General features: G+C 42.0%; 1 protein-coding gene across 5 annotated transcripts; it reads left to right on the top strand.

Annotated features, from left to right (window-relative positions):
- The first annotated feature begins 108,661 nt into the window (after positions 1-108,661).
- Positions 108,662-233,278, top strand: ZNF385B (zinc finger protein 385B). Of its 5 annotated transcripts, none has more exons than XM_075001163.1 (9): positions 126,100-126,131; positions 137,129-137,195; positions 152,654-152,796; positions 176,747-176,857; positions 207,409-207,571; positions 227,717-227,962; positions 229,127-229,305; positions 229,621-229,722; positions 231,864-232,333. In XM_075001163.1, the coding sequence occupies exons 3-9, from the start codon at positions 152,707-152,709 to the stop codon at positions 232,080-232,082; spliced, it is 1,110 nt and encodes a 369-aa protein (XP_074857264.1). In that variant the 5' UTR covers positions 126,100-126,131; positions 137,129-137,195; positions 152,654-152,706; the 3' UTR covers positions 232,083-232,333. The 5 variants fall into 5 exon arrangements, with proteins under 5 accessions (XP_074857265.1, XP_074857262.1, XP_074857261.1 ...); XM_075001162.1 differs by lacking the exon at positions 126,100-126,131 and adding an exon at positions 136,156-136,277; XM_075001164.1 differs by lacking the exons at positions 126,100-126,131; positions 137,129-137,195 and adding an exon at positions 108,662-108,703.
- The last annotated feature ends 10,515 nt before the right edge of the window (positions 233,279-243,793 follow it).

Consider the following 243,793-nt stretch of genomic DNA (forward strand, 5'->3'; position numbering starts at 1 on the left):
GTTCTCTTCTCCTCCTCCCCCGCCACTCATATTCACATTACTCTTTTCATGTGAGAGGCAGACACATCTGTGAATATTCTTGCTTTCTTGTGGTGATTTTTGTCTCTTTTACATAATTGTAAAATTAAATGTTTCTATTCTTATGCAAGGGAGCTCCAAAAAAGACTTTTTATTTTTTAATTTACTTTTACTATTTATTTGTTTCAGGCTTTTCCAATAATACATCTCATCTGAATATAGGCTGCTGATTCTCCTCTGTCTCGTATTCACTGTGGAAAAGGCAGAGCTATTTTTAACATTTACACAATTTAGATGGATGATTCTTCATTCTGCGTGGTTTGGAGCTAAATCTGTAGAGCCTTTCATAATCATATCCTTTTTATGGTTTGCTTGAATTTGATCACAGTTGCTGATTTCATGCATTGATAATGAAGGCTTAGGTTGCCATTTCTCAGCATAAATCCACCGCAGACTTCTACTTTGATAGTGCTCTGTGTTTCAGTACGCATGAAGATATAGAACTGAAATTGCTTTGCTTTCTTTACAAATGACTCAGTGTGCTTGTCCTCCTTCCCTAAAATGTTGCCAGCGTGTAAAGGATTTTCAATGAGCAATGCAATAAGCCAGCATCTGGGAAGGTTTGAAGCTGCACTGGTATAACTGTGTACTGTCACACAGATGATCACGGCTGGAGCCAAGTCTGTGTAGCACCATAGATCATATTGGTCACATACTGGAAGTTTTGTTTATCTAACTTGGTTGTTGTTTAAGCTGGCTAAATAGCAGTGCCATAATGTGGAGTGGACTTCCTAGTAGAGGTGAGCATGATTTTATTATTAAACTTTTCTGGATAGCTTTCTGGATATCACAAATAGATACTTACGTGCTTGACGTTATTTCTGTGGTATGTCATTTGTATTCGAGTTATTACAGTAGAGGTAGCAAACAGGATAATAAAAGGGCAAGGTATATCTGATAGTTTTTAATACAAAAGTAAATATATGTGGTAAGCCTTCTTTCTTTGCTCACTGTTTGCAGAGGATATCTTACCGGTAGGTGACTTCTATGCATTTCAAATTTTTCAGAACACGTCAGTGATACTAGATGAATTGCTGATCATTACAGAAGTAAGCTAATTAATGGTATGATTTGTACACCTTGGGTCAACAAGAAAACTGTTGTTAAATGCATAAAATCTAATTTTATGATATGAAGAATATATGAGACCAATGCTACTCATAAAATAAACTAGGAAAGTAAAAGAAAGAAACTGCATACTGGAGCTGACACCTTCTATAAATCTGTCATTATTAATGTTAAAAGTTATGATATGTCAGGTACAGGACAATCTCTTAGTCATTTGTTCTCACAACGTGTTTCATGAGAGCTATAAAATTATCGTTGCTAATGTCTAACCATGCTTTAATTAAATTTGACATTTTAAGTCCAGCAAGTTTTTTTAAAAGAGGTGCTGCAGCTACTATATGAAGTTTATATTAGTAAACTTGAATAAGTTGAACAATAAATTGTGTGTAGCTACATAAATAGCTTAGATCAGAAATTTCACCTACAGCAAAAAAATCACTGCATTTATTTCATCTGAAAGTTACTTATTAAGCATTACAGTGGTGGGCTTTAGTCTATGTTGAAACCAGCTTTAAATATATTCAGGTCTAGTGATATTAACTTGTTTAATACTACAGAAGTAGAGGGTTTAAAATTATGATGAGGTATTCAAGATGGTATTTTGCTTACTAATATAATGTCTGTTCATGTAGACTACAGATTTTTTTGAGGAACCAACAAAGCAGGAATACGCATAGCTAAATTTGTTTGAGGCAGCTGTTTTATAGCTTTTATCTCTAAAGTTATAGATAAGTGTGTATTTGTTTGACAGAAGATTCGAGAATTTCCATTTACTGCCAGTACATGTAAAGCTTGGCTAAGCAGACTGCATCAGGAGCACACCATTTGTATTAGCCAATCTGTCTTTGCAAGTCCCAGGGCCACTATCTTGCTAGAAGCCACTGTGTGCTTTTGAAACCATGAAATTAGTTTTATACTGAGCACATGGTTTCTCATTTAGCAATTCTTTTTATGGTAATGGTCAATTTCTGGTTCGCTGCCAGGATTTTGGTGTCTCTCAAAGCTGATAGCTTCTGCTAAGGTGTGCTTTGGAGATAAAGAAGAAAACTCAATTAGATCCTAAATAGGGAAGAATTCTACACATGAACCAATCTGTTAATATTCTTATTTCAAAGTTTTTTGATGGCAATCTTTCAGATAATACACATTAAAATATATTTTTCTGTCATGTCAGTTAATGAAATACAAAAATTAAGACATTGTCTTGTTACTTTGTGAATAATTTTGTAACATTCTGCCTTCATGAAGTTGGCTATCTTATGTCCTTTTGTCTATTTCTTAAGGTATCAAGAATACAACGTGTGAATATAAAATAACGTGATGTATGTATGCTTTTGTTCTGTGTTGCGATGTGGTTCTTTAGATTCCAGATGGCAGCTTTTAAACCTGCTATGATTGGTGTTGGTTAAATTATAGGGAACAAAGTAAAATGGCTATAAATATCTATTCTGCCCCTGACCTCTCCCCAAAACACACTGTATCCATAACCTGGTGAAACTGCTTTTTATGCAAGTTTAGCTCTGTTTAGCTTTTTTTTCCTTTGAAAGTGGAATTCTCACTATGCTAAATTATTCATTGTTCCCATAATTGCAGATGATGTCAGCTCGAGGTTAATAAGCTAAAGATATTAATAAACAGTAAAGTTACTTGCTACTAAACTGCTTTCCTTAGGTAGTTTGTCCAGTTTAGGATGATAATTTCTTTTGAAAGCCAGGCTTTCTTCTGTGCCTCATTGATTCCAAAGTATGGAGTGGGATCTGTATTAATTGTGCAATAAGATCAGATTTTACAATACAGCATATAGTTCTCTGGCAAATCCTGCCCCTGCCTCTTGCACTTTGGAAGATCTGATAGGCAGCGTCACCTCTGCTGTGCTGTTGGCGAGGGTAAAACAGGAGGTGCTCCTTCTACACCTGTGTGTGCTGAGAAAGAGGTGGTGGTAGAAGATGGTGGATTTAAAAGTAAGCTGGTATGTCTACGATACACCTTTTTTGTTCCCTTTTTGAAGAAGGAAGGGGGTGCAGCCATTGTGAAGGCTACTGAAGACTTTGGAAAAGCCACAAAACACCTCTGCAGTCTAGGGAAGGACTCTCTCTGTATCTGGCAGCTGCAGAGCTCCCTGCACCAAATCTGTGTGTTTGAGTTGGCCCTAAGAATTGATGCATAGGTACAAACTGACCAAGTAGTGTTATATGTAGTTTTAAAAATGTGATTGCGGTCATTTTCAGATCTTAAATTTATTGTGCCATCATTTTTCTGTATGTGCCCTGAGCATACCAAGTGAAAAATGTTGGTGTTTACATGTAGAAAAGGATGTGCTGCATAGAATAGTAACACAGACGATTAAAAATAATATTTTGTGAGTACAGCACATTTGTCTCCCTATTTCTTTTTTTGGGCTTGTATCAAGTATTTTCTTAAATACATGCTTGCGAAATTACAGGCAGGCAAGTTCTTTGTTCCACATCTTTACACTGTGAGTTAGACACTTTCAACTTCAGGTCTCATATCCTCATCACAATATTCAGATCATTGCATCACTCCCATTCTGCCAGTTCACACCGATGGACGGTGAGAGAACCCTCTTCTACAATACTGTAGTGGTGAGAAAGAAGCAGTTTCCATTTTTGGAAATCCTCTGCATTCAGAGAGCACTGAAAGGTGTTGTTTTTGTATGGTGGCTTGTGCAGCCATTCCCATGAAAATATTCATAGTTTTTAATCATTCTTTTTTAGGAGAAAATATATTGATATTACAGGACCACCAAGGATTTAGAGAAATTTTTTTGAATAAGCAACACCCCATTGTGAGTTTATAAGAATCCCTGTAAGATGTAAGGATACTGTAAGTGAGAAAGTAGAAGTGATCTGTGGGAAATGGCCTGGGGTTTATAAAGAATCCCTGACTGAAAGCTGGAGAAACACTTGGGAGGATTAGGCTATTTAGAAGTCTCTCCTGGAAGATTAAATCAAATCGTGCACCATCTCCTGAAAAGGTATTCTCTGTGCTCAAGTGGTGCAGCTCTCAACAGCAGTTAAGATCTGGGAATGTGAGGCAAAGTATCACAAGTTCAGACTGCATAGCACCTTTAAAATAAAGAGTAAGACCTTAAACTTCACAGCTCAGGGAGTGGAGTATGAAGCTGATGTCCTCCACAGTTGGTAACTGAGCAAAGCAGCTGAATTCTGTATCAGTTGCACTTTCTCAGGGCAGGGCACTTTTCCAAGTACAGTTAGATTGCACTCCTGTAATTAAGAGAAGTCCCAAAGGCAGGTATTTATCAGTCATGTTGTTATTAGCAAGGATGGGATAGAGGCGAGGTCTACACTACAAAAGAAATTGAACTTAATATATGCAACTCCAGCTCCAAGAATTGCATAGCTGGAGTTGAGATACCCTTAGTCAAATTTCCATGATGGCCTTACTGCAAGAGATTGATGGGAAAAACTCTCCGGCTGGCTTCCCTCATTCTTTACAACTGTGAGGAGTACCGAGTCAACAGGAACTACCTCAGTGTTCAATTTAGCACTTTTCAGCTAGACAAGCTAAATCAAACATGGGAAAATCAATCTCTAGAGCATCCATCTTCTCGTAAGAATAGACATGCTCTAAGTCTTCCTGGCAGTCAGCTACAATGACAATAGAAGAATGTTTCTTTGTTTTGTTGTTGATTCTGCTGTGTAAGAATTTTGCATTGAGCGGGTCCAAAGAATTCCTAAACTGAAAAGTAGCTTACTTTTTGATGGGATGCACCTCAAATCAGCCGAAAGCAAATGGTGTGTATATGCTCGGAAAGGTGCCTCCCTTTGCCTACAGGCATGTAATTTTTCTTGCCAGGATTAATCTTCATCTGGCTCTTTATGATCTCAGTGTTGATTTTAGCAAGATGTTGGAATAGCTTGGTGGCACACAATACTGTTGTCCTTTGCTTTTGTAAATCCAATGTTGTCTTTGAGGGCTTGCACATGTCCGTTCTATGCTAGGTGTATGCATGCTGTATGCACAATTGCTTGAGATTCTTTCATCAGTGGTATTGGTTGTACCAGCTCTAATGCCATCAGAGTCGTGCACACCTGAGCCAGTGTAAAGGGTGCTGCTGACCCTGCACCTTCAGTTCATTCTTATCACATGTGGTGGTTGCCGGAATGACCTTTCTTGCTGTGGCAAGGTTTCTTTCCCAGTGGTTGGACTTGCTCTGTTTATATTCTGTATAGTTATCACAGTGAACAGTTGGAGCTGGCTGGCTCTGCCCATCCACTGGGCCTCTTCTCTCCAAGATGGATTGTAGCGTCTGTCTCTTGTGTCTGTGCTGAGAAGTCTGTTCTACACTGCGTGCCTGTTGACAAACAAGCCTTCTGTTCTCCTTGCTAGCTGAGTCACACCTGACTGTGGATGGGTTGTAGGGCCTGGTGACTCCCCCACACTCCATAACATCTGGTGCCAGCGCTGGGATGTACTGCACCTTGTGGATGGAGCATCCAGCTATAAGTGAGTGGGGTGCAGGAGAAAGAAAGGGGCTAGTGAGACCAAGGTGTGCTAAATGGCAGTTAGGTGGAGTTCCGGGAGGTGCAAGGGCCTGTGGCTCAACCCAAGAGAGTAAGATCATGGTGCTCAAGAGGAGGTGTCTTTCAAGGATGGGTTACTCCTGGAGTCCATTGGAATCAGTCCCAGAAGGCAGAGGGGTCTATGGCCTAACTCCTGGGAGGGGTGTGACCCACAAGGAGGCTGACATGCTGAAAGAGTTCTTCTGGGGAATTGTGGGAAGCTGTGAGCATCTGCCTGTGAGTCTGCAACCCCTGGGAATAGTGGGGAAGTGGCCTATAACAGGCTTCTTAAAAGGGAGATAGATGAGCTATGTAAAGTGAGAGGGCTTCCCTGTGACAAATCCACCAAAGCCCAGTTCGTTGGCCCCCTGGAAGAGAGAGACTGGCCCGTGGAGCTGTGGTCTGTTCTGACAGGGAGCCATCAGACAGCCCTGCAGGGGACTTCAGACACCCACCTAGCGGAGGGTCAGGAAGAGGCCAAATCTGAGGGCTACTAGAATCCACTTGTCCAGCTGCAGCTCAGCTGTAAAGCTGTGACTGCTGAAAATTGAACTGCTAAAAGCTAGAAGACTGGGGAAAAAGTCTGGCAAGATCAGACAGACTGGCAGGACCAAGAAAGAAAATGGCAGTATGAATGGGCAGTGGCAGAACTGAGAGATAAAGAAACTCGGGTGATAGTGACTCAAGCCCGGGTCAGGGGACCCGTGTAAAGCATGGAACTTTGACGTGAACAGTCTGTCCTAGTTGAAGGAAGGGAGCAGGGAGATTGGGTCTTTCATTTAATGCCTCTGGAAAAGCCTTAAATCTGCCAACAGGATCCAGCTTCTCACACACTTACTGGATGCCAAGTCCTTAGGGACAGTCAGACAGATGGAGTGGGGTACAAGCAGGGGACTATGAACTGTTCCAAAAATGTCCAGAGTTCACAGAAAACCCTAGGGAGACCTACCTGGAACTGCTCCTCCAGATGGGACTAAATGCCTGCAAGTGAACATTTGGAGCTGGCTGGGGAGACGGGGTAGGGGTCAGGGCCCTGGCTGATGCCCCCTCTCCCCACTAGTTGTGTTCTGCAGTGTCTCCCTGTCAACAAACAAATCTTCTTCTGTTCTCCCTGCTGGCTGAGAATCGAATCTTACCGTGGATGGGGTACAGGGCGTGATGACTCCCCACATCCGCTGAAAAGAAGTCAGGCCAGCAGCTTGTAACTTGCCAGCATGGAGCTTGAACCTACCACTTGGGCATTATTGGCTGATGCATATAGTTCGTAGATTGTATGTACAGGTTAAACCTCCCCCAACTTCATTTGTCAGGACCACGGATGTTACTGAACCAGAGACCCCCAGTTTGGGAGTTTAGCTGGGGAGCCCAGTCACCTCAGGGCTAGAGCTGAGGCTAGAGGTGACAGCCAGCTGGAACCCAGGCTCTGTGGGGCTAGAGCTGCACCCATGGGCCCAGGACTGTGCAGGCAGTCTGGCTGGGGCTGCACAGGTACCTGTGGCGCCAGGACCATTCTAGCAGCTCATCCAGGGCTGCACCAGCCACTCACAGGGCCATACCGTTCTGACAGCCCTGCTGGGACCACACTGCGAACCTGCAAGGTGGGGGCTGTTCTGACATCCTGGGTGGTCCAGAGCCAACCCCTGGGCTGGAGCCCCGGCAGCATCTGGCGCACAGCCAGGGCTGGAGCTGGCCTCTGCAGGATCTGTGCCACAACTGCGGCTCTGGGGGTATGCTGGCAGCCCAGTCAGGGTGGAGTTGGCACCCACATAGTCGGGGCCACAGCCAGGGTTGGGGCCAGGTCCAGGATAGGGCTGGAACCATCCTCCGCAGCTGGCAGACAGAGGTTGACACCAGCCACCTCTGAACTTCAGTACCAGCTGTCCTGCCAGCATTTAGCCCCACAGCCACTGGCAGTACTAGAACCCTTGTGGGTTCCTTTGGTACTGGTGTTCCTTTACCACTTCTATAGTCAGTGCTGTCAGAAAGACAGACTACTGCTTCTTTCCATCTGGCACCCGACTGTAACTCTGATACCAACCCTTGTGCTGAGAATTCTGGAAGTACTCACAATGGATGTAGAGGAAGGCCTTACAGCACAGGCCGTTGCTTCCTCATCCCCGGAGGAGATGTTTGCAGGCCCTAGCACCCTGCCCCCTTAAGGTAATTGCAAGGCCCACCAGTGCCTCCTGAAAAAGGGTCACAGTGAGCTTGGGCCTGGAGGGGGAAGAGCTTAAGGAACTGGCACACAGCCTGATTGACAGCTTGGCTGCAGCTGCTCCTTCCAAGGTGGTCTTGCTCGTAAGCAAAGCAATATTGAGTCCTGTTAACACACTTGGTCTAGCACTGCGGTCTGTCTCCCACCTCCAAGAGGGCTCAGAAGAAATACTCCATCCTGGCAAGAACATTTAAATACCTGTTCTAGCATCCCTCTCTTCCCTGGAGTCCCTGGTATTGTCGGAGGCAAATGAGCAAGACAGACCAGGGGAGTCGCGTGCCCCGTCCTAGCAATAATAAAAAAGCATAGTGCCTGGACATGTTTGGACACAAGGTGCATTCAACTGGCAGTCTTAAACTATGTATCTCCTACCAGTAAGTTTTGCTGAGGAGGTACAATTTTAATCTGTGCTACTGTATTGGACTTTGAGAATCTGTTCTGCTGGAAGCTTGGCAGAACTTCACAGCCATCTTAAAGGAAGGGTAACACTGAGACCAGGAAATCCATCCCAGCTGGTGTGGATGTGGCTGACTCAGAAGCCAGGACCATGGCATAACTAGGTGCTGTTTGTGGATCCAGTCTTCTGGCTGCCTCCATCAGTTTAAGCAGCCTGTCTAACATCTTCCTTTTGAAGTATCTTCTGGTTTTCCAAGCTCCATAGGTGGGAAGACTTGAAGCCCTACCCCTCTTTCCTGAGACCTTTTCATACCACTGGTATCCAAGAATCACTTCAAACCCCTGCAGCCTTCCAGGTTTGTGGCACCTTCCAGGCAAAAGTCCTACAAAAGAAAGGGGGAGAATTATAAACAGTGCCTTCAACCTCAGCTCCCCAGTCCAAGCTCTCATGGATAATGCAGTGGGTGTGTCTGAGAGTGTTAATAACTTTCAGTTCTGGATAGACCCCTCTTTTTTTCATTTTGGATTGCCTGTCACCCTTCAGCCCACTGTGATCATGTATAACATTAAACTGTTGCATACTGACTATACTAACAGTAAGTTGCCCTCTCCAATTTTCATCCACCCATCAGTATCACCCTCTTCATGGACTCATTTCAAGAGCTGCTTCTCATCCGGGAGGTGCAAGCCCTCCTGTCTCTGGGTACCTTATAGGAGTTTCTTCAAGACTTGGAGTAAAACCCCTTCCCTTTTGATGTTTCCTAATCCTAAAAGCCAAGGAGGGTCTATAGACTCCCACAGATCTCTCCAGAAACTGAGGTTTTGCATGGTGTCTCTGGTCTCCAGCATCCCCTCCCTGAATTCAAAAGACTGGTATGCTGTTCTCAACTGAAAGGATACTTATTTCACCATCTCTCTCTTCTGCAGTCATGGAAGATTTCTCAAGTTGCTCAGCTGCCTTAGAACAACTAAAGCCCTTTTGAAAACTTCAACTTGGAATGTGGTTAGCTGAAGGCAGTTGTTATAGAAGCATTCTTAAGTTGTTCCTACAGAGACAGCCAATTGAAATCTGCCCTTTAAGTCACCACCTATCATAGACAACAGCAGACATACCTCGGAAAAATCTTAAATTAATCACTTTGGGAGTAGGTATGATGATGCTGTAAACTGCTCTTGCATGGCTGTTGTCAGGCCACTTGGATGAGATTTCCCTAAAATGAATACTCAACGTAATTGTAACCAAATCAACCAGTGACGTAACAGAACTAATCAAAGAGAAGATGCACCCTAATTTGGGAAAATGATTAAACAAGTGAGGACTTCATGGACTCATGCACTAAAGTTAAGCTCATGTCTAACTGTGGGATTTCAGACACAGTTCACGCATAAGAGACTGTAAACTTCTCTTAGTAAGTGCTGGAACATGGGTGCTGCTGCTGAATCTCTTGGCTTGAAGTGACATCCATTATATACAGGATTTACAGTTTGGTTCAGTGGCTCTCAGTAGCTCTGCTATAAAATTGTTCCACCACCTCTACGTTGTACTGTCTGTTGCTTTGTTTTTATAGTAGAATACTAGACGGTGACTCGATAAATCAAACCTTTAGATTTTTTTTTCTCATATGTCTGGGTTATCTTGCACACAGATCAATGTTTTCACTGCATGTGACATTTTATACTTTGTTTTATACTGAGTATTGATATATTATAAATATTTTAAGTGCTTTATGAATAGTACAATTTTTGTGTACTGTCAAAACAAAAAAGCAGTCCAGTAGCACTTTAAAGACTAACAAAATAATTTATTAGGTGATGAGCTTTCGTGGGACAGACCCACTTCTTCAGATCATAGCCATACCAGAACAGACTCAATATTTAAGGCACAGAGAACCAAAAATAGATATGCGGACAAAGTTGGCAGACATAAAACCATGCGCTGCCTCCCTTCTTCTCTCTGATTCGCTCACCTTGGTAATATTTTTCTGATTTGTCAACCTTGATTACTATTTTTGGTTCTCTGTGCCTTAAATATTGAGTCTGTTCTGGTATGGCTATGATCTGAAGAAGTGGATCTGTCCCACGAAAGCTCCTCACTTAATAAATTATTTTGTTAGTCTTTAAAGTGCAACTAGACTGCTTTTTTGTTTTGATAGTATATATACTAGCACGACTATCTCTCTGTTACAATTGTTGTTTGATTTAGTAAGAGATTTTTATGATTCCCCACTCTTTCAAGAAAAACTTCCAGCTGCCAATATTGAAAGGCCATGCTCTTTAAAAGAGGAGCTTATGTCAATCCCTTAAGTTACTTAATTCAAGATTGTCTGTCTAGTGTATCTTGTATATACAAGAAATACAAGTGCGAGATTGTAAATTGAGTGAAGGCCAGCTTCACCATAAAACTCATGGACTTTCTTTAAGTTTATGGATTCTGCCACGCTTAATGTGTCCAACATCATAATGGTGACTACTTTGTCTTTGTGCCTTCACATTGCTTTATTGGGTAGTGATTCAGCTGTTGTACTTTATTCCCCTGAGTGTCCTCTTGGAGGGGCTGGGGGAGTGGGAATACAACACCCTCACCCCATGTTTAGAGTGAATTGCTCGTTTGAGGTTAAACACTGTGCACAAGCTGTAACAGTCCATTTATTTTCTGCTTTAGATAGAACTCACTTCATTTTCCATCTTTTTGGAACCTATTTCTGCTGCCAGTATTCAGAAAAGCTCCCATTAAAGGTAGCCAGATTTCAAGTGCAGGCACAATTTGAGGAAATCAGACTATATCTTCCATTGCCTCATACTTCGTTGCCATTGTCATCTCATATAAGAGTGCTGGAAGATGGTGACTTTCAGATGGAAAATTAAGACAGTGAACACCCTGTGTCAAAATTACTTGAAGGCTTGATTAACATTGGTATAAACAAGAACATTCAGAATTAGTGAGATTGTGTCATGACAATTTAAGCACCTCCATTAGGAACAAAATGCCATAGGATAGTTTTTTAAAAAATCCCATAGAACGTTTGTCTCTTGCTATTAACTTTTACAGGATTTATTTTTTGTAAGGGTGAGGGAAGAGAATAGAGGTGGTAAGGCCTCCTTTTGTGTGGCTGTTGTAGAGCAGCAACTACAATGACATCTGAAGCTGATTGAACTAAATGGCTACGTCAGGAGTAGCAGAACTTATTGCAACAAGGCCTCCTTCATATTGATAAACTGGGCAGTAAGCTCATTGTGGGGAACCACACTTGTATACTAGGTAGTCCTTGATTTTCCATTTTTGCATTTAAATAGCTGTATCTTCCATAGTTGGTCTGACTACAGTTCAGAAATGACCAAGATGCCCATGGAAGGTCAAATCTGGGAACCTTCTGATACAAGGTGCTTATTTTTTAAAGTCTTGTTCTTCCCAGTCTGTTTTCCAAGTCTCCTTCTGATCACAGCCTGTTTGCATGAGGCTAAATGAATGTTCCCAGAAGGCTTGCGAAACTTAAAATGGGAGTGTGTTGCCAACCTTACAGTGAACAGGAAGACATACATTTTCCTGGATTCATTGAGCTTCATGCATTGTTGCAGTAGTTTGGTATGTGGGCAGTGGAGTTATATTGGACAGGACAGGTAGACAGTGTTGGAGTCAACATAATGGCACTCCTGATGCACTGCATCACTGTATACACCTGGGTATCCCCAAGTTCTGTGTTGCTGCATCTGAATATAAAAGTGCTTCCTGTTGCAGATACCTCAGTTTTGAGAAATTAGGGCCTCAGTTGCAGAATGAGGACTGGAACTCGGATGTTCCTGCTTGCCAGTCCTGAACACAGACCAGTAGAGCACACCCTGTACCAATGGGTACACCTTGTACCATATAGGTTTGCAATCCCATACACAGTGAGATGGGAATGAAAACTGCAGCTTTAACTCTGCCTTGGCCCTGTAAATTTAGGGCAGAGCCTGAATGCTAATTTAATGTACTTTCACTTAAGAAGAAAATCTCATTTGACTTTGTATTCCAACATAAAGCATGAATAAGAGTTATCTGATTTCATTAGGGATGATGAACTGTGAATTTGTCCAAGAGTGGTAGCATGCCTCATTCCCAGAACTAGCAGGGACTGAGTGCAGTGAAGGCAACAAATTCAGCCCCTATGGGGAAGTGCATGCCTCACTTAACAGCAACCCCTTCAACAGTTGAGGAGCAGCACTTGCCATTTCCAAAAGATCTCATAAGAATGAGTTTGAAGTACATGATGCCCAAAAGTACATGATGCTCTAGAGGAGACCCTGGCAATTATAGACCGATAAGTCTAACATCAGTACCAGGCAAATTAGTAGAAACAATAGTAAAGAATAAAATTGCAAGGCACGTAGAAGAGCACGAATTGTTGGGCAAAAGTCAGCATGGTTTCTGTAGAGGGAAGTCGTGTCTAACTAATCTATTAGAATTCTTTGAAGGGGTCAATAAACATGCGGACAAGGGGCACCCAGTGGACATAATATACCTAGATTTCCAGAAAGCCTTTGACACGGTCCCACACCAAAGGCTTTTATGTAAATTAGGCGGTCATGGGATAGGAGGAAAGATCCTTTCATGGATCGGGAATTGGTTAAAAGACACAAAACAAAGGGTTGGAATAAATGGTAAATTTTCACAATGGAGGGGGGTAACTAGTGGTGTTCCCCAGGGGTCAGTCCTGGGACCGATCCTGTTCAATTTGTTCATCAATGACCTAGAAAATGAGGTAAGCAGTGAGGTGGCAAAGTTTGCAGATGACACCAACTTGTTCAGGACAGTCAAAACCAAAAGGGATTGTGAAGAACTACAAAAAGATCTCAGCAAACTGAGTGATTGGGCAGCAAAATGGCAAATGAAATTTAATGTGGGTAAGTGTAAGGTAATGCACATTGGAAAAAATAACCCAAATTACACGTACAACATGATGGGGTCAAATTTAGCTATGACAGATCAGGAAAGGGATCTTGGAGTTATAGTGGATAGTTCTCTGAAGACATCCACGCAGTGTGCAGTGGCAGTTAGTAAAGCAAATAGGATGTTAGGAATTATTAAAAAAGGGATAGATAATAAGACAAAAGATATCATACTTCCCCTATATAAAACTATGGTACACCCACATCTTGAGTACTGTGTGCAGATGTGGTCTCCTCACCTCAAAAAAGATATATTGGCATTAGAAAAGGTTCAGAAAAGGGTGACTAAGATGATTAGGGGTTTGGAATGGGTCCCATATGGGGAGAGGCTAGAGAGACTGGGACTTTTTCAGTCTGAAAAAGAGGCGATTGAGGGGCGATATGATAGAGGTATATAAAATCATGAATGGTGTGGAGAAAGTGAATATAGAAAAATTATTTATCTTATCCCATAATACAAGAACAAGGGGACACCAAATGAAATTGATGGGTAGTAGGTTCAAAACTAATAAAAGGAAATTTTTCTTCACACAGCGCACAGTCAACCTGTGGAACTCCTTGCCAGAGGAGGCTGTGAAGGCCAGGACTCTATTAGGGTTTAAAAAGGAGCTCGATAAATTTTTGCAGGTTAGGTCCATAAATGGCTATTAGCCAGGGGTAAAGTATGATGCCCTAGCATTCAGTACAAGAGCAGGAGATGGATGGCAGGAGATAAATCACTTGATCATTGTCTTCTGTTCTCCTTCTCTGGGGCACCCGGCATTGGCCACTGTCGACGGACAGGATACTGGGCTGGATGGACCTTTGGTCTGACCCAGTATGGCCGTTCTTATGTTCTTAAAAACACACATGAAGGGCAACGTATTTAAAATGTAGGTGGAAAAACTGTACATTTTGGGAATGTTAAATGTGTTAAAAAGCTGTAGCCCAGAATCCTTATGTGATTTTACCTGAGGATATTAGGCTATGTTTAGACTGCCGTTGCTATTTCAGGATACAGAGGTATTTTGAAATAGCAATGCTGTGGCTTTTCCCCACACTCAAAATAGCAGCACTATTTCAACTGTGGTACTCTGGTTCCTCTACCCCTCGTCATGAGGGGGTAACAGAACTTTTGAAATAGGCCTTTATTTTGAAATAAATTGTGTAAATTATTTTGAGATACAAATGCAGTATAAATGTAGCCTTAGAAACTAACTGATGCTTCAGTTAGTAATTGAACAGCACTAAATGGTGACATTCCCCATGGAAGTGATTTCCATATTGTACAGCAATAAATGGGGATGATCCTCAGGGAAGTGATTCCTTTATTATACATTGCATATTAAATACCTTGGAATTCTCTTACTCTTAAGGATGGCCTCTCACTGTTTTGTTTCCCAGAATGTCCATGGTTTTACTGTTGGAGCTGGGGTGGCGGTGGGGGATCTGTTTCGCAAAGGATTTCAAAACTTCAAGTTTGGGGTGAAACTTCTAAAACTTCTAAAGTCTTTACAAAAGAAAAATCTGAGGGGGAATGATGTTTAAGTAATTCAAAATATTTTATTTCAGCAAAATTAAAATGTTGATTTTCAATTTAGAATTTATATTATAAAATTAATATAAAACAAATTAAAAAATTGAACCAATTTTGCATGGAAAAATTAAAACGTTTTGTTCTGAAATTTTTTAAACATTATCTTGTGATTACGATATAGTTAAATCAAGATTTTTCTGACCAGCTGCATTATGTGTAATGTCCGTCTTTTTGTAACTTGTTTTTTTCTAAGTAGAACATCTTTCTACATTTGGCTGGCTAAATATTTTTTTTAAATCTTTTTACTGGTAGATAATTACTGGTATGACTGCATATTTTGTGGAATTAAATGGGAAAATTTATTTACAGAAAAAGAATTAAACATTTTTAACAGTGTTCAATTTGCAGAGCTTATCTAGTTTATGATGTGCATTTTTTTACGAATTGTTCTTTTTAGGAAAAGCAGTCTCATGTTTTAGATGTAAAATTAGTTTTCATCATTTTTAAAAATGATTATAAAAGATTGTGTGTGTAAAAATTGAGTGTCTCTGACCAGGTGGAGTCTTCTATGCTGGCTGGGAAAAGGCATACACAAGAAATGGCAGGGAAAATTCTTTTCACAATAGAGGCTCTTGTTCTAACCCTCCACCCTGAGTGAAAAAAACACACTGCACCAGTACGGTGAATAGGCAACAGGGAAATATTTATTTACAGAGAGAGTTTAATGAAATAAAACAAAAGGGGGGAAGGTATGAGGGCGTGGTTAAAATAGGTGACCTCTAAGGGCATATCTGCACTACTGCAGGAGATGAATCTAAATTATTTAACTTGAGCTATGTGAATAACATAGCTGAAGTTGACCTATTTAGATCTACTTACCACAAGTGTCTTCATTGCTCTTTGTGATTTGGAGCTGCTCTCCTATAGATTCCCCTTGTACTTCTGTGTGAGGTATCCCATACTGAAGACTTGCCAAGGACAGGTGGGAATACTGGAGCCACAGTAGAAAAAGGATAGATGCCAACCACCCATGCATTTAGACTCAGAGTTCAGGAATTGTGGTCAGAGTTCTAGTTCAGCAGAGAGTCTCCTGTGCACCTAGTGATCTTTGGGGGTCATTAAACTTTTCCCAGCAAACTCCCTGGTGCTTTCTTCTGCCACTCTGCAAATCCAAAGTGCAACAACTTCACTCTTTATTCCCAGTGCGAAGGCACAAGCCCCAGTACTTATGGTTCCATATGGTTCTGGATGACAGTGATACTGGGTCCGGCTTTAGTTTGTCCTCAAATGATTCCTTTCTGTCATGGTGCATGTCCTGGGATGTTCCTAATTGTCCACTCTGTCCTTCCCAGGCTTCTTGGCAATTCTATAGCAGAAGACTTGCTAAAGCAATAAAAACCATTTTGTCCTGAAAATAGTCGGATTTGGAATAGATGAAAAACTGCTTCAAATTCTCCTGTTGCAAGGGAAAAAAATCAAAGAACCATCAGCTATGAAGAATAAATTTTAAGGCAAGAAAGTACCACAATGACCATCCACTTTTGACTTCTTGTATAGCACAAATAATAGAATTTGGCCCAGTAATTCGTGCAGTGAAAGGTGTTCTTTCCTACTATGTAGGTGCACTGTTGAGTGTAGTAACTTGTGGTTGAACTAAAGCATATTTTTGACACTATCAATTTAAAGATTTCAAGTGATGATGAATTTCCCACTTCCCTTTTGAAAGTTGGTCCAGTGATGAATTACCATTACAGTTAAGAATGACATGATTTGTCCAATTTGAATTTTTCTAACTTCCAACCTATGGATCTTGTGCTTGTCTCCTGGATTAAGTACACGTTCTCAATGGTACATTCAAAATTATTACCAGATTGTCTGATTTTTTTTTATTTTGGAGTGTAATGCTAACATCTTTTGTATTAATTACGTGATAAATGATTAGGCAGGTAGGTAAAGATTGTGATGAGACTGATAAAGCCATGTGTAGTTGCATGCTCTTTGTTGTAGCTGTTGTTAATGGGGCTTTGTTTTATATAACTTGTAAGGAGTGGAGCCAGACCTTTCCCCTGATGGTCAGGTATGGTCTTGCCTGTAAGTAACCTTCTCTCTGGAACTGAGAATGCTTGAAGAAAAGAATTCTTTAGATGTCAGATATCTATCGTAGTTTTCAAAATAAGAGTAAACCGGTATGATTAGTCACCAAAGGAACAATCGGCTGTTTGTTGCATGTCTTGTTTCTGGGGTTATGTTTGTTGGTAAAATTTCTGTGCTATTATAAATACACCTCCCCAGCAACATTTTTGATGCTGTTACATACTTTTAGTAATTTAAATATATGGTTTATATGACTGTCAGTATACTTTTTCATGTTACTGTACTTTGCAGTAGAACATTATGCACTTTATATCAAGATTTATTGTCTCTCACACTAGCTTTGATGCTGTAAGACTCTCACCAGTTTCCCTGAGGTAAGCTTCTTATAATTCCAAACAGACTAAAATAAAAAGAAATTGAGAGCATGAGTTTCCAGTCACACCAGTAGGCCATCTAATAAGTGCAATTCCTATGGGAGGAAGCTAGAACAGTGTGGGTTTTAAAACTTCTCTCTAATTAGTGAAAGGAAAGCAGAAGCTATTACTACTCCCTTTTGACTCAAGTGTAGCCAGTGTCCAGGGTCATGCAGGTTGTTTCTGTTAGGAGGAACAAATGACGGAGTCAAGATTTTTTGAATTTGTAACAGTTTCGACCTAAGGAGTGTGCCCCCTCTGGGTAATGCAGGCCTCCACGCTTCTCCCAGGTTGGGGTACTGCTGAACCTAGGGCAGACAACCATCTCACTGGAGTCTAGTCCCCTTTAACGAGGCTGCAGGCAGGTAACAAATGCACCCAGGATCCGGGCAGGGCCAGCTCACTGTCCAGCCACTGCCCTAGGCGAATGTCCAACACAGTTACCAGTTCAGGAGGCCTAGGCAGCTACGAAACACCATTAGAGAGCTCTGGCCTTGGTTCAGGACAGGCAGCAGACAGAGAGTCAACAGTTTAGGTTGGGTAGGCCCTGGTTCAGGGCGGGGCAACAAACAGAGAGCCCCGGCCCAGGTTCAGGGTGGGGAGAGAAACACCCACAAAAAGTGGTGTGGGTTGGGAGAGGCAAGGGGCTGCCTCTCCAGGGGTAGGGTAGGGGGTCACAGGCCCACCCACTCCACTGCATCCTGGCCCCAGGCCCTAGCAACAGCTCTCACCCAGGACCATGTAGTGGGGATCCAGACTGCAACACTCTACCAGGGGCTTGGGCGGGGCATTCAGTGGCTCACTTCCAACCTCCAACTCCATTGGTGCCTGGTTCTGCTTGGGATGCTCGGTGAGCTTAGGAAATTGGGTCTCCTCCAGGTAAGTGGCAGCTGGCAGGTCCAGCCAGTCGGGCATCTCCATCTTATTCAGGAAGTGGAGCCGGGGGGGGGCAGGATTGTGGGCTCTAGCAGGTCTGAGGCCTTGGGGTTGCTAGCGGTGGGCAGGACTCCAGGCTTGTGCCCATCTGGATCCCCAGGGTAGCTGGTCATGGGCAGGCTTCCTGGCTCCGGTGGGTCCTTGGGGCGTGGGGCTTGCCGCGGGTCTGAGGGCCCTGGTAGATCATGAAAGTCTAGGTACCTGGCCAAAGGGAGGCTTGGCTGTGGCCCTCTGGGTTGGTCAGGGTGGCTGGCCAGTGGCTCTCGCTGGCCTGGTGGTCTGGCACAGACCCTCCAGCTCCAGCTTGCAGGAGCCTGGTCAGAGGCTTCTGTTCCACTCAGAGGCCAGCCTTTTAATGAGCCTCAGGTCCCAGCCCTGGTACTACTTGCCCCAGGTGCTGCTCTCTGGGGGCTGGAGCACAGATGTTCTGGGCCCTCCCACCAAAGTCTCTGGGAGGCTTCCTTAGCCTCTGAGTCAGGGGGAGGCCAGTGCACATCACTACAGATTTCCATTTCATTTGTTTACAAATGTGTAACCCCTTTTCTTTCCACCCTGGGTTACATGGGAGCAGGCACCACTCACTCCTGTGCCTGGTGAGCTTAATTTTAAAGGAGATCCTGAGTGTCCCAGTGATGACGTTGGATAGTTGGAGGTCCCTTTTCCACCCCTGGTCTCTAAAGGTATGTAAAATGGCAGTGTCGCCACCTGACCGGCTCTGGTACACACTTAATGGTGTGCCTTGGAGACCGCCAGGAAACTTATTCCAGTTATCATCTGGGTTTAACTCCCAAACAGCAATTATAAATAGTAATGTATTTAACAGATCAAATTAGAATTAACACACACCTTTACATAACTTAATGAAAAAGGTGCAGACTAAACATGAATAAAATGAATTAACAATATACACAGTAATAAATGAAACCTATAACTGGCATGTACATGGCCATCAGTTATCCCACTCCAGAGTGTAGACACTTTAAAATTTTTCAAAGTTCCAGGTACTTGTTCACATTGGTGTAACTCACACCTATGTGTGGTTAACCATCCTCCTCAGGGGTACCTAGACCCTGTCACAGAGAGAGACTAAGTATCCTCTACAGCCAAAGCTGAGAAGCAACTGGCCTTTTGCTCAAGCTGTAGAGGCTCCTACACTAAGCTCCAGAGGTCCCAGGTTTGAGTCTCTCTAGTGGCAGTTACATTGGCATGTGGCTGTTGATCCACTAGATTGCAGACAGCTTGGTGAGCATTCTGTGTGTCAGTCCAGCCAAGCCAACAAGCTGGCCTCTGCAACATTTCAACAAACAAAGTTCCTTCCCTGCAGGGTCTCTCATTAGCAGGCTGCAGCTGCCCAAAGCAGTTCCTGACTGAGAGAGAACTTCAGGCCTGCCCAGAAGTGTTTTTTTCAGTCAGCCTTAATTCTCCAACCACAGGAAGACCGCCATCTTCTTTTTCCAGCCTAGCCAAAAAGCCCCCTTTACACCCCAAAGCCTCATGGGTGTTGTAGTCTCTACAGCCAAACTTCAGCACACAAGATCTTCCCATTAATAGTCAGAGGCTCCTTTATACAGCAGGGCCTACACAATGAAAGCACGTGCAGTTCTGTTCCTCTGGACACAGTAGGACTCAAACAGGAGGCAGTTTCTTTGCTCAATATTCCAACCCTCTAATTTTTTCCAGCCAGCATCTCTACTAAGGCTGCTCTGTGTGGGTCAACATACAAGTGGCTCTCTAGTTTTCTGCTGACTTCTCAGTTTTCTGCTTTGGTGTCTGACTTCTACTACTTGGACATACACTTCCTACAAACCCTGTTCCCCACATAATTCAGCTCGTGACCAGCATTCTATGTAGCTGGTGTTTTTCGAGGGTGAGTCCTCTTGTTTTCGTTACCTCGCTGCAGAAGGAGCTTAGTTGATACTTAAAATTTCCCTGGATAAAGAGAGAGTATTTATGCCCACCAGCTTGAAAAAGGTTTCACTCAAACCCAGCATAAGACTATTTTAAGTTCCTGTAAAGTGAATTGAAATGTGAATACTTCTATGTTTAAGTGATGGAGTTTGTGTTTTTCTTTCCCCAGCTGCTTTTTCATGAGGATTGAATACTGTGATTGCAGGCAAAGTAGTATAAAATTCATTGAATGTTGTTCATATCCCTTTAGCAGCAGGATTAACTTGAATTACTTACAAAGCTAGGTTCTAGATCTATTAACTGTGGATAGCATTCTTTCTCCTTATCACAACAGTGGCCCTGCCTTTACGCCATCAGCATTGAACTTCCATAGTGTGTGCATGTTATGCTACATACAGCATGTGTAAGGGCTAGTAATTGATGAATACAATACATATTTCTTAGGCATGTGAATAGATTGTGCTAATAATTTGTGATACAATAAACTGAAGATGCCCTTCTTCCTTTCAAAATAATTGCTGACATGGATTTTCATTCCTTTTGCTGACAGCCAGCCCCAGGTGTATATCTCACAGTTATGGTTTCTCATTTAAATTTGTTAATTTCCTACGGAAGTCCCCCAAGTGACAAAAAATGGCTCTTCTGCAAATATTTATTCTCCCCTCCTCCTCCACACATCTGCATAGTAATTTTTTGTTAGATGTCTCCATTTCCAGTTGTCAGATATGTACTGTCACTTGTCAGTTTCACCAAAGGGTATGAAAATGGTAATCTCAGTTGAGAAGAGCATGAGTACTTAATGAAACACCTTAAATTAAATTTCTTCTTTAATGGCATCCATTAAAAATACTGGAAAAAATGTCTGCCTTTTGAATTTCCAGTCAGGGCATCTCTGTCATATACAGGTGCTGTACATCTTGATTCAAGATGGAAAAAATCCTATAATTATTAATCTTAATTTGTCAAAAAGAGACACCATTCGCTACATTACAATTTCAATTTTTTCCTCGACATATCTATTGTTTGTCTTCTCTTAGTTACAGCTATTCATGGTGACATCTTTTAAATATAAAGTATTTTTTTAAAAAGGGGATTTTGCTCAGATTTTGGTGCTCTCTGTCATGCGAGCACTGTTGTTTGTTGGTATTGCAATAATGCCCAGTGGCTCAGGATCAGCATCCCATTATGGTAGACTTTTACAAACAGCTAAGAAGCCCTTACTTCAAAGAAATGACGTACAGTCTAATGTGAAACTAAATGGACAAAATGAATAAAACAGAGACGAGAAGGAATATGAAGGTAACTGTAAGATCAAGATCTTACATAGGCTAGCTGTTGCACAACTCGATACCCTATTTTGCCCTTCAAAACAAAAAAGCAGTCATGTAGCACCTTAAAGATTAACAAAATAACTTATTAGGTAATGAGCTTTTGCGGAACAGATGCACTTCTTCAGATCAATAGCCATACCAGAACAGACTTAACAAGTTTTGGACCTCTGTGCTTTATATATTATCAAGGTTGGCAAATCAGAAGAGCCAGAGGGACATGGGGAGGTGTGGGGTGGGGAAGTTAAGAGTTAGATAAAACATCAAAGTATGTAAAAGAGCCCTTATAATGGGTCAGATAATTGCTGTCCCTGTTCAAACCATGTGTTTATGTGTCAAATTTGAATATGAATGTTAGGTCTGAGCATTCCCTCTGTAGATGGTTGGTAGAGTCCCTTTTCAGTAGAACACAGACTTTCAGGTCTTTAACAGGATGGCCCACTCCATTGAAGTGGTGGCTTAGATGTTTATGTATTTGGTGTTTTTTGATGTCTGTTCTATGTCCATTCATTCTTTGCTGAAGAGTGTTTTGCAGGTTGTCTTATATACATGGTGGGCATTGTCAGCACACGATGGCATATATGTTGTTAGCTGAGGAACAGAAGAATGTGCCCGTGATTCTGTAATTAACGTGGTTAGGTCCAGTGATGGTATCTTCAGAATAGATATGTTGGCAGTGGGGCTTGTTGCAAGGAAAAGTTCCAGGATTAGTAGTATTGTGGTATAGCCTGTGGCTGTGCAGGGCTACTGGGGTTCTCCTGCCCCAGTCTTGAATCGGCATGGCCGTTAATTGCTTTTTTCTAGGGCTTTCAATTAATAGTTAACACCAGTGATCAATTTAAGTTGTTTAATTCATTAACTCTGTTCTGCATTAATTGCAGGCGTAAGCACACATTGACAGCCCTAGTTGTGATTTAGTTGTGTATAGTTAAGCATTTGTCTACATGGATCTTATGTTAAATTATTAATAATTAATATAAATGTTCTGTAAAACTTATCCACATGACAAGTCAAACTGTGTTCATCAGCTCTTGTTAATTGAAGGTTTTGGTGTGAAGCAGTGTGTTTGTCTGCTTTCCAGTTTCTAGCTAAAAATAGTCCATTTTGTAATTGACTTGCTTTATAGAAATATGGTATTAGATTTGTGAGTATAACTGAAGTACTAAATACAGCGAATCATAATAGGTAAATACCCTGGATTCAGTTATCATGGGGGAAGCTCTGTAGTGCTTTACGTACGCTTCTTAACCATTTACTTACTTACTTACTTAACTAGCAGATGTACCCAGCATGGCTCAGCTCCTTAACTGAAATACTTTTTTTAAAATAAATGAAAAATGCACGTGTTTTTCAGCAACAAAGGGTTCTGTGGCACCTTAAAGACTAACAGAAAAGTTTTGAGCGTGAACTTTCGTGAGCAGAGACTCACTTCATCAGAGTGAGTCTGTGCTCACGAAAGCTCATGCTCAAAACTTTTCTGTTAGTCTATAAGGTGCCACAGGACCCTTTGTTGCTGTTACAGATCCAGACTAACACGGCTACCCCTCCAATGCTTTTTTCAGTGATAGTATTTTTCAAAAGTAAAGAAAAATGAAGAGTGGAGTGGGGGTCTAAGGGCTACTAGGCAGCAGGGAGTGGGTAGGGTCTCAAGGCAGGGGATGGGGGTGCAGAAGTCAAGGCTGGGATGACTTAGTAGGGGTTGATCCGGCTTGAAGCAGGGGGCTGGACTAGATGACCTCCTGAGGTCCCTTCCAGCCCTATGATTCTGTGATTCTGTGCAGGCGCAGAAGGTGTAGGGCAAGGGCCTCAGGACGGGGCTGGGAGGTATGTTTGGAGTTTAGTGGGGCCACCCATGGAAGTGAGGGTGATGCTGCTGTGGTGGCAGCTCCTCCCTGGGGGCCAGGGCGGTACTTCCCATCCAACAGCAGCTCCTGGGAGGGAGGGATCCAGTGCTGTGTGCTTGTTGGGTGGGGCTGGGGCTCTGTGGGCTGGCCCTGGCCTGCAGCCTGTTGGAGACAAGGGTCGGGGGAGAGTTGGGATCAGCCTGCAGCTTCTTCAGGGGTTCTTTCCTTGGGGTAGCGGATGCCCTGTTCTGAAGTCTATTGGGAGTGGGGTAGTGCTCTGAAGGCTGGCATCAATCGCTAGGTGCCTCCCCCAGCCTTGTACTGGCCTGGAAGGGGGTGGCCTATTGGGGGCTTACCTCTTGGCTCAGGCAGCCCCTTCCATTCTGCACCCTATTTCCAGTGCCCCATCCTGCACCCTATTTCCAGGAGCTAACTAGGCTCTGGGGGCTGCACCCTATTTCCAGTGCCCATGCAGTTCTGGGGGCTTGCCTCTCATCTTGCAGGCTGCCCCTCCCCATGGCCTTGTAGGCTGCTTCCAGAGGCTCCTGTTTGGCTTGCAGGCTGTGGGGGAGAGGGCCTTGGAGCTGCCCCAACTTCCAGTGGACTCCCCCTCCCTTGCGGCCTTCAGGCTGTCTGGGGGCCTGGCTCTGGGGGCTGCCCTCCTCCAGTATTCTCCCCCTCCCCTCTGTGTCCTGCAGGCTGTCTGGGGTGGGAGAGAACCAGGCTTCAGGGACCTGCCCCCTCTCCAGACTGCAGACTGTTGGAACAGAGCCACCTGCCCCCTTCCAGTTATCCCCCACCCCGACCCAAGGTCTGCTGTCTGTCTGCAGGTAAAGGCTCTGATTTTGGGACAGGAGAGCTAAGTACCTTGTCTTTGTCACAGACAAGGTGGCAGAGCCCCAGCCCTCCCTGCCTTTCTCTTGGGGCTACAGCTGCCCCCACTGCCATGCTAAGTATCGCGTTCCTCCGGTCTGTGCCTCTGCCTTTCACCTCACTCCTTCTGCCCCTTCCTTTTCCATGTTCTGGGAAATCTTGGGATTTCAGGTATTTTTCACTTTCCAGGCACAACCAAACCCTGACCTTGGTGTAAGTTAGAGTAGGAGGAAGCTGCATATCAAATTTTGTGCTCATAGCTCTTAGAGTTTAAGAAGAGTTCTTGAACAGAGGCAGATCTGCCTACACTGTGAGGCATAGGTGACACTCTAAAATATAGAGAGAGATCTATTGAGCACAGCCATTTTTATTTAATATTTTACTTTTCACAGTAAATTGAAGGAAGATTACAAATGGTCTGTGTGGCTTTTTCTTCATTGAGAGAAATGGGCCAGATATTTATCTGGTGTAAACCTGGATCCCTTGATTTAAATCTGCCGAGGACTTGGACCATTAACAGAGATCTTACTTGTAGAGATCTGACTTACGTTTCCAGTTCCCATATGTGAAAAATCCATTACTGGATTAATTAAGACTGCTAGTGGAGCTAAAGTTGCTCTCCTTTTTCCTTGCTAGCTGTAGAGGGAGGCATGCTTCACTTTCTATAAGCTTGTATTTTACCTGAGAAATGTTCTTCGCAAATGTGAAATTGTTTTAAAAGACACACTTGAATTTGTGATAGTCCTAAAATACTATAAATGGATCAAAAGACAACTATACTTTTATAGCACAGCCTACACTAAGGGGGAGGTTGAATTAATGTACACAACTCCGGCTACATTAATTACATAGCTGGAATACAAGCACCTTAATTCAGGCTTTCACACCATCTCCACTGCGGGAGAGTTCTTGCCCGTCAACTTCCTGTACTCTTAATGAGGGACTGGAATGCTGACATGAGTGCCCTGTGAGTTTAATTTAGTGTGTTCCTATGAGGTATGCTAAATTGAACTCCAGAAGATCAACCGCAGCAGCATCCATCTTCCTGGAAGTGAAAACCTAGCCAGGGTCAAGTGGTTTCTTGATGTAGGTGCCATGGAAATGCGTACATGGGTTTTGTGACTGCTTGAAGTGTTTCAGGCACAATTTAAAAAAGAGAGTGATTGATTTGGTCAGGACCTAGGATGCTGGTTTGTTAAAGAATAATCCAATTTGCTGCATTTTATTCTCCAGTGAGTCAGCTCCCATGGAAAAATACCATGATCAGGGTGTACATCTTGTTATGGATAGAGTCCTTACTTTACTGAGAGTGATGGGTGTGGAACTTGCACTGCAACGGATATAATTATGCTCTTCCCCCCACTTCAGGAAAAGTGGTACAAAATACAGGACTAGAAATGAGGGGTCCATCTCCATAGATATGCATTGATGACATGGACATGCTGCATAGGCCCAGAACTGAGCACCCTAAGTTCTAGGTGCTCTGTTTTATGTGGTTGGGTTTTGATTTTTGACAGGTGTTGAGTTTCAATAGCTCAGCCATTCAGTTCAAATGGATTTGTGGGTGCTCCGTCCTGCGTGGGCAGCTGTTAATACTGCAGTTCCAAAAAAATGGGAGATTTCGCACACTGGTTCAGGTCTAGGTATGGTGTAGAAACACTTTCCACCACAATACCCTTCACCTGTGTGACTGTCCTGTGACTGTGTCCCTGTACACAGGGGGTCCTCCTTCCCAGAGAGCCCCAACCACCATACTTATCTTACCTCATCTAGCTCCTGCCTCCAGCAAACTTCAGTCTGAGATGGACATTCCTCATTGGCAAGAGGTGGTGGTACTGCTGCCTTCTCCTGCTCCAGCTGCCCCCTTGCAGCCTGAGTGTCCTTCAAGTCCCTGTTGCTGGGCTCGGGCCAGAGCTCCCCAGTTCTGCCTGCCTTTTCCCCAGCAATGCTCTGTCTCAGGAAGCCTCTACAGCTTCACTTATAGCCAGATTCTGGCTGTTCTACAGCTGGAAGAAGCATGTGTGGTGGTGCTGTAACTAGTTAATTTCACGTCTGAGGCAAGAATATAAAATTGGGCCCCCTCATGTTTACATAGTCATAGTAGTTTTTTGTAGAAAAAGGGAAAATGCATAAATAGCAATAATAACACACCATTTATTTTTTATTGTTGAGGTTTGCATAAACAATCAGTTAATATGTATATATCTTCATACATATAATCTATATATTAATAGATATAAAATATTAACCATGTCAGGCAGTATTAGGTATTTGTTTGTACTTGTACTCTGTGTGCTTTTAATGAAGCAAACTTATCAATAATTGCGTTTAATATTATTTGCTACCTCATTTCTGTTGAAAAGATGAACATATTTGATAATCTCTCCTGACCCGTGGATGCTCAAAGGTAGTTCTTAACTAATTAATTTTAGTTTACTAAAACTTCTTTTGCAAGAAGCCACAGCCACTGGCAAACAGAAATATTCACAGGTAATTACCAAATTTGAGTAAAATTCAGCCAGATTATATTAATGAATTAACTGTAGATGGTCCAAACTAGTCACAGATGAAACATTTGGCAACAGAGCTAGTGTCTGATGTTTAAAACTCTGAATCTCTAATGAAATGTCTGAGGCATTCAAATTGCTGTCATATTTGAAACTTAAATCTACTATTGCTTTTTGTAGATTAGCAGTATCCATTTAACAAAACGTCTGCCTACTGTCAAAGACCACACACAACTGATAAGTACACCTTTCTCCCACTTCAGTTCTTAAACTTAAATACAATAGCTTTTAATGGCTCAGACTCCTAGTTAAAATAGTTATCCTGAGAATTGGAAACATTGCCACATTGACTTTACCACGGACCTCAGAAAGAAAACCTCTTTTTAGAAATTGGACAAAATCTTTGTTGCAAAGCATAGTATTTTACTATACCAGTTTGAAAAAGATGTGCCCCTAAGGAAGCGGTGCCTCTAAGGAGTGGTTGGCCGTCCTTGGTGCAGGCCAGAGTGCTGACGTGACATGAGGCACAAATGAAGATAGTTTAGTAGCTGTCTTAAAATAATTAAGTTTCTGTATTCTTTTTCTGTGTCCCCTCAGCTACTCACTCGAGGCAAGTGTCTGACTTGCCATGCCCTTGTTATGGCACTGGTATGCAGCTGTCTTCACCTACTCAGGAGCCTCTGTTTATATTCCCACAGATGGGCCCCAATTATCTGCAGCCTCACCTATGGCTGCCTACCACTCAGTCTCCCTAGATTGGTTTTAACCATTGTAGGGTCAGTGCGGTCTGAGTCCCTGGCTTTTTGTGGGGGAGCAGGAGGAACTTGGAGCGGGTGGGTGGGCAGTGAACTCTTGTATTTAATGGAGTTTTGGGTTTAATGGACACCCCTCCCCCACATTGGTTCTTTAAATAAAGGGTTCATTGTACTAGGTCTTCCACAGTGGGGCTCTTTGAAGCAATGTGAATAAATAAGGCATGTTGCAAGGCTAAATAAATTCATGTCTTCAAAGCACTCTAAAAATCTATAGAAAAACTTAAAGTAGTCTTATTTGTTACTTTTTCACTCATTGAATTGCGGTTGGATTGGGCTGCTACTTTGCTAAAGGGCAACTGAGTTCTGTTTGGTTTGCCCATGTCATCTCATACCTGGCTTTATCCTGTGCAGCTATATGAGTGGAGACTATAAATGCCTTTGCTCCGCCTTTGGGTAGCTGAATTTGGTTTTGTGAAGCAATTGAATGAATAAGTTTTGGAACTAATATGGGCAGTGAAAACTCGTCTTTGAGAGTGAGCCTCGAGCAGGGCTTCAGGAGACACATCCCATCCAGAAACCAAAATTATGTTTCAATTGGATCGAAAAGCAGGGACATCAGCTGGAGTCTTTAGCATCTCTTTCTAGATTGGCAACGATTGTGCCAATAAAGCCAGTAAACAACATAATAGTTCACAGACACCCACCAAAATAAAGCAATTTGATAAACATTTTAATGATCACCCACTTAACTCAAATATTGACAACTGATAGATGAGGATAATGTAACAAGAAACCAAAATATAACAATAATTATTCCTGGGGATATTCTGTGCCAAAAATGTAAAATTCTACGCAATATTTTAATACTCTTCGCAATTGAGTAAATGGCAATAAATAAATGTGGTGGCTCCAGCATAGCAATGGAGAGCACAGGCCATGGTCCAGCCTAGACCTAAGTTCCAACCTAGACCTCCCTCACTACAACTTTAGGTCACTGCTTTTTGTTCTCTCATCTGCCATCACAGTCTAGCTCCAACCTTTTTGGAACCCGCAATTCAGGTAATTATAGCCTGCTTTCAAATCCCCCCTCATTCTTCTCTTCCACAGACGAAATAAACCGATCAGGGTATTGGTTATTTTAAGAGCAGGTTAGATGAACACCTGTCAGGAATGGTCTCATTATTATAATACAATATTGTCAAGTTTAGGTGACTTGACTATATGACCTTTTGAGGTCCATTCCAATCGCATACTTCTATGATTCTAAGGTGTAATAAAAATTACTACACCGTTTTTATGGTAAGAGGTAAAGACAGTGTCACAGAAAAATTAGTGTTCAACAATATTTCAGTAATGAACCTAGCAGGGAAGGGAAATGTAGTTCTAGACTATGTCTGAAAGAGAAGAAACTTGAAGTACATGAACATAATTCACAGAAATATCGGAATGTGCGAACATATCCCAAGGAACTGTTGTAAATGGCAGAGAACAATGTTACGGAAGTTTAAGCATAATAAGAATGAAATGCTGCACATAGTTTTGTGGACATGTAAAATTGATCAGAGGCATATTTCTTCATAACTGGGCTTTCAAGGCGAAGGCATGACTTTATTATTAAAACCATTGTTCAAATAATGATTCAATTTTCAGAACGAATGACTTATTTCTTGAATTTTTTCCTATGTATTAAATTTGTAGTGTTCTGATTTATGCTCTTTCTTTATACATCTTTGACACACATGAAAAATACGCAAAAAGCAAGATATTTTCCAATGTTTGCATTATTGGTATGTGGGGAGGGAGATATAGCAAAGTAACTTCTATATGTTCATACAAGATTTAAACAAACAAAACACTATGGCTGTGTCTACACTAGCATTCCTCCTTAGAAAGAGGCATGCGAATGAGGGAAATCAAAATGAGGCATAGATTTACATATCCAGCACCTCATTTGCATTTTCTTTTGAAAGAAGAAAAGCAGTGTAGATGCAGCACTTTCAGAAATAACCCCCATCTTCAAAAGAACCCTTCTTTCTAAAACCCTTCTTCCTTTTTTTTTAATGAGAGAAGGGTTCTTTCGAAAGAGCTGCATCTACAATGCTTTTCTTCTTTCAAAAGAAGCTCTTTTGAAACAATATGGAAATGAGGTGCCAGGTATGTAAATCTGCCTCATTTGCATTTTTGGTTTCCCTCATTTGTATGCCTCTAGCATTCCTATGAGACTAATGCAGTTGTTCCTAATGGTTGATGATACACTATGTTGGTTTTGTGCAGTCTGCAAACATCCTTTACTAGAAGCAGCAGCAACTGCAACTTAAACCTGAACATTTATAGGAATGTCATAAATGTGTCACAAATTCTGTCAAACTCATAATTTAGAAATCTCCCAGTGAGCTCTAATCTTGATGACAATTTCCAATGTAAGATGTTAGAAAATATTCCTTTACATACTCATCTCAATTTTGTGTTTCATCTGTGTAAGCAGAACAAATTTATTCACCTTCCACCAATCTGGAACCCTGTTAGCTAGCATGCAGTTTTCTCTTCCCTGGAGGAAACAATGTAGGGATTTTTTTAATGTACATTATGCTGTGTATGGTGTTATGAAAGAAGTATGTCTTGCCCATGGTGCATAAGGTGGTGAGGTTTCTACTTACTTTGACCCTCATCACTGTAGTATGAGCACCTCGTAATCATTAATGGATTTTACCATGAGTCAGAGAAGTATTATCTCAATCCGAGTCTAGTGCCTTATCCACAACACCATCCTTCCTATTCTGTTTTAAGTTGGTGCTTAGATTCTCAGGAGTCCATTCCAATCTTGGACCAGCCCATGAGAAAGCTTTGTCTCTAGAAGAGAGAAGCTTTATTTTTGTGATGGACAGCTCCATTGTGCCTAAAGGGTAGAGTTGCTCAGCATAGAGCTGTAGGTGATGACTGAATTATGCCAGCTCCAAATCATTGCATCTTTTGAAGTTGATGATCTTGAATTTCACACACAGTAAAAGCTCTGTTATCTTGTCTGTTGGAGGATAGGGCATGCTGGTTAATCACATATTCTGGTTAATTAATATTCTGGTATACTTTAATATTGGAATATCAATTTTCAAAGAATTAGAATGCAATAAAATGAATAAAACAGGTACACACCAATCCACTAGCTGTAATTCTGCACTGCAGAGTGGTTATAAGTATCAGAGAGGTAGCCATGTTAGTCTGTGTCTTCAAGAACAAGAAGTCCTGTAGCACCTTATAGACTAATAGCTATTTTGGAGCGTAAGCTTTCGTGAGCAAAGACCCGCTTCGTCAGATGCATGAGCGGGGGGGCGAGGTTTAAGGGGTATTTAAAGAGTGGGGTCCCAGTAAAAGGGAGGGCCAGAGCTGACATGGTCTATTCAGTCAGGGTGGAAAAGGCCCATTATCAGCAGTATGTAAGTACTGGTCCCTTTTACTGGGACCCCACTCTTTAAATACCCCTTAAACCTCGCCCCCCCGCTCATGCATCTGACGAAGCGGGTCTTTGCTCACGAAAGCTTACGCTCCAAAATAGCTATTAGTCTATAAGGTGCTACAGGACTTCTTGTTGTTCTTGCAGAGTGGTTGGTTTCTTGATGCACTAAAGAGTATAAAGTTCAAGTTTTCTCTTCAGAAGATTAACTTATGACACTGCACATCACTATGAGCAGCACATAGCATATACCCAGATCACTAAAAACATACCTAATGCTAAAAGTATAGTAAGCATAATTTAGTCTTCCTTTGATTCAGAAGGCACTTCAGGATTTTACAATGTCTCGGTCATTATCAACATCAATTATCTTTGTAGGTTTAGGAGATTGGGCTGAATTTGTAAAAACCCTATAATATACTCCGGAAGCTGCTTTTTCAGTAAATCCCTGCTTTCAGCTTGATTACTTGTCTTTCATTTTTGCATAAAAATGGAGTGTAGAATGTGCAATTCTATGATGTGCTGGACAGTATACTAGTCCTAGTTACTACACTGAAGATTTGTAATGGGAGATGTCAGAAATGCTGGTTAATTGAGGTTTCTGGTTAATTAAGTGCTAAATAACAGAGCTTTTGTTATATTGGAAACAGATTTAACATCCCAAATTTATTTAGCTCAGCCTCTCTGCTTCCTTACCCAGTCGTGAAGAAGAGCTCTTTGACAGCTCAAAAGCTTGTATTTTTCACCAACAAAAGTTGGTTCAGTAAAAGGTATTACCTGCTTTGTGTATCTCAAAAATGTATGCCTTAGTTCTGTCCGAATTAGCCAAACTGCAGCTTCTAACTGTTGGATTGTATTATCTTTGCCAGATTGATATTTGTTCCCCATGTAGATACTTACAATCAAGTGCCCCCTTGTCCCTTTTCTTTTTAAAGCTGAGTAGATAGGCTCAGAGTCCAATCTCTGTAAGGCATGTTTTCTAATCCTTTAATCATTCTCATGGCTGTTCTCTGAATCCTTTCCAATTTGTCAACTTCCTTTTTGAGTGACAGGCACCATATTTGGATACAATATTTCAGGAGCAGTCACACCAGTGCCAAATATAGGCATAATATAAGTACTCTACTATTTGAAATTCCCCCATTTATGTAAGGCTTAAATTAGCCGTTGTGGCTATCCTGTCATTGGAAGCTCACATTCAGCTGTTTACCCACCATATTTCCTGTCCCACATACACACCTTTCCTGCCCCCAACCACAGTCGCTACTTCCTGGAGTGGAGTCCACATCATGAATGTATGCCTGGCAATTTTTGTTCCTACATGTATACATTTTCATTTAGCAGTATGAAAACATATTTGCTTGCACCTAGTTTACCATTGGCAAACTTTGACAATGATGATTTTCTATTCCAGCTTATTGATTAAAAATGTTAAGTAGCATAAGGCCAAGAACAGACATCTGTGGGACTCTCTAGAAATGCAAACTCAATGACAATTCATTCTTTATAGTTACACTTTGAGACCTATTACTTCACCAGTTTTAATCCATTTAATGTGTCGTGTTAGTTTTATATAATTCTAGTTTTTTTAAATCAAAATGCTGTGTAGTAGCAAGTAAAAAGACTTACACAAGTATAAACGTGTTACATCGAGACTATTACCTTCATTACCAAACTTGTAATCGCATTAAACAAAATATCAAGTTCACTTGACAAGATCTATTTTCCATAAACCCATGATCATTTACGTGAATTACATTACCATCCTTTAGCTTTTTATTAATGAAGTCCTATTTCAGCTGCTCCATTATCTTGCCTGGGATCAATGTGGGGCTGATGAGTCTGTAACAGAGGTTCCTGACCTCTTCACAAGTGGAGACCCACAGTCAGCTCCCCCAAACTGTTTGAGGACACCCAATGACCCTCTCAAACCATTTGTCAACCACCGTCAAAGCCAGTTCTAGCCTCTACATCCACTTGGTTAAATGAAAAAGGAAGCCGCAACATAGATTTTTCAGACAACAGTTAATATTATTGGAAGATATTTAATTTAAAAATAATAGATTGTAACTTTCCAATTTATTTAAACCTTTTCTACCACATCTGCAAGAGATGCAGCAAGGACTGTCACTCTCGTGTGGGTCTTCATAGTCACAGTAGACGCTGTAAATGAAGTCCTCAATTGAAACTATAAAGGGCACGATCCATAGTCTATGCAGACTGAAGGATGCCTCCTATTCTATGATCATTTTTGTTTCTTTATTTTTTCCACACACTTTCTTGGGAACCTCTGCTGTATAATTGGGGTGTAACTCTCATTAGCTAGAGGTTGTCAATGCTTGATCTGTAACCCTGAGTGCCATGATGCTTTGCCACCATAGTTCCTTGTCTGAATACTCACATCCTGCATGGAAGTCTGCATTGTCGGTTCAGCTGTGGTTGAGCAACACTGATTCAAGCAGCTCCCATGTTACACCACAGCCACACTCTGGTCACAACCTTATTTACTAGCCAAATAATCCAACACATGCCCATACCAAATTTGCCCAAGCTGTCTTCCCTGAAATGTCCAGTGAGCTCTTCAGCTAGCTCTTTAAGTTATTTCATACAAGTTAGCTGTACTCAATTTTAAAAATTTATAGTTTAATAGCTATTGCTTAACAGTCTTGTGAGACGCTTGTGGAATGGAAAGAGTGTTGTCATATTCTTTGACTACATCTGTTTTTCCCAATTACAGAAAGAATTTTCTTTTTGTAATGGACAAATAATGTGATTAGGATTCTCCCTGTTAATATACATTTAAAAAGCCACCTTGTTTTCCTTAAAACTGTTGGTCATAGATTTGTTTGTGTCCCATTGATTTCCTTACCAATAGTCTATAATTCCTAACTTCTAATTACTATGAATTATTCTTGATTATCTCCTGAGCATTCAGTGACTTAGAAAATAGAATGTCATTTATGACTACCTCTCCTTCTCCCCCTTGCCCATTTCATGAATCCTAAATAGGTTATAACCATTGTATTGAACATTCCAGTGATATGGATCTTACCATCAGCTTTCAGTGATTTTTGAGGTAGCTGGATAAATTGGAGGACTGGGCCAAAATAATTCTGATGTGGTTCAACAAGTAGAAGTGTAGAGTCCTGCACTTGGGATGGAAGAATTCCAAGTGGTGTTATAGGCTGGGGATGGAATGGCTAAGCAGCAATACAGAGGAAAGGGACCTAGGAATTATGGTGGATGAAAGGCTGGATATGAGTAAACAGTGTGCCCTTGTAGCTAAGAAGGCTAATGGTATATTGGGGTACATGAAGAGGAACATTTCGAGCAAATCTAGAAAAGTCGTTCCCCTCTGTTCAGCACTGGTGAGCCCACATCTGGAATATTTTACTTTTGTAGAGCACTCACAAGAGTTGTTGTCACACAGAAGGATACTGAGAATAATAGGGCTTTAAGGGACATCAAGAGGTCGAGTCCAGCCTTTTGCTTCAAGCAGAATCAACCCAAACTAAGTCATCTGGAATATTGTGTCCAGTTTTGAGCCTCCCAGTATAGCAAGGATAGGGATGAGCTGGAGCAGGTTCACTGGAGGGCAACAAAAATTCTTAATGGGCTGAAGCACATGACTTATGAGGACAGGCTGAGGGATTTGGGCTTGTTTAGTTTCCAGAAGAGAAGACTGAGGGGTGACTTAATAGCAACCTTCAACTTCCTGAAAGGGAGCTCTAAAGAAGGTGAAGGGAAACTGTTCTCAGTGGTGACAGATAGAAGAACAAGGAGCAATGGTCTAAAGCTAGAGAAGGAGAGGTGAAGGTGTAGGTAGCTTCACCAGGAGGGCAGTAAAGCACTGGAATGCATTGCCTAGAGAGGTGGTGGAATCTCCATCCCTAGAGTTGAAGTCCCAGCTTGACAAAGTCCTGGCTGGGATGACTTGGGGTTGATCCTCCTGGAAGCAGGGAGTTGAACCTGATGACCTCCTGAGGTCCCTTCCAGCCCTAGGATTCTACGATTCTAAGAATCCTTCTGTGCACCCACAGCTGCTTGCAGATGGAATCTTGTGACCACTGCTGGATGTGGGGTTCTGTTGTAGACTGAAGGCAGTCACATAGAGCTCTGCATACAAGCAAATGAACGACACACGTAAGATGGATTTAAGTGACAGATTGTAATTTTATTTTAACTAGGATGGGTGTTAAGTACTTTCTTCTACTGAGCATTAAATTTGGTTCCAGAACAGAGCTTAGGAGTCCTGACCTGTGTCTACACTAGAGACTTTTGTTGACAACATTGGTGTTTTTAATTGACAAAACTCACGGAGCATCCACATTCCCAAGCCATTCTGTTGACAGTAAATTGACAGAACATAGCATTTTTTAACACATTCTGTTGCTCTCCCATGAGGAAGAATGCCTCTGTCAACAAAGATCTGTTGATGGAAAGTCAGTCTGGACATGCCAGGACACCGGGCAGCCCTATCTGCTGTGCTTCTGGTTGGCCATTTTGTCTAGAGAGTGGCAGAACAGATCGCTTTTTTGATCTGCTTTGCTGTCTGGCTGCAATCTGTTGTCGGAAGTTTTGTTGGAAGATATCTTCCATCAGTAACTTCTGTTGCCTGATTGCTCTAGTGTAGATGTAGCCCTACTCTGCAGCCAGTAACTTGGAGCCAACTTGCTTGGACTTAATCCTAGGATTACTTCACTTGTTAATTCTTTTAATTTCCTTTGCAAGGTATGTGTGGTGATTGTAAGTGTTCAAAGGGAAGACCACCTAAGGTCTTCCCTTCTCCTACAGGTAAAAGCAATCTGGGTCTCATTTACCATGGGAGCCAGTCCCTTTTATACTTATCTACACTGGACACCCACTACAAGTTGAGACAACTGAAAATAGTTATTTTCCTAGTTTATTCCTTGAAAAATCTTAATACTGTACATTAATTATGGTTCCCTGGTACTGGGAGAGAGGTGAAAAAACCCACCAGAGGTTGTGTCAGTTGCTTCAACTGGAAAAAAATTCCTTCCTGATCCTGAAACAGGCTATTAGCAGACACTGTAGTATAACAAACAACACAGTTCCAGTGCTATACTAATGTGACAGGATGGTGGCACGGAGGTGGGCAGCTGGCTGGAACAAGAGTCTCTTGAAAATTCTGGATCAGTTTAAATAGGCTGATGAAACTTTTGCAGGAGAAAAATAAAAGAGCCAATCATTTAGACTGTTCCCTTCAGCCAGTTCCCTTCACATGTAACAAGACCTATCTCCTGCTTTCTGTTCATTTAAATAACAGTTTACATTTTTTGTCATACTGTCCAATATAACTTAAACCCTTATATTTCACAGCAACCTTGACCTATATTTTGTGTGCAGATCCCTTATTAACAATTTAAAACCATACAAAACTTACATTAAAAAGGTATTTTGCATTTATTCTTTACCAAGAACTTCTTCTGCTGCTTTTGTAGCCAGTTTCTTATTCATTGTTCTTCACTGAATGTTGGTCTTAAGTGGTTCCAAAAATCCTTTATGCTGTAGTAAAATACGTCATCCCAAGATGGGAAAATGGTAGCATCCATTACCTCATATTTCAATGAGATTTACTCCTTTGAAAACTGAGCTCCCAAAACAGGAGGGGTGCGTGTGTGTGTGAGAGAGCGCAATCACATTTTTATAGCTGGAATGAATTTCTGGGAAGAAATAGGATTGATTTGTGGGGGCTGCAGGGAAGCAAAAAATGTATGCTCTTCTGCAAAATTAATACCTTGACCTCTCATGGTGTTCTTTATGGATGTAGCAGTTAAACAATGTTCAGCTGAAACTGGAAGTAACTTGATCTAATCTGGCATTATTAGCTGCCATTTTTGGCTATTAATGTTTTTTTGTGAAGTGTCATCAGCTGGGAGAGCTATGCCATAATGTGGCATTGATGGTATCTATTCTGTTAGATCATAATGACTCTGCAACCCTGGACTCAGTGACCTCCTGAGGTCCCTTCCACCCCTAGGATCGTGTGGTTTTATTTGAGAGCTACATAGTGTGGTGAGAACAGAAACTCAGTGTCAATCACCACATCTACACACTACAATTAATATACTGGTAGCAGGAGTCATGTTAAGTGTCAAAGAATGCCAGGGTCAGTTCATCACAGAAAAATACATTACTGTGACTCGTTGTCAGAATGCTGCTTCAAAGTCTCCCTGATTTAAATAGCCCCCTATTGACCCCCTCCAATAGCCCTGTGCAAAAAACAGAGACACCAAGTGGTCCTCCTCAGTGCTCCATCCCTGGGAAAATGTTCCCTCCTAGACCTCACAGATGTTATGCAGAGCACAGCAAGTTGCTGTGGCCATGGGAATATTCTACTCATTGAGTTCTAACCTTCCAAACAAGGCAGTGCCATTGACCACTTAATCTATCCAACACACATTATACACTCATTCTGCACCTGCTGAACCTATTATTAAAGTGCTTCTTGTTGTCAAAGTTTCTCTTGTATGATTTCATGTGCCATGATAATGAAGGATAGACTGGTGTCCCAGAATCACTATAGGCATTTTCACATCCCCAACTGGAATATTCTGGTCTTGAAAGTAAGTCACTTCATGCAGCATTCTGTATAGGCCACAGTTCCTGAAATGGCTTTGCCATGCACCTTCCCTGACCACCTGTGTTGACATCAGTGAAACAACTCTTGTGAGCCACATGCACCTGCAGTACTGCAGAGATGTAGCTGATGCACTGTTGCAAGATGGCCTGGGGCCAAAATTGGGGTAGCACTCCACTGCATTTAGGGCAGGGGTCTGCAACTTGCAGCTCTTAAAGAACTTCTTTGTGGCTCCCAATGCTATAATTGTAAAGTGTACAAATCCCCGCTTGATTATTTTCAGTAAATGGTGAACATCTAAAACCCCAAAATGAACAACTGATATATAAATAGCAAAAGATATGAGATCTCAAAACATAGGGCAGGGATGAGCAATTGCATCCAGTTTAAGGAAGGTAGCTTAATGCATAAGAGTTGTGCAGTGACTGCTTGTTATCCCAGTTTGATCTCACCACCCAAATCTTGTTTCCTGATCCAAAGTAGAGATGGTCCACAGTGTGCAACTGCTCTGTGAATACCAACATCAATCTTGATTTTTTTCCCCCATGACACACAGCAGGGCAGGTAACTTAGATTGAGATGTGCAGCTTATGAAATACTGCAGGGTCATCCATGTTGTGTTCATAACTTTCATCACAAGACTGAGCAGTGTAGTATCTATGCTTTCAGGTGGACTTGATGGGTGAAAAGTTTATAGGGGCAGCAGGAAAATGGTGAAAATGCAGTTGGAAGCCCTTGGAATTATGGGCTAGAGAAAACTGTGTAATTGGGGTGATGATCCTGCTGATATGGTGCCCTGCGATTCATTCCCAGTAGTTCTAGTGGAAGAAAGTGGTGATTTACACAGTGGGATAGCTAGTTAGTGTTTCTGCTCTTATTATTGTGGCTAAATAATCAGCTATGTAATTACAATGGCTTATGACTGTCGACATAACTTGATTTAACCATATAGTGTAAAAATGGCCACAACACCCATCCTAATTTCCTCATGCTAATGTGAGTCTTGTGATCATCTGGGGGTTGAGCAATGACTAGAGGCCCCCACATTAGCTGAGACCAGAGTCCAACTGTGCTATGGAATGTAGAAAACACAGAATAAGATTATCACTGCCTCAGACAGCTTAAAAAGGTCCTACAGAACACCAGACCAGCAGTACCAGGTTTTCTAACATCATCAGGTCAGAGCTCTTCAACCACACAACTCTCATGAACCAAATCTAGTGATAGTTAAAAGAGAATTCTGGGCCATTAATTTAATGTCTGTATCCAACCATTGCCTCTTTTTAGGGGATGGGAAGATGTGTTCTGTTTCGGCCCATCACTAATTGCTTTTAATAGAGTGCAATCTCCACAATTGTTTACACCCGTTAGACTGCTCCATGCATGTTTCATCTTTTTTTCATAATGTTGTTCATCAATGAATCTGTAGTATCATTATAGTATCTAAGCACTAGTTTCCATTAGTTTAGCTATATTTTTTCTCTCCCTCCCCCGACCCCGTTTGCTTTAAATTAGTTGGACAGACTCTGACATCACACTGGAATAAATAATTAGTAATGCTTTTGAAACAAGTGGGGTTATGCAGATTGTAAAATTGTCGTGTGGTCAGAATCAGTCCCTAAAAACGTAGAGAAGCAAAGAAACACATTGGTAAGTAATGAGGCAAAGCATAAGTTAATCGTGCAACCTGTGTAATATTTGAATAAACTGGATTCAGTGTTGAAAGAAATGTGCCTGAGAGATATGCTAGCAATATCAGAGCAAACCCCAAAGGAAGAACTATTGATTTTATATTTATCTTGATGGCCTTGAGTTAACAGTTTCTAAGCTAGACTGAAAAGTTACAGGGCTTGTCTCCAGTCAAGGAGAAAGGGTTATTTAGAGCAGAAACGTAAACCCAGTATTTTTCCACAAAATAAAGCATTAATATGAAATTTAATTTGCCCATGTTTAGAGGAGATCGGGAAGTTTTTAGCATTTGTAGCTATGAGCCCAATGTAGTTCTGCTGTATGAAATATCTATTTCCTTTGTAATGGCATAACTGGGAAGTAGCTAATAGACATACTTGGGAAAGTTGCTTACTGCTGTCTGAAAAAGATACAAGCTTATTGATCTATAAAGCCAAACTGTCACTTACTGTCACATTCTTGATATCCTGTTTAGCAAGGAGACATGTCTGTATATGTGTGTGTCCTGTAAAACTTCGTATGAACACAAGAATGACACGGTCCCTGAAATTCAGACAGTGCGGGGGCAGCAGTGGCATCTCACCCGAGCTTGGAAAATACAAGATGATGATGGTTTTTTCAGGCAGATCTTCAGATTCTCAGCTGATGAAAATGTCATAGCTTCATTAAAGATAAGAGTGATAATGAAGTACTCAGTTGTAAATTTTGAGGTTTACTTTAATACCTCTCTTGCACACTTCAGTGAATTTCTGCTTTACTGTCTGTAAGCCTAATACCAGTACCAAGAAATTTGGCACCATCACTTCTGTTAATTGGAGAGGATATGTTCTCTATTCTGTAACCTCTTGTTAACACTGTAAGGAATCAGAAGTGGAAGATAGAGACACCAAGGCACAAAGCATGAGAAAAAAATAGATCTCACTGAGTGTAATTATGGCTGTTTCTAGTGGCTATTAAGGGATATTCTCTTAAGAACAATTTTACCCTTGCATTTCAAAAGATTTGATGTTAGTGGAAAAAGATTTAATTCAGCCACATTTTATTAAGCAAGAGCAGAAGCCCTCATTCCAAAATGTGCCGCCTAGAGCACTGTAATTATGCATCTTCTTAAAAGTTTCTTGATGGGAACCTCTTCAGTTGAGTGCAAACAAGGGGGAAAATATGTTAATGGCCATTTTTTGCCCTTACTGAAGAGTTGAAAGAAAATTAAAACTTACATGATAATCAGATGTTATTATACTAGCTCAGAGTAAGACTCTTGGCTTTATATTTCAGGACTTCAATAACTTTGTATATTTCTTGGAGGGATTCAGTCATAGAATCCTAGGGCTAGAAGAGACCTTGGGAGGTCATCAAGTACAGCTCACAGCCCAAAGCAAGACCAACCTTAACTAAATTATGCCATCCAGAACTTTGTCAAGCTGGGACTTAGAAACTGCTAGGGATGGAGATTCCACCACCATTCCAGTGCTTCACCACCCTCTGAGCAAATAGTTTTTCCTAATATCTAACTTAGACCTCCCCGACTGTAACTTGAGACCATTGCTCCTTGTTCTGCCATCTGTCACTGCTGAGAACATCCTCTGTCCATCCTCCTTCAGGATGTGGAAGGCCGCTAACACTTTAACCCTAATTCTTCTCTTCTGCAAACTAAATAAGCTCAAATCACTCAGTCTCACCTTGTAAGTCATGTGCCCCAACCCCCTAATGATTTTGGTTGCCCTCCACTGGACCCTCTGCAATGCATCCACGTCCTTTCTATATTGGGGGACCCAGAACTGGATGCAGTACTCCAGATGAGGTCTCACCAGTGCTGAATAAAGGAATAACCTTTCTAGATCTTCTGGAAATGCTCCTTTTAATGCACCCCAATATGCCATTAGCATTCTTGCACTTGTACTTGTTGAACCTCATCAGATTTCTTTTGGCCCAAGCCTCCAATTTGCCTACATCACTCTGGCCCCTATCCCTACCCTCCAACATATCTACTTGTCCCCCTATCTTAGTGTCATCCTCAAATTTGCTGAGAGTGCAATCCTTCCCTTCATCCATGTCATTAATAAAGATGTTGAATGATACTGGTCCTAGAACCAATCCTTGGGGCACTCCACTTGAAATCAGGCCCAACCATCTGGCCAGCTTTCTGTCCACCTTACAGTCCATTTGTCCAATCCTTAGTTCCTTAACTTGTGGGCATGAATATTGTGTCAGACTGCATCAAAAGCTTTGCTAAAAGATTAAGAATTAAGGGCCTAATTTATGCTTTAGAATGTCTGTAATGTTGTCTGTGACTAGTCCCTTTGGCTTCGAAGAAAAGTAAAACAGAAAAAACAAAAAAGTCAACACAAAGTATAGAATCTGTGTCTGCCAAAAAAGTACAGCCAATGTACCAAACAGTAGTGATTATTTTATAAAATTATTTTGCAAATGCAAGTTGAGAGTATCATTTTAACAGTATACACAAACTTGCTGTGATTCTCATATTCAACCATATTCATGAAGTTTAAGAATCTCTTCTGATCATTTCTATCGCTTCATTCTCTGATGTGCTGCACAGTGAACTGAGGCAGTAAATCTGGTAGATCTTCCAGGTTAATCTGTTGTATCAATGGTTAATCTCTAGCTTCATGAGCTAGTATAATTTTGATAAAAACTACCTTTCTGCTTTTCATTTGGATATTTGAGGTAATGCATGGTTGGTATGACTGTTCAGGCACTATCTGAACATTACAGGCTATTTTGATTAATGTTGCTTACCAAGGAGTAACTTCATTGATCTAAGCATATTTTTAAAAAATTTCGAGACGGGTGCAGTGGCCATATCTTTATTAACCCCCTTCACAGCTGAATAGTTTCAGATAATACCAAATAACATCTGCAGTGCTTATAACTACATATGGACATTCTCTTTGGCTTAATTGAGAATCAATGGGAAACTGACAGTGATAAAATATTTTTGATTTTTATCAACTTGAATTTTCTCTATGATAAAATATATCAGCACTGTGACCTGCCTTAAATATACCACAAGACTTGCGTCCACCATTTATTTAGTGTTTGCATATTCACCAAGCAATAGCCTCTTTAGGGTGCAAGTGGAGCTCTCCTACCATAATGTCTATGATAAATTCCCATTTGTTTGGGGGTGGAGGGGCAGAAAACCCAGCTTGGGGGAGGAGATGGGAATGGAATTTACCTCGGGGTTATGGCTGGATTAGTGTGTGTGTTGTATTTTAAATCACTTGAGAAGTAGCAAATGAGTAGCGCTCTGTGTTGCTATAAACCATAGTAAATAAATAATGGAGATATATAATTACGGCTATTAAAATCTCATATTTATTTATGTTCACACAACTAGTCTATGTAAGCCCATATTCCTGTCTCTGTTCACTTGGCATGTTTGTTATACCCACTTGTTGTGACTTGTGTTAAATGTTGTTGTAAGCACTTAGGGGCAGGAACTGTCCTGTGTATTTGCCTAACACATAGGGCCAGAGAGAGCTTGATTAGATGTCACTCTGCAGATAGCAACTGCACATTATGCTAGGTCCAAGGTACACCACAACTTATCTTTAAAGTCAAGTTTTTTGTGTGAAAGTGTGAACTGTATGTTATATGCCAGTTTCTTCTCATTTATTGGTCTGCCTGTGATGATACCAGTTTTTCTTTTTCCCTTGTCTGTTCAGGTGTCACTAGTTCTTAAAATGCAAACATCGTATTTGTAGTCAGCTGCAAAAATAAGGTTGTGTCTGCATCCAAAAGTGTTACCAGCTTTATAAGTATGCCCCCTGTGTAGACACTCTTACTCAAATATAAGCTTGTTTATTTTGTTTAATTTAAATCCCTTCCTGAGCAACAGAACCTAAACTGAAAAAAGGAGTTTAAAAGTTTGTTTAATTTAAATCCCTTCCCTGCAACAAAGCCCGCTGCCAGCTTTGTCCACATATCTTCTCTGGAAATACCATCACTGGACCTAACCAGGTTACTCACATAATCACGGGCACTTTCTCATGCTCCTCTACTAACATCATGTATGCCATCATGTGCCAACAATGCCCAGATGCTTTGTATATTGGACAGACTTCTAACTCCCTTAGACAAAGCGTCAACGGGCACAAAACAGATATCAAAACACTCCAGATCCACAAACCAGTTAGTCAACATTTTAATGGAATGGGGCATTCTATTAATGACCTAAAGGTATGTGTGTTACTGAAAAAGAACTTTTGTACTGTTCTTCAAAGGGAAGCAGCCAAGCTGGCTTCTATATTCAAATTCGGCACATTAACACATGGTTTAAACTGGGATGGGAACTTTCTGAGTCACTATAGGGGCTCATCTGCATATTTGGCTTAATCTAATTCTTGACCTCTCCCACCACCCCTCCACTCTCTGATTTGCTCACCTTGATTATCTTTTTCTGATTTGTCCTCCTTGCTTACTGTTTTTGGTTCTCTGTACCTGAAATATTGAGTCTGTTCTGGTCTGGCTAAGGTCTGAAGAAGTGGGTCCGTCCCACGAAATCTCACCTAATAAACTATTTTGCTAGTCTTTAAAGTGCTACTTGACTGCTTTTTGTTTTGATAGTGTATAGACTAGCACAGCTTCCTCTCTGAAAAAAGGAGGAGTTCTGTGGCACTTTAAAGAATATCAGATTTATTTGGGCATAGGCTTTCGTGGGCTGGAACCAGCTTCTAGTTACGGCATAAGCTTATGCCCAAATTTGTTAGTCTTTAAAGTACTACAGGCTCCCTCTTTTTGTTTTTACTGAAATAGACTAACACAGATACTCATCTGAAACTGAACAAACCAGCTCTTATACGTGAATATGTGGGGATGGGTAGGAGTTAGAGTGGTAAAATTCACATCAGTTTCAATATAGTTTCATTGAAAAAATCTTTCCTACGTTGCAAACAATGGGCCAGTTCCTGAGAATATAGGTGATGGAACTGAGTACAGACTTCAGGGACTGACCCTGAATTTTGTGAATTGAAGGAGTACGGTTCCCAGTGAGGCAGAAGTTTGGAATGCTAATGAATACATTTACAAGTCTGAATTGATTGACTATTGTTATCTGCTGGAGAAAATGCCTGGTTTCTGAGTGTCTGGAAAGAATAGTATGTGGCGTCTAATGTTCCATGCTTGATTGTAATTCACAAGGCAACTATGGGGGTGTTACTTTTTTGTCAGTGTAGTTGTAAAAAGAGAAGATTCAAGCATAGTCGTTTCTATTGATTGTCCCTCCACTTTAACAGAGACTCAAGACTTGTAAGTTGCTATCTCTTCCTGTGGTGAACTATACGAGCCTGTTATGTTAATGTGTATTAATCATTTTTAGCTTTAATCTCCAAAGAGCGAAACTGATTTTATTTAACTTCTTATTGTCACAATAGGTCTTTAAGAAAAAAAACTTAAAGTACAGCCTTTTAAAAATGCCTTTCAACTGTAAGAGTTAAATTTTTATATTGTGGATGTGTATGCTAAGTTATATTTCAGCTTATGAGAGTTTACTCATAGGGGTGATGGGTGTAACTCCATTTTCTTTTTCTCAAGGATCTGTACACAAACTATATTCTTAATAGGCTATAATCACTTCCCACAGCCTGCTGGGATCTTTGCAAGTAGCTAATAACATAATGTAAATGGCAATTTTCTCATACGGGTTGATAGCTATATACTTCATGCAATTTCTTGATACTATTTTAATGCACTAGGACTGTATGCTAAATTTAGATCATCTGGCTATTACTGGACATAACTACTCTTCTTCAAAAGATTGTGGTAGATTTAGTCGCTATTTCTGATGAGCGGTGCAATTAGCAGTGGGCACTTATTTAAAGAAGCAACTGCAGGCTACAAATCCTCAGACAATTCAGAACAATCTTGGCTCAATCTAATTCTTGATCTTCCCCCCACCCCTCCACTGTCTGATTTGCTCACCTTGATTATCTTTTTCTGATTTGTCTTCCTTGCTTACTGTTTTTGGTTCTCTGTGTCTTAAATATTGAGTCTGTTCTGGTCTGGCTATGGTCTGAAGAAGTGGGTCTGTCCCACAAAAGCTCACCTAATAAACTATTTTGCTAGTCTTTAAAGTGCTACTTGACTGCTTTTTGTTTTGATAGTGTATAGACTAGCACGGCTTACTCTCTGTTACTAGACAATTCAGAGGTTTTTATTTCAAGAGCAAAGGCTACAGCATTAGGCCTTTTCTGTATTTGATGACAAGTGTTAATTTAGCATTCTTGTGGAATTTTATTTCTCTGCAGTTTTGACATAAGACTTACTTTTTCAGGTTAATTTTGGAGTTAGGGCTAAACACATCGTTGGTGTAACTCTATTAAAACCAATTGAGTTATGCTCGGGATGAGTTTGTCTCAATATGCCTATTTAGATAGACAATTGAATGTGTTATTACGGTCATTCATAGGAAGGCTGAGCTTTCAACTGGAATAAAATACATTTACAACAAATGGAAAGAGAATATATTAATATCATGTCATTTACAGCTGACATTATTAGCTGTCATAAGGGGGTCTGATAGCTTTCAGTAGCAGACGTGCACACAGTAGCACAAAATATACATTTACCAGGACATTAGTAGTTGCAAAAATAGCTGAGATGAGCCACATTTTTCTCTTGATCTTTTTTTTTGGGGTGGGGTGGGGTGGGGGAGTGTTTTGGAACTATTAGTTTGGGAGCTAACACCCAAAGAGGAGCATGGAGTTTCAAATTGTGGGAAACTGTCCCTGTCGCTATAAGAAGGCGAGATGTTAGGCTCTGCTGAAAGAGTAGTGGTGAATGACCATACTTCAGAAGCTATATATGATCCTAATAACACTGCCTCACTTTTTATAGCTTTGGTTTTCCTTAACATGCTGGTTTTGTATGCAAAATTGATGAAAGGCTGTGGCAAACCAGCTCTGGCGTTATTTAGACTCGTAAGATTTCATCCTGTTTTTCAAACATGGTTGTGGTCCAAAGGCAATACTTCTGTCATTGGCAATTATCTTCTCTTGGTAAAAGTCAAACATGAATGAATGATGCAAATGAATGTGAATTGGTGATGTGGTTGAAAAATTCCATCAGGCTAGACAAAGTAGTAAGGGTATGTTTCTCTCTTATTACCTCTCAGACAGCTAAGAAACAAATGTTGAGCTAGTGCTTATCTGCCCTGCAACTTACCTCCTGAGGGACGTTGCAAAGCTCTCTTCTGTGCAATGCATATTTGAGGTCTCCAGGAGAGTGATATGGACTTCACTATATTGAAGATACAGATAATGCTGTCTTTTGGCTTTCTCAGTGTCTGATTGATTCTGGGACTTATATGAGGGTCAGCTGACTAAAGCTCACACCAGAGAAGATTAACATGATGCTAATTGCCTAGGAGAAGATGGCAGAGCTGACATCTGCCCCCTTGGCTGAGAGAGGTTTTTCTGCAATTTGCTTGCACCAGGGGTACAATCTGGGAATCCTCTTCCTTTTCTGATTGCTTTTTAAAGAAGTAATCAAGAGTGTTACAGCCTTTTGTTTAAGATCTAATTCTTTATGCTTTACCTACAGCAGCTACATATTGCATTACTACAATGCACTGTACATGAGGCTTCCCTGGAAGCCTTCTGTTAGTGCAGAATGAAGCTGCTCACTTAATCATCCATATTTGTCACTAGCAGCCAATAGCCACTGAGCTCTGTGTTCTACACCAACATCCAGTTTGTCTTCATGTACATCTCAAGGTGTTAATTTTGGGAAATAAAGCTCAGTGTGGCCTTGGTCCCGTCTCATAGAGAGACTTTATGGTGCATCTTCACAATCGTGATCAAGTGAATCATTCAAGCTCACGGATCCCAGAATTACACATATGGGGGAGAACATATTGTGTAACAAGCTTCCATGCAGGTTCTCTTTCCTCCTGTTGGTCTGAGAGTCCTTTTTCTCTGAGCTTCAGGGTACATGGGAAGGCCTAGCGATTTACACAGGCTTTCCCCTAGTTTGATAATAAAATTGTACTTCTATGTATATTTTTGTTTTCAACGGAAATGCTATCAGTATCCTATAATTAGAGTTCTTCTATCCTTTATACACATCTAATCAATCAAAAGTCTAAAAATACAGTTGAAACATGCTTTTAATTTGATGTTCACTCTGTCTCTGTGTATACACTGTTTTGATTTTATTAAGTGAACCAGTAACTTTAAAATGAGTAACTTTATGCAGTTTCTATATCTGGTTCTGATGGAGCTGGAATGTGTTGATTGGAGAGGTGGTGGACTCTCCATCCCTAGAGGATTTTAAGTCCTGGCTTGGGAAGGTGGTGGCTGAGATGACTTAGTTGGGGGTTGATCCTGCTTTGGGCAGGGGGCTGGACTAGGTGACCTCCTGAGGTCCCTTCCAGCCCTGTGATTCTATGACTTAGAAGATAATTGTTTTAAAAAAATGGTAAACAATATGCATTTATTTTTATAATTTTTATAATTTGGACTGTAAATCTGGGAGAGGGAAATTCCATGTAACTCTAAACCTTTTGTTGCTAATCCTCTACTGCACCTACTGTGCTACTATCTTTCCATTAAAATCAGTGAAAGGATACAATACTTTATGTATTCAGTAGACCAGCAGGAGCACTTGACCTAGAAATACCTGGAACATGCGGAAGCAGTAAAAATACTGCCCTACTTTTAAAGAATTGCAGCTAGTTTCAAGAAAATGTTTTTTGTTTTTAAAAAATAAGTAAATGAAGGAATGTGTTTTAACTGGTAATATAATAGTAACTAAAGCAGTAAAATGTTTACGCCAATCTGTTGAAGATACAAATGTGTATATTTAAAAATAAAAAGCACAGCTACTGTTTCATTGCATTTTGTTACTCAGTATGGCGTGATACTGCAGGCTTCCTGGGCAGACAAGATCACAGATTAAATCCATGGAATGACCTATGGCAGTTGTGTCCAAAAGCAAGACACCCGCTCGCCACATGCCCCCTTCCCGCAGCGAGGTGCCACACCCACCTGTCCCTGCTGACTCAGCAGAGCTGCGCTGTCAGAGCCACCCAGCCCCAAGCAATGCAGTGCCTGAGCCAGCTGTGTGGTACCTGAGGAGCTGCTGCACTACCGCATGGCCCCCGAGCTCCCAAGCTGCTGCTGCTGCTGCATGGCATCTGAGGAGCCACTGTGCAAGCTGCTTACTTGCTGCCTGAGCCGTCGCATCAGCCTGCTGAGCCACATTGGCCACAGTACGCTTCCCTGTTCTCCATGTGTGAGAGCGTATTGGACACCTCGGTCCCACGGGGTAGGGGGTCTAACAGTACAGAGAGATTTCTAGGATTTAGGTGTTAATCCAAATCATGATAAACATTTCACAGTAGTGTAGTAGAGACAAAAACTCCTCTGCAGCAGCCAGGAGACTTGGAAGGGTAACGTAGCACCCTCTTGTCAGAAGTTAGCAATACTTGTGTTCCTAACTCACTTAAATACGTTAGAAAATTTCTCCAGTACATAAACTAAATATTTAGTTACTGTTACTGTACCCAATAATGTAAAGTCCCATCCAACAACTGGGCCTTTTGTTCTTGACTCTGTACAAGCACAGTGAGAGATGCGCTTCACCTGAAAAGCTTCCTGTCCAACAGCTAAAGTTTCCAAGGGCATGCTCACGTGCTGGAAGTTATTTTTTAACCTGCTCACTATTGTCTGTGAGTGAAAGAGAGAGAGAAATAACCCCAGACTGGGAATTTTCTATTTTTCCTTTACTTCAGGCAGTAATACACAGATTTTCACGAGATTTTGGATAAACATGGTAACTGATATGGACCAAGGGATGTATGTACTGTGTTTAAATTCTCTTGGTAGTAGGCAGAGATCTCTCTTGCTGTCTTTTTTTTACTGTGGAGGTGTTACATTTAGAAATCTGTGGCGACTCCATCTGATGGGCAGTCTGAAAATCCTGGCTGCTGTTTTGTCCTTAATTAAAATGTTGCTTTTTTATTTCAGCCAGCCTTGGCCTTAGTGTTTTTTGTGAACTTGGGACACAGTGTTTCACCCAGTCACACCCTTCTCCCTTAACCAATTCTGCACTATCATCTGTGTCACTACACACAGGACTACCTAAAGGATATTTGGTGAAGTTTAGCCAGGTGAGTCTGGGAACCTGCAATTTATTTGCCATTTCATATAAACACAAGAGGAATTCTTCATATCAGCGTGAGACTTCTGCTGCTGGAGGTAGGGAGTCTGGCTGGTCCATGTGTAACTATTTACCAACATTCATAATATCTTTAAAGTTGTCCCGCCTTGAAAAATCCACTTGACAAAAAAAAAACCTTAAGTTGTGCAAAACACACACATTCTCTCTCTCTCTCTCTCTCTCTCTCTCTCTCTCTCTTTACAAAGGTGGCTCAGTGTAAGCAGATGCAGATCTCTTAAGTCTGCAGACAGTCCAATGCCAAGTTGCAGCAGAATGAAATACTGACTAGTGTATTTTGTGTGACTACTTCCCACTATTCAGAATCTTGCAGGAAGCAATCAATCTGATGAAAATCTGATCAGTTGAAATTCTACTGCTTGGGGAAGCAGCAAGAACATTGAGGATCATAGTGGTAAAGTAGCTACTCCAACCAGTTTCAGCAGTTAAGGTACTCTGGGGTAGAAGTGGTGGAACAGATAATCCTCTGTTGGTTACTTACACCATACAACCAGCACAGTTTCTTTACTGTTGTCAATAGTTTCATTGAGGTGCATAGATTTCTTTGGCCATGTTTAGTAGGATTAGTTTTCTGCCTAGTGGGTGGTCAGTACATTTCCCCCTCAAATCCTGTAAGTAAGACAAGGAAATAACTGTGAGGGCTTTGTGCATTGGTGGATTTTACCATGTTTTAGCATGTCACAAACCTTAATCACCACACTTCTGGGAGGGAGGTAACTATCTCCACCTTATATATGGTGAAACCAAAGTAGTAGGTGACTTGACTGAAGTCATGGAGACAGTGTGCCGCTGTAATTACACCATGGAGTTTTTTGCTCTGAACTTACTTAAATGTATGCACACTGGTATATTTATCATTGTTGATGTATCAGTTCAAAGTGCTGGTGTAGAGATGGTGTACACCACAGTGTAAACCAACACTTGGGAACTGGGGTAAGCTACATCACAACACCCCTTGGTTTATACTAGTGAGGTATGGCTGCTGGAGGAGAGAAGGTCTCGGTTTGGTAGACTAGGCTCCAAAAATAACCTTGCATGAAAAGAATCGGAATCTACTGTATTTTAAAATGAAAGCATATATTGTCTTGAGATTGCCAGGGTTTCAGTTCACTGGAGATCTCTAGTTGCAGTCTGAATGCCAGCATCTCCTATGGCTAACATTGCTGCACCTACAATGTCAAAGTCAAACCTCAGAGAAGTGTGTTTTAATTAACAAAACTGTTGTGTTTTATTCCACCGGCATAAAATAAATTCTCCGCAAACAGAAAACATTTTTCATAATGTGTATTTTACGGCTGCAAAAGAGAACATCTGGCCTTGTCTTCACTAAGAAGGTTCTGCTCGTGTAGCTATACTGTTGTAAGCATGATTTAGAGGTGTAATTACATCCTCACTAAGGCTATGTCTACGCTATGAGATAAATTCTAATTTATGAAGATCAATTTTGTAATGCTGGGTTTTACAAATTCAAATACGAGCATCCTTACCTTCCCAAAAATTCCCCACAAAGTTAACTTATTGCTGCCATGCTCAATTGCCAAACATTGACTGTTTCAGCAGTGCATTGTGGGAACCTATCCCACAGTTCCCTCAGACCCATAGCATTCTGAGTATTTTTGGTGGTGCAGCATGGGGGCAAAAAGGCCCCTCAAGTGGTTGTGGATATGTATGTCATCTTCCCCCCATTTCATTGCCTTCATTCCCCTCTCATAGAAAGCAAACGGCCATTTTTCTAGAAGGAAAGAAGAAAAGGAGGGCGTCAACAAAGATGACCAAATTAACTGAAACCTTTTGCTTCTATAACTGAATTGCTTTTTATAACTGAAATAGCAAAGATTTTGCAAAAAGTGGCAGGTGTCTGTGTCTTCTCAACTGGTCCTCTAGCCACTTTTCCCTGCGTTAAGGGGGCCATTTGGAGAGAAATTTGCCAAAACAAAGAGAGATTGGGAAGAAAGCATCAACAAAGATTGCCAAAGTAACTGAAAGCTCTTGCTTTTATCATTGAAATGTCAAAGATTTTACAAAAAGCAGCAGGTGTGTGTGCTTTCTCAACTGGCCCTCCAGCCACCTTTCCTTGTCTTAAAGAATTTGCCAAAGCTTGAAGAAAGAGAAGGACAAAAAGGTTAAGGAAAAGATTTTTGGCTTCATGCTTCGCTACACAGAGTTGCCCAACATTGGGGGATGAGGCTCTGCCAAAGTTCACCGGGCAGTGTTGCTCAGATGGCGGGGGGGAGCTAGCCCTAATTGACTGTTAGGGTGCTGCCCCCCCATTTGGGGGTGTTTTGGGGGATTTGTGTGTCATACCCAGAGGCACTGAGACCTCAGCGCGGATGACTAAAGTCTCTGCTCTACAGCCTTGGCTGAGAGCCAGCTGGCCTTTAGCTCATGTGGTAGAGTGCAGGCCTTTAGACCCTCTGCTCGCAGGTTCTAGCTCTAGTGCTGGGAACCTGGGTCTGTTGGCATTGCAATTGGTGCGTTGGCCAGGAAGAGCTGCTGGAAGGCCTCCAGAAGTCTGGGACATGTTCCCTCAGCCCAGGCAAGCCTGTAGTACCCAGAGGCACTGAGACCTCATCTGGAGTAAGTGAAGTCTCTGTTCGACAGCCTCAGCTGAGAGGCAGCTGGCCTTTAGCTCATGTGGTTGAGTGCAGGGCTTTAGACCCTATGCTCACAGGTTCTATTCCTGGGGCTGGCAACCCAGGTCTGTTGGTGTTACATGTGGATGAAGAAGCAGTTGAGATGGTCCCTTCAGTGTTGCTCAGGCAGGGGGGCATGGCAAGCTACCCAAAATCTTAGCTGCCAGGGGGAGAGTCCCCCCCCCCACAGCAGCAAGACCCTGAAAATCTTAGCTACTGAGGGGAGACTTCCCCCTGGTCACAGCAAGGCCCCAAAAATCTTTCCCACCTTGGGAGTCCTCACTGTACACAAGCCAGGACATGGTGCTGCCTGGCAGCGTGGTCTGCACTGAACAGCAGGCATGTGATGTGGTTGGATGTGGGAAACACCCCAACTGCATAGCGCCTTTGGGGGGTTGGGGCTGCACAAATGTAAACCGCAGAAAAGAAGCTTCTCAGCCTCATATACAAGCATGACTCCCCCCTTCTCCTCCAACGACTTAGCTGCCATATGGTGCTGTAGGGCAGGGGCTGGCACCAGCGCTGGAAAAAAATCCAAGTGCTCAGCTTGCAGAGGTAGACACAGAACCATGAACTCCATATTGGGGCTATTTTTAATGGGTAGATGCACTCACAGTGCTGGTCTCAAAGAAAGAAGTTTCTCAGCCTCTCATGCAAGCTGTGCTTATACAAAGATGTTTCTCAGGCTCTTGTACAAGTATGACCCCAGTGCTGAATTCAGATTTGCTGGCTTCCTGTTACCTAGTTACTGCACACCTGAAGAGCACTGGAGATGGAAGTGGCCAGAGCAGATGACTGTGGAGCATTGACATGGCATTTCCACACTAGCCTTAATTTGAACTTGTAAATTAGAACTTGATGCTATTTGAGTTGCTTCTTACCGTTTGATAATACCCACCTTAGCGCTGCCTAAAATTGACCTAATGGTATTTACAGTGAAGACAGTGACATTGTAAAATTGAGCATTAAATTCAACTTTATCATGTAGTGTAAACATAGTCAGGGGTGCACAAGTAGGCCAGTATAAGAAAGAGTCCTAAGCAACATAGTTACGACAGTGCAACTTAAATGCATATCAGGTCTAACCTCTTAATTGAAGCGCCTGACTTGTACAGTGCTGATACAGTGACATAACTGGGCAAGGCTATGCTACCTGTATGGAGAGACCTACGCAAACTGAGACAAAAGGGTAAACCCAAAATGCTTAACTCTATACAAGAAAAGCCACCCATTGTATCAGAAGGATAAGCATAGAGAATATTTCCCAAGAGTACTTACAATAGTATCATGTTACCATCATGTTAACCTTTTCAAACCTGAACATGCTGCTCCTCACTCCATGCAATTTAATGCCAAACAGAAGACATGATCCAGCAATATAATGTGTCACTTGAGAATGCAATCAGCTTTTCTTCTCCTTGGCTGTAAATCCTGTTCTGCTCTTGCAGTGCTGTCCATAGCTTCCCTTCAGCCATTCCCTTTTTCATACACTTTAGAGCAGGAGGCAGCAACCTTTCTGAGGTGGAGTGCTGAAATTTGACCTTTTGACCTCTGAGTATGGGCCAAGTACTGGATACTTTTTAAAGTCACTAATAGTCCCACTTACAACAGCTTCCTTAATAAATGAATTAAGATGTAGAGCTTTGCTGTTTTGGTGGTGGTTGGTAGCATGAGCTGGTCTTTTGTTAATCCACAGGCAGCAAGTCTTTGAGCAAGCTCCTGGCTGTGTGGCAGAGGAGGGACGGGGGCTGAGCTCCCACCTCATGTGCCAAAGAAAATCCACCTGCATGCCACTCTTGGCACCCATGCTGGGTGTTGCTCTCCCTTGCTTTAGAGTTTTTGTAGGCAGGCTTCTTGTTTACTCCTTAAAAATTTTTATAAATCGAATGCAACTTTTTGGTCAAGTCCAGTTTTTTTGCCAATTATATTTCCTTCCTTAACACCTTACAGGGTTGGTCTCTTAATTAAGGGAGAAGAAAGGTCAATCACATAAAGGATGTGGTGCTTTAAATAAAACTCAATTCGGAATAGGGCTAATGGTACATTCTTGCTCAGATTCTCAAAATGTGTCTATTTTATGTTTAAACACTGGCACTTAGGCTGCATAATTTTCCAGCTCTTGCACAATGCTTTAAAATTACAGTGAGAGTGTAAATCCCACTTCCCTCCACTACTCTTTCCCGTACCTTGATATATTTGCATTGCTTTTCGTAGAAGAGGACAAAGGGCTGAAGAGCTGTGATTCTATTCCGGCAAATGAAATCTTCAAGGAAAATCTGTGTGAACAGATGCCATTCTAAGTCTAATTTGTCAATTTTGGATAACTGAAATTAACTATTAATAAAGTTAGATTGCTTAAAATTCATAAAATATATCTAGGATGACCTTATTCACTGTTACTAGTGATTAATCAACTTGAGGGGTTTGGATTAGTTGAGTGAATATCCTTACAAATAAAGATCCCTTCAGCATAAACTGTCTTGTAGAAGTAGAACTGTTGGTCCCTTTGACATCTTCTGGAATCATAATGCCTAAGTGTGTGTGGCACAAAGGCCAGTTGGGGTCTCAGTAGGAAACTTGGAGAGGTTGAACTCACAGGACTGAAATTTTTTTTACCAGGACTGGAAAAAAAATTGCATCATTTGTATTGCAAATTACCTTTCAGGCAAGGGACTTATGGAGCAACATGAACTTAGACATAGTAGTTCAAGATTCAGTAATCATCATGGCTACGTCAACACGACAGCAGTTCAGAAAAAAAAAAAAAAAGCTCTTTAGGAGGATCTCTTCCCAAAAAAAACTTCTTTCAAAAGGTCACAGCTCCACACACGACGCAGACCAAATCAATCCTCGGCCGCAGCTTTGGCTGCTCTTTTGAAAGAACAGGGCAAGAAACACCGTGGATGGGGTTGCATGGCTGGCAAAGCCTTTCCAGACACACCGGTCACATACTCCCTTTAAGGGCCCCTCACAAGCACGCGCTGCATGCACATGCTGAGGCCTGCCAAGGTAACCAAATCCAAGCAAAGCTAATGCAGGGACACAAGCTGTTAGGTCACAGCTATGGACCCACAGCAGCTCCAGCACTGCATCCATGCCCTGGTCAGACTTCTGGACACTGTCATCACAGCTGCCACTAGGGCCAAGGAGCCCAACCACCCATGGGTCCAGCCATGCCCCACCACCTGCACAATTAGGTGCCTTTGGAGCTACCCGACCAGCTCCAGTTTAAACAAACGAAATGTTGAAAAATGTAAACTATGCAAACAACAACGGGGTGAATGGGGGGAACTATATACATGAGGGAGCTTGGGATGGGATGGAGGCATGTGAACTTGGAGGTGGGGCTTGGGACGGGGGGGTAGGGGACCTAAGTCCTCCAAGTGGGTGAGGGGGGGGCTTTGAGCCATATTTTCCAGATCTGAATCATTTTTGTTGCTCTCCTCTGGATTTTCTCCAATTTGTCCAGACCTTTTCCAAAGTGTAGACGAGCACAACTGCTTTTACTTACCAGAAAAGGGTGTGATACATTCAATTTGAGACCTTATTGGTGATGGGTTGAGTGAAAGAATTACATATTATATCTTGTTTACAACTCTCCTGCTAATATGTCCCCAAATAAGTGTGTGTGTGTGTGTGTGTGTGTGTGTGTGTGTGTAATATATATTTTTGCAACAGTATTACAATGTTTTTTTATTTTATATTTAGAGTTAACATATGTCCTGGTTTTTATCAGGACAATCCCAGTATTCAGGGCTTTTGTCTGTTGACACCCCCCATTACCTTCTGTCCTGAGTTTCACATTTGCTATCAGGTTATCCGCATATTTTAATTTATGATCATTATAAATGCTAGGCCTTTTTTCTGCATTACTCCTTCTTAAGCAACCATTTCCCATTTTGTATTTGCACTATTGATTATTTCTTTCTAAGTGTGGTAATTTGCATTTGTTGCTACTGAATTTCTATTTATTTCAGAGCATTTCTTCATTTTAAATTCTAATCCTGTCCTCCAAAGCTCTTGCAATCTCTTCAAGCTTCCCACAGACTTTGTGTACTCTCTTTGCCTTTATTCAAGTCATTTATGAAGGTATTGAATAGAGCTGGAGACAGGTCAAATCTCAGGACCCTACTCTGTACGCCCTTCCAGCTTCACTGTGAATCGATGATAAATACTGAGTATAGATGCACCTAGGCAATATTTTTCTGGTTTGTTTAAGAGGGACACTTGACATGGTATCTAAAGCCAAGATATATCACGTCTACAGCTTATGCCCTCACCCATCAGTCTCGTTACCCTGTCAAAGAAGGATAGTAGGTTGCTTTGAAATAACTTGTTCTTGACAAATCCATGCTGATGGTTATCATCTGATTATATTCTAGATGCTAACAAATTGGTTACTTACTACATTATCCTTCTGTGAACTGAAGTTAAGCTAATTCATCTATTTCCCTTTTTATGGACTGGAGCTATATTTACCCTTTAGTTCTCTGGGATCTTTCCTGTCCTCCATGAATTTTCAAAGATAATTCTCAGAGATCCCATCAGCCTGTTCCTTAAGCACCCTAGAATTCTGACTTAAGACACACAACTTGTCTTAAGTAACTCTTAAATAGTTCTTTCTCCATTTTAACCTCAGCTCCTACCTCATTTATATAGATATTCACTGTTAGCTGTCCAATCACCAAGCTAACATTTTTGGTGAAAACCGAAACAAAAAAGACATTTAATACATGGCTATGCAGTCTGTTTGTGGCTTTCTCTCTCATTGAATAATGGGCCTACTCTGTCCTTTCTGTTCTAACATATTTGTAAAATGTGTTCTTGTTACACTTGATGTCCATGGCTGGTTTAATCTTGTTGGCATTTCTAACTTTGTCCCTGTATGCTTGTGGTAGTGAGGTTTTTTTTTTAAAGTCACACTTTGTAACATTTACATTTGATATGGTTACCTCTTTTTGTGAGACTCTTAAGTTTCAGGTCATTGAAAATATCCTGCTTAACCAGGTGTCTCTTACCATACTTGCTACATTTTCTGTGTTGAGATGGTTTGCTCTTGTCCCCTTAATCTTTTATAAAAACTTGCAGTTCCCCAGAACATTTTTCCTCAGACATGCTTTCCATGGGATATTACCTACCAGTTCTCTATTTTGTCTAAAGTCTGCCTTTTTCATATCCATTATGGTTATTTTGCTGTTTTGTCATAAACTGTTCCTTACAATTGTGAACTATGTTATTTCATGATCACTTTCCTGCCTGATGTCTCCATCTTCATATTCTCAGCCACGTCTTCCTTATCAAGAATCAAACCTAGACCAGCTTTTCCCATACATCAGAAATATGTCTAATAACTCAATACCGTCCTCCCACTTCATAGCATTTGCAGAAGTAGTATTGTTAATGTGAGAACACATAATGTACCTAAGTAGCCTTAAGTTGTATATTTGGGTGGGGAACGTTTTTTGGGTTGGGGGCCATTGACCCACAGAGAAATCAGCGGGGGGGGGGCCACACAAAAGTGAGATGCAAAACAAAAACCAAGAAACCCTCACTGACATACCCACCCACTTCGCATTCCTGCCCTGTGGAGGGTTTGAGGTGAGTGAGAGGACCAAGGTTCAGGGCTCCCCACCAGACCAAATTAACTCTTCTGGGGGCCCAGGACTAGTAGATTTCATGGGCTCCCCAGGCTCTGGTGTGGCGCCAAAATGAGGGGTGGAAGGGGTCTGGGAGAAAGTGGGACAGGGATGGGGTGTGGTATTTAGGCTGGAAATAGAGTGCAATTGTGGGATGGGGTGGGAGTGAAGGATCTGGGCAGAAGAGGTGGTGTAGGAGCAAGGTGGGAGTATGGCGTCTAGGTGGGATGTGGGGCAGAGGAGTGGGAGGGGGAGTGGGTGGAAGGTGGAGCACAGGATTGGGCTGGAAGTGGGGTCTGAGTGGGAGGCGCATAAGGGCAATGGAAGTGTTGCTTACCTGGTGCAGCTCTGCAGGGACTGCCCCCAGGTGCAATGCTGCTTCCAATTGGCTGCAGTTCCAGCCACTGGAAGCAGCAGGGGGTGGGGAAGGAGAAGCCTCCAGGCCAGCTCTTCCCTTTGCTGCCATTCCCCTCAGCTGGGGCAGAGGAGGAATGGTAGCATGCAGCACCACTTCCTTCCCACACCAGGCAGAACCCACAGGCCAAAGCCAGCCCCAGTTTGCCTTGATCCAGCCTGCAAGGCTTGGGCTCCACTTCACCCCATGCTCACACAGGGAGGAGCCAGTGCTCATGCTCCAGCCCCGTGAGGCTGCTGCAGGGCTAGAGCTCCAGTGCAAGCTCCCTAATGTGGGGAGAGGTATTGTGGTAGAACCAGCCAAGAATAGTACATTGTTCTAGGTACTGTTCCTAGCCCCAAAGCTAACACTCTGAATAGATCAAACAGATAAAGAATAGGGGAAAGAGGTATATATCGCGAGAGGCAATGGTTTTTAACAATGTGTGTGCACTTGGGGAAACTGAGGCACGACACAAATTTTTTAATTTTTTCTGATTTTTTGCCTCCAAGACACCTGACCACACCCTTAGGGATGCCGGTGGAGTCTCTCACTGGATTTTACCCCGCAACCCAGTGCGCTGTACACGGTGGTTGCTTCCAATAGGGTTTACAGGGTTGTGCTAGGATCTGAGTCAATGGTGCTGAATGCTGTCTGCCCTGAAAGAATGAGTGAGTCTCTTTAAAGGTGAAACCAAAGAGAAATTTATTAAGAGGAAAGGTTTTACCAACTGGGGTGGACCAGAGTTGACAAGCTATAGGTTTTTCCCTTCCCTCTACTAGCCACTTAGCACAGAGTTTGTTTATTTATAAGACTAGCCCTTGAATTATGTATAGCCACAATGAGCAGCACCCTTAGAGTGTCCCGCTACTTACAATGGCTCCCAGGAATCCCATGGAGTCCTCACTGCATGCTGTAAGGGGAAAGCAGTTAAGCACACTATTACAAGATTTCCTCTTTTAGAGAGGTACCAGTTAATGGCTAGGTAACCTGCTGTGGGGTATTATCCCCTTACAAGCAGGGCGGAGAACCATGAGTCGCTCAACCCTTATTCCAGAATCACCTCTTACGATGATCTGGGCGCTCAACCTCCCTCTCGAACAGGGGGGAGCAGATGGAATGGGACCGCCTCCTACGACAGTTCCGGAGGTTTAGGGGTCGCCTCTTACGATGACTCCCTGAAGGATCGCCTCTTACGACGATTCCTGAAGTTTGGGGTCACCTCTTTACAATGACTCCCCAGAGTGGACTGCCTGGCCAACGGCTAGCCCAAAATAAGAAACACCTTTTTGGTAGTTTCTAAGTTCAATATCTGTCCCTATTACGGGCCAGTCAAATTATTCCTTTCCTCTTACTGGCAAAGTAAATTATGCTTTTAAAATGCTCTGAGGGTTGTTGATATCTCGGGCTGGCTATAAATAGCGCCCCCTGTGCTTTCCATAGGCTAGCAGAAACAAAGGGTTACACAGATTGAATCGTGTTGGCAGAACTGGGGCAGTCGCAGCCTACCACCTATAACGCCTTGCTGTTACTGCTTAGCACATCCAGCAGCAGGCAAAAACACAGCAACATGTGTAAAACACACACATTAACCAGGTCATTTACAAGTACATTTGTTTGTTACCTCTCCTTCCTAAGCTCTGTTTCCAGGCGCTGGGCCTGCAATCGCTTCTTTCAGGAGCTAGGAAGATATGGCTGCACAGGCGCGTTTTTACAGCGCCGCGCTGGCCTGATAGGAAAGAGGACTGAAGAAGAAACCAGGAGGAAAAGAACCGACTTGGTCCACAAAAACCTCCTGTACAAATTTGCAGGTAAGCGAGCAAATTTGTAGTGATTTCAGGACGGCCTTTAGTTCTCCCCACCAGCCACGGCAATGGTCAATGAGGAGAAGGGCAGGACCGCTGCTGCGGTTTGTCCCTGTCGCCGGACATGCACTGGTTAGGCGGTGCCACTGGCCGGAACAAACCCTCTGGGAAAAACTGGAGCCTTCAAGATGGCGGCAATCAGGAGCTCTTCTTTGTCCCTCGATGACTATGGGCGCAAAGTCCGAGTTCCTGAAGGCGTCCTCTTCGGGTCTTCGACATCCCTCGGCGGCTGGGGTACGACGACTGACACGAAGCTTGTCACCTTCTTTTCTTCTTTCTTCTCCAGCTCTTTCCAGGTCCGGATCCCCGAACAAGTGAAGTTCCCGTTCCAAGGACAAGGACCAAGTGAAGTCCAGGCCCGCCCCTCAGGCTCCTAACTTTATAGGGCCTGTGAGGACCTGTTTGAAGTCCATGTTGCATTCTGGTTGCCATGGCAACCAGCAAAGTCCCGAGTTACATATGTATGAAGGATTCAAAACTAACCAATTGAGTACTAGAATTTTAAACTGCAACTCATACATAATAACTACCCCTCATGAATATTAACACCAACTGTCATTTCCAACCGTTGCTGTTGTTTACTCTGTTCTGGAAAGTTCTATGGTGTTTTCAAGGGGATTTTTACAATAAGGTTTTATAAAATGCTTCTATGGGCCTGATAGGGAATAAAGCCATGAATTAAACAACATAGATGTTTAAATGCTTAGTTCCTAAGGCTTTTGGTTAAGATGTGGGGAGAAACACAGGCACCCCAGCCCATGGCCAGGGACATATTAAGCACCTCAGGTGAGGATATTTCAACAGTATATAACACACAGAGCGAACTTTGCAGAGGTGGAAGTCATGTTAGTTTCACAATTTACTTTTTTGAGGGGATGCCCTTAGAGAGGGATAAACTGACAGGGCCAGGAAAGGGAGTGTTGAAGGAAAATGAGGAAGAGGGACTAGGCATGGGTGGGAAAGAGGAGTGTATGGGAAGCACAGGTAAAATGAATGTTGATGAGCCTGTGGAGGAAGCTGTGGGGGGGTGGGAGTCCCACGCATTCATACCAGTCAATAAACACAGGAGAACACATGTCCTTGTACGTTGAGGAGATGTGGGGTGTATTGTGCTTCTAGAACGCTGCCATTTAGGTACAACCGAGCCTAGTAAATTGTCCTATGACTCTCCTCTCTGTAGGCATCATTCTATCCATTTTAATGATAGTGAACCTGAGACACATGTCAAGTGATTTCAGCAAGGTCGTACAAGAAGCTTACGGTCTCCTGACTCCGATCCTGAGCCTGAACCTTAAGACTCTTCACAATATTCCTGTGTTGGCCCATGTTCCAGGTCCATGCCTCAGCTTTTAAACAGTCCTTTGTAGGCATACCTCAGCAAGTATTTGCAATGACCCCGCACAAGACTTTATTAGTCATCAGGAAATCCAAAGGCTTGGCTGCAGAAGCACAGGTCGAGACATAGCGCATACTGGATAAGACAGTTCTCCATCCAGCCCAGCTTCTGCAGAATCCATCCTGAACCAGTTTATTTTTTTATGAGTCCCAAGTGAGAACTGCTGACTCTGTAGGCCCAATTCTTAGCATTGCCTCCTGTCATTCACTCAATCATTGTCTGACTCCTCCAGAGCTTGGTTCATGTTATGCTAGAATTTCCCATTGGTAGGTGTCAGTTGCTAAGTCATTGGAGTTCCAGTCGCCTTTCTAAATCCTTGATTGATACCAAAGAAGGTTCTGGGCAGGCTTTGATGACCTATTCATGTTACAGGACAGTTTTGTAACACCCAACAATTCATGTCTCCTGCTGTACTCCAGGAGCAGGATTTTAACCTTCCTGCACTTACCAGAAAGTAATTGTCTTGAGTAACAATCATAAAAATATTACTGAAAATTCCCATTTTTGTCATAGCCTGCCACTGCATCTTCCTATTCTGGAGGGAATACCTAGAAAAATTTTCAATGTATTTGCCCATCAAAGCTGTAACCTTTCAGATAAGACTGCCAAGAATATCACCCACTGTGATGTGAACATTTCTGCAATGGGAATTGAAACAGCCCCCTAAGGAAGCACCAGAAGGTAACTCTTGGTTAGTACGTGCATGAGATGCACTTATACGCCCCATAGGTTCTCTTATATCATCCGTTGTTTGAGTATCCCAGTAAGTCCTATTCCTGCTTTTTTAGATGTATCACCCTGACATTAATCTACTTACAACTGTGTGTGAAACAAGTCAATGTTTTTGATTGTCTTTTCTAGGTCCAGATGCTTATTTCTATTTTTAGTGTAAAACTTCATTTGAAACTCCCCAGTGAAAGGCAAGAGAATACTAGGAATGTTTTTAATGAGGTTGTCTGTAAACCAGGGGATTAACGTCATATAAGCTTCTGTCAGTTGCTCTTACAGAGTACCTGGATATGTCACTTTTTCTTATGGATTCATTTTCTCAGCATAACTGACATTGTGTTAATATTTCCTTCATGCATTGAACTGTCTGGCATACCAATCCCTTTCTTTTCTCATGCATAAGCCTATTATGGTTTCTGGGAAGATTTGAATGACGTTTCATGGTACATTACCATTCAGGCTGCCACCTTATAAATGTCCTTTTTTCATGTTGGTACTAGACGCCTTTCTAATTTTTTTGTCATTAATCTGACGCTTTTGGTGATTGCACCCTACTCTGCTTCTCTTTGTCATGAGAACTCACAATCAGTTTGCTAATTCTTTCTCTCTCTTAATAGGGAGAGGAACTTGCTTTGCCATGGTATTTTTCCATATTTCTGATGTCAAAGGGGTGAGCTTCAAAAGTGGTCAGGGTTCCTTTCGAGATCTTTCTCATTGTGAGGTCAAATTCTTCCGTTAAATGTGAGCATGCAGCTCTCATTGAAATAAATGGGAGTCCCACACATACGTAGCAGGTTGTTTTGTCTCCCAAGTGTTCAAGGACCTTCTGTTGGCACTCCAAGAATTCCCTCATTTTTCCTCCCGCTATGTATACTCCTTGTCTTTCTCAGCCCTCCGTGACCTCTGACGAAAAGTGGATCGGGCCTTCTCCTTAAAGCTTTGCAACACTTTACATCTACTTTTGGAAATCATTAGAGAATAACAGTTCCTGTATAGTATTCCTGTATTATACTTTCCGATTAGGGTCTGTATCTACACTTGAATTCCTCCTTTGAAAGAGGCATACAAATAAGGGAAATCAAAAATGCAAATGAGGTGCAGATTTACCTATCTGGTGCCTCATTTCTGTATCCTCCTTTCAAAAGAGCTTCTTTTGAAATGGAAAAAAAAGCAGTGTAGACACAGCTCTTTTGAAAGTAAAACCCCATTTTTGAATGAACTTTTCTTCCTGAAACAAAATAGGAAGAAGGATTCTTTTGAACATAGGGTTTACTTTCTAAAGACCTGTGTCTACACTGCTTTTTTTCTTTCAAAAGAAGCTCTTTTGAAAGGAGAATATGCAAATGAGGTGCAAGATATGTAAATCTGCACCTCATTTGCATTTTTGATTTCCTGCATTTGTGTGCCTCTTTCAAAAGAGGAATGCAAGTTTAGACACAGCCATATAGTCTTAAACTAGTGTATAAGACTAACTTGTCATCTTATACTAGTGCAATTTGGGCGCACAGGTTGACCCTCTGTAGTCCAGCATCCTTGGGACCTCATTGGGGCCAAATGAGAGAATTTGCCAGATCTAGCGGCATTACCAACACTTCCACTGCTTGCCGTGATCTCAGAAGACATTTTGGAATAAATTACAGCTAAAAAACAGCAGAGAACACTGAGAGCCAGGACTGGAAACAAACTTTATGGGAAAACTTGACCATAGATATCCAGCTAACTGAAATCATGTCAGACTACGGATGTTGTTGCAGGAGAGAGTACTGGATTAGAGAGGTTCAACCTGTAATTCAGTTGAAGTTAACCACTAGTATAATTCCATTAACTAGCAATAACCAAGTCCCTAATATGTAAATTGAGGTTTTATAATCCCCCTTTCTTACCTGAATACAGGTTACTTACATTTGGATTCATTAATTGTGGGTTAGATTAACAATAGTTATCAACATATACCACTTTGGGTTTGAAGAGGCATAGAAAAGCCTTTTCTTAATCTTTCACTCTCTGAATTTGCAAACCATTCTCAGCACTTCTTAGTGGTACCTGATACGGCTACAGCTCTTTCCATCTTAAATACCTTCTACAGTCATTCAACATTTGAGAGTTGAAAAGTGATGACCATCTCAGAATTTCCATGAACTCATTATGAGGAAGGCTTAAGTGGATCTGATATGTAGTCTACAAAGTACCATATCTTCACACAAGATCCAAAGTAGAAAACAAATGTGTTGCTTCTCTTATACAACTGCAAAGCAATGACTAATTTCAGTGGTTTCCAGCATTTGTTTTCTGGAACTGGTGAAGGTAAGTTCCTAGTCAAACAGATCTTGAGTCAAAATGGCAAGTGAACTGATGTGATTGAGTTGCAGGGTATTCCTGTGTACTTCATGCATGTGTTAGAGTTTGTGAAGATTCCCTTGCAGCACTGGGACAAAGTCCATTACAGTGAGATGAATTGCACAGGGGCAGACTGTACCAAGCCATTACACTGTTGTGTATGAGAATGTGGGAATATGACCTGCACCAACTATCAGTGGGGGGCATGCTTTGCCTCTTAAAGGGGTGTAGCAGTAGGTGTGTTTCCCTATGCACTGGGGTGGAGGTATTATGAAGCAAAACACCTCAGGGTTCACTCTTCAATGCATTGTTCTTCTGCACTTTCCCTAATGCTGGACCGTGCCTTCGAAGACAAATTAAGCACACAAGAATCAATTTAATAATGATAGAAGTTCCTCTTCTTTGGATGAAAGACAAGCTGGAATGGCGATGATCTGGTTGTATTTGTTAGAATGTTATAAACAAGCAAGTTATAAACAAGGCTAAAGATGAACAACATATAGAAAATGGTTTTGGCAAACCCACTTAAATAAGATAAAGGGACAGCAATAAACAAAACACAGGAATTTGGTAGAATAATAGTGGGTAGAAGGTGCCCCTTTTGCCCGCTCCCCACCTTGACTTAAATTACTCACTTTCTTATGTAGAGAAATAGTTTCCTTGCTGTTGTTGAAGCAAAAGACTTCTCCATGTTTAGGCAGCTAACATTCAGCTTTATTGAATTCAATAAGGCAACAGATGAGCCAAACTGGACACCCGTAAAACCCAGGACCAGCAAGGCTGTTTGATGCAGCTAACTCTAGTATTTTATACCCTTACACAACCAAGTCCAACGTCAGAGGCAATTACTCAGAGAAGCATAAATCATTTCCAGACAGAAAACTGTTATCAGTAAGGAGGAACAGGTACGAGGGAGTAAGAGCCCCAAATCCAAACAGTTGATTAACACGTTCCACTTAGCTCATCCTCCCAGCCATTCCCAAATAGGTCAGAAAAGTCCAAGCTCTTGTGTATGTGCAGAAACAAGAAACGTGAAATGCCTGCTATATAAGATGGCTTCCACACTGTTTTCTTCTGTTCTCCTTCCTTTCTCACTTTCTTCTCTGCTCTTTGCTTTCTTTGAAAAATTAGGGTCATATTTCCTCTGCTTGTTGTCATCTTTGCTGTCTACCCTACTTCCTCTCTTACATTTCATTGTATATTCTCCCCCTAGAGCCTTTCCATTTTCTGTGTCCTCTTATCCCTTGTATTCCATTGTCCTTTCTTCTCTTGACTTACCCATCTCTTCCTTATTGCTCTCTTGCATCTCAAGTCCTTCCCACCCATCAGGGTCCTTTCTCTCGCTGATTCATTGGAGTTCATTCTCTCGCTAACTCTCTGCTCCCTGTAGGAAGATGTTGCTGGAAAGTGTGAGTCAAATGATAAGCTCCCTGTCTTCCCCTGTTTCTGGTATACTCCCCTTCTCTGCTTGCTGCAGCTATCATTACTGAAGGGAATAGTGGATGCCCACTGCTCAATCATGGCTGCTGGAGCCCACAACAGCAATTTAGAGGAGAACAGCTGGTGGATGGGAAGCCCTTTGGTGTTAGTGTTGTGCTGGTGGTATGTCCCCAGAAGATTCTTAGGTATGAATGCTCATGAGTGCCCCAAAATCAATGGTCAGTTGAACTGTGAGCCTCTAGGCAAGTTCTAAAAACGGTTGGGTAACCATATCTCCCTGTCCCAAATACAGGACAGGGAGATATGGTGGGGGAGGGGCACCTCCTCCTGGCTGCACCAAGCCCCTGGGAGCTGGCACCCCCCTCAACCCTCAGGGAAGCAGTGGCCCCAGGCACTCCCTGCCTGGAGCCCTGGGGAAGCGGCAGCTGTAGGGGCTCCCCCCTCCCCAGCCCCAATTTCATCCCTTTTAAAAAATAAGTCGGGACGAATTTTTGGATTCCCAAATACGGGGCAGACGGTCACCCTAAAAAAAAGAGGAATTTGGAATATTTCCTAATTAAGATTGTTTATTCCTAACCTAAAACTCTGAACCTGAGTGTGTTTACATTTTGTAGGAGGGCTTTAGCCCTGCACAAGGTTAAAAATGAAAGCTGTGATTAGCAGCAAACATTGGAAACCTGAAAAGCTTTTGCTCTGGCTGCACCAGAGGGATTTGGAACCTGAATCACGCTCTTCCCCACTGGAGGTTCCTGAGTGGGGTTGATGTATACATCTGGCGGGTAGAAAAGAGAGGAGCAATGTGGGGACAGCTGCCATGCCGTCCTCTGCACTTCCTTACTGTGTAGTTAAAACAGAGCATGCTGGCATCTAGTATCTTTCCCAGGTAAGGAGAGTTGAAAGCTTGCCAAACAGAGACACAGTGTAAGGAGATTCACTTAACAAATCTAACAAATGGCTGCTGTGCCAATTTGAGGGCTAGCTATTGTGCTTTGCTGCAATGTAAACTATTTTAAAGAGTATAAATGTATGAGGCAGCGTGACAAATAAGCTACATGGGTATTGTGCCTTTAAACTCAAATCCTCATAGCAGACACAACACAGTGGCAGTATGTAAGATCTTGAATAGGAATTCTGGTTGTCTTGTGCTGAGTCACCTGAGGCGATGTGAAGATTCATTGCATCAATGTTGCCAACCACAACAATTCAAACATGAGGAGGTGGGTCCCTCACAATCATGAGCCTAACTTAAATATCATGAGAATTTGCAAAAGATCTATTATTGTTATTTTACCTTCTGGTGGGAGAGCAATGCACGATCATATTTGCCAGCTTTACTCTGGCTTTTTTCTTCTTTTCCTTTTTTTTTCTCCCCACATCTACACAGCACTCCAATTCCGGAAGGGGAATGCAAAGGAGGGAGATCAAAAATACAAATGAAGTGTGGATTTACATATCATATGCTTCATTTGCATAGTCTTGCATAATCACACTTCTGGAAGAGACTAGTCTGGAAGCAAAACCAGCTCTATAGATGGGGTCCGTTCAGGAAAAATTCCCATTTCCGAAAGAACCCTTCTTCCTGGAATGGATGCAGAAGAAGGGTTCTTTCACAAATGTTTTTTTTTTTCTTTTTTATTCCTGAAGCAACCCCATCTACACGGCCGGTTTTGTTTCTGGAAAGCCTGTTCTGGAAGCATGATCACATGAGAATATGAAAATGAGGCATAAGATATGTAAATCCACATTTCATTGGCATTTGTGATCTCGCTCATTTGCATTCACCTTCTGAAAGGGGAGTGCTTTGTCGACATGGCTTTTATGGGTTTGTTCAAATATCAGTCTTATTTGTGGGTTACAGCTAGATAATGTAAGATTGTTTTAAAAATAAAATGACCAGAAAAGTCCAGGACAGTAGAGCAAGAAATTAAATTAAACAGACACCCTTCTCCCTTAGTGTGCAACAGAGAGAGCTGATGTGAAATAATTCCACGTACGAAGGTTTGTATGTTACCCTCAGCCATCTTATGAGGGACAAGCTGCCTTTAATGGAAGCATGCTGATTAATACCAGCTAAGGATCTGGCCCTAAGACTATTGATTTTCTTGATGGATTTCTTTTAATACTGTAAAATCAATATTACTTTTCTGGCAAGCTTCCTTATTTCATTTTTTAAATTTTTTTTCGTTTTTTTTTTAAGTAGGAAAAATTGGGAGTGGTTTCTGCTCAGGTAAAAGTTCCGTCCAGAAACTGACCAGGAAATGTGTAAACGCTGTGTGTGACTGCCACATTATTTCTAAAGGTACTTGGAGAAATGGGTTGAGTGGGCATAGACTGCCACGTCCTCTTCTAATTTTTCCCTTTCCATACTTTATGTGAGTCTAGTCCAAGAAAAATATAAACACTAAACCAAAAATTTGTGGCTCATGTGCAGTTAAAACCAGCAAAGACTGTGATATTTTCAAAATATATATGAGATCTCCCCTGTTCAGTTGGGACTAAGGCGGGTGTATCTATTGGAAGGGGTCAGATTGATGTATAACTCAGGAAACAATTCCTATAAAGAATTTTTAATAAATGAAGGGCCATGATCTGACATCACTTGGTGTCATAGTTTGAGCAAGCTTCCTCCTTTTGGACGTCCACCAGGCTGCTGTGTCTGGATCCACACTTTGAGCCTGTGTGCATTTGAAGCTGCCCTTTGTAGCAGAGCAGGATTTAGCCACTGGCTGTGGTCTTGCTGGCACGTTTTTGGGCAATCTGTCTATCTGGTATGAATAAGCAAGTGGAGTTTGGAGCTTTCAGCCCAGTCTTTAGATCACAAGATATTCTGATCCTCCTGGGGTTCTCCATTAACTTAGGCACACCCTTTACCAGTTCTGCACCTCGCATACTTGCTGGGTCTGCAGCTTAACTTGTCACGAGACACGGAATAGTTGACACATGCAGGCTACGGCTACACTTTGGAAAAAACTTTGAAATGGCCATGCTAATGCTAATGACCAAATAGGAGAATACTAATGAGACACTGAAATGAATATTGAGCACCTCATTAGCGTGTCGCCAGCCATGGCATTTCAAAAGTGCTGCATTTTGCTTACGTGTGGCTTGTCTACATGGGGGTCCTTTTCAAAAGGACCCTGCAAACATCGAAATTCCCTTTTTCCTATCAACTGATTTTGATGTTTTCAGGGTCCTTTGAAAAAGGACGCCCATGTAGACGAGCCATGCACGAGCGAAACGCGGCACTTTCCAAGTGCCATGGCTGGTGGCATGCTAATAAGCTGCTGAATATTCATTTCAGCGCCTCAGTATTCTCTGATTTGGCCATTAGCGTGGCCATTTCGAAGCTTTTCCTAAGTGTAGACATGGCCACAGACTTTGTAAATGGATATCTAAAACAATTGCTATCAAAACAAACCAGCAATTATGTTGTGATGAGCTTTCGTCGGACAGCCCCACTTCTTCAGATATGTAACTGGGTTTATCCCACAAAAGCTCATCACTTCATAACTTATTTTGTTAGTCTTTACAGAGCTACATGACTGCTGGTTTGTTTTGAAAGAATACAGACTAACATAGCTATCTCTCTGTTACTATAAAACAATTGATGTTTATTTTAGACCACACAGAAGATATTCAGATATATGTGGGGGGCGGGGGGAACCCGTGTATGAATCCCTGTCCTTTTTTTCTACCAGTTCTGGCAGCCTTTAGGATTTCAGTCAGTGTCCTTTGAAAATTGTGGATCCTGTGCTCTGGATTTCGTCAATAAGGATGTCAGCAGGTCATACCTTTTTTTTAAAGGTTTATTTTCAAACCTGCTCTGTGATGCAGGCTGTCATTGTTCTCCAGCTCTGGCTCATCTGGCAGTAAAAAGGTCCCTCCTCACTCCAAAATCCTGCCTCTTTGTTCCTCTGAGCCCTTCTTAAAATACAGAAGAGAGTGGGGTATTGAAATACAGCCTTAAAATACAGAAGGGCTGTCTCAATACCCCACTCTCTTTGCTCCCCTTCTGGGGAGATTCCACTTCTCCTTTTGCCCCTCACCTACTGACAAGTGGGGTGGAATTCATTCTCCTAGCTTTCAGCTACCCCATTTTTCTGTGGTACTTCTGCTTGAATAGCAGGTTCAGTTTAATGACTCCAGTGTCCCTAATCTGGGAGAGATGTGACACCAACCCTGAGGGCAGATGGTCAATTCTACATGCACAGAAGCTTTGAGCTATTCTGTAAACTCTTTCATATCCAGCAGCCCCGGGACTAGGAAGATATTCTGTATAATAGAAAGGTATACCTGGCAGAACTTAACACTAAAGAAAAACAAGATTAGCTATGAAGAAACAAACAAATGTATGCAGAGAACTTTATTTACCAGCAACCGTAGTATTGTACACTGTAAACGTGTACTGTATTTGTTGAATGTATTTGTATTTACTTTCACTATACTGTACTTATGGAAAATATAACTAAAATTTACTTTTGGTTAAAATGCCAGTTATTTGACAGTTCTGGATAATAGACTGCTGGATATGAAAGCCTTTACAGTATGCCAATTTAATAAAAGCAACCAGAATTCATAACTTATACATAGATGGGTCCCCCAGATTCCAACACTTGTATTCACTTAGCATCACTGGTGCTACTCTGAGTTTGTATTGGTTCAGCGGACCCATAGGGAGAGGATTTAAGGGACTGGGAGTTCCCTAGGAGTCGTCTTCAGGTCTTTTCTATATACGCTCTACACATTCTGTACAGATTTTGGGTTTCTGTTTCTCTAATAAAAGGATCTTTCTCTCCACCAGAGGTAATTGTTGTACAGTCTATTTACAAATAGTCCAGTATTAATAAGGATGTCGTCAGAAAACGTCAATATTTAATTGCCTGTTTGTTCAAGCTAGTCTTATGCCTTTGCAGAAGTGGCCAAACATTAATAAATAAAAAAACATTATTTGACTCCAGGTTAAAAAAAGATTCTTGCCTTACTTGAAGGGAAATTATGTTGCACATAGTGAAATACAGTACTTATGTGTGCACACACAATTCCACTGAAATCAGTGAAACTGAACCTGCTTCACAAGGGGTTTAATTTGGCTCATCGCTGATCTTTTCCTTAATATTTTTTTTTGTTTTGTTTTGAGTATCTGTGTGGTAAAATAACATGAGCTTTGTGCATATGGTATTCCTTAATGAGAGTCAGAGGTTTATTTTCAAACCAGGTGCAGGACAGATACCTTTAATATATACCACTTAAAAAGCTTCAGAGAAGTGACCTACTTTTTTGTGATTTTGTTGACTTGCAGTCTGAGGTGGCAATCGCTACTGACAGTCTCTCTATTATTTCACTTAGTTTCTGAGAGGTACTGTTTGCCAATGGCTGTGAAGTACCATACCTCAGCTGCCCTTGGATGCAAAGCATATTTCTCAACAGCCCACGCTCAAATCCTGCTCAAAACTCCAATCAAGCCACCCCCCGCCCCCGAAAGGCGTTTTAAGGAACACTCCCTTTGCCGTGTAGAATTTGCCATTCTGCTGAATTAACTATAGATGAGAAAAATGCTTCTGAGTAAATAAAGCCGTGTGGAAAGTTCGCTTCTCTGTTTCAACTAACATACATAATGGACTTTTATACTGTATGCATTTTCCAGCTCTCTAATAAATAAAAAATGTATGCCATGTTTTGATATATTTTAGTGGCCTGCTTTTCGAAATAATTTGTTATACTTGTTTGCTGTGGTTTAGGTACTGAACTATCAGTTTAGGAAGTCTTTGTCTTTGATTGTTTAGTAGCCTGCAAAAGTCACTTCCTTCAGATGCTTTATATCTCTGGCTAACGTATGCCATAAGGAGAGAAAATACCAGAATCAGCATTTAAATTTTACTCTTGTTCAGATGGTAATTATGACATTTTTCTGAAGGATGGCGATAAGTAAAAGTTTCTGTTAGCAAGCCAACTGTAAGTATTTTTATCTCAACTATGCAACAAATGTTTCTGTATGTTCAGTGTGCTACTGGATAATTTAAAAAAAATCTATTGACTGTTTAATAACCAACATCACTAATTTAAGAATTCTGCTGCAAAATCTTACAGAAAGATTATAGTACTATACATAATTCTATCATTAGGAGTTGCATTTAAATGAACGAATACCTACAATCAGTATTTTAGGAAACATTTCCAAATTGTTCAGCTTCTGAAATGTTAATGTATTGCGGTTTTCACTGTTCTGCTTGGCAGCGATTTTAAAAAAATGTGCAGACTGCCTTTCAGAAATGTCTGTGGGATATCTTATTGAGTAGAAAACAAATCAATGCTTTCCTTCTAACCTGTAAATCTGTGTTAGTTTTACAGTTAGGAGGATTAATTTCTAGAAAACGGATTTACTTCATACAAGACAACCTTGTCTGCAGGAATGTCATTAACAGTTTTTCTAGACATCTAAATAAATGTTGATAAAACTGTTTTATTCACTGAGGACGTTATGAAACACCTTATGGTCTCTAGAAGCATTTTCTCATATGATTTTTGTAACAAATTTAGATTTTCATGATTTAATTTATTTAAAATTCGCCATAAATATTCCTAGCTTAAACTGCTCCTGCTTTCAGATCTGTCCTCTTACTAAAAACTATTTCTGGATAACTTGTTGCATCATTACTTTTGGTTCACCGTGGACATGTTTTAACTTTCTAAAGGCAAAGAAGATGCCTCAGGATGATTCTTTCATTACGCTGACATGGTACCTACATTTTTACATTTTATCAAAATAGGTTTGATCTTCATCCGTGTACCACAATGATAAAAGCACTTGCCATTTCAAAATCATTTGCTCCCAGCTTGTTATCACTGGAGTTTCTCTTTAACTGTGCCTACATTTTCTTTGTCATTTAATGTTCAGACTTCTGCACTAAACTGTCCAAGATTGTGCACAGTAACTGCATGTTCATTTCAAATATTTGCTTCTTTGTTACTGTGAATTCAAACCCTGCCATGAGAAAATTTACATTATTTCAAAGACATACACTTTGTGGACATTTTCGTATAGTTATCAAAAGTCTGAAAGAAGAGAGGGAGCACTGTAAAGTCTGCCTTTCCCTTTTATCCTTTTTTATTTCTAAATAAGTTTATCAGAAATGCATTAGATTATTTCAGAATTTAAAATATGCTGTCCTTTAGTATGGGTGCCACTTTCAGGAGGGTCATTGTAACATCACCGATCATAATTCTCTTGCACTGCAGTAACTGTAGTAACAGAAAATTTGAATCAAATCATAAATAGTTTAAGAAGTGTCACCCTTGCCCTCTGTTGTAGTCCTAAATTTCAATTTTGCTGAGAAGAGGTGCTTTGTCATCTGGGGAAACCAACAAAACATGAACACCTACAGAGACTAAAGATCATAGCATTTCATATCTTCAGGATCATAAGATTTCTCAGTGTACATAGTACAAGCAAATTACCTAGTTACATTCCTAGATAATCAAGACTTTCAGGGCTGGATCTTTAAGGACTCAAATGCACTTGTTTTTGCAAATGGGTTAATTGTACTCAAAAATGGGTTGATAGGCAGTGACACAACTGCATGCACATATGTTCTGTCTTTGTTGACAGGTACTGGTATTTGGATGAAGATCTCAAAATGTGGATATTCATGGGGAAAAAAGTTTTTTTCCCCCCGCTTTTATTTGCTGTACTATACTAAAACTCTCCAAGTAAAGCTTAAGGTCATCATATGCTGTAGTTATAGTGAAAGTCAAAACATTTGGAAAATGACATTCAAATACCCTAATGTTCGCAAGTGTAATCTCTTCTGAATACATTAGGAGAGATTCATGTTGAGCTCTTTCTATCCAATGCTATAATGAAGAAACAACAAAAAATAATCATTTTGGAGGTTAAAATGGCTTAAGCCTTCTGGAGGGGAAAAGATTATTACTTAAATTTCAGGTGAAAGGAGTGTTTGTGAGTTCATCTGAGTCTTGTATTCATACCTGGTTTAAAATGAGCCATGTTGTACTGCAGTTTTTCTAGTACATTACATAAACTTCCTTGTTCTAAACCAAGCAGCAGCTTGAAATATGCAAACAGTACTAAAAAGAACCTTACAGCAACTTTTCCAGAAGCAGGAAGCTTAATATTTACACAATAATCAACAAGGCCAGGGACACAGACAAGTAGTGACCTCTTCTAGAAATTCATTTAACTGGTAAAAGAAGGCAGTATTTTTTTTAAAACAACAACTTTCTTATATCAGCTAGAGATGAGGGGGAAAAAGACAGGGAATGGTTTGTTGGCTGCAATTTTGAGTTGCAGAATCAAAGCCAGATGTTGTTCAGGGTCATCTTACATTCTGTGTGGACTCAAAGTTTGTGGGACAGGAGATTCTGGTTTTTGATCGGTGATCTCATTAACATGATCATAAACGTTTAAAGATTACAGGCTCAAGGGGTAGCTGGGTTAGTCTGTAGCTTCACAAAAAACAAGCAGTCCTGCAGCTCCATAAAAACTAACAACGGTGTTTATTAGGTAATGAGTTTTGGTGGCTAAGTATCTGTAAATCTGACTTACAAAACCTCATTACCTAATAAATAAATTTGTTAGTCATTAAGGTGCTAAAGGATTGTTTATTTAATGACTGACAGATTCAAACCTGCTACTGGTAGCTTGGCTTCTTCTGAGATAATGTAGATTTGGATGCTTGTTTCTCCTTTGCCTGTCTTGTTTGTGTCTTCTGGCTTGAAGGCCACATTCTGCTCAGCTGCTGAGGGACATACAAGGAAAGGAGGACACAACAGTGTCCGTGGATAATTGCAATCCCTTTGTTCACCTGAATGCAGGGGTTGCTGCTCTTTTATGTTGTATGATGAGAGGTGGGAAGTGTGCTAGGCTGTGGTACTGATCACTTGTGAACAGTTGAAACAGGAAGTCCCCTTTGTAGCGTTCTTCCAGTCCAGTAAGGCTGCACGTAATTTCCAGCACAGGTCAGTATCTGTAAAGCACAGGGAACCCTGGGTTTGTAGGGTCTCTACGATGAACACTCTGCCTGCCTTGACTCACCATGGTGGCACCGCCTGCTGGTCATACCAGGAGTTAGCTCTACCCATGGAAGTGTGTTGCCTTCAGGCCCATTTCTTACCCATCACCATGCTGCTCCAATGTCTCCACTGTCTTTTTGTGGACCCCTATAACACTCTGAATCCTCTTCGGGACATTGCCCTCCAGCAGTGCCCACCACTTGGTTCTCCCGCCTCCTCCATTTTGGGCGTATCAGTAGTTCTCAATGAATACACCTGCCACTGTAGCCAGCTGCAGCCCCAACAGTTAGCCCCTTGCTTCCAGGACAAGCTGCAGTCTGTAAAGACCATCTCTTTGCTAGCTACCTGTGGTGCATGGGCTCAGGTGGGGTGTGGGGGGCAGTACCCTGACCTGCTCATTACTCTGCAACCCAGCCCAGAGACCTCTGGTGCTATCCTTCTCTGCCCTCCTTCTTGCCCCTTAACTGCCCTCGCTGTTCCCTGGGCCATTTCCCCATGACCCTTCTACCTTCTCAGCCCTATTGTCAAGATCACCACTTGGCAGGTGTCAGGCTGGAGCTTCCTTCTCTCTGCTGCCCTGAGCCTGCCAAGCTCTTCTCTCTCTGTGGCACTTGTCCTTGGGAACTGGTGCTTCTCCTTCACTGGTGAGGACCCAACTGACTTCTGGTCTGCTGAGCAGCTCTTTATACCATGGCTGCCACACCAAGCAGCACTTTACTTGGCTCCCCATAAATCTCTCTGATTGTGAGAATTTGTGCAGCTTCCCTCTGTCTTGCTTTCAGTCCCTCCATTGCCAGAGTGGGGCAGCCGCCCCACCACATGGCCTGATCCTGAGACTAATTGTGCATCTACCATTGCATGTGCAAAGAGTTGCAGTGTTCAGCACCTTTCACTCTTGAACTATGTCAAGGCTCTTTCTTCCCCCACTTTAGCACTTCAAGTACAGACTGGGGAGGGGGGCAAGAGACCCTAAAATACCCTGCTACTAAACACTTGTGTTCAAAACTCCCCAAAGTCACAGATTCCCTGGCCTTGGATTCATACCACCGCCAACCCCCAAAATGCAAATCCCCCAGGAAGGCGCATTGGGGAATTCCTTCCTGTGAGGTACCCTTGAGCTCTTTCAGCCCTCTCAGTGGAGGGAGCTTGATAACTTTAATTTCTTCTAGTAGCTCAGCTGTGCTGTCTTGAGGTGCATGCACACACAGCCTCTCACCTTCTAGGATTCATGAATCAAATGGTCTTAAAAGGGTGATTTTTATTTACAACAACAACAACAACAAAGAGAGAACACACTTGGTGAAGCATTACTTAGTTGGTAGGTGTCACAGAGCAACTGGAAAAGATCAAAACACAGAAAACTGCTTCACTGGGATTGAGTTTAGAAAGTTACAGTGTAAGAGGGTAGTTACGTGTGCTGAGCACAGGGAAGTCCAGCAAACCCAAACATAAAGAAGTTAAGCTGATCATGTCTGATTCAATATTCCCTGTTCTACTCACATCTGTAGTGCAAGACTTTCCTTTTCCTAGGCATGGATGTCACTGGATTCCCCATGCCTGGATTCTTGGCTTATGTCATGTCCTCCCAGGCTCTGCTTTGGTCTCTCACACACAGAAACAGCAGAGCGACAGCTTCTGATTCAAAACTCCATGCTCTGTTTCCATTGGCTCTGCTGACCTCCTGCCAACTCCTTCCTGCTTCCATAACGTTTCTAGGACCCACTGTCCGTGTGGCAATTAGGGTTGGGTTTACAGATTTACCTGCTACTGAGAAAAGACTTTGAGGTTAAGGTTACACTGAGGTTTCTATTTTGGGATACACGTGTATCCTGAAACAAAAAAATCCACAGCCAAGCACTGTGCTCAAAATAGCAGGGCTATTTCGAGAGCAGTATTTCGTTCCTGCTACACCTCATTGTGAGAGTGGTAGCAAGAAGTTTGAAGTAGGCACTTATTTCAAACTTCAGTGCTGTGTGACTGAGTTTGAAATAAGTTATCTCGAAATAACTTACACAATGTGTTGTGTAAATTGCACAAGTTATTTCAAAATAGGGCTACAGCTATTAGCTATAGCTCTAGCCTAATTGAATGACTGAATTTCTAGAAGATGGTGTTAAAAACACACATACATATTTATCAGCAGCTATATGTATTTTTAAAAGGGGGGAAAAACCAGTTAGTGTTCTGTGCAACTGTAACAACAAATCATCCCCCTCCAATCCTGCATTATGAGCACATTTGAATCTTGGGTGTTTAACATTGGTAGAACAGACTGTTCCTAAAGACAGATGGACCATCTACACTTTCAGAGCTGCATTGCTTAGTGAAGACACTGCCTATGTTGACAGCACAGATTCTTCTGTTGATGCCAATACTCAACTTCCTTGAGAGTTGGTAGCTTTGTTGATAGGAGAAGCCATCCTCCTCCACACCCATGAGTGATGTAGTTGATGGTTTAGGCCAAGCCTAAGAACTTTAGCGGATCGCTGGAGCAGGCTGTTTTCTTAAGAGGGGGAGAAATTGGATGTCAGAGTGATTGGAAAGGGAAGTTCTGCATGACATGGTTTCCTTTCTCTCACCCACCCTCAGAGTTTTGTACTGTATAGTGACCCTCTGAGGGGTGAGGAGGAAAGGAGCAGGGAACTGATGCCATGCACTAAATTAAAGGGGTGATTGTGGGGAAACAATGTCAGTCTCTCTTCCCAGGATCTGGGGGGAGTTCATGTCCTTTGTTGCCTCTAGAGGTGGTAGTAGAGGGTAGATAGACTGCCAGCATCTAGAGCTATACACAGGCATCTGGGGGACCTGGTCTGGCTGGCTCATATCAGCCTGTTTCCTCGGCCTTTCTTCATTACATCTACTCTGGCAGCTGACTGGATTAGCATGTGTAGTGTCTGTCACATGAGCCTGGCCTGGGAATGTTCAGTGATTTTGACATAACAAGGAGAATGAGGGAAGGGTAATGGCAGTTGAACATATTATACGACTTCGACCGCTTTTGGGTGTCCTGAATGCTAAATGGAAGAGTAATTTTCATTGAAATTTTTAACTTTATAGCATAGCCAGTATAGACTGAGTTGTGTAGCCCAGAGGTCCAAAAAATATTTGAAATAAAAACGGAGAAATCTGTTACATGGCACTGAAGGAGGGGGGTGAGGGGTATGAGTTACTAAATGTCTTGCCTGAGATCATTCCGAGCACCAAAGGAAGGGAAACCGCCTTCGTAATGTGTGAGATAATTGCTATCTCTATTCCTACTTGCCCCCTGCTCCTTCAGTTCATGGCTATCTGTTACTTTTTAACTTTGGAATTCTATGGGCTTGCCCCAAACTTCACAGGGGGCATGACAATCAGGGTGACAGGAGATTACTAAAGAAGTGCTGCAGTGAATATGCAGCACTTCATTAGGCTAATTCTCCCCCACGGCAACTTTAAGTGTCAAACTTCGAAGTGCCAGCATGCATGTAGCTGCAGGCACTTCCAAGTGCCTTTCCTCCTGAAAATTTCCTTCAGAGTTGCCATGGGGGAGAATTAGCCTAATGAAGTGTTGCATATGCCTCGCAGCACTTCATTAGTAATCTCCCATCACCCTGATTACCATGCCTGCTTCGAAGTTGTGGGCAAGTGTAGACAAGCCCTATATATTTAAGTTGTGATATTTATAGACACACCTGTTTATAAAAAAGCCAGGATACATAGAAGAACTTAACATGAAATATGCGTGCTAGAGTCTAACTGGTTGCAGTTGCATTGCTCGATCTCTGTTTGCTGCAGTTTCATGTTCTCTGTGGCAGGGAAGTAACTATATATTGAGCTACATTAAACTGTGATGTATTGTCCAGCTGTTCTCCTTCTCTTCTGTAGGCTTTACACAGAAACTTCCAGGACTGTGAAAAGTACTCAGAGTACATCAAATATGTTCTAGAATCCTAAGGCTGTATTTTAATTTAATATAATTGTGTTTCAATGGTTGTTTCTGAGCCATAACAAATAAAATTACAACAGCAATTCTAGTCTCTGAGCCATCAAATTATTCCCAGAGAGCTATCCAAAAATGAATAATGGACTGATTCTTCAGAGTGTGCTGCAAAGTAAGTAGTCCTTACTCACATGCATAAGTGAGGGTTAAAGGACTGCACAGTGTGGTTTTACGTTGGTCTATATAATCCATCAGGTCACGTGGATCTCTGTTTTGGGAAGATAACGTGCACTTGACGAATTTAAAATGCTGACAGTTGATAAATTCCCTTTTGTACTTTATTTTACTTGCATTGTACTTTCTGCTTGAGATGTCCTATGGAAGCTTTTGAAGTTGGTTGGGAGATAATTTTGCCATGATTGGTATCTGGGAGAAAGTCCAGTCTTTCAATTACTTGATACGTACCTGTAGAGCTTATTTTCAGAAATTATGGGATTTTGAGTAGATCTGAGTAACATGTCTTGAACAGCTACAGTGGTGAGTAACCATTTGTCTTCTTCCAGTGTTTAATCATATCTATTCAAATTAGGTGATTTCCAAGCTAAACCCAGGAGAGGGGCAGGGGGACTGGGGTCAAGGAGTGGCTGACTGTAGCACAGCAGGCCAGAGGGCTGCATCTCGTCTAGGTTGCTGTACAATTGCACAGTGATGTGTAGAAGTATGCACAGAGGACCACACAGCAGTATGACAGATCTCTTGGAGAGGCACATGTGCCAGGACAATGGATGAGGATGCCTGAGCTTGCACAGAGTGTGCCATCACTGGTGGTGGGGAGTCTTTCATGCGGTCATAACACGCCCATGTGCAGGATGTGATCCAGGAGGAGATGTGCTGTGACGACACCAGGAAGCCCTTCATGTGCTCAGTGATGGCCACAAAGACATGTATGGTCTTCCAGAAGGGCTTGGTCCCATCAATTTAGAAGGCAAATTCCCATCTCACACTGAGAGAGTGCAGCTGCAACTCCCACTGGGAGCTATGAGGTTTAGGATAGAACACAAACAGGAAGATGTCCTGACTAACGTGGAGCTTGCAGACCACTTTAGGCAGGAACGCTGGGTGAGGGCAAAGTTGGACTTTGTCCCGATGGAGTAGACCTTTGTGCTGAATAGGTCTAGATGCTTTGCATCTTTAGACATAGGCTCTGGAGCCTGCTAGGCTGGGTAGTCTCTTTCTCATTTATGGTGTCCACCACCAGGGAGCACGGAGGTGGGTGAGTGTACAAGTGCTCATAGGCCTTTACTGGCGTGAAGTACTCCATTCCACTCCATGAGCAGTCGCGGGGAGAGAGGCCAGTGTCTGCCAGACAGAAGAAGTAGCCTTCATTACAGTTTGGTTAAAGGGAAGAGGCACCCTGGATGGGCCTCCTGAGGTTGAGATGCTCAGGTAGGGTTAACAGGCTCGAAGATTAAGGCTAGGAATCTGTGTCAAAGCAACAAGTACTTGACTAAAATAATCAAACAGCCACCACGGGCAGAAAGGAAAAAAACTGAGGAGTGCCAGGTCAGCAGGGTCATATCTAGGCTTCACACAGGCACCATGATGGGGCTCCACAGCTTACCCAGCTGGCTAGTTGCTAAGGAAAACTTTCCGACAGCTGTTCCCACACGCTCACGTAACTCGAATAGACATGAACAAACACTTGAAGAAGAAACTGAGGTGCGGGGTCATTGGGACTCTTAGACAACGAGCCTGGTAATATTTTGTAGGCTTACACAATGTATCAAACTGAACTTTATGGGCTTGTCCTAATACTGACACTGAGATGTCATTGTTTGTAGATTATGATATCACATTAATGCTTTAATAAGTTCCCTGAGAAAGGTTGTATGAAGAAAATAAGCATTTTTTGTAGCTTATGCTTCTGTTGATTGAAATCACAGTAAATAAGTTCTACTATTTTAATTAAATTCTCTAGGCATCTATAACAGAAACTGAAGGAAAGTACTGGCTATGCTGTGAACCTCAGTTCGTCAGTTTCAAAATGTTTTAACAGAAAAATATGGAAGTCTTCTCATGGCTAAAATATTTCCTTTTTACTTAGTAAATACAGTGACTGCTTCATATTTCATACTAATAGAATTCAAACTCTGATCAAGCTGTAAGTTTAGAAAAATTATTTCTACATAATTTACCACTCTTAAGCTTTAGCTTCTTTTTTAGCATCTTACTAAAGCCACAAACAGCCCCATGTCCACATGCCTGCTGACAGCAATTCCAGGACCTAGAGCAGAACAGTCAATGACCCACTAGAAAGAATGGGTGCAGCACCCTGTACAGGTAGGTGCAGGGTCACTTCCGTCTAATCTCCTACTGTCTGTGTTTCTGAGAGTCATTTTCTCTCGCACACATTCACCAACCACACAGATCCTAACTTTCAGCTCTTCTTCAGGGGTATCCATCCAGCTGCTTTTCCCATCCACCTGGGATTGGTGCAAGCTGCAGAGCTACTTCAGAATTTGTTTCTCAGACCCCACTCACCCTTTCCCCATCATGTCACCACAGGGGGTTTCTTCCCCTCAGAGAGGATGAGGCACAATAATGAGCAGTTTCTGTAACTGTATGACTACCTGAAGGCCCTGTGCCTGAAACCTGCAGGGCAATGTCTCAGCACTGAAGAATTACTTCCCCCTCCCTGGCTCCCCAGGCCATGGCTAACCTGATGCCCTAGTAACCAGCTGAGATGTGTTTTATTATTTTTAAGATGTATTCTCTGACAAATGGTCAAAGAGGTAGGAATGTATTGGAAGGTACTTAAGCATACAGGTGCAATAGCTCAGGTCCCAGTGGGGAACCATTCCAGCTGTTATTTAAGCATTTGTGTTACAGTAGCACCTATGGGTCCCATCTGAAATCAGGGTCTTATTATGCTGGGAGCCGTATGCACACATGGAGACATTTCCCTGTGCTACAGAGAGAACAATCTAAACAGACAAGACAAACACAGGAAGGGCTGCTATCCCCATTTTACAGATAGGAAATTGAGGCCTAGAAAGATTTTTCCAAAGGTGGCATTTTGTCCTTCCCACCCCCAAACCAGCCAGAGAATTCCCCTGCCATGGGCACTGCATTGTGTCATCAAAGTCTGCCCTACACTGCCCCCACTGCACACGCCAGCTGTGGAAGGTGGGAAGTCTAGAGCAAAGAACTGAACGCAGAGCTTTTACTGCTGTACCCACAGGATCCTCTTTTCTCTTTGAGTAAATGTCTTCGCAGAAATCAGTATGTATTTCCAAGACCTAATAAATACACTGAAAGGCCAACACTCTACATTTATGGCATACAGTTCTGCACAAAAAGTTCATATTCATATGCAACAATCTGAAAAGGAGACTAAATTAAGGCTTGTTTGATAGTAGGCCCTTTATGCCTCAATTTAGGGAACCCGTAATATAAGGTTGCATAACACTTAGCACACTGAGTTCTATCTCTGTGCCACTGATTCATTGGGTCTCCTCAGGCAAGTCATTTAATCTTCCTGAGCCAAATTCAGTGTTACATTGTGTTCCAGCCCATTTGCCAGCTAGTACGTGAAAGAAAAATCCAACTACAGGTCTGGCTGAAACAAACAGGGAAACTAATATGTGGGAGAGGGAGAGTCCCAACATTAACCAGTGATCTAAATAATGGTTAAAGTTATCTTACTTGGGGGGCATTGTATTCTTAGTCATAGATTCCAAGGCCAGGTGGGACCATTCTCCCGCAAAATAATTTCCACTACAGATCTTTTAGCTCTTGATTTAAAAATGTTCAGTGGTGCAGCACCAGCAGGATCATTGTTAGTGACCATAAGTAAGTTCTCTGGGGAGACTCCATCACTGTTCCCTATACACAGTCCCAACAGCAACACCCACTCCCCAATTGTGAGTTCTCACCCCCAATCAGCCCCTCACCCCCAAACCATCTCCAAACACCAGCAATAATCTCCTAAGATCAGTCACGTGGCCTGAGAACAGCCACCAGCCCCACATCAAAACAGCCTCAAACACGCCCTACTTCCCAGCTCAGGACTGCCACTGAAACACTCTCCTTTGCCCCCCACCAGACCCTTCTTGACCTTCTCCTCCCTGGCTGCTGGATCCTGAGTCAGATCTTTGGTCTGCCACCCAGCAGTCCTGTGCCCAGCTTGGCTCCTTTCTCGCAGCCATCCCTGCCCACGCCTGCCCCCCATCCCTCCATTTTTTTCCCCTCCTAGCCCTGCACCTCCAGTCCAGTTTCTCCATCCCCCTTGTCCCTTGCTCCTTGCAGTCCAATGCCCAGGTCTACCCCCAGAACTTAACCCCCTGTTTCTCTCCCAGGCACTGGAAAGTGTGCCTAGGAGCTCTCCAGCCTACCAGGGCAATGTAAACGGGCCCAGGTATCCCAGTTACTGCTTCTGTGGTGGTGGCCAGGGAGCCCTGAGCCCTTTTAAATCATCTGGGCTCCTGGTCAATTGCCCCATCCTGTAAGCCCATCATCCAGCACACGAAACAGAAAAGTTAAAACAGTACAGCCTTCTGAAGATAGGAGTTCTAGTCTGATTCTTCTGCAGCTGCCTTATCCTATGTTGCTGGTACAAAATGGCCCTGCAGGTGGTGTTGCTAGCCATGGAAGGGTTGCCCATGTAGGGTAATCCTCTGGTGGCACATGTTAGCTTCTTCACCATTCTTTTATATGGCTCAGACTTTCCTGTATCCTGACAATTCCCTGCTGCCATGAATGGGAGTCATACGTTAAAGCAAACTTTAGGATGATTTAATGTATGCTAGCAGACAAGACCAGGAAAGGCACAGCCAGCACAGGAACAAAATGGTGCAAGTCTGAATTTGCAGCCTGACTTGCATTCTGTTCAACTCAGTCTCAGCTTTCTAGGAACCACTTTATTAATTAAAAGCAGCCATGTCTGGAAGAGGCCTGCTGTACAAACAATAGAAATAAGAACAAACAGGGGTTTTGACAGTATTTCCCATTTGGGAGTTGCTCTATGTGGGACCTCAAAATGGGAAAGCAAGTGAACCTCTGTTGTTTCACTCACCATTGAAATGACTAGCCCTTTTCTAAAACAGCTGCTTATGTAAGTACCACATTGGTACGTGGCTGAATTATTCTTTCTCAGATGACTTTTCTTTCATGTAAAAAATATTGAGCTAAACAGATATTTTGGTTGTCATTGGTTGTCAGCAGTTTACTAGAGGACGTGTGACTTGAGTAGGTGCTGACATCAAACAACACTGGAAGTAGAAAGTAGACCGGGGGAGACCAACCGTGGCTCTTGAGACACGTGCAGCTCTTTGAGCCATTAAATGCAACACCTCCTTGGAGCCGCGTACCAGGAGTACTGTCCACTGGTCTGCACATGGGCCCCAGTGCTTGGTGGGAGAAGTGTGTGGCAGCGATGGTGGTGGCAGAAGCTCCAGTGAGTTGCCAGCATCAAGTTAGAGCAGCTCTGGGGGAGGGAGTGGCATTCAGTTAGAGCAGCAGGGGTGGGCCAGGATGCCTGGCTCTGGGGAAGGGGGGAGCAGATTAGATTGTAGCAGGGAGCTGGGGGTTCCTGGTTCTGGAGGAGGGGATGGGATTGGGTTAGAATGGGGGCTGCGGGTGCCTGGCTCTGGGGAAGGGGAAGGCATTGAGACAAGTATTATGTATTTATTTCTCTCTCTGTCTGTCTATATGTAGATACTATATCTATAGATACATAAAAGTAAATATATAATTATGGCTCCTTGCTCACTGCTGGTCTACAACACTGAGAAAATTGACCCAGTCAGGATCAATCTTCCACAGTTCGATTTCACACACTGAATAGAGATGGGTGAAATTGAACTGTCCACGGTTGGCATTTGACCCCTGTACTCCTCAATGTCACGAGGAGTAAGGGAGGTCAATGGGAGAAACTCACCAGTTGGCCTCGTCCTGTGTGGACGGCCAGGTAAGTTGATTGCCAATAAGTCAATTCTAGTTTTGCAATTGCCATAGCTATAATTTATATCTGCAATCAACTTAACTCCCTAATGTAGATCAAGCCATAGACTGCACGTTAAAATTCTGATGCTTCAATCTCATGACAAGGATTTAATGAGAAGAGAAACTAGCACAAGGTGAATCCTTTTTTATGATACTAACTAATGAATACGATATGGCAAGTGTGATCCATTTGTGTTACAGCCTTTTTAAAAGAAATCTCATCATTATGCTCAGAAGTTTTTCTGGATATGTAAAACATTGTCAAAGAGAATGGTATTATAAAAATACCAATTCTTCATTGATGTTGTCAATAAGATCTGTAGCTGCCTTTATCTCAGCAAAGTGCCATTGCAAAGTGATCTTTAGGAATGGAAGTCAGAATGGAAAAAAGTTATGAAAAGGAATATTAACTGTAGTTTAAATAGGAAACTGGAAACATAAAGTCTGGGATTTGCAAAAGGTGCTACGGGAGTTGTGCCTCTCGGTTGCACTGAAAAATCAGTGAAATATGGGTGTTTTATTTGCTCAACTTCGTTAAACCCTTTCCTGAAGTGTTATACCATAGCTGGGAATTTTTTTGATTTATGTGTTGCCATTTGTATGTTTCTTTAACAAAGTCAACAGGATGCTAAAAGGCAACCTATACACTTACTCTTTTGGAAAGAGGGGGGGAAAAAGGCTTCAGTATGAATTTAAAATACCAACTGAATCTGCAGCTACATTTCTTTGGGGTGAAGATTGGGCTAATATAAAGCTTTAATACCTTAACTGTGCTGGTGCCAGCATGATGACCCAACAATTCATAGTCTGAGCATAAAGAACATAGTGGCCATGTCTACACTAGCCCCAAACTTCGAAATGGCCACGCAAATGGCCATTACGAAGTTTACTAATGAAGCGCTGAAATGCATATTCAGCGCTTCATTAGCATGCGGGCAGCCGCGGCACTTCGAAATTGACGCACCTCGCCACCGCACGGCTCGTCCCGACGGGGCTCCTTTTCAAAAGGACCCCGCCAACTTCGAAGTCCCCTTATTCCCATGAGCTGATGGGAATAAGGGGACTTCGAAGTAGGTGGGGTCCTTTCAAAAAGGAGCCCCGTCGGGATGAGCTGCGCAGCATTGAGCCATGTCAATTTCCAAGTGCCGCGGCCGCCCGCATGCTAACGAAGCGCTGAATATGCATTTCAGCGCTTCATTAGTAAACTTCGTAACGGCCATTTGCGTGGCTATTTCGAAGTTTGGGGCTAGTGTAGACGTAGCCAGTGTGGCACTCATTTAGCATACATTTATTTACATTCTGGCATGGGAGGGGATATACTGTAGCTGTCGGGGAAGACTAGAGACCACCAATGCCTATGTGGCGTATACTTCCAGATGTCAAGTATTCTGCACCTACTGCTCCTTTGGCTGGGGATTAGGTGATTCGTCTTGACAATGCATGTTTAGCATCTAGAAGACTTCCCATTGAAAAACATCCTAGAGGCTATGTCTACACTACAGCATAAATTTGAATCTAAGGCACTTTACCATTATTCCCAATTTAGGGGGTGCTACGGCTGATATTCTTACTCTGACAACCCACATGGGATTAACCAGAAGTTTGAACGTAAGCATTTGGATTAATGATAGTATGGAAACAGCTTCCATTTAAACCAGTTTTATTGGCCTCCAGAAAAGTTGCACGTGTCCCACAATGTCTCTCAGTTGTCCATTCTGGCTGATGGTATCTCCATTCCCTCCAGGTGCACAGGAACTAAGGTAACAGGAATCCCATGAATTTGAATGATATCAGGAATGAAAATTAATTTTCTTTCTCACCAGTGTGGCTAGCACACCTCATCCATCCCTCGTATCCAGCCATCATGAGTACTCAGGGTTCTTCCCTGGATGTGAATTCTCAGGATCACAAAAGAGCTTGAGCATGGACTCACAACATGATCCTGGATGTCATTTCTGTATGGGAAGAAAAATCAGTAATGAATGGACTGCATGTCTGCAAGCAAAATGCCACCATTTACAAGACGATTTTAGATGGTGCGATTGCTAAAGGGTACAGATGGGGCACGGAGCAATGCCGGGTGAAAGTAAAGGCGTTCCGGCAGAGCTACCATAAAGTCAGAGAAGCCAATGGGGCATCAGGGACATCTCTCAAGATATGTCTTTGGTGTCCAGGAATGATGCTGAGGGGGAGATCTTCTGGTGAGTATTTTTCGTAATGCTACAAGCTGTTTGAGGTTGGGGTACACATTTACTTTTGTGGAGAGCTCTTTTTTTACACGGCCACAAGCGTATTATTGATCAGGCGTGCACAGTGACTCAATGCCCACATTTTTAGGAGAGCTTGTTCATGTTTCTGGGGATGGAGTGCTTATCTTCCATGGAGATCTCCATAAAGGTCTCAGCCAAGTACTCTTATTTTTTGCATGAGGTTTTTGGGGAGGCCTGGCTTATTGCTGTTTTCACAGTCATACACCAGGCACCCAGTAAGTTATCTGGCATCATGGTACCACATTTTATTTTGGCAAATTTTCCAGCCTTGTGCTGCCACAGTATGAGCGTATTTTCTTTTTCAGTCTCATTTATTCTTAGGAGGATAATGTCTTTTTTTTTTTTTTTTGCTACCTATAAGACGCATGGGAATTTTGATTTTGATTAGTGTTTTGTGCTGTTCCCTTGACTTTTCAATTTGTGAGGATCACCTCACTGCACCTACTGGCAGGTTCTCCATGTCCCCCCCACACACTGTTGGCAGGCTCTCCTGGTCTTCTCCCCTCCCACCAGGCTGCTGGCTTTTCCCCTGTACAGGACTGATGGGGAGCCAGCCCCTGAGAAACTTCATTTTCCATGGATGACCACTCCCCAGCTCACCATGTGGTCAGTGGGATTGAACCCCCTTACCCTCCTCCATGTGGTTCCCAGGCTGTCCAGACCCTGCTCCCGGAGACCAACATGTACAACACAGGCTTTCCCAGCTTTAAATGGCTTTTCCCCTGCACAGGATTGATGCAGACCCAGCCGCCAAGAAAAAAAAATTGGGTTCTTTTCATTTTCCAGAGACGCCCCACCATGCAGCTGATGGGATCAGACTCCCCACCATAAACACACAAAACCATACCATGTCCACTGTGAAACTGTCTGAATAAATAGCTTCTGCTCTTAAGATTGCTTCAGTGTTATCCTTAAAAAGCCAAACGTGGCCTTGGAAATCAAAAGCGTGATTCTAAAACAGAGAGCCATTCATTCTATGGGTAATTGATCTGTGTATATTTCAAATATGTATCTACATTTTAACTTTCACTGTACTCCACAGGGAGCTTATGAAGAGAAGAATGGGTTGCTATGATGAGGAGGAAGAAAAGATCCAATCAGGACCTCATCTTGCAACAACTATAAAAAGCAGAAAGGTAGTGAGCTAGAGCCGCTGACAACCAAAGGAAGACACAGCAGTGGCACCAAAGCATGCTGCAGTTAAGGAGCAAGGACATGCAAGACCTCCTGACAACTGTCAGGGAGCAAACAGAGATCCTTCATTCCTTGCTGGAGCTGCAGAGGGACATCCACCAACACAGGACTAATATTGCAGACTCAGACTCAGCTCCGTGTTTCCGCCCTCCCATCAATATACCTCCCCCCCCACCCCCCGTTGAGGTCCTTGAACGCCGGTGGAAGGGAGAGAAGATGAGAACAGTGTCATGCTCCACCCATGACCTCTCCCCAGTGCAAGAGACTCACAAACTTGATACCTTTTGCTTTTCCCTTTCTTTTCCTAAATACCCCTTCCCCCACATAAATAAAAAGAAACTTTAAAAAAAAAAGCCAGTCTCGTTGATTGGGTCACAAGTTGTGTGGTGCGCTTGGAGGTGCTTCCAGAAAGGTTAATCAGAAATAATTGTGTGGTGTGTAGGGAGCAGATTCATTGTGTGAATATGGGCAGCACGTTCATGTGGCTGTGTGCTCATTCATAAATCTGTTTTTCAAAGCCACCCTGATTGTCATTGCCTCTGCATGTGCATTCACAAATGGCCTTGTGTCTGGTTGTGCATACACTCTGCTCATGACATCTGCCTCAGCAACCCAAGCTAGCATTATATTTTCCGCCTTCATTCGCAAATGTTATGCAGAATACAACAGGCTGCAAGCACGGGGGGGATGTTGATTTGGGAAAGGTTCGAATGGGTCAAAAGGCAATGGAACCTGGCATTCAAAGGGCCAAAGGCACATTCCACCACCATTCTGCACATGCTCCATCTACAGTTGAAGCATTCTTGGCTGCTGTCCAGGTTGCCACTGTATGGCTTCGTGAGCCAAGGGAGCAGAGGATAAGCAGGGTCACCCAGTATGAAAACGGGCATCTCCACATCGCTTATCTTGATTTTCTGGTTGGGGAAGAAAGTCCTACCCTGGAGCTTTCTGTGCACACTGAAATTTCTGAAGATTTGCACATTGTGAACCTTTCGCGACCTTTGTGACCTACCACAGCCTGCCACACCATTGAACAGTACTCCTTAAAATTTATGTACTCAGAGGCCAGGTGGTTCAGGGCCAGGATGCGGATAAGAGTCCCATCTATTGCCCCATCACATTTATGAAACCCCAGGGCAGCAAAACTGTCCACTGTGTGCTTCATGGTCTACTTCATCCGGCGGTCACAGAATGCCTTGGCTACCTGCATCACCATGCCCTCCACAGTGAATCTACCTACCCTAAATTGATTTCCCACTGACTGGTAGCTGTCAGTCATTGCAAACTTCCAAAGAGAAATTGCTACTCCCTTGTGAACTATTAAAGCAGGTCTCACTTTTGTACCAGTGTGCTTCAGGGCAGGGACCGCCAGCAAGTCACAAAGTTCCATGAAAGTGGCCTTGCTCATGTATAAGTTCTACAGCCACTGCTGGTTGTCCTATAGTTATAAAACAATGTGGTCGCATCGGTGTGTGCTCATTTCATGTCTCCAGAAATGATGCTCCACTGTAAGCAATACAGCCAGCAACTCTGCATTCCTGTTTTCCAATTCCTCCATACCATCATTCGATACATCTGCATCTGTCATATCATCCCACCCTCTTCCAGGAATAAAATGCTGCATGACAGACCAGGTACTGGACATTATGCACTGTACAATGGCTATGAACTGCTATGTATCCATGATGGCACTTTTCAGCAATGTGCCCAAAAATAGCACAAAATTCCTTTGACTGGCCCTTTATTTTCTAGTGGCCAGGGTGGTGGGTGCATTACACTCTGGCTGCAGTGTCCAAAACACTGTCTGTTCACTTGTGGCTTGGGTGGCAGGGAATGGCATGGCTCAGGGGTTGGGCGGCAGAGCGTGGCTTGGGGCTCAGGCAGCAGAGCACAACGTGGCTCGGGGGGGTCAGGTGGCTTGGGGTTGGATGGTTTGGGTCAGCGCGACTCCAGGAGCAGCTCCAGTGAGTCACTGGGAATTTTCATGGGGGACACGGGGTAAGGTGCCTGGCTAGGGAGTGGCTGGAGTGAGGGCAGCACCCGGCTGAGGGGGAGTGCTTGTGCTGATCTGTTCAACTTCTTTGGAGCATCACTGCACTATGGGGGGGGTGATGACGTCGGACACACACACGCATTCTCGCACCAGACCATATGGCTGACCAGCACGTGCTGGTGACCTCTTCCATGCACAGGATATAGTAGGAGAGGCCAAGGGTTTTTTTCGGCACTGGCAGCAGTTGCCACACCATTGCACCATGTGGCCACTAGGCTGTGGGGGTCATGCCTGTATGAGAGGATGAGAAACATCTCTTCTGCAGTTCACATTTGTACCAGGGCAGCCCCACTCCTCCCCACCCCCACAGGCACCGTGCAGTTAGGGCGTATCCACTGCCCAGCCACATCATGCGGCTAGCCACCTACCAACCCAATTAAAAACACCTGCCTGCAGTGCAGTGCAGACTGTGCTGCCAGACAGCCACACGTCATGGCTTGTGCACTGTGAAAGTGGCTACCACAAGCTGTAATCCATTCCTGTAATATTTTCACCCAGGCTGGGTAACAGTTGAGATCCCAGGGCAGTATGACCATCCCCTGCCTGGCACGCCAGTTGGCTTATCACATAAGTCATACCATTCTGCCCAGGAACAGATGGCTTCAAGGGGCGGGGTGGGGCGGAAGTGGCTGAGGGGCCAGTTGAGATGGCACGGCCATCTGGGTGACTTCAGGGCACAGAGTCATTCTGGCATGTGGGTATGACAGTCCCCTGGTCTGGTGCACTAGGTGGCTGATCAGGCAAAAGTCATACCTAAAGGTGTTCTTTGTAGAGGGGAAAAGCAGCCAAGTAGCTAATTTACATGGTTCAGTCACCTTCTGAAACCAGCCTATTTGGCTTTCCTTCACCTGGATTCCCTATTTTTCCTTCTTTTCTTCTGAAAAAATGGCTGTTTGCTTTCCACAGGAGGGGAGGGAGGGCAATGCAGTGTGGGAAGATGACATCACATACCCACAACCACTTGCGGGTCATTTTTTTCCCATACTGTACCAGTGAAAAAACCCAAAATGCTACATGGCTGAGGGAACTGTGGGATAGGTTCCCACAACGCACCGTGGCCAAAGTTAATCTTTGGTGATTTAGTATGGCAACACTAACTCGAATTTGTGGGGATGTGAGGATACCCAAATTCAAATTTATAAAACCCAGTGTTACAAATTTGAATTTCATAAATTCGAATTTATCTCATAGCGTAGATGTAGTCTTAGTCTCTGGGATGGAAGGGACCATACTTAAAATTAGCAGAGGAACCAGGAGTGAAAGTAACTTAAAATTTCTTGTAGGTTTAGTGCTATTGCAACCTGGGTCCCTGGTAGCTCTTTAAATAGCTCCCTGCTGGTTTTTGCTGCAGCTCAGCCCATTCCTGCTGGAGCTGCACACCAGGGTGGCCCTGCTTACTTTAATTTGCTAGAAGAACACCTGCAATAGCACTAGACTAAGAGGTCATACTTTTGTGAAAATAGGATTAAAATAAAAATATAAATTTTAGTATTTTAATAGTTATTTTGCTGTAAAAACAAGCATGTACTTATGGTACTGTACCATACATGTAAAAGGCTGCCACATTTGAATGCAAGGCTCAACTCCCTTCTTTACTTCACAACTCATCCGGAACATAAGACAGAATTACTTTATTCAAAGCTCCATTCAACCTACATTTCTTTTATATTGGCCTTGACAAGTAAATATTTGAAAGCTGCTCTAAAATCCAGCATTACTTAAAAATGCATTTTGCTTGTGTTAACATGATTTGCCAGGGCTTAGAGATTTAATGAGACGTCATATATTTGGGAGTGACATAATGATGGATAGCTTTTCATTTTCTATTGTCATTTTAAGTGGGAGAAAACACAGTCAGCTTGCTGCTGCTAGCATAAGCAGCCCTTCTGTGGCTTTAGCTATCACACGGTTAGGTTCCTGCCAAAATGACTTATTTGAAAACTAGATAGGAATATTGATATTGTTTTATAAATACTTGTCTAATTCCCTGGAAGAGTCCACTGCTAACTCCCACACTTGACCACATCATGGGAGAAATAAATAATGTCCCAAACTGGGTCTGATGGGGTTGTGATCTCTTAACAGGTTTCTCATTAGAGTGCCATACTCTGAACAAAATTGCTCTCAACTTGGGCTTTCAAGGAAAAGGAACTTTATTTGTTCTTGTTGGAGGATGGCTGTTACTTTTTAAAAAAAAAAAACTATTAAGGTGGAAAGCCTCAGCGGAATGCCTAATAATAATAGTAATAATAATAATATTAATATTAATAACTCCATGTATGTAAGTATGTGTTTAAAATATAACCAGATAGTTCTGGGTAGATGTACAAAATCTAAGGAAAAAAAATTCTAAAATTTTTTTCTGGACTAATGCCCATATCTAAGGGTCTGTCTATATGATATAATCTTTTGACAAAAGTCAATTTTTGCTGACATAGTAAAGCCCCCTCGTCGAGAGGCACAGGGCTTATGTTGATGTCGTGAGGGCAATGCAGTGTCTGTGTAGATCTTGCATTTTTTACATCAGCTATCGACTGCTATTCTTCTCAATTTCATGGTTCCAGTGGATCCTGCCCAGGGCTTCTGCCAAGTCTCCATTCTGTGCTGGGTTGCCACCCATTATGCTGGCTTGGGCTGATGCCGATGCTTCCCCACAGAGACCTCTGTCCCCTGAAATACTGTCTCCCTGCTGCCCACTAGGAGTATAGCAGCTAACTAGATTCCAGGTGTGGATTTTCCCACCAGAGGTGAAAATCCCCAGGCAGGTTCCATACACTCACCTTCCTGCTGCCAGCTAGGAGAAGCCACAGAGGCAGGGGAGGAGGCAAAGGTAGTGACAGCTGGGCTCTCACTGGGGAACTGCAAGGAGTTGGGAGCCTGGCTCTGAGACCCACATACTGACCCTCTTCAGTTGATGGATGCGCTCCTGGGGAGCGCACACACCACTGACAGAAGGTGGCTGATGGGGACATCAGCCACCACAACCCATAATGCAGTGGCTGTAGGTCAGTGTATCTGTGTATGGTAAATATAACCTAAAAGTGTTCCTACATTCCTGCAAACCCCTACTCCAGGAATTGGCTAGCTACAGCAAAGTTTTTTAGTCTATCATAAAAAGTCAATGGATTTGGAGTCTGGTAGGCCAAACAGAAATGCAAGCTCCAGAAATGAATGAGAATGCTTTAAACTTGGTGAGATGTGGTCACACTACAGAAATAGGTCAGTGGAAGGCAGCTTATATTGACCTAATTATGTCAGTGCACACACCACAGCCTTGCTCCCACTCGCGTAAGTGCTCTTCTGCACTGACATGATAATTTCATGTCCCTGAGAGGCATAGAGCTTTTACTGGTGTAAGAACTGGGTCTGTCCCACAAAAGTGTATCACCTAATAAGTTAATTTGTTCGTCTTTAAAGTGCTACATGACTGCTGGTTTGTTTTGGTCTATTAAGAAGATGCAGGGTCTGTGCAGACACTGAAAGTTTCTTACATCGGCTGTGGCCTGTCATCCATGTCAGTCTCATGGCTCCAGACAGAGGCTGGCTGCCCCAGATGGGCTGCTGCCTGGGCGCTCTGCTCCCAACTGGGCTTTCTGCTCTCTGCTCCAAGCCTGTACCTCTACTCCCTCATGCGCCACACGGGGCTGTGGCCCTCCTGCCAAGTTCCCCAGTCCAATTACACTAGGGCTCCTGCTGCCCACTGAGAGCCCAGCTGCACTGAATTTCCTCACTGGACTCGTGGGAGGCTGCCTAGTTGCTGGTGAGAAGTCAGGAGCTTGGCCCCCCATGGCCACACTTAAGCTAGTGGAGGTGCTCCGTGGGGAGACCTGCACCATCAACAGAAGGAGGGCAGTCTGCACATGAGCTGTGAGGTGTCATAAGATGTCTGAAGTTTGTAATGTAGACATGCCCTGCCTTTAGCACTGGATCTTTCGTTCACTTCCCTGGCATTTCCCAGTTACAGGGTCTCTGTTAGCCCTACATGGAATGTGGCTCTTAGTTCAGGTGATCTAGCCCCCCAGGATCTGTGCTGATCCCACAGACACACCTCAGTTGCAGGGCATGCCCTTCTCCAGTGGTCCACCCTTTGGATATTCTTGTTTACACTTTGCTTAATTGGGGATATGTTATAGTGAAATCAAACAGACAGGATGTGCAAAGCGTTCCAAAACCAGACAGTCTCTTATTTGGCTAGTGCAAGAAACACAGATCTGGAAAAAACACAATAGAAACACAGATGCGTTTTCCTACTTCAGATTCCTCACCATTCTGAAGAGTTCTTTGGGTGTAGATCAGAGTCCTTTAGGGGTCCAGAATCCCCTTCCCTTTCCTGCCTCTGTGTCATAGGCTCTGTCTAACCCATACAGGCAATGCCCATTTGGCTCTCTTACTAAAGCTTCCTTTTTAAAATGTCCAGTGAGAGCCCCTCTGTCTATAACATCCAGTCCCTGTGGGCACATGACAAAGTGGGTCAGCTTAATTGAGTTACCCAGTTCTCCCTCCTGGTGATTCTTTGCTTAGCCACCATCCATCCTTGAATTCAAACTTGAAAAACTGTTTTTCCTGATATGGTGACCAACTCTTTGTTCAAGGGGACTTCCATTTGAAAGGATGAGCCTTAAAGTTCAACAACTGCCCTTTGTTAAGCGTGCACAGAATTTCTCTTGCCACCACCTTTTGGGTTTTAATTCATTATGGAGGCAAAAGATTGCAGAAAAGGCAAACAAGCCCCCCCCCAGGAAATGAAATTTACAGTCTGAAATACACACATGGAGAATCCCCTGTATCCAACAGAACTCATAAACTGTGCATATATTCCCCATGCTAAGAAATAGTGAGAAAAGAGAGAATAAGAAGCCAATAAAGATAGGAGAACCTCTCATGAAGTCATAAAGCCATGAAATCTTGCAGTTTTGAGCAAGTGAAAGACATGAAAATGATCACCAGTGTTTAAGGCAGTAGATAGGTAATGAGGGGTCAGAAGAGATAATTAGTCCTTAGGCCTGGTCTACACTAGACCTTACAGTCAACTGTAGACCCCCAGAGAGATTGATTACATGTGTCTTTACCAGATGTGCCAAGTCAATCTCCCATTAAGTGTAGACATAACCTTAGTTTGAGCTAGGAAAGGATCATCTGTATCCATGTGTGTCATGGTGGTTTTTCATGGTGTAGGCAGAGACCCGATAGGTGGGGGATGAAGAAGCTGGAGGAAAAGTAGCCTAGCATTCAGCTTTTTACTAGTATTACTATATCCCAGTGCATCTTAGCACTGCTCACAGTAGTAATCACTAAGTGTTTTCAGGATTGGGTTTAAGAGTTTAACCACCTACCAAAACCATATTTGAAAGAAAATATTTTTTAAACATTAGAAATTATCTTGTAGCCTTTTGAATCCCTGCACAATTGAGCTACGCTCTCTGAATCCAACTTTTTTTTTTAAACCAGGCTGTGCAGATGGCATTTTGCCATTTGGTTGTTAATGATTCTTTCATGTTTAATAAAGCTTAGATTTTATTTTTACTTTTCTTTGTAAATAGATATGGTGGTTTAGAATACCTTTTATATGATGATGAAGTTCTTCTTGAAGTAGAAGGGTTATTTTTAGCATCCAAGAAGGGTGTCTGTTTTCTGTTTTAGCTGACTGTTCCAGCAGGATCGTTAGTAACAGTATCATTTTACTTTTTGAGCTCCTATTTAAGTGCAATCATTAATACTGGTATTAATTTGTGAAAGGGATGTGATCCTTTTATTTCTCAGTCAAGGGTTATTTTTCCCCCAACCAAGAATCTGGTTAAATTCCAGCTAAAGGTGTATTACGCTAGAGACTCAGTTTCACCCTAGGCTTAAAGAGCTGGCAATAGACTTAAGGTTAAAGTTGCATTACATAATTTAAATAGTCCTTTGCCTGAAAAGTAAATGTGCAGCTTTTGGATAAAACATGAGGAAAGATTGGGTAGCTGGAAGAACAGCTGAAGTATAAAGAGTAGAGACTTCTAATATTTGATCTGCTTAGTTAGGATTCATGTAAGCATGTCTCCCCAAATGTGTCAAAAATCTAGGGCTGTATTCTCCCTGTAGTAGGAGAGACAAGTACAGGAATCAGAAACTGTATTATGTATTTGTAGTGGATACTTAGCTATAGCAATGCATACAATCTGACTAAACATAATCTCTGGGCCAGTATCTTTTGGTTTTGATTTTTTTATAGGTAAACAACTTTCAAGGAGAAAGCTGTTCGTTTTTCTATAAGTCCAAATGGCAGTGATGGAGACTCTCATAATTTATAGCAAAGAAAAGAGAGAGTTTGCAACAGAATCTTTGTTTGCTGTTTAACAGCAGAATATTTTAAGGCATCTGACCTTGTAAACATTGTGTAATATGAAGATAAATCCAGGCGGAACTTGAACATTTTGATCAACTTAGCTTACCAGGAAAATAAGGCTCTAAAGAAAATAATAAGGGGCCTAACACTGATGACTGAGGCAATTGAGGAGCGCTTGTTACCAAACACCTGAAGTTCGAACAGGTAACAAAGCTGAGAGGAGTGAGGGCCCAAGAGCCATCAGGGAGGAGTCAGAGTTTGAATTAGAGCGGTTGGAGCTACAGTGTACCCAGCTCTTCCTTATCATATACACAGCCTGTACCCTGTACTGAAGCTTAGCTACTTGCTAACAAACCTGTAGGGAAAAAGGTTTCCCATATCTGTGCTCTTCCAGAACTGAATAATTTGTAAACCACAAAGGCGCAACTGTCCAAGGTAGTGCAGTTAAGATAACAAGGAAGTCGACTTGTATCAGCATGTTGCTGTGAGTTGCTTGCGTCTTTCTCTGTGCACGGTTCTTCGCCTCTCTGACTTGGTCTGGACCATTCCAACACATTTTATGTTTGTCCTTTATTTGTTCTAAACCTTGTATCCTTGTTGTTTGGGCCTCTTTTATTTGAGCTTCTTTCATCACTAGGGTTGTGTCTACACTAGCACCTCCCTTTAGAAAGGGGGACGCGAATGAGGCACTTTGGGATATGCTGCTGAAGCATCACAATGACTCTACAGTGCCTCATTAGCAAAATGGCAGCCGCGGCGCTTCGAAAGTCTACATGGGGTCCTTTTCGAAAGGACCCCGCACACTTTGAAATCCCCTTATTCCTATAATCAAATAGCAGCCAAATGCTTGTCCCTAACCCACCCGCTGTCCACGAGGTTCTTGAATCAGTACGAGCTTTCTGCTGTGGGCAGGATGACAGCCCCGAGCCTTGCAGGACCCATCTGGCTTGTGGCGGGGAAGAAGTGCAACTGCTGCACCCCCTCTGCCCTGCTGGGAGAGCGCAGCACTGAAAAGTGGTCGTGAGAGCGTTTCCCTGCTACTCTCATTGGCCCATTGTACCTGGGAGCTGTGGGGAGCATGGAACCAGGTAGGTGCCTCTGCCCCATGGCCAGCCTTTGTACCCCTCCTCCTCACACACCCCTCCCACCCCTCTCTGCCACCACTTGTCTGCTCCTGCACCCTTCCTCCTGGCTGGACGCTCTTCACCCTCCCTTGCTCCTGTTCTCTCCCCTCAGCCAGATATCCCACCTTCCCTGCCTTCCACATTCAGTCCTCTCCTGCACCCACCCACCCTCCTGGCCAGACATCCCACCCCCAGCTCAGTCCTTCACCCTCCCGTCCTTTCAGACACCCCACCCTCAGCCTGCTCCAGCACCCTACCTCCCATCCAGACCCCCATCGTCACCCCCATGTCTATCCTACTTCCTGATCGTCCCCTCCTACACACTGAGCCCCTCATTTTTGGTTTCACCCCAGAGCCTGGGCAGTCTCAAAATCTGCTAATCCTGGGATCCCAAAAGAGTTCCTCTGGCATTTGGGAAATCCTGAAATATTGGTCTTGCCTGCCTCCTCTGCCCATCTCCCATCCTGAGAGGCTGGAGTACCAAGGGAGTGAGGTATCTCGGTTGCAGGCCACATCAGTGAGGGTGGCGGGGGGTTGCCCCTCATTAGTGTGGCCACTGATTGATTTTTCTGCAGATCAGTGGCCCCTAACCCAAAAACAGGATCTCCACCCTTGTCATAAATAGACAATTTGAAATATTTTGCTTTGGACATATATTTGTATTTGACTTTATTTGAAACAAAGTTGGGTAAACTAACATGATAAAGTTAAATGGATTAATCAGTTTAATTAGTTTCATTTTGATATTTCCTTTCTTACTGGTTATATGTGCCCCCTTATAACTAGTAGCCTAAGATGAGTAATTTAGTACTTAGGATATTTAGAGATGAGCAGTAGTATTTTGTCATTGTGGGTGGTTGGCTTTGAGAACCACTGAAGGGTGATGTGGAGGATGCACTGAATCTGTGCAGCATTCCCCTCTCTTTACAAAGTTGACTGACTCTTCTGTGGATTATCTTCTGGGGAGAACGAATAGGCTGCAAATCTCCAAAGAGGCTTTCCTTGGTTGGATAGCTCTAGAATAGGACCAATTTAGAGGAATGGTGATTGAATAATAAAGGTATTTAGTGTGGACTGCCACCTCCTTTGGAATAGGATCTTTGTTCTTTTGGTCATGTTACTCTTGGTTTTTTTCTCTTCCCTATCTTGATTTTGCTGCTACATCTGTAGTGTGCATCTTATCCCTTATGTCTCCACAGCAGAAGTATTGGTGTATGTTTCTGAAATGCTGTACTTTGAATCAAGATAAGATGCAGTTCTCCACTGCCTCTCTAGGAAGTGAGCCCTCTCCCACCTACTCTTTTAAAGGGAAAGAAAACAGAGAAATGAGGAAAGACTTGTTCATAATAACAGTGTTTTTCTAGAATGTTGTTTCTTCTCAGAAGTACTTCTGTATGGAACAGCAAATGTGTGAAACCGTAGGTATTGTGTGTTCTGAAAAGAAAATGTAGGTAAATAATGTTCTCAAGCTATGGTGATGGAAGACTTCAGACGTGAGAAGCAGACTGTGGAAAGGTCAGAACCAGACACAGATTGCTGTTTAGTATTCTGAGTGTTCTGTTTGATATTATTTAACTTCTGCATGTTTACCATATCATCAGTTCAAACACTTTGCATCATTCAGTTAAAAAATGCAAACTAAGTAAAGCAGACCAAAGAAATCTCTTTTTTCCAGCCATTGATTTATTGGGGCCACTTGGCCATACTAAAAAGATAAGTGTTGGAAGTTTGCTTCAGGGCTGTCGCTTGAAATAACAAAGGATCAAAGACTTCATTAGGCTTACATCAAGAAGATCGGTTCCATTGAACCAACACATTACACAGGAGCAGGTACTGCATCATTATGAAGACACCTGAGTGAATCCATAAGTATTAATTCTGACAGCCTTTTATTGCTGGTCTTTATCCTGCACCTGGTGTGCTGATCTCATCATTAGCATTTCATTACCCAAGAGAATGTCAGGATGCACCAAGACCATTCAACAGTACAGGTGTATTCTTCAGAGATGTTCCCAAATCAGCCTGCAGTAGTGTAGATGCATGGAAATGCTGTAATAATCACAGGAACAGCAGGTATGTTCTTTCTGAGTGTACATCCAGTGAATGCGTTCTGATGAATGTGTTCTGATGTACATCCAATTAATGTGTTCTTCACTGTGTAGTGGGTGCATCCTATCGAGATGTACCATGTAACACGGTGTCTTTATTCCGGGACGTGGAAGGCCTGTGGCTAAACCAGCCCAGATTACAGGAGCAGCCCCACCTAAGGGTACATCAACACTAGGAAATTTGCATCCTTTTCCATATGCATGTAGGTGCCATTTCAAGGCTTGCATGGAAACTGTCCAGCTTCAAACTTTCGTGACAACTATTGCGAGCACCTCTGTTGGCCAGGGATCAGGAATTTAGATAGGATTATTGGTGAGCTGTTATCCAAAACAATCTGACCTAAGAATCTCTAGGTTCACTCTCCACCCCATACCACAGCTATGAGGAGCTATAAAAGCGCTTATCTAGAGGTAGGTTGTAGGACTTACAGCAATTGCATGAGCACTACAAATGAATTAATAGCCATGCAGGATTTATTGCACTAAATAAGGGGGTTTATAATTAACTATCCAAGGTGGCAATTTATACAGATTAGTGCAGATTAATTCACCTTGATCAATTATATAAAAGCAGTATACAACTACAAATATACCTAGAATAACACCATACTTATGTTCATGCTCCCTCCTGATGGACTAGAGGAGTTGAAGGACCAGCCTCACTCCGTTGGTGGTGAGATAGTGTTATAGCACAGGAAACTTTAAAGATTTAAAGAGACTGGTACGAGCAGAAAGAAGAAAAAAACTTAGAAATCTTAGAAGAGCAGAACAGAACAGACCAGCAGTAGCAGACAGTTGGCCATGGGGTGTTGAAGGTCTCCTTACATCACTTCAGTCCAACTTTTCAAAGCCAAAACTAGATTTCTACACCCTAAGATTTTGAGGCCATGCACACCAGCTTGGGGAATGGAAATAACACCCCCCGCCCGACTTTGAGCATGCGTAAGATATCACATTGCAGTATCATTAACAAAGTACCAATACTGTGAATATTACTTGTACTGAAATTGTACTGAAGGCTTGATCTTCTACAAAGGAACCTAGGAAAATACAACCAAGATGGAGCTACTATAAGATGGGTCCATAACTGGTTGGAAAACTGTTCCTGAAGAGTAGAGAGCAGTGGTTCATAGTCAAACTAGGAGGGCATATCAAGTGGGGTCGTGCAGGCCTCAGTTCTGGATTCGGTGCTGTACACCATCTTCATCAATAATTTAAATAATGCCACAATGGTACACTTACAAAGGCTGTGCTGCTTCTTTGGGAAGTTGCATGGTAATGAGCTGTCCGGAAAATGCTAATGAAGCATGAATATGAATTTTCTATACCTCATTAGCATCTTCCAGACGGTTTCCAGACTCACAGATAGAAAGGTGATATGAAGATGTCCTGCTCGTTATCGAGTAACTGCCAAGAGAAGAGAGACTATCCTCCCAAGTACTTACCATCCCTTCCAAGTTGGTATCATCCAAACACTTTGGCTATATCTATATGTGCCACTTCTTCTGGAACTGGCATGTACAGAGCCATCCAGGAGATGCTTAATGAGGTGCAGGTGTAAATTTCCTGTGCCTCATTAGCATATGGTGCATGACTTGGAGTCCAGAAAGTGCTCTTCTGGACTCCAAAATACACATGCGAACGCGTGGCCTGTGGGGATCTTCTGGATAGAAACCCTCCTTCCAGAAGCCCCCACTTCTTCAAAATTTTGGAGGGTTTCTTTCCAGAGGAAAGCAATAAAAATTAGAAAAGCCTAGAAAACATGACCAATGAGGGAAGACTGAAAGAAATGAGTTTGCATCGTATAGAGAAAAGAAGAGTAGGGGCGGGGGGACGTAATTTTAGAGTATAGAAAAGGTTGTTATAAGAAGGAGGGAGAAAATTTATTCTCCTTAACCTGTGATGATAGGATTAGAAACAATTATCTTAAATTGCACCAAAGGTGTGCAACATTATCGTATTAAAATGTTAGACATCTGATTCAAATGTGGCACATGGCCAGATAGGGCTAACAGCTCATAGGCTGAATGACCCAGGGCGGACCTCTGAAAACTTGTTCTGAAGATATGTAAATATGGTTGGGCTATTACGTTAAACTTTAAAATACAAACCTGCACGGTTTGAGCATTAGAATAGTTAGGTGTCTGCTCAGGTCTTTTGATGTAAACAAACAATTCCTGTCTATTACTCTAGCCTTTATTCAAGATCAATAGGGAATATTTACATTTGTGATAAAACTTGATTGAAGTAGTAGTATTGTCTATATGTCTCCTCAAAGGATGTGGTAATTTTCTATGAACTATTTAATGGATAAATTACCCTATGCAATTTGCCATGATTTTGTGGAGAAAGCATGTTGTCCTCTCAGGCTAAGAGGCTGTTGGAAATCAAGTATTAAGGCCATTTGGATATAATCATTTTTCATCTCAAACCTGCTTGGATGCTCATAGGGAAAATTGGAAACAATAAAGGATGAGATCCCAGGATACCCTACTGGCAGTATAAAGAACATTGACTTAGATCTTTCAGCATCAGTCCAGATTTATCTGGAACTATAAACTCAACACCTCTATGAATCTGACCACAACTTTACTCATGTCTTTATATATTTGATTCTTATAACCAATTTCAACTTTCTTTCAATAAACCTTTAGGCTATGTCTAGATTACAGCAATTTGTTGACAGAAGCTTTTTTCGGAAGATATCTTCTGACAAAACTTCTATTGACAGATCACAGCCAGACTGCCAAGCACATTGTGAGAGCGGACAGACTGCTTGCCCATTCTATCGGCAAAATGACAAACTGGAAGCACAGCGGACAGGGCTTCCCAGTTTCCCAATAGCCCTGTCTGTTGCCAGAGGGCCTACGAGACCATCCAGACTGGCTTTCTGTCAACAGAGGCATTGTACCTTGTGGGGAATAAGGTATGTCTGTTGACAAAAGTGCTGCATTCTGTCAATTGACTGTCAACAGAATGCCTTGGAATCTGGATGCTCCCCAGGTTTCGTCGACAAAACCTCTAGTGCAGACATAGCCTTAGATTTTAGATACTAAAGCATTTGCAACAGCATGATTTTTGGGTAAGATCTGATCATCTTTATGTTATCAGACTAGAATGCCTCAAACTGCTCTTAAGATGTCTTATTAGTCAGTGCGGTGAGACAAGTTATTTTTGTGATTGCTTTGGTACATCTTCTGGGTAATCACCACCAGCATTTTTGGCAAATATTAGCCCTGTTTCTCAGCAGTGTGACCTGAATTTGGCATTCTCAGTTAAGATCCACCAAGGTATGGTTACAGGGCAATTTATATTTGACATTAGGCATAACTTTCTAACCACCAGGGTGGTTAAAAATGGCAATAAATTGCCTGGGGAGGTTGTGAAATTTCCATCATTAGAAATTTTTAAAATCAGGTTAGACAAACACCTGCCGGGAATGATCTAAATAATATTTAGTCCAACACTAAGGGCAGTGGATGGGACTACAGACCCTTAGAAGTCCCTTTTAGTGCTACGGATTCTATCATTTATTACTGAGGTTTTCCTCTTTGGATATGCCTTGCGTTTTCATCACCACAGGAGTCTGACATTACAGAACGGGGTGTTGTATGACATCAGAGATATGCTAATAAGCCCAGCATATAGCCTCATATGATGACAAAAAGCAGACCAATCTTTGAGGACTGTTTGGGCCAGGTACTGAATGCAGCTGTAGTGGGGAGGATTATCACAGCTCCTCTAGGAGCCAGAAACGTGGTGGTTGGTTAAAGTAAGTCACTTAAGTTATAAACATCTCCACAGGGTACCACTGCTGCCAGACTTGCATATATTAGTTCAGATTGAGTATTCCTGAGAGGGACTGACAAAGAACTTTTAATATAAAAAGGGTGCTTTTAAACTATTCATATTCAGCAAATGGAGAGGACCTTCAGTCCAAGAGGGACCCTACCATTGCACCAGGTTTGGAAAGACTTTATTCTACCAGAGCCCCATAAGTCTGGTGACAAGTATCAGAGAGGTAGCCGAGTTAGTCTGTATCTTCAAAAATGACAAGAAATCCTGTGGCACCTTATAGACTAACAGATGTTTTGGAGCATAAGCGTTTGTGGGTAAACTGCTTGCAATACGCTGTTTGTAGCCCATGGGGAGACAGCCTAGTGCTATGGCTGGTCATTAGGTAAGTTGCTTGCTGGGGGGATACCACAGTCTAAAGCTGGGACCCATGAAGCATCATGAACCCCGCTCAGAAGGGCGAGGGATAAGACTCCTTGGCCAGAGAGAGGTAGAATCTTGAAGTTGATCACAGAAGGAAGAATTCAAGTGCAGTAACCCTGAAATTCTGACAACTGCAGTGCAGCCTTTTCCCTGAAGTGTAAGGTGTTTGGGGCAGGAGCCGTCATTTCATTGTGTGCATTCATCGTGCTTGGCAGAGCAGTGTCCTGATCCCTGAGCGGGGCCTCTAGGTGCTGACACAATACAAATATAATAATCCTGTTCCATTAGACTTCTAACCCTAACCAGCAGTACAGGCTAAAGACAGAAAAAGGCTCTGTGTTCTGTTAAAGCTTGCCCCACTTATCAGCCCATTCATACAACTCTGAGGTGTCTGTAAGGGTTTGAAGTAGTGTCCACTGAGAATCTGCGGGGTTGAGGGAGCAGCTCTACACATTTTGGGCTGGAACTGACAAGCTGCTGAGCTTATTGAAAAGTGTGAGTTCCTCCATTCTCATTGACTGCATAAGTCTGTGTCTGAGCCAGTGGAGTTCAGTGGGAGCACAGGGGCTGAGGCCTTAGTGATTGGACTGTGTTCTTGGTAGAAAGGCTTGTCTAAGAGGCAACATGGAGCTCCACTGCCTTACTGGGAGCTTAGGGAGGGACAGTGGCTCCTGGCTCTCACATGCAGAGGGGAAAGCACAGTTTGTAGCACTTCTTCTGTTCGATTGGTCAGCAGTCTGTATTTGTTGGAAGGGGGAGCCGTGGACCTGCCTCCTCCCTTTCTTGTTTGAGGACGTTTGTACCCTGCAGGCATTAGGAGGGATGATGCCCCGTGCTCCACCATCCCTCAGTGCAGGGACTGCTATGTACAAGGAAGAGGGAGGAATTCCTCCCCTATCGTCTACTTTTGCAAAGGGACAGGATGCACTTTACCCCAGCTACCTTACTGTCAGCGACAGAATGGCCAAGCTAAGGAATAACAAGCCCAGACTAAAAGCAGTGAAGCAAAGCTTTATTTCAAGAGTTTAATATATTAAATTTTAGATCGATCTGAACGATAGGCTAACACACAACACATGCTGCCCCATTACAGAAGAAACATTTCTTTATGAAGGAAAATCATTATTCAGCTGTTCTTTTGTCTCCATGACAACTGTAAGAGTCTAACAACAAAAGAATAGCTGCTGATGCTGTTCGCTAAAAAATCTTAAATGTTCATGTGATTGTTGATAGCAACAAAATGGATGCCAGGACAGGGTCACTTACAGCCAATAATAGGCATTGCACCTATCACTGAGATATCATGTGTGACATTTCTTAAGCCGAATACATGCCACAGGATAACGTTGATGCAACTGGCAGTTTTTATAAATTATCTATGATGCATTGTTTTTATGTTCACCGGTAAACTGCCATTCACTGTCTGTCACAGAACAGTTTACACACAAAAGCAAAGAGCTCCTTGTGCACACATTTATAGGAGACCACTAGAGTAGATCTTGGGCTCCCTTCTCAGCTTTCTAAGGTGATAGAAAGCAGGGTTGGCTCCTAAATAGGAAGAAGCAAAATTGTAAAAGCTTTACCTGTAGGCGGGATGTTTTGCAGAAAGCATTTAAAAAGCAAAAGCATTTTTCTCCTTTCAAAATGCATTTTTACCATGAGCTTTTAACCCTGATCCATTGGTTCCAGAAATTGGGATGCTTTCTTGATAACTAGTGCTACGGAGTATTCAAATGCTTTAAGAAAATCAAATACTGAATGCCATTGGGGTTAGCAGCAGAAACCTGTGGTGATACAAGACCCCTTTCATGGGCAAATGATTTTGCTAAAAGAGAAAGATGTGGAATTAGGGGCAGGTTTTAAGAAACTGAGATGGAGGCAACTTGGAACAAAAATTCCTCACCAAAATCCGTGGGAGAGGGATTAGCAGAGGTAAAAGTGAGCTGGTGCGCCCTAGTTCACTGCTCTGGCAAGGAGCCAGCAGGCTGGGTTGCTGTGTTTCAGGGGGAGGCACAGCGACTCCCAGTTGGGTTACCGGGGCTTTCCTGCAGGCTGCTCCAGGGCTGCCCTACTCTCTGCCCTGGGCCCACAGCTGAAGCTCTGACTCCTGCAGCCCCATTCCCCATCCTGAGCCCCCCACCCTGACTCCTCCACACACCCCAATTTCTGCCCTGAGCCCCTCCTCACGCCCTCCAACCTGACTCTTGCATTCCTCACACCACCTGCTCTGAGCCCCCCACATGCTCAACTTCCTGCCCAAATTCCTGCACACCACCCACATTCCTCCAGCTGCTCTGAGTGCCTCCAACACTGACCTGATCCCCACCACAATTCCACCCCCCCAGCTTAAATTTATTACAGGTGCTGTTGTATCTCAGACCCCTCCCTTCACACACACACACGCATGTACAAACACACACACACACACACACACACACACAGAGCAGGATGCAACACTATTTTACCTGTAAAATATTTAAGTTTCACCCTGGGCACTAGTGAAAAAATTGTACGACTGAGTTTGATGATTTGTGTGCACCACTTGCAAATTCCAGGTGTCAGTCTTGTAAATCAGAATTCAGCGGCGATGTGCTGAGGCACAAATGCTATCTTTCAGCACGGGATTAGGCTACTGCCCTGTACTCGTATGAGACAACACTGTAATTCCTTTTGGGAACTTAACGTGATCGTGGGTGATCACCTTTTCAAAAGGCAAAAGCTGGACATGTGCAGGAGCTGCACATACCCCATCCTGCAGCCCCATTCTTCTTCCTCCTTTTTTCCCCCTGAGGACCTGAAAGCCTGAGCTCGGATGGGGTAAGAGCCACCCAGGGAGCCAGTCAGGGTCACAGGCTCTCCAGCTGCCCTAGGTGGGAGTCTCAAGAGCTGCTGCTGGCCCATGGGTGGAGCTAGTTCCTTGGGTGGCTCTTATTATGGCCTGACTGCAGCTATTGGCCTAACCCGGGGCAGAGCCTTGGGGTAAAAGGAGGAGAAGATGGTAGGGCCTCTTGGCAATCAGGGTGGGAGCTCAGCCCATCCCTCCTTTGAAAGAGACTGGTGCTGCCCCGAGCTTCGGGCATGCACAGCAGTGAATCTTAGTGATACAGCAGGGCATCAGAGACACATGCTTGTGGTAAAGTCATTCATCCTGGGCCTAGGACTTGAACTCTGCCTTTCAAGACCGTCCTGCCCAATTTGGGATCGGTGTCAACCAAACTTCAATGGCAGAAATTGCTACCTGCTTATTAAACAATGCTTTGCCTTGACAGTCTATTATACCAATGTTCTGTCGCTGACTGCTATTGATCTGTTTCTTGAATGTTAAGTCTTGATTTCAACCTATGAAGTTCTAAAAAGTTTGGAACCAAAGAGATAGAGTGACTGGTTGCAGTCACTGCTTCAATTAGCATAGCTGTTTTGGGTTCCAAAGAGACAGGCCTGTACTCTGAAACTTGCTCCCCTCTTTTGCTCCAATAGAGCTGGAATTAGCTTCAGTGAGCAAGTCAGTTCATGTTCAGGTTTGTTGGGGTTTGGGGCTTATTTCTATACATTTTAAATATTTGCACAAGCAGCAAGAGTTCTTGGTGTGGGTGGACCTCCAATTTTTTTTTTTAAAGAAATAAATGTAACACGTGATGGCTTAAGACAATGTTTATACCAGGGAACATATTTCAGGATTCTAACCTGATTAAGGTAAAGGAGAGGTGCTGATGACAAATGATTCAACTTGCAGTAGCAATAGGTTCCTAAAAAAGAGTGTGTGTGTGTGTGTGTGTGTGTGTGTGTGTGTGTGAGAGAGAGAGTGTGTGCATTCCTCCTTCGCTCATTTTTGTGAATTCCTCACATACCAAACCATGCTGGTGTACAGCCTCAGAGGGGCAGCTGTGTTAGTCTTTAGCTTGTCAAAAAACAGGCAAGTCCTCTATCACCTTAAGACTGACAGTTTTATTTATTAGGTAATGAACTTTTGTGGGTAAGACGCACTTCATCAGATTTGGAGCAGTTAATAAGAATCCAGAGTATATATAGCTGGGGGGAAAAGAAGGGAGAAGAAAGGAGTAGGTTGTATGTATGTTTGGTATCAGTCCAGCAGGCATGACAGCCAATATAATCTTCCATTTTCTTGGTACCTCACAACCAGTCCAGTAGGGCATTATTGGGGTTGAGGAAGGGAGCCTATATAAAAGGCTTAGATATAAACTCCTGTCAGATTGGTACCAAAGAGGCAGTGACAAGAAAATCCAGAATTTGTGCTGCTTCTGTTATCTAAACCTTTGGGGGATGAATAGTAGAGTACATCTACACAGGGATTTTACCTACTCAGTCATTTGGCAGGAAGCCTGGAAAATTCTAGTCGTTCAGATGGTAATGAAATAGAGGGAAAGGAACAGACATCTGTGGAAGTAACCTAACTGGGAGCCTGGTTAGCCCAGGTAAATTGGTTCTGATATTGATGAAAGTCACAAGGCTAATTTGAAGGGGATGGACAGTTTCACTAAACTTCTGTAAATAATTTTGTTTTGATGAAAAGTGTAAGATCAAAAGCCTTGGAGACGGGAGGCCTTTTATAATTAGAGAGTGACTAAAACATTAGCCATAGAAGCATCTCAAAACTGATATGTCCTTCTCCCTTAACTCTGAACTACAGGGATTGCTCCTGGAGAAGAGGGAAGATGGATCATTTGGAATATCTGTTAAGTGCTGGACTTCTCTGCCTAGACTATCAACCTAAGTATTTGTCAGTGCCAAATGCAGTAATGATTTTAGGATGTGGACACTTGTGTACTGTGAACTGTGCTGAGACCACAAGTTCATTTTACAAAGTGATGTAAAATGTAAAAACAAGCTTTAAAGTCATTGCCAAGTTATAGTGGATTCCAACCAATGCCTTAGAGACTACGTCTACACTATGAAATAAAGGCTGCATCTACACTATGAGATAAAATCTAATTTAAGGGAGTGAGCTTGATATTAAAATGTCACTCTCTTCAATGCAAATATCATTAGCTCGAATTAGTGATCCCTAATACCAATAACAAAATGTTGATATTACCGGATGGGTATGGAATAAAGGCTAGTGTGGAAGCACTGTCTTTAATTCGAATTTATTAGCCTCCAGAAGTGTCCTGTATGTATCCCACAAAGCTATGGAGTAACCCTCCATTTATGGCTGCTTTCTTCTCTGCTGCTCTCCGTGCAGATGCTCAGGAAGAAGGTCACAGGAAGCCTGTGAATTTTTGATTGAATCTGAATTTGAATTTTGCAGCACCCAGGCCCGCAAATATAAAGGTCCGGATGCGTGGCTGATGGACCCAGGTGCAGGTGGACAGGGCTGATAGCACAGCTGCCCTCCACTAAGCAAATGTCCATGGAGGATGTGTGGCACAGGGAACTTGGGCGATTTGTGGGAGGGCTGAAGACACAGCTGCCTGCTGCTACACCAATGTCCACAGTGGATGCGCGGCTGACGGAATTGGGCAGGGGTGGACAGGGCTGATAGCACAGCAGCCTGCTGGTATGCCAACGTCTGCAGAGGATGCACAGCACAGGGAACCCAGCTGAGTTCTGTTACTGGGTGCTCTGAATTCTGGACAGTGCTTTGCATTCTGGGGTTCTAACATGCAACACTCACAAGCAACTGGGGCTAAGGAACAGTGGGAAAGGTACCCACAATTCACTGCTCACGCTGTTGAACTTGCATAGGGCAATGGAGATGCAGAAACTCAACAAAGAAAAATGGTGGGTTGAATTTGAAGAAGGTTTGTGGACACTTAAATTCGAATTCATAAGAATGAGGTCAAAAATCTAATTTATTAAAAATTGAATTTCTCTCATAGCATAGATGTAGCCAAGTTGAATTTATTAAAGTCAACTTTGCAACACCGGATTTAATAAAGTCAAAGTTGAGTGTCCACACCTGCCCACAAAGTCAACTTAGTGCATCCCCACTCAATCGCCAAAGTTCGTCTGTTGCAGCAATTCATTCTGGGCACAGGAACCCACAGTTCCTTCAGCCCTGTGGCATTCTGGGTTTTTTTGTTGGTGCTTTATGGGGAAAAAAATGCCCCACAAGTGGTTGTGGGTGTGTGATATCACCTTTCCAGACTGCATTGCCCTCATTCCACTCCCACTGAAAACAAACAGTCATTTTTCAGAAGTCTCTTTCCCTGATGAGAGAAATTGTTTGTTTGAGTTATCCATATTACAGAAAGAGGCAGATTTTGCAGACTTCAAATTGCCATTAAATACAAGTGAACAGAGAGAGGCTGAAGGAACCAGATTTGAACTAGAGAGAGAGAAATTTGTGAGTTGACACTGCACAGAAGTGAAGAACAGACATTTTCAGAAGTCTCTTCCCCTGGTGAAAATACATCAAACAGGATCCATGAGACTAGGGAAAGATGTCATATTATCCTCTAGGAAAGAGGGAAAAGAAGAGAATCCCGGAGAGCATTGGTGTCTGGTGGTTCGTGTCACTCAAAAGAAGAAGAGCAGAAAAGACAGTGTGTTGGTTTCTAGTGGTTAGTGTCTCTTCCCCCAGTGAAATTATACCAATCAGTACCCATGTGACTAAGGAAAGACTTCATACTATTCTAAAGGAAAGAAGAGATAATGAAAAAGTGGTACAATAGTTGTAATGTGTCTGGCTGAAGGAGCCAGGTTTGAAGTAGTAGAGAGAGGGTGACCATCCATCCCCTATTGGGTAGGACAGCCCCGTATTTCAGGTGCCAGAAAGTCATCCTGACTTATTTTTGAAAGGGGCTAATTATCCCATATTTTGCCCCCCCCCTCCCCCGCCTGCTGACCTTTTCTCTCAGCAGTGTGCACAGGTGCAGCTGCTAGCCAGAGAGCACATGGAGAGCTTATGTGCTCTCCAGCCACAAGAAGAGGGAGCCAGCAGGGGGCCCTCCAAAGATAGGGCAAGTTGGTGCTCCACATCCCTGTGCCTTTGGGAAGCTGGGGGAGCACCAGCATCTGCCCCCTTCCTGGCTCCCAGAGGCTTGGTGAGCTGGGAGGAGCACAGGTGGCTGCCTCCTGCTTCCCAGCTCCCCGTGCCTCAGTGGAGCCGGAAGGAGGTGCCCCCCTGTTAGCCGGTGGCTGGGTAATGTACGGTGAGGTACCAACTATGCCCTTGTTATCATCCGAGTTTAAAACTGCGAGAGCAGGGAGCTCGTCGCTGCAAGCAGCCAAGACAGGCTGACGGATTCCCCTGGGTCCTAAACAACCCAGTTTTTTACTGTTAGAGCAAGGAGCTCCTAGCACTCTCACCTTCGGCCAGGCTGTGGTAACCAAACGGTTAAAGTTCTTTTTATTGTGCTGGCTGTGTTGCAGTGACAAAAGGGTAACAGCAGTCAGGCTTAGATGTTAACTGGTTACAAGTTTATTAAGCTACAGTTATAAGCGTGTGGTTACAAAAGGCTATTGTCCACTTCTTATATGCTAGCAAAGTACAGGTGTTAACAAGTTACGTTACAATCCAATACAAAGATATCTGTTACCATCTAACACAATGATATCTTGATACAACGACATCTAGTTACAGAGCTCTAATTCTTTAACTGTGCACAAAAAAAAAAAGAGACCTAGCATGGCTATATCTTACCCTCTCTGTATCTCTCGATACCAGCATAGCCAAGCCGGATCGGTCACTCAATTCCGCGGAAAGACGAATACGAGGTTGGGCGTCCCCAGTTGCGGACCTTGGGAGGCAATCACCTGACCCGACCAGCAGGTAGTTGGTGGAAATGCACTCAGAGTTAGAGTTCTGCTGGGCCCGCCTTTTACACCCCCTTTTGGGTTACATATTCTCTTTCTTATCTAAGGTGCCAGATCATACTGGTCTGTCTTTTGTGACGCCAGTTTGTTACAAGGGCAATTCTTACTTAATTTGCACTTGTAAGACAGGAGATAAGCAATTTAGGAGTACAGGACATTCTTTTCGTGTGGGCAGAGACTTCCTCTTCTGGGATGGCTGTGTGGTCATCATATTCATCAATGCCAGCTGGGGTGATTTCCTGAGGTTCCCCCCCCCCGCCCTTGTTGACAGTTTGGCCTGTTAGCCTTCTATCTGTACTTTCTGTTTCTCAGGGTCACGATGAGCTAGCACATCTGGGCCTCAATCAGAGACATCAAAGACTGTGCTGTCAGCAGCCGTTTCCATGCTGTGTGTGCTTCCCAGTGGGGCGGGGAGCAAGCAAGCTGGCTTGTAAGGGGGAGACTTTGTCTGGCTACACCCCCCCCCATTATCACCCTATCCCATATTTGGTACAGGGAGATATGGTCACCCTAAGTAGAGAGAGAAAAAAATGTGAATTCTATGTGGTGATGACTGAAGAACGCACTAGGGAGGCCATTGCACTGACATCTCCAACATGAGGGGAGGAGACCATTAGAAGAATTAGCTCCAGGCTCATTATGAATCCCCAAGACTAAATGGATGAGAAGGAAAGAATCCCAGAGGGCATTGTGTCTAATGGCTGCTGGAAGGAGCCATTACCCCATCAGTAGTAGTGGTGGCTCAAGAAGAGAAGGAAGCATGAGAAGATAGAAGAGTTGAGGAAAGAATGAAGGGATTCCCTTGTCTTTTCTAGCAAAGAACCCCTAGCCAGTACCTGTGTGCAAGAGGAAAGGGAGAGAAAGAGCCCCCAAGCTCCATTCCTTCACAGGAAATCCTCTGCTGAGCCAAACAATTTGGGAAGGGAGAGTGCTGGTGCCTTGGGGGAGGGACAGCCTTGTAAAATGTTTGTGGCAGGGGTTAGCCCTCAGGGCATGGTGCCTTGGTGGGGGGCACCCCCATAAAATGTGAAGCAGAGGAAACAAGTTTCTCACAGGGAAGAAGCCTTTGCTCCCTACAGGGCAGGACATGCTGCTGTCTGGAAGCATGGTCTGCATGGTGTGGTGTGGTGGGGGCAAGCCTGCCAACGTCAGGGCTCCTAGGGGGGTGTTGCCCCATACAAATGTGAAGCTCAGAAAACCAGTTTCTCCACCCCTCCTGCTAAATCCTGTGCAAGGAAGAATCCTTCACCCCATGCAGGGCTGGACAACGCTTCTGTCTGCAAGCATGGTCCCCACAGCCCAGCTGCTGGGTAGTGTGGTGGGGCAGGGGTTTGCCACGTGCTGGGATAGAGGGGACTAGCCCACCAGCCGCATAGCTGCTTGGGATGTAGGGCTGCCCTGTGCAAAGGTGGAGTGCAGGAAACAAGCTGAGCAACCTGTTGAAATGGTTCAATCAGTTGGGTGATCCCAGGACTCATTTGGTAACAAGGTTAGTTTTTAAAGTCACTATTCTTTAAAAAGGGACCGAATGAAGCACAGTCCCAGCAGTGACTGCTTAAAAATGCAGCCACCGCATGGTTACACCTTGAATAACCTGTTGAACTGGTTCAGTCAGCTGGGTGCTCTCAGAAACCATTAAACACGTTTCTCTGCCTCTCCTGCTAACTCCTGTGTGGGGAAGAAGCCTTCACCCCACACCGGACAGGGCATGCCACTGTCTGCAGGCTTGGTCTGCACAGCCCAGCAGCCATGTGGAGAGCGGGAGCTTGATTTTTCACTCATCTCTGCTGAGCATCCCTGGTGTTTGCTTGGCACAGATTTATCCACCCACATACAAATGAGATCCTGGATCTCCTGATGGCGCCACGCTGGGGCTCTTTTGCAACCCTGAGAAATCATGGCTAGATGCAATAGCCACACTGGCCAGAAAGAAAATGAATTCAAATTGCTGGGCTTTTTGTTTACTACTTCCTGCACATCTGGAAAGCAACGGAGGTGAAAGCTGCCAGAACAGACAACAAGAGGTCTTGTGGCAACTTAGATATTTTGGAGCATAAGCTTTCGTGGGCAAAGACCTGCTTCATCAGATGCTTGGGGGGGGGGGGGGGGCGTTTCAGAGGGGTATTTAAAGAGTGCGGTCCCAGTAAAAGGGAGGGCCAGAGCTGACAAGGTCTACTCAGCAAGGTGGAAATGGCCCAGTATCAATAGTACTTGTCAAAAGAGTCAAAAACAAGTCAGATCAGACGGGGGGGGGGGGGGGGGGGGGGGGGGGGGGGGGGATGTGAGCCATTGTCAGTGTCTAATGGGGAGCTATTAACACCCAGGGCAGAGAAGCTGTTTTTGTAAGATGCAAGCCACTCCCAGTCTCTGTTTAATCCTTGGTTAATGGAGTCAAATTTGCAAATAAATTGCAGCTCAGAGATTTCTCTCTCCATTTGATTTTTGAAATTTCTTTGTTTCAAGATTACCACCCTTAAATCTGCTACTGAGTGTCCAGGGAGATTGAAGTGTTCTCCCACAGGCTTCTGTACATTACCATTCCTGATGTCTGATTTATGTCCATTTATTCTTTTGTGGAGAGACTGTCCAGTGTGGCCAATGTAAATTGCAGTGGGGCATTGCTGGCACATGATGGCATATATTATATTAGTAGATGTGCAGGTAAAGGAGCCTCTGATGGTATAGTTGATGTTAGGTCCTGTGATGAAGTCACTGGTGTAGATATAAGCATCTGAAGAAGTGAGTTAACTCACGAAAGCTCATGCTCTAAACTTTTCTGTTAGTCTATAAGGTGCCACAGGACCCTTCGTTGCTGCTACAGATCCAGACTAACACGGCTACCCCTCTGATACTTGGTGTAGATATGTGAGCAGAGTTGGCAGCGAGGACTGTTACAGGGGCTGGTTCCAAGCCTAGAGTCACTGGTTTGTGATTTGTAGTATTTGTGAGTATTTGCTTAAGGTTGGCAGGCTGTCTGTAGGCGAGGACAGGCCTGCCTCCAAAGGTCTGTGAGAGTGAAAGATCATTGTTCAGGATGGGATGCAGATCACTGATGCTGTACTGGAGAGGTGGGGACTGTATGTGATGGTCAGTGGTGTGCTCTTGTTTTCCCTCTGGGTACCCATCTGGCTCTGTCAATCTGTTTCCTGACTTCCTTAGGTGGGTATTGTAGTTTGAGGAAAGCTTGGTAAAGGTCTTGTAGATGTTTGTCTCTGTCTGATGGATCAGAGCAAATCCGGTTGTACCTTAGTGCCTGGCTGTAAACAATGGATCATGTAGTGTGCCCTGGATGGAAGCTGGAGGCTTGTAGATAAGCATAGCGGTCCATGTGTTTTTGGTATAGGGTGGTATTTATGTGACTGTTGCTTATCTGCACAGTAGTGCCCAAGAAGTGAATTTCTTATGTGGACTGGTCCAGGCTAACGTTGATGGTGGGGTGGAAACTGTTGAAATCATGGTGGAACTCTTCAAGAGCCTCCTTCCCATGGGTCCATAAGATGAAGAGGTCATCAATGTAGCACAGGTAGAGGAGGGGCGCTCGGGGACAAGAACTGAGAACGCGTTGTTCCAGGTCAGCCATACAAATGTTGGCATACGGACACATTCATGGCATTGTGGAATACCTCTGGAGGCTGAGAACATTACTTTAAAGTAACAGTGTTTCCACACTAGCATTAATTCAACCTTTAAAATTCAAACCTGGTTTTACACCATGTTGGAGGGGCGGAGCGAGGAAGTCGACCTTAGTGCCCCTTAAAATCAATGGGTGATTTTAAGGGGCACTAAGCAGTGAAGACAGTCGCATTGTAAAATCAAGTTAAGTGCCTTAAAACCGACTTTGTGCTCTAGTGTAGGCATAGTCAGAGATAAAAGCTTTTATCTCCCATTTCCAATCTCTAAGCTATCGTGTTTCACCTTTGTAGAATCTTTCAGAATGCTGTTCTACTCAGGAAAGAGCCACTCTGAAATGGTATGTTGCATGTGTCTCTGCAACTCCATGTCATGTTTGCTCAGTTGACCAGTTAAATTGTTTTTTCTTCTAACTGCCAACCATGACAAACTCATCCTGAGATTTGAAAGCCACGGTGGCTTCTCTTGGCCACATCTTATCATCACCATTAATAAAAGATCTTGCAGGCTATGTTCTGCAGTCAGTTACATTTGTGCAACTCCATTGGCTTCAGTGGATTTGAAAAAATGTGACAGTAGAATTTTGAGTACTGGGCTTCTCCAGTTGCAACTGAGGGTAAAATTTATCTGCCTGAATTGCTGCTGGTATTACATAGGGACAAAAACCTTGATTCCTGAATTTACATTGACAGGCACCCTACAGCGTTAAACCGTTCTTGTAGCTGCTTATATAGCATTTGATTTTTTTTCTGTGTAAACATTTTCTGTTAAATCGATGCAGTTTAGTCCAGAGGAGGCCGTATTGAAATCACAAACTGGTTCATACACTTGGTAATTAAAGTTCCAGTTGAGCTATGTATATCACAGACTACTGCTGACCACTACATTGAATGTGAAGTATTAGTCATTTTAGTGGATTATAATGAATGGCTAATTATATTTCATTAAGTCTTGCCTTTAAAGATGGACCTTCCCCTACAGCATGACACAAAAAGGGCACTGAATTCTTTTATGATTGTGATCTTATCTTTACCTGCCTCCAATTTTTCATTTACCTTTTTAACCTTTTTCCCGAAGTTCTTCGTGTTTTTATTTGTAGAAGTAATCGGACTGTAATTGATGTAGATTTTGACTGACGCAGTAATTTATGGCCAAAGTAGTGCCAGGAAAAATATACAATTTTATGGTGTAATTTACTTTTAATCAGAATGCCTTTTTCCCCATCTTAAATACAAGTATTTGAAAATCCTGTAGTCACATAGGAAGAGGGGAGTATAAATTCTTATTTGTAGGTATTTTTAATTGCTCTTTGCAAATATCCTGTTGTGACCAAATGAAAGCTGGCATTCTATTTTCATTGATTCAGCTCACAGCATGTTGTGTTCAAATAGTAAACCTATTACAGTAGGTACATGTAATAGAATTGTGACCAATTCTCTGTTGCCAGCATTTCACCTGAAGCTTTATTTAAAATACAGTGGAAAACTAGTAATTAAAGATCCACATCAGCTATCTTTGAAAATGTTTCCACAGCTAAATTTAGAATTTAGCACACAATTAACATTTCTGTTGTTGAAGGACAAAATTTGGTATCCAGAAGGTATAGATGTGCTGTGAAAAAATAGAACCTCTATCAAAGTAAAATACTGTTTTTCAAATTGAAAATATCACATCATCAGTCCACCAGAGAAATTATTTTGACAAAAGTAAGTATTAATGAATGGAAAATTCCTTTTTCTGGGAATAAAAATATTATTGCATATACCTACTATATTGATCATAGCTAATGCAGTGAGCTATTATATCTACCAGGCTTATTCCTAGTAACAGAGAGGAAGCCGTGCTAGTCTATACACTATCAAAACAAAAAGCAGTCAAGTAGCACTTTAAAGACCAGCAAAATGGTTTATTAGGTGAGCTTTCGTGGGACAGACCCACTTCTCAGACCATAGCCAGACTTAGAACAGACTCAATATTTAAGACAGAGAGAACCAAGAACAGTAAGCAAGGAGGACAAATCAGAAAAAGATAATCAAGGTGAGCAAATCAGAGAGTGGAGGGGTCGGGGGGAGTCAAGAATTAGACTGAGCCAAGTATGCAGACAAGCCCCTATAGTGACTCAGAAAGTTCCCATCACGATTTAAACCATGTGTTAATGTGCCAAATTTGAATATAAAAGCCAGCTCGGGCTGTTTCCCTTTCCAAAATGGTGCGATAATTCCTTTTCAGTAACACACATACCTTTAGGTTACTGGAAAGGAATTATCGCACCTTTTTGGAAAGGGAAACGGCCGAGCTGGCTTTTATATTCAAATTTGGCACATTAACACATGGTTTAAATCGTGATGGGAACTTTGAGTCACTATAGGGGCTTGTCTGCATACTTGGCTCAGTCTAATTCTTGACCTCCCCCCGACCCCTCCACTCTCTGATTTGCTCACCTTGATTATCTTTTTCTGATTTGTCCTCCTTGCTTACTGTTTTTGGTTCTCTGTGCCTTAAATATTGAGTCTGTTCTGGTCTGGCTATGGTCTGAAGAAGTGAGGGTGTCCCACGAAAGCTCACCTAATAAACCATTTTGCTGGTCTTTAAAGTGCTACTTGACTGCTTTTTGTTTTGATAGACTTATTCCTGTGTGTAAAGTTACTCATGTATTTCAGAATTTGCAGGATTGGTGTTATAATATTTACTGAAGTAATGTTCTTCTCACCATGGCATTTATAGTAGTCTTTATACTAAAAATAAGGAGTAAAGTAAATAACAAGATCAAATAAATTGTGAATTTCAAAGCAAAAAAAAAAAAGAGGTCTTGGGCCCTGTATTGCTCTGAAGATTTTATCTGCTTCTAAAACAATATTTTCTAGTTTTATTTTAGAATTATCAGATTTGAAGTCCTGGTTTTTGTGGGGTGAACATGTGGAGCACTGAAGAACTAGTGGGGGTACTTATGTCCCAATACACTGAAACCTTAATTGCAGATGCAAGTATAATTAGCCTGCTTAAAACTGTTTTTTCTTGGTTTTGTTTTTGTTTTAACCTGCTGACTTAAAGTTGACACACAAGCACTCTCGTTGAAAGTTATACCAGTCCAAATAGTTCCTCTTTGAATCCCATCCTTTTACTCCTACTTCTCCACACACTCCTCGCTTTCATTATGTACATAATTCTCTCCAGTTCTCCACTGGTGTTCGTATGCATCAGATATTTGCAGACTGCTATCACGTCCCCTCTTAGTCATCGCATCGCCAGGTGATACATACTTAACTCTTAATCTTTCCTCGTAAATCAAAACTTTCAGCACTAACCATTTCTGTTGCTTTTCTTTGATCCCTCTCCAATCTGTCAATGTCTTTCCAGTAATGAAGTGCCTAGTTATTGTTCAGCACAGTAATCTAGGTGACAGAACTGTAAGGAGAGGGTCTCGTTTCCCTGCCCCGTGACTGCTGGGTATTTATAAATAAAGGGCTAAATCCTGTCCCCTTTGCTAACCATTAGTAATCAAATTTAGAGCATGAGGCTGGTTTACCTTCCCTAGGATTACTCCATAGCTACGGTCAGTTCTGGCTTGACCCCTGTGTTTCATCACCCTCGCACTGAGGGAACAATGGCCTTTGATTCTGTCTAATAATCATATTAGCAGCCCTACTATTTCCTCTTTCACATCACTAAATTCCTAGCTGCACATGCATATTGAAGGAGGGGTATGGTATATAATGAGTGCGAGGTTAAGGAAATGCGGTGACCTATTGTGATATGTAGTCCCATTGCTGCCAACCCTGGCAAAGGGTTCTGCATTCTTTACCAGCAATTCCTGTCTCAGACCTGACAAACTCACTACATTGTTTTCGTGGTACTTATCCATGACGAATGACATATGAGGTCTATAGTGGAAGCTTATAGCTTAGCTTCTCCATACTCACTTGTGAGGTTTCAAAACAAAAAGCAGTCAAGTAGCACTTTAAACACTAGCAAAATAGTTCATCAGGTGAGCTTTCGTGGGACAGACCCACTTCTCAGACCATAACCAGACTTAGAACAGACTCAATATTTAAGACGGAGAGAACCAAGAACAGTAAGCAAGGAGGACAAATCAGAAAAAGATAATCAAGGTGAGCAAATCAGAGAGTGGAGGGGTGCGGGGAAGGTCAAGAATTAGATTGAGCCAAGTATGCAGACGAGCCCCTATAGTGACTCAGAAAGTTCCCATCACGATTTAAACCATGTGTTAATGTGCCGAATTTGAATATAAAAGCCAGCTCGTCTGCTTCTCTTTCCAGAACGGTGCGATAATTCCTCTTAAGTAACACACATACGTTTAGGTCATTGACAGAATGCCCCATTCCATTAAAATGTTGACTAACTGGTTTGTGGATCTGGAGTGTTTTGATGTCTGTTTTGTGCCCGTTGACCCTTTGTCTAAGGGAGTTAGAAGTCTGTCCAATATACAAAGCATCTGGGAATTGTTGGCACATGATGGCATATATGATGTTTGTAGAGGAGCATGAGAAAGTGTCCATGATTCTATGAGTAACCTGGTTGGGTCCAGTGATGGTATTTCCAGAGAAGATATGTGGACAAAGCTGGCAGCGGGCTTTGTTGCATGGAAAGGTTCCAGGACTGGTGTTCCTGGGGTATAGACTGTGGCTGTTAGTGAGGATCCTCATGAGGTTGGGAGGTTGTCTGTAGGAGAGAACAGGCATGTCACCCAGGGCCTTCTGGAGTGTAGCATCTTGATTAAGAATAGGTTGTAGGTCTTTAATAATTCGTTGCAGTGGTCTGAGTTGGGGGCTGTAGGTGATGACCAGTGGTGTTCTGTTCTTGGCTTTTTTGGGCCGATCTTGGAGTAGCTGGTCTCTGGGTATTCGTCTGGCCCTGTCGATTTTGTTTTTTTACTTCTCCTGGTGGGTAATTCAGATTTATGAATATTTGGTAAAGTTCTTGTAGTTTTTGGTCTCTGTCAGTTGGATCAGAGCAAATGCGATTATACCTAAGAGCTTGACTGTAAACAATGGATCTAGTCACGTGTGGAGGATGGAAACTAGAAGGGTGTAGATAAGTATAGCGATCAGTAGGTTTTCGGTACAGTGTGGTACTGATCAGGCCATCCTTGATTAGTACTGTAGTGTCCAGGAAACGTATCTCTTGCATGTTGTAATCGAGGCATAAGTTGATGGTGGGGTGTAGATTGTTAAAGTCTCTGTGGAATTCTTCTAGAGCCTCTGTACCATGGGTCCAAATCATAAAGATGTCATCAATGTATCTTAAGTAGAGGAGTGGTAATAGGGGACGAGAGCTGAGGAATCGTTGTTCCAGGTCAGCCATAAATATATTAGCATATTGTGGGGCCATGCGGGTGCCCATAGCAGTTCCAGTAATCTGGAGGTATAAATTGTCCCCAAAACGGAAATGATTGTGTGTAAGAACAAAGTTACAGAGGTCAGACACCAGATTGGCTGTGGTGGCATCAGGGATGGTATTCCTGATTGCTTGTAATCCGTCTTTATGTGGAATATTAGTGTACAGAGCCTCTACATCCATTGTGGCAAGGATGGCGTTATCAGGAACTTCTCCGATGTTTTGTAATTTCCTCAGGAAGTTGGTGGTGTCTTGGATATAGCTGGGAGTGTTGGTGGCATAGGGTTTGAGGAGGGAGTCCACGTAACTGGATAGTCCGTTGGTAAGGGTGCGAATACCTGAAATGATAGGGCGTCTAGGGTTTCCAGGTTTGTGAATTTTGGGAAGTAAATAGAATAATCCAGGCTGCGGCTCAGATGGTGTGTCTGAGTGAATGAGGTCCCGAGTAGCAGCAGGGAGTTCCTTCAGTAGTTGTAATTTCCTTTGAAATTCCAAAGTAGGATCAGCGGAGAGAGGTCTGTAAAATGTGATGTTGGAGAGTTGTCTGGCTGCCTCCTGTTCATAGTCTGACTTATTCAGGATGACAACAGCGCCCCCTTTGTCAGCTGGTTTGATTATGAGTAATATTTAAGGAACAAGGTAACTAGAAAATTATGCCCTTATGGTCTTGCCGTGAGAGTGAATCACCAGGGAATCGTATTTTTGGGTGAGAGGCCATTCCAGTGGGAGGGAGGCATCCCTCCTCCCTGTCCAGTCGTGCTGAGAGGCACCACGGGCCCAGGGGCAAAAAGTGGGAGGAAGTGCCCAGCTCTGTGCCCTGGAAGAGGCAGGGGCAGGGTCTAGGGCATTCAGCCCTCAGTGCATCCCTGACCATAGTGCTGGGATCCCCATCCCTCACAGCTGCACACAGCAGTGCTGCTGCAACAATTCAAAAGGGCACAGAGCTCCAGCTGCCGCTGCTGATATTTTGGCTGTGGCAGTGGCTGGAGTTGCAGGCCCCTCTGAAATGCTGCCCCCCTCCCTCATTGGTGGGCTTTTGCCTGCCTAATCAATTATGCAATGTTTTGCTCTGCTATTCAGTTGAAGCAATGTGGAAAAGTCCATGGAAAACCACTAAAATAAACTATAAACATGAAAACCACTTGGAGGTAAAAAGGAAAATTTAGAACAGACATCGCACCACCCCCTCTGTAAATAGAGACCAAAGACTGAGTCACAGGGCAGAGAAAGACACTGAATCATTCACTGAAGAGACACCTTTTTGAGCCATAAATATTGAGTCTGTTCTGGTGTGGCTAGGGTCTGAAGAAGTGGGTCTGTCCCACAAAAGCTCATCACCTAATACATTATTTTGTTAGTCTTTAAAGTGCTCCTGGACTGCTTTTTTGTTTTCATAGTATATGGACTAGCATGGCTATCTCTCTGTTACTTTTTGAGCAGATGTGTCTTTTGCAAGTCTGGAACGTGGGCAGCCAGCCAACACTACAATAGATTGAATGGTCTGGGGAAAACCTATTTCATTAGATCATGGTTTCCCAAACTGGGGGGCATGCCCCCCCCCAGTGGCGTGTGAAGAAATTCCGGGGGGGGGGCCCCAGGTGATTCATTCTCCCCACCTGAAGAAAGATCTGGCCTTTGCTTCTGGGTCTCAGACCCTGCCGTTTTACGTGGGTGACCTGGTGCTGCTGCTATAAAAAGCAGCCAGCCAGCAAAAACCCACATGGAGCTGGCTGTCTTCTGCAAATGAGAGTGAGTGTGGGTTGCGGGGGGGAGGAGGAGGATGGGGTTAGATGGAGGTCTGGGGGTGCCTGGTTTTGTGGGAGGGCCGGGGAAGGGGCTCAGGTGGGCAGCTCACGGGGCTTGCAGGGCTCGGGTGGCCGGCCAGCTTACAGGACATGTGGGGCTCAGGCGGCTGCCCCTGGCAGAGCAGGGCTTAGGCAGCTGGCCCCAGCAGCGTGGGGCTCGGAATGGTGGGTGGGCTGCTGGCCCCAGCAGTGTGAGGCTTGGGCAGGTGGCTCTGGAAACACCAGGTCTCAGGCGAGTGGGCAGCTGGCACGGGCAGCTCTGGAGACTGGCATGGGACTCATGCAGCTGGCCAGCTGGGGCTGCACCAGGCAACAAGGGGCAAGACAAGTTATTTGTGCTTATTTTTCATTTTAAACAACATTTTAATATCAAGCTTTTGTGTTTATTTCAAATTATGCATTGAATTTTTTGTTAAAAGTGGGTTGGATGATGGTAAAGAAGAGGTGGGGGGTGTGAGGGTTTCTCAAAAATCAACAGTGGGGTGTGATGCCAAAAAGTTTGGGAACCAGTGCATGAGATAGAAAAGTAATGTTAATTGTAAACCCTAGTTCACTTTCTCAATTTTTTATTTCGTGCTGCAAACACTTGTTCCGTTACTCATGTGTCTAATGGAACTTTTATTCTTAGTTACATAAATCTTTTGCTTTATTGCAAGCACTCATAAGAGTGGTGATTTAAGGTTAATCTGCTAACCAGTGTGGACTGCTCCTTTGGGAGCAGAGGGTCTGGGATTTCTGTGAGCATCATGTTGGGCTGATTATCACAGGTAAATGTATCAAGAGGACTTGGGGACAAGGGTGCAGTTCCCACTGACTTGCAAGGCAAAGACAGTGCTGAAGAATAGGATTTATGTGGCTGAAGGCAAAAGAACAGCTCTGAGCTGGGTACTCTGAGAACTGTCACATCTGCCTACACCAAAACAGAGCCACCTCCTGGATTTCTGCCTCTGCGGCCCAGGGCACTCCCTCTCTTCTCTTTCAGTATCAGCAGACCCACTGATGGGAGGGGGGCACTCAGGGCAGTTGCTTGGGGCCCAGGGTTTCAGAGGAGCCCAGAGAGCCTGTCACTACTGCTGCTACTTTGTCACTGGGAGCAGCTAGAGCTCCCCTGAAGTGCTAGCAGCAGTGCGTCTCCACTCTGTGCAGTGTGTGTGGGTGTGCAGGGGGTGAGGAGGGTGAGGGAAGAGCACCACTGACTGTCCTAGGCCCCGCCCCTTCTGGTGTGCAGAGCTTGGTCCACCTTGCCCTGGGGCCCACGGCCGTTAGCCCCACTGAGCAGCAGTAAGCAAGCTGCCCCCTTCTCTCTGCAGGGTTGGCAGCAGGGCTTGTTTTTCTTCTGTTCGTAAGAGTCATGGATTAAAGCACGGGGGGCGGGGAGGGGAGGAGGAATCCCTGCACTAACCTTGTGTATAACAGTCGGCTTGTACGGGCTTGGCCTCCTATCTGCTTCTCCTCTTTCTCCCGTCATGCACAATCTTCTGCTGGAATGGTGTTGCTGGGGACCTCCCAGCACAGTAGATATTGATGTCAATGCCCCATTAAGATGCTCAGGGAAGGTCTTGGGCTGTGAGCAGATGCAGGCAGATGTCCCTGCATTCATTACACTTTGGTCATATTTTCATGCTTTTCTTGACACCCCTGAGGCCTACAGTCATTCTTAAAAACAAAAACACTGTTACCATTTTGGAATTCATAAGAGCTTAGGAACATGAAGCATGGGCCAGTAATGCCATTACTCATCCCTGAGGATAACAGATGTTATTCAGAGCTGGTTTGAAAAATGGGGAAATATTTCATCATACAGTTTCAGAATTCAACTGGCTGTAATTCAGGCACCAGAGAAACACCCTACAGTTGAACCTGGTTAGTCAGGAGCCCTCGGGACCAAACCAGTGTCAAACAAGAGAATTTGCCAGACCATGGGAAGTTGTTATTGTCGAGCACATTACCAACACTTCCACTCCTTACTGGGCTCTTAGAAGACATTTGGGGTAGATTAGAGCTAAATAACTTTGAGACCACAGGAAACTTGGCCACAGCCATGATAAGTGGTTGTCTGACTAATTAAAATTATGCTGGATTACAGAGATTGCTGGGTGAGAGAGTTCCAGACTAGAGAGGTTCAACCTGTACACATTTTATCCTGCACTTTTTTACATTCTTGTGATCTCTGCGCTGAATCCAGTGGTTCTCTTCAAATTGATCAAGATTTTCTCTATAGATTCACCCGATATGTCTAGGCCTCTTCCCTCACTGTGGTAATTTTGCCTTTTGATCTTATTTTAGCTATGAACCCTTGCATGACTGATTTAGTGTTATTTAATGTCAATGAATAGCTATTCCATGCAATCAGTTTCTAAAGAGATTTAGTTTACCACAAAATACTGTGTGAGTCATGGCTAGAAAAGGTTTGGTTTTTCCCCTTTTTTGTCTGAGGGTAATTTTCCTCCTTGGATTGTTCTGGCTGGCATCCATCTCTTCTGCATGGAAGGTGGATGCAGTTTAAAAGTTTTTTTTTAAAAAAAAACAGTTAGGTAAACTGTTACCAGCTTTATCAGCATTGAGTTCAATGGGACTATTTATGCTTGAAGTGAGGCAAGTGTTCCTGCGTCAGAAAGTTATTTCCTATGCTTATAATGGAGAATACAGATAGTACCTTACCAGAAGGTGCAGGTGGGCAGGGGGGCTGGAGATAGGAAGGGGGCATGGAGGTGGTGGGGTGTGGGAGAATCTATTCAGAATTTAGAAGGAAAGAAATTACATAGACCATAGAATGCATTCTCATCATAAGGATTCTTGCACAGATCTTCACTTTCCATTTATGCAAGATAGAAACATGTTTTGTTTTATTTTATAGAATGAGGGCATGAATGAGGTTCATTGTTGCTGTCAAGGTAGTGATCTACAATAAGGAAAACAATGCTAGTTCATTACTGGGTAATTAATTACTGAATATTTTCTATTCTGACACTATCCTGAGGATGTTGTTGACGAATATATACCAGATTAGTGCATGCATGTGTGCATCACAATACCAATACATATTATCTTCACCATATATATACTGTTTGTATTAAGCACATAATAATAATATAGTAGCAGTTACATAGTCTAAATTCCCCTGTTCTTTTTATATAACCTTGCTTACTTATGCTAAGCATTCCATAACCCATTGCATTCACTAAGTGAGTTTTGGCTAAAGTGAATAGGGGAGCTGTCAAGACCGAGACAGCTTTACCATAGCAACAGAAAGGGATTTATCCTGGAAATGTACCAAAGGAAAAGGACAAGATACATGAGAGTTCTGTGCTAGTACAGACCCAGGAGGAGTTGTCATGACCTGGAATGCATGTGTTCATAACAAAGAGATAAGGGTGCACCCTGATACCAGACAGACAAGGGAGAAAGCTGATTGGCTAAAATAATGCACACAGTACCTTTTACTCATAAACAGAGAGGGTATAAAAAGATGGCTATAGGGGTGTAACTTTGGGAGCATGCATTCTGGATTAGGTGAATATTACAAAGCTGCACAAGACTGCTTCCTGGAGACTGGTATTGTACAGATTTTTACTCCATACTTTTTTACTTTATATTCAGAACTGTTTAATGTTTGCATGTTTGAAATTAGGCTCTGGCTGAAATTTGTGTATAGCAGTCAACATTTTCTTTAATAGCTCTCCACACAAAATTTGATAAAGAAATGGATTGTTGTGCAATAAGTAGTTTGTATTTACATTTATTTTAAAAATTGGGTTTAGGATTATTTTTATACATTAATTATCTCCACTGGAAGTTTAGGTGGAACAGTTGCTAATACATAAGTTTTGTGGTTATTCTCTCCCATCACTTGCTTTGCCCTCCAAATGCTTGTTTAAGGATTTAAACACACAGAGGAAAATAATTCATAACAAATTTCACTAGAGTTGCCACATGCATAACTTATGCCCTAAAGCAAAGAAGTGATGAGCTAAGAATTATACACATCCTCCTCTTCACCCACAGGCACATGGTTTACCATTACCACACCCATCATAGATACACTGCAGACCATCCACCATTACACCCCTCATGGGGATGTCAGCCTTCTATGGCTCCCTTTACTATACTGCGCCTTCGCAACACAGCACACTGCTACATCAGGTACCCACAGTGATCAGTGCTGAGCAACGATCACGTTTGGAAGAGATGGTGTGCAGATGGGAAAGGGGTAGGGTACATTATATAGGTGGGGGAGTGTAGATTGTGGCACTAATTCACAGTGGAAAAATCTCATTCTATGTCCTTATACTGCTCTGGTCCCCCTGCTACAAGGAGTTGCAAAGGGGAAAATTGCCTTGGGGCTTGGTAATTCAAAGGGGCCTGGGACTCTCCTAAAGCTCTTCTCACCCAGCGTGGCTCTCTAAGCACTGGGGGCATTGGGTGCACCATGGTCTGCGCAGTGCTGAGGACTGGCTCTCCCTGGGCCCACCCATTCTGTCAGGGTCCCTGCCCCTTCGGAGGGCACAGAGCCGCCTTCCCCACACCTTGCCTTGGGGCCTGCAGCGGCTGCCAGCCCTGCTGGCTATAATTGTTGTCAGATGTGTGGTACTCTGCATCTTCCTCACAAAACATCTACAGGTTCTTCTTCTCAGTATTGGTCCTATATGTGTTCCGCAGCTGGGTGTGCGCACAGGCCGTGAGCCTGAAGATTCTGACTCTGGCCCCATAGTGGTAAGATGGATAAACAAACGCTGCTTGCTCTGGACCGAAGTATAAGGAGCAAACATCTCTCCAGGTTTTTCTGACCACTCTTTGGCCTGGGTCAGAATCCTTTGTGCCCTGGGATTCCTCAGCTTCTTTCTCTTCATGAGCCTATAACATATATTGAAAATAGTTCTAGTGTCTAAGTCTTTGTTATAGTTTTAGTCTTAGTATAAGTATTATAAGTGTAAGTATTAGTATAAGTTAGTTTTCTTCCTGTCTTGAGAAGTCTTGCCCCATGGACAAAGACTATCCCCAGAATCACAGGGCTCTGTCCTGTGCCACCTTTACTTTTCCATTGGTGACAGGCATCAGTGCTGTTTCTGATCAAAGGCAGAGGTGTGCAAAGTGCAGCATCTGCTGCTCATGTCCCCCCATGAACCCACAAAGCTTGTAAGAGCTGGCTGAAAAAACAACTAACGGAAAGGGACTATGAGACCATCCATGAGTTCCTCACCCCCATACAGCATCCGTGAGACATTATCAGCTCCATCAGAGTATGAGGAAGAGGAAGCGGATCCTGATCCACAGATACTGATGGCTGTTTCATCTTCCTCACCAGGCAAAGGAGGTGGCCAGCGTTCTCTACAAGCTGTGTACTTGTGCAGGTGCTTAGGAGAGATTTAAATGCCACCCAACTAATAGCAGAGCACCCACAGCTAGATTTTGTTTGCTTGTTTGTTTCTACTGGTGGTGTGCATTCCCACATGCATCAGTGTACATAAATTTATTCCACACCTGGATGGAAAAGATTAGCAGAAACATTAGAACTGGCCCATCTCACCTGAGTGGAGATTGAATATCTTCCACCTTTGCTGTGACAGAAAAATCCATGGAGTTGCTTGAGACCAGCAAGATTCTTGAGAGAACCAGCCTACCATCTAGGTAGACTATGTTGGACAGTTGGAGGCTTCTCTGTCTGGGACACATCCATCAAGAATATCTGCTTAAGGCTGGACTCTATAGCCAACTCAAGAAATACCTGCAATGAAAAGGAGGCCAAAACTCTTATAGAGCATCAAGGTCTCAAGAAATTCAGACTTACCACCAAGTGGGTGAATGCTGACCCTCAACTGCTTAGTTTAGAGAAGCCTGTCAAGCTTGTGATGTCATCACAGCTCAGACTGAGGCCCATAGGAGATCTAGGAAGCAGTGTGCTCCAACTTCCATCCCATAAGTGGACCATTATGGGAAGGTCTTCTGCCTATGCACTTGGCTCTTCTCACACACTACTCTGAAGCCCAACTGACTAACTTCATCATGTTTCCTTTCATCTGTCAATATGCTGGACAGCTGTACAAGGGAACGTGCACAGTAATCGTGTATGTATATTGAATGTGTGAGCTCCCTTCTGGTGGAAAAAGTTGGTATAAGCATAATCAATGCACTTTTTCAGCTCTCACTTTGCATAATTTCATGAGGGCCCATAGTAATGGTCGCAATACTGTTTTCATTAATGAAGTCTGATTAATTTTCATTGATGTGGAAAGCTGTGTTTATCTGTCAAATTTGTTGACTTGAGAAAAATGAAACTTCTGTGCTACTGTAGATCATAAAAAGTTAATTCCCACTTACTGACATTCATTTTTTGTGAGTAAAACCTTACACATGTGCTCATTGATATTCAATTCATTCTTAGACTGCCTGCGCTTTGGGACAAGAATTGTCAGATAATATATGTCTGTGTAGGGCTGAGTGGGGCCCTAACCTTTTGTCCATTAGACTCACTTTTCTTGGATGATAATAGCAATGGGGGAAAGCTTGGAGATGCATCTCTCCACACAACAGCTTTGAGAAACAGAATTTAAAAAAATGCAGTATAGAGTAAACAGTGTTTATAGTATAGTTAGTTTATTTGCTTGGGTTTTCCACCTCCCTAGAAATGAGCAGCTTTCTTGCTAAGCTACAGAAGACAACTTTTGAAATTTAAAAGAAGAACGTCCTCTCCTTGACAGGGAGGCCTTTCTAGAACTGGCTGTGAATGTCAAAATAATATAAGGTCTTGTTACCAATAGCCGAGAATAAAAGGACTTACATTCATCATAAGCTGGGGCCGGTTCATGGACAGTGAATTTCAGGCAGACAAATGTTGAGGGGAATTTGGAAATCTAGTCAATAAGATGAAGTGGGAAGATGTGCAGAAGAGTTTTTTTTTTTAAAATCACAATTTCATACTCAAAGTTCTATGTCTGCATGGGGACATATAAGCTTCCTCAGACAGACTTCCCTATGTGAGCCCTTGCTCACTGCTGATCAATTCAGGCAGGCAGGCTAGGGGAGCAGTTTCAAATCAGTACTATCTTCTCCCCCATATCCTGACCTACACAGGTTCCAAATAGCCAGAAAACCTCCTTTGTCCCCAGCAGTGTCTCCAGCAGACAAGGCATAACCCCTAGAGAATGGCTTTTCTCCAAGATTTTAAATACCTTGGAATTAGACAGCATTTCCAGCAAGATGAAGAAGGTGGTATATCATATTGGTACGAAAGTTTCTAATACCCATTTGAAACATATTTAATGTTAGACTGAAATTATTCCCAAGGTACCATTAATACTATTGCCAGTAATCTAGGTACTGAGAAGTTAACATCTGGTTGTTAGATTCCACACTTGTATCATAAATTTGCTATTGAAGTAGATTTTTACACTAGCATGTTACTAGCTCATACAGTGAACAGTCCCCAACTAGGCCATGAAACAATAGAGTATAATAGCTTTGAAGGAGCTTCAGTAGTCTAGACCAGTGTTTTCCAATTTTATTTGGCCACAGAACCCTTTTAAAGTGGAAAGAATTTTGTGGAACCCCTAATAACAGTCTTATATATGGCGTAACCCCTCTCAGTGCCAAACACCCTTTCCCATCTCCAAGATTAACCCTCTTCATCCCCAAACCAGGCCTCAGGACAAACCCATCCACCCAGAGAGGCCCCCAGCCTAACCCCACCAGAGCAAATTGCACCCATTATTTCCGCTTGTTACCTCACCCAACACGGCGGATGAACCTTCCTTAGCCTCTACTGCTCCTCCAACTCTAGTCCGCAGGGCCTGATTTTGTTGGCCGCCCTATGGCAATGCAAAAGACCCGTCATAGCCAGTGAAAGGTGAGACTGACACAGGAACCACAGGACCTGTCTGGCTCCCCTTCTGGATAGCCATCGTCTCCCCTTGCCTCGCCCCCATCACGTGCACCAGCTATTTTGCAAGTGAGAGTCCGTCTGCGGCTCCCTGCCCTGCTGCCACTGAAATAACAGAATTAAATTCTGGATGTTGAACCAATTAAACTTAGTTCTACTGTTTCAGTAGCAACAGGGCAGCAGAGAAGTCAGTGGCAGCAGTGTCTGGAGCCAGTAATGACTCCTTAGAACCACATGCGGCTCCTGAGCAGCAGGTTGCCAACCCCGATCATTTTCTCGCAGAACCCTTATTTTCACCTGGGGTTCCATAGAACACCATTTGGGAAACAATGGTCTAGAATATTAATAAAACACAAAGGAAAGGGTCCTTAAGACCGGTTTTAAAATGTTTCTAAACATAAGTAATATTTATTTTGTCAGTTGTGTGCACAGCAGTATGAAAGACTATTGATCCATTGAGGACCAAGAGACCCATCAATCCTGCAGTAGGAGACTGTCAATATTTCAAATTCTCCTTGTGCACTTGAAGCAGTTTCTTCTGCTAGACAATCACATTACTGCATTGGGTTTGTTAGAGAAAAAATAAAAAATTGAATCTATTATAATTGAAGTCAATGTTTTTGCAATTATAGTTTCTAAAAATACAAAATTAAAGTGGCCAACTATTGACTCTGACTATTTGGCCACAACAAATGCTTGTTAACAATCAGTAGGTAGTAACTTGTTTTCCAGATTAGCTATTTGGCCATCTAACAGTTGTGACTTTCAGAAAGTGAAGCTGTTGAAACTCCTTCAACTAAGTGAAGTACAGGTTGAACGTGTCTCATTTGGCACCCTCAGGATCTGACCAATGCCTGATGAGAGAATTTGCCGGACCACAGGAGATCAATATTTTCTAGCACATAACCAACACTTTCACTGCCTACTGGACTCTAAGAAGACATTTAGGGATAAATTAGAGCTAAATAATAACACAGAACTCTGAGAGCTGGGACTGGTGGCTGTAAACAATCTTTACTGGACCACAGGAAACTTGGTCACACTCATGATAAGTGGTCATCTGGCTAACTAAAATCATGCTGGATTATGGATGTTGCCAGTCGAGAGAGTTCCGGATTAGAAGCACTCAACCTGTACAGTACTTTGTCTCTGAAGTACACTTCTACCTTATTCAGAGCTACTGTTCTTACTCCTGCTTTATGGTACAGAAAAGGCACCACATTCAGCCTTTCCCTAGCTTCACTCCTCTTGCATCTCTCTCTTTTCAGACCAGGACACCTCAAGGCTGAATAGCTCGCCTACCTTCACTCTGTTGTTCCCAGAAGAAGCTGCCTCAACAACCTTCTCTTGCTTTCTCTTACAAGACTAATGTGTGGGTGTTGGGCACCAGTCTTAAGTCACCACATGGCACTTCCTATGAAAACCTATTTATTCTTAAAGTAAAGGCACTTTTCAAAAAACATTAAAAACATAATAACTTGTGCACATGCTCCTAAGCTTACCAGAGATCCCTCTAACACTAACATGGGTTCTGACAGAAGCAGTACTTCAAAATCTCACCCAGAGGGTTTCAAATTCATTATTGCGCCAACTCAGAACAAACCAATGCAAAAATTTAGTCCACCTCTCATACTGTTCGGGGTCTTTGATCTGGAGTTTCATGGAGTTGGTAATTAGTAGACAATGGATCTTTCCTAAGGGTGTAGCTTCAGAAGGCCTTCTGAGTACCTCCCAGATATCCCACTTACATGTATTGTCACAGACAGTTCTTTGAAGTTCTGAACACTGATGTTAATCAAGACCCTAGAAAGCGGATGCTCCGACAAAAACACGCAAACAGTTTTATTTTTAACTTAATGAACCCCAAAGGTATTAAGCCTTATTGAATTAGGTTTACCCAGTAAAATTGGTCATATTTCTGTAAGGTTTCTCCAGGATATTGCAGGCTGTTGTCAGTCTCTCTCTGGTATGTATTGATATATGTTAAACAATTATTCTTAAGGACTGTCATGATTAGTGTGTGGGCAGTCAGGTCTAGTAGACTGAGCAGTGGCAGTCAGAGTCCAGGAACAGTGCCAAGTCAGGAATTGGGTGTCAGAGCTGGAGGTGGGAGCCGAGTCAGGTTTGCAGTTGGAGACCAGAGGTGGGGATGGGGAACCTGTGACAAGTCAGAAGGGCAGTGTTCAGGAAACAGGCAAAAAGGCTGGGTTCAATTTAGGAATCAGCCAGAAATTCATCCAGTTGCACAGATAACATCCAGTGCTGCTTTCTGGCTTAAATGATGCAGTCAGACCAACCAATGTGAGTGGGTACTTTGCTAATCAGGAGAACAGTGGGTGGCTTCTCTGGTGGGCCCCTCTGGTACTCAGCACAGTTGTTTCTAATAGGTCTCTGGATGGTGACTGGTATGTGAAGGTTGCCTAGGAGTTTGCAGTTCGACTTCACAAGGGCTGTATGTCAAATCACATGTAGGTTTTGGGAGAAATTAAGAGCTTAATGGATATACATTACCTCTGCAGAAGCGGTCCTGTCACTCTACTGTGCTGTTCACAGGGCAACAAGCAAAGGGGGATATAGTGAGGAAAATGACAAGGTTGAGTTCTACTAGCCTATGATTTTTGGATGCACGGATGCCATTCTGCCATGACATTCATGTATCTGCCTATTCATTCACCCCCCAGTGGCAACCATGTTCAGTAAACTGCTTCCATAACTTCCAATTTGGAATCATGAATTGTCATTGGAGTCCCACTTACTGAAGAAGCCACAATGATGCAGCTTTTAATTCAATAAAAGAATGCTCAGGTATTAATAATAATACATTGTAGTTACGTGGAATCTTTCATCCAAAGATCTCGAAAAGCACTTCTTGGTGCTCTTACGCTTCCAGCATTTGTGATTGTTGGGGCGGGGATGGTGGTGGGAAAGAATATTTCAAATCATAAGATTCCAGCATAAAGACAAGTGGGGGAGAGTGACTGATTTACCCTGATATCATAGCCCAGTGGGAGGGCTATTACTACTGAGACTGTCTTGATGTAATACTCAAACTCTTGACTGTCCTGGTAATCTTCTGGTCTAATTTCCTGAGTATTACAGGCCACAATATGTCTCCCACACATTCCCATATTAGACCTCTCATATATAAGACGTAGGTTTTAAAGTACAGATTGGACTTCTAGGACTTAAAAATTCCTGTTTGAGTTCTTAAACTAAATGTCGTAATGATGCTAGCTATTTACATGGGACTTAATATGATGAATTCCATGGAATTTTCATTAGATTGCATTGTCTCCATTATCAATTGATTAAGTAAATAATCCAGAAAGTAGTAAATAAGAACAAGGCTCTATTGTTTAGGAATAAGAGTATCCACATATGGGATTATTCTGAAACAGTTGTTGCACTTTACATATACACCTACCTTAATTCAAACTCACTTGCCAGCATAGAGAGGCCCTAAGCACCTGACCTTGACAGACTCTGAATACCTGCAATGTACCTTGAATTCAGGTAGTTGCAGTGGTCAGCATTTCTCAGAATCAGATGCTAAGCTCTGAATAGACTAAAGCATTCACTTCCATTCTGTTTGTTACTCTATTGCCCCATCTTTCAGTAGATTATCTAAATGCTAGCAAAGAAAAAATAAACAACTACTCTTGTTTGTCTGTTTATGCCAACCATTAATCTCTGGCCTTTTTAGTGCACTGTCCGTATGGTATATTTATAGACAGTCTCTGTTTGGCTCTTTACACTTCAAGAGTTACAATTAATGCACTTTAAACATGCACTCCAGTATTAATTGTTGTGGCAGTGAAGAAGGAGAATTAGCTATGCTTGGCTACAGGACATATCACAACAAATGAATTCTCTCTTCTGTCTGCAGGGGAGAAGGTAGGCTCCATTCAGAGGTGGAATGAAAGTGATTTATCACTAAGAATAGTGTGCAATTTGAGAATATGCACAAGAGAAGCTATTTTGGGACATAGCCCTGAACAAATACAATGAGCTAAATTCATCTCTCTTCCCCTGTAACTCCATCCATGTTTGACACACTCTGGTAGAACATATTTTAGAGAAACTGGTGTAAACAAGACCTATTCTTAGAGCAGCGTATGAAATTGCCATCTAAAATATTTGAGCTTTTTGTTAGACTTGAACAAAATCTGCGGCATCCCAAGGCTAATGATTATAAATAACAGGCCCTGTTCCTGCAATGAACTATGTGTAGACAGAGCCCTGAGGTCATTGTAGGACTTGTACATCTATAAAGAACTCTGAGACTGCAAATCAGTGCCAAAACAACAGTAATCAATTGCAGCTATTAAAATTCAAGTGTAAAAGTACTTCAATGTTAGAGCAAACATTTATTTCAACAATGGATATGTGTGTACTACAAATACCAGAAGTTAAATTCACTGCATACTGTAGCAGAAGAAATGATATGCTTCATTCGGTCTTTTAAATATGCTCTATGGAGCCTCTCATCTAACTTTTATTCACACCTATTTATTTTGATGTCATTTATTTTGGTTTGCTTTTAACACCATTTACAAAAAAAAAAAAAGCTTAAATATTTCAATTTGAAGCACATTGAGATATTTTCAGAGAGCTATCCATAATGTATGGTAGCAGTCCAAACAGAGTGTTGGGCATTATTAAGAAAGGGATGGATAATAGGACAGAAAAATACCATATTGCCTCTACATAAATCCATGGTACACCCCATCTTGGATACTTCATGCAGATGTGGTTGCCCCATCTCAAAGATATATTGCAATTGGACAAGATTCAGAAAAGGATAACAAATACGGTTAGAGGTATACGGTTATGGCTGCCTTATGAGATGCTACTAGTAAGATGGGGAATTGAATTTTCATCTTGGAAAAGAGATGACTATGGCAGGGGACATGATAAAGGTCTATGAAATCATGGTGTTGAGAAAGTAGATAAGGTAGTTCTTTTTCGTAACATCATAACTAGGGGTCACCAAATGAAAATAAGCAGCAAATTTAAAACAATATGAAATATTTCTTCACATAACTCACAGTCAACCTGTGGAACTTTTTGCCAGAAGACATTGGGGAAGCTAAGACTATAACAACATTCAAAAATTAACAAAATAAATTTATGGAAGATATGTCCACCAGTGATTACTAGCCAGGATGGGCAAGGATGGCGTCCCTAGCCTTTGTTTGCCAGAAGCTGGGAATGAGTGACAGGACATGGATCATTTTATGGTGACCTGTTCATTCCCTGAGGAATGAAGTTAGAGGCAGAGATGGTACTAAGCACTTAAGTCTTCTGGTTTCCAGACCTAGTCACTGTGCACTCAGCAGTTCCTAGCACTCCTCCCTACTATTTCACCTAAAATTCAGCATTTCTCCCTACTATTTCACCTAAAATTCACATAATATGGAGCTGATACCATTCATTTGATTCCAAATTTTTAAAAACAAGTAATAAAAAGACACCACTAAAGTCTTAATCTGCAAAAGAACAGGATCAGCTTTGTGTTAGCTTAAAAAACAGTCTGTAGAAACACTATTAAAATATGTATTGTCAGTCTTTTAGGTTATATTTGGTCTGATGATGTCATTAGGTAGAGTATCCTCCCTTGGGAATCAAGTTGCAAACAGAGTCCTCAACAGTAATTAGAGCTAAGCAGCAATTACAGCACATATGATTTGTTCAGACTTATCACTTGCCTGCTGTCTCTTAGCACCAAACATCACACAAACACCAGGGTGAAATGAAGACATTATTGATCTTTAATTCCACATGTGGGGCTGAAGTGATCACAGACTATGGTCTTACAAATTAAGGTAAGCGTTACTCTGTGTTTTAGCACCTCATGTCTCTCCCACCCCACCCCACCCCTGCCACCTTGTGAGTATAAATTATAGCACACAGGAAATTATCCCAAATTAAAAAGATACTAAGTTAAAATAGCTGTCTTTTTTTCCCTTTGTTTTTGGAGAACGGGATGTGATTTATTGGTTAACTCAATCTTTCCCTGATGTTTTTATTGTCCAGCAACTCCAGCAAACATAGAAGGGAAAATTAATCCCTGCTGTAACTTCATGGAAGTTAATGGAATCACATAAGCAAGAATATAGATAGACTTTGTGAAGTATCAAAACAAGTTTTGCCTTTTTCCCCCTTTTCTGCTAAAGAAAACTATTTACTTTGCTGTTGTGTAACCTAACAGTCCTGTTAATGGTTTGTGGTCACTCTTGTTTCAGTGATCGAAACAAAAAGCAGTCAAGTAGCACTTTAAAGACTAGCAAAATAGTTTATTAGGTGAGCTTTCGTGGGACAGACCCACTTCTTCAGACCATAGCCAGACCAGAACAGACTCAGTATTTTCAGTGATGTTATCACATAACAGCCAGTACTTGTTAAACACTGGCACGATGATTAGAACCTTTCTGTCTCTCTCCTTCCCGTACCTCTCAAAGCTCTTCGAAAGGAAGAAGAGCTGCAATAGGTTACAGATACTGTGGGGTGATTCTCTAGTCATACAGGGTGGCGAGAGTGTATTCCTGAGCACTGAGAGAAGGAAGAGTAATAAGGTAGGGATGAGTGGGGGGTGCAGAGGAAGGGGACTGGGGGAGGGGAGTAGCAGCAAGAGAAGGAGGAGAATTAGTGCAATAATAATTTTTTGTTTCTATAGTGGCTTGTCTGAGGACCTCAGAGCACTTTACAGACGTTAATAACTTATCTCTGAACACCACGGTGAGGTAAGTATATTTTTAGTCCATTTAACAGACTGGAAAAAAAGAGATTAAGGGCTTTGTCTGTGGTCATACAGAGAGGAAAAGAATCTAATCATCCTGGCTCCAAGTTTTACACATTACGCACCATGTCATTTGGGACTGTATTATCATCAGTGTACTGCTGATGCACAGCTCAACAGCCTTACATTTCAGATTCTCCTCTTACCATACTACCACCTGAAGAATGTAGGGATCTGGAAGAAAGTAACTGACTTCAGTTCATTTCATGTGAGATATAATAATGGCTTTGACATTGCTTAGGACTGCCAACCTCACAATAGTCCTCCATGTATTTTTTTTTACCTCCAGACTAAAATAGACTACTGTACTCAGAACTATACTTGATGTCTCCCTGGAAACCTTAGTACACGCAGAATGTAAATGCCACTCTTCTAAACGGGGCAAAGTGCTCTGAACACATAATGCCCATGTTAAGTCCAGCTTGGAGGGACTGGCTGGCCAGAGCAAGTTTAGGGCTCCTATTGGAAAAATATTTTCCCATAGGGTGCATCTACACTAGGAACGAACTTCCAAGTTAGGCACTACTTCGAAGTAGCCAGCAGAGAGCCAACACACATTTTCCCTTACTTTGAAGGTAGCTTTGAAGTAGGGACCTCAACTTCAAAGTCCTCACTCTATTCCAGTTTAACTTCAAAGTAGGGTTGTGTATAGATCGTCAACTGTAAAGTTGTACTTCAAAGTGTGTGCCACTGTGAAGTTATTTTTGTAGTGTAGACACAGTCTGTGTAAGTTTATCAGAACATTAATTGAACCATGTTTCAGCATAATACAGGATACTTTCATGTGGTTTGCATTTACACCCCTTCCCAAGCTTTCAAAATGCTTCTTATACCTTGAGTTAAATACTACTTCTGTAAGAGAGAGCCAAGCTGTAGAGCCAGTCAGATTTTTTTCCCCACCGAAAAATGTGACTCTCCATTGAAAATTTTTTCATTTTTCAGATTTTTGGCTTTTCTGACAAAAATTGAAGAATTATTTTAGTAAAAATACCTTTTGTGAAAATAGTTACGTAGTTGAAAATCCAATTGTCTGTTGAAATTACTTTCAGTGCACAAATTTCAAATAGACCCGCCCAACTGCCACAATTTTTATTTTTCTAAAAGGTACTTAAATATTAGGGTTTTGGGCACCAGTATAAGAAATGAGAAGAAAATCTGGTAATTTGTGTTTTATGACATCTGTGGTCAGGTGGCCAAACTTCTATAAGATGATACTGATTTATGTACTAGCAGATGTACCTGGCATTGCTCGGGTCTTTAAACTAATTTCTTTTAAATAAATGAAAAATGTACATGGTTTATTTCAATGATTACATTTTTCAAAAATGAAAGAAAATGAAGCCTGGAGTGAGGGGTTGGGGGTTAGAAGGGGCAGGTGTGTGGCTTAGAGCAGAGGGTTGACGCATGTGTGAAGCTCAAGACAGGAGGGAGAGGTTCAGGACAGGGGGATGGGAGGTGGGGGGCACCTGGGGTAGTGAGGATGGTGCTGCCCCAGTGGCCGCTCCTCCCAGGGGACAGAGCAGTGCTCCCTGGCCAGTGGCTCCTTCAAAGGGGCTGGAACTGTGCTCCATAGCCAGTGGTTCCTCTGGGTGGTGGGCAGGGAAGGTGCAGATCTGGGGCTGTGCACTTGGCAGGCAGTGGCTGGGACTCTGCAGGTCGACAGCAGTTTGCAGCTTCCTGGTGGGTGCGGCATTCTGGGGCTCTCCCACTTGCTGCTGCCCCCGGCCTGCAACTGCTCCAGGGGGGCCTTGCTTGGAGCAGTGGCACCTCCTGTCCAACAGCCTGGCAGAGGCAGTTGTGCTGTGCTGTCTGGCTCAGACCTCTAGCTGCCCCCTCTGGTGGGTGGCTTACTTGGGGTAGTGCCCTACCCATCCTGCAGCTTGTTGAAGGGGTGGTACTCTGCAGGCTGGCCCTAGCCTCAAGATGTGCCCCCACCATGCAGCTGGTTTGGGTGGGGCAACCCTTTGGGGGCTAACCCTGGTTTCCAGAGGCCCCCTCCATCCTGCAGCCTGGTTGGGATGAAATGTGCTGGGGCATGGCTGGGCTCTGGGACCAGCCTCCAGTTCCCCCACAGCTTGCAGGCTCCTGGTAGAGCAAGGTTCCAGGTGGTACTCCAGGCTCCAGTGACCCTCCTGAGGTCTGCTGGCTGGGGGTGGGGGCAGAAGGCTCTGGGGGCTGTCCCCAGCTCCAGCACCAACTCCTCCCCTGCAGGCTGCCTGGTGGGAGAGAAAAGCTCTGAGAGCTTCTCTCTCCAGCGGTCCCCTACATGGCCTGCAGGCTCTCCGCAGTGGGGAAGCAGGCTCTGGGTTTGGGGTAGGTGAGCTACTTACTTGGTAGGGTGACAGGCAAACTGGCAGAGTCCCAGCCCTGCTGGCCTGTCCCTAGGTGCTGCAGCTGCCCCCAGTGACCACTCCCAGTATCATGTCCCTGTGCTCCCTGCCCTTCACGTTCCCCCTCTCTGCCCCCTCCCTTTCCATGTTATGGAAAACAGTCCCATTCCTGGCACTTCCCATTTTCTGGGCACCGTCAAAACCTGACCTTTGTTTAAATTAGGGTAAGAGGAAGCCACATTTCACAGTCTTATCTGTTATGGTTTAGGAGTTCTTGAACAAATGGACTTGGATGCACAGACACACACTCACATACTCTAAAATGTGTATTCACAGAAAGGAAAGGCAGGGGGAAAGAATCAATTTCTTAGGCCTCTGGCTGAATCTCAAAGGACTTGGGAGGTCTATTTAATTTGTGCCAGCCTCGAAGTTCCTTTGGATGAAGCTGTCTTAGCTAGTGTGATGTATGTGGAGTTGCTTGGTCTTGAATAAGCATCTTGGAACCCACAACATGTTTCAGCACACTCTTTGCAGACATAAGCTTGAGCTTTACGCCGCTGCTCTATATATACCATACACTGACATGTAAGTACTATACTTATACTCTAACAGAGTTTATTTTATAATTTATATGATAAAAATGAGGAAATAAGCAGTTTTCCAGTAACAGTGTGCTGGGACATTTCTGTATTTTTATGCCTGATTTTCTAAGCAAAGTGAGTTTTAAGTCAGGTAAAATCTGGGGACACACAAGACAAATCAGAGTCCTGAAAGGGGGCAATAGTCTGAAAAGGAGAGCCTGTGCTCTAAGAAAAAGCCATTGAACAATAGTGTAAAGGAGATCAGGCATGCAAACATAGATTTGGGCTAGGAAAATAGGTTGTTCCAACAGGGAGGACAATCGATGTTCTCTGCAGGCAAACTGAGGCCAGGCTGGGTCCCAAGAAGGCTAAAGTTTGCTAGAAAAAAGTTACATTTTTTTCTGCGCTTGTAACTCAAGGAGGAAACCCACGTGTAACTCAGCTTGAGTGAAGTGTATGATTAGATGAGCATGCAGCTGATTTATCGTTCTTAACACATTTTCTTTTAAGTTTTGTTACATTATTAAATAAACTGACTTGTTTGACGAAGGCTGTTCTTCATTGTGTAGCCCTGATCACAGACTGCCAAAGGGAAGAGATACAGATATCCATTCAGAACTGCATAATAATAAATCGCTGCCAACAACGGTGTGTTGAATCCAGATTCTGGCTTCAGTGCGGAAGAACTGTAAAATTCTAGCCCAGATTGGCAAAGGCACAAGCCTGACACGTAATGGGGTACACTCAGAAGCTGTGTCTACACGTGCACGCTACTTCGAAGTAGCGGCACTAACTTGGAAATAGCGCCCGCCGCGGCTACACGCTTCGGGCGCTATTTCGAAGTTAACTTCGACGTTAGGCAGCGAGACGTCGAAGTCGCTAACCTCATGAGGGGATCGGAATAGCGCCCTACTTCGACGTTCAACGTCGAAGTAGGGACCGTGTAGACGATCCGCGTCCCGCAACATCGAAATTGCCGGGTCCTCCATGGCGGCCATCAGCTGGGGGGTTGAGAGATGCTCTCTCTCCAGCCCCTGCGGGGCTCTATGGTCACCGTGGGCAGCAGCCCTTAGCCCAGGGCTTCTGGCTGCTGCTGCGGCAGCTGGGGATCCATGCTGCAGGCACAGGGTCTGCAACCAGTTGTCGGCTCTGTGTATCTTGTGTTGTTTAGTGCAACTGTGTCTGGGAGGGGCCCTTTAAGGGAGCAGCTTGCTGTTGAGTCCGCCCTGTGACCCTGTCTGCAGCTGTGCCTGGCACCCTTATTTCGATGTGTGCTACTTTGGCGTGTAGACGTTCCCTCGCAGCGCCTATTTCGATGTGGTGCCGCGCAACGTCGAAGTTGAACATCGACGTTGCCAGCCCTGGAGGACGTGTAGACGTTATTCATCGAAATAGCCTATTTCGATGTTGGCTTCACGTGTAGACGTAGCCAGAGAGACAAGAAAAGTGACAGAGACTTAAGTAGCCCTGTAATTATGATATATTTTTGGGATTGTGACCTTGGTGAACTTCAAGTAAGTGATGAGCAAAAATATATGTATACACACACAAGGAAAGAGTAAGAGAAAAACAATTTTTCTGTTCTCTTTTGGGGAAGACCAAAGGAAAAGACAGAATTAATGTGCTGTCTACAGCTCAGGAAAAGTCAGCTAGCACAGTTGCACAAGGAAAGGAGCCTGAATTCTAGGAAGATGAAAAAAGGCACAGCTGGTTACTTGCTATGATCTGATGTCCAGAAATAAGTGGTGTCTCAAGGTGCCTGCAGAAGTTTAGGAAGACAAGGGCTTAAACAAATCAAGACGTTAGGAGAACAATGTAGTCTCAGAGGCATATGTGAGGAGTCCTTGGGTACATTTAGCAACTGGACCCTGTTGAGATGGAGTTCCCTAAACCAGAGAGAGTCTAGAGTAGGATAACCTGCAGCATGGGCAAGAAAAGATTGGAGGGCTTGATCCCGAGCTCATTTTGGGGCAGTATTAGGGGAAGTTTAAATTAAACTTAGCTAACAATGGTTCCAAATGGCTGTTTCAGCAGTTGGGCCTTGCAACAGCACAGGGACAGACTGGCTGTGTTTCCTTGCTAGGGGTCACCCCTTTGCCAGAACTGAGGCCATATTGCAACACCAGTGAATTCTTCTGCTCTGAGTGAATCCTCAGCTGACTGGTTTGACTAGCTTTGTGGCCTTATGCCCTGGAGCCATTTAAAGCAGCCATGCTGAGCTCAAGGCTCTGGCCAGTTCTGTGTGTGATAATCTTTGTTTAGGAACAAGGTAAAGAGTCCCGAATATAGAGGGTGAAATCGTGGACCTACTGTGATCAATTGCCGTTATCTTCCGTAGGGTCAAGATTTAGCTCATAGGACATAAAAGTAATATCAAGAGTGTTTGTTTAGAATGGTGCAGTCCAGCACAGCAGAATAGGCTGCTAGGTTACGACATGCCAGATGCCGCGCTGCTTTCCAATTGAACAAGTGGCTTTATTTGTTTTAGAAGTCTGCAAAATTAGCTTTGTGGAGAAACAAATGACAAATATTTCTGTGCTACCTACAGAAAAAAGCAAATCACAATTGTACTGCAGCCAGCACAGTGCTTCTAAATGTAGTGAAGGATGCATCTTAATTTATTTAATTGCTTAAGCTTGGTAAACAGCCACTGCTAATAAATATGCACTGATATTAATATGGTGTTTCTAGGGTTCAGTTGACTTGGAAATACAAATATTCAAAACGAAACAAGTGAAATAGTACAGAAGAGTGACTGCCAAAATTAAATTGTATATGGTGAGAGTATTTCCTCCTCTTAGGAAACTTGTATTGTTCAGGAGCAAATGCAGGACAAAAGTTAGAGATAAAGACTCTAAAGGTTACACAATCTGCATCTTAAAATTTGCACAGATTATCATAAGGCTATGGAACCTATGACATTTAATACAAACAGCTGTACCCTAACTGTTTTAACATGATTATATCAGGTGAAGAAGTAAAAATACATTTCTCAATTCTAATTGTTTTAACACTCTTTTGGCTCTTTTGGGTATTTATGATACAAAGTCCATGATGATTTGTTGTTGGTTTGCAAGTTGTTTCACATGCAAAAGAGCTACAGGTGTAGAGTAAGCTTTTCTTGATTAATGGTGATTTGTCTTCCTCTAAAATATTGGAAGTTGTGTGTTTCTTCAACAACAAAAAGCTCTATGGTGGACATTCACTTTTTTTCTAATTGGCTACGTCTACACGTGAAGCCTACATCGAAGTAGCTTATTTCGATGTAGCGACATTGAAATAGGCTATTTCGATGAATAACATCTACACGTCCTCCAGGGCTGGCAACGTCGATGTTCAACATCGACGTTGCGCAGCACCACATCGAAATAGGCGCTGCGAGGGAACGTCTACACGCCAAAGTAGCACACATCAAAATAAGGGTGCCAGGCACAGCTGCAAACAAGGTCACAGGGCGGACTCAACAGCAAGCCGCTCCCTTAAAGGGCCCCTCCCAGACATAGTTGCACTAAACAACACAAGATCCACAGAGCCGACAACTGGTTACAGACCCTGTGCATGCAGCATGGATCCCCAGCTGCCGCAGCAGCAGCCAGAAGCCCTGGGCTAAGGGCTGCTGCCCACGGTGACCATAGAGCCCCGCAGGGGCTGGAGAGAGCGTCTCTCAACCCCTCAGCTGATGGCCGCCATGGCGGACCCCGCTATTTCGATGTTGCGGGACGCGGATCGTCTACACGTGCCCTACTTCAACGTTCAACTTTGAAGTAGGGCGCTATTCCCATCCCCTCATGGGGTTAGCAGCTTCGACGTCTCGCCACCTAACGGCAATGTTAACATCGAAATAGCGCCCAACACGTGTAGCCGTGACGGGTGCTATTTTGAAGTTAGTGCCGCTACTTCGAAGTAGCGTGCACGTGTAGACACGGCTATACTGAGTTCCAGAGGTTTTAGTACAAATTCCTAAAGTGTCTTTCATGCATTAATTATAAAAGGAACCCTGTGTGGATGCAAATGTCTACCCTCAGAAGTTGGTATCTGTGGATAGACATAGTTACCTGCTGATCCACAGGGCTCTGCTCCTGAGATTCTGGAGCCAATGGAGATGAGCATGGTGCTGCTGCTCCCAGTAACCAGCTCCTGTTGGGACTAGAGCCCTGAGCTGAAGTGGTTACCAATGTCTTTCTGCAGATGCCACATCCAAGGTTAGACATTTGCATCCAGGTAGGGCTCTAATTGTAAATATTTTGACTGACTGAAAACATCAACTTTTTCCTACATTCCACACATGTCAACTGAATGTGTTGTATTCACAATGTGTTTTTCATCTTGTTTTTAAATGAGAAAAAATTAAATTCTACTGAAGGAAAAGCATCTTAATTCACAAAAATTAAAATGAAGGCACAGTTCGTCCTCAGTATTCTAGAAACACAAGTTAGGTGAGATAATTTCATATACTGGACTAGAAATTGGTCCACTAAAAGATACCACCTGGCATAAATATGAATGCTCCAACAGTATAAACAGGTCACTATGAGGAGAGCCTCTGCTCTGAGAAAAAGCTATTGAACAATAGTGTAAAGGGGATCAAGCATGCAATAATAGATTTGGGCTATGAATATAGGTAGCCCCAATCTCTCTCAGGCGTGTGCATACGCTTCATGTTAAGGATGGCAACTATTTCTGTTGAGGTCGGTGGAACTACTTTCATATTTAAACATAAGCATGTATATAAGTTTTGTAGTGTCAGGGCCTAAGAATGGACTCTATTTCACAGCATGCAGTGCAGTTATAATTAGGTTAGTGAGACAGAGTCTTGTTATAGCTTTATCCTTTATATTATATTTAAATAATTTATTGTTCTTCATCCTGCTCCTGCTGAAGTCAGTAACTCAGAACGTTTGTTACTGGCAGCATGTTTTACTTTCATAATGTGTGCAGTTGATGTTCATGAGCTTGATATTGGAAAGGGACGATACATAAATCATTGTTCTCTGTGTTTTGTACATGCAAAGTTCCACACTGAAAACTTCATCAGAATTTCCATAGATATAAAGTGAATGAAAATATGTTGTCCTGCCATGTAATTTATTTACTAGCAATCATTTTAGCTGAACAGATAATTTTAGGAACCCTTTAGAAATTTTTGCTCTCAATTGCATAATCAATATACAAATAAATCCTATATATCTGCTATAAACTTTTTTATTTTATGTTTAACTTTCTTGCAAGTTATTTATAACCCCTAATTCTGGAAAAGTAAGTAAGGAGAGTGAAATCTTGGCATGCTGTCAAGTAAGAACTTCAATTTAACTGCAAAAGGGCCAGGACTTCACTCCAGGTTTGCATACTATACGGCATATTTAGGAGAAGTCCTAAACACATTTGACATGTAGAAACACTTTGAAGTAAAGTATCTGGTTTCTTACAACTCAGAGTGCAAGAGAGCAGGCATGTGAGATCTTATTAATACGTATAATTATAATACATTTCTTTGTGGATGATTTTTATTTTTCAGGACAGAATGATTTTCCAAGTCTAGCATGTTTGTTATTTGAAGTTGTGTTAGTTATCATTAATAGTGCTATAACTTACCTGTATAGTTCCTACAGTTTATATAATATGGTTATGCCATGGGAAATGAATGCAGAGTTTGTTGCAGCAGTTATGTCAAAAAGGCAAAAAACCCTTCAGAACTTACTGAAATCCAAAATGTTTGGTGTGTCAGTTTCTCTAATTTTATTCCTATGCAAGGTCATACTTGGACTCAAATAAAGAGTGTTTGTGAATTGCCTTGGCTCCTGATCTTTGGGCAAGTGGACCTTCTGCTAATCATATCCTACCCAACGGTAACAGAAAGGGAGCCGTGCTAGTCTATATACTATCAAAATAAAAAGCAGTCAAGTAGCGCTGGCAAAATAATTTATTAGGTGAGCTTTTGTGGGACAGACCCACTTCTTCAGACCATACCCAGACCAGAATAGACTCAATATTTAAGGCACAGAGAACCAAAAACAGTGATCAAGGAGGACAAATCAGAAAAAAATGATCAAGGTGAGCAAATCAGAGGGTGGCGGGGTGGGGGAAGGTCAAAAATTAGATTAAGCCAAGTATGCAGACGAGCCCCTATAGGGACTCAGAAAATTCCCATCCTGGTTCAAACCATGTGTTAATGTGCTAAATTTGAATATAAAAGCCAGCTCGCCTGTTTCTCTTTGAAGAGTGGTGCGAAAATTTTTTTTCAGTAGCACGCATACTCAACAGGTATTAGTAACCAGTCTGGATGAGTAGTCATTCCTATTCCTTTTTGAAATACCACCTTTGACAGCTCCATAGGCTTTAAATTGGTAGCCATAGTATGTCAATGCGAGTGCTTCATGTTCTTTAGGTCACTTCCCACATCAGTGGAAGAACTGACTGTTCCATTGACGTTTGAATACAGTTTGAGAGCAATGAAGTCAATACAACTTTTAGATTTCAAATTGTGTATGCATCACAAAGGTGCGAGTGGTAATCACATTGAACTCATTCATTAATTAGTGTAGTGCTTTGGGATATAAACTGCGTAGTATTTTTCCTATTGTCAGTGGAAAGCAGTCTCCTACACACTACTGCTTTGATTCAGAATTTGTTTTTAAAAATAAGTTACATTGCCTGTGCATTACTTCTCTCTCAGACTCAGATTAATTTGCCATTTCGGAAATTCAGATGAAGCATTCATCTTGAAAGACAATCTCTCTCCTTTAGGTCTGGCAAGCCATAAGAAGCTAGTGGTAGCATACTGCAAGCATGAGCTTTTGCTCTTCTGACTTTTACTCATACAGCTTTTTGGGGGGTTGGGTGTGGGTGAGAGAATCCCAGAGTTCACTTTCCTGAAAATGCTCATTGAACTGCTTCTAAAATAGGGCTTTTCTTCAATATTATGATACCTACACTTTGCCCTTTTCAGAACTAAATAAAAAATCATTTATTTGGCTTAACTTAGTATTTTTTTCTCTCTCTGAGATATATTCAGTGACATACAAAACTCTCCCTTGTTCAGCTAAGCTAACAAATAATCAGAAAATCCCCAAAGCCTATATATTAATCAGGTAGGAGAGGGAGAGAGATTATTTCTGTTATTAAATACTTGGAATTCAGGTACTGTGGTGATGAGTCATATCAATACTTAGATTTAATAACCTGCAAGGGTCTAGTATATTTATATGTCATTTCTGGAAATACCAGCTCCTGATGAAAGTAAATAGTAATGTGTCATATTGCAACAGAGATCCAGATAGTGGAACGTTATTTTAATACTGTTTCAGCTCTGAAATGAAGAACTCTAATTATTTTTAATACATATTTCATTAGCTCATTTAAAATATGATTTACTGAATCAAACACGTGACTTCATATATTTGTCTATAAATAAGTGTACTAAAGGACTTCTTTGAGTGAAGTCAGAGTCCTCAGTGGAGTGGATGTTGGCTTGGATCATTATGTTTTAGCGATCACATTACAACTTAACCTTAAAAAAAAAATCACAAAGATGGAGCAAAAGAGTCTCACATCAACAGAGAAGTTCAAGGACAAAGAAAGAGATCAGCTTCTTGATTGCTATTCAAGCAAACTGATCTAGTACTGGATGAGATGTACTCAGGGTATGAGTGTAGATTTTTTACAGCAAGCTTTTTCTTTTGTTTTTGTTTTTTTTGGGGGGGGGGGCAGGTAACCTTGCATTAGCATGAGAAAAGTCTTGTGTTATACTGTGGATGGACTGAAGTGATGCTTCTGACTTTCACCAGCAGTATTTGCACCATCTAATCTATTACTTACACATAATTGTTTGCTGTCATACAAATCAACTGATGGTAGTTAACGGTGACAGCTTTTGATAATCAGTAGGAAGAAATCTGCAACTGATAGCAGATGCTATCTAAGAGATATAGACAGGTTGATTGTTTTGAAACACATTTGTGCAGAAAGTGAAAGGTAAAATTATTCTAATAAAATGGGAAGCATCCTTCAGGTAGTTTAACAAATATTTTCTTCTCTGGCTTTTCTGAGGGGAGAGAGACTTCTGCTGAGGTCTAATATTTTTAGCAAAGTCTTTGCCTGTTTGTTGAACCTGATGATGTCAAAGCAGATAATTCATGCAGCTGGAGTCAGGCAGAAACAACAGTAGCGGTAGATGAACTAGAAAAATGAACAAGGTAAACAGAACACCAGGATGTATCCTTGTAGGAAATCTTTTTCATTTGTTTGTTTTTAATTATTTTAATCCAAACACCAGATTTTTCTTTCATTATAGAATATATCCTAATAACACATGTGAAAGTGTCATTTTATTTTTTTAAACTGTCACCAAAAATGTGGTAAATCAGTGTTTAAACTAAAAATGAGTGGGTCAAGATGGGTGACTAGATTTGCAAGAAAAATCTCTCATATTTATGTTCAAGATTTCCTTATATTTTAAAACAAACAGACACAGTAAAGTGTCTGTATCATTACCATTTCATTAGCATTTTAAACGTCTGCTAACTTTATAATGAAAATGAACACTGTCAGCTGCATCTTTCTTGTGCGTGTATTCATGCTTGGTTCACATTTGCATACAAATTTGACTGGGTGACAGTTGGATTGTGTTTGACCGTTAGGGGGAATGTGGTGCAACTCTGTGTTCCATTCTGGGTAATCTGATGACTCTCAAGTGAAGAGGTTCTAGCCTTGTCACTTCTGATCATCTTTTCTTGCTAACATTGCCAGGGATATTTACAGCGAGGTTGCGGGGAGGTGGGATGGTTAATGGGCCTCTGTGACTTGGCTGGTTGGGGTAGTAGTGGAGGGGGACTTTGGCACTCAGCTGCGAGGAGAAAAATGTAAAAATGGTTAAAAACAGGTTTCTGTGTGAACTGCCTTCACTACTGTGTCTGGAGTGTGTGTCTTAGGTATGGTCTGTGGAATCTCTGAATCAGTCCTGGTAATCTGAAAATATTCCAGATTACATATCATGGACTACACCAGGAAGGTTTCTGGTGTATGTTGTGTTAATTTTTAGGTATCTGTTTTCAGCCACGGTGTACCAAGAAGAATGCAAAGGGATAGGGAAACAATAGTGAAAACATACTTTTTATGATGAATGCTCACCACAGCCTGATTAGAAGGGATGGGAGGTCAGTCATTGCAGAAACTCAGTTTTAATTTACCTTTACCTAATTGGAAGCAAAATGTGAAACTAAATACATTGTTGCAGTGTGAATACAATACTGAATTCGATATAGCTAATACATAACACTCATCTAGTAAAAATACAACAGTCATCCTTTTGCCACTGAGGACACTTCCTTTGGTAAATCCCTTGGTGCCCTATTATCCTGTTGATATACTTTTCATAGCAGCTCTAAGGAAGAGGCTCTAGGTGCATTAGACTGCCATTAGCTTTTGAGTGTTTTGAATTCATTTTACTAAGTTCTGACCTGCAGTTAATTAGGGACAACTATCACTGAGTTTCACAAGTCTATGCAAAATGTAAACTCTAATTTACCAAAAGATTTTGCACATAAGTTTAAAGTTTGCAAATGGGAGGGGTGAAAAGGAGAAAATGTAGGCTGTCATCTTGTTCTGTCTTCCCCTCGAGAAGGAACATAACCAGCTTGATGGGGCACTGCTGTGCCCTTCTCTCTATCCCTTCTGTGACCTCCAGGATTTATCTGCTCAAGAAGAGGAAAGACTGGAGGGTGTTGTGTAATTAATCTAATAGACTGTGACATTATGGTTTTTTTTGCAGTGGCTGAAACTAATATATTTACCATCTCCAATTCAGTAGTATCTACAAAGGACCTGTCTTGGATGATAGGCTGTCTAGTCAATCTTAGTAGTCATAGCATGGTTCACAACACTCGGTCTGCTTCTGAAGTATAGTAGAATGGATTTTGAGTGGTGTCTGTGATCCCATGGTGGCGAGATCAAAAGAAGACGGAATAAATGCATTGTCTTTTTTGATAGACGTTTCACTCAGCGTCTGACTCAGAGATTCTAAATGCACTGGGACAGATCCACTTAACCAGCCCCCACAGACTGCCTGGCATCTCACTGATGAGTGTGGGTAAGTGGTAAGCTTTGATCAGGAAGAGAGATTTGCACTTGCTGCTCCATAGACTACCTCCTGCCAGGTTCTAAAAGGCACAGCATGGGGAGTAGTATACACTATTCATTGTCCTTGGGACCAGAGGAACAATAATACAGGACAGTTCTCCCCATTGGTGATCAGCCATGGGAGAAAGGAGGAAGAAGGTAGGGGCAGTGGAGGACTGTTAGTGGAGAGACAAAGAATTTGTTAGCAGTGGGATGGGAGGTAGAAGAGGTGGGACCAGGAGAGCCAACTAGCCTTGACCTTAAACTCAAAGGGGGCCTCAAATTTGTGGGGTTTTTTTAAAGCATTTTAGTTTTGCAACAAGTTTTTTTTATGCACATCCCTTAATAATTAGTGTGTTTGCACAGGAAAGACTAAGAAAATGTGTTAAATGAGAACAATTGAAGTTGTCTCACTCTTTTTTGGTGCCCTATTTTGTTTTCATGTGTCGTCATTTTTTATTCTTATTATGGCTAGGGGCCTCAAAAGCTGGAAGTGGCCTGGGCCTCTCTGGATGTCTGAGAGGGCCTGGCAGAAGGAGAAGGGATAATTTAGGAGGCAAACACTCATAAGTGGCTGTGGTGATTTTCGGGCAATGGACAAATTGGCTGGAGTTGGCTGTATGATAAAAGCATCATTTGAGTGGTTGTGGGGAAGAGTATGTGTTACTGATGTAAGAGGATTAGCTGATTGATTAGAGATGTCGTTGGAGCTGAGGATGTGATCAGTAGGGGACTACAGAATAGCATGTGAATTGCATGTCTGGGTGGGATAGTTTTGATGAGCTCAGAGGCTGCAGAGGGTGTACAATACAGAAGATGAGCTGGGAAGCATGAGTAGGGAGGGAAAGAATGAGTTTGGACAGAGACTAGATTGACAGCCCTCAGGAGGAGGAACAATGGGTAGGGCATTAATTGACTGGAAAGCCTTGGAAGGGTTGAAGGGTGGTGATTTTTTGTATTAAATATTTACTTTACAGTGTCTAGAAGTCACTTGACACTTTAATTGATGTCTATTTTGCAAACCCAACTAACAATGTAAATCCAATTCTTACAAATTTGCATTTGGAGCTCCAGAAGTAGCATATTTAAAATAAGATATACAATGAAAAAATGTCTAAAACTGAGTGTGAGTGGTCTCTGATACTGAAGAAGACCAAGGGTTCAGGGCAGGGGGAGGAAAAGATATCTCTGGTGACGTAAGCTCCTCAGCAAATCTACAGAATTTCCCCTGGAAAATCCAGCAAGAGATTGATGGAAAGTTGCCTTCCCCTGGAAGGTGATGGGAAGGGAAGCCTGTGGCCAGGGAGCCTGTGGCAAATGTGGCTTTGCTGTGAACCATTCTGCAAAGAGGGAGAACAAGAACTTCCGTGCTTAACCAATGAGCAATTTCTTTGTGGATTTTGGGACACCTGTGATATCTGATGGATAAATCTCCACACTTTCTGTTGGTTCAAAACTCATTGCTCCCTTTCCGTGTGGGATGAGCGATTTGGGAGCTGAGCAGGAATAAAATACATTGGCTTCTTTTTGTATTTAATATTAATCTGTTCAGTTTTAAGCATTCATCAGTTACAAAAGATTCCATGTGTTTGAGGCTATACTTTGCTTGTGCCTACTTAAAAAGAAATTGGTCCCACTGACTAAAAATTTGAAAGCCTTAGTATAGGAAGAAAGATGTAGGATTAAATTAAGAATATATTGTTGAATGGTGATGTTGAGGAAAAAGTGGAAAATTTGGTTTATCTTTGTGCTGTGTATTTTGTTTGTGTTTTTTTTAATAAAACATAATTTGTGGGCTTACTGTTTTGTTTCTTGAGTTCTTATTATTTTAATCAATAGGCATTTTTTAGATTTTTTTAACAAATCTTTGAGTCATACATATGTAATATTAAGCATATTACAGATGCTATTAGAAGGGGGAAAAATGAAGGCACAACTCACATTAAAAATACCTCTGTATCCTAGCTTGCATAAATGTCCCCTCTCCCTAATCGCACAGGCAATCCTGAATTGTAAAAATATCTGTTTGTATTAGATACCTAGCAGTGTCTTTTTGGCTCATCAGAATTACTGAGTGTTAGAAATGTTTTTATTCTACCTGCCAATGTGTTTTATGCACCATATGGCTCCTCTTCAGGATCCAAGCAGCTGTGTCCGTGCTCATGGGGAGGTATTCTGCCTTATCTAGACTGTGAAGTATTAGGCACCTTTTAATTGTACCAATTTCTACTTTAACAAACATATGCCATGCTTATTCTTTTATGTATTGTCAGTCAGAGGGGATTCTTTTCTACCTTTACAGCATGTATGTGCATAAAGAAAGGGCATTTTTGTCTATGAGAGAGTGCTGAATCCCTGTTTTGGTTTGTTCTTGGCAGGCAGTACATGCCATACTACTACACTTCCTGCCCTTGTGCGTACACCGACTCTGATGATGCAGCCTTCACTGGATATCAAGCCTTTCATGTCCTTCTCTGTGGACAGTAGTTCTGCGGTTGGACTCTTCCCAAATTTTAACACAGTAAGTAAATTTGTGTTGATGTTACTAGCCCTGTCCTTAGTCTCTGCTTTCTCTGCAGACTCTAATAATTAGTACAGGTCATTTGATAAGTTTAAACCTGTCTTAAACAGTGTTGTTTTGGCTACCACAAGCAGCCCCTTTCAACTCTTATGGTAGCTAATTTCTGACACATGGACCAATGACAAAATGATATACAGGATTCATCTATGTTTGCATTCACTTTACGTTTTATCCTATCTTGTTGTATGGTTACTGTCAAGGCTCCAACAATCACAAATTTATGTACGTTGGGGGATGTGATTGCCATATAGAAAGAACATCACAATGTACAGTTAGCAAGCAATAGTGCTTTTGTGGGAGTGTGTGTATGTGTGCAAGCATATATTATAAAATAGAAAGACCAAAGGTGATTTTGAAAATAAAATTTTTTCTCATTTTAAAGATCATGGGCCAGGCCTTCAGCTGGTAATACATCAAACTAAACCCATTGTAACCAGTGAATGAAGTTACTGACTTTCACTAACCAAATATCTGGCCTTTCACTGAATGAAGAGAAGTGAAACTGAAACTGATTTTTCATCAATCAAGGCAAAAACAATCTCTCTCATTAATTCATTATGTTTACTTTTGATTCATTTTCTGTGTACTGTGTTTTCCTTCTTTAGAATTACATCTCCCTTTTTGCAATGTGGTTGCAAATCAAATGACTGCAAAATGGAGTTAAATCTCTGGGAAAGCTGCTGCCTTACTGCTTTTTTCAGAGTAAAATTGTTGTTTTTATAGTCTAATATTTTATTTTTTATTTATCTTACATCTTTAATTACCCCATAAATAGATTCTAAATATTATTAGAATCCCTATTGCTCAACAGTTTATTAAATCATCCCATGTTTATTGCCTATAACTTAAAATTAATATTTTGTGTTTGCTGAGCCTGGTTTTTTTTTTTCTGTTCAGATAATTCTTGAGGGAATTAGTCTGTAAATAACAAGCTGATAGCATTAGAAAGGAGAATGAATCAGGTCATTGTATGAATAATTTTTGCCCAGTCAGTATACATAGTTTGTCCATACATAAAGATTACATGAATTGTACAGCATCATAGTTGTCACTGTAGTCAGGAAAAAAACTGCATTATCACCATCACCAGACAGTGGTTACTTGAACCACTGCAAAATGCTTCCTTTTGCAAATGTATCTTCTATATGAAGTGAAAGTAGCAATGGGATTTTTCCTCATGCCTTGTAAATATATTCTTCAGAAAGGCCTTGTGTTGTGTTACATGCATAGTGCTGGAAGTGATTATGCGGTAGCACACCAGTAACTTCATTCTAAGGCCAGTGTTCCATGTTTATATTATAAACCATTTAAAATATTAATATTCAATGCAAAATAGACATCTACATATACACTATACATTTTAAACATACACACACAATGCATAAGGGGTAGTCTGTATGGGTGCAGTTGCAAAAAAGCATTCCAGAGGCATGTGAGAGGTTCTGTTCTAAGGCACTTAAGCATCTTGGGTTTTTTGGGTTTGTTTAAAGCTGCTCTATGCCAGCCAGACTTTCACTGAACTTTTTTTCTCTGAGGCTCCTGCAAATGTCAAGCTTGTCAGCATGCATGATTATAACTACTACTTTTACTTTTGCATTACTATTATTATTGACCATCTATGTTGCAGTAGTATCTGCTGGTCAGTCAGCCTCCACTTGCCTCATCCCCTTCATCCAGACTGTTTCAGCCTGGAGCCACTCACAATTCTTTGTAGTAATTACTAACCTCAACAGCAGCAAATTTCAAAAAATCACCATGTACTTGTTCCCTTGAAAAATAACGATAACAACCCAGGTACAAGCCAAAGACACACCACATTTTAACCTCTGTTATCTGAGAGGCAATATTTACTTTTAATCGCTTTTAAATTCACCAGAGTTTGCCACTGTTTTCCTCCCATTACTTAGTTTCATTTATAGCCATTTAGGATGAGCTTTGTCATCTGCTGATGGGCACAGTGATCACTGACTCTTGAATTAGTTTCTATTAATTAAACATAGGCACTGAAAATATATATTTTACAACTTATGTTGTAAGGAGCGATGGCTTTAAGACTAAACATCTTGTGATATACTTGCATCTCTTTAGATTGAACTACCAGTTTACTCAAGCGGCGTCTACACATCCCTTCCCTTTTAGAAGAGGCATGCAAATGAGCGAGATTGGAGATGCAAATGAGGTGTGGATTTAAACATCTAACACCTCATTTGCATATTCCCACATGGTCTGGATTTTGGAAGAGCCAGTTCTGGAAGCCAAAGCAGTCATGTGGACGGGGTTCCTTTTGAAAGGAAACCTCCCCCCTTCAAAAGCACCCTTCTTCATATTTTGTTTCAGGAAGAAGTGTGCTTTCAAAAGGGGGGTTTCCTTTCGAAGAAACCCCATGCACACAGCTGCTTTGGCTTCTGGAAATGGGTCTTCCAGAAGCCAGATCACGTGGGGATATCCAATTGAGACACAAGACATATAAATCTGAACCTCATTTGCATTTCCAATTTTGCTCATTTGCATGCCCCTACTGAAAGGAAGGGGCTGTGTAGACTCAAATTAAATGTTTTCTAAAACTTGATCTTGCTGGAGAGAAGACAATTTCTGCCTCATTAATTGTAAGGACTCATAAAGAAAAGGAAGGAGCATGTAAATGAAGTCGGTTGAAAATGTTAACAAGGTGCTGATTTGACTATTCAACACCTCATTTGCATAATGGTGGCCACCTGGAGTGTTGAAAGTGCTGCTTTCAAATTGCAAACTAGCTATGTAGATGAGGTTTCTTCAAAAGGAAACCCTTATTTCTAAAGCACCCTTCTTCCCAATTTTTGGAGGGAAGAAGAGTGCTTTCAAAATCGGGGATTCAGCGCTCTCTGTAGCTGCCATTATTCAAGAGGCACTGAAAATTCATATCAGTGCCTCATTAGCATTTTTGACCCACTTTATTTACATGAACCTTTCAAAAGGGAGGGGCTTGTGTAGACATAGCCTTGGTGTTCACACCTCCGCAGCAGCTGGAGGAAGAGGCCCACATGCTCCCTGACTGAAATGACCTCGTCAACTCTGGCCTTCCTCTTGGTTGGTACTCCCTTCTTTTCATGAGCCTGTATATTTAAAAGCTGCATCTGGAATCTGCACTACATGCATCTGATGAGGTGGATCTTGGCCTTGGAAAGCTTATGCTCCATAAAAGCTGTTAGCTTATGCGATACCACAGGACTTCTCTTTTTTTTTTTTTTTTAATAAACTGAGTTCATTTTGAGCCTGCATAAAATTGCATATCTTTAAAAGTCATTAAAACATTCCAAAACTGGTTAAGTAATTGATTCTTGACAAGTATATTTCTAAACATCTGCTGTTAAAGCAATAGGATAGATCACCAATCATCTACAAGCATGTCAACTAAAGTCCTCTCTGAAGGAAATGTATTTTTACATATAAAAATTAAAAAACTAAGATAAAACATTAAGGTTGTAAAGACAAGCACTCATCAGTTAGGAAATGTCATAATTAAGGATGACTATACAATCTTAATTTTGTCTCTTATTCATATGTGTTATGATGCACTTTTTACTTATATAATCACTGCCTCATTCACCTCACAACTTCTACCTTTTGCAATAAATAAGGCCAGGGTCCTACAAACAATATCCAGTTACCACACAGCTCTGATTAATTGCCTATCAACATCCACTCTGTGCACTGAATGAGAACATGGTGTTGCAGGAGAAAATACCTTATGATCAGGGAATAAAAGGTGTAGTATAATGCAGATTGTATGCAAAATTAGCTGGGAGATAGAATTTGAGTTATACCGTAAAATACAGTTCTTGGAAATTTCAGTTTTACCGCTGGAAATTTTGATTTTGCTGAAAGTGAATTTTCAGTCAGAGTTCTCCACCAGCTAGTTATAAGCAGCTGAAAATAGTCTTTTATTAGAAAGTTTTGAGTATCCTTACTTGTTGCAAACTGTGGCACCTGCAATGAGGGTTGCACATGTTCTAAAAGACTAGAAGGTTTCTACTGTCTCCTCAAAAGAGTGGATTTTGGAAGACAGCAGTATTCCATGATTTCAGTTTCTTGAAAACAACATAAGCAAATTGTCATTCTGTTCCTGTGTAAAAAGCAATATTAAGCAGTTTGAGTATCATAACGGAAAATAATCAGCAAGTCATATGCTTTCCTTCTGAGTTTGCCTTAGCCTCGGGGGTAATCAAGCATTATAATTTCAGTTGCAGTTTTCATATTAGTGAAATATTCCACATCTAACTAGATCATGATTGATTTCTAAATGCCAAGTCACACTTCATGTTTTGGAGGACTTGGAGGTTACTGTAGCGTCATGACTGCTGTAATGCCTATTCCTCTTCAAACAGGGCACACAGGCTGAGTCTGTACTCATGTGTGCTCAGACTGGCCACAGGTATCCCGAGCTATCAGTCAAGGTGAGCCAGGCTGATGGTGTGTGGGGCAAGAGGAAGAAGTTGCCTAACAACTTACTGTCAGAAGCTATTGCCTGTGCTCTAGTTCTGGGCAAGCAGCTCAGGGCCAGTCCCTCCAGACATGACTATCACCATGTTTATCGGTGAGAGACGAGTTCATTACTCGTTCTGCTTCTCCTTTTCAGTTCCTTCGATTTTTGTCTTCTGCTCCTCTAATGCCCTTTCTTCTCACCCCTTCCTGCCCCCGCAGAATGTGATAAGCAAACTCAAGACGGGGGCTCTGCAGGACAGTCCTCAGTGAGCTCCCTCTTGCACTCAGAGCTGCAAGTGTCTGCCTACAGGGTGCTCCCGGATGACAGGGCTCTGCTGCAACAGGGGAAGCCTTTCTATTCCCTGGCAGAGTCTGCACTGAAGCGACTTAGGAAATGGGGTGTGACGGCAGTGTTTATTAGTTTCCAAACATGCTCAGGAGCAGTAGTGGGGCCATAGGGAGTAGGAACAGTACTGAAGCAACAGAAGTCATCTTTTTCCCATAAGAAAAAGGCAGGCAAGTGTATTTCCCTTCTTTGTCTCTGCACTATGTAACCTGCCCAGCTGCTTTGAGGCTGAAGAGCTGGCCTGACTGATTATAGCTCTGAGGAAGCAGGTGGGTATCTTCTTCTCGCTCTCTGATGCCTACTACCCCAGAGAGAAAGTGGGCATGGGGAGACCTGTCCCCAAGCTATATCCACCAGTGCCTATCAGACCAAGCTCCCCAGGATATCCCCACAACAAACACCATAACAAAGAGCTTATAAAGCATCCTGGGAACTAGTGGCAAGCTGCATCATGGTGCTTCCCCAGGTATTCTGCTGCTGTGCCTCCACACTTATTTGGGGAATGGATTGTAAGATTCCAATTCAGCCCAAAAATGGGGTGTGTTGCTGGGTAAAAATTAGTGTTGTTCCTGTGCCTCTCAGCAGCAAGTCCAGAGTAGGTTAGCATGTGCCCGCATTGCCAGTTCTCAGGAGGTTATTGTAAGTCTCCCAATATGAGGTGTGTTCCTTAAAGCCCTGGGTCTTGGAATCATGAGAATCTCAGCTTTCATGTCCTATTGTACTAAGTACAGCCCATATAGAAAGCAACAGCATTCCCTGATTACCACATAGAAACTTACCACTGAACTAAACAAGGAGGCAGAATACTAGTTATGTCAACCACAGGGTTAAAAAATCACTAATCAGTTCCCAAAAATCAAGATAGTCCATTTTTGAACTTTTTATTTGCCTCCTGGGTTTTGAGCCGCTAGGGTTCACACGTCCCAATTTTATCCAAAAGCCAGGTGAGAAATGGGTGAAAGGGGAAATGAAAGCTGTCTTTCTGTACAACTCCAAAGGCTGGGGCTTTATGAAAAACCCGCTTCCTCTTTGTTACTACCAAACATTAGAAGACTTGCAGTAAAATTATGAGAATTGACAGTACTGGAACACAGTTAAAATAGGGAATAAAGATCAGGCTGTTACATTTTATGTGAACCAGACACTTTGCCAGCAGGCTTCACAGCTATCTGCCAACAGCAAATGAAAATAGGCTCCAGATTCCTAGATTCAATTCCAGGGTCTGTAGGGAAATGATCTCTGAAGTAATAGACGCTTCAGCCACATTCCCTTAATAAGCTTGTTGTCTCTGTCCACCTCTGCTCTCATCTGCCCCTTACCTACCTTGTTCCTATACTGCCCTTCAATATGTGCTTCTCCAACCTCTTTCCTGTGTCTTCGCCCTTCTGTATACTAAGTCAAGCTACTTCCTCCTTCTCAGTCATTGCTAAGATGCCAGCAGATAGGCATAGGAAAGAGAGTCTTCCTGTTTTCAGTTGAACACAAGAGTGGCTCAGAGTAACAGTCACAGGGAAAGTCATGCTCAACATGTAGGAGCTGGAATATGCTTACTCCAGATACTATTCAAAGAATGTACCAGCAAAACTAACAAGTCTCTACTGAGCATTGGAGAACTGAGATTTGTTTGAAGAGCCAAATTTGGGCAGTTTAATATGCACACAGCTTAAGGCATAGCCTGGACACCAGGGTCATCTCCCAACTGAATTTAAAATCCATGAATCTCAGCAAAATATTTCGAACCAATTTGCTAATGTGGGTAAAACAATGTTTTCCCATAATCTTGTTCTTGGAGGTAGTTGAATCATCTAAGTTGAAGTGTTCTAGAAGAATTCAGACTGAGGTAGACACCTGACAAAGAAAATTTCAGGACAACGCAAGTTTTACAAATTATCATCAACTGAGAATTGGTGTTTACAATAGGAACTGACAGACAGCCAAAACTTACAGGTACTGAAACTTGCATCACTGGTGTACATATACATACAAATGTGGACTGGCAAACTCCTATTAGGATTCTCTTTAGGAAACTACTTTGTTAGAGCATAGACTCTGGAAATGAGGGATAAAAATCTATACAGTCTTCTAAGCCATTTTGTTGCCAGTGCAAGAAAAATCCTAGCTAATCTAATGTGAACTATATTTAGAGGGAAATCTCCCCATATATGTATAATTGTTTAAATGTATTAATAGCTCTGAAATAACTTTCTCTGACAGGAAGTTAATCGGTAGGCTCCTTTCATGATCTTATCAAGAGGGGACCATATCAACAAGTAGGGAGTCAGCTGAGAGAAGACAGACAATCTTTTCTAAGTTAATACATGGAGTTGAGGTTTGAGGTGCAAATTTTCAAAATTTTCAAATTTGTGCACAAATAAAGCAGTCATCTGTGTACATAATTCCATAAAAATTCTGTGTATGCAAGAATTCTGTCACTTGTTGGGCAAATAAAAGGTCACATTAAGTCCTCAGAAAATCTATTTTCTTAACCTTGTCCATGTAATTTTGCAAAATATTTGAAACCAATTTCTTTGACACTTCAGCTCTTCATTTCTTTCATCGGTCATCATAGGGAAAAATCTAAGAAGCCTTTGTCTGGGTAGAAGAGCTGCCCTTTCACTAGATGGATGAGCTTGCTTAGTGAAGTGAGAAACCTATTTAAAAAGGTTTATTAGCTATAAACATTTTAGGCATTAGAACACTAAAAGATGTTTTGCAAATACAGTGTGAGAGAAACAACTCTCCTCACAGCTCATATTAGCAAAATTTTAGCTTAGAACAGGATGGCAACATATGCAGCACAGTTTGCTCATGTTAATTTTCAGCAATGATCACTCTTGCACGTTAGGATCTTAGAAAAATCTAAATTCTCAATGTGTCCCCCTCTAATGGGGCGGGGTGAACCCTTTAAAGAATTCTCTCTACATCCATGCTGCTTTTATATTTGTAGCTTTACGCAACCCTTACTCAGAGATATGATGCCAATAGCCAGGAATGAATCTATAATCCACCAGGCTAATAGGTCTTGTAATCTAGGCTCCTTAAAATTTTTCAAACTGGATGAGTACAATGGTTCAACAAGGACAAGTGCAGAACTCTGCACTTGGGACAGAAAAATTCCAAGCAGTGTTTCAGGCTGGGGACTGACTGGCTAAGCAGTAGTGCTGCAGAAAAGGACCTAGGGACTACAGTGGATGAGGCTGGATCCGAGTCAACAGTGTGCCACTGTATCCAAAAATATGGGTTGCATTAGATGGAGCATTTCCAGCATATCTAGAGAGGTTATTATTCCACTTTATTCAGCACTGGTCAGTCCACATCTGGAGTATTGTGTCCAGTTCTGGCTCCCTCCCCCAAGTATAGAAAAGATGTGGATGCATTGAAGATGGTCCAGTGAAGGGCAACCAAAATGATTAGCGGGCTGGAGGTCCCTTCTAGCCCTAGAATTTTATTATTCTAATGTATAATCTACTGGTTGACAGTGAAGGTGACGGTGTGGACTGGAGGTCCCCTGCTGGAGGCCTCATGGATGGTTACAGGACAGCAATATCTCTGGGGAGGAAGCCATTTTGAGAGGGTAAACACTGTATAATCTGGAAGGGGTGAGATTGTTTGTTCCACCTGTGGATAGCACATGTGACTCACTAAAAACCTGTCAAAGAAACCATTGGCGGGGGGCAGGGCATTTGCAAGAGGTGAGTGCCTCCCTGGTCCAATCAAAAACTAAGAAACATCAGGGTCACACCTGATCAGAAAGTGAGGGGAGGGGGGCAGGAGGTGGATGTTGACCCCATTACAGTCATGCACAAATTGCAGCTAGTAAGGAGAAGCTTCTACTTTTCTATTTTTTCTTTTTCTACTTTTGTTTTCCTTTTTAATTTGTGTTCAATGCACAGTCTTTGTTTGTTTCAGGCTGGATCTGGTTAAGCATGAAGAAATACTTCATTGATTCCCTTCTGCACTTTATTTTTACCAGAAATGATGCAAAGGATGGTAGTTGATGTATTTTGCTGATCAGAAGTCCATTGATATTTAACTCAAAAAAAGCATATTGCTGCCCTAATTGATTACAGAGAATGAATGACTGTTATCAGCTGGTAGAGCAATGGCAATTTCAACCTTTGTCTGCTTTTCATGTCTGTATTTGGGATTTACAACATGGCTATAATAAAAATGTGCTCTAGTGAGAGTATTGTGTCTTCTGTCTAGCCATTGTATTTTAAAGGTATATGGAAAGGAACAGTGTGAGTTGACCAGTAAGAATTAGGCTTCTTGAGACTCTTCCCTTCCCCAAGTCCTTGGCCTAGCCTAAGTTCCCTTTGTATGGCTCAGAACCACACAGGTGATTTGAAGCTGCCTTAGTGGCCATGCTTAGACTTTCTGTATCATTCAGCAATGGCATAAAGTCCATTCATCCCATATTCCGAGCATTCTGGTGGTTTAGGGGATTTCTAGAGCAGTTTAGAGCAATTTAGAGCAGCCATCATATGGGGAAACGGAGTGTTCAATCTCTAGCTAGCTCCCAGTTCAGGGGAGAGGGAAAGGAGACTTACAGCCACATTTGCTTCCCTCCATCCCACCCCACCCCTGAGTTTTACCACAAGCATGAACTTCGTCATCTCGTAGAATTAAAACTTCAACTGGGATTGTACTGAGATTTTTGTTCATAGACTTTGCAAGTTTAGATTTTCTCGTCAGAAGCTAACAGTGCTCCTGTAATCATTCTGGTTTCCATGTGTGTGTCAAACATTTAATATAATGAGACACTGTTGTATATTTTCATTTCCCCTCCTCCCCCCGAATTTGGAGTCAAAGGCAGGGGTTTTTTCCAAATGGGAATCAGACTTTGAGTATCAGCATTCTTAATAAATAACTCTTACATAACTTTTTCATTGGAGAATCATAAAGTGCTTTCAGTAGGCTTCTCAGCATGTCTGTGTGGTTGTAAATATTATAAACATCATTTTACAGATGAGCAGTACAAAACAGTATTTAAGTGACTTGCCTGAGGTTAAATGATGAGTCAGTACAGCCCTAGTACATCCCAGATTTCCATATTCCCAAACTGCTCTCCTCCTTGAATTTCTGTCTTGTCTTCACTAGTTTGCATTTCTCAGTCCTATGTTTTCCATGCAGACACTAATGTAATAGCAGAGGGGTATACTGGCTAAGCTAAAAGAGAAGCTGTCAATTTAATACTATCAAGCTGGATTCCATTTTCAAAAAAAAGGAAACCATTAGTCTCAAATTCACCAATTTGTCTCCCCACACCAAAAAAACATTCTCTCTCTCTGAGTGAAATCTATTTTGTCAGTTCCCATGCCTTAAAATGTCTTCAGCATCTTTTAGGTTGTTTACATCAGCTGCAAACCTACAGTTTTCTCTGAAGCAGAAAATGTAACATTTCCTACCATAAGAGGAACATGTAATGTAAAAGAATCAGGATGGAATCCTAAATACCATCCTCCAAATAAGGATCAGTTGGCACACGAGGGTATAGGGCTGGGCTCTCAATTGGTATTTTTCCTGTGGAGTTTCCTTCTTATTCTTAATGGAAAACAAGCACTCCTACAGCTTGGTTTTTTTTTGTTTTTGTGAAGCTACAGACTAACATGGCCACCCCTCTGAGATTATTCTTCATGGTTTGGGACAGGATCTTTGTAAAGAACAGAGGAGGGGGTTTAGTTTATTATAGTTTTCAAAATTATCTTCTTTGTCACTTTTTATTTTTTACAGTATCAGTAGAGTGTGTGCAGAGCATATTGTTTCCATGGGCTCCGTTTCACACATTGAACAGCACCAAATAAGAAATTATTTTTAGCCTTTTACTAAACGTATGCAAAAATAATAAATGGGAGACCAAGAGAACAGTTAAAATACCCAAAATAATTATTATTTAAAGCCACCATAAATCTGAATTTTCTCAGTTTCTCAATCTCTGTCCCCATAGGTTTTTTGTTTTTTTTTTAAAGGCTTAATCCCTTGCTTGAAAGTTTCTTAAATCTCCTTGCTGGAGGGAGGGGGCAGGAGAGCTAGTTTTAGATGACAGATTTTTGTTTTTTATTGAAGTCTAAACTCGTTTACACCAAGGAGGAAAGAAGAATTACAAAATAGCACAAAATACAGTTTTTAGTATAACTGTGGTTCAGTGTGTGAAGGACTGTGCTTAGTGAAAGTGGCATACTACCCAACTAGCCACACTCCTTGGGCAGGGAGCTTTATGTGCCTTTCTCTGAAAACATTTTTCTTAGCTGCTTGCTGAGATGCGGAGCTTCTCTGAAGTCAGGCTTTTGAGCCTTATTCTGAGGCTACCAAACTGGATGTAGCAAAGCTTTGCAAGATTGTATTAGTCCGGGTTGGCTCTTATTATAAGGAAGGAAACATAACAGCAGTTATGTAGCTATATAAAGACTAACAAAATGATTTATGAAATGATGAGCTTTTGTGGGACAGACCTGAAGAAGTGGGCTTGTCCCATGAAAGCTTATTACCTAATAAATCATTTTGTTAAAGTGCTACATGACTTTTGTTTTGTTAGAACACAGACTAACTTGGCTACTCTCTGTTACTATTCAACATAGAAGGCATGAGAGAAAGAGGTAGTAGTAAGGTACAGGAGGAAGTTAACACATGAGGTTGAAAATAGAGGCCACATTCAAATATTATCTCAGGAGTTTTTCAAGGCACACTGGGTCTGTCCTACGAAAGCTCACCTAGTAAACTATTTTGCTAGTCTTTAAAGTGCTAGTTGACTGCTTTGTGTTTCCATAGAGAAGGTGATTTGATCTGGTTATTTTCTCCTTGTAGGTTCTATTCATAACATCTCGCAGGGTCAAATAAAGAAAGGTGAATGAAAGTAAATCTGTAGGCTTCAGCACAGGGTGGTAGTGAAGAAGTACTGATCATGATGGTAATGGTAACATTAGCTCATTGTGGCCAAAAGGAATAACACAATCCTTGGATGAAAATACAGGGGAATATTGATTAGGACCAGGAAAACATTACAGCATCTTCTGATGCTGTATCTGACTAAGCGGGTGCCCATGAAAGCTTATGCTCCAAAATATCTTTTAGTGTATAAGGTGCCACAGAACTTCTTGTTGTTTTTGAAGATACAAACTAACTCAGCTACCTCTCCAGTTACAGCATTGGTGAGACTACTACTGGAATACTGTTTCCACTCCTGGTGTTAAACTTCAAAAAGGATGATGAAAAAACTGTACAGGTTTCAGAGAAGAGCCAAAAGTGATATGAGGTCTGGAAAAGATTGCCTTACCATGAGACACTTACGTAGCTTAATCTATTTAGCCTAACAAGAGAGGGTTAAGAAGTAATATGATTACAATCTGTAAGTGCCTTCACGTAGAGAAGGTGTCAGACATCAGGCTACCCTTTAGTCTAAAGCTGCATCTACACTATGAGATACATTTGAATTTAAGGCAGTTAGCTTGATATTACCACATGACTGTCTTCACTCTGTAAATACCATTAGCTCAATTTTTGGGAGCACTGATATCAAGATTATAATATTACAGTTACCTGATGGGTATAGCATCAATCTCGAAGTCAGAAGTTCAATTAAAGACCAGTGTGGAAGTGCTACATCTTAAAATCGAATTTATTAGCCTCCATAAGTGTCCCCTATGTATCCCACACAGCTATGTGAGTTGCACCCGTCTTCTAGCTCCCTACTGCTAGCTGGAGATAGGAAACTGACCAGATCTGTTGCACTCCTGTGGTGTGGGGCCAGGCACCCTTCAGCCAGGTGTCCCAAGTCCATGGGGCTAGATACCCTGTGGCCAAGCATCTTGAACCACACAGGGCCAGGCAGCCCATGGCCAGGAGGCTTCTGCCATGGGAGCCAGACTCCCACAGGCAGGTGCCCACCCCGCAGGCACCCTTGGCCACCTGTAACCCGGTGCTCCCAGCCAGCGGGCTCCTGCAGCTCTTCCACTGAAGCCAGTGAGTGGCAGGTGTTTGTTTGTTTGTTTGTTTGTATTTTGCTGCACTGTCAGTTTCCTGGGTCCCCCATGCTGCCGGACCCAGGAAACTGACAGCACTGCTGCACCTGGCTCCTGGCTCAGAATGTGGGGGTGAAGGAACTGTGGGATATGTTCCCACAATGCACTTCTGCAACAGTCGATGTTTGGTGATTTCAATGTGGAAGTAATATGTTGAATTTGTTGGGAGCCCGTGGGAAGAGAGGATACTCAAAATCTAATTTAAAAAAAAGGCATTATAAAATCAATTTCAATAAATTTGAATGGATCTTGTAGTGTAGTTGTAGCCTCAGAGAGAGAGACACAAGTTCCACTGGCTCAGAGATGAAGTAAGAAAACTCATACTGACAATGAAATTCAACTTTTTAATTGTGAGGGTAATAAATCATTGGACCAGTTTCCTCAGAGAGGTGGCAAGAGGGTGTGTGTGTGTGTGTGTGTGTGTGTGTGTGTAAATGCCTCATCAGTTGAAACTTAAATGGAGATTGGATGTATTTTTTCTAACAGCTGGGCTGATCATAGGTTCTGGGATTTTATTATAGGGAAGGGTAATTGTCTCCACGAGGTGAGGGTCAAAGGCTTGTGCTACTCAGAAGGTCAGAGAAGGTGATTGTGGTGATCTCTTGTGGTCTTAAAAACCAGGAACCCACATGTTATCAAAGTCTCTGCTTATGCTTACTTCCATTGCTCCACCTAGTGGCTTTAAGCAGGTCGAAGGGAGAAACTGGTAGAGTAGAAACAGTTTTCACACTTGCTGCATCCAAGCCTGCCAGTTCCTCACTGGTCCTCCTAAGCAGGGCTTTTATGGGAGAACATGTGACAGAGGCAGCACTCCCCTTTCCCTAGGCACAGACTCTTTCCCATATGGGCAAAGGGAAGGGAGGGAAGCCTAACTGGTTCTGTCAGGAGACAGAAAATCAATACCAAATACTCAGGCCAATATTCGTGGCTGTGAATAGGGATAATGCAGAATTTGAAACAAATGATAAAGGCCTAATTTACACTACCAGGAGGAAAAAGGTAAAGAATTGAAGTTTATTAACCTCACTATGTAATGCTTGGGACACGGATGCTCTCAGCTCTGGGAACACTTCAGGAAAGTAGCAAATCAGGGACTGTTAGGATAGTCAATAACCTAAACTCTGAATCTTCTCTGCCTGTTTGGGCACTGCACATAATTTTAACATAGTTTTTGATGTATTTCTATATTGTCTGACACATCAGCAAATAGGAAATAATGAATTGCTGTTCGTTTTTTAAATTCTATTAGAAAACTTTGGGCTCAGTCTCACTGGTGGAGGCCAGGTTACAATCCATAGGCAAGTAAGACGTTCTAGAATGGGGGGTGCATAGCTACATGTCATTCTCCACACGACACTGGGAACTTACTGGTACAGTTCACAAAGTCATCAGTTCTGACTTGAAGCAAAACCAGTGGAATGTTACATTAATTCAGCACATTTCTGACCCATCTCTTGTTTAGGGTTCATAAACCGCATTTAGCGTTTCTCCAATCATTGCAAACTACACCCCACCTGTTCTCACACAGGAAACCAAAGCCAAAGCTGGAAAACAATAATCATGGCAGAGTTAAGTCTCTGAATGAAATCTTACCCCCACTGAAATCTACAGGAGTTCTACCTTTGATTTCAGTGAAACTAGGGTTTCACCCTCTGTAACTTAATGTATGGAATGTGTATACTTAATGCATCTAAGCACACAATAGCTTTGAATAAAGAAGGTGACTTTAGGAGCACCCCTCAATGTGATGTCAAGATTATTGCAGATGACTACAGTCTTTCTTCTAGATTTGGCCTGTCTCATATTCTTGGAGTCAGCTGCTGGAGATTTCAAGGAAGCTCTCTCCTGTCTCAGATTCTCCCACTCCCCCTTATGTTTAAGTGACTTTTCCAACTCCAAACTCTTAGGCTACATCTACACTACAGCAATCTTTCAAAAGAAGTTATTTTGGAAGATCTCTTCTGCTGGAACTTCTTTTGAAAGAGTGCGTCCACACACAAAAAAGTAGATCAAAAGAGTGATGTGCTCTTTCGAAAGAACGCTTCTTGTGTACAGATGCTCTACTGGATATTTTGAAAGAGCCTCGTCTTTCGAAAAATATTTCAAAAGAACTTGCTAACGTAGATGCAGCCTTTCAGAATACAGCAGCGGGGTGTACTGCAGGGGAGAATACTGAGCATTTTCAAAATTAAAAAACTAACGGTGTCAGAGTTGCTGGTAATGCAAAATGTACACACACACACAAATCCTAATATTCTGTAAAACTGTATCTTAAATTTCACTTGGCCTTGACCCAGTGAGTAGGAATGTAGCAAAGTTTCTGTCACTGAATGGTGTATGTAGTAGTAGTGGAAAATTATTTATAATTTTTTGACAATTTGCGGGTAACAAAAGACATGTATAATATATCAGAGAGCAGGAATGAGGTGGCATAGTATTTATTTAACTAATTTTTTCACTCAACATTTTCTGTTGTCAATTTGTGATTTTACAGCGAGTGTTTTAAATGTGTGCTCTGTTTTGAATAAATGTGTCTGTCTTCATAACTGGATTAGTCATCAAAATATGTAGAGTATTGGGGAGAGAAATGGTGTGAGGGGGTGTTAATATGACAGAATTTGAATTAAACTCCAGCATATAGTGGTTCTTCATAATGGCAGCATGCCCAGCTCTCTTGAGGAGATTTAAAGTTGAAATGTAGAATGAAATTAGGTTGGCATCAAGCCTAGAGCTCTAGAGTGAAGTTGAAAAATAGACTGGATCTGACCCTATAGGTTTGCTTGTTACTGGCTGCTTAACTATTTATTTTAAGGAATAATAAGAGAGAAGAGCTATCTAATGATTTAGATAAATACCAGCATTTAAAATGTTAACCAAGGTATTACCAATGGGTAGGTAACATGTAATATGCTGGTCTCAATTGACCAATGAAAAAGATTCCAACACTGCATTTATAAAGCAGCCGAGCTGATTGCACCCACAAATCAATTATTAGGTGCTCTAGCTGTAGATTTTAGAAAGGGCTTTATGATAGCAACGAGAGAAACAGCATGGAACCTTGATTGCTGCCTCCAGTTTTATAACACATACTAAGTTAGAAGTTATACAGATTTTAACTTTTATATTCATTTATCAATGTACCAGTTTACAATCTTGCACATAGTTTAAAAAAATGGCCCCACTGCCTGTGTCATAATTTATAGCAACTCCAAAGAGTGTTTAAAAACCAGATGGCAATTACGAACTTCCCTTGAATTGGAGAGCCTATGTAGAAGTTAAAATAAGAATTGCACTATTTCTGAGGTGAGAGAAGACAGGCATCAGACAGAGGCAGAAGAGGGTGGAGTACACATTTCAGTAGTTTGGAATAGTGGCAGCAGAATATAAGACTGTTTTACAGGGATGTGGATATACATGATGGGAGGGGAGGAACAACAGCAGCCATATCTCTAGGTTTATACATACCCAGAGTTGATGACTGCCAAATGTTGTTTGTATCACCAATATCTCTCTAGTAATAGGCAAAAATCAAAAGTTTCCTTTCAGATACTTACCCAAGCTTCAGGACTACAAATTGCAAGGGAGTTTAAATCAGTAAGAACGGGCAGGTTTTTCATGTCACAAGGATAGCCAATCTTGCAATACTTGGTAACTTAGCTGAAACAAAAGTCAGAACAGGCGTCAGCAACCGGCAGCACAGGTGCCAAAGTTGCATGCAAGTCGATTTTCATTGGCCACAAGGAGGGCGCTCAGCCCTGCCCCTCCTCCCCCAGGCAGCTGGGAGTGTGCTCAAAGCCATGCTGCCCATGAATAAACAAAAGACCAGCTAATGCTACCAACCGTCACCTAAACGGTAAAGCTCTGCGTCTTATTTATTAGTGAAGCTGTTGTAAGTAGGACTGTCAGTGATTCCAAAAAGTATCACCAGCACCCAGACTGTACATAGAGGTCAAAAGGTCAAATTTCAGCACTCCATCTCAGAAAGGTTGCCGACCCTGGGTTTAGAAGCACCTAACTTTATTGGAACAACAGGTCATATCTTGGCAGGCTTAGCTCAATTTCTCTTCATTTTTGAGGTATGTTGACTGGATGCTTTGCTACTGTGTGTGAATATTGCACAAAAAGTCCTGCTTTCTTTGCTGTATGTCAGTGTTACCCAGTCGTATTTGGCCACAGAAATCTTTTAAACTTGAAAGAATTTTGCAGAACCCCATTCCTGGGGTCTACTTCCCTCAGCCCCCAAACCTGCCCCCCCATCTCCAAGCTTTACCCACCTCAGACCTCAGCCCCCAAATCAGTGCCCCTATCCCTAAGCTTTAACCCCCATCTCACAAACCTGACCCCCATCCCCAGGCTTAACCCCTTTCAGCCCCAGACCCCCTCTCTCCACATGCCTGGGCTCTATCCCTCTTGACCTCCAAATCTGCTCACTATCTCTGGGCTTTATCCATCAGCCCTCAGCCCCCAAATCAACCTCCTTTCCTCAGGCTTTACCCCCGTCCCATAAACCTGGCCCCCGCCAACCCCAGGATTAACCTGCCTCAGCCCCAAACCGTCCCCCAGCACTAACCCATCCGTGGTGCTGGCTGGGGAGCGTACACCAGGCGGTCACATGCACCCAGTGGAAGGAAGGCTGGCATGGAGATGTTCGGCTGGCGGGGGTGAGCCGAGCCACGCCCACCTAAGGGATGTGGCCATTCAGGTAGCAGGGCGAGTCAAGGGCTCTCTGCAGCTCCCTGCCCTGCTGCCGCTGAAATAATAGAACTAAATTCAGTTGGTTTAACAGCCGGATCCCTCCTGCCAGTCATTAAACCAATTCAATCTAGTTCTACTCTTTAAGTGGTGTCAGGGCAGGGAGCCACAGAGGAGTTAGCTGTTCTAATTGAATTTTCTTGAGGAACCCCTGTTTTCACTTCACAGAACACCAGCTGTAGTTAGTTTGCCAACTGTCCCTGATCAGGCAGACCAGATGCCAGTTGTGGTAATGGCATCCTGTGTGGGAGATTTGGCAACTCCAGGTGTGACCCCAGCCGGGGTGGTGAGGGACACAAATGGGTTTGGGGTTGTGGGAAGGAGTGTAGCTCAGCACCTCTAACCTAAAAATAGTCCCAGCACTACTGATGTACTTTGTGAAGCAACTTGGGGAGCCTTTTGAATGAAACTGCTCTTTAAATGTAAGGTGAGGATATTTCTGATTCTGGTCCTGGTTGAAATCAGAAAGCATGGAGAGAAAAATGTAAGCAACCACTGCTGCAGTCCCTTCTGATCTAGTCATCTGTTTTCTCAGGCTATGACTACACTGAGGAGCACAGGGAGCATCCAGCTTCCCAAGGCAGTCTGTCAACAGTAAATTGACAGAATGCAGCATTTGGTCGACAGTCTGCTCTGTATGAGGCATAATGACTCTGTTGACAGAAAGCTAGTCTGGATGTGCCAAGGGGCTTTCTGTTGACAGACAGGGGATCTAGGACACTGGGGAGCTCTGTCTTATATGCTTTCAGTTGGCCATTTTGTCAAGAGAGCAGCTGGGCAGTCTGTCCGTTCTCTGTCAACAAAGTGGATCACTCTTGCGATCCGCTTGGCAATTTGGCTGATACCGAAATATATCTTCTGTCAAAAACTTCTGTCGACAAATCACTGTAATCTAGACATAGCTTCAAGGGGTAGTTAAGGTGAATTCATTGTGACTAATAGCATGAGTCAGGATTACTCAGGTTAAGATAGGTTTGCAGTAAAGGCCTGGGTATGGGCTAAAGTGCTGGCGTGTTTTCTGCTTATGTAACCCATCTGATTTTCCCTTTATTTCATATATGCATTTGCAATGAGAGAATGAAACGGAAAAGATTTGTAATCCTCAGTATCATTACGTTCCACCTTCAGTGCAAAATTCAATTAACTCTTGACTATTCCAATAGCGCATATTGTGGTCCAATAATAGGCATCCAGATGCTAGATTATTGCTTATATTTGCAGCAGATATGATATATATAGCAGATGTTCATCTTTTTTTACAGAAATGATTAACTATTGGAACTTAACAGACTGCAGCACTTCCATGAGTTACAAATAGCATCTAAATCAGCAAATGACCCTCCTCCCTTTTCAAGAGGTGGTGTATTTAATTTTATTTAGTGATCCCAGATCAACTTACCCCACAGCATGAACCTTCTGGCAGACAGATACTATGTTGCTATTCAAACATGCTGTAATCCACCCTAGTTTCTGACATATTTAAAACCTATTAATTGTTAATGTTGCACCTTCTTGAATTCTAATCATGACCAGACTGCATTCAGGTCTTCTCTCTGGGAAAGATCATCCACTGCTCCCCCGGGAATCTTAAATTGTGGCTTCTGGAGGCAGTGTGCTCTGTATTGTTCATGTGATTTTTTTTTCCTTGTGCTGCTGTATCTGTTTAAACCTGAGGCTTTATGCATAGTGTGTGTTGTAGTTTCTGAACTACTGTCCTAATGTTAATGCTGTGGATTGTATATCTGAAGTACACAGGAAAATCGTTGTTGGTTTTACTTTTATAGTAGTTCTGCAAATAAGTGTTTTCTCTGCAGTTCCTTCAGATGGGCTGAGGTACTTTTCATCTCTATACGATTCTGTTCTAGATTAGCAAATTTAGCTGTAAAATGTTTAATTGAAAAAGCAAGACCTATACTAAAATACTATGATATTAATTATGAACATATTTAAATGTCAGTTACATGCCAACAAATTTGATGCAGGAGCAATTTCTAAATATAATCTTTTGTATGTTTCTGTTAGATTAATATTATATAGTGAGGGATCAAAAAGTTTGCAAGAAATTTTGTAAGCTTACTTTATATTAGCATTACTTTATATTAGCATTCTGCTGCATGGTGCATATTATAGAAAGATGCAATAAGAAGTAGAGTTCAGAAATAGAAATTGTTTTACTAATATTTAATTGCTCAGTGTTATTGATTTTACATTATTTCTAGCTTTGCTGTTACTCTTAATGTTTGTTACTGTATTCTGGAAATACATGTGGGGGGCTATTTGATTCCAATAATTTTGATACTGTCCCACATGATATTGTCAGAACCAAACTAGGGAAATGTGGACTAGATGACATTTCTGTAGGATGGGAGTGTAACTCGTTGTAAGACCGTACTTTGAGTAGTGGTCAATTGTTTGCTGTCAAACTGGGAAGGCCTGTCTAGTGGAGCCTATAGAAGTCAGTCTAGAGTCTACCACCATTCAAAGGAGAGGTAAGTGTTCTGGAGGTCAGGATTAGAATTCAGAATGGCCTTGACTAATTAGAGAATCAGTCTGAAATCAATAAGATGAAGTTCAATAAAGACAAGCACTACCCTGGGGAAGGAAAAAAGCAGGTGCATGTATACAAAATGAGTAATCTAGTCAAGAGAATGCAGGAAAGGGTCAAGGGGTTATGGCAGGCCACAAATTGAATATATGCTAACAATGTGATGTAGTTGCTAAAGGCTAATATTCTGGAGTATAGCAGGAGTGTTGAATGTAAGACATTGGAGATAATTGCCCCACTCTACATAGCACTGGTGAGGCCTCAGGTGAAGTAATGTGTCCACTTTGGTGCTGCACTTTAGAAAAGTTGTGAAACGTTGGAGAGAGTCCAGAGGAGAGCAACAAAATACATTTTAGAACACCTGATCTATGAGGAAAGGGTGAAAAAAAAACTGGGCATGTTTAGTCTTGAGAAAATAACACTCAGGGAGGGGACCTTGATAAGCCTTCAAGTATGTTAAAGGATATCATAGAGAGGAAATAATATGCAATAATTTGTTTAATCTGTAGCAAGGGAGACTTAGGTTAGATATTATGAACAACCTCCTATCAAAGTAATTAAGAACTGCAACAATTTAGCAAAGGAGGTTGTTGTATCTCTGTAAGTTTTTAAAAATAGTTTGTCAGAGATGGTCTAAGTAAGCATGGCCCTGCCTCAATGCAAGGAGCTGTATTAAATTATCTGTGTATCCCATCCAGCCTTATACTGCTATGATGTTTTATTCAAGGTTGAGTTTATTTTTCTAGTTGCTCTTTTTTAACATCGTTGAAATTGTAGTGTCATTTAATTGACAAAGTAACCCACTGTAACTGAGCTGTATTTTTTAAATCATTTTTGATTCTGTGAGTCTTAAGGCAGTGAAACATGGAATTTACTTTCAAAAGTGGGTAAAAATTACATTATGGTACCAAAAAGGATAAATGCTAGCTGTGAAGTTTACAAAACCCTCTTTTTTTGGATTAAAAATACTGTACTCCAAAAAGTTATTCCTCAGTTAAGTATTACTTAATACATAACCTGTAACCTCTGCTATAAAAGGTATTTTGAATTTATGTATGCATGCACATATATGCATGTGTTTATAGTAAGAAAATCGCCATTAAAGTAATTTTCTGTCTTCAGAAGCATAAAAAATGTTGAGATGGGGACAACTAAAATATTTAGCCATCAGCTTCAGGAAATCTGGAAGAAGTTAATTGACTGCAAAACCTAATCTAAAGAATCAATTAATGTCAACTTTCTCCATTTCTTTATTAAATTAAGTTTAGTGTCAAATGCAAGCTTTTTATCATCCTAGTCAAATGGTTCCTTTGTACATTGTTATTGTAAGAAAATTACTGCTGAAATGGCAAAATAATTTGCAAGGAAAACATATTCTTTTAGCAAATCAAACTACTTCTTCCTGCAAAGGGAAATTATTCCTGGGGGAATTGTGCTCCAAAAATGAAACATTCTGCAAAATTCTTCATCTTTTACTGGCCAAAATAACACAATATAATCATGCCAGTTTCAATTATTTTGGTAATTTATTTAAAAAATACTTGTCAGCACTGATGTCTGTAACAAGACAGACAGACAGAAAAGATATGGGAAATATTTTTGGACAAATTGATTCCCTACTAGGCATATCAATACAGATCTCTGTGTAATAATTCAAAACCAAAACTCATGTCTTGCACCCCTCCGAAGCAGTGCAAAGGCTTGTGGGGAGCTGGGGTAATGGAGGCCCTAAGGGAGAGAAGTTATGGTGGGTAGTGATCCTGGAGTGTCATGGGGTGCAGGTGGGATAAAAATGGAAAAGGGTTTGGAGGGGCAGGGTGGGATGATTAGTGAGCCCCCACCAGGCAGACCCTGGCTGGCCTCTGCCCTCTTGATTCAGTCAGGCACATTTGTCCCATCCCCATGTGTCCCACTTTCCATGTGGTTCTGGACCCTCTTTCCCTGTAACCATATGTCCCTGCACCCCCACTCCAATTCAGTCCCTGCTGTCTGTGTGCCCCTGCCAAATTAACCCCTCTGAACTCCAGTCTGTGACACCCCAGCAATCTGTATGCTCCATGATGTCCACCCCGCTATATCCTCTGTCTCCTGACATGGCCTTTCCATAGGGTGCTGTGAACAAGGCAGTCCCCTATCTGACTGGGGCTGTTCCGGTGCTACAGTGTCCTCTGGTGGACGAAAGCCGTAACTGCAGGACCTTTTTAACACATTTCCTTCATTTTCTGTATTTTCGGGGGAAAAAAATCTTTGTGGCACAAGAATTGTGCACATGTGCGGTGGCACAGAATTCTCCCAGGAGCAGGATCCCTAAACTAGCCTAGGAAATGTGAACACTTTGTTCATTGTAGCCCACTGTTTTGACTCCTAGTTCTTGTTAGTCCATGCTTATCTTTAAATAAATCAATCACCTTTAAACCTATAGATATAGATGTACAAATATAGTATCCTAATCTGGGCTGGGGACTGCATTTTACTTTGTATTTGTATAGTGCCTCACACAATGAGACTTTGTTTTTAGCTGTTGCTTACAGCTGGTACCATAATACAAATGTGAGATAGTTATAATTTTTCCCCTCAATATCCTGAGCAAGTCCTCCAAAGTTAGTAGAGGTCTGGAATCCCAGAAATTTCCTATTTGCCAGAGGAGAAAAGTTTGATATCCAGCAGGAGTTACGATACTTAAGAAAGGCTTCTTTATTTCACTGCTCCTGAGAATTTTCCGACAAGCACAGGATTCAGACACTTTGTGTTTTCATTTTGTCTCAAATGTATCATCTTTTCTCAGTGTGAAAGCATTTTCTCTGGTATGGTAACTGCTACATCTTTAATTGGTGCAAAATCATTTTAAACATGTCCTGGGTAGAACTCATCATTTGAATATTCTTTTGGCTTGCATCACTCATCCATTCTATTTTGAAAATCCTTACAAAATATGAGTCAATTTTTCCAGGCAAGTAAGTGTTGTAAAAGAATCTATAAAGAAACTCTTCTCACAAAGATGTCGCCATGAGGGAAGATTCTCCCAACTGATTTGTGTGTGTGAGGCAAGTGGGAAGGTGCTACAGGTCTTCCCTATGCCCTTGCAATTGGGTCAAGAGAAAAGGGCTCGGGAGCATTGTCACTGACAGTGGCTCTCTCTGGTAAATGTCACTTACTGAGCAGCATGTTCTGAATAATCTCCAACCCACCAAAGGGGAATAAATTACCACGCAAGAATGTGTGTATGTGGAGAGGGGGGAATCTAGTTTTAAAATGATCCCCTGCTCCCTCTAAACCCTCTGAACTCTTTACATCCCAAAACCTGTTTAGGCAGATACATCACATAGGGTGATTCTGGAACTAGTTGTGCCACAAAACCCAAAGGCTCTTCTCTCCCCCTCTTTCCACAGTGCTGATATTTTTCCTTGCAGAGAGAGACCAACAAATGTGGAGTGCGTATGGGGGAGGCAGGTGGCTTAATGGTGTGGCTGTAGATTTATGGGCTTCTTGCCATTTAATGTAATATTTGTGCTCTGGGTGGTAAGGGAAGTGAAAGATGCAGTGGTCTGTGGTGGGGCTAGCCAAGTTGCTTATTTGTAAACTTTGGCACGATACACATTCCCTGTCTTGAGATACATCTAATCATTTTTATTAACTTTGAAATTCTATTTCCTCTTGTTTATTAAAAAAATGGAACTTGCAGGGGGAAAAATGTTATTCTGAGCCTTTTCTGCACTGTTTATTATCCTGTGAAGTTGTAAATTGAATATTCTATTGCTTGTTCTCCAGATGGATCCTGTGCAAAAAGCAGTCATAAACCACACATTTGGAGTATCCATTCCCCCAAAGAAGAAACAAGTTATTTCCTGTAATGTCTGTCAACTTCGCTTTAACTCTGATGTGAGTATCATTATATTTTTCTAGCAGCGTGTCTAATTAATCCAAACATCTTTTCCAATTAAATTCTCTACTGTTTCACCCACGCTCATGCCAGCCATTTAGGATGACATTTTGCCCACACTCAATTGAGTTTATAATGGCATCCCACACGGCGATTTTTCGCTTTTTCTGGTATCTGGTGGTTTATATGCTTAGATTGAGTTGTCTAGCCAACAGTGTCACCTCCACAGGAAATCTACCAAAAGAGCAGAAAGATCCAACTAGTAACTTGCTCCTTCTTTCTGTAGTTTGAGGCTAGATAAAGTGTTGTGTTTGTAAAGTCCCAGTTAAGGAAAACATCCCTTTTCAGTACAGAACTTGAGCACAAGTGAAAGTGTTTTTTTTCCTGAATTAGGAAAGTACTTGAGGTTCAGGTACTGGGGAACTACAGTAAAGACCAGATGACTGTCCAGCGCCCTATCTGTTAATGATATTTTATTTCCCAACAAATTCATACCTAAGTGAATGGCTCAAGAAATTCAAGAGAAATTGAAGGGAGAGACTGTGTGTCTTTTATATTTTATATTTATCTCCTTTTTAGAAGAAATCTCTTTCTTATCCCGTGTTCCTATGTAGTTTACTGAAAACTTCTCAGATCTCTCAAATTATATCCTTCTGATAGTGTGTATATATATATTCAGTTGAGATAAGTAGACTTTGACTTCTTGTTGTAACTTCAGACTGGTTATGTTCTGTGAAATTTTGTCTACTTCAGTGCAACTCAGGTCAAAGTATTCACAAAAAGTGCAGTTAAGATTAGACCTTCCTTAGCTGTAATATCAGGAGAACTAATTTCCATGTGCAAAACTATACCCCATCATGAAGAATGACTTTTATGCTGTTAAGCTATTGTTAACACAAATGAAAACATCTCTGAGCAAGCATAACATTTACAAGACGGACATGCATGCTAACTCTAATCGATATTGATGCTTTAAAATATTTACAGTTTTACCTCCTTATAAGAAAAACTTCTCAAAATTTTTGAAAGCTGCCCCCTGGAGCCCTAGATTTTTTTTTCCATATACTGCACCTTTCTGATACTGCTTTGTTCATGCTCTCCGCTGATTTAACTGAATCTTATTTTCTTTTGGAAACTACGTTCCTGCCCCCAGAATTACATCCAGTAAAGGCTCCAGAGAAAAGGGCTCAGGAGCATTGTCACTGACAGTGGCTCTCTCTGGTAAATGTCACTTACTGAGCAGCATGTTCTGAATAACCTCCAACCCACCAAAGGGGAATAAATTACCAAGCAAGAATGTGTGTATGTGGGGAGGGGGCTTTCTTTTCTTTGCTGACAGAGGTTTGTAGCACTGTCAGCCATGTCCATATCTGACCCCAGAATGGTTTCATCACATTATGCTCCCTTCCTTTTTCTGTTTAGTTCCCTCTCCACCCCTCAGAAAGTGAATAGTTAGTTGTTCCATTATAGATCAATAGATTTCACTTTATTGCCTTGCAAGTGAATAATGCATTTCTCATATACGGGCATTTGCTGGGCTGGATATCAGTCACTAGCGGCACCGATATCGGATGCGGAGCCCCGGGCAAAGTGGGCGGGGGCCCAGCTCCATGACAGGGAAGGCGAAGAGTAGAAGAGTCGGAGGCAAGGGCTTTTAGCCCTCATTGGTGCCCGGACTGCGGTGCTGGTCTCCCTCCCGCAACTCCCTTACAGCCACAGACAGCTGAAGTAGCAACAAATGGAGTTCTGGGCCCCTTTGAAAAGCCAGGCCCAGGAGCACTGTCCGCTTTGCACCCTCCCTCCCCAGCAGGCCTGTCAGTCACTTCTGGGTTAGACCTACTGAGGCCACTGCAGCCTTTTGTGATCAGGCTCCCTCTGGTGGGCTGCAGTCACACTGCACTCTGAACACAGCTTACTTGAGTTCTGAGAGCGGTTTTGTTCTCCAAAACTTACAGCAGTAGGAGCAAAATTTCCTTTAATTAGTTTGCAGAAACTGATTTTTCAGTCATCATAAGTACTCCTTTTGCTGTTTTCCCTTAGCAGCACACCAGTGTGGTCTATCCCATACTGCCAGTCTGCCTGTACCAGCAGATCATCAGAAGAGCTGACATCTGCAGGTTAATAGCCTGCTTTTTTTCTCCTCTTAGGCTGGGTCTGCACAGAGCTCTGCCCGAAGAGCCATGCAAAGTGAGCTTCTCAGGATTGCAAATGGCTACCCATTTGCATATTCCCAAAGCTCATTACAATAGCCATGTGACAGTTCAGTGCCAGCGCTGGAGCAGCCATGTGGACATGCCTCTGCTGGCTAAACCCCCTGTGTCACCAGGCCCTTATGCGTCAAATGTTTGGAGACGCCCCCTTCCCCACACTTTTCCCAGGGGCCCAGGGAGCATCCCAGTGAACATTCAGGTCAAAAGTGCACTTGGAGTGTTCATCATCACATTCATTCCCTTGAAGTCTCTTCCATCTTTAGAAGATGACAGAAAAGGGGTTTCAATAGTGTTGACTAAGCTGTGATTCCTTAAAGCATTTAACCATACATTAGCTGAATGACTTACTGCTCATAGGAAACCTCTTCTCACATAGCTCAGTGCACCAGCAGCATTCATAATTAGCTAAACATACTAAAAAGTAAACACTGCTTGCTATTCTTTCCAGACCTTGGGGTTGGGTGGGGGGAGATTAAGTTCATTTTTAGATACTTCAAATGGTAATTATCCCAGTTTTCTATTTTTAATTCTTCTTTAATGTTCTCAAGTAGTTTGCCTTCCAGTGTTTGTAGTTCATGCTCAAGTTGCTGTTCTGCACATATAAGGCAAGACCCCCAAACCGTTCTGTCCTTCATCCTGCACAATTAGCTGAACTGTTTAACTATAAAGGTACCTACAGTGCAGTTGACAATGGCTTAGAAGCCTTACTTCACAAAATTTCCAAGAAATCCCTTGATGATTTACATCAATAGGGGCAACTAGATTATACGGTGCTACAAGACTTCTTGTTGTTCTCAAAGCTACAGACTAACACGGCTGCCTCTCTGAAACTAGATGATAGTGGCATCTGTTAATGGCTGAGGAGAATCTGAATACAAATCTCAACCACAGACTACTGAACTCCTTTCATTCCATGAGAGAAACACCTGTCTGTTACAGTAGCATCCAGCAAAACGGGACAAAACTTCTAAGCCAACATGCTCAATTGCCATTTGTTAATAGAAGACCAGGAGGAGCTGAACAACAACGTCCTTGGTTCTGTCAGATGGGCAGTTTCCCCCACTTCCCATATCTGGACTAATCCACAACACAGAACACCTGGAGAAGCATGATTGTTTTGGTCTCATTGATGGCTTCTCTTGGTATAGAAGAGGGACACATTTTCCTTCTAGTGAGCAGATGCATTCGTGTATGCCTCTCCCAGTTGCCTTCTAATCAACAAATTGATTTGGAAAAATAAGATTAGACAAAGCATTAGTGACCCTGACAGTATTGGCTTCAGTTTGATCTTTGCAGATTTAATTTTACTGCACAGAACCTGAGATTCTGAGTTTTCAACAACATGGATACTCCTGGGAACTGGTTAACTTTCTGTAAACATCCTGAAACAGTCCGTAAACACAACATAAACAAATATGTAGAGGATTTGTTCAGCAGGTATAGTGTTTTCCTCTTAAATGCCCTACAAACCTAGGGCATTTAGTCCCTCAAATTTTACATGGAGTGCTCCATAATAGTCTCTCATTTCCCTACAGATTCAGTTTTCAGCCCATCAACTTATGGCATTGGGCTTCTCTTAAGAGCTCAACATTTCCTTAGGTGGCATTGTTATAAGATTTATTCTCAGTGAAAAGACAACAATTCATCCTGGTTCTGCAAGCACTTATGAAAGCTGTTTATCATTCCACTGGTGGAGAGCTCCCCCTACTTTTTTTTTTAAATAATTTCCTTATAGCAATTATGTGATGTGGAAGAATAAGTTCAATGTGAACTTAGTCAATTAAAGAACCAAGTCCTCAGTTCTTCCATAAAAATATGATGCTTCATCCGCATCTTGACTTTGTTGAAATAAAAAAAGAACAGAGTTCTAATTAATGTCTTTCTTTCACACTTTTTCATCAGCCTAAATATTAGAAAAGTATCTTACAGTATGAAATGGTCTTTAAAGTTCATCTTCATTGGACTAGATTAGAGAAAGTTCTTCCTTCATCGGGGAATCCTAAAATAAAATTGTATGAAGTACTTCAGTTATGGCTCATATCTAATATATCAGCCATTAGAGATCTAGTCAGACCCTTTCTGGGGTCATTAGATTACATTCAATAAGCGTGTGCATTCAAACAGTTGGGCTTAGAAGTGTAGAGCTTTGTACAGTGAGGGTTATAATAATACTGCTGTGTCAAATTTGCAATTTCTTTCCAAAATCTACAAAACTGGCACCCTTTCTTGTCTGGCAAAGTTTTTGGTTGTTCCAGATTCCCTTGACTTAAACTATGCAAGCAAATGGAAATGAATATGACAAAAATTATTAAAATACTTTCTTTTTCTGATTCCCCTAAAAATGTCATTTATATTACCGGGGAAGTTTCTTCCCTGGATCTTCATGCTTTTGACCTTTCCATGAGTAATGTTTAGATCAGTGGATACTCATTCATGAGAGAGAGAGAAACTACATATAAAGTAACTAAATTTATTTTTCATACAAAGGGCACCCGCTGCACTGGACCAGTAGACCAGAATAGTCCTGCTTAAAATGCAAATGGTAGATGTCAATCCTGGTCAATTAACCATATAACCTGCATCTAGTGAAGCGGGTCTTTGCCCATGAAAGCTTATGCTCCAAAATATCTGTTAGTCTATAAGGTGCCACAAGACTTCATGTTGTTCATATGACCTACAGTGATTTCAGTAGTATTTTCTACTAGTTTAGTACATTCTGCTTTGAATGTAGTCACCTGACATCAGAGTTGGTGTTGGCAACTGTCCAGCAAAGAGAGTCTGAATTCAAAGTAGGAAAGAGTTGAAAAAGTCTGAATCCTTTGTTGGTGCAATGAGCACGTCTAGTGCATGAATAATTTTCAAAAACCTTGTGTGTGCTCTTTACTGTGAGCAATAAAATTTATAGGTAAAGGTATTGATTTTCTCTTACTGTATGTAGGGTGATTTACAGAGATGCAGTTTCCTGACTGAAATATTTTAGTGAACTCAGGCTTTGGGATTCTTTTCTGTAGTTTAAAAAAGAAGTATGTAGAATAATGTCAGGAAAAGATCTATTTATGGATTGTACAGCCAGCTGGTTTTGTCTTGGTTTTTTTTTTCCTGTAACATGTTGAAAAGACTCTTGGATCCTAACAAATATTTAGAGCCAGCCTCTTCTTGTCAGTTACAGATTAGTCTGGAAGCATGTATGGGAAATACATTCATCTTTAAGGTAGCTTATCCTCTTATCCTGAGTCTGACTGGTAGGTGATTGGGCAAATTCAGACTTAATAAGATGGATACCATTGTGCTTTAATTTGTTTCCCCTTTCAACAACTCACTACCAAATGAAAAATTTAATAGAAAAAACTAAATATGCATTTTCATTAGAGTCTAATGCTTCAGGTATACCATTTTTACCAGGTGGTATAACTTGTGATACAGATTGAACGTCACCAGTCCAGCACACTCTCATCTGACAGCATCCATAGTCAGGCATGATTTTAGTTAACCAGATAGCCACTTTTCATGGATATGGCCAAGTTTCTCGTGATCCCTTAAAGTTTGTTTACAGCTACCAGTCCTGGCTGTCAGTTTTCTGTGCTGTTATTTAGCTTTAATTTGCCCCTAAATATCTTCTAAGAGCCCAGTAAGCAGTGAAAGTGTTGGTAATTCTTCTAGAGAATATTGTTATTTGGCAGTTCAGCAAATTCTTTCATTTGGTACTGGTCAGGTCCTGAGCTTACTGAGCTAGAGAGGCTCAACCCAAGCAATAGCATCCATACTAAATAAAATGGCATTTTCCCCTGTAGAAAACCCTGATTAACCCTAACCATGTCAGTTGCACGATCGGGGTTCTTATTCCTTTACTTCCACCAATGTGATATATGCCATCATGTGCCAGTAATGCCCCTCTGCTGTATATATTGGACAAACTGGACAATCACTTCACCAGAGAATGAATGGATACAAATCAGACATTAAGAATCTGAATACACATAAACCTGTTGGTGAGCATTTCAACTTTACAGGTCACAGCATTCAAAACTTAAGTCTGCATTCTAAAACAGAGACTTTAATACAAGATTGCAAAGGGAGGCATCTGAATTGGAGTTCATTCTCCAGTTTGATACTTTTCACCTCGGACTCAACAAAGAAATCAATTGTCTTACCCATTTACACGGACAGTTTCATCACCTTTGATAGTCACAGTGATCCCAGGCAGCCCACTTAATAGACACTTGCAGAAACTATTTTTCGTCCTCCTTCCCCTCCCCACCGCTTCTGTCCTATCTCGCTGATGCATCAGTTTTTATTTAATTTTTTATCATCTTTCTATTAAATTCTCTTCGTCTCAGTTATCCTTTATCAGGATTTTCCAGATCTGAAGAAGTGGGTCTGTCCCGCGAAAGCTCATCACCCAATAAATTATATGATTAGTCTTTATAGTGCTACAGGACTGCTTTTTGGTTTTGTGAAGATAGAGACTAACATGGCTACTTCTCTGTAACTATGTCCTGTTCTACTCAGTCATACCTGGTTGCATTTGTTCTGGAAAAGCAATACTTGAACAGCCAATAGTAGATTTCGAGTTACACATTACTGACAAGTTACGCTGGAAAACTATCACGGCTCCTTGTGCAGTGCATAGAGACTTTAAAGGAAAACCAGGTAGTTAGAGCTTTATGGCTGATTTTCCTTTAAATGTGCCCAGTCCGAACTAACTGGTAATACAGTGTCTGATGCCTTTTAAATGTAGAGTAAAGTCAAAAGGCAGATTCTGCATTTACAGATTAGTTTAGTAAATACTGAGCTGGAAGCGTAAAAAAACTCTCCTTTCATCACAGAGGTTTTGAAAATGGGTCTTTATGATTAACTGTGACCATCATGTACCAAAGCTCATGAATTTCTATTAGCAGAGCATGAATTTCATGCATACTCATTTAGATTTTAACAAATCATCGTTGCTGGCCCTCTTCCAATCTGAGAACAGGCAGATGTGTGAGTATATGCCTAAGGAATCACAGGAAAAGCTCAAAGAGCTCCCTGACACAGTAGAGAGAGAAAATACATTCTGAATGAATCATACTTAGATTCACAGAAGCCCACACAAGTGTCTGTGGAAATCCACAAGCATGCCAAATATTACATATCATCAGAGTATATGTAATAATAGTGAAAGAATTGTATGTAACTTTCAGTTTGGTATTACTAAATGCTAATTTGTTATAATTGCACTAATTTACATTTTAATGTAAGAACTTAAATGATGATCTACACTTTCTTCAGTAACAGTTCTTAACTAAAATGAGACTGAGTGGATCCAGTCTATGTAGAAAATATGGAAGGTGGAGTTGAAATATGAACAGTCTGAACACCATAGCAGTAGATATATTTCAACAAGTAAAATGTATTGGAGAAGAATCTGTACATCACAGTTCAGTGAGATTATATCCAACTTTTAGTGCCAGTGTAGCCTCCTTTCTCTTTCTTTCCATATTCTCATCAGCACACATTGTTGGAGGGCAAAAAGCTACAGTTTTATTTACACAACAGAGAGATACACAAATATGGAAGTACTGATAATAAACACTTCCCAAATGAACTTCCACAAATTAAGATGAGTCAATTAAGACTAATGTGCAAGGAGTTCACTCTAGGACCAACATGTCATTTTCCATCTGAATTGTACCAAATTCATTCATAGTTTTGTCATTTCATATTTAATATGCAATGATGTGTGCAAATTACAAAAATATGTTCACTCTTTAGTAAAATTGCACTACTTAGTTTTTAAAGTTATCTCAAGATGCAAATATTAATGTTCCCATAAAAACATAAGCTCAGTCCCACTGCCCAATGATCTCCACAGAGCTACAGCAGCATAACATAAGAGAGATACTATATTGTATCAAGCCCATTGTGTTTATTTTGGGTAGATTTTGTAAAACACATAAAGTAATCTGAAAATATCTCTCAGGGCTTGTGTACACTGTCTCCCTACTTTGAAGGGAGGATGGTAATTGGGTGTTGGGAGATTATTAATGAAGTGCTGCGGTGCATATGCAGCACTTCATTAAGCAAATCCCACCCTACCCCACCTCCCCAGCAGCAACTTCCAAGTATTAAACTTCGAAGTGCCGGCTCACGTCTAGCTGTGGCTCACCCGCTGGTACTTCGAAGTCCCTTAACTCTTCAACTTCAAAGTAGGGAGGTAGTGTAGACAAGCTCTTAATGTGTAACTTAATAGAAGTGCTACACATATACCTGCTCATTACAGTTATTTGGCACCTATAAAACAAAATCAGGCCTTTTAGCAAATTAGAATGATAAAAGGTTATGGCTGTGCAGTGTGACCAAGTTAATGTTGCTATAAGAATCTGATCTTTAAAATTTCTTGACTTCAAGTTTAACTGTGCAGTGCTAATGTCAGAATAACATTAGTTTTCTTATTAGCTTTGAAAACTGGCAGTATACTCAGATAACCTAATGAAAGAGCTTTAAGTGAGACCTGGTTCTAAGGATGCCTCTGCACTTGGAGTAGGAGGAGTAAATATCCAGTTCAGGTAGATGTACACGTGCTAGTTTGACTGAGCTAGTGTGCTAAAGCCAGAAATGTACATGCAACAACATGGGCAGTAAGACAGGAGGAATGCCAAAGTAAATCATTAGGATATGTCTGCGCTGCAGTATAAACTCAGGGTTCCAAAGCTTAACCACTCTCCTATCTACACATCCTACACACAAACCCAAAGCTCAAACCCTAGGTCTCTTTGAGGATGGCAAATCCAATTTTGAATCGTGCCTGGATCCAGAGTTCAAACTCTATCACTTTGCAGCAAGACACAGCACCAAAGAACTAGTGTTCTGGGAAGCCACTGGAAGATATTCCACAATCCTGTGGCTCAATTTTTTTGTCCTCTGCACAGTCAAGGTTTCCCACAGTGCTTCGTTAACAAAAAGGCTAGAATGACCACATTTTAGAAGGGTGCTGGGAAGCCTCAGATACAGTTGGCTGGATCTGAGCCCCCATAATGCAGTGTAGATGCTGGAACTCTAGGTTGAGACCAAGGATTCCACAATTCTGAACCTGGGATTGCAAATGAGTTTGGATGCTGAAGCTCTGTGCTAACAAACCCAGGGTCTGCTAACTCAGGTTCTACTAACCCATCACTTACATTGCAGTGTTGACAAACCCTCCCAACACATGGGGTCAGAGTCCAGGCTCCAACCTGCACACGAACATCTACCCTACCATTTTACAGTGCTCCAGCCTGCGCCCCGCAAGCCTGAGTTAGCGGACACACACCAGCTATGGGGGTTGAATTGTGATGTAAACATACCCTTAGAGTCTGAGGTGGGCTTGTACTCACAGTGGCTAGCCCATCCTCCCACCCCCACCACCACAGCAGCTTTCCTTTTTAGCATGCCAGTTCAAACAAAGTAATTGGGTAGGTGTACACACAGGGTGGAAATTGGATTTCCAGCTCAAAATGTCGACATAACCTGAGTATGAGTTACGTTCATGCAGTGGACACTGGAAGTAAAACATCTAACAGATATGAAGGCAAAGGCTAGGACAGCCAGAAAAGATCATTTACGGCTGCTTAATGGTTTTGGAAAATGCACATTTAGACTTCATTTCTGCACACATATATGGATGTGATTAATTTTGCTACTTGTCACTAGTAGCAAAGTTTAACATGGGGATAAGTGTTTGCAGGACTGGGGTCTCATTTAGCTGAGCAGGCATGATCCCTGATTGACTTAGAAATCCCAGAACTTTATGTGGGATGCCCAAGAAAGAATGTGCTCAGGTGGAGTGCAATCAAATGACCTATTTAACTCCTTGTAGTTAACAACAGGTATTTTCAGGCTTTTAACATTATGTATCCTTTAGCTAAATGGAAACTTTAGCATATGGTTCTGTATGTGTAGTTTAGCCCTTATCTGGATGATTCTGCAGGCAAGAAAGCATTTAATCTGCTCCAAATGCTGTTGGTATTCTTTGCAGCCCCCTCAAATTCATCCCAATTTACACTTCTGCCACATTTTGATTTAACCTTTTATTAAAGTGCATTGCAGTTAGAGTACTAGTGCCAAAGTTTCTAGTGCCTAGGGTCCTGCTTTAGTCTTTTAAACTGACAGCATGTGTCTTTATACTGAGGAGGGTGATTGTGACCATTCTTTGAATAGTAAAAGAGCAATTGTGTAACAGTATAATTGCATCAGTTAACATTTAGCTGAATGTAAATTGTGTCAATGAATTTCAGCCTTTCCATTGCTATACAGGGTAGTATATAACAATATGTCCAGATAGCTGGAAAATAAACAAATTCAGCACATTTTCTCTGTGACCATAGCATGAATGAGGCTAAAGTCCAATGGGCAACTAATTATCTTTGCTTTTTTTAAAGGGTGGATATTGGTGCTATTAAAGAGGAAGAAGTGACAGGATTTAGTGAGAAGACTGCATATGGGGGTAAAAGGAGAGAGAAGAATGGAAGATGATCCCAAGATTATGAGCCTGGGAGACAGGAAGGTTAGTAGAGCTGTCATTGGTAACAGAAAAGGGAGGTGGTGGAGAGGAACTAGAGGAAAGATAAGAAATTCAGTTTAGGAGAGTCTGCATCTGAATGAGTGGTCAGACAACCAAGAGGAAGGAGAAGTGGTGGTGCTATACTGGACAGAGATGGAAGTTTCAGAGGTAGGAAGAAGGATTTGAGAATCATGTGAGTAGAATTAGAAGCTAATGAGATGGTTGAACACCTGGAGCAGATGAGGTTTCCAAGGGAGAGCATAAAGAGATGAAAAAGAAAGGGCTGAAAAGTTTGGCAATAGGTATGGGAAGAGAAAGCTGAGGAGCCACTGAAGGAGTTGTTGGATGATTGAGCTGAAAGATAAGAAAAGAACTGATAGTTATGGGAAATTAGAGAGGAAAGGAGTTGGAGAATGGCAAAATTAACAATTGTAGAAACAGGTAGAGACATCAAAAACAATAAGAATAGAGAGAAATCCCTTTTTAGGTGGGAAGAAGAGAGTGACAGTGGTCCCTTGTGGTGGCTGGCCATACGTACACTGCTAGCTTTATCAGAAGCTTTTGACACAAGTGTTCACAAGGTATTAACAAATCAGCCTAACAAAGATGGACTGGCTTGCATTGTCTTGGGTTGATCTCAGGTATGCAGTGATTAGCTGTGGCCTCTGTCTTAAATGCCGTTATCCATGGGGGCTGCACAATGTGCAACTATATTTCCCACAGTTAGGCTATATGTTGAATAGGGTGGAACTCTGAGTAAATGACCTGAGGCACTGAATGGGAACTGGGCACCCAAATCTCCTGGATGGCTTAAATCCAATCCTAAATCTCTTGAGGAGATTTTAAGATGCAATGGACTTGATAAAAGAGATACACAGGTTACACCCACCTCTGCATTTCCTTCACATTCTATATAGACAGCACCAAGTCTCCAAACTCGTAAAGTATTTGAACAATATTAGTATGGTTGACAGGACACTGGCTGAAAGTTATTGTAGCGACGATAAAGTTTATGCAGTATGTAAAAGGAAAAGTTCTGAGACTGCTTCTCTGGGTTTTGAGGGTATCAGCTGTCTGATTGTGAGGTGATATAAGTGGTCTGTGATTCATTCTCAATCTCACTGAAGCTGAGCATCAAATGCTCATGGGTCAAAAATACCTTCTGGTCTGATCTTGACCCTGGGTATTGTAATGCACAATTATGTTGTTTCCTGGCTTAGCTTCTGCAACATGCAGTGGCAGGAAAGGAAAGTGAATACTTCGGAGAAACTCCTCATGAAACAATATACAACAGCCCTTTTTATAAAGACCTGGTGCTTCAGAACCCCTCACTTAGTATTCAGCACACTACAGTATCTTTGTTGTGAAATTCTGCATCCAATATAAGGCCCTGTTCTTAGTTATTAAAACCCTAGATAGATTGAGTGCCAAATATCTCAGAGGACCTCTTAGTATGGAAGGGGATGAAGCTATCTCAGCAGTTACGGGATTTGCTTCCACACCATATTAGAATAACCACAGACTTCTTCATAATCAAATCAAGATGTAAACTCATCTCTTAACATACCTTTGCCTTCCCCCATTAACTTCTTCAAGATAGCAAATAATATGTTACTAAATTAGCCTATGAGAGGATGCTATGGAGATTCCACACTGGTGGGGGACACAGCACAGTGCCCTCCTCAGAGAAATGGAATAGTGACTTTAAAGTAAAATGAATTTCCTTTGCTCTTGATTTTATTCACCATTCACAGCTTCTCACTGAGAAACAGTTTTGCAAATGAGGAATGCACGTGGAACAGCTCCTATTGTTCCCTAGACTTCATTGTGCATGTCCTAGTAGAGGTGGCCAAAGCAAGCAGCAGGATTACATTGTGCGGGCTGGAAGTCAGAAAAGAACCTCCACCTAAAATTGAGATAGAACTAGCACGTGAGTGTTTTGAGAGGTTTTTTCCTCTCTCTCAATCAAAATTCTACTTGTGCTCTCATGCCTGGATGGATAGATAGGCTATCATAAATAGTGCTTTGATATTTACCATATACTATCTTGTTTGTTATTATAAACCATGTAATATTACAGTAGCTCTCACTCAAGCCAGCAGCTGGCTCAAATTTCCTGTCTCCTCTGTGTCACAGGCCCAAGTAGCAATGGGGAAAGGGGAAAAAAATCACAACTTTCCATCTCACACTAGCTCGCTTCTGTCTGCTCTTGGCTGATGCCTCATCTTCAGTCTGGCCACCAGATTAGTCTGCGGCTTCTCTCACCAGCTGCCATGTGGCATTAGTCCCCATAGCAGCTGTAGAGCCTTAGCCAGATTGTCACTGGGACAGCTATAGTATTAGAAGTGTCTGACAATTCAGTATGCAGTCACAATGGAAGGGTTAGTCACAGCTGCAAAGACATCTGTTTGACTTACGTAAAGCACCATGATTCTTTTTCTTCTTATATAAGTCTTCAATTTATGGTGGAATAGTTTTTCTGCTCTCTTGTCCTCTTTACTGAAAGTGTTGGAACCAGGGCACTGTTGAAAACACTGAGTGCAAGATCTATTCTCTTACTTTGCCTCAGTCAATTTTCCTTCTTCTGTCTGCCCCACTAGCCCTCCCGTACATCAAACAAGCTCATGAGTCCATTCTTTATTGCATGTGTCCAATCATCTTCTCTCTGAAATCTGAATATTAGCATTTGTTGATCACCTATAAAGCAAAAATGTGTCTATTTGCACTCTCCACACACACATACACCATCTTTTGGAGAAAGGTTTGGCTGTTCAACAGGCCCAAGCTCCAGTCTGAGTCTTTAGATCAAGTGATAATTTCACAATTAAAAGCTAATTTGATTTCTGTGAATACAGCAGTATCAGTATCAAGATGCCTCCGTGGCCCTTTGTGGTGTCAACTAAGAGGAACTCCATTCAGGAAAGAAAACAAATCTTTTCAATTCAGGGGAGGCAGAATTTATTACAGGGTAACAAACCTAGGCCCTGGGAGATGCTGAAGGCCATGCTAGAATTGAATTCAGTAATAGCTGATTAATTAAAAAGATACTATGATGATAATTGTATTTTTGAGAGAAGTTGCCAGAAGGCAAGTTTTTGAAGTTTAAATAAAGGTTACTGGATAAATAGTAACTTGGAAAGTTGAATGACTAGCTGGTGCTGTCAAAAAATAAAAACAGAAGAAAATCAATAACATCAAATAGAAATCTACAAAACTATAGCTTGCTTTTGTCAAACATTTTACATTTACCATATAAATAAGACTATTTATATTGATTCTTTGGGTTTTGAGTGTAGTGAAGCAGATAGGAGGTAATTAAAAGCATAAATCTCAGGAGCTTGTGAAGGTAATTCTCAGCTTTGTAGACAGAGCTGACAAAATGATAAACATTTTTAGCTTCAACATGACAGAAATATTGTGTGATTACAGGGTGCAGGGACATAATGTGCTGAAAGTTCTGTTCAATAGCAGCTATTGAAGAAAACTTCTAACGAAGTTCAGTCAGATTTTAAAAATGTAGCTGTTACTTATGGAAGGTCTGATTAGCATTGTGTTTCTCCATTCTTTCCACGTCCAGTTGAGTAACACACTATTTGCAATTAATATTTGGGAGCCCAGACTTTAAATAGAAATAATCATTGGAAAATAAACTGTTATTAAAATCTCCATTTCACTATGATGATGTATAGCTGTGCTAGAGGTGAAAATGGGATGGAATGAGCCCTTATGGCATATTGGGTAAGAAGTAGCCACTAGTACTGGCTCTTACCCAGGTGACATTAAAGCACTGAGCTTTAAGGACCCTAGTCACAGGGTCACTGATGCAGGACAAAGGAGACAGGTGCCCCGTCGCCCACCCACCATTGCTACTGCAGCAGTGCCGGCAGCAGCCAAAGCCACAGACTCTTCATGTTGCCACCGGAGCCCCAGGGTTATCCGTTGCCACAGCAGTGCTGAAGGGCTGACTGAGATAGTCTGGCCCAGGCCCGCCCCTTCCACCAGAGGCTCTGCCCTTTCCAGGGTCCTATAGCTGCTCTGTTCCCCTCATCTCCCAGGACCCCAGCTGCTCTGCATATCAGTAAGTTCTTTAAGTTACTTTTGCCCCAGCTGCATCATAGCTTAAGTAAGAAAAGCTTCAAGATGACAGGCCCCAGTTCTTATGGAGGACTTCAATCGTCCTGATATTTGTTGGTAGTCCAATACAGCAGTGCACAGACAATCCAGGAAGTTTTTGGAGAATGTTGGGCATAACTTCCTGGTGCAAATGTTGAAGGAACCAACCAGGGACATGCACAGCTTGACCTGCCACTTAACAAACAGAAAGAAACTAATAGAAGTAGAAGTGGGTGGCAACCTGGGCTACAGTGATGATAAATTTCAGGATCCTGACAAAAGAAAGAAAGGTGAGCTATAAAATACACACCTGGATTTCAGAAGATCAGACTTTGACTCCCTGAAAGAACTGATGGGCAGGATCCCCTGGGAAGCTAATATGATGGGGGAAAGAACTCCAGGAGAACTGTCAGTATTTTAAAGAAGCCTCATTGAAAGCACAGTGACAAACCATCCCAATGTGCTGTAAGAAAAGCAAATATGGTAGGCAGTCAGCTTGTCTTACCAGGGAAATCCTTGGCAAGCTTAAACTCAGAAAGGATGTATATAGAAGTGGAAACTTGGACAGATGACTAAGGAGGAGTATAAATATATTGCTTGAGCATGTAGGGCCGTAATCAGGAAGGTGAAAGCACAATTGGAGCTGAAGCTAGCAAGGCATGTCAAGGGTAACAAGAAAAGTTTCTAGAGGCACGTTAACAATAAGAGGTTTATCAGGGAGTGTGTGGGCTTCTTACTGGATGAGGAGGTAAAAAGCTGGGAAAAGCTGAAGTACTCAATGCTTTTTCTGCCTGCCTTCATGGAAAGGTCAGCTCCCAGCCTCCTGCTCTAGGCAATGCAGTATGGGAAGGAAGGAGGTGGGCAGCCCTTGGTGGGGAAAGAACAGGTTAAGAGATATTTAGAAAAGCTAGACCCACTCAAATCCATGGGTCCAGATTTAATGCATCTGAGGATACTGAGGGAGATGGCAAATATCATTGCAGAGCCTTTGGCCATTATCTTTGAAAACTCCTGGAGATCAGGAAAGTACTGGATGATTGGAAAAAGGCAAATATGGTACCCATCTTTAAAAATGGAAATAAGGACAATCCAGGGAACTTCAGACTGGTCAGCCTTAACTCAGTCCTCAGAAAAATCATGGAGGAGATCCTCAAGGAATCTATTTTGAAGCACTTCGAAGAGGGGGAAGTGACCAGGAATAGTCAACATAGATTCACCATGGACAATCTGATTAGCTTCTGTCATGAGGTAACTGGCTCTGTGGACATGGGGGAGTCAGTGGATGTGATATACCTGGTTGCTGGCTGGTTTCAAGTGAAGTGCCCCAAGGATTGGTTCTAGGGCCGGTATTTTTCAACACCTCTCCCCCATGCACAATGGGTTGACTTAGGGTTAACAACCCTATCCATAAAAATAAAAGTTACAGAAATATCTACAAAGAATCCTACAGCTACACAAATCTAGGGAGTAGTTGTCAATCTACATGGATTGAGTATGAAGCATGATAGAGAAAGCTAAAAGGAAGATGCCCCACAGATGATCATTCTCTCACCCAGGACAACCACCCAGTTTGGTACATACAGCATTTGGACAATGTAGCAGGCAGGAAAGACAGCATAGATTGCACTGAAGATGAAACAGTACAAGCTTGCAGTTTTGGGTTGGTATGAGACAAAATAGGCATAATCTGGACAGCTCTACCTGGCAACGGGTGAAACCTTCATCTACTCAGGACACGAAGAAGGGGTGCATCACACACAGGAGGCATGGGCTTGATGCTCTCAAGAGAAGCATCTGGTGCTTTAAAGGAGTGGACAGTAGTATCATCATGCATCATCACAGCCCAATTCTACACTGAAATGCAGAAGGTACCGACTGTGCAATGTTGAGCACCAACCAACAAAGTAGCTGAGGAATGTAAAACTTCCATGAGAAACTACAGGTGTTGTGAACTAGAAAGCAGAGACAGATATCTTGATTTTGATGGGCAACTTGAATACAAAAATTGGAAGCATAAATACAAGCAGAGAACAGATCATGGTAAAAGGAGGCTGAGGTAACATAAATGAAAATGGAGAGCACTTCAGTGACTTTTGTTCTTCAACAGATTGGTGGTAGTGTTTTTCCGCACAAAAGGATCCATAAGGTCACTTGGGTTTCACCAGACCACCAGTCAGAAAACCAGATTGATCACCTATGTATCAGCAGTTCGTTCAAAAGATTGATGCAGAGCGTCTGCACTAGAAGAGGAGCAGATGTAGGTTCAGATCACCATTTGGTCATGATAAAACTCAAGTTCAAGCTCTAGAGGTATGCTACAAAAGCAACCAAACCAGGATTGAGATTCAGCATTGAGCAGCTGAAGGATATTGAGACAAGAGCCAGTTTCCAACTGGAGCTGTCCAACAGATATGGACTTCTAAGTTCATTCTGAAAGATGCTACCATGGAACAAATTTGGGAACACACTGAAACAGCCTGTAAAGAGACCTGCGATAAAACATTGGGAAAGAGGGCACAGTGTCACAAAGAATGGATCACAACAGAAACTCTGAGAAAAGTGAAGGGATGAAAGGACAGAAAAGCAACAGTCAACATCAACAAAACAAGAGCAGCTAAGATGTAAGCTCAGGGACCTTATTCAGAAGCCAACAGAGAAGTTAAAAAGGCTGTAAAATGGGACAAAAAGAACTTTGTGGAAAACCTGGCACAGCAAGCAGAACAAGCTGCAGGATGGGGAAAACTGAAAGAGTTGTATCACATCATGCAGGAGCTAGCTGGGTCACAGTGTACAGTGGATCAGTCAGTAGAGGAAAAAGAGATGCATTTGTTAACAAACACAAGTGAGCAGCTCAGTAACCCTGTGTCTACACGTGCCCCTTCCTTTTGAAAGGGGCATGCTAATAAGCGGGTTTGAAATATGCTAATAAGGTGCTGCAATGAATATGCAGCACCTCATTAGCATAATGACAGCCACAGCGATTCAAAAGTGCGGCTTTTTGAATCACATGCCGCCCATGGAGACAGGACCTTCCGAAAGGACACCCTCCCCCCAGTTTTTGAAAGCCCTTCCGATCACCAGATAGGAAGAAGAGCTTTCAAAAACTGGGGGGCTCCTTTTGGAAGGTCCCGTCTCCATGGGCTGCACGCGATTTGACAAGCCACACTTTCGAATTGCTGCGGCTGCCATTATGCTAATGAGGCGCTGCATATTCATTGCAGTGGCTCATTGGCATCTTTAGAACCCGCTCATTTAACATGCCCCTTTCGAAAGGAAGGGGCACATGTAGACCCAGCCTAAGTAAAAGGACACTTTGAAGAGCTACTGAACCACCTGATCCACATTGAACCTCTGGAATTACCACCTGCAAATATACATCTCCAAATTAATAGCAACAGAGCTACAAAAGAAGAAATCAGAAAAGCCATTGCCCATCTGAAAAGCAGAAAACCACCTGGTCCAGACAACATCCCTGCAGAAGCAATCAAGGCAGGTAGCGAGACATCAGTCAACATTATATGTAATCTATTTGGGAAAAAATTAGGATAGTGAAGAGATCCCACAAGACTGGAAACATGGCTACCTTATCAAGTTTCCAAAGAAAGGCAAACTGAAAGAATGCAAGAACTGGGCATCACGTTACTGTCTGTTGCTGGCAAAAGTTATTTAGGTTTGACAGTGGATTCTCTGGGTTCAAAGATGCTGACCAGATACTTGTTGACACAAGCACTTTATTGCCTGACAAGTAGTAACTAGACCCTTAACTAAAAGATATGGCAGGAAATTGGTGCTTACAATAGTAGGGGACTCCAGGTAGCTGCAGATGGGTGGGAGTTCTTCTCACAGCTCCGAGGCACTGGTACCAAGGTCCATCGGTGAAGTCCAAATTGCGTTCATTTCTGTGTGTCTTATATACAGTTTTCTGCCTGGTCAGGCAGTTGCTATGGTTACTCATTACCATTTAAGGTATTTGTTTTAATTGTCCATTATTGGTTCTATTTGTTCTTTTTGTCCCCTCTGTTGTTTATATGAGACTGTTACATTTGGTTACACAGATAATCACATATCTGTTCTTTCCTTATCTACATATGTTTTGCTGTATTGGCATCACCACTTATCTTAAGTGGGGGATTCCCTCATACATGCTCCTGGCTTATCTGATATGGGGAAGTGTGTACCCCACCACCCCTGAGCTGTCACATACAAAGTTCTTCAGCAATTAACCCCTACACTGTCTACTCCAGGAAAAGTATTCAATAGAATTCTCTTGGAGAGAATGAAGACAGAAATTGATAGACAACTCAGGGATAAACAGGCTGGCTTCCAAAGTGAGAGATCTTGTACTGACCAAATATAAACTTTCACAGTGATCATAGAAGAGTCACTTAAGTGGAACTCCCTGCTATACATAACCTTCAAAGACTTCGAAAAAGCCTTCAACAGCATTGAGAGAGACACCTCGTGGAAACTGCTGCAACACCATGGTATCCCGTCCAAAATTATTAACCTGATCCATCCAGTATATGAACCCTCAACACGCCAAGTTGTTCACAGTGGTATCTGTAGCCAGACAGAATCCCTCCTTGCTTTACTCCATCTTACCCCTCTTAGGTGCCTCAAAGCACAGAGGACAAAGAAGAAAGCAGCACAGACCTAAAATGCTTGAAAGCACAGATGTGCTTATCTCAGGCACAGTCTTTTGATGCTTCAAGCAGGATGTGCTGACCCAATCATGACCTTGAATTGCCTCTGGCTGGTACTGCAAATTGATACGCTAACACATTAATCATCCCAGAAGAGGAAAACCTCGCACCCCTCCCCACAAAAGAATGTCCTGCCTTTATGATTTAGTTACCTTTACCTTACAAGTGTAAATTAAAGTTGCAATTCTCTCTTGTAAGAACTGGCGTCACAAAGGCGAACCAGCATAATTGGCATCTAACAGATAAGGAAGACTGTGCATGACCCAAGGGGTATAAAGAAGGGTCCGGCAGACCACTCTAACTGAGCTCCAATTACCTATACCTGCCGGTCGGGTAAGATCTTTGCCTCCCGAGGTCCTGGGGGCGCCCTCCTCGCACGTTGTCTTCCCAAGGGATTGAGTGACAGACCTGGCCATGCTAGAGTTGAAGGACGCAGGGGTGAGAATTTTCCTGTAATGTACTTTTGTGCACATTTAATAGTAAGAGCTCTGTAAACTGAGGTGTTTGCCCTCAAATGTGTAACTTTTCCTTTGTAATCCAATTGGTATACCATATGTATCATCCTACTAGTAGTTAAGAAAATAGAGCAATAACCTTGTAACCATTAAGATTCTTATTTCTGCCCTTTTAATAAATAGTAACCATTTAAGCTTTCAGCCTGACTCCCTCTAATTACTGTAACTCGGCCGAACTCAAACAAAGAACCTTAGCCGGTTTGGCTATATTAGCCTGGTCAGTGGTAAAGTTCAGTAAAAGCTGAACACTGAGTCGTGCTGCGTCCATGGAGCAGACTCTTGGGGCACCCGTCAGCCTCCCTGGCTGCCCACTGCGAACGACAGTCTGTCCTAGCAGTTAAAGACTCGGGTGGAATAAGCTCTCTGCACCAACCTTTGGGGCACCCGTCAGCCACACTGGCTGCCCGCTGTGAAGGGACTGCTGGTCCTAGCAGTTAAAGACTCGGGTGTGGTAAGGCTCACAGACCACACGTTACCAGGCCATTGGCTAACAGTATCTTGACAGAATCCTTCAGTGTACTCTCAGGAATGCAACGAAGGTGCTTATTGTCACCTTTGTGTTCTTGATCACAGTGGATTGGCTGATGAGCAGGACAACAGATGGCCATCAGTAGGGGCACTTTTCAAACAGCTAGAGGATATGGATTTTTCTGATGATGTTGCCCTTCTTTCACACCAACATGAATACATGGAAGAAAGGGTTGCAACACTAGACAAAACCACCTAGTGACTGGACTGAGCATTAACAAGGGAAAGACCAAAACAATGAGGATCAACCAGTTGAACAACACCATCACAATAGGAGGGGGTGACCTGGAAGATGTGGAACAGTTCACCTACTTGGGGAGTATTATGGGTAGAGACAGAGGAACAGGCAAGGATATCAATGCCAGAATAGTGAAAACAACAACTACATTCAAGACTCTTCATCCCATATGGAGTTCACAAATTATATCTGCGAAGACAAAACTGCAGATCTTCAACACAAATGTGAAGAGTGTGCTCTTGTATGGATATGAGACCGGGTGTACTAAAAAGTCTTCTAATCATAAGCTACAGACATTCAAACAAATGTCTGAGGTACATCCTTCATGTCAAAAGGCAAGACCTTGTCACAAAGCAGGACAAGAACCACTTGGCATTCAAATCAAGAGAAGAAAGTGGGGATGGCTAGGCCACGCTCTCAAAAAAATATCATCTAGCATAGTCCATCAAACTCTCAAATGGAACTTGCAAGGAAAGGGCAAAAAAGGAAGACCTCGGATGATGTGGAGCAGAGCACCTGAGATTGAAGAGCAATAACTGGGGTACTCCTGGAGTCAGCTCCGAGACAGAGTGACATGGAAGAGACTTGTAGATAGCCTTTGCTCCACCCAGAATACAAGGGTTTAAGTCAAGTTAGTCATTGTTCAACATCTTTATTAATGACTGGGATGAGGGAATGGATTGCACCCTCAGCAAATTTGGAGTGGGGGATGGGGGACAGGAGGGTAGGGATAGGATCCAGAGTAACCTAGATAAATTGGAGGATTGGGCCAAAAGAAATCAGATGAGGTTCAACAAGGACAAGTGCAGAGGCCTGCACTTGGTATGGAAGAATCCCAAGCATTGTTATAAACTGGGGACTGACTGGCTAAGTAGCAATGCAGCAGAAAAGGGAGGATCCTGTCGGAGCTGGAACTCAGTTTAAATGCTGTGTCTCGGCTCCAATGAGCTGGCGGGGAGGGGAGCCTGCCTTCTGGATCCACCTCCCCCACCTGTGAATAGTCTAATAGCTGCTGAAATTTTCAGTGGTTACTTGTTTCCTCAACATCCCTGAGACGGAGCTGAGGAGATTTTGAAAATGTGTGTGTGCTTGCTCTCTAAGACAGTATATTCTGTGGTGGATTTGAAACATTAATGGTTTAGTTTGTTGTATGCACTACTATGTTGCAAACCTCTCTAGTAAGACTGTAACCATAGCAAATCTAATTAAATATGAAGTTCATGGGCAATGGATTCAACTATAAAAAAGTGGGGGTGCCATGGAATTGTTTGTCTCATTGAAGTGTGCTGAGCTCTTGAAAAGGTTGGGAACCACTGCCCGAGAGGATTTTAAGTCTCAGCTTGACTAAGTTCTGGCTGTGATGATTTAGTAAGGATTGATAGTGCTTTGGGCAGGCAGTTGGATGTCTTCATAACTGGCAAATTAATATTTTAATTCTCAATTAACAATGAACTTGAGGTTTTAAATTAAATGTAACATCTGCAGGATTTCTTTCTCTGTGGGAAATGTTTTCAAAAGAAATACCCTGTCATAAACTGTTTATTAAAATCCAGTGTGCTCATAGGTTAGAAAGCTGAATGACTTATGTTGGTGTGTTATAAAGCTTTTGTTGTTTGTTTTGTCTTTTACTTACTATTCAGAGATGTTGAGTGCACTAAAAGGCCAGAAATGAACAGGTATCTTTGGGTGCAGATTTGAAGATCAGTGGGGGTTATGTCTCACATGCTTACTGGTATTTAAGAACATTCTTGGAGATACAGCAAATGGTGTCTGAACTTCAGGTACACATATTTCTCTGAGTACAAATCCTATGAAATCTTACACATGCATTTAACTTCATGCACTGAATAACCCGGAGTTCAGTGTGGCTTGCAGTATGTAAAGTTAAGCACATGTGCACATCTTTATGGGATCTGGCCCAAGTCTGTAAGTGTGCCAAGTTCTTTTGGCAGTCTATGAAAGGTTTTCGTCACAGCTAGTCTCCAAATATGGTTTGTTCATGTTCATTAAGCATTTAAATGGCTAATTATGGTTTTATAATTTATAGAGAAACATTGGACTTGTAAATTAAACACCATTTTACTTGTGGCGGGGGGTGTTGTAGAACATGTCACTGACAGCTCAAGAAGGAGTTCACGCTCCTTATGTGCCATGAAATTTCCCTGGCCCTAACATGTGGCAAGAAGTCTAGGAAAAGGAAGTATGGGGTGTATTGGATTCACTGTCTCAGGGATTCACAACTTTTTTCTTCCTTAGGCATCCCCAACATACTATGAAAACTCCACAGCCCACCTGTGCCACAACTGTTTCTCTGCATATAAAATCCAGAGTCAGCATTAGGGGGTTACAAGCAGTGCAATTGCCACAGGGGGCGTGGAGGTGGGGGAAGTGCAGGGCAGCCAGGACCCGTGAAGCTAAGTTGTTCAATCTTCTCCTTCAGTCCCCGGGGATGCAGCTACAGTTTTCTGCCCTGGGCCACAGCAGGTCTAATGCTGGCCTGTGTTTGGAAGACTTGAAACCCACTCACGGGCCCCAGAACCCTGGTTGAGGACCACTGCACTATCTTTAATCCTCTGTGCCTGGCCTCATTCCTCCTCACACTTTCCAACTTCTGCAGCACATGAGGCAGGGGACTTGGGGGGAAAAAAACCCTTTCCTTTTACAGTCCTAAAATTCATCCACAGAGTAGGTCCATCCTCCACACATTTGTTAGTCTGTAAGGTGCTACATGGCTGCCTACTGTTTGTGAAGCTGGCAGACTAACACAGTTACCCCTCTGAGATATAATTAAAGACTTCATCATATTCCGCAGGCATGTGGGGACCAAATTAAGGCTGTAAAGCTAACTTTAATTTTTTGCGTTTTGTAACTGTTAAGTGCTTGGCTGCGTCTACACTAGCAAGTACTTTCAGAAAATCCAGCCCTTTTTCAAAAGAACACATGGAGCACCCACACGCACAATGCGCTCTTTTTGAAAGTAAATTGAAAGAACGCAGATCTTCTTCTAGAAGCCCTTTTCCGCTCCTGGATCAGGAAGAGCACCTTCTTTCGAAACAGTCTTTTGAAAGAGCAGTCCTCACGGCACCAGATATTTCAGTCCCTGGTCTGCTCTTTCAAAAGAGCGGGGGCCGTGTGGACGCGCTCTGTTGAAAGAGCAGATTGATCTTTCAATCTGCTTTTTTGTGTGTGGATGCAATCTTTCAAAAGAAGTTTTTTCAGAACATCTCTTCTAGAAGATTTTTCAGAAGATCGCAGTAGTATAGATGAAGCTCTGGACTTTGCAACCTTTGCAGTGATGGGGTATTTGTTTAACATTGTTTTGTGTGTGTAATTTTGATATTTCTGGTATAGAATTTGCATTAATTAAATTAATTTAATTTGGTCCATATTCAAGTATTGCCAAAAAAGTCTCTTCAGTCTGCCCTTAAATATTGTACCAATACATTAACTTTTCAGTATTATTTTATTTTCTACTGGGTTTTAATCTCCAAATAGCAGGTTATCTTTTTGTATCTAATAAAACATACACTTATTTCACATTTGGCTTTTTTAACCTTATGTGATTTTTTTTTCTTTCAGTGAAAATAGAAGTAAATGTAATGTCTCTTAACATAATTAAAAATTAATACTTGCAAGTCTAGTGTGCTAATTTAAAAGACTCTCCATGTTAGAATTACATACATAGTCACAGCTAGCAGGCCTGTATTACATTTTAGTATTTGATTATTAGAATTGAGATTATGAAAGCATGTAAAACAAAATGTGACTTCTGTACAAAAGATCTCAAAGTAGGAAGCAACTGGATAATAATCAGAGAGAAATCGGGGACCTCTCCTTGGACTTGAACTTACAAAACAGCCATCATTTCCTTCAGCTTGAAGGGCCTGTGTCATTTTTACTGTCCAGCTACCAAAGGAAGGTAGAACTAGGTGAACCGTGCAGGCATATAATCAGAATATATTAAGGACTTATTAAAGGATAGTATCTCCCATTGCACCTGTGTCTTCCTTTGCAATTGCTGTCCCTAATGACACGGAATCTGCTTTAGTGATGATAAAATAAATAAAATATTGTGTTACATATACACCTGTTTTTATTTTGTTTCTGTGTAGAATAATCCTTGCATAAATACTGTCAGTTAACAATTTTCTATTCATATCTCAGTAATTATAAACAATGTGTGTTATTTTTCTTTATCATCTGATACTGCTTCTGGTATAGGCCATATATAGACTATAACTATATAGACGCATATATAGTTTTGAAAAAAAGTAATCTAAAACCATAATTATAATGAAAGCTATAATTAAAGTTGGCAATGTTTTATCATTTATGCATTACCAATGATTTTACAATGAATTTGAAACTAAAATGAAGTATAAAGCAAAAATATAAATGTTATCTTGTATTATAAATCCTTGCTAACAATTACTCTCATTAAAAATAGTGGTTCAAAACTATTACTCAAAAATATCTGTTTTGAGTCAGATTCCATAAATAACATCTGCACATTAATTCAGGTAGGAATTTTCCAAAGAATATAATGAAGGTAGGTTCCTCCAGTCGTCTTAGAAAAGCCAAGACTCAAATTGCAGTTGGCAAATAATTTGCAAAACTGTTAAATTCTATATAATTTAAACAATCCTGTTATTCCTACTGTTTTTTCTACATATATGTGGGAGGTTTTGTATGCTGCAAGTAATTGTGTCCTTTTTGCCAAATCTTTGAATGAATGAATGAATGAATAAATGAATAATTGGAGATACACATCTCCTAGAACTGGAAGGGACCTCAGGAGGTCATGTAGTCCAGTCTCCTACCCTTTTGGCAGGACCAAGCACCATCTCTGACATCTATTTTGACTCTCTAGAGTAGTTTCAGCATTGAAGTACATGATATAGAAGTGAAAAACAAGATTGCTATTTAGAAGAAAAATGTATTACAGCTAAATTCATATACTTAAAACTACAAATGAACTTTATCTTTTAAAATTTTACCATATTGCCTACTTTTTACCATTAATTTTTTTTAAATGCTAGAACGGCAAAATTATGAAAATGCTGAAATATAAGAGTTTATGATTTTCCCTTACAATTCTGATGCAGCCTAAATTAATCCTATGAATATTAATTCGTTCACATAAGGCTAGTTTTTAAACTCAGTATTCACCCCACTGGGAGTTTTTTGGCACCAGGTTATGTGATTAAGTCCATATTTGTACAATTTCTCTAAGATAAACAATGCTAAATATTAGCAATTAATTTGCCAGAGTCAAAATGTCTTTATAATCTATTGCTGAACTACTATAACCTTTATTGCTATGAAGATTTCAAGATTTAGAAGTGTTATTGATTCTTGGCCTTCTGCTAACTAACATTTTTTATTGATGACCTGGAAAAATGCTTACAATCATTATTGATGAAGAAGTTTACAGGTGACCCAAAGATTAGAGGAATGGTAAATAATGAAGAGAACAGATCACTGACACAGAGCAGTCTGTGTCTCTTGGTAAACTGGGCACAAACTAATCAGGTGTGTTTCAGTACAATCAAAAGAAGAATAACACAACCAGGAACAAAAAGTGCTTACAGGGTAGGAGATTCTTGTCTTGGTAAGCAGCAATTCAAAGGAAGGCTTGGGGTGATGGTGGCTGATCAGCTTACCACAAGCTCTGTTTGATAGTGTTGTCAAAGGATTACTATAGTCCTGAATATATAAACAGGGAACTCATGAGTAGCAACGTGAATATCTTTGTATTGGTCACTAATATGACCATTACCGGAATGTTGTGTCCAATTGCAGTGTTCATGCTTCAAGAAGAATGTTGAAAAATTTAAGAGTGTTCAGAGATAAGCCACAGCAGTGAGACAGAGACTCCAGGAACTCAGCTTATTTAGCTTAACAAAGTGAAGGTGAAGGAGCTCCTGTTTCCTGAGCTTCCAGTCTTTGGGTACCTACATGGAGAATAGAAATTTGATATTGTGGACTCTTCAGTCTGGTGGATTAGGCATAATAAAATCTAGTAGCCAGCAACTGAAGCCAGACAGCTTTTGACTGGAAATAACATGTTAATTAATTATTGGTGCAATTTACCCAACATTGTGTTGGATTCTTCGTTGCAGGTAACTTTTAAATCCAGATCAGATGCTTTTCTAAAAGACATGTTCCAATTCAAGCCAAATTAATTCATGGCAGTCATTTGGCCTGAGTTATGTAAGAGATCAGACTAGATCACTGGTCTTATAAACTACAAATCTATGATTTTAGATGATAATACATAAATATAACTATCATCTAGCTGAACTCAAAACTGAAATGCTATGGATGAGCTACCCAGGAAATTCAGTGAAGGGTTTGCAGAGATTTCTATAAAGTGTACATCAGTTTTAGTTCTATCTGGACTTGTTTCTTTTCAACAATTCCCTTATAGAACAGCTGATGATTGAATGATGTGAATCAAAACCAGAAGTATGCTATACTGATGTTGTAAGAACTTGAATTGCAAATATCAGCAGAAAGGCTTATTAGCAATGTATGGATGTAGTAGACCTTTCTCATTAATGCCCCAATGTATGTTGTGGATTTTGGCCTCAGGCAGCACATGCTCTATTCAAAAGAATATGTATGCATTGAGTATCATTGTAATTACATAATCAACTTGAAAATCACATCTGACTCTGAAGATTTGGTGGTGTTTTTCCATGGCTAGTCCTCAAGACCCCTCTAAGCCTAAATAGAAAAACTATTTAAAATTAGGATTTGAAAAAAAATCTGGATATACTATTTAAAGGGTGATGTATCAAAATGCTGAATATTTTGAAATTAGTTTCAAATATTGAAGTTGACAAGTGTCTCTTTAAATACAGTATGTAATGGTAGTGATTATGTGGCACAGTTAGTTGTTATTTTATAATCTTTGCATTGTTTTATGATAAACGAATATTGCAGAAGTTTTGAAGTCTGGAGTAGTTTCATCACAACTAACTGTTAGAATTTGTACTGTAAATATTGTACCCAGTGTTCTAATATTAGGTCCTTAGTTTTTGGAAAGGTTTGCAGAGCAATTTAACCTATTTTTTTATTGTTGAACACTTGCTTTTCAAACCTTTTTCAGAAGAATACACACTGGTAGAATATGTGGTCTGTTCTATTCCTTTAAAGCTGAAAGCATTTGCTTTTATTTTACATGTCTCATCTGTGAAGTTGCAATATACACCCCTATAAGAACTTCATTTCACTTGAGTGGCTGTTTTAACTGCATGCCTTGGTGGCTTTAACAGTAATAACAATATTCATGAAGATTTTATCGAACATGCATTTGTGTGGCTTCTCTTGTCTGTTTCACTTGTTTCTGCTGTTTGTTACATTCCATACTCATGAGAAGGTTCTGGCTACGTCTACAGTAGAGAGCTTTGTCCACAAAACCAGGGTTTTGAGGACAAAACTCATGGAGCATCTTTACACAAAATGAGTTTTGTCAACAGTCTGTCAACAGGACACAGCACTTCAACCAACACTGTTCAGCCTCTCCGCGATGAGGAATAATGCCTTCGTTGACAGTTTCTGTCAATAAGAAAGCCACGTAGATGCTCCAAGGGGTCCTTTGCTGACCGACAAAGCTTCTGGTTCACTGGGCAGCTCTGTTTGCTGAGCTTCCAGTTGGTTGTTCTATCAAGAGCGTGCTGGGCAATCTGGCTGCTCTCCGTCAATGGAGCAGGTCTCTTTTTCAGTAGGCTTTTGTGTGTGGACGTGATCTGTCGACTAGTTTTGCTGCAAGATCTATTCTGATAATGACTTCGGTTGACAGATTACTGTAATGTAGCCATAGCCTCTGTGATTACATGCTGTACCAGTGATGACTGTAGCGTGGGGCCTAGTTACACTAAGCCCTCAAACAGTGATCATCTTTATGGCAAACACTTAAAGTATTTGGATCCCAGAGTCAGTATTCAGAAAGATTATGTCATTTGTTTCATGAGCTGCTTCCTTTAACACAGTGATCAAAATGCATTAGTCCTAATCCAACAATAGAGAGAGTGTTAACCTGGCCCATTGATGGATGGTGAAAGGGGCAAGAGGGGCAGTCTGTGTGTGTGGCTCTGGGGAGAGAGGCATAGGGCTGGCTGGCCTAAACTCTGTGCCCTTCTGGCCAGGCTTCTCTCCCACCTTGTCTCTGGGCTTGCAGGGGCAGTTGGTGCCACTGTTAGTGTAACCCACACACCTAGGTATGGTTAACTGTCCCATGTAGTGGTACCTAGACCACTTTACAGAGAAAGACTAAGTGTCCTCTACAGCCAGCTGGCCTTAACTCAGAGTGTAGAGGCACCTGCCTTAAGCTCCAGAGGTCATAGATTTGAGACTTAACCTGATGACAGCTACATTACCAATGCGCATTTGCCTGAACACTGCATGTTTCTTGTGCAGATATTGACATGTGGATCACTGAGATTGCAACCATCTGTCAGTACAAAACACAATTGCTCTCAACACTTTCATTTGAAATAAATCACAACACAGTATTAACTTAAAGAGCATTCTTCAATAATGGCACATATTTAACAGAAGCTTAAATCATTAGAAGAATTATCTTCAGAAATAGATAAACTCATTAGCATTGCAAAGCTATTGCTAAAAATACCGTTTAAGTGAACGTTAACATCTTAGAGTTTGTGACTAAAACATGATATTTCGGCAGTTTTCTACTCTATAAAGGTTGTTAATGAAATGTTTTGGAAGTTAGTTTTATGTTAAAAAGCTAAGGTCAAAAATTTTCAAATTTGGCTGCTGAATAAGTGGCCTAATTTTTCAAAGGTGGTTGGTATGTACAATCAATGGGAGCAATGGCTGAATGGAACCTCTGAAAATCAGTACTCTTAGGTGCGTAACTTCAGGCTTGCAACTTTGAAAACTTTGCCCTTAGTTTCTCTGAATAACTTTGTGAGTAAAGTCTAACCTACGCAAAAGTTATTTTATACTACTACTTTTTTGCAGAACTGTGCAGTATAAATTTTATAACATTTTAGAAAAGAAGGTAATAAGTGCAACCTTTTCTAGGGTGTGCTGTCCTTTCCTATTCCAACAATCTAAGACTCTGGAAAGAACTCTAATAACAGTAACTATTTTATGTATAATGTTTCATTTCAGGCAATTAAATTTTATAGCAATTTTTTTTTGTTATTTCATCTCTCCCCACTTGCTCTAATAGTAAAGTCATAATCCTATTCAGGCCCATTTCAATTCCTATTAGTGTAATGATGCAAATACTGTACAAATATTGTACTATATCAAGGAGGAGGAAAACTGACTAATTATGTTGCAGCATCTTTCTAACTGTAAGCAATAAAGATTAGGGCAAAGCATGTGAAAATTAAATAGCCATTTTTTCTATTGGATGCGTTTGCGTTTACATAGAGGCTTAAATCTTTCATGGATATGACAGCAAGAAATTAGACATGCTGCTATCAATTCTAATATATACTTGAAACCTTATGTTCCAAGGCGCTTGAACATATGCACTCTTTATTAAAATGTGTGTCAAAATGCAAATCTTCCCTTTGAACGTATAAAATGCATTAGCCTGAGGAAAATACTTAACAGGGTGCTACTGAAGTTCATCAAGTGGAATAATATGATACCTGGTGTTGACGGTATCATTTTTTCTACATTCTCATCCACTGTGTTTTATGGAAGTACAAAAACTGAGCCTGATTTGTTCTCCTTTATAGAGCCAGGCTGAGGCCCACTACAAAGGAAGTAAACATGCCAAGAAGGTCAAAGCACTAGAGGCAACGAAGAATAAACCAAAAGCTGGTGCTTCCAAGGACAGTGCAAAGGCTAACATCAGCTGTTCCACCGTGCCAGTCGCAGCCAATAGCTCTGACAAATCAGGTCAGTGACAATTTTGGTTCTTTACATTCTTTGCTTTTCTTTTTTTTTGTTTTGTGTGTGTGCACAAGAGTCTAATTGACTGTTTGCGCCTTGTTTTTGTAATCTGTTAATATACTTTGCTTTACAGAATGACTGTATTTGATACTCAATATCAAAGCAACTTTAACATACATGAAACATTGTGTATATCACAGTGCTAAGACAATTTCAAATGATGTTTATAAGTGTCTTGTGGAATTTATACAGTTGGGTCTCAACATTTGTGAGGATTCCATCAAAACAAAAAAGCAGTCAAGTAGCACTTTAAAGACTAACAAAATAATTTATTAGGTGATGAGCTTTCGTGGGACAGACCCACTTCTTCAGATCATAGCCATACCAGAACAGACTTAATCAATGTTCCATGTTTAGAACCCTCACACACGTTGAATTTTGCCAATACAGGGGGCATGGAGCCCCAGGGAAGCTGTGGCTGATGGCGCTCCTCCCTGGGGAAGCTGCAGCTGCAGGGACTCCCTGCCCAAAGCCCCGGGGAAGCCGTGGCTGCCAGGTCTCTCTGTCCAGGGTACCAGGGGAAGCGGCCATTCGCATCCACTTGCCAATACTTGCATTTGCTTAGGTTTGCGAATGTTGAGACCCTACTGTATTCCTAAAATGTGGACTGTTATCTCAATACCATCTAAACTTGGTATTGGAGCAATTATAAGCTAATCAAATTCAGCTTCCACTCCTAGACACAATTAAAGTCATTGGCTTTCTCGACAAAACTGGCATTTTGTCAAACAAACTCTCACAGCGTCCACGTTACAAATGGGTTCTGTGGACAATAAATCGAGAGAATGCAGCACTTTTGTCCACAGCATCCTGCTGTTCCACCAGGAGGCAGAGCACCTTTGTTGACAGAATGTGTCAACAGAAAGCCTGTGTGGATGCTGTGGGGTGCCCTCTGTCAACTGACAGGGTTTCTGGGTCACTAGGCAGCCCTAGCTCTGTGTTTCCAGTTGGTCATTCTGTTGAGAGAGCGGCCGGACACACTAGCCTCTCTTTGTCAGTGAAACACATTTTGCTGTCTGGGCACAATCTATCGAAAAAGCAATCTGTCATGAGAAGTTTTGTTGGAAGATATTGTTTGACAGTAACTAATGTCAACAGTCTACTGTAGTGTAGATGTAGCCATTGTGTGTGTCTTGAAGGCAAAAGTAATCTCCAGGAAACTCCCTTTCTGAAACAGGAGCCCTGCTCAAACTAAATGAGGATAGTTATGGCTACAAAAAATGCCTTAAACAAATATATTGTTATACATGTAGCATAGGTTTTTCTTTATGGCTTCTACAACATTGAGCTTCCACCTTTCTCATTCCACATTTCCTTCTGGTGGTCTCAGAAATACTGTTGAGCCTGGTGTTGGTGAGTTACTGTTTGTTTTTGCTCCCTTCTCCCTGTGATATGTTGCTGAATAAAGCCAAAATGTTTCCTGAACTTTCTTGCACAGTCTGAAATACTACTATCATCCTTACCCAGTAGAATGCAGATATGACTGGTTTCCTAGGCTATGAAATGCAATAATCTTTTTCTGAGAGGTTTGCTGCTTCCTTCATGACCACTGTATATCATCCTTTTCCCAGGAGCTGAACTTTGTCACAAATGCCATAAAGAGAATGATATTAGAAAGTGTTGTGATATGAAAGTGGCTTATTCCTATGCTAATTTTCATTTAGGGGCTCCTGTACTTTTAACATGGGCAAAACTCTTATTGATTGTCCTTTTGCTTAAAAAGGTAATGAGGTTGAGGTTGGTCTACCTAACCCATCTACAGTTTAGTTACGTGTGTCTGTGTGTGTATATATATAAACACAATATAAACCCAGGTAGCACCTTCCAATAAATAAAACCAAGGTTTTATAACACAGTAAAACAGATGGCAGGCACACAGTAATGATCAATATAACTAAATTAAGTGAGAGTGGGTGAATGAATGTGGAGGGGAGCTCAGGCCATGTTCTAAAATTGAAAGAGATCATGAAAGAGAATTTAATTGTAAAGGTTTGTTGTACAAATACTACAATATTGTAAAGCGCTCTCAATTTTATGTATCTTGCAGTGGAAGGTATCTCATGTTATCTCCTCAAATGTGAAACAAACTACTAAAACAATCTATTCCATGTAGCTTGAAAATTTTAAATCAAATTGCCCTGTTGCTCCATTTCTACTGCCACTTGTCTGGATTTTATTGTCACGCAAGTTTCATTGCCTATGGTTGCAATTTCATTAAACTTGATGCAAACTTAGGGTTTCCTAGCATATTTTAATCTCACAAATGAGAAAATCAAAGAGTAGATCCCCTGTAGGCCAAAAAAGGGTACAAATGGGAGTTGGAATCTTCTTTACTATATCACAAGGCCAATCCTTCTGCTTACAAATGGGGCCCACCAGGAGAGAAATGTTCCATATAGTGCTTGAGCACAAACCTGTCCCAGGCATACTTATTTCATGCCATGTGCTTTTACTTCACATGTTCTCTGATCCATACATAGTTTTACAAAGTTATTAAGATAACCTAATTCCACTACAAGGAACTCCAGCCCATGAAGCTACAACCATATGATTATTTATTTGTTATCATGAACTTAAAAAGATACCTGGGGACCTTTCAGCTTCACTCTAGTGTAGATGTTCTAGCAGTCAAAATAAACCACAAAAGCAGACCTGTGAACTTCTGCCTCAAAAGGTAAGAACAAATGAACCCAAAAGGTGCTGGGTCTTATGGAGGAGACAGTCATTACTGCCAGGCTTTGTTCTGTTAACTTTGGCAAATAGGATCCTTATGGGGAGCTGGGAATCTGTTTGAAGCAGTTGATTCCTCAAGTATACTTTCAATTATCACATCATGATCTAATCTCAGAGCTACTGAGTCAGGGATGAAGTGAGAAAATGAAAGGGGGGTGGGGGGTTCATTACTCTGCCATCTAAAAATGTGGTAATGCTATGTATTAGATGTGATTTTTGTGAAACTTTAGCTGAAAATATGTATTTGGAGGAGTGGAAGAATCAGTTTTTTCTTTCCATGTTAACCAGCTTCCCTTTTTTTTTTTTGGCATTTGTATGTTTAGCTGTTGAAGTTTTGCTGTTATTTTTTTCTAGATTATTAGGATTATGAAAAGTGTCTCTTTTGGTTAATTTTCTCTTTGTGTAAGAAATGGTCCTTTCAGGGAGCATTAGCAAAAGTTTGACATATCATGAATGGAGAAAGGGCCATATGGCTGGTTGGTAGTTTTTAATGCATGAACAAGATGGGGCACAAAGTGACCCTTGTTCAAACCTGTGGCCCTGTGAAGATGAGTATGAGTAATTTTAAATTTTAAGGTAAGTTTCTAGCTCTTCTCCTGAAATAACCAATATAAATCAATGTCAATGTCATCCGTCAGTGAGGGTTGAAAAGAGCAAGCAACTGGATTCCACTTCTGTGGAAGGAAGTTTGGAGGAAAGGGAAGAACCTAAACATTGCCTCGTTCTGCCATCCCCCCCACACTTTTTATGAAAAGCAGATAGGTGAGTGTACTTGGGAGGATACACTTAAAATTCAAAATGATCTGGAGAAACTGGAGAAATGTTCTGAAGTAAGTAGGATTGTTTAGCATAAGTAGTTAGCACATATTATAAGGGACTTTTTAAGATATCACGGAAGTGGGGAATCCAATAGACGCAGGATAGCCCTAGCCATGTGATTCCTCAAGAGGCAAGTGATGGTGGCTTTTCTTGAGCCCCGCTGCTGTACTCATGTGCTGTTCTGCTGTGTGCAGAGTAAATCTCTGCAGTCCTGAATTCTTAAATGCCACCTGTTCTGCAAGAAATGGGGCTCTGTGTTTCTCTAAAATAGGACGTCATTGTTACTCAATGAGATGCCGCGTGGAGCAGGAAATTCCCTGGAGCACAGGTGGAATGTTGCTCTTAGGCCCTTACCCAATAAAGCATTTAACCTTGTGTTTAACTTGATATGTGAATAGTCTCTCTGGTGTTCTGCTTCCTTGACGGCTGGCCTTTGCTGACAACATTGGCAGAATGTGTGACATGAAAGAGGGAGAATATAATTTGAGAGGAAGAAGATGAAGAAGGTAAGGGCATCAGTTGGGGTGACTGAGAGGACTTCTGGGAAGAGGAACACACACACACACACACTGCCTTCTTGACAGTGGGAAGATGAAAAGCCTGAGATTTTCCCACCTCACACTTCTGCCTCCAATCTCAAGTTTGCTTTTTGAAAAATATTGCTTTTGTCTTTAAAATCGTGAAATAATATATCTCTCACTGCAAGAGAAACTGTCTGTGCGAGTGCTGGGTTTCAATCTAGAAAAAAAAACCTTTAAGCACATGATTAGTTTCACTGAAGACAGGCTTTCCTCAGCTGAGACTGCCCTAACCAAGATGGAAAGTGTGTGCTGTTCTTTTCCCAGCTCCTGCAGAAGAGGCTAGCCGTTCATGCTACGCTGCTATTTTATGGTGTAGGGTAGATTTATAGCTGCATCGATGCCATGCATGGGTTTGCGTGTTCATATTATCACTGTCAGTATTCATGGTGACTAGTAAAAGATATTATCAGCGGCATGTAGAGCACACACTTCACTTCTCTAGGGAGAGACTTCATAAATTTGATTGGCATTTTGAGAGTTGCTATTTATATACTGAATCTGTCAGCAGCTTTGTTGGGTCACCTGACCATGCAGCTTTTCTTATCCATAGCAGTGGTTGTGTGCTTCTTACATATCCTCTCTCTGTGGATTTGCCAGAAATTACATTTTTCTCAACTTGATTGTAGGCAAATATACTGAATAAGAATAACAAACACCGATTGCAAACAATAAAAACAATTATTTACAGTATATTGAAACGGTGAAGGGTATCATAGTCATAAGAAATCACTTTAATACAATAGACAGAATGTCTTTATATTACACTTATATCTTCTGTTGCTGTTTATGACCATACTTGAATCTTTAAATAAGAAAGCACAGAAATGGGGAGAAAAGGTGTATACGAAGGAGGAAGGTAGAAAAAAAGATAGTAGGTAAGTAGACAAATAAATGTCTGGGAAGAGTGTTAATCCAGACACAGTGGCTATGGCTACACTAGAAACGCTTGTCAACAGATGCTGCTGTTGGAAGAGATTTTTCCGACAAAACATCTGTTGATGGAGTGTGGCCATACAGTAAAGCGAATTGAAAGAGCAATCCACTCTATTGACAGAGAGCAGTTGGACTGCTTGGCCGCTCTCTTGACAAAACAGCCAACCGGAACCACAGCAGGCAGGGCTGCCCAATGTCCTGGAAGTCCTGTCCGTCGGCAGAGGGCCCCCCAGAGCATCCACATGGCTCTTTTGCTGACAGAATCTGTTGACAAAGGTGCTCTTCCTCATCTAGGAGAGGGAGAAGATTGTCAGTGAAGTGCCAAGTTTTGTCTACAGGCTGCTGACAAAATGAATTTTGTGTGTGGATGTGCAGTGAGTTTTGTCAACAAAACTCCAGTTTTGTTGAAAAAACTTGCTAGTGCAGCTGTAGCCAATGTGAAAAGTGAGATTTATTGACTAAGATTTTGTGGAAGATTCCAAAAGAGAAGGAATTCCTGCAGGTTGTTGATCACCTTTTAAGAAATATCTCCATGATGAATGAGGATATAATATGCTCCTGTTCGGGCAGGATCAATTTAATCCTCAATATAACCGATACAAATTTTAAAATGTAAGAAATCTAAGTAAATTGAAATTGATTCTGTTCCTACCAAGGCTGTAATTGGCCTTTTGAAATGAAGGTGTTTGGTCTTTTCATTAAAATAGGAAGTTAATTAAGGTCTAAAGTTTCTAATAATGGTCTTCCAAAAACTTTTGGAACAGTAACTTCATGTATACCTGCAAAACAAAACAGCAGAAATGTAGCACTTTAAAGACTAACAAAATGATTTATTCAGTGATAAGCTTTCATGGGACAGACCCACTTCATCAGATCAATCTCATTTCCAATACAGACTCACATTGATAAGTACAGAGGACCCAAAAAATTTCAATAGAAACTGACAAATCAAATAGGACTGAAGGAGGGGGATAAGGAGAAGGGGAATATTAAGTGTCCTGCCTGAGATAATTACGAGCATCAAAGGAAAGGAAGTAGTCCTTGTAATGTGTGAGGTAATTGATATCTCTGTTTATAGCATGCATTGTGTCGAATTTGAATATGAATTCCAACTCACAAATTTCTCACTGTAATCAGTTTTTAAATTCTCTGTGCTCTAGGACATAAATTCTCAGGTCTTTAACAGACTGGCCCACTCCATTGAAGTGTTCACTGACCAGCTTATGTATATTGAGTTTCTTGATGTCTGCTCTGTGTCCATTTATTCTTTGGCAAAGGTTTGGTCCAGTCTGTCCAATGTACATAGTGGTAGGATATTGTTGGCACATAATAGCATATATAATGTTGCTGGAAGTACACGAGAATGTGCCTTTGATCTTGTAGCTAACATGGTTAGGTCCAGTGGTGGTATCCCCAGAATAAATATGGGGGGAAAGTTGGCAGCGGGGTTTATTGCAAGGAAAAGCTCCAGGATGAGTATTACAGTGATGTAGCCTCTGATTGCTGATTACCTATAGGAAAGGACAGGCCTGTCACCTAGGGCCTTCTGGAGTGTAGCATTATGGTCTAGAACAGGTTGTAGGTTTTTTATGATGTGTTTCAGGAGTCTGAGTTGGGGGCTATAGGTGTTCTGTTGATCTTCTGGGGCCTGTCTTGAAGTGGCTGGTTTCTGGGTATTCGTCTGGCCCTGTCAATCTGGTTTTTTACTTCTCTTGGAGAGTAATTAAGTTTTATAAATGCTTGGTAGAGGTCTTGAAGTTTTCAGTCTCATGTACACCTAATAGGGATAGTCTGGACAAAGTAGAGGGAAGAAATTTAGTGCAGAAGTAAGGTTACGGTCTTGGTGCCAAGGTGCATAATTTCATTGTATCACCAGGGTGACAGAGATGCCAGAGTGCTATAGCTCCAATAGGCTGGAGTCGAAGCAGAGCACAAGTTTGCCCATGGCTAATATTAGTTCTTCCATGGTGAGGTGTGTGCTGAGATTTGTACTTGAAACAGGTTTAAAACTCCTCTGTTTCATACTTCAATAATTGAATTTAGTCTCCAAATTTCAAACGGCCCAGGTCCTGTATGGGTGCTTTGTGCTACATTGCTGGCGTGTTTTTAGCTTTAAAAGTAACTTAGCTGCCAACACAAGTATTTTCTAGCAGAGAAGAATCCTGTGGTCACATGAAGTACAGCAACTACTGTCCAAATACCCCGCCCCCAGCCAACACACACGTACCAAGCCAATCTCATATGCTTAATTTTGTTTGTTTTAGCCAATGTTTATTATTTTATCATTTGAATGACTTAAAATCATTTGAAACAAACCCACAGATATACATGGGGCCAGTATTTTCTGAGCATGGAGAGCAACCAGTGAACTGGTTTGGGAAGTGGGCAATTCAAAGCTTTATATGGAATCTGTAGAGATGGTAAAAATGTAAAGGCGAGATTGCTGACACATGAGACCCACAAACAGATCATGCACAAAGCTTTTATAATCACTTGAGTTTTAATTCTGCAACTGATTGTAAAACTACTTTGCAGTATTATTATGTGAAACATATTCTGTTTCCTATATCCGTAAAGCTGTAAATAAAAGCAGTAGATGTTCATTATTTCCCGATAAAATACATTTTCTGCTTATCAGCCAAATAGTATTTAAAATGCGGTTTGTGTGTCAAACCCTGATGCCCTTACTCAATACTCATAGTACTCAGGCAAAACTACTACTTAAGTCAATGAAAATGTACAATTACATATGTCATTTAACTGAATTGAAAATGAATGTTTCATAGTTGACTGCAATGGCAATTTTGCCTCAACAAGCACTGAGTAAGGAGCTCAGGTACAACTCCATCTGATTGTACTCGCATGCAAAATGCCCATCCATCATTTTTAATACATTTAGTTAGACACCCAGGGTGGGGTTTGTTTTTTTTCTTTTGTTTTGTTTTTTGTATTAAATTTCTAGACATTTTAGTAGCTTGTGGGTTAGAATTTTGGGATTAGTTTTGCCAAAATGCAAGTAAACATGTTTTCCAGTAAAAATGTTTCAGATTCAAAGATGCCAATAATATTATTTTATTGGTTAGCAGATGAACCAAAGCATTTCTAAATAGAACTGAAAAGTACCTGGATGTAATCTGAAAAGTTTCCTGCATTCTTTTAGTATTTTTCCAAGCCTTCCTACGTCAGAAAATTCTTCAACAGACTTGCAGTGTTACAAAGCATTTCTTCTCCAGTACCTATAAAATGCATCTGACTGTGTTTACAACAGGAATATAAAATATTTCCAAAATATTTAAAATCTGATGTCAGCAGAAGATAGATTAAACAAGCCAATACAGTTACTTTTTCTCAGATATAAGCCATATATTGCAATGAAAAATTCTACAAGGCTGTGTAGTATTTCCAGACTGTCTAATCTATGTAATTTTCCAAGCCTGGCCTTAGATTTTTCAGCTGCAGACCATATTCAACAATATAGTTGGGGAAAGTGTCAGACAAAGGTCATTTTAAAGTTATGCCTAGCTACTCATATGAGCAAAGGACCTTTACCGCATATGTGCTCTTGGCCAGAATACTTTACATGAGCAATGTTCACTGTATAAAAGGTTGGCCATGATATTCCTCATTTGGGTAGATCTACCATATTTTCTGTAGCTTTGAAGTTTTGGAAGACTAGGGCCATAAAACTAGTTTAAAGTGTTTGATGAATTCCATTGAAAGTCTTCTCAACCTATTTTTCTAGTGCTAAGCTATGTCACTTTAAAAGCCAGAGACCCACAGGTATGCATTAAACTCTTGGGGTATGTCTATACTTACGGGGAAGTCAGTGTACTGCAATTGGTCTCCTGGGGATCAATGTTGCCGTGTGTGTGAAGCTGTGGCAAAATCGATTTCTCTGGGCTCGGCCATCGATCCTGGTACTCCATGCTGACACACGAAGTAAGGAAAGTCGTCGTGAGCCCAAAGGTCCCTTATCTACACTTGGGAACAAAGATGACCCTGATAAGTCAATTCTAGCTTATGTTAATAATGTGGCTAGAATTCCATATCTGGGATCACCTTAAATCCCTAGTATAGACCAGCCCTTGTAACGGCTGGTTGTTTTTGTGATGGTTTTAGTACGTGCACAGACTCCTTTTCTTGTCTGAATTAACATAATTCTATAGCAGTCAATGGAGCACTTTAAGTTTATACAAGCTGAAAATCTGTCCCCCGTATGTAAATTTGTTTGTGGATAAAAGATATCAGAGATTATCGTTCATTGAAAATCTACCCTTAAACCTACAGAAGTAGTAAACGATTTGTCAAAGATTCAGTCTTCAGCAAATAATACTTTTTGTACTGGCAGTAACTACAAGAAATTTACAGTATCTCAGATGTTTGCGTATTCTGCTAAATAAGCCTAAAACCTGGGTATTGTATTTATTTGGTGATAGAAAGGGAAAGAAGTGATATGACAGCGAGGCCTGCAGCTTGCCTTGGAAAAACTGAATAAGAGTGGTGTAGTTGCGTAGCTGCATCCTAGGTCTACTCTTGTGCGTCATACAACCACATCATCACAACTGTCATGCTGCTTAGGTGAAATGTAAGGGAATGTTGTGTGAAAATTGTGCAATTGCAGGTTGCAAGTGGCTATTTACACACTTCCTGACTCTAGCCAGTCCGTTATCGTTAGTACTAAATTCACCCAAACTTTCAAACATAAATATTTGAGTGCATTTATATTCTGCATTGTTAAAAATAATTTGAAATCCTTAAAACAAGCCAAACTGTTTATAAGGAAGTAGCCTAGGGAATTTGCAATGCAGAATCAGAAATAACGTATCATAGAAATTAATGTGTGAATGTCACTACTGTGCCAGATCCAACCAGATAATACTCCTGGAAATGCCAGTTCATCTCTGGACCTTGGGAGTAAAGGTGCAATTAATCAAATAATGAGTCTAGTCACAGCATAATGCCAGTTTTTCCAGAAATATCCAAATGACAGAATCATAGAAAACTAGAACTGGAAGGGATCTCAAGAGGTCTTTGAGTTCAGCCCCCTGTATTCATAGAAGGACCAAGCACCGTCTTAAATCATCCCTGCAAGATATTTACCTATCCTGCAATCTCCAATGATGGAAATTCCACAATTTCCCTGGGCAATTTATTCCAGTGTTTAACCAACCTGAGAGCTAGGAAGCTTTTCCTAATGTCCTACCTAAACTTCCCTTGCTACAATTTAATCCCATTGCTCCTTGTCCTGCCCTCATATGATAAGGAGAGTAATTTTTCTCCTTCCTCCTTATAACAGACTTTTAGGTACTTGAAAGCTATTATCTCATCCCCTCTCAGTCTTCTCTTTTCCAAACTAAACAAACTTAATTCTTTCAATAATCCTTCATAGGTTTATGTTTTCTAGAGCTTTAATGTTCCCTGATGTATCTGCAACATCCCTAAACTAATCAGTTAGCTTACTTCAGTGTGCAGATATCTTTGATTTTAAATACTTTTTGCTACTCTTTTTTCAATAGAAGCAAAATTGTTGTGTTTATCCTGTGTGTAGAGAGAATAACCTTTTAATTAAAAAAACAAGAAGTCCTGTGGCACTTTATAGACTAACAGATTTTTAGAGCATAAGCTTTCTTGGGTCTTTGCCCATAGAAGCTTAGGATCCAAAAAATTTGTTACTCTATAAGGCGCCACAGGACTTCTCATTGTTTTTGTGGATACAGACTAACACTGCTACCCCTCTGATACTTTTAATTAAATAAAATCTGGAAGCTTGTTTGTTCCAAAAGTAGCCAAGGTACCAGTAGCATTGCATTGTGTGGCTACACATACAGGTTCGCAACGTAACTTTTGTAGTAAGGAGCCCTACATGTCTTTCAGACTCATTTCTCACTACACTTCACAACTTGTTAAGTAGCAGGTACTCTGACTACGTGTATTAATTCCTCAGCATTCAGAAAATAGAAAAAGCAGAGAAGATTTGTTTCATACTCTCTTATCAAATTTTCAGTCACCTTTTTGCCTTCTCCTGTGCTGCCCCTCATGCTTGGGAGGAATTCCACATAAACAGTCCACAAAGCCACTTTCTTGGTCTTCAAATCGCTCCTTAAAACTCTCATTTTCTGTGATGCCCACAAAACACCTTGAGAACAGTTAGGCTACTGATGGATGAGACCACTGCCTCTCATGCTAACCAGTGCTGTCTCACTGATTCCTTGAACTCCCCCATCCAACTGTGGCCTTCTATTGTCTCTCATCTTATACTTAGTTTGTAAGGTTTTGGATAAGGGGCCATCTTTAACTGTGTTTGTACAGCACCTAGCATGACTTTGGCTCTTAGGTACAACAATAGTACAAATAAATAATATCAACTAGCCTGGCCTCTGTTCAACATCTTTGGTTGCCATATTCTGTAAAGTGTGGGTGAAAGAACTGATACAACAGAAAATAAGGGTCTGTTTCAGTTTTAGTTCAGATGTCCCAAGTGTCAAAAATGTTAAATCCAGACTTATAACTTGAGATGTTAAAATATTTATTTGTTTAACACTTTCAGTTTGGACAAGTTTAAATTATAAACTTACATCAGTATGACTGTGTCACTCCTGGGTGTGAAAAATTCACAACTTGGGCTATGTAATTATACCGACTGAACGGCCAGTGTAGAGGTGCTATGTAAGTGTAAGGGCTCCTCCTACAGCAGAATGTCTTTCCATTGGCAGATTAGTATCTTTATGAAGCAGTGCAGCCAGGCTGCAGCATTTTAAGTGCAGGCCTGCCCTAAGTCTGTCTGAAATGATGCATTTAATTACACACACATACATTCCAGGGAATATCCTTGGATTAAAGGCGCTGGTGATTAATTTAATCAGTGTCACTGTTGCTCTACACTACCATAATATCTATGCAATGAGAATTTAGAAAGTGACTAAACACTGTTGGCCACTCTTACCATTGCGTATTCCAAGGACCATTTACTGCAGTTGTGGAAAGGTATCAAACCTTTGCAATTACAGGGTCAAATTCAAACTTGGTTTAGCTGGACATGATGCTGTTGACTTCAAAAGAGTCCTGCCTACCTTACATTAGGTCTGACTCTGAACCAGGACCCATCATCAACACTTGAATATTATGTCAGTGCCTTGTGACTCATCTTGTTTTGAGAATTTGGGGATGTTATGGGAAATGGGGTAGCAACCAAATCATTAAGGCTTTTCAGAGTAATCAAAAATGATGCATATTTGTAAAAGTCATTTCTTCAGCTCCATCACTGTGGCACTGGAGAGCACTTACCACAACTGAAGCATATAAACTTTAAATGTTTACATCTATCCCTGTATATCAGTTCCATTATTCTTAAACATATTAATCTATTCAAAGGCAATTCAATCCACTCACAGAGTACTGAAGCTCAGATATCCATTCACTGATTTATTTGCATATCAATCCTGCTGGAAAAGTATAACAATTGGGGTTCCACAGGGATCTGTTTTAGAACTGGTTCTGTTCAATATCTTCATCAACGGTTTAGATATTGGCATAGAAAGTATGCTTATTAAGTTTGCAGATGATACCAAGCTGAGAGGATTGCAACTGCTTTGGAAGACAGGATCATAATTCAAAATGATCTGGATAAATTGGAGAAATGGACTGAGGTAAACAGGATGAAGTTTAATAAGGACAAATGCAAAGTGCTCCACTTGGGAAGGAACAATCAGTTTCACACATACAGAATGGGAAGAGACTGTCTAGGAATGACTACAGCAGAAAGGGATCTAGGGGTTATAGTGGACCACAAGCTAAATATGAGTCAAGAGAGTGACGCTGTTGCAAAAAAAACAAACATGATTCTGGGATGTATCAACAGGTATCTTGTGAACAAAACACAAGGGGTGCGTCTACACTTGCATTCCTCTTTCGAAAGAGGCATGCAAATGAGGTATACATTTGTGTATTCGTCACCTTATTTGCATGTTCTAATTTCGAAAGAGCTTCTTTCGAAAGAAGAAAGCCAGTGTAGACACTGCTCTTTTGAAATTAAACCCATCTTCAAAAGAATCCTTCTTCCCTTTATTTAATGGGAAGAAGGACTCTTTTGAAGATGGGGTTTATGTTCGAAAAAGCAGCGTCTACACTGGCTTTCTTCTTTTGAAATTAGAATATCCAAATGAGATGCTGAATATGCAAATTTATACCTCATTTGCATTTTTATTTTGCCTCATTTGCATGCCTCTTTCGAAATAGGAATGCAAATGTAGACACACCCAATAAGTCATTCTTCCACTCTACTCCGTGCTCGTTAGACCTCAGCTGGAGTATTGTGTCCAGTTCTGGGCACCGCAGTTTAAGAAAGATGTGGAGAAATTAGAGAAGGTCCAGGAAAGAGCGACAAGAATGATTAAAGGTCTAGAGAACGTGACCTATGAAGAAAGGCTGAAAGAACTGGGCTTGTTTAGTTTGGAAAAGAGAAGATAGTGGGGGTTTTCAAGTATCTAAAAGGGTGTCATAAGGAAGAGGGAGAAAACTTGTTCTTCTTGGCCTCTGAGGATAGAACAAGAGGCAATGGGCTTAAACTGCAGCAAGGGAGGTTTAGGCTGGACATTTGGAAGAAGTTCCTAACTGTCAAGGTGGTCAAACAGTGGAATAAATTGCCTGGGGAGGTTGTGGAATCTCCATCGCTGGAGATATTTAAGAACAGGTTAGTAGATGTCTGTCAGATGGTTTAGACAGTGCTTGGTCCTGCCATTGGGGCAGGGGGCTGGACTTGATGGCCTCTCCAGGTCCCTTCCAGTCCTAGTATTCTATGGTTTTATGATATGAATCATTTTATTGTACTTCTGTTATTGACTGGCTTTTTAAAATGTTCTGTAACATTTTACAGATAGCATCTGAATTGGCAATCTCAGGGGCTGGGGGAGGGGTTAACTCCTTTTTTCCATAGGAACAAAAGGAAAGAAGCAATAATGAAAAAAGCCATTTGTCTTCCTCAGCAGACATGAATTTCAGTCCACAGAAGAAAACACTTTGTCACTACAGTGGCTGTCCTCTCAGACCAAATTTTTGTCTAGTCTTTATCCAGAGGCCAAAGGAGCTGGCTTTATTCAGGGGTCTGGTAGTCTCCCCGAGCCATAACAGTTTCAGTGATTTATTGGAGTTTCAGTGTAGCAACAATGTCTACTTAGACATATTCTTCTTCTAAGGGTCTTCTTTTGCAGGAAGCATAAATCCAGATTCACGTCCAAACATAACCAAAGGGTGTCCATGGGCAGTCACAATTTTCAGGGCTCTCAAACCTCTTCTGTCTTTTAGCTGCCCGGAGCTGTTACTGATTCATTTGAGTTTCAATGTAGCATCCGTGTCCAGTTAAACATATTCTTCTTTCAAGAGTCGTCTTTGCCAGGAGGTCTAAATCCAGGTCTAAGCCTGCAAAGATCCAGTGCTTTTGCATCCCGTTTCAAAGACAGGTTTACTACCCCTCCCCTCAATTATAAAAAGCACATCTCTTATAAAGGCAAGCCAGACCCCTGTCCAGAAAAGGGGAAGTTGGTTTAACATGGCAGGAGAAAGAGGGGAGTGAAATGTGGGAATATGGGGCTATGGGGCTCAAGAAACTGTGGAATAGGTTCTCACAACACACTGCTGCAGCACTCAACTTAAGCTCTATTTAAGCTACTTGTGTGTGGCAGCAATAAGTCAGTTTTGTGGGGAGCATGTGGGAATATGAAGATGCTCAAAATCAAATGGTTAAAACCCAGTGTTAAGAAATCGATTTTAATAAAATTGATTTCAGCTCATAGAGTAGACGCAGCATTGAATTCTGCAGTAGAACTTCCCAAGAGTGCAGCCGAAGCTGTGACTTGTAAGTCAGTTCAAACAAATCTGATTTGGTAGGGAAATGGACAAATTGCCCAGCCTAGATCTTCGTCTTCTCTATTTGTTGTGAGTGTCTGACATGCAAATTCAATCAGACATAGTTCTAATTAGCTAAATACACCTCCAATTCTCAAATCCAACTGTGACACTAGATACAAGCCGAACAGTCATACATAGATGAAAGCAACTTCAAAGCCAAGGCTGAAACAATGGAGGTAAGAGACAACAGCATTTATATTACTGAGCCCAAAGTGATACTTAGTAAGTTTTTTTTTCCTCTCTTATTTCAAATAAAAACAGTATTCAGTAAGAGCTAGGAATGAGCCAGCAATTTTACTGCTCCTGGGGCTTAAGTTAAAAAGGATACTTAGTCCTTAATTGCAGACAAGAATATAACAGACAAATATTCTCTGTGCTTTAGTAAAAGAGCAGTCATATACTGTCCTGTAGTATGGGGTCCCACACAGGCCGGGGTCAGCATCCACAAGAGCAAGAAGAGCCCTTTTTTGAATGTAGTAACAAAAAATAAAACAAATCAAGAGCCGCAATGCATGTGAATATGAGACGGTCCTTAATAAATCACATCAAACCATACTTTTTGTAACGCCTATTTTAAGAACAGCGCACACGCTCATATCCAACAATGCGCTGCACATAATAAAGCAGGGGTTATCCAACATTTCAAGATCACACACCATTGGCTATTCAGATAAAAATTGTTCATTGTTGGACTTTTAGACATTCACTGAAGTATCAAAAATAATCAGGAGGGTTTATGTTCTACTTTGCAGGTATAGTGTCCAGTGCCACAAAGAAGTCCTTAAAGTGATGCATGTGGCTCTGGAGCTACAGGTTGTAGATGGGGGTAATTCCAGAAAAGAACACAGAAGATTTTACCCATATTGGCACCATGCAGGGATTAGGCCAAATTTCAGCTCTTGTGTTCTAAGTTTGTCTAGTGCTGCCTGCAGAGCAGTAGATCTCTCCTTCCTAGCAGGACCTGGGAAAAAGAAGAGCCTCAGCAGAGTTGGAGCCTTGTGCTCCATCTACTGGAAATGGGCAGTCGTGGGGCTGGAGGGAGTGTGTGCTGCAATCTTCTAAATCTTTAGAGTGGAACAGAGTCCACTTCTGGCCTGAGGCATGTGAGTGCTCGTGGAGGTGTTGAACGAAATTCTGTTCTGATTTATCTCGAGTCCGAATCTGTTCACTCCAGTGGACTTGTACCAGATGTAAGACTGTGTGGAGTTTGGCTTACAGGTATTATCCCTGAATTAAGCATCCAGGGAAGCTTTACTATAGAGCTGTATCTTTACAGCCACCTCTCCTCTTATGTCTGGATTTTATATAATGCTTCCAAGAGTATCTAGGCTGAAACACTCCAAAATATACAAGCATTTTATATATTATGAAGTCATCTACACTGTTAAATAGTATACAAGTGATGAGTTTCCTTGGCTGTGTCTACACTAGCTCCCTACTTCAAAGGGAGGATGGTAAGCAGGGTGTTGGGAGTTTATTAATGAAGCACTGTGGTGCATATACAGCACTTCATTAAGCAATTCCCCCCCTCCACCCCCCGCAGCAACTCTGAAGTGTTAAACTTCAAAGTGCTGACTCACGTGTGGCCGCGACTCACACACCAGTACTTTGAAGTGCCTGGGCAAGTTCGAAGTCCCTTTACTCCTCAAAATTCTGGGGGGGACTTTGAAGTCCCAGTGGGTGAGCCGCAGCTGCATGCGAGCCAGCACTTCGATGTTTAACCGACCTAGGGCAGCCACACAATCGCAGCTCCTCTGTCTCCCCCATCCCGCTGCTCTTGCCCCACTTCCACCCCCACTATTCCTGCTGCTACTGCCCACCCTGCTCCTCTTCCACCCCACTGCCCTGCAAGCTTTTCCCCAAGTGGTCCTCGACTTGGTGGGGTGGATAATGTCACCATCAGCCCCCCCTGCATGCCAGCTCTCCCATCCCACCAGGACCCCCAAGCCCTCTGAGCCCCCATCCTCCTCCTGCCGACCCTGAGCCCACTGAACCCCCCCACCTCTGTACCTCCCAGTCCTCCTGGCCCCTTCCCAGCCCTGACATGGTCCCTGAACCCAGAGCAGGAGGGGATCATGTGGACACTGTGTCCTTGTCCCCTGCCCCCTCTAAGCTAATGCCCCTTCCATCCCTACCATATGTATATAGTTACTCTTGTTTGCAGTTTCCATGATGTTCTTGTTGTAGGTGTTTATTTCCTGCTCTGAGTGGGTGAGAGGTTCTGTGCACTAACGATTACTTTCTACAACACCCCCTGCGTCCCTCATCATTGTGGGGGGAGTGAGATGTGGGTGGGTGGGTGAGGCCATTGTGGGGAAGGGGTGGGCCTTGGGGCCTGGGAACCCAGGATGGGGTCCCATGGGGGGAGGGTCATTGGGGGCCACGGGCAAAGATCTCCCAGAGGGCCTCCTGTATCAGCACCCATTGCAGTGGGAATGGCAGGTGGGTGCCGCTTCCAGCTCCTCATACTTGGGGGTGGAATTAGTCAGCCAGCCAGCCCTGGAAGAAGTCCTCATTCTTTCTCTCCACTAAGTTGTAGAGAGCACAGCAACCACCCAGAACCTATGGGACATTCTGATCCCCAATGTCCAGCCGCATGAGGAGGCATCTAAAGAGTGCCTTCAAGCATCTGAAGGCGCACTCCACTGGCAGCCAAGCCCAGTTGAGGCAAGCATTGAATAGTTCCTGCAAGGGGTCCGGGTGCCCAGTGTGAGGGCACATGAACCCGAGTAGGATGGGATATGCTGCATCCACAGCAATGCAGTGCTACATGATGATGTCTCCAACAGGCATCTCCCATTGGGGCACATAAGTCCCCTTCTCCATCCTCTGGAAGAGGCTCAGGTTCCACCTTCACCTTGTGGGCCTGGCCCAACCAGCCAATGTATAGATTGGTGGAGCATCTCTGGTGGTCCACCATAGCCTGCATGACAATGGAGTGGTACACCCTTCTGGTTCACAAACTCGGCCATGCTGTGATCTGGGGGATGGATGCGAATGTCTCACTGAACACACCGATGCAGTTTGGGAAGCGCTGGGTCACAAAGCCAGCAATGGCTACATCCGCATCCCTGAGCCAGATGACCCTCCACAGCAGGATGTCATGGATGGCCTTGACGACCTGCAAGAGGAGGAGACTGAAAACATATGTGAGGGCCTGAGTGGGAGGGCCCATGGTTCCAGAATGCCTGCCACTCCACCCCTGCCATCCTCCTGGGGCTGTGCAGACTCTGGGCTGCAGGGAGCAGCTGTTGGGGAGGGGTCCTTTAAGGAGGCCTGGGGCCAGCAGTCCCAGAAAAGCTTTGCCAGTCATGGGACCCGCTGTCTGCAGGCTTCCAAGTTCCTCATCTTTTGACAGAGTGGATCACTTTTCGCAGATGCTTTTGTGTGTAGATGGCATCTGTGTGTAGAGGACGTCTCTGCCAGCAGTGACTTGTGTCAACAGATGCTTCCAGTGTAGATGTAGCTAGAAGCATGGTGAAGCTCTGAAGTGTGTTACCTGGATGGGGGATAGAATCACCTTCCCTACAGGTCTTTAAGTCCTGGCTTGACAGAGGCCTGGCTGGGATGATTTAGTTGAAAGTGGTCCTGCTTTCAGAGGGGGGTTGGTCTTGATGACCTCCTGAGGTCTCTTCCAACCCTATAATTCGCTGTTCTTCACTGTTTCAGTGAGTAGTGGTGGCCTTAAGCTTGTGTTGCGCAGATTGGCTGAAGTGGAATCAGAAGGAGTGGACCCAGTGGTATTTGGGACAGTTGTGGGCTTTGTGATATAAATTTCATTTTTAAAGCTGCTTTTAAGAGCTTTTCTGTGGTTTAGCTGATTCCTGTTTTACTGCGATGGGGCGGGGCAGGGCGGGGCGGGGTATGTGCCAAGCTAGCGCTATGTATAACAATTATTTAAACAAGTATAATGGTTAAGAAATTTATTTTGATCTTATTGAAACAGTTTTAATTTTAATCTTGTCTAGGAATGTATTATGCAAAACTGTGTTTTTTTTAATCACCTTGTAATCTGTCTTTCAATGCAAGTCTTCCTCAGGGCATTGTTTTTTGTCTTGTATCATGGTCTTATCTCTTGACGTACTTGTGTCTAATAAGCCATAGTGTGTCTAATCCGAAAGGCACAGCTGGCCTGTGGGACTCTGTGAATATTCGAGCCCTACAAAGGTCAAGGCTAATCTCATCTCTTATTTTAAAAAGCATCTAACCTTTTTCCTTGCAAAAGTACCCTGGTAAATACAAACTGGCAGTTACGCTGATGTCAGCTGCTCGATTGAGTTGAAGTTTCTCACTGAGATTTCCCCTAATGATGAACTTTCCCCAATGATAGGAGTTTATTCCTGTAGCTCTGACATCCTAGCAGTAACTTTTGACACCCAGGCTGCTTAGGCTACTGCTGACAATATTAGTGCCACCTCTGTTCCGTGTAGGCTCTTGGATGGCTGCTTATAAGTGAGTAACTGTCCCCTCATCATATGGTGATGAGCATGTGCCTCCTACATTCTAATCTTGGCTCTTATAAATGACCTCTGCAGCTTCAGTCAAGATCTCTTTGCTTTGGAATCCCCATCTGTAAAATGAAATTGTGCCTTCTGCCTCGTCCCAGAGGAGGCCTAGGTGATTGATTAATCAGGAGCACACAGGAGCATTGAATGTATGTTACAACCTTTAAGCCTCCCAGTTTGTATAGGGAATTACACCTTGAATAATTTTTCCTAAATATTGGCAGTTGTACATTGTCCTCTCTGTAAACTTTAGAAAAGCACTCTAGTCTGCTTGCATACCTGAAATGGGGGAAGTGGGTCTCAAGGTCATGGGAGAACATCAGGATTATCCTCCCCAATGAAATTAGCTTGAAAATTCCTGTTCTTTGATACAGTTTGGTCCCTTCCAAAGGCAAACAAATTGCTTTTCAGAAGTATTTTTATGATCTCGGCGTTATGTCTCTGGTAGTGATGATTTAGCAGTTTCCTGAGAGCCCAGAAAATTAGCCCCAAAACTAATTAAGAATGATGATAGAAATCTAACAAGGGATCTTGAGATTTCTTCCTTTAGGATATTGCTGCTCTGTATATATTCTCTATGTGTACATTAACTTACGATACATGTTTGTTTCTTTTAGAAGATAAAGGAAAAGTAAAAACCAGTGGTTGTACTCAGCCTTCAAATACTGAAGTGGGCCTGTTCCTCCCCAAAGCTGGAGCTGTAACATTAGCACCTATAACATCTGTATCATCCTCTAAAAGCACAAATGGAGCAACTGGTACAGTTGCTGAATCAGAAGAGGAAAAAGCCAAAAAACTACTTTACTGTTCACTATGCAAAGTGGCTGTGAACTCCTTATCACAGCTAGAAGCACACAACACAGGTGAGTTACTACATATAAGTGTGTGACACCTCACTTAAAAATAAAGTCCTTTATAATCTCAAGCAGAAAAGTTTTAAAATACCGTTTTTAAAGATGCCCTTTTTAAATTCTCCTATTCTGAAGACTGATTTCTCCAAACTTTCTACAGCCCAGGATACCTACTTGTACTTTGCCCTAACTTAACGGGTGCTTCCAATTAACATGAAGTTTTCAACATTATTGCACATTCTGTACTGCTTCCAGTTCTAACGTAGAACATATTTCTTCTTAATATGCTTAGCTAAATTCTCTCATTAGTAAAATGTAGTTTTTTTATGTAATATCTTGAGGATCCTCTCTCTATCCACATAAACATGGACGGACAGAAGCAAACCCCAAAAGGCTTTTGTAGTACAGCCTTTGCTTAGTATTTTCTCTCTCCTGGACTGCAAAGGGTCAGGACCTTAACAATCACATAAATTCCAGAGACATACATCATTTAGACAAGGATTTCTTATGAATTCCTCATGGATCCCTAGACCTAATGCCAGGGGGTGAGATCGTAGACCCATTGAAGTTAGTGGCAAAAGTGTCATTGAGTAAGAGGAACCAAGATTTCACCCAGTATGTCTTCTTCTGTGGTTCTTATTATAATAAAGACCACACAACTAGCTTTCATCTATATCCCTTTAATTTACTGGCCATGGGTCTCTGACTCCTCCAATGAGGGGCTTATTCTGAACAGGAAGACGTAGTTAGGGCTGGTTGAAACAGGATTAACCAAGTCTAGTTTATATGCAGATTTTAGTATCCTCCTTGGCTATACCCTTTTATCCATTTGCAGAATGGTAAGTGGCAACAACCTGGTCCATGAGATGAGGGGAAAATATTCCAATGTGTACTTCTTCCTTTTCTGCACAAAACATCTAATTTCTTTTATGGTTTGCCCTGTGTGGCATGCTGTGGTGAAATGTGTAGTAAAGTAATCAAAGGCAAGATAATGCACAATCTAAACCATGTCAAGTATGTAACCATGGTGTTTCCTGAACAATAATTTCATGTTATAGAACATCTAAAAAGTGATGGAATCTGCAGCAGTGCTGAAAAATAAATTCACTGAGATGTGTTGCATAAGAAGAACACACTTAATCATTGTTAGTCTTTATCCATCTAATTGTCCACTAGGATCCAAACACAAGACAATGGTGGAAGCTCGGAATGGTGCGGGTCCAATTAAGTCTTATCCTAGGCTTGGATCCAGGCTGAAGATTCAAAATGGCAGTAAGGGCTCAGGACTGCAGAACAAGACGTTTCATTGTGAAATCTGTGATGTCCATGTCAATTCGGAAATTCAGCTTAAACAGGTACCTTTTAATATCGCAAAGCTTTTGCCCAAGTGCAAGTGACATTGGGTCCTTACAGCTTGGATCACAGAATTGTGCGTATTTGATTTAACTCTGTTCTATATGCATAAAAATAATTTGTGGTTCTTTATGTGAAAACTGGTGAGCATCATTCATCAAGAAACAACTGTTAGATCATTGCTGCATCCCTTCAGCCTTACTTATTTCACAGTGTCTTCAACAAGGGTCTTGGTGCATCCAGCTGCAAAATCAATTTGAAAAAATAAAACTCTGAGAGCTGTGATTGTTTCTTAAGTGTGTTCTTTATCATTTCAGCACATTTCCAGCCGAAGGCACAAGGACAGAGTGGCAGGGAAGCCTATGAAACCTAAATATAGCCCTTACAACAAACTTCAACGCAGCCCAAGTATTTTAGCAGTAAGTACCATTACTATGCACCACTACTGTATCTGTGAGCTTATGACCTTGAGACTCTCACTGCAAGGAGACCAGGCATATGGCAGGGGGGAAAGCTTCTGAATTTCTCCCCCTGCAGGCTGAATCTGTATTAGCAGCAGGTTTGAAGATAGTGTATACTCTGTTTGCCCACTCATAGGCAAAATAGCACTCCAGAGTTCTATATTGCTAGAGGGGAGTGGATGATCAGTGGGATGTGGAATGGATTGTGTGTCTAGTGGAAAGGTGAACACTTCTGTTTTTAGTGCACTCCTCTTTAATGGCTGGAATGGACACACATTGTTTGTCCATCTGGGCTGTTACGGAAGAGTGGAGGTGTTTTAGAGCATTACTTTCCTATCACTGAGGAATTCATCCTAAGTTTATTACAGAGATACTAGATCACCACTTTCTGTTTTGGCTTCCAAAACTTTCAGCCCAGAATATTCCCTTCCTTTGCTCTGGGTTCCTTCCCACGGAGCTTCCCCCATAACACCCTTTGGCGATTTCTCTAGCCAAGCTGCTCGCAGCTCAGCCTGACTCCCACCTCAGAGAGATTTGCATGCCCTCTGCTCACTAGTTAAGCCATCCTGCAATGGTCACTGTGTTTGATTCATTAGTGCTTTTATGTGTTGGAACTAAGGAGGTGCAATTATTCATGTCCAAAAGTGAGACCCTACCCAAAAAGCATATGCAACCTGATTAGAAGTTTTCAAATATTAATGTTTTTGTGTAATTATGTAGTCAAATGAAAATGTTTCCGGATTGCCCCACTGCTCCCCACTCACTAGCTTTGGGTCACACTAATCTTGCTCAGTTCTGTAAAGCATTATATTTTTATCTCTTGGATTTAAAACCTACAGTAATAGAGCCAGGATATAAATATCTTTCCTCCCACCCATAAGTACTTAGCCTTGAATCACACCAATCCACAAGGGGATTTACAATGTATACATTTTAAGGGTAGTTTTTCAATACACATACCAGTTATGTTAGGGATCTCAAAGAGAGACATCTTTTATTAAAATGATTGGGGACATTATTTAGTCTTGGAGACTACAAAATATGTTGAAAAGAACAAATCTGCATTCATAGAGAAAGAACTAGATGAACCGATGGGCGTTTCCCATCTCTGCATTTTTCTACACCCCATTTTTATACATAACAAGAAATGAGGAAGATGCACCTTGCTATTTTTACAAGTTATGATCTTGACTCGTTTTTCCAATCTTGAATTTCATGGTGATGATTTATAGAATTTGGAGAGTTTCACTCTCATAAATTACCTTTACCCCCACACGCTGGCACACCCACATCCATTCACTGTGAATTTGTCAGTATTTAAATGCACAATTCAGTTGTATAAATTGTCCCGGTTGTCACAATAAAATGTAGATACAGTTTTCAAAATTGCTGAGACTATTTCCCATTTAGTAGGTTTGCATCTGCATATTTATACTAGCAAAATTAATTGCAGGTGCATAGCGGCATACTTTTACTATTCTGATTGGCGTCTGTAATCTAGCAGTTAACATCACAAGCAACAAAATTTTCATCCACTGTTCAGGTACATATGTGACAATGCTGATGGAAAATTTTGCAGTTGAATATTTGAACTGCTGTCTGTTCAGTAAAGCAATCTATGTTCATTTACCTTTTGGGCTACGCACAGACATCTGAAACCAGAAATGGCTGAAACTGGAGCAGAAGAAATAATTATAAATCAGGTGTAAAGTACTGAGAAGCAATTGAAAATGGCTTTTGTTACTGCTATCCAGACAGATAAATAGCTTAAAAACTTAAGGAGTTCTTTGCCAGGGTTAAGTATCGGAGGGATAGCCGTGTTAGTCTGGATCTGTAACAGCAACGAAGGGTCCTGTGGCACCTTATAGACTAACAGAAAAGTTTTGAGTATGAGCTTTCGTGAGCACAGACTCACTTCATCAGATGCATCAGATGAAGTGAGTCTGTGCTCACAAAAGCTCATGCTCAAAACTTTTCTGTTAGTCTATAAGGTGCCACAGGACCCTTCGTTGCTTTGCCAGGGTTAATACTTTTACTTATTGTAAAAATGGTGGAGAGAACAATATTTACACTTTTATTTTTCTTTTTGTGTTTTTCAGGCAAAACTAGCATTCCAAAAAGATATGATTAAGCCCCTAGCACCTGCTTTCCTTTCATCTTCTCTTGCTGCGGCTGCAGCTGTATCATCTGCTCTGTCTCTCCCTCCCCGTCCTTCTGCCTCTTTGTTTCAGACACCTGCAATTCCACCAGCTCTCCTAAGGCCGGGTCACGGGCCCATACGTGCGACTCCTGCATCGATCCTTTTTGCACCATACTAATTTTGTAGTGATAATAAGATAACCATGGCCAGTAGAAAGGGAGAAAAGGAAGCAAAAGCATGTAAGGATTTGATATTTTAAAATGCCTTTCTCTTTTATAATGCCACACAGTGTGACACCCAAAAGTCCAAATCGCAGCATTCTTCATGGACAGGTACTGTATTCCAGAAGCCTAGACAACATCTCTCACACTCTTTTAATTCAATAATTTGTCAGAGAAGGTGTTACCAAAAGCTTTATGGCTCATAATAAGAAAGCATCAAGATTCATGCATCTGTTGGTTTTATATAATGAATTACCCGGGAAACATGATTTACCTTGGAAACAAGGAACACAGAATATTTCCTGAGTGACTTGAAAACTGGAGTCTTCCTTGCTCACACACATGTAAATAGGTCTCTGGAATCCAACTGGTAATATTTTAGTGTGAAAAGGTAGATTAACCAAGTGCTTAATTGTGGATAACATCTTAATAAGTGATTGCATCCTTTTCTCTTTATTGTGGTCTTTTTGACAGGAATCGTTTACTGTTTTAGACCACAGTACTGATGTATCTTGTGTAGTACTAGAGATGTATCGCCTGTCTGATTTAGACACTTTTGGTTGCTGTGCAAATATTTGGAAATAATGCAGCTTTGAACGTTTTTTTAAACAATTATTTCTCTTGTTTCACATTTTATTTAGAAAGATTAAAAATAGAAAGCCATAAAACATATAGGTAAGATTGATACTTGTTTACTATTTTCATTTTAACTTATTTTGGAGTTTCCTCACTGGTGTTGCTAAGCAAAGTTTAACATTAAAAAACAAACAAACAAAAAAAGCTTTTCGATTGCACATTATCATAGCTCACATGCATTGTTCAAGAAGACAATGGGTCATGTATTTATACGTAAATAGCCTTTTTCTTCATGTCTAAACTTGTTTCCTTTGTAACAATGCTGCATAATGTTGTGGCTCCCTAATGCAATAATGTACAGAACGTAAAATATTTATAATTGACTGTCTTTTCTGTTTATTGACTATATTGAAGTTCTGCCCTCCCTTGTCTCCTGTCTTTACCCTCTTTTATAAAAGTAATATCAATATGCAGTGCTCAGACTTAAGTCTATGTGATGTTAGGGGGAAAAGTATAATAAAGGAATAAAATAGAGTTAACTCTTTTAGAACATCTTTATCTGCAATCCGTAAATAGTAAAATGTCTGTGTATTTTTTTAAATGTATCTTTTCAATAAAATATTATGAAAAAATAGAAGCACATCTTTCAGTTTCTTAAAGGGGGAAGAAAACACTCATGAAACAAACACATCAGCTAAGGCAGTGGCCCACAATCTTTTCAGACTACTGTACCCTTTTCTGCTTTGTCTTGCATACTCCAAGTTCCAACTCACTTGAAAACTAATTGCTTATAAAATCAGACCTGAAAATGTAAAGGTGTCACAGAACATTATTACTGAGAAATTGCTTGCGTTTTCATTTTTATCATATAAATATAAAATTGACTGGAATATAAATATTATACTTACACTTCAGTAGATAGTATGCACAGCAGTATAAACAAGTTGTCATTATGAAATTTTTGTTTGCAATTACATCACTAATGTTTTTACGTAGGCTGTGATAAAATAAGGCAAATATCTAGATGAGTTGATGCACCTCTGGACGACTTTTGCTTATCCCAGTTAAGAACCACTGAACTAAGGGAATCTCTAGCTCAGTAGACAGCAGTATCCAAAACTATGTCTAGATTACAGCGATTTGTCGAAAGAAGATTTTGTTGGGAGATGTCTTCTGACAAAATTTCTGTCAACAGATCAGATCGCGGCCAAACTGCCAAGTGGATTGCAAGAACAATGCTCTGTTGACAGAGTGTGGCCCGGCTGCTCTCTCAACAAAATGGTCAACCAGAAACACAGCAGACAGGGCTGTCCGGTGTCCTGGAAGCCCTGTCTGTTGATAGAGGGTCACCTGGAATGTCCAGATCAGCTTTCAGTCAACAGATTTCTGTGAACAGAGGAGGTATGTCTCATGGGGAGAGGGATAAGGCTATTGATAAAAGTGGTGCATTCTGTTGATTTACTGTCAACGGACTGCCTTGGGAATCTGGACATTCCCAGGTTTTGTTGACAAAACCCTCTAGTGTAGATGTAGCCCTAGTGTATAACTATAGTACCTGTACTTAACTTCCTAAATGCTGTCTTAACTTCATTTGTCCCCTACATTTTGAACAAGGCTTCTAGTGAAGGTTTTTATAGCATATCTTAAAATATTCAATCTTTTGCAAGCCTCAAGGAAAGACTGCTGAACCAGGATAACGTATAAATCTGAAAAGAAACACCATACTGATATGTTACCAAATGCCTATGCCTGGATTATAATTAAAATGAAATTGATTGTGGTTTACTGGAAACAGGGTATTTGAAAACATTTATTCTGTATTAATATAAAAAACCTTACTTGTGAAGCAGTCTGGTTGCTACAGGAACAAAACATGACTGACACAAATACATAAAAGCAAGCAAATGAAAACATAAGTCATGTTAACAGTACATATCCTTTACTCCTCTACCTTCAAGTATACACTTTATTATTACAACTATCATACACCACAGGCCATATGACCTTTTTGCTCATACACTTTACTTTATTATTTCTGCCCCTCCTCCCACTAGCTATGGCTGTTTGGTGTAGTTTGTGGTTCGTTCTGTTGTAAGAAGCTACTTTGATAGAGGATTGTGTGCAGATGGGCAGTTAAAGGGAATGATAGAAGGCTGACAGCTCTATGGGGGCAGAGTTAAGGTTGTGGAACATGGTCTGCGGTTTGCACGGACATGCTGACTTTGTACATGTTTGTGCATAAAATATGAATTTCTATGTACTCTGGGATGATCCTGTTGAGGATATGGGTTACAGTGTACAAACAGACATGCTTTCATTCGCACTTACTTAGGCCTGATGATGTAACTCTTACATTGAATAAGGTTTACTCACCCAAATAGTCTCAGTGGAGTAACTTGCATGAAGAAGTGCTACTGCATATGAGTTACTTCTGCTGAATCAGAGATTTAGCTGGTTGTGTGGGAAATGACTGTATTCTATGGATTAAAACATGGATTTCTGCTGTCATGCGAAAGCACTACTTTAAGGTGGGGTGTTATTTACTGTTCAGATAAGATCGTGTGAGTAGGGCTCTAAATTAAATAGCTTCAGTTTAATGTGGGTTCCCATAATGACAAAGTTATACTTGTAGGAGGTACATATGCTATCAAATAACAGATTTCATAGACAATTGACTGTTTTAAGATGAGTTTTTCCCCAAAGGCATCCTAAATGGAAGAAATACTATATGATATGTCATGTACAGTGAAAGAATATATAATTTCATCCATGAATGAATGAAATCACTTAACCCAATAGAACCCAAAGGGCATAAACAAACAGGCAGGGAGCCAAGAAACTAATTCTCCCATTCAAATTCATGTCAGAACTCCTTGTGTGCTTTTCTCTGTTTATGTACACTGTGAGCTCCACTTTCAATTCAAGTCAAATCCAGACACACAGGGGACTTGAGATAATATTTGCATGATAAATTGTAAACACTCCCATTAAGGCAGCTAATATTTCGCATTTTATAACCTAGCTCTCCATAGCAGGGATCTGATATAGCCACTTAGAAAAACACTGTGTTTTATCAGCTGACTTGGATTTTCCAGGGTCATTTCTCTGTAGCTGTAACTTCATTACAGACAGCTGCCTATGAATTTCATGGATTCACGAAAACAAAGAATAAGCATTCAAACACAGCTTTTAGAATTAACAGTGACATTAGTGTTTTAAATGGAAATGCTTGAACAGCCAGAGTATTTTTAAAGTGACAGGGACAGATCTTTTCTATTCCAGGGATCTGATCAGTGCAGGAGATGGGATGGGGTGTCCAGGCACCAATTCTGAGATCCCAGGCCCAGTGCTGTCTAGGGTTGTGCTACACAGTTTTAAATTGTGTCACTGATGTAAGGTGTTTAGTGGATCCTACGCTGAGAGAGAATTGTAGCAGGGCTCCGTCACATCTTGTACAAGGGAAGGGATACAGGGCCTAGGTATGGACATTTGTGTCCATATTACAGTCTCTTAATGTCATCTGAGTAGATTAATGGGGTCAGGCTACAGGATCTGATCCATACAGTTCATCAGCATGTCTAAGACAAATGACAGAAATGTGATCCTTTCTGACCACTAGAGGGAGAAGATTTATCTTCCCCTACAACAATCTGTTCTGGTATGGCTGTGGTCTGAAGAAGTGGGTCTGTCTGGTGAAAGCTCATCGCCTAATAAATTATTTTGAGTCTTTAAAGTGCTACTGGACTGCTTTTTTGTTTTGATAGACTACAGACTAGCATGGTTCTCTCTCTGTTACTATTCTACAAATGGAAACTTTGATTAGAATTTTTTTTTCTGCAAGCCCATGTGCAGGAGAGGTGCAACAGGTGGGAACACACCCTCCCTCCAGGCATAGGCAGCAATGGCTCCCGAGTTCTCCCCACTTCATATCCTTATTCTGACTGTTCCTGAAGGATCACACAGCAGCAGCTTGCAGACTCATGACTCTTCCCCTGAAAGTAGCTCCGTTAACTTAAAAGTGAAAACCCTTCCAGCTTGTCAGTCCTATTAGCATAACATAGAACCAGTGAAAGAGATATTAAGTGGTAATTAAAAGCATTTATTAGGCATGTGCCAGCCATGATTTACTGACTAAAACAGTTATGCATTATGTCTACAGGGTCTTAGTTTAAAACTTGCTTTAAATATTTCATTAGTTTGTGGCTGAAGCATCTAAAATCTCGACTCTAAAATATCCTTTCATAGATATTTAGGTGCATAATCTGAGTATTCAGCTTTAGCCTTAAATGCTTGGCTCTGCAGACAGTTTTGACATATATTCTTCAGAAGGCCACCCTGATCTAAAATCAGTGGCCAGGTAAGATAACCTGGTCCCAGGGTCATCCAATCTCTCCCCAAGCCATGCCCTGCCCTGAGCCACTCATGAACCCTGATGCCTTGCTATGGGTTCCTCATGTACCCTGACCCTTACTCCTGAACCCCTGACATCCCCAGCCTGCTACCCTAACCTTTGCACCCACACACATTGCAACCCTCTGCCCTGATCCCCTCATGCACCCCAACTCTGATTCCTTTACTGCCACATTCTCAGCACCCTGTCCTAACTTGTGCACCCCTACACACTCCAATTCCATAGCTGGAGCACCTTATGTACCCCAACCCAGCCTCCTGCACCCCCACATCTCCAGCCCACTGCCCTGAGCTTCCCACACTCCATCCCATAATTTGTTCAGCATCTTGAAGCTGAGCTGTGTGCGGATAATATATATTTTGGTGTGTTCACTACCTTGAGTTGTTAGAAAAGATGATAATCCAGGTACTGCCAGAGTAGTGTTCATTTTCTTTTTCTTTGATTTCATATTAAATAAACATCAACCCATCCAAGGATGGAAAATCCTACTGGGAACACTGCTCCCCTACCCTGCATGCCATCAGGAGAGCCCTGGTGCATGTGCAGGGCTGGGGACAGCAAGGAGAAACCTAGGTGCGCGGTAGTCAGGACCCCAGTGCATAGGACAGGTAGAAGTGGGGAGAGGGGTAGGGCAGCCGGTGACCTGGAGTGTACAGGCATGGCCACCAGCAGCAGGGATGCTGGGGAAGAATGGCAGGGCCAGGCTGGCTGGAGGGGAGGAGGGAAGTGGGGGAATAGAGCAGGCCCCACTGTGGGGAGTGGTCCACATTTACCAAAAAAGCAGGCACACCTGAAATTCCTGCGGGAAGGCCTGCTCTGATTTTGGGAAGGGAAGGGAGCAGGGCCAGATTAGCCCTTCAGGAGTATGGAGCTATTGGGTTTTGTGGAGCCCTGCAGGCTCCACGGTGGGGCCAACAATGTGGGTGTGTGCAGGAGGGTCCGTGGATCGAGGCAGGAGGATGGTACAGAATGGGGTGGGGGGCTGGGAACGAGGCTGGGGGCAGGGTTTGGCGAGCCGGAGGGGCTGAGGACAGGGAGTTGGAGAGGAGGATGGTGGGGTCGGGGGGGGGAGTTAGGGTGCAGGAGAGGGCTCAGGGTTGTGGGGTGGGATCTAGTAATGAGTTAGGCACTCTGGGTATAGGAGGAGCTGAGTGCTTGGGAAGGGGGTTAGGGTGTGGGTTCTGGGAGGGGAGGAGGGGGTTCAAGCCTGGGGCAGGTGATTGTAATGCAGGCTGATTACTTGGAGCAGCTCCTGTTTGGTGTGGGGGGCGTGGGGCTGGTGGTTTGTGGTGCTCGGGTCACCTGCAGGCACTGCCTCCCCTGCTGCTCTCCCAGCTGCAATTCCCAAGGAGAGGAGCCTCCAGGCAAAGGCAGCGCAGGGCCAGAGCTTCCTGGTCCTTGCAGTGACTCAGCTCCAGCCCTAGGGGTTGGGGGCCGGAACAGCAGTTGTGCAGAGCTCATCACTGGAGGGCTGGCCAGGAACACAGGGGCTTTGGTGGTTGCAGCCCAGGACTGCAGGCTAAGAGCAGGGGGGCCCTTAGCACAGGCCCCTGGACTGCAGCTCCTAAATCCAATTTCTTACTGCAGCTCCGGAGTGCAGAGTACATCCTCATATCAATTTCATCCAGCACAGCTCCTGTCAGCTGGGAATCAGTCCATCGGCTGATGAACTAAAGCTCATTAGACATCTGCCATGAGAGAAAGGGTAATTCTCTCATAAAATGAACGAGAAGGGACACACAAAGGCTACCAGATAGAATGTGGTTTATTTCACTCCCGACCTTTGTGACCGAACAGGTCTTGTCAGCTCTGGCCCTCCCCTTGACTGAGACTCCCTCTTTAAACACTCCTTTGGAACCCCCCTACCCCCCAACTCAAGCAGCTGATGAAGCAGGTCTTTGTCCATGAAAGCTTATGCTCCAAAATATCTGTCAGTCTATAAGGTGCCACAGGACTTCTTGTTTTTGAAAATAGACTAATGTGGCTACCTCTCTGATACTGTCCCATCACAGAGCACCAAGGAAGGGACATTTGGAACTGGGCTTTTGATGGCTGTGAAATGAAGGGAAACGGTGTGTTCCTGCAACCCTCACCTGTGAACATGCAAACAGTGGCCATGTCGGGGCTAGGGAAGTAGGTTGTATTTTAATGTGTGTTCATTAGTTGTGGTGCACCCCAGATTTCTCACCTAGCATGTTTTAAAAGGTGCTACCCTGTTTACACAGACGTTTAGAATGTGTTAATAAGTGATTAAACATGCTCTCTGTTCCTTACAGCCATCAGAAGGCCTTCTCCTGCTGGTGCTGATGCTTGTATCTTCCATGTAATCCTGGTAGATGTAACTGTCAGACATACATAGCAGCCTGCCACTGGAAGTTCAGACAGTAACAATTTAGGGCTAGCCCTTGGCCCCTTGACTGCAGGGGACTTAAGGTAAGGGGCATCTTGCCTCTGATCTGAGTTTGAAATTGGTTCTTAACTAGCACGAGAGCTTCCTGTTTCTTTTCACTGTTTTCCTTTCCCTTATAGTGTCACTTAGGCCCAGGACCTTGGTGTCATCTTTGACTCAGCACTCTCTAAAACCACATATTCAGCCACTCCGTAAATCTTGGCACTTTCCAGCACACTGTCTCTAGGACCCCACCTTTCATAGCAATATACCCCTCCCTTGCAGTCACTCAGCTCCTGGCTTGACTATGGCAACCTCCTTCCTCTGTGGTTTTGCCCTGGTGATATCCATTCACGATGCTTCTGTGATTATAGTTTTCCTGGCTTGACACACCAAGCATGTCATCTCTCTCTCTCTGAGTCTTGCTGGCTTCTCTTCACCACCACACTGAGCACAAACCATTTGTCTTCATTTTAAGGCCCTTCAAGGTAAATTCCTGCTTTACTTCTAATCTCTGTCATGCTCGGAAGATGTCAGGTCCTGCACAAGTTCCACTAAGTGATGTCAGTCCTCATTGCCCAGTTATCAGAGTTTCCAGCAAGTACTTGGGCCGTTATATATGGAAGGAGTTTACCATAAATAGCTATAGTGCCACCAAATCCCCCTCCTCTACATCATCCATAAAACAAGCTTCTGCCAGGATACCTGCAAAGCTTCAACAAATGTCAGGTAGCTGGTGTGCTGTGAGCGCTGCTTCTCAGACTGCCTGTAATCAGTTAACATTGGTTCTCTTTGTATTGCCAGGTCCCTCTCACAGAATTATAGAATCCTAGGGCTAGACAGGACCTCAGGAAGTCATCGAGTCCGGCGCCCTGCCTCATCTTATATGTTGTTTGTCTTTGGGGCATCTTAGCCATTGCCATTGCAAGACCAATGGATCTGGGTCATCGGCAGAAGGGAATGAACCCGTGATCACAGGGGCTAAGTGACTCTCCTGCATGAGCTAATAACCAGCTGGCCCTCAGCTAAGGCTGTAGAGCAGAGATGTTGTTCCCCCTTGTCAGTGGTCTTAGTGCCTCTGTGTTGTACCACAAAACAAAGAAATAATAATCTGCTTTTCCCTCTAGTACCCATGCCCCTTCCCCTGCCCCACCTTTACTCTCCTTTTCTACGTTCTCATTTCATATCATTTTAAAGCTGATTTAAAATCTAATAACTGCCAGTTGCTGCTACCTTTAGTCAGTCTGCTAGTAGCAATATGCTGAGCTGACCCTTGGCTTCACTGACCTCCAAAAGGGCCTGTCAGCACGATATGGCACCTGCCATGTGACTGAGTAACAGCAAGAAGAGTTTCTGGGATGACAGATTTTAAACTAGCACAAGGCTTTAAGACTGGAAGACAACACTCTTGCACACCTCCATTGATCCACCACACTTCAGTGTGCCAAACACAGCTTCTGAAAGAGCCATTTCTTACTCAGCCTTGTAGAGCTGTTTGAAGCACTTTCCCTGAGCCAGGAGAAGGTAGACTACAGTTTAGTGACAGGTAGTGTAAAATTAGACCTGCATCCCAGCCAGTTGATATGGAGGTTTGGTGGACTGAACAGGCTGCTCATAAAGGTCACTACCTGTTGAAAGTGTAGTGCTGGGCTGGCCTCCTAATTATAGTAACGATATAACCTGGTGTCAGAGGTGGAGTGCTTTCTATTTCTGTATTGGAGGAACTTAAGTCACAGCTGGAACAATAGCAAAGCAGGAACCAGATGGTGTTTATCCAAGAGCACAAAGCGAGTTCTCATGTGCTGAATTTCCTGTTACAGGTTACTTTTACACTGGTGTAACTTGATTGATCGTAAATTTATGAAGAGCTTGCACTCAGAACTTTGTTCTTTTTCAGCTGCATGTTCATCGATGGATTTTTATTTCTTGGCTATTTGTGCTGAAAGTCACTCTTGTAAAAGCAACGAGGGGTCCTGTGGCACCTTACAAACTAACAGAAATGTATGAGCATAAGCTTTTGTGGGCAAAGACCCACTTCATCAGATACAGGTAGGTGCCACAGGACCCCTCATTGCTTTTGCAGATCCGGACTAACATGGCTACCCCTCTGATACTCTTGCAAAAATGGGTGCTTCTCTTTAATGCATGATTCTTCATCCCTTGTAATGGAGTTTTGTGTTGTGACTGCCTCTGTGTTTATTTCAGATCTGGACTGGGAGGTTTGTTTACTTTGCAGTCAATCTTTTTGCCTCTTTTTAAGTAGATGCACTTGAATTGTTTCACTTCCTAGAAATACTTTTGGGTGCATGATTTCCACTCACACTGCTAGCAGCTTGTGCTCTTTGTGCAACCACATCAATGTCTTACACTAATTTGTTTGAAGCAGGTTACCATTACCACAAATAATTTGGCCTTTAAATAGTCTAGTTGAAGTTCATGTGACGCTGGTTTATTCTATGGGTCTGGAACACATGCACAGTGCTCACATCTAGTGCCGTGTTCCTTGTAAAGCAAATGTGCCTTTCTCAAGAAATTTTTAATTGATTCAGCATACTCGGGACATTTTTGAATGACCTTTTTCTAGCAGTTTACAGTTCACTCTATGCTGTGGCCTGGAATGTACTGCAAATGTTTAATGCCTCTGGGCCTCCCACACACAGCAGCGAGGAGGGTTCCCCCTCTCGCATTTATCTTCAATATTTCTTGTTTTGACAAAAATTTGGGATTACTGAAGTGAGCCTCTATTTCCTGTCAAGTTCCCTGCCAGAGAGAGGTGGCTTCATTTTTGCCAGAGCTTTAGTTTACTTCTGACACTGTACTGAACATGTGACATACAGGAGTAACAGGAGGCGAGCAGATTTTTTTTTTCCTGTCCTATTCATTACCAAAAATACATTATGGTTGCCACCAGATTAATTTCCTGGCACATGGTGGGGATTGGTGTCCACTGTTAGCCAATACATACACAATAAGCTTAGATACACATTAGTGGACTCTCTTTGCTCTGTGTGTGTGTGTGTGTGTGTGTGTGTGTGTGTGTGTATTTAAAACATGCATATATGTATGAGACGATAGGTTAACTGAATGTATTATGCTCACCCCACAATTCTGTTCCCCATGTCAAGTATCCCACAACACTTTTTGCAAAGCTGAGCTTTGGCATTAAAAATAGGAAACCTGTCAAAGCCAAGAGATGTGACTGGTGTATCCTTCTAGCACAGGCTGAGATGGGCCTCCACACCCAACTAGTTTGAGATATATATCAGGTGGGGGACAAGAGCATGAAAAGTACAGCTCAAAACAAGAAACTAACTGGTATGTTGGATTTTATGACATATAAAGTTTTGTAACTTGTAAAATGTTTCTATAAATACGCTTAGCTGAAATTGGTATATTTTGCTGTAAAATTAGAATTACTTGCCAGAGAGAGGGGATGTACTGCTTTGTCTTTAGATGCTAAGTTGGCAAAGTTCAATTTCTTGGTTTCTTGGATGTTTTAAAGAATGAACCGCAAGTGTAGTCAGACAACTGCGTACACTGTTTTGTCAATACCACTGATTCCAAGACTTTGACAATCCCCCTTTCCCCTTTTTTAAATGATTTCCTGAGCCACTTGGAATCTAATTGCCCCCTATTCTCCCAGCACAGAGACAATTTCCATATGTCTGTGTCATTCTTCATCTCCTGCATCTGCGGGGAAGTAATTAGCACGTATTTAGAGTGTGCAAAAACTCCAGTGTGAGATTTACCTGTGACTTTCGCAGGTGAAAAGTGTTTGCTGATGAATAATTCAGAAAAGAGAGAGAAGAGAAAAGGAACAAAATGTCTAGCTGACTTGAGTTCAGATTGCATTAGCTAATGCTCTTCTCCTGTGACAGACAACAGTCTATAAGTCTAAACTGGAGTTACCTGTGCGAAATTGAATCCAGTTATATGCACATCCCCATGCTGCTGTCCATCTTTGGACTCTATAAAAAAAAAAATCTTCCTACCGCACTGAGCCTCTGCACTGCAGCCTTTGCATCGGGATCAGAATCCAGTACCTGTGGTCTTGCTCTGTAAATGGCTTAGCGCAACTGGTAGGAATTAATAATGCAAAATGCAACACACATATTCAGAGGCACTGTATACTAGGAATTAGATTCCCATTTGCAGTGTAATAGGTATTTTAAAAATGCATGGTTTATACTTCAATACCTGAGAATGAGCTCAGGTAAACTCTTCTGATTCTCACTTCTAAACTGTGACTTGCTTGGCTGTGCATTACCCAGCCCCAACTGTAAAAATTAACT

Source organism: Carettochelys insculpta, chromosome 8, assembly GCF_033958435.1.
Source record: "Carettochelys insculpta isolate YL-2023 chromosome 8, ASM3395843v1, whole genome shotgun sequence".
NCBI classification, from domain to species: domain Eukaryota; kingdom Metazoa; phylum Chordata; order Testudines; family Carettochelyidae; genus Carettochelys; species Carettochelys insculpta.

Bases quoted from the DNA above. Each gene is read 5' to 3' on its own strand.
- ZNF385B (XM_075001160.1), top strand. From the start codon at position 126,074: ATGCATTCTGGATTAGGTGAATATTACAAAGCTGCACAAGACTGCTTC. The intron at 126,132-152,653 runs GTATTGTACAGA...TGTTCTTGGCAG, and splicing joins AGACTGCTTCCTGGAGACTG to GCAGTACATGCCATACTACT. The intron at 227,963-229,126 runs GTGAGTTACTAC...ATTGTCCACTAG, and splicing joins GCTAGAAGCACACAACACAG to GATCCAAACACAAGACAATG.